The sequence below is a fragment of the Drosophila santomea genome, chromosome 3L (genome assembly GCF_016746245.2).
Source record: "Drosophila santomea strain STO CAGO 1482 chromosome 3L, Prin_Dsan_1.1, whole genome shotgun sequence".
NCBI lineage: Eukaryota > Metazoa > Arthropoda > Insecta > Diptera > Drosophilidae > Drosophila > Drosophila santomea.
The window spans coordinates 12,037,790-12,293,945 of NC_053018.2; the positions used below are offsets into that span (position 1 = coordinate 12,037,790).

General features: G+C 43.1%; 30 protein-coding genes and 3 long non-coding RNA genes across 55 annotated transcripts; 18 read left to right on the forward strand and 15 right to left on the reverse strand.

Moving 5' to 3' along the window:
* Positions 1–404: 404 nt before the first annotated feature.
* LOC120447547 (putative dipeptidase NECHADRAFT_87110) lies at positions 405–95,202 on the reverse strand. 2 transcript variants are annotated; one of them, XM_039628994.1, is made up of 3 exons: positions 93,770–95,202; positions 4,316–4,944; positions 405–2,692 (listed from the first exon to the last, which is right to left on the reverse strand). In XM_039628994.1, exons 1-3 carry the CDS (start codon positions 95,159–95,161, stop codon positions 1,795–1,797), a joined length of 2,919 nt encoding a protein of 972 aa, XP_039484928.1. In that variant the 5' UTR covers positions 95,162–95,202; the 3' UTR covers positions 405–1,794. The 2 variants fall into 2 exon arrangements, with proteins under 2 accessions (XP_039484928.1, XP_039484929.1); XM_039628995.1 differs by lacking the exon at positions 93,770–95,202 and adding an exon at positions 13,976–14,875.
* On the reverse strand, positions 21,120–22,090 carry LOC120447554 (mpv17-like protein 2). The gene has a single exon (XM_039629006.1). It carries the CDS (start codon positions 21,945–21,947, stop codon positions 21,357–21,359), a length of 591 nt encoding a protein of 196 aa, XP_039484940.1. The 5' UTR covers positions 21,948–22,090; the 3' UTR covers positions 21,120–21,356.
* LOC120447555 lies at positions 24,354–25,136 on the reverse strand. The gene is made up of 2 exons (XR_005616055.2): positions 24,892–25,136; positions 24,354–24,835 (listed from the first exon to the last, which is right to left on the reverse strand). It is a non-coding gene; the product is annotated as an uncharacterized LOC120447555 (long non-coding RNA).
* On the forward strand, positions 29,990–32,192 carry LOC120447551. 3 transcript variants are annotated; one of them, XM_039629001.1, is made up of 3 exons: positions 29,990–30,113; positions 30,175–31,170; positions 31,226–32,192. In XM_039629001.1, the coding sequence occupies exons 2-3, from the start codon at positions 30,195–30,197 to the stop codon at positions 32,020–32,022; spliced, it is 1,773 nt and encodes a 590-aa protein (XP_039484935.1). In that variant the 5' UTR covers positions 29,990–30,113; positions 30,175–30,194; the 3' UTR covers positions 32,023–32,192. The 3 variants fall into 3 exon arrangements, with proteins under 3 accessions (XP_039484935.1, XP_043861862.1, XP_039484936.1); XM_044005927.1 differs by lacking the exon at positions 29,990–30,113 and having other exon boundaries at positions 30,128–31,170; positions 31,226–31,681; positions 31,733–32,192; XM_039629002.2 differs by lacking the exon at positions 29,990–30,113 and having other exon boundaries at positions 30,129–31,170.
* On the forward strand, positions 32,473–34,625 carry LOC120447550 (myosin-9). Its single transcript, XM_039629000.1, has 6 exons — positions 32,473–32,542; positions 32,601–33,043; positions 33,104–33,798; positions 33,852–34,104; positions 34,161–34,416; positions 34,486–34,625. Exons 1-6 carry the CDS (start codon positions 32,473–32,475, stop codon positions 34,611–34,613), a joined length of 1,845 nt encoding a protein of 614 aa, XP_039484934.1. The 3' UTR covers positions 34,614–34,625.
* LOC120447553 lies at positions 77,009–78,001 on the forward strand. The gene has a single exon (XM_039629004.2). The coding sequence runs from the start codon at positions 77,111–77,113 to the stop codon at positions 77,945–77,947; it is 837 nt and encodes a 278-aa protein (XP_039484938.1). The 5' UTR covers positions 77,009–77,110; the 3' UTR covers positions 77,948–78,001.
* On the reverse strand, positions 78,208–80,437 carry LOC120447549 (succinate dehydrogenase [ubiquinone] flavoprotein subunit, mitochondrial). The gene has a single exon (XM_039628999.2). The coding sequence runs from the start codon at positions 80,349–80,351 to the stop codon at positions 78,396–78,398; it is 1,956 nt and encodes a 651-aa protein (XP_039484933.1). The 5' UTR covers positions 80,352–80,437; the 3' UTR covers positions 78,208–78,395.
* On the forward strand, positions 83,413–92,595 carry LOC120447548 (T-related protein). Of its 3 annotated transcripts, XM_039628996.2 has the most exons (8): positions 83,416–83,646; positions 83,714–83,775; positions 87,994–88,330; positions 89,292–89,412; positions 90,248–90,391; positions 90,463–91,258; positions 91,623–92,007; positions 92,086–92,595. In XM_039628996.2, the coding sequence occupies exons 3-8, from the start codon at positions 87,999–88,001 to the stop codon at positions 92,387–92,389; spliced, it is 2,082 nt and encodes a 693-aa protein (XP_039484930.1). In that variant the 5' UTR covers positions 83,416–83,646; positions 83,714–83,775; positions 87,994–87,998; the 3' UTR covers positions 92,390–92,595. The 3 variants fall into 3 exon arrangements, with proteins under 3 accessions (XP_039484932.1, XP_039484930.1, XP_039484931.1); XM_039628998.2 differs by having other exon boundaries at positions 83,413–83,775; positions 92,054–92,194; XM_039628997.2 differs by lacking the exons at positions 83,416–83,646; positions 83,714–83,775 and adding an exon at positions 83,822–83,833.
* A 3,722-nt stretch (positions 95,203–98,924) lies between the features above and the next one.
* Positions 98,925–104,069, forward strand: LOC120450184. Its single transcript, XM_039633048.1, has 4 exons — positions 98,925–98,943; positions 99,001–99,619; positions 102,307–102,598; positions 102,661–104,069. The coding sequence occupies exons 2-4, from the start codon at positions 99,002–99,004 to the stop codon at positions 104,067–104,069; spliced, it is 2,319 nt and encodes a 772-aa protein (XP_039488982.1). The 5' UTR covers positions 98,925–98,943; position 99,001.
* Positions 104,070–104,750: 681 nt separating this feature from the next.
* On the forward strand, positions 104,751–106,900 carry LOC120447733 (proprotein convertase subtilisin/kexin type 5). The gene is made up of 2 exons (XM_039629277.1): positions 104,751–104,778; positions 104,838–106,900. The coding sequence occupies exons 1-2, from the start codon at positions 104,751–104,753 to the stop codon at positions 106,898–106,900; spliced, it is 2,091 nt and encodes a 696-aa protein (XP_039485211.1).
* Positions 106,901–107,156: 256 nt separating this feature from the next.
* Positions 107,157–108,075, reverse strand: LOC120450189 (probable chitinase 10). Its single transcript, XM_039633054.1, has 2 exons — positions 107,992–108,075; positions 107,157–107,936 (listed from the first exon to the last, which is right to left on the reverse strand). The coding sequence occupies exons 1-2, from the start codon at positions 108,055–108,057 to the stop codon at positions 107,157–107,159; spliced, it is 846 nt and encodes a 281-aa protein (XP_039488988.1). The 5' UTR covers positions 108,058–108,075.
* Positions 108,076–108,994: 919 nt separating this feature from the next.
* LOC120447734 (flocculation protein FLO11) lies at positions 108,995–111,436 on the forward strand. Its single transcript, XM_039629278.2, is given in 2 exon segments — positions 108,995–109,001; positions 109,068–111,436. Coding segments are annotated over 2 exon segments (2,376 nt in total).
* Positions 111,437–111,530: 94 nt separating this feature from the next.
* On the reverse strand, positions 111,531–112,454 carry LOC120450186. Its single transcript, XM_039633050.1, has 3 exons — positions 112,439–112,454; positions 112,299–112,381; positions 111,531–112,240 (listed from the first exon to the last, which is right to left on the reverse strand). Coding segments are annotated over exons 1-3 (765 nt in total). The 5' UTR covers positions 112,440–112,454; the 3' UTR covers positions 111,531–111,559.
* A 396-nt stretch (positions 112,455–112,850) lies between these two features.
* LOC120450188 (peritrophin-1) lies at positions 112,851–113,471 on the forward strand. The gene is made up of 2 exons (XM_039633053.1): positions 112,851–112,971; positions 113,026–113,471. Coding segments are annotated over exons 1-2 (411 nt in total). The 5' UTR covers positions 112,851–112,970; the 3' UTR covers positions 113,436–113,471.
* A 24-nt stretch (positions 113,472–113,495) lies between these two features.
* Positions 113,496–120,924, reverse strand: LOC120450182 (collagen alpha-1(IV) chain). Its single transcript, XM_039633047.2, has 9 exons — positions 120,858–120,924; positions 119,980–120,115; positions 119,681–119,739; positions 119,506–119,609; positions 119,273–119,437; positions 115,682–119,209; positions 115,082–115,622; positions 114,887–115,012; positions 113,496–114,508 (listed from the first exon to the last, which is right to left on the reverse strand). The coding sequence occupies exons 2-9, from the start codon at positions 120,049–120,051 to the stop codon at positions 113,734–113,736; spliced, it is 5,370 nt and encodes a 1,789-aa protein (XP_039488981.1). The 5' UTR covers positions 120,052–120,115; positions 120,858–120,924; the 3' UTR covers positions 113,496–113,733.
* Positions 120,925–122,179: 1,255 nt separating this feature from the next.
* On the reverse strand, positions 122,180–130,165 carry LOC120450181 (uncharacterized threonine-rich GPI-anchored glycoprotein PJ4664.02). Of its 5 annotated transcripts, none has more exons than XM_039633046.2 (4): positions 128,698–130,165; positions 128,060–128,400; positions 122,415–126,742; positions 122,181–122,346 (listed from the first exon to the last, which is right to left on the reverse strand). In XM_039633046.2, the coding sequence occupies exons 1-3, from the start codon at positions 130,148–130,150 to the stop codon at positions 122,417–122,419; spliced, it is 6,120 nt and encodes a 2,039-aa protein (XP_039488980.1). In that variant the 5' UTR covers positions 130,151–130,165; the 3' UTR covers positions 122,181–122,346; positions 122,415–122,416. The 5 variants fall into 5 exon arrangements, with proteins under 5 accessions (XP_039488979.1, XP_039488980.1, XP_039488978.1 ...); XM_039633044.2 differs by having other exon boundaries at positions 122,415–125,076; positions 125,176–128,400; XM_039633045.2 differs by having other exon boundaries at positions 122,180–122,346; positions 122,415–128,400; positions 129,508–130,165.
* A 91-nt stretch (positions 130,166–130,256) lies between these two features.
* Positions 130,257–130,972, reverse strand: LOC120450187 (probable endochitinase). The gene is made up of 2 exons (XM_039633052.1): positions 130,927–130,972; positions 130,257–130,871 (listed from the first exon to the last, which is right to left on the reverse strand). The coding sequence occupies exons 1-2, from the start codon at positions 130,931–130,933 to the stop codon at positions 130,342–130,344; spliced, it is 537 nt and encodes a 178-aa protein (XP_039488986.1). The 5' UTR covers positions 130,934–130,972; the 3' UTR covers positions 130,257–130,341.
* A 1,151-nt stretch (positions 130,973–132,123) lies between these two features.
* On the forward strand, positions 132,124–133,075 carry LOC120450185 (cell surface glycoprotein 1). Its single transcript, XM_039633049.1, has 2 exons — positions 132,124–132,195; positions 132,262–133,075. The coding sequence occupies exons 1-2, from the start codon at positions 132,189–132,191 to the stop codon at positions 133,038–133,040; spliced, it is 786 nt and encodes a 261-aa protein (XP_039488983.1). The 5' UTR covers positions 132,124–132,188; the 3' UTR covers positions 133,041–133,075.
* A 201-nt stretch (positions 133,076–133,276) lies between these two features.
* On the forward strand, positions 133,277–140,930 carry LOC120447735. Its single transcript, XM_039629279.1, has 12 exons — positions 133,277–133,294; positions 133,362–133,434; positions 133,494–133,759; positions 133,834–135,627; positions 135,760–135,924; positions 135,995–136,174; positions 136,242–136,406; positions 136,570–136,758; positions 136,832–137,017; positions 137,075–137,266; positions 137,323–138,069; positions 138,471–140,930. Exons 1-12 carry the CDS (start codon positions 133,277–133,279, stop codon positions 140,880–140,882), a joined length of 6,387 nt encoding a protein of 2,128 aa, XP_039485213.1. The 3' UTR covers positions 140,883–140,930.
* Positions 140,931–143,399: 2,469 nt separating this feature from the next.
* On the forward strand, positions 143,400–148,075 carry LOC120449476 (anoctamin-5). Its single transcript, XM_039631951.1, has 12 exons — positions 143,400–143,577; positions 143,641–143,822; positions 143,882–144,832; positions 144,891–145,036; positions 145,206–145,786; positions 145,919–146,136; positions 146,195–146,359; positions 146,423–146,776; positions 146,836–146,935; positions 147,002–147,398; positions 147,455–147,545; positions 147,604–148,075. The coding sequence occupies exons 1-12, from the start codon at positions 143,400–143,402 to the stop codon at positions 147,928–147,930; spliced, it is 3,690 nt and encodes a 1,229-aa protein (XP_039487885.1). The 3' UTR covers positions 147,931–148,075.
* A 246-nt stretch (positions 148,076–148,321) lies between these two features.
* LOC120449477 (tubulin polyglutamylase complex subunit 2) lies at positions 148,322–149,462 on the forward strand. Its single transcript, XM_039631953.2, has 4 exons — positions 148,322–148,461; positions 148,523–148,690; positions 148,745–149,016; positions 149,091–149,462. Exons 1-4 carry the CDS (start codon positions 148,389–148,391, stop codon positions 149,454–149,456), a joined length of 879 nt encoding a protein of 292 aa, XP_039487887.1. The 5' UTR covers positions 148,322–148,388; the 3' UTR covers positions 149,457–149,462.
* Positions 149,458–150,823, reverse strand: LOC120449478 (viral IAP-associated factor homolog). The gene is made up of 2 exons (XM_039631954.1): positions 150,682–150,823; positions 149,458–150,511 (listed from the first exon to the last, which is right to left on the reverse strand). Exons 1-2 carry the CDS (start codon positions 150,685–150,687, stop codon positions 149,795–149,797), a joined length of 723 nt encoding a protein of 240 aa, XP_039487888.1. The 5' UTR covers positions 150,688–150,823; the 3' UTR covers positions 149,458–149,794.
* Positions 150,824–151,208: 385 nt separating this feature from the next.
* LOC120449838 lies at positions 151,209–155,791 on the reverse strand. The gene is made up of 5 exons (XM_039632492.1): positions 154,697–155,791; positions 154,485–154,638; positions 154,059–154,423; positions 151,688–153,999; positions 151,209–151,623 (listed from the first exon to the last, which is right to left on the reverse strand). Exons 1-5 carry the CDS (start codon positions 155,717–155,719, stop codon positions 151,395–151,397), a joined length of 4,083 nt encoding a protein of 1,360 aa, XP_039488426.1. The 5' UTR covers positions 155,720–155,791; the 3' UTR covers positions 151,209–151,394.
* Positions 155,792–156,088: 297 nt separating this feature from the next.
* LOC120449842 (CCR4-NOT transcription complex subunit 7) lies at positions 156,089–160,566 on the reverse strand. 4 transcript variants are annotated; one of them, XR_005616222.2, is made up of 5 exons: positions 159,359–159,435; positions 158,386–158,726; positions 157,909–158,326; positions 156,903–157,092; positions 156,089–156,684 (listed from the first exon to the last, which is right to left on the reverse strand). XR_005616222.2 is itself a non-coding variant. In XM_039632498.2 (4 exons), exons 1-4 carry the CDS (start codon positions 160,219–160,221, stop codon positions 156,559–156,561), a joined length of 921 nt encoding a protein of 306 aa, XP_039488432.1. In that variant the 5' UTR covers positions 160,222–160,566; the 3' UTR covers positions 156,089–156,558. The 4 variants fall into 4 exon arrangements, 3 of the variants coding, with proteins under 3 accessions (XP_039488432.1, XP_039488433.1, XP_039488434.1); XM_039632498.2 differs by lacking the exons at positions 156,903–157,092; positions 159,359–159,435 and adding an exon at positions 160,213–160,566 and having other exon boundaries at positions 158,386–158,753; XM_039632499.2 differs by lacking the exons at positions 156,903–157,092; positions 159,359–159,435 and adding an exon at positions 160,213–160,563.
* A 210-nt stretch (positions 160,567–160,776) lies between these two features.
* LOC120449840 (sodium-independent sulfate anion transporter) lies at positions 160,777–166,013 on the forward strand. 4 transcript variants are annotated; one of them, XM_039632496.2, is made up of 6 exons: positions 160,777–160,843; positions 163,122–163,726; positions 163,786–164,061; positions 164,413–165,085; positions 165,140–165,319; positions 165,528–166,013. In XM_039632496.2, the coding sequence occupies exons 2-6, from the start codon at positions 163,133–163,135 to the stop codon at positions 165,641–165,643; spliced, it is 1,839 nt and encodes a 612-aa protein (XP_039488430.1). In that variant the 5' UTR covers positions 160,777–160,843; positions 163,122–163,132; the 3' UTR covers positions 165,644–166,013. The 4 variants fall into 4 exon arrangements, with proteins under 4 accessions (XP_039488430.1, XP_039488429.1, XP_039488428.1 ...); XM_039632495.1 differs by having other exon boundaries at positions 160,796–160,911; XM_039632494.2 differs by lacking the exon at positions 160,777–160,843 and adding an exon at positions 161,840–162,244.
* A 143-nt stretch (positions 166,014–166,156) lies between these two features.
* LOC120449837 (protein TANC2) lies at positions 166,157–216,529 on the reverse strand. Of its 5 annotated transcripts, XM_039632491.2 has the most exons (8): positions 216,279–216,529; positions 215,222–215,722; positions 187,708–187,890; positions 186,012–186,151; positions 170,874–171,381; positions 170,425–170,727; positions 166,834–170,186; positions 166,157–166,769 (listed from the first exon to the last, which is right to left on the reverse strand). In XM_039632491.2, the coding sequence occupies exons 2-8, from the start codon at positions 215,463–215,465 to the stop codon at positions 166,452–166,454; spliced, it is 5,049 nt and encodes a 1,682-aa protein (XP_039488425.1). In that variant the 5' UTR covers positions 215,466–215,722; positions 216,279–216,529; the 3' UTR covers positions 166,157–166,451. The 5 variants fall into 5 exon arrangements, with proteins under 5 accessions (XP_039488425.1, XP_039488423.1, XP_039488424.1 ...); XM_039632489.2 differs by lacking the exon at positions 170,425–170,727 and having other exon boundaries at positions 166,171–166,769; positions 215,222–215,712; XM_039632490.2 differs by lacking the exon at positions 170,425–170,727 and having other exon boundaries at positions 166,171–166,769; positions 170,874–171,378.
* On the forward strand, positions 191,749–192,178 carry LOC120449844. The gene is made up of 2 exons (XM_039632503.1): positions 191,749–191,849; positions 191,907–192,178. The coding sequence occupies exons 1-2, from the start codon at positions 191,780–191,782 to the stop codon at positions 192,080–192,082; spliced, it is 246 nt and encodes an 81-aa protein (XP_039488437.1). The 5' UTR covers positions 191,749–191,779; the 3' UTR covers positions 192,083–192,178.
* LOC120449845 lies at positions 197,796–198,333 on the reverse strand. 2 transcript variants are annotated; one of them, XR_005616224.1, is made up of 3 exons: positions 198,303–198,333; positions 198,036–198,247; positions 197,796–197,982 (listed from the first exon to the last, which is right to left on the reverse strand). It is a non-coding gene; the product is annotated as an uncharacterized LOC120449845 (long non-coding RNA). The 2 variants fall into 2 exon arrangements; XR_005616223.1 differs by having other exon boundaries at positions 198,036–198,234; positions 198,295–198,319.
* LOC120449839 (trichohyalin) lies at positions 200,563–204,087 on the forward strand. The gene is made up of 2 exons (XM_039632493.2): positions 200,563–202,547; positions 202,607–204,087. Exons 1-2 carry the CDS (start codon positions 201,741–201,743, stop codon positions 203,666–203,668), a joined length of 1,869 nt encoding a protein of 622 aa, XP_039488427.1. The 5' UTR covers positions 200,563–201,740; the 3' UTR covers positions 203,669–204,087.
* Positions 204,077–204,872, forward strand: LOC120449843. The gene has a single exon (XM_039632502.2). The coding sequence runs from the start codon at positions 204,192–204,194 to the stop codon at positions 204,576–204,578; it is 387 nt and encodes a 128-aa protein (XP_039488436.1). The 5' UTR covers positions 204,077–204,191; the 3' UTR covers positions 204,579–204,872.
* A 10,868-nt stretch (positions 216,530–227,397) lies between the features above and the next one.
* LOC120448745 (semaphorin-5A) lies at positions 227,398–241,868 on the reverse strand. The gene is made up of 11 exons (XM_039630926.1): positions 241,369–241,868; positions 240,742–240,908; positions 239,883–239,982; positions 231,659–231,866; positions 231,362–231,535; positions 230,815–230,946; positions 230,545–230,747; positions 228,755–230,484; positions 228,536–228,691; positions 228,265–228,467; positions 227,398–228,208 (listed from the first exon to the last, which is right to left on the reverse strand). Exons 1-11 carry the CDS (start codon positions 241,371–241,373, stop codon positions 227,990–227,992), a joined length of 3,297 nt encoding a protein of 1,098 aa, XP_039486860.1. The 5' UTR covers positions 241,374–241,868; the 3' UTR covers positions 227,398–227,989.
* On the forward strand, positions 232,550–233,763 carry LOC120448746. 3 transcript variants are annotated; one of them, XR_005616135.2, is made up of 3 exons: positions 232,550–233,169; positions 233,228–233,324; positions 233,386–233,763. It is a non-coding gene; the product is annotated as an uncharacterized LOC120448746 (long non-coding RNA). The 3 variants fall into 3 exon arrangements; XR_005616134.1 differs by having other exon boundaries at positions 233,223–233,324; positions 233,386–233,762; XR_005616133.1 differs by having other exon boundaries at positions 233,212–233,324; positions 233,386–233,761.
* A 6,902-nt stretch (positions 241,869–248,770) lies between the features above and the next one.
* On the forward strand, positions 248,771–249,411 carry LOC120448598. Its single transcript, XM_039630699.1, has one exon. It carries the CDS (start codon positions 248,874–248,876, stop codon positions 249,246–249,248), a length of 375 nt encoding a protein of 124 aa, XP_039486633.1. The 5' UTR covers positions 248,771–248,873; the 3' UTR covers positions 249,249–249,411.
* The last annotated feature ends 6,745 nt before the right edge of the window (positions 249,412–256,156 follow it).

Sequence of the window (256,156 nt, forward strand, 5' to 3'; positions counted from 1 at the left end):
ACTTAGTCACCATTCTATATACTCGTACAAATACAAACTGAAGTATCCAAAGCCGTTGATTGCTTGAGCATAAAAGAAAGTTAATGGATACGCGGAACTAAAAGCTCGGAAAAGATTTAAAGACTAGATTATGTTTAAATGCTTTAATTTCTGCAAGTTGCAAATGCCTGTGACTTAATGTAGCGATATTAGTTGTGTCATTTCATTAAATGCTGACTGAGCAAAAAGCCATTGCTTTGACAAAGTTACTTGCATGATGATGTGCATCTCTTTTCATAGTTTTGGCAAGATTACTTTAAAAAGTTGCATCTGTTTTAATGTATGCCCAAATTTTAAAACGCACAACCCAGCCCAACAGCATACGAATGAAAAACAAGCTGTATTTTTCTATGATTTTTCTTTTATTTCCGATTTAGTTTTATGGAAATGCGTGTCGGTCTATTCGATTATACGCATTGCTTCTGCTGCAGTTTACTTTTATATTCTGTTTTTCGAGTGGTATATATATGTATGTATGTATATATGTAGCTATGCATACACGAACAACATTTCGTTTTTTGATTTTGTTTTTGTTTTTTTTGGGTTTTGCATTTTTGTTTTGTTAACTAACCTAATACAGAAATTCAGATGGATTCACATGCGGCCAGGATGAAACATCTCTTTTTAATTGAATTGCTGGCGGTGCTCACGACTGATTATACAGTGGTGCATGTTGTGCATGTTGTGCATGTTGTTTGACCCTATGATCCTGGCTTAAATGCCAACTGTGGCAAATCTGCTGCAATTAATTCGTTTCGATGGTTAATATTCTGGTGTATATGTATGTGTGATGTATGTGATTAAATATATTGCGCTTAATTGCGATAATTTGCGTGAATCATTGATGTGTGCCCTACATATATAATACAGTCACAGGCTAGCCAAGAACGATTTCGGTTTGCGGTTCGGTTTTCGATGTTCGCTGTTCGCTGCTCGTCGCATAGCGCATACGCCCCGTGGCACAGCAACATCAATAGGTATTGCGCACTGTGCATAAATTATGCATTGCCACAACACCAATAAGTATAGCTGCAAACAATTATGGGCTAAATACTAGTACATTTATTATTATTATTTATTCATACGCCTATCAATGCATCCTATGGAAGTAAATTACGAGTACACACTAATTATTCACGAGGTTCGCCACAACAGTTGTTCACTTTTCGAAACGACGGCGCTTGATGGCAGCACAAAGGAGATTTTGAAGAAGTAGCTAGTATATGTACATATTGGGTTATTTAACGAATTTTTTATTGAGTCACCAATATACTTGGCACTCGAAAACTTTTCCAAAGTCCTGCATATCAAATGTTACTTTTCCATTTACGTTCGTTTAGCTAAAGGCAAACCTAAAAAAAGTAGCTTATTTTTCTCTCATTCCCTAAAACCTATGAAGTATAGCAAACCTGAAGAAAAGTCATTACATACAAATTCATACAAATGTTTTAAAGATCCTTTCTGGGTTTTTTACTAACCGCCCACCTTTTCTAATATCCCAGCGAGCCGAACCGCAAGCCAAAATCCCTCACATTGATGGGCCGTTCAAGAACCAGTTTACTGGAGCAGTTCGCTGACCGTAAAACTGGTTGCCGTGGCCGCGATGACCGCCGGAGTGGTGCGATTGGAGGCGGAGTCCCTCGACTCCGGACCGTGATGCCAGTAGACCTCTCCGCCCGCCAAGGTGGCAGTGGTGCGATTGGCCCGCTCCATGGGCGGCTCATCGCGTCGCTGCCTCACCGCCTGCGCCTGCGGTCACGAGGACATGTAGGTGCACTGCGTCTTGGGCTGTGGCTCTGTCTGCTCAATGGGCTGGATGGCCGCTCGCTTCCAGTAGTCCCGCACCGTTTCCACCGTCTCCATGATGCGCAGGAAATTCCTGCCCGCCAGCATGGCCACATCCTCCTCGCTCCAGTTGTGATCCTCCAGCAGGGCGGCCAAAAGCTCTGGATATTTGGACACATCCTCCAGCCCCAAGGGCGGCAGCTCGATGCCATCGTATCCGGCACCCAGTCCAATGTGCTGAATGCCGGCAATTGCACGCACATACTTAATATGCTCGATCACATCCTGGAGGCGCGCCTGCCGCCCACAGGCCACGTCCTCGGAGTCGAAGCTCAGCATGATTAGGCCGCCATTCTCGGCCACCAGGCGCAAGATGTCATCCGGTACATTCCTCGTGGAATTGCACAGCTGGCGGGCGGCGGAGTGGGAGAAGATGACCGGAGCGCGGGTCACCTGGAGTACATCCCTGGCCGTGGCATCCGAGCTGTGCGACAGATCAATCATCATGCCCAGTCGGTTCATCTCACGCACAATGGCCTTGCCAAAGGGCGTGAGTCCCTGTTCCGCCGGCGATGCACTCGATCCCGCCCACGAGACGTCACAGCGATGCGTCAGGCTGAGATAGCGTGCGCCCAGGGAGTAAAAGGATCGCAGCACACCCAGGGAGGAGCCAATCGTGTGGCCACCCTCCACTCCAATCAGCGAGGCCAGCAGTCCACGGCGATGTGCCTCGACAATGTCCTGCGAGGATGTGGCCAGCACCGTTTCCCGGGCATACATGTCCGACAGGCGCCGCACAATGTCGATCTGCTCCAGAGCCAACTGGACCGCGTCCAAGCCCTGCGCCTCGCACGGCACATATGCCGACCTGCAAAAAAGGAAAAAGAGTTAGCGCACTTTTGCCAGGAGTCAACACGGTGCCAAAACAAAAGGATATAAACGTTTATGCATGAATGGCGCCTTGCAACAAATGATACTTTAATATGGCTTTTGTATATTTACATACAATGTATTTATTTATATATTTATTTAACATTCTATTTGTGCATATATAATGTGTATATACAGTAATTTCCTTCTAATTGGAAACAGATAACTTTTACAAAATGCTTGTCATTTGACTTTAGCCCTTTTTAGCACAGCTCGCAACATTTACTGCCATCCGCAACTGCAGTTTTATTGGAAAATGCAAATTGAAAGTGCCAAAGTGGTTAGTTAGCATTTTAGTTTGCCATTTGATATGGCAATAAGCGAGCCGGGGGGCATCCAAAACTTCGCCGAGGGGTCGGGTAAAACCAGAAGCCCTGCTGAAATTGTGCAAAACGAAGTTCAGCAAGGTCGTCCAGCGAATTGCAACGCCAAATTGGCGAAAAGTTACGCTTGCGCCATCTGGCGGGCACAGCAGTAGGCTGGTGGGTGGTGGGTGGTGGTTGGAATTTGGGGTGTAGTTTTCCCTACCAAAATGAACTCAAGTCGATTGCCCATCAGCGTTTTTCCCAAACTCCAGCTGTCTGCTGCCTGTCAGATTGTGCCCATCCTCCGCTTCTTTTCCCACCAAACAAATTCGAAAAAGTGCTCTAAGTGGGTGTAAGATACACTGAGAAATATCAGTAGTAACAACTTAATATCCGACGTATTGTTCTTCGTTGCAAAATAGGTTGCTTAACTTGTTGTTAGTTGTTTACGGGAAGTATAAATAGTGTATAGCGTCTTTGATCTCATTCAATTTCTACTACATTTTATACACCCTAAAATGATTTTGTCCCAGTGCCCATTAAGTAGTCTTTTCTCCCAGTGCATTGTGTAGGCCACGGCTGAGAAGGGCCAACAGCAGACTGGTTGGCTGCTTGCCCTGGGGCATCCAGCCGGTTGCCAAATTTTATTTTGCAGTCAAATTGTTGGCAGCTTTTTATTGCCGCGCGGGGGACGCATAGTGGAGGTCACGCAAAGTGGGCGGCTGTTTGGATGCCCATCGGTGGGCGTGGCAGCTGGCTATGGTAACCATGTTTTGGCCAGCACTCGAGTGCATGGCAGTTGGTAGGGGTTCAGATCTGTGACCCGCCTAGATGTCGCATTGGCTTGATTGCGGTTTCATGTGACTTTTCAATTTTCATGACTGGGCAGCCGGTGGGCTTATTTCCATTGCGTATACGCCCCATTGAATGCTGTTATTATAGTTAAGCATCAATACAGGCGCGATTGTACTTAAATCACGTCAATGGCTGATTATACAAAATGATTATAGTTACATATTGAAAAGTTGGGCCTTGAATATATTGATACACTGTGATAAGCTATTAACCTGTGAGGGTCCTGAAAAATAGAACTATCTAATTGTGAAATAGAAAACTAAAAATTAAATTAAAAACCTAATACATAAGATTGAATTTAATCCTTTTGATTTTTAGCTCTGTCAACTCCACTTTATGAGTTCTCCTTTTTGAACAGACAACTTAGATATATTTGCGATAATACTTAGAATGGAACTCACCACACTTGGACGCTGACTAATCCCTGCTTGAGTCGCTCCATGTCCGTTTGCGCCCACGCCGGCCGCGCCCACAGTGACTTGTGGTCCACGTCGTGGCTGAGATGGAGCTCCAGGCTGCTGTGGGCGTACTTGCGAACGTTCCAGGCATAATTGTTGTGCCCGTCGACCAGCGGCACCTCGCGCAGGATACGACGAACGATTCTCAGTCTTTGGGCATGGGAATTGCGGCTGGGCGCCATGAGGAAGTGCTGGTAGGCCAACGTGGCGGCGATGGCCAGTAGACAGATGGCGCTGACCAGAGTGATGGCCACCAGCCAGGATCCACGCCTGCCCTTCTGTCCGCCATCTGCACTGGCATTCGCTTTCCTCGACGCCTTAGCCTTCGCTTTGCCAGTGGCGCCGGCTCCAGTTGTGGAACCCAGCGATGTGGGCGACTTGGCGTCCAGACCCACTATATCTCCGCCCACGACCACGCCGCCGGCCAGAGGATTGCCAAAGTTCACCTTTGACTTCTGGATGCTGGCTATCTCGCCGCCGGAATCGCTGTTCGAGATCGAGTTCTGGCGGGACAGTGTGCGGCGGATGTTCGAGTGCTCGGTGACGTCGGGCAGTCCACCGAAACCAGTCGTCTGAAATGGATGTTAAAAAAACCAGTTGATCAACACATAAAGTGCAATTCTTCAATTAAAAGTCATCACGCGTTCATTTTGTCCGCTCTGTCCGTCCGTATAAACATCCGTCCATTTAAAGCAAATATTTCTTATAGGAAAAATATACTCAAGCTAACATCATGAATTCCTTTCTCGTTTGGCGGTTAAATTGGTTTCTTTACCTGGTCCCATGGTCGGAAAATACAATGCTCTAACTTCTGAAGTGTGGAGGTGGTGAGGCGTTGACTTCAGGGTGATACAAGCGTTCGTCGAAAATTTGCTTCATTAAAAGTGCGTCAAAGTTTCTTCGTTGATTTTGTGCCCTAATTAAAACTGCAGCAGAAGAAGCAAACTTCGAGCGTCCTGCTATATTCATAACTTGCCTGAAACATCAACACGATGTGCGGGGAAACTTTTTAATGAACCGAATAACCATATCAGAATCAATGTGCTCCTAATGGCCCAGCCACCAAAAGCAACCCACACGATCCTCTATACCTTTTGCCATTCAGAGTGATGAAATCATGCCTGCCGCCGGGCTAATCTTGGCTCGACATAATTAAGCCTTAGTCATAATTCATGGACTTGGACACACATGTGGCGTGTCCCCAGGTCCGAAAAGCTAACTTCTTCGACCCACGCACTATCCCTTGAGGGGAGAAGGGGCGTGGCAAACGCCCACGCGCACAAAGGACCAAATGGAGAAACTTTGTCGTGTGAAAGTTGTGACAGAAAGTTTGCCAGGGGCAGGCAATGATTTGTTTATATTGCGACTGCCTGAGGAATTATGTCAAACTGTGCAAAGTACAAATCAAATCTAAATGCGCACAATGTCGAGCACAAGCCAGGGAATTCATAAGCAAAGTATGAAATTAGATTGAAACATTACAAAACAAACTTGTAACATTATCTTGGGATAGAGCAAACTAGTTTTTGAATGATTTATTGATCATGCATACATATGCATGAGAAACCATAAGAAGTAGTCCAAGTAAGTGGTGCATACAATTTGAAAAGTTAGAATTATAATAATAGTTATTGCAGCATTCACTTAAACCAAGATTTTCCACAACTTAAATCAAGTGCTTATATTTATCCTGAAAGCCTAATTATATTCTATATTGCATTTTGTTTGTTTAATGAGATGCAGATTTGTTGGGCGAAAAATGCTTGTCGTTCGTGCATTTTTGTGAAAAGACATTGCTTTACAAAGTTTTCACGAAGTTTTTTCGCCCGGACTGTAGCTAATTAGCTGGAAAATCGACACCACACGGCGTATGAGCAACGAGCGTGATGGAGAGCAGTGCTCGGTTTTTGCTGGATTTCGTGCACTGAAATAATTATGTTAAATTAAATACAGCGTAGCCACAAAGGGAACGACGTGCGCTTTGACCACTCGCTACATTTTCAACTATTTTTAATTATGAATTTTAAACAACGTTGCCAGCTTTGGCAACATCGAAATTAACTTTCATAAAAAAGGCAGCAAACTTTTGTGTGGCTCCGTGAAAGTAATAAAACGATAACAAGATGACGGAGGGTAGAACTTTTGGCAGCGAAAGAAATATTCATCTCAATTTATTCAATTTTTAATAAAAATGCAAATATTTTACGTGCTTCCGCTATCGCCGTTACACCGGCACCCTCGCTGCACTGCATCCACTACATAGTAGCATCACATTTTCCCCCTACATTTTGTGCGAAAAAGTAAAAATCTCGCGAAAAGTTAGCTGCTTAAAAGGCGCTTCATTGTGCAGTGCACTGCACTTTTCCGCTATTTTTTTCCTTTTTTTTTTTGTATTTTTGGGCAGGAGGCGAAGGGTGCAGGGTGGGATTTTTGGTTTTTCCGGGACGGCTTGGTGTGACGCGAAAAGTTTGTTTGCCAACGGAGGTCGCATCAACGTCATCACCAGGGTTCTCGGTGGCATTGCGGGAGCTAAAGCTGTAATCCGGGCACCAGATTTGGCCACACTTTCCATAGACTTTGCTCGCATTTGCTGTCGCAGGCGACAGAGCCGCCCGAAAAATGCATGACCACCAGGACAGCCAGGGCCACAGGTTTGCCTTAGTTTAGTTTCGTCAAGTTTATAATTAGTTTAGTCCGGGTCATGCCCTCCATTGACACGCCACCAAGAGCGAAAACAATCTCATTTATGAGGGCAACTAGTTGGTTGTTTATGGGGCGACTAATTGCCACCTAGCAGACGCACAACACTTTGGGGCCAAAAAGGCTTACATTCTACCAGCTCTTAAATGCGTGGAAAATAGCTTGGCCAAGCTATGCATATGTTCAAGGTAATGAGTGAGAAGATATTCAGAAACTTGGCAAAGGGAGAGAAATATATATTGCTTTCTTTAAAGAAACTAGTAATTACAGTGTATGAACATTAAGTATTGATTCAGCCAGCAAATTCAAGAATTCATCGTCTTAAATATATCATACTTATTTATGTAGTTAATTATATAAATTAAAATAAAGAAACTAGTAATTACAATATATGAACAATAAGTATTGATTCAGCCAGCAAATTCAAGAATTCATCGTCTTAAATATATCATACTTATTTATGTAGTTAATTATATACATTAAAATAATAAATAAACATTTATAATTAGTAAAACTTGTGGCAAACTACATTACTTCACACAAAAACAACACTTCGTTGGAGAACGCTGTAAGTAAATTATTAATTTGCAAATATCCAGGTAAAAAGTGATAATGATTATCTCTGCGGAGATCTAATAGAGCTCACTTAGCACTTTATTTCAAACCAAGGAGTGGGATAGGAACGGATGATGGCTGGTTGTGCGTCAGTCGGACTTGGTACAAATTGGCTCCATTGTTGCTGCCTGTTGGCTGATCCTGCGACCCGGGGCTGAGATTCGTCCAATTGAGTTTTAAATAAAAATGAGCAGATTATGCGGCAGCAACAATAGGAATAGGAAAAAAACTCCACTCTTTCCGTCAGCAACAGCAGCAACATGCAGCAACATGCAGCAACCTGCAACAACCTGCAGCACGTCAGCTGCAACATCAGAGCCATTCAGTTCGCACAAAAGGCGAAAGGAGGCGGCTGCAGGACCAACGTCAACAAGGACAATAACAATGAAAACGGCAACGGGCGAAAAATAGAAACGGGAGCAGGCAAAAAACTAAAAAAAAAAGAAACTGTTACGGAATGCTTTATAGTTTCCGCCATTATTTTCCCTTTTGCAGCTGCAGTTTTTAGTAGATTCTCTCTACCATATATATGTTTTTTTTTTTTTTTTTTTTTGTGAGCAACACCCGGGCTGGATGAATTTAGTCCGAGACTAAAAACAACTAAAATCTGTGCCGCATGTGCAACAGCCAAAGGGGCTCTCGTTTCGCAATGGGCGGTGGACAGGAAACGCTCTTTGCTGTATGCTCTGTATGCTGTATGCTGAAAAGTATTTGTCATGCTATATCTCATACCAGCCAGGGGCATATATCATGTTATACGCGGCACTCGTGGGAAACAAAGCAAATCCATTCCATAAATAATCCCCCAGTGGCTCCACCAAGAATTTGGGCAGATATGTATGTGTGTGTGTAACGGTGCGAGTGCCAAAATATTCGCACATCCTAGTAGCACTCAGGAAAAAAAAATGGAAAGGGATGGTAAATTGCTGGAATAACTTAAGCTCTTCTTTAAAGCTACTTTGTTATTGCAAAATTCTTGTGACTTAACATGCCATTTACCCAAGCCTCTGCCAATTCCATACTAATTTTAGTGCGAGCTAGTTAGTTTTAAATGGAATTCTTTATGCCAGTTTAGTTTCTTATATCAGCTAGGTTAATTCAACTTTATGGTTAGTGAACACAGCTGTTTCTGTCACGTTACGATGTTTTGATGATTTTCGCATAAGACAACTTTCCTGACTGGCCATAACTTTCGCAGACAGTGCAATAAACTTCAGCATATCAATTTATCGAGTGGCTATCGGCTTTGATTATGATTGATTCGGCCATGAAGTAAAAAGCTAATGCACAACGAATTTGTGGTCAACTTTATCAATTCGCCCCTCATTGTAAGGCGGATACGACGGAGCTGTTCGGTCACCGTCTACGGAGTACGAAGTCCAAAGTCCGTAGTCCAATGTCCGGAGTCCGGATTCCGGATTCCGGAACCCAAGGACCCCGGAGAGTGCGCAGCGGGCATGTCGACAGTCCAGAGTTGTCGACTGCGGTACTTGCCAGCTGCTGTTGCTGCTGTTTTTAGTTTTTCAAATGTCATTTGGCCATTTCACGCTGATGGACATCAGTCTCTGGCCAGAGTCTGCTCTCATTCCAGTGTCCACACGCCACAAAATTGCCTTGTGGCTGCCACGTAATTTCTGCCTTCCCCACTGAGGTTGCCCCTTCAACAGCCACATTCAAATGCTGCAGTTCTGGAAGGCACAACCAAAACGAAACCCAAACACAGTGAAAAGCTACACTAGGAAAAAGAAAGCTAATTAAATATCATAATAAAGCAGCTAAAAGAGTGGCCATTATTTATGGCTGCTTTAAAAGTTATTTCTAAATTATTTTAAGAAAACAAAACAAATAAGACAGCGCCCTGTTACAACTTGTCATTGATTACTGATATTGTTTTAAGAAATTACAACAGGCGTGGTTTTTTTTCCAGTGCTGGCCCAGGAGATTGGCCCGAAGGACAGCAGACTGTTGGCGTTAGCCACAATGGCTGTGTTAGGGCCTCGCATTTTGTTTGTTTATTCTGCCATCCTGTCCCATTGCGACTTATGTGGGCGATGACCGTCGAATGTCCGCCCCCCAGTCCCTACATTTTTCAGCCCATGTCCTTCGGCAGGACGTGTTTGTTTTGGGCCAACGCAATCGAAACGTTCGTTCTAAGTGTTCATTAAACAATTTAAAGTTGATTGGCCCTGGCTGGCCGACACAGTTGCATGTCTCAATGGATTTGGCCTTAAATGTAATTTGGCTGCTGATTGCGTTAAGCGGCTGAGCACTTTCCTAATTGTGATGAGTTGTGGCTGGAACTAATGACTTATCGGATACAGATTGATGTGCGTAATCTTCATTATCAGTTATCATTCGAAGGATAAATGTTTCGCCAGTGAGAGGCTTTTTTTAGAAAGTTGTGCGGGTCAGTAAAGTTTCATGCAAGAGACTACCTTCTATTTTTCTATATTTATTAAATGCAATATTTATTATTAATATTATTATTATTGATAAACATATACTTTAAGCAACATAAATGAGCACAGAAAGAATATATAACGCAGACATTAAACATTTCTATATGAATAAAGAAATTGGTTGTATCTATACAATTTTGATTATAATAATAATAATCCCAGTGCGTCCTTAGTTGGCTGATTGTGCCATTTGATTCTCGGGAGTCATGTGCAGGCTCCCTGTTCCCAGTGTTTCATCAATTCCGCATCGCAATCCTGGCTCAACAGCCGCGAACAGAAGGACAATGGATTTGGAGTGTTTGGTACTGGCGAACTTGACACGCAGCCACCATGTCCATCAATCAAAACTCACTTGGAGCGCTGCGGTGGAACAGGGAGTGAGAAAAGTTCTGGAATGACAGCTTTTTGGCCAGAAACTATTTGCACACGGAACACAGAGCACAGAACACGGAAACGCTGGGCGGAGTGAAAAGTTTGACTAGCAGCACCAACGAAAGTGTGGACTCGACATTTTTGGGCGGTGTCAATGGAAAAGAGGCGGAGTGTTGGGGATTTGGCAAACTATCGGCAAACTCAATGATGGGGAGCATTCAAGCGGAGCAACCGACACGGATAGGGCATGAAAAAGTGCACAGAGAGAAATAAAACAAAAGAATATTACTTTTCGAATTGTTCCCTTAGTTTTTGTTTTAGTAATGCATTTTAATCAATGCACTAGTTTCGAAATAAACGGGCAAAATAAAGGTGTAGTTAAAGACTATGCTTCAATATTTCTGTATTAATATTATTTGTTTCTAATGTAAAATCACTTTAAAATTATCGAAAAAGTTGACCATTTTTAAATGTTAAATTTTAATCGATATTGAATCACTACACTGGAATTTTTCACAGTGCTTTCGTAGGTCCCGAAAGTGGACAAGGCAACAAAGCGCGAAATGAAGACGGGAGGTATGTATGAGTATGAGACTTGTGGGGGAGCTTGAAAATAATGGCGATTTTTATGGCTTTGGCGGAACGCATAAAAAACCCAAGCTCGGAGGAGCAGGAGAATCTCGAGCTGGACAAATGCCCGGTCCGCTGAAAGGCAACTGAAACTGAAAACCGAATCTGCAATTGCAACTGCAACAGAGCGACATAGCGACATAGCGACATTTGCAACATTTAATTTATTATTCAAATGTGAACAAATGGCGCCAGCGACCAAAGATGACAGCGTTCCCAGTGAATAATGGTTTCGAAGGACAATTGCCCCGGTCCCAGACCTTTTACCCCCTTTATCCTTCTTACCTCCTTATGCCCCCTCCTCTTTTTGGGTTCTTGAGCTCAAGTTTGCCAGTTTATTGTTGGTGGCTTTGGCAGTCGCTTAGGAATCATGTCCTGGATTTGATTCACCCTAGATCGCAGCCCAAACAAATTGAGTTACATGCAAATAATCGTTTGTGCAATTTGGTCCAAGGATGTGTGTCCCATGTAAGTAAAATCGTTGGTATCTATCTTGTGTAAACCCCTCCGTCGATTTCTTTATCTGTCGAATCTCGACAGCTAAAAGATAATATTGCTAGCATAGCTATAACAAATAGCGGAAAAGGCTTTTAGTATTTTACACCATTTTTTGTCACATAGTTAGTCATTGCCACCCAGCAAAAAACAGCAAAAATTGCTCTTTTTAACTATCGAAATCAATGCAGCCGCAGATAATTAAATATTCATCTGATTCGGATGGCTTAAATCACTTCAGTTTACACAACTTTTTGGCTCCACACCTCAAATTCTCCAAAAATTTAAATTCAACATCTGACAGAGCCAATTTGCATATTTCAGAATGTGAGCACTTGTCCAACTAAATAAACCACTGCAAGTGCACTTATCAACGTATGATAAACATGGAATATATTTGCATGCGTTTTAGTTGCTATTTAATTTCCGCACTTTAGTATAGACCATTGTTTGGCTTTCGTTTCGCTTGGAATTATTTGCTGTGTGATAAGCTTATGCCATAAATCGCCTTATTAATATTGATTCGACCTAAAATCACAAAAGGCATTAAGGGACCAATAATTTCGATCGGGTCAGACGTTCTGAAGTCATATTCTACCCTGATTTAGCGATTATTTGACCTTTCGAAGGCCCCTGTGTCGCCTGCAAATCAAATCAAGTGCGGCGCATATCGTTTAATGAAGGGATACGGATATGTGGGGCATAAAAGTATACGAGCTTCTTTATGGCGGAATCTGCATAACGGATCGTATTTGGCTGAAAATAAAAGCGCCACATCTTCCATTGAAGGCCAGGTCGTTTGATTCTGTTAAGGCACTCGATGTACTGGGAGAAATAACTTTTTGAAATGAATTTACACGGCTTTGCTTTTTATACCCGTTACTCGTAGAGTAAAAGGGTATACTAGATTCGTTGAAAAGTATGTAACAGGCAGAAGGAAGCGTTTCCGACCATATAAAGTATATATATTCTTGATCAGGATCAATAGCCGAGTCGATTTGGCCATGTCCGTCTGTCCGTCCGTCTGTCCGTCTGTATGAACGCTGAGATCTCAGGAACTACAAAAGCTAGAAAGTTGAGATTAAGCATACAGACTCCAGGGACATAGACGCAGCGCAAGTTTGTCGAATCATGCTGCCACGCCCACTCTAACGCCCACAAACCGCCCAAAACTGCCACGCCCACACTTTTGAAAAATGTTTTGATATTTTTTCATTTTTGTATTGGTGTTGTAAATTTCTATCGATTTGTCAAAAAAAATTTTGCCACGCCCACTCTAACGCCCACAAACCGCCCAAAGCTGCCACGCCCACACTTTTGAAAAATGTTTTGATATTTTTTCATTTTTGTATTAGTCTTCCAAATTTCTATCGATTTGCCAAAGAACTTTTTGCCACGCCCACTCTAACGCCCACAAACCGCCCAAAGCTGCCACGCCCACACTTTTGAAAAATGTTTAGATATTTTTTCATTTTTGTATTAGTCGTCTAAATTTCTATCGATTTGCCAAAAAACTTTTTGCCACGCCCACTCTAACGCCCACAAACCTGCACTTCTACTAGCTGAGTAACGGGTATCAGATAGTCGGGGAACTCGACTATAGCGTTCTCTCTTGTTGAAATAAATTTACACGGTCTTGCTCTTGTTTGCCCTTTTTTTGTAGTGTGTAACTGATGAGTTACAATGAGTTACTTTCGCTATGATGATTTTAAAACAGTTTTAAACTTTGACATCGAATTTTTCTCAGTGTGCGTTTGGCGACGGGCTCTGTTGTCAGTGAAATCGCGGCACGAACACAAAGAGCCGGCAATAATCGTAAATGCTTCCCTGTCTTCATCCAATTTCTGTGGGCTAAACGCCATGAATGCCAATTACAAAGGCGGCAACGGTCTTATCGTTATCAGACTTTCACCCACCTTTCACTTGCAGGATTCCCATTCTACTCTACAGTTTCAACGCTAATGGTTAGGTTTAAAGAGTTTTTTATTTTAACTTAATGACAACCTTTATTGCATCTATATGGCCTTTTTATGATAATGCCTTCTTGAAATGCAAACGAAATTTAAATGGTATATCTAGAAGTAATATTTAGATACTCTTATCTATCAGATACCGGATTCTATCTATCTGTATAACTTATTATCAATCTATCTATATATCTTATTATCAATCTATCTATCTATCTATATATATTATTATCAATCTATCTATCTATCTATATATTTTATTATCAATCTATCTATCTATCTATATACCAAACATTAACAGGCGTTATATGTTTTAAGTGCTCTACTGATCTGCGCCTTGCTATTCCCCCGACTCATCCACCCACCTGGTAGTCCATGTAGTTGTCGAAGTGCATGTAGGAGCAGCTGCCCGCATCTCCAGGTCCACCCGGTATGGGCAGCCCATTCTCGTCCAGCTCGACGGCGGGCGGCGGCGGTGGCGATGGCGGCGGCAGGTTGTCGCCCTTGAAGGACACCCTCTTGGGCTTGCTCCCTCCGCCGGCCAGACGACGCCCCCTGCCCAGGGTGCCAGTGCTCATCATGTAGGCCAGCGAACCACAGCCCACCACTGCATCCTGCTGCTGTTGCTGCTGCTGCTGGTGGTGGTGGTGTTGCTGTTGCAGGGACTGAAGGCCGCAGGCTCCGAAGCGGAAGTGCGGGATGCAGGTGGTGGTCATGCTGCCCGCGCCGCATTCACTGCCCTCGAAATCCGACTCGACGTCCGTAACGAAGGCGGCGGGCTGGAAACCGCGCGGCAAAGTAGCCGCCACCGTGGGATTTGGATTGGGATTTATGTTTGGATTATGCCCGCCACCAGCCGAAGCCGGCATTCTCTGGCGTCCCAGTGTTCCGGTGCACAGGATATTCATCTGTTGTGGATGCTGTATGCTCGCGTGTGGAATCTGTTCGCCTTGCAGGAGCGCCAATTCGCCGGAATTCGCTGTTGCTGTCGCTGTCGTTGCTGTCAACGGCTCGGCTGGCAGGAGGTGGTGCGTGGGCTGCAGCTGATAATAGTGCTCCACCATGGCTCCACTCCCACCACCAACACCACCACCAGGAACTCCTCCACCCGCGGCCCCATCGATGGGAGCCGGCAGAAGAGCTGTGGGTATCACCATGATGGGCATCATGGCCGGCGCAGCCGAGGATGCCGTTGCTCCGCCGGCTGCCTGGAGCAGCTCCATTTGGCACATCTCCTCGTAGCTCAGCGGTCGCAAGTGCTCCATGTCTGGGTTTCTTGGTCCTTAGGGCGTGGTTAAATACAACTACACTTCACTTTTGCCTCAACAATCATACAATTTACGGATTCCACTTGGGGTTTGCTTGTGTACGCTTTTCCACCTGTACGGCGTACAGATACCACCGATACTTTTATCGGTTTATTCGTGGGTGGAGTGAAGTGGAGTGGAGTGGGTTGGGAGGTTTTCGCGCGCGTTCCCTAGGACTTGCTCACATCGCGCCGGACGGGGAAAAAAAGTGGAGCGCCTTCGTCCTTTCGACAAACTTTATTCCGCGACAGTCCTGCAGCAACTGAGTGTGTCTGGCAATCTCTGGAGATTTTTGCGCCCCCAATTCGCCGGAGTCTGTGCAGCCGGAACGCATGCGCCGCCCGGAATCCTCCGGCCAGGCTCGGCTCTTCGCCGGAGACGCTCCCCCTTTTTACCCCCACTTGACGTGTTTTGTTTTGATTCCGTTTCGTACAGTCAGAAAATCCACAACAAAATGCGGTTAATGAATCATTCATAACTCTCAACTCATCTAAGCTCGTAAACAATCTTATATTTTGTATGTTTTTTGTGAAAAATAATACGTTCTATTTTATTCCATTTCGGTAGAAGTCAACTGTCATAAAAAGCATTTAAGAAGATATTTATCCAAAAAAGATAAATTAATAATCTATTAAATTATATAATTAGAATTTAAATAGGAAATCATTTAAATCAATAGTTTTGGGTGTTGATATTGAAAATATTTTAATTATTTTAATTAATTTCTAATTAAATTTTAGAATAATGGCAATTTTGTAAATATACGAAGTATAGCAATAGTCTTGTAAAATAGTTTTGGACTGTAAAACCTAGTTTTTCATAAGCAAATAGAATATTGGTAGTTTCTAGAAGTTCAATGCCTTTCATCTCAGTGTAAGCTCATCTCGGTGGAGTCGGAGTTGATTGCTCCCGACGTCTGTTTTGAAGCCATGTTGATTTTCGTACGTCGTGGGAAATTAAAGCACTTCCCAGCTGCGCCCGCAACTCGAATACAAGATTTTAATTGCCGCTTGCCGAGAAGTGCGGCGTGGGAATCCCCGAGGAGTGGACTTTGCGGTGCATCCCACCGCTTTGGTCCTGTTCCCACCGCCTTGGTTCTGTTAGTCCTGCTGCATTGCGCAGATGTGCAACCAACTGTTGGGCTAGAAGAGCTGCCACCACCTGCAACCATACTATATATATATTTATGTGGCTGATGATGAGTGGCTCGTGCCACCCGGACTGCAACTCCGGGGGAATGACGCGGCTGAATGGCCGCTGATTGCACGAAGGTGGCCTGCAAATGACTCTTTGATATGGCCAGCGAAATATTGACTGTGCCGAGCTTACACACAATGCCACTGCCTTTTTCAAACTCATTGGGGATTCCGAATATTATTTGCTGCAGCGCACTGAGCAAAATTGATCTGATTCTGACGTTGATGAAAAAGGCGTTGATGAAAAGGCATTTTTATCAAAAATCGCCGAACGGCAACGGTGCAATTGCCACCACTGCGGATGAGTAATGTTTTGTGCTTTTTCATAAGCCGATACTTCAAAAATCACTCATCCGCAGTGATGACCGCAGCATGGTCGTGTGACTTTGTTATGATGTTCTTGTTGTGTGCATACTTTTTAATCAGTTTTTCATAATCCTTTAAACATGTACATTGTAGATATGACCACTCAGGTATCAAAGTATATGTTCACTATTTTTATCCAGCTGCTGATCAAATGTAAAACCAACAAAATGTCAAAACGTGTATGTGCCGAAAACATTTGTATCTTGACACCTTGGACGAGCGGAGTACGTAGATTCGTACGCCAAATAAGTGAATTCAGACAGCATCCAGATAGCTTAACATATTTGTCGTAGTCGTTGGCATCGCACATGGAAATCCAGATACGACAAACTTTTCACTATGTTCGGTTGTTCCCCAGCCACCTCGAAATAAATCCGTAGCCACGCGTCGCGAATCCTGTTCCTTTTTACTTTTTTTTTTATTTTTTTTTGTTTTTTTTTTGTTTTCGACGGACACGTCACCTGCGGCGATGTTCCATTTGGGACACAGAGGGTGGAGGAAAAAAAAGATGAAAAACACGCCAGTTGGAGAGGAGATGTCCTTAACAGATTTTTGAGTCAACGTTTCTGTGCTGCGATTTGTAGTGTTCTTTTCTTTTCATTTGTTATTATGATTTCCTTGTACTTGCTGTATTTGTTGTACACGGCTGTTGTACAGTGCAACTGGAATTTTGCTGCTTCATTTACATTTGCTTCATCCTATTATCCTGGTTAACCCGCACTCCACACCGCTCCACACTGCAAACCAATCCACCGTCGTGCCATTTGTCAAGTTCTGCTCCCAACTTTAGCCCGCGGCTTTTTTGTAATTACACAACTCGTAGTGCGGGAAAAACAAAGGGCGGGGGGTAGGTGGAGATTTTCGAGGTGGTTTTGGCCCGGGTAAATGAAAGCGGCTTAAAAAAGCAGAGCGCTGGGGTTTTGTGGTGCTCGTTAAAATTTGTTGCTCTCATTTCGATTGCTGTTGTTGTTGTTGTTGCCTGGTGGCTGTTGGCTGCTGATGTTTTTGCCGTGCTTTCTGCGATTGTTGTTTGCGCCGCTGTTGCCGATTTTAGTGCGATTCCAGGACATTGCCAGGGCAGGCATAAAAGTTATCCGGGTATTCAGGGATTGTAGGTATTACGGTTAAATATGCGAACCGGATTGAAAAGCTCGCATGAAGTTGCCCGACCACGATTCATGATCCCCTACCTCCCTCACCACTGCAGTGGCCACTTTAATGCTCATTCAATTTTCCAGATCCCAACAATTAAGAGTTTTTAATCATCGACTAGTCTGCCACAGCAGCGGCGTAGGCCCACAGGACCCAGCTGGATTGTTGGCCCTTCGATGCTGGATGTTGGATACTGGATGTTGGATGTTGGATGGCCTTTGTATGGCTCCATTATGCGGTTGATTTACTACCCAAACAGCTGTGAAATATCATGGCCCTCCAGGAAGCCTCTTGACCGCTGCCAAACGGAACGGAAACGGGTCAAAGAGATTCGCCCACATGAGCATATAGTTGGCTTCAAAGTTTTACAAACTTTTACCTCTAGGGATATTGGCGGAATATTAAAATTATTTAATGGGGCCAGCACATTACTCTTGGTTGGTTAATATCTATAGTTATGGTACATACTTAGTGCAGACTAAGAAAGTTTCATGGACTGCTGAACTAGTAACATCATTCACTAATGATTGGCTAAGTTAAAAAAGTAGCTTTCGATAAGCAGTAACGAACAGCCAGTTTATAGTTATACAACCCTCCATTTTCTTTGTCATACTCAAAGTCTCAAGTCGCCTTGTAATGACTGCATTTATTATCCATTTACTGTAGCGAGTTAATGCCCTGATTCCCGGGCTTATCTTTGCTCAAACGGAGCAGCAGCTTGTTTACACCCATATCTATCAATGCTGTCCGCAATAAGACCTCGGCGTGGCAACGAGAGATGCCCCCTCATCCTGGACAGAAAGTTTTGAGCAACTCAGCTAGATAAATCAACTGGCATTAGAACGGGGTTCTGGCGATTTTGCTGCTGCTGCTGCCGCTGTGCTGCTGCTGTGGCAAGATAAATAAATTAACTCGTTCAAGTTTGGCTGACAGATGGACTTAAGGCCATCATGATGGTACAGCGCCATCATAGCCATTCCCTCAACTCGCTCGCCGGCGAACAAACAAGTCGTTAAAAACGCGTGAATCCTGGCTAATTTATGGCTAATTAAGTTGACGCAACTTTTGCGCGGGCTACAACATATGCCACGTGTTCTCAAGGCAGTTATGGCATTTTTGTATGACAAGCCGTTTGGACCCATTTTCGCCCTAATACTCATCGTACACTCAGCGAAACAAAGAGCGAGTCTGGGGCTTGACCCGGTGGTGAATAACTCGTTAATTAAGTGGCCTGTTATGGGCAGCTTAGCATCGTAATGCATTTTTATGATCGCAAATGGAATTATAACGGCTGGGCATGTGACTACACAATGCTCCACTTCCTTTTATTTTCCGTGCTTGTACTCATTTTGTTTGCAAGTAGCTGAAGTGCACTGAGAAAAATTTGCGAGTTTTAAATAAATAAATGAAATGGAAACTAAAAAAAGTTTGAGAGTATAATTCATCATATAATAATCATAAATATATATAAATTCAAATATATTATCAAGAACAGTTTGTTAGTTGGCAAGTTTTGTAACCTTTTTCCTGCTCTGTATTTACACACAATGCCATTACAAGGGCATAGGTTGTGGTCGGGTGGGCCAGTCGGTGGGTATCCGTAGACAGACTCCGTAGTCCGGAGGATTGTACGGATAGCTCCACAACATACTGAGCTTGTAGGGACTGCGTAACATAACCGTACATCTCTGCCCTCCAGTCGGGGTAATTTCGTAGACAAACATCATTGGCATTTCTGTTTGAAGGCTCTGAGTGCCAATTAACTGAACGTGGCAGCCCCACCTGAACCGGATGGCTGGGTGGTTTGGATGAGAGTACTCGACCCCCAAATGGCACAGAATCCTTCATACCCGAGTATATAGCAGAGATATCGATCAGATCCCTTGCACAGGCTTTCAATGGGTGCTTATCTAATTACACGCAGCAGGTGTCAACGTTTTTATCATGCCATTAAATCAACTTGAACTTATAGTCACAAAACTGTAGTTCATGAGCAATCAAACTATGCGATCTTACTAATTATTTTAATTCATTTCAAATATTTTTAATTTCTTCAAACAACAGTTGATTCTATAATTGAGATATGAGTACCATCAAACAGCTTCATTTGAAGTCCTGTTTTTCTTGTTTCTGGTTTTGGTTAGCTTGACAAACTCGCTCATCAACACGTAGTCTCATTTTGGGATACTTTAACCACGCACACAACTCATCAGGGACCCCAACTGAGTTGGCTGGCCACGTGCCGAAAAGCCCCCGGATCCGCCCACTCCTTCCGGCAAAGGATTCCGCTGGGCGGGACTGGAACTGAGCTTTTAAATTAAATCACAAAATGAGGATGGAGCGACTAAGGCGAGCCAGAGCCAGTTCGCCGCTAAACCAAATAAATAAACCCTTTGGCCGCAGTCCTTGGTGTCCTCGGAGTCCTCGGTGTCCTTGCTTCTTAAAGGCGCATCCTCCTTGGGAGAGATAACCGTAAGGACAGGAAGTCAACTTGCCAGTGGGTTAAAGGAATGGGAATGGAATGCACAGTGGACCAAATGACACATTTGGTGGCGAGTGAATACGTATGACTTGAAATTCATGAAGAGAAGTTCTTAAATATTTACCGAGTAATTAATTGGCTGCGAAGCTCTTTCGTACTTTAAATTAAATGTATAATATCCTGCCATTTTCAATAAATTAAGAGTAAGTGACAAGTAAATCCTTTGATTCATCCACTGTAGAACGAGAGATGACATCTCGTTGCGCCTGGCAATTCGGTAGCCAAAAAGGACATGAGGAGACCAAAAAGGATAATGGCATAAAACCCAACAAAATGAAAAGAAAGCGGCAAATCATGTTAAGAGATTTAAATTGGATTAGTCGACATGTGTGAGTGTGTGTGTGTGAGTGGATCCTTGTGAGTGTCTATCCTTGGTGGTGTCAACTGGCGGTGGCCGTGAAGCCCAGTTTTGCACCCCCTGGATGTGGATATCCTGGCACGGCCGGCACTCGCTCATCTTGACATCAATTTTGTCACTTGATTTCCCTTTCTTTTTGCATTTTTTTTCCATTCGTGCGCTGGTCCTGTGCCTTTATTTATTTTGTATGCTTGACACAATTCCACGTCGAGGGCTTACGGCTCAAGTGTCTCTCTGGTCCTGGTCCTCGATGCCATTCACCCAGAATTCCACCCACAATCTGCTCTTTCGCAGTCTCCCGCCCCCCAGAAGTTCCGCCCACATTCTGCATTTGACAAGGAGCCATCCTTCCCCAATTTGGGAGTCACCTTTCATCCTCGGGAAACAGCAGGACGACCAGCTTGACATCCGGAGACATGGCTTCAGGTTGAGCCAGCGTCAGCATTAGAATAAAATGATGTATTACCTTGAGAACCCTAGACAATTACGATACATTATTTGCAGGTCTTAACTTCAACGCACTTGTAATAGAGCGATTACTGGAAAATTGCATGGTAAGTGCTTCAATCTTATAAAATGAAGTGTCTATTGTAAATATACAAATATGTTTATTTGTAGGAATAATCTATTGTACATGGGAATTTGTTTACTACTTGAAAGAATAAAGATTTCACATATTCCTATTTTTTATGTTTCTTTAAAGAAGATATTGGTTGAAGAACACCAAAAATTGTAGTGTCAGCATTTTAGCTGGAAACGCGTTAAGTAAATATTTTACAGGACTGGCTGTTGTATAATTGGCATATGCCAACTATTTGTGCCCATTCACGAATCGTCCTTTGGCTCCGGCTTCTTACGATACTTCACTTGGGACGTATAGACATCGTAGCCCAAGCTGATGGTGTTGTCATAGAATACCCTGTACTGCGGCCTGATCACCAGAAAGTTGATGAACTGCGCCAATGGCCACACAGTCCACTCAGCGGCGTACAGGACCAGTGCCTTATCCCTAATCTCCTGCTGCAGCTCCTCCCACGTATTGTCCTCCAGGACGGCCATTGTAAGGAAGAATACGGCGATGTAAAAGGGCGAGCAGATGAACTGGTCCAGCAGTATCTTGATTACCACCACCTTGTAGGTGCGCTTGGGAAACATGTAGTCCAGGTGCTGGTACCAGTAGTGGCACACCAGACCCACCGTGAACCCGGAAATGCCCATACGAAGGGTGCGTGTCCGGTTCCAATCCGGAAGCTCGCCGATGAAGCGCTCATAGGACTGCTCCATGGTGTCACCCACCATGCTCAGACCCACTGAGATCCCAATGTTCGTATATAGGAGATACTTTGGACTGAAGGCCACCTGATGAAACCGGTCCAGGACGTGCGTCATTCGCCTCCATAGCAGTCGTAGAGCCATCTAGGATCTCCTCTTCCTAGTGGTGCCTCCTCCTATGCTAATCATCCTGACGCATTTCTCATAGGAAATTTAATATCGAAACTTTAATTTAGAAGTGCAAATGCGATATTTTTTCATTTACTATAAATTATGTTACTTCAATACTGACTGGATTCAAAGTAGCTGATAACTAGATTCGATTTTATTATTATTTTCTTTATCATTTGCATTGTTCTTATAAGCCTTAGATGGGCCTATTTATCTATTTCTAAATTGTTTTAATAAATAACTACATTATCCTTTATTTATTCATAATGTTTAATATCTTAATGTTTACCAAAGAAATTTGAAACTAGTTTCACGCCACGTTAGCGAAAATTCTCCAACCACCCTCCAAATTCCAATCAAAGTTTTAATCAAAAAGCCGCAGGAATGCCCTTATATATTTGTTAAAGATAAAGGCGAAAACCGCCAACAGAAATAATTCTCTACAAACAAAAGGATTCGAAAGGGATAGAGGGAATTTGGCATTTAGCTGCGAAAACAAAGCACAAACAGGCAATGAAATCAATTTGGCGCCAGCAACACGAAATGAGTTTTCGCAGGATTTGTTGAGGTTGCCTAAGCGGGCTCAAACTTATGTCCAACGCCTGAAGCAAAGGACTCCACCGCCGTTCAAAGGACCAAAAAGGGTTGAACACCCACACGCAACGAAGCCAAAAACAAAACGAAAAAAATGAAATCGCTTTGCTCGGCATTCAAATGAGGCTTTCTCCCCGCTCGATAATCCCCAACCCACATGTTGCTGCCTCAGCATCCCCCTACTTTTTGGGGGGCTTGGGTGTTGGGGGTCCTGACGCCTCTGGCGGGCAATTTTTTTTTTTTTTTTGCCATGCCGGGTGTCGGTGAGTTAATACTGCCAAATCATTCGCACGCGATTCCCAACCGCAGAACGCAAATGCAACCCCTTTGCGCCCCTTTGCGCCCCTTGGGGAAATCATATGTGCCAAGACCCCCCACTTTTGGGGCCAGTGAATTGAAAAATATTTACGGCCTTCTACGATCTACGCTAAAATCCAATTTTATTTTTATATTCCGTCGAAATCCGCCATAAAACCGAGTTCCACCAACGCGCCTGTCCCGTTTTCAGTTCCCCGGTTTTCGATTGTCGGTTCAACCGTAAATTCAGCTTTGCAGTTTTGGGTTTTGTTTGCTGTGTTTGCTGGGTTTTCTGGGTTTGTTAGGTTTTCTAGGTTTGTTGGGGGATTCTCCTCCATATCAAATGATTCTGACAGCACCGGAGGTCACGATGGGTGGCGGCATTTGTTTCATTAGCACCGCGATACACAGATGTATTTACTGTTTTGCCACCATTCGCTGCGTTTAATATGCGCATTTTGGAAAATGCCAGAGTGTCAGGTCTAAAAATGCATGGAATCTAAAACAATAAACTTTAATGCGCAATCAAAAATAATCAACAAGAACGTGTCAGTGTAAATTTGTATAGAAATAATTGGCAATGATAATTCGGAGAGCCATTTTTCCGTTCATTTTCAACCGAAAAGCTGGCCAAATTATTCCATCGCTTCGTAGTATATAACGCATTTAAATTTTTGTATTCCACTTTAATATTTATTAATTCAGTTCATTATTCATTTCGCAACTATTGCATTCTACAGACCAGGATATCTATCGAATTTTTAAATCACACTGCCGAAATTTGTATCTCGCATAAGTCGAGAGCAATAAACGCTGATTCGGTTAGATCCTTCGCAGGACCTGCCGTACAAAAAGCCTTCCAGCTCTAATTCATTGTGCAAATGTAATGGGCTTGCAGCACTCGGCTATTTACATACTGGCACTTCCAAACCGTAACCCGTTGGGAGCACCGGAGCGATATGGAGATGCTATATTGTGTCGCCTGTCCCGAGGTCCATGGACACACGAGTACGTCTAGCTGGATGTTAGCCAGGCTCCTGAAGCGTGGCAAAAAGCTACGAAAAAACAAAAAAAAAAAAAATAGGAAAAAAGAAAATAGAAAATAGAGAAAGAAAGTATGACAAAAAGAAATAAAAGTGAAAGCGGCCATGCATTTTCATAGTTTTTCCCACTTTGTTATGCTGATTTTTCACATTTTCGTTTCCTTTCGTTTTTCCTGCCCCGTTCGTTCCGCTCTGAATTTTTTTCTTTTTTTTTTTTGGCCTGATGGGGCAGGATGATGTTGCCGGGTTTTTTTTTAAGGGTTTTGGCTACCGAGTTGTGGGGTTCCGAGCATGTGTGCATTTTAATTGAATTTTTCATTTCGCTCAATAAAAGCAAAAGCCGAATGTGGAGGCAGCGAGCCGCAAAAAGTGTCATAATCCTCATCGTGTCCTTGGACGCCATCATTTAAAAGGATCCCGTACAAAATTCCAGTGATTTGGTTGATTTACTTCACAGTGGCTAAGCATTTCATTTAATATATTATATATTGCAAATCACTCACTAATTGATTTCGAATCGATTTTGAATGGCGCTTTAGTGCATGTTTAGACTGCCATTTTGCCATTTGCCATTCGGCTTCATTTTCCACTGGCCTGCGCCTCGACTTCAATTTATGCAAATTAAATCGAAATGTGATTTTAATGGTATTTCGGCACGGCCAGGCAGGCCCAAATGATGATGAGTGTGTGTTTGCAAATAAATGGAAGTCGAAAAGTTAAGCCATCGCTGTGTGCAACATTTCGTGCCACGGGGAATCCATTCCATTCCACTCCACTCCACCGAACCAGAGGAAGCCAACTATAACCGCATGTTCCGTTCCGGAAAACTAACTTATTCAATTAGTGGATGGGAAACTTTGGCTGTTTACTGTACACTTCAAATAAAATCTGCCCGTCAAAGGCAGCCGTCTGTGTATTGCAGCAGTTCTTTAAAAATTTTGTAAATTCCACTGATTTCATTTAAGTTTCGTTTTAAAACTTACAGGATTTCCACATGTTTAAGGCATCTTCTCTTTTCATATTGTTCAATATTTATTTCAGGATCGTTGTCACGCAGCTACGGATAGCAAAATATTAAAAAATGCTGGCCACTTAATCCACTTCTTTTATATGGAATGACATGAATAACATTAAAAAATGTGAATCTCTTTCTTTTTGGGCAGAGCCTGTGTGAAAAACATACTCAGTTTTTGTCCGATTTCGATATAAAAGTCAGAGATAGCATTAAACCAGAAAAATGAGATATCCAGCAACAAATGTTTACCAAATATATTAAATCGATATACAAAATGGTAGTATAAATTTAATGTTGCTTCCACAAAAGGAAGATATTTCTGACTATGTCTAACTGTCTAGTTGTATAATTGTTTTTAACTGGGAAACAAACGGAATTCAAACGGAATTCGAAAGGATCAAAGGTCAATTCACTTTACTCGTGCAGTTAACTGGTTGCGGGTAAGGGAACTCACGGCATATTTGAACTGCACCGCCGAGGAAAATAAGTCAGCTCACCGTTAACGTAAACGAGCAAATAGCCAAACATCCAAACAGTCAACACGTCGGCATCGTCGTCACCCGCCAGTCGTGCCAATTTCGTTAAAGCAAGCGAAAACAAACAACACGGCACCACCCCAAAAACCCCAATCCCCAACTTCCAACCCCAAGCTCCACAGCCCAATACAAACATACCCACCTCACTTTGCACAGGCTGTCTGGACGATGCACAAAAACAAAAGAGCAACCAGGTGAGGTGGCGGCAGGAGCACAGGATGACAGGTGTCCTGGTTCGCGAAACCTGAGCACTTCGAAAAATGTACTTTCAATTTACCGAAGTACATAAAAGTGTAATTAATTTTTATTTCTTTACAATTATATTTTACTATGCATTGAGCTATATTCGCTGTTGTCTTAATAATACTGAATAAAACTCTCATTTCACAAATTCCCCCGACTGTTATAGCATAAAAAGTGCTGCACTTATTTTAAGAGCTGTGCAGTTAGTACCCCATCGTTTCCCCAAGTGTAAGTACCTTATTACCATGGGCGGAACACAGCTGTTTATGAGGCGCAAAAATGTCATACATCATGCGACACGCGATGTCAGGCCGAGAGGACATGGGCACCAGGACTCCGGCCTGGTAGTCGCAGTCGTAGTCGGAATCGGTGTCCGTCCGTTTGGCTGTCCGTCCGTTCATGATGCGGAACAAGATGAAATTGGCTGGGGTCGCGAAAGCGGAGCAAAATGGCAGGCATGCAGAAAAGAACGTCGCGGATTTGTAACTGAGAAGGAACCACTAACGCCAGAAACGAAAAATGAGCGCTGCCAGAAAGTGGGGGGATTTCTCCGGCAGACAGACTGCATCATCACCTCCATTGCCACCTCCTGCAGTACTTTAACATTATTATCAGCAGGATTGCACGAAGGATGTGCCGAGGAAGAGGGTCCTGGCTGCTGGCTGCTTCTTAGGATAGGCATTCACGCCCAGCTAAGTGGCTCACGAAGCGTTAAACTATTAAGCACACGTTGCCACTCGGCGGGTGATTCATGGAACGGGATGCGGAGGAGCTGCGGAGGAGCTGCGTCACGCACAGGAAGTGCCACCACCACCACTGCTATCGCCATCGCCATCGCCACCGCCATGGCCTTTGTTATTCAGCTCAAGATAAATCATGTGCATAAGTCCTAGTCCATGTCGCCTTGCCGTGAGATTACTACATAAATTCTGCTTGACATCACATGTAAAAATTTCATTTTGTCACAGCTTTAGAAATTTTCCAACTGAGAAATAAAGTACTCCTCCTGCTTGAATAGTTATTAATAATTACAAATATATGTATATAATGTATTAAGCACTGATTTAAAGATCCCTGCATAGTTGGCTTCAATGAGGGTAATTTACTAAGTGCTTCTGACTCAATCTAAAATCAGAAAGGTAAATACCTTTCACTTGAAGCTCTTCCACTCGCACACACACTCGCACACACATTAGCTCTTTGAAAGGAGTGTAACTGCTGGTAAACTAAAGTGCTTAAAGCCAGAAAAATAACAGACAAATTAGAAACACACACACACACAGGCGACTCTGTCCCACTCCACGTCCATGTCCGTGTCCAACTGAACCAACTTTTCAAAGGCTCTGTAAAGGATATCACGGTTCTGCGGGGGGCGGGGCACTCTAATTAGAATAATTTTGCGCTGCGTTGCGCTTGACAGCGTTGCAGATGTGGCGCCATCTGGCGGACGATGGCAGGAGAAAGGTTATGCCTGCAGGATCTGCACACACATACGCACACACAGCACACACACATGATGCAAAACAAACAAATACACAGACCAAAAAGGAAATGTCAGCATGGAAAAAAAATAATTTTAAGTCCTGGGTTTAATATGACATATTGTTAATGTCAAATGCTTTTGCGAACATAGATTTTAAAGTAATAATTAAATAACACGACCAGCTCAACAAGCATATTAAAGTAATTGTTTAATAAAAGTAAGCTAGGATAACATTTAAATGCAAAACACATTTCTTTTATATAAAAGCACTTTTGATTATTGTACTATATACGTATTTTTTCTGTTTTTGCTGATTTAATTTTTAATTGAATTTTTTGCCAGTGCACCAGAGACACCTGGACCTGGCCTGCATTTCTTGTACGGCGAGCAAATGTCAGGCCGAAAGGTCGACGAACTCAGGTGCCTGAAAGAGAGCCCGCCGGAGCAGTGATACCAAAAATAATCAGGATGAGAGCATCACACATCACACATACGCCCTGTGGTGCCGCACAGGAGTCGGCAATGCCAACGGGGAGTGCCTTAAATTACAGAATTTAATTAATTTCGCAGAGATTTTTCATCGGCCGCCGTCGCCGCGCACTTGACTTTGTACATTTGACTCATCGCCATGGCTCTTTTGCCTGCCACTAATTTCGCCATCATCTGTGGTTGAGTCGTTTTCATGCGGATCACCAAGGACTTGAGTTCCTGAGCTGGAAATGGAAATGGAGATTTCCATTTACAATTCCACTCCCATTTTAATTTTAATTAATTTCCATGTGCATGTGGCAGCTGTGACTGTCGCTCGCCAGGAGTCGTGGAATGGATTTTCCACAGGCAGTGGAGCAGCAGCCAAAATGATTATGAGTAATTAGTTTTAATGGGCTTGGAGCATGTCCTGGCAGCAGCAGAATGTCACACTTACCGGCCAGGTGCAAAACTCGCCAGGTACCCAGCTACCCAGCTACCCAGGTTACCTTACTTTCGGCCACGTTATCCTGACACACTCTGGAGATGGAAGTTAACTCGAGGGCCTGGGTAACCATGAGCTAAATATTTAAGTTGGTTTCTGAAATTACAATATAATGCTGCCTCTCAGCTACTCCACTATGTATATTCATTTTGGTTGGCTAACCAGCCAAATTAATGGCACTTTAACTGGATATTCACGTTGAAGTGGGGTGCTAGTTACTATGGGAATATTAAATTAAGCTTAAATGTCACACTTTAGAAGCAGGTTTGGTAATACTACAACTTTCAAACTAATTAAATAAATAAATTTAACTACAAACAAAGCAATATCAACAATGCACACAAGCGAGTAAAATCACATATAAAACAAATTTAAAATTCAAATTAATGAGCTTTCCACAAAGTACAAATTCAGTTTACTATCTTTATTATTGCATATTAAATCAGCTAACAACTGTACATAATTCATAGATATCTGTGTATTTATAGACACACTAATTAATATTAAACAAATGCTAATTTATGAGTGCCCCGGACACCAACTAACTCAAAAAAGCGAATATTATTTAATTACGTTTGCTTACCATTTATGATAAATTTAAAGAGATTCAAACGAGATTTAAAGCTAAAACACACTGCGCATAATCTGCTTTGTCGATGAGAGATTTGATCTGTATCAACACGACTAAATCTGGATTGGCGAAAACAATGTCATAAATCAAAATCAATTTGAGCAGCAATTTGGCTGACATTTTGCAGTCTCTGCGCTTTGATCGGTTCTGCAAATAGATGAGTGTCAACAAAATATTTACGAGAATGCCAGAAGCTCCAGCTATTATACAAAAAGAAAACCAAAATCAGACGATGCTTTGAACATTGAGCAGAAAGTCAATTTAGCGCACATACAGGATAGCGAGTATGTATGTACGAGTATGCTGCTGGATAAATGAGAAAATGGCGAAAAATTGAAGAGGAAACTGGGAAAACTTCGTTGGAACGAGTACCATACAAAATTTAATGGTGCGCAAATTTTGATTGTTTTACTTTGTGAATGGAATGAAAGTTTCCTTGCCCTCCTTTTGTTTTCATGATTTTTATTTTCCACTTTGTTTGCATTCGCTATTTATTTATTTCGCCAAGCTTTGAATTTCGTTTTTCCACATTTTATGCATATTTCAGATTCAAATATTTTTCCAGCGCTATTTGCTTTGACTGCTCCCCGGTGTATTTGTTGAGCTGCGGGCTTTCATCCATACACATTCAACATTCACCATCCTCATTCTCATTCTCATCCCAGCTAGAAAATAATGTCGAAAGTGGGCGATGTTTTTACTTTGGCCTTCAGGTGCTTTTGTTTCCATTCTTATGCTCCACCCCGTGAAAAGCAGGCGAAAACTTGTTGTCAATGTAATTTGATTCCCACTCCACGACGTACCATTCCATGTGCCCCAGCTTCCTTTTCCCGTCTCTATGATTACGCATACGCTCCGTTGGACAAAGAGCAAATTGTAATTAGACACAAGGGCCGAATGTCCCATGCGTGCGGACAACAATGAGCGGAAGTTGTTCCTAGAATCGCTTGTATCTTGTTGTCTCCGAGCGAAGGGAACGCCAAACTGGACATACTGCGATACTGATGACAATAAAAATCGAATCTATAAAACACTGGACATGAAGAACAGGACATATGTATTATAAGACAAAGAATGCTAGGAAAAACGTGAAACTTGAAACGTGAAACCTCTTTTAATTTAATTATTGGTGCAAACCAACAATTTTGAAATTATAACTCACCAAATGTAGACGTCTTTTATTTAGATTGTTCTAAAACAAAAGATAATTAAATAAAGCAATAAAAAAAATAGTAAACAAATATTGTTTGAAAAGACCGACACATCTTTCAAAACACACAAATTTCAAGAATTTATATCACATTGAATCAACACTCAATAAGCTGTAAGTCATTTGAGTTTAAAATTCCAGTAAAATTTTTATTTATTTAATTTTCCTTTGGTAGATATATATTCAGCTTAAACCATGTTGCACTGCCAAGTGGATGAATCAAGTGCAGAGCAATGTGAGTGTCCTCAGATGCACTCAGAGAATTCTGCAGAAACTTCCAGTGCGGCAAAACTCCCAGCTAAGGACTTTATCAAGCCACTGGAAGTCCAAAGTCCGTTGAACAAAAACATAGAAGAGTCCTTTAAGGTGGACTGTAAGCTTCCACTGCATACTCTTCTGTCACCAATTAACATCACCGATCCATTGCGTAAGCAAATTGAGATCAAGCACCTGCTAGATTTTCAGTGTGGATTGGGTGAATTATCCTTCTTTGGACCATTTGAACACATTTCAATGTCAGAGTTTTCCCAAGAGGATAAAACCATAAAGCCGTATTTTATTCCGGAATTACAAATGGCTTGTACCGGACAAGAAGCTGAGCAAGTTGCGGAGAAAACTGTAGTTGATATAAAGGAACCAACTGCGCCTCAGAAGAAGCTACCGGAAAATCAACCTGTCAACGATTCGATTACAACAGGAACCGATGAAACGAAGTTACCGTCGTTGGAAGAGCCAAATATTTCAAGATTAGCAGGATTTAATGAACCAGTGATTGATGAACCAAATATACCTAGCACTGAAGTATCCCATCTGAAAGGAACCGAGGAAGCAAATGAGCCCATAAGTGATCAAAAAAATAGTCCATTACTTAAAAGTGATATTAAACTTCAGCCAAAATTACTTGGAATTCAAATACCTCCTCTGCAGATCCAAGAACTGATTTCTCCATTAGTAGAAAACCCGAAACCAGTACCTAAAATAGGCTTATTTAGTTCCCTGACAGGAAACAAGTTGGCTTTAACACCGAGTGTAAGGCTCTCTTTTGGCGATAATACGTCGAGCAGGAGAAACATACGATCCAAGGAGATTATTCAACAGCAAGCTTCCAGATCATTAAAGGCTCTAATCTCCATTCTAACACTGCAAACAAAGCTAGAGGCATCCATTTTTGGTAAGTAGTTAGTTACTTTCCTAGTTCATCTAGCTAACCAAGATAATTATCTTAGATAATTCCCATAAGATTCGATCGAAACGATATGAACAAGTGAAGAACTCCTTAACCTTTTCAAGGGTGTTTAGGCAGAACATTTTTCAGCCTTCTCTGGAGGTGGAAAGTAACAAAATGAATATTGATGGAAACCCACTGGAATCTGGGGAACCCAATTTAAGAACTCCAAGTGTATACAAAGAACCACTGCCCATGGCATACCGACTAGATGCCAGCGAAGGACTAACTTGTAATGGCTTGAGTGTGAGCAAGGATTCAGTATTTAGTGAGGCCTCCGAAAGTGATGTATCGGAAACGCAGAATAAGTTATCTATGATGAAAAAACCCCCGCAAGTGCTCAGATCTACCAGATCGATGGCCGATCTAGGAGACATTCTGCATAATGGTAGGGTACTGTTCAGTCAGCCGGTAAAACTGTTCTGTTTCAGCAAGTTGAAGGAGTGGAAACGGCAAGGTAAAGTAGCACCTTCCCATGAGAGTCCTTACCGTTCGCCATCCTTCTCAGGCGAGGGTCAAATCGAGGTGTTCGAGCACCACGGCTCCTACTACATAGTACTCCATGACAAGGTCAGCGGAGAGCTGATCATCCACATGCGGGTGGACGAGAGGTGGCGCATCGACTACATGACCAAGAGCTCCTACAGCTGCCGCTGGACCAACATCAACTACGCCAACTGCCGCGATGGCATCCTGGAGAGGATCGCCTGCTCCTTCCGGGAACCCAGTCACGCTGCCGAATTTGTCGCCCGGGTGCGGAATTGTGCGCTTCAGTCACGCTTGGAATGCAGTTCCTAATTTGTAATGATTTCGTTTCAAGTTGACTTCTAGTTGACTTCCTTGGGAAGTCCTTGGTGTTTCTTGCATTCGTGAGCGTGTTTAAGCTGGTGATAAATTTTTGTGTGATCTTTGCATATATTTTGTTAATATTGTGAATTGAATTTTGAGAAATTATAGCTAACAAACAAGTGAATGCATTTCATTTTTACATAAGAACTATGTATGTGTATTATTAAAATTAAAATGAAGAAGTTAAAATTAAGAAGTTACATTTTCTACAATGTGTCATTCCCTGTTTTTATTTGTTTTGTTGTCTTTATGTTTATATCATTAGAAGCCTAAGTAGTTGTTAGTAACTAGCTGAACGTATGGTTGCCACGACAACATTCGATTGATTAAACAAACAAAAGTGCAGAGTGCAAGATTGGTGAAAACTAATTTGCAAAGGTAAGCCGCTTAGATGAAGTCATGGAATCGGACAAGTTAAACGAATTGAACCGACAGATAAATGAGATTAAAAAGCGGATTTTATTGGCAGGTAAGTACCTTAAGCCTTTAAACTATGTAAGTAGCTATATTAAAGAGAATCCTTACAGAGGGCCAGAAGACGGCAAATGCGGCCGAATGGCAGAAGCAAAATCGCATCAACTGCGACACAATCAGCTCCTTGAAGAAGGACATCAAGGAGCAGACTGTAAGAGCGAGTCGGCTGCGGAATCCCCTCCAGCGCCCAGTGGTCATCAAGGAGACCACGGGAGAGTCCCGAAGGGCACAAAGCTGCACACCCACCCTAATTGTGGGCAAGGCCACCTATCCGGTGGGTGCCAAAAACGCCGATGATGCCATATTCCTCACTGATCTCAAAATCACCGAGAGTCGAAAGCAAATGGATCTGCTGCGGCATCGCTTTAAATCCCGCCAACAGCATTTCAGTAAATTGGTGGAGAAATACCGAGGATTACTGGCCAACAAGGAGGCACAGAACCAGAATATGGGCGAGAAGCCACCCGAAACTCTGGAGGAGGATGCCAACAGGAAGGTAAGTAGCTTACTCCTGGAAACCACAAATGAAATAATATATCCCTAACCTATTCCATAGCTCGTCTGCCAGCTGGAAAACGAGATCCACCGCACCAACGTGCAATGGATGGAAGCGGAGCACATTCGCAAGAAATATCGCTCCATTGAGGCATCCTTGATGACGGATGCGGAGCGCTTCGAGCGGAGTCTGCGGGAACTGGAGGCCTCGCTGAGTGACCAGAAGGCGGAGATCGAGCGACTGCAGCAGGTGCACAACGAGGCGGTCGAGATGAGGGACGCGGCCAAGGTGATCCTGCAGCGGCAGGAGCAACAGGCCAATCTCTCGCAAAAGACCAGGGAGCGACAGGCACTGGACTTTCGCAAGCAGGTGGAGGCGCGTAAGCTGGAGCTGGAGAGGATTGGACGCAAGTTGTTTGCCGAGACCAAGACACTTGTCCATCAGGATAGCGTGGGATCCAGTTCGGGTGACCAGCACACTGCCAAGACGGAAAACGGCGAGGAGGAGCCGGTGTCTCAGCTGGAGAGTGTCACCAGCGATATGGAATCGTTGTTCAAGCAACTGATGGAGGCTTCCGGTGCCACATCGCCATTCGAGGTCTTCGAGAGATTCAGCGCCCAGAAGGAGTCCGCTGCCCGTTTGAATTACCTAAGAAAGGCGGCGGAGGCGGAGAAGGCCAATCTGGAGGCGGAAAGAGAGGCTTTGAGCAGCGAACTGGAGGCCTCCAAGTTCTCGGATGTCAAGGAGAGCGAAGTGTAAGTGTTCCAGGGAAATATAGTTTAATGAATTATTAAACGTTGCTTTCCAGAAATCAAGAGGTTATTGAGCAAATTAAGAACAGCATCGCCTCCAAGGAGCAGGATCGCAAACTGGACACAGACGAGGCGGGAAAATCCATGGGAGTACTGAAGTATCTCAAGGAGCGCATCTGCGAGATGATCTTCAAGGTGCAGGAGGTGGACGAGAGCAACATAGATGTACCCGAGAGAAAGCTCCATGTGAGCGTAGCAGAACTTCCCAACTTTTTGGCCCACACTGCCGAGGACGAGGATATGATTGAGGTAAGTTTACACCACTTCACTTAGAATGTTACTGATTGATACAACTTGCCAAAAAGATACTCAAACTGAAGATCAAGCGCTGCCAGGAGCTGAGCAAGTCCGAGGATGTGCCGCCGTTCGAGATACCCAAGCTGGACATCGTCGACGAGGAGGAGGAGGAGCTGTACAAGGTAGAGCAGCCCAAGTCGCCATCCATTCAAGAGGGCGAGAAGCCACAACCCATGCCCGTTTGCTACTACAATCTGTTCGCTGGACGGGCTCAGAGAGCTGCAGGCACTTCCTCATCCTCTCCAGAACAGGCGCCAGCGGCGGGTAAGCCTCCCTTCGTTACAACCGAATCCTAATAAGGTCCTTAATATTTCGAGAATCTTTCACCCACAGTGGCCACCACAGACGATGACAACGAAGTGCCCTCCCGCAACTTCCTGAAGCGACAATCAGTGCTCATTGTGGATTCAAAATCCCGGCGAAAACCATTTAGACCCACACCCGGTGGTAGACGCAAATAAGTTTGCTCGGCGATTGGATTGGATTGGATTATATTGAAAACCATTTTATAAACTTAGTAAAATCAAATACGAAAACCTTTAAAACGTTAGACTAAAGTAACTAAAGTAACTGAAGGGATTTACATGCCTTTTGCGGTTACCAACTTTTGCGGTTTCATTTCCTCGAGCTGAACTTTAACAAATGGTCCTTCGCAGCCAAAGAAATGGAGCAAGTTTGAAAACTTCCCAACTAAGAACCAGCGATAAGATTTATTTTCAGTTTTTCCTCAGCTTCAACTTGATGTTTATGATTTTTGCAGAAAACAACATGTAATCAGAGTGCACAGACTACAAAAAAAAATGTAACTTTTTGCAGAAGACAAATTTTTAATAATGAATGGAGTTTCTAGATCATCCATTCTTGTACTTTATGGACGCAACATTTTCAAGGCTAGAATATCCAGCAAAAATTCGCCACAGTTACTTATTGCCAGGGGGCGATTTAATATCTAAGGGGCAGCATCCTCTGAATATTCGTTGCGCTTGCTGCAGTTTCTGGATAAATGTCACCAGCTTCAGTCAAACGACATAACAAATAGCTGTCCAGGCGATGCGTCTTCCACAAAGACAAGGACAACGCAGTGGGTAAACAGAATTTACAGGCCCCGAGGAGGACGACTTGGTCGAATGGAAGCCATCGACTGGGAGGAGGACTTCTGCACTGGGTGGTAAATGAAGTGCAAAGCGGAACAAAATGCGGACCGCGACTGTTTCAGTCGAAATAACCTTTCAAAAATTGTTTACACCACCGACTTACAGTGGGCGATATGGCCGACTTTGTGATTAAACATGCATTTTGAATAATGTAAATTTCATCAATTTTACCTATATTTCAGTTGATTATATTCCATTGATATCACACAATTCAACTCACTTTATTAAGCTATTGAAATGCTCGTCATTTTCACATAAACAAATAAATGGTTTGATGATCTACTCCTATTTATTATTTAATGCTTGTTGCTGCAGTATAAACGGAATGAATAGGACTGGATTTTCCGTTATCAATTTGTTCCGATTTTTCCCCCTTTGGCCCACTGTAAGGACGAAGGACACTTTAGCTGGCAGGATGGACGTCCTGGCTTTTTCTAGTTAGCAACAATAAAGCGCACCAGCTGACGATGAACAATCAGGAGGGCCGTCGCAGAGGCAGCTGCAAACTTCAGTGGCGATGTGTAAACAAAGACGGCGATGATCCATTGCCAGGGCCTCCAGCCGGAAGTCCACGGCCAGGACGAGCAGGACGAGCAGGACGAACAGGACGAGCTGTGGGTGCCAAAGGGGGCCGTGTTGTGTGTGTCAACTAAATGTCAACAACGAGGACATAAACCACAGCAGACGCATACAAACAAACCCGGCAGTAAGATGGAAAACGCTGGCCCCAAAATGAAGAAGGAGGGAAAACTGCGACAGCATTTCCGAAGAAGGTGGCTCGAGTCAACCAGTTGGAAAAACAAAAGCGTAGCGTAGCCTTCTCCGCCGCCGGCGGGAAAGCGGCGGATCCGCCGGAATGGCAATGGCATTGGCCCTGACTGCATTGAATAAACCCTCGACTGGAATAACTTGTGGGCAAGTTTAGGGGGTCTCGACTTTGTGCGGTTTTCACTGCCATCCGAAGAAAACGCTTTTCACACTGGAATGTCGCGGCCTGCGGTTGAATTGCACTGCTTGGCCCCACCATCATCACCCATCACCTTGCTGGTTCTTTGGACGGCTCTTTGTGCTCCTTGGCTATGTAATTTACCCCTTAAATGGATATGAATTATTTTTTAAATGGAAAAATGCGAGTGAATGCTGGCGTAGAACAAAGGAAAATCATTGAAAATTGTTTTGAAACGCGCAGGTTAATGGGAGGGAGCTTGATATTGAAATGAGGTTTAATCATCGCCTGAAAGGAAAAACGTTTATGAGGTGAAATCAATTTATTCTTGCAGCAGTGCTGGTCTTCAAGGATGTGCCTGGTGCATGAGATTATCAGATTTCTTTAATTACAAGAGCAAATCAGATAAGAAGGGTCGAAAAGAATAACGACATTTTGTAAAGGACATTATAAGACAATTTTTGTTTGTCTCTTTAAACGGTTAGAGAATGAATGTTTAAAACAAGGTGTAAAAGGAAAAGAGAGTTCTCACTCTCTGCATCTAGATATGCTTTTTAGTACCTCATCAAAAGTTCACTTTTATTGAAATTAATTTCCGAGATAAGCAGATAAGTGTAAGTGCGGAGTTAGATGGCAGATAACATAAATACCGTCATTACGTTTCTCAGCCTCTTGCACTCATTTTTTCCACAATTTTCCCATGCTTTGCGGCGGAAAAAGTTTTTCCCAGCAACTTTCTTTTGCCATTCACTCGATGCTTTCACTCCACAGTTGGGCACAAAGCCGAAAAGTCCTTCATAGCAATTACTAAACTCTAATCCCCGGAGTGCGCCATCGGGTAATCCCCGAACCACAATTGAGGCCGAGGACCTTTAAGGGAATTAGCTAATTAAAGGTAAGTGATGGCGGAACCAAAACGGCTTTCTCCCAGCCGGGCAGCATCGTGTGTAATTGGATAGTCACGACTTTTATCCTGCCATTAAATCCCACTCCATGCCGTCCCATGTCCTGGCACTGCCACGCCCACTTTTAGGGCAATTAAGCGATTCAATCTCCTGGCGCGACCGTTAATCAAACGCCCATCGATTCGCAAGACAGCGCCACTAATTTTAAGCCCATCGACTAAAGGTGGGCGTGGCCAGAACGCCTGACAGCCGCAAACAATAAATTTGAATTTCTGCTGCCGCCGCGGAAAACTTTTTAACTGTGCACGAAAACTGCGGTGGAAAAGCATCAATATTCGGTTGGCGACACACGTAAAAACTTTGACTAACAACTTAAATTAATATACGTATAATATTAATGTGTAATAAATAAATAAGTAGTAATATGTCTTAATTTTTAATGCACTCAAATATTTTCAAAAAATATTTAAAAGTAATTTATTTTTATAATAACTATATAAAAAGTAAATATAAACACCATATAGATATAAATTGTAAACCAACAATCCATTTTCTGGTAGAACAAAAATTTTAAAGTTAGCTGCATGAGATTCATCAAAAGTATTTCTCTCTGTGCATCTGCGTGGGTGTGCGCTTGACAGTGTGGTAAATAAATGAGCGGATACGGAAACGGTTTGGCGTGCTCCCCGTCTCTTTCTACCCGAGAATGTGTCCCTTTCGCTGGGTCGCCACTCTGCGAATGATAAATAACGTAATTTCTTTACAACTTTTCATTCAAATTTTCGCTACTTTTAACCGCACTCCGGGCTGCGATCCTGGATCCCAGCCTGTTGTTAAGTAAAATAAATTGCGATTCCGTGTAATAAAAGTCAATCATAATAATTCAATGACGCGACGTATTGTTGTGCCTCGTCATTGGACTGCCTGCAGCCATGCCCACGCATTTAACCACCCAAGATCTCCGCCCATTGAAGGTCGTTTACTGCGCCACCCACTCACCCACTGAGCTTTCATAAATACAGCTCTCTGGGGAATATTTGAATTTTTCGTTGATTCATTTGATTTTCTGGCACGAAGACTTCAACCGAAAGATGTCTCTGGTTCAAGTTGGTTCTTCACTTGTGCTTGACTGATTGAAAAAGCAGTGGAGCTGCTCTGGCCATAATTAGTTATCATTAGTCAACTGATCAATCACTTGTGACATGAATGGCATTCATTAAAGAGCGGTGCTCAATAGCATAAAAGATAAAAATAAAAATCAGGAAAGCATTCTACAGCAATACATTTTGAGATTTATTTTACAAACTTTTATTGTTGAGAGCAGCTTTTAAATAGTGAAATTAATCTGATGAAAGGCATAATGAAAACAAAAGGCAAGGTAAATTGATTCATTAAATATTTATGTATATGTTCTCTTCTAACAACCGTTTTATTAATTGTTAATAATTTGAAGCATTCTATCCATCCATGTAACACACCCTGTGATTGGGAAATTCATCGGTGCACTGTCCCAGAACCTCATTAAAATACGGATAGTCCTGTGGACACTTTTGCGAGCTTTGAGAACTACTATCCTGGCAGATCGTGAACTCCCTGCAGCCCGTGTTGATGGTGGTCACCATTAGTTGGTTCCTATTGCCGCAGCGATCGTAGGAGCAGCTATTGTCCTTGGGCGAGCCACATCGCTGGCTCCACCACTCAAAGTGCTGACCCCAAGGACAGCTGCTCCACTGGCCCACGTCGAACTGGGAGGTGCAGGAGTAGTAGCCGTGACAGGTCATCAGATCCGGCAGGAGCTGCACTCCATCTCTATCCCTTGGATAGTACGTGGAGCAGATGTGATAGTTCGTGGCGGGTGGCGTTAACAAGATCTCCTCTTCCTTGGAGCAGTAGTGCGGCAGCCAGGATTGGCAATTACCCGAGTTTCGGTTAAAGTATCGGCCAACGGAGCAATTCAACTGGATGCCAAATCCATTGTGGCATTTAAAGTAGCTGCGACAGCTGTTGGGATCGCCCACAAGTGAGCCATCTTTCATATGGGAGCAGATATTATCCTGCGGACAGCCGGCAACCTCCTCGAGGCAGGTCTGCTCCTGGTTGCTGAACACTCGACCCACACCACAGTCTTTCCAAGTGGGATACTCGAAATCCTCACACTTGGCGAATCTCCGGCAATCAGCCGGATTGGCTACGTAATTCCACGGCTGGAGGCAGGCGCAAATTTCCGAGATCTGCGAGTGACAATTCACATCCGATGCTTTCTTGCAGGTGCCATCTCGGAAATTGTACAGTAATCCCTCAGTGCAGCTACGTCTCTCGATGAGTTTGTTGTCCTGGCAAAATCCCCAGGCCCGGCAGTCACTAGGATCGCCAATATGGCCAGTTCCAGCCCAAAACTTGCACTTCTCCTCCATCGAAAAGCCAGTGATTTCGGCCAGTAAGGCCAAAATTACACCCAAGTGGAATCCACATTGCGAAACTACGATGAGCTATCTTTAGTCTCAGAGCATTCAGCACTCCGCTGTTAGTACCTCTCATTTTGGTTAGACCGCCAACTGTTCCGGAACTAAACGCGTACTGAACTCGCTTCCCAATCTATTGCTATATTTAAGTACAGAAACCTATCTTGGATTTTTGTCGTGTCTTGTCTGTAGATACCGAAAACAAGCTGATAAGAGGGAACATATTTTCACAATGAAATTAGAAATGTTTTGGGTGAGTGACATGCGGATAAGAAAGTGTCGATTACCAAAAATGTGTCAAAATCGTTTTTGGGAAACCCTTTTTATAGCACATGCTCAATTGATAAAGTGTAAGTCACTGAAGTACTCAGAAAACTTGTAGACTTTGCACAGTCAATCATAACTTCAAGCACTGCAGTAAAGTATGTCACTTTAAAATGTTATTAAAGTCAGCAGTCGAATTCAATTTTGTTTAAGCAAATATGTACTTTTACACAAGTCGCTTGCCATCAAAATATAACAAGGTAGGAGTGAACTTAAGTATAGAAAAAATCTGTAGCATATTCTGCAACGCCTTGGCTAAAATGCAAAATTCTGCAAAAATATTCATATAAGCTTGTTAGTCAAACAAAAAAATATAAAATATACATATGTATACAATGGAAATGTATGAATTTATTAATATTGTCGAGCTTTTGTTGAAGAGTAAAAATCTTCTATTAAAATTTAACGTCATAAAAGTATCTTAAAAAAAATATAATGTATTTTCTGTAGTGTAAATTGCAAGCAAAAATTCGCTTATCCAAATACGATTATCGGAAAATATTAGACGCATGCATATAGATAGATTTGAATGTGTGTGAGGGTGATTGTGCTTTTCCGTGTCCTTTGCATTGTTAGCGAACTTCCTGCTGGAAAGTGGAAATATCGGAGGAGGAAAAGGACTCGGAACGGGACCGTGCCTCAGTGGCTTGTCGCAACTTAAACTGCTTAGCATCGATTGGCTGCACTTATTGACATTTTATGCTTAAGGACATGCTTAATATCCACAACGTGCCATCCACACTGCTTCCCCTCCGCGCCCTTAAAGTCCTCTGGGTGCTTCAGTGTTGGCACAGTGGAAAAATCACATGATTTTAACGCCTTACAACTAAAATGAGCTAACACAATTTATGTATTGCATGTAATAAAGTCAAATATTAGATAAACAACTATCTAAATACTTGGCAAGCAGAGTCATGTTATTCATAAGCTAAAAATTCTTAAAGCTTAATATAAATGTATTCGCTATCTATTTTGTTTTGCTTGTAATTCGCCTTAAGTAGTATGTAAGATAAACTTCCACTTTAAAGAGGTCTGCAATCTCCACAGTAAATGCGAAAAAGAAACCTGTTCTGTGCAGCAGCGAGAAACAGTTGCCATCGGCGGATGCTGTCTAGGGGCACAGACATATGTATCTAAGTATCTTCGTGTACTCCTAAATGCAAATGGCTGGCAGCTCTTACCACTTCCGGAACTCAAGGCCGCTGGTCTCCGTGGCGGCGCCGTTCGCTTCCGTTTCCGCCCTTTCCTCCGCAGGACTTTTATGCTGCTCATCAGCAGCGTCGTCATTGCGGAGACCATCTGGCGGCCACCCTACTACCAACTACTTGCCGTAATTTTCTTTTCAATCAGTGCCTGGCTGCCTATTCCCGAGGGCAGGAGCAAGGATCCATATCCCCATGTCCCCATATCCTCTCCATTCAGCTACACTTCCAGTGGCAAATTGTCGCGCACTTGATAAGTTTAAGGATATACCAAAAAATATAGGCAGTGTAAAATATCTAGATGGATAATCTTGCTCAAGCTAAATATTAAAAGGTACTAAAATTGAGTTTTTATACTTCTTAAGTACTTTTAAAATACAAATGGGCACTTTTTTTAAAAAAGCCACTAATGTTATCTATTTTATAGTATTTTAAAAAGAAACATTTTGATTATTCTCTATGTGTATGCGTTTAAGACTTCGTTATCCCGTCGAGGTTCCTTCTATCAGTCCATCTATTTGCCACTTCCCCTTTGTCCCTATTCTGAATTTTCGTGCGCCTTTTCCGAGGTCTCTTTGTAATTTTCCCCACATGTTCACGGCTTGAATATTTTATGGGCTTAAGTACTTTCAGTTGGAGCCTTTGCCCGGCCTTGTGCGTTTTCACCTTTCACCCCATAAATTCACGTACATAAATTCATTAGGTTAGTTTGCTCCTTGCTTCTGGTCATTGTTTGCTGTTTGTCGGGCAAGGAGATTCACTGGTTGAGGCTGGGGTTCCATTAACATACCTGCAATGATAAGAAGCGGGAGAAAAGTCAGTTTTGGCCGTAACTTGATGATATCAGAAACCCAAAGTGGACTGAGTAAATTCTCTTTTGTATTCAGTCATGAAAGTACCTCCTAAAATATGCAAATTCCATCTTAATTGAATAATAAATACATCACTATTTCCGAAATAATTAAAAAATACACATTGCATGTTAGTGCTGCATTGGTTTATTAAAAAATCAATTAAGCTGCAGAATGGCTGATTTATGTGACACAACATATTAATTAATTCTCAATAGTCAACAATTATCTGTGCATTAACTTATGTCCTTGATATTTGGCTAGCTTTTATTTGTATCCATTAGTTATGTAAGTGCTCTTTAAGTGTATCTTTAAATACGTCAAATATTCCAGCACAATTTTGCCAAGCTATAAACCTCGGTAAGCGTTGAAAGCGAACGTTAAGCATTTTGTGATAGCGAAACATCTTCAGCACAAGGAGCCACTTGGAGCCAACAGGGAAAATGAGCTCCGGCAAAGTCAGCAGGTCAAGGATTAACACGCTCTCTCCACCTGTCTCATATAACTCATTTTAATTAGGTTAAATATGCAATAGAAAAATGAAAAGTGCCGAGCGAAGCAAAGCAAGGGGCAATATGAAAAAAAGACACAAGCCCCCTGCTTCTGACCCTTGTGAACCCACCGAGATTCCGGAAAAGCGTTCGGTGGTGGAAAGTGGGTGGTGTTCATAACAGGCAACCAGCTCAATGAGATGCAAAGGACGATAAACAAGTCCGCCAGCAAAGGAGGATGCTCCGCTGGCGAAATAGGGTCACGGGTTCTCAACTTGAAGGCGAAGACGCGGCGCTCGGCGGTGAAATGGCCGACGGAAAACGGCATGGCCAAAAGGCGGCTACCAAGTCATATTTTCCTTGGCCCAAATGAAAACGCCAAACAAACACGAGCGTAAGAACCGCAGCCAAGCAAGCTGAAAGCAGATTTATGGGGGCTTCCCTCACAGTCGATGGAGGATGCAGAATGGAGGAGCTCAAAGTGGGGCTCGGTTCGTTTTGGTTTGGTTTGGTTTGGTGCTGGGTGGGCCACGTACTTGGAGTATTTTGCCAAAATTAAAATTTATGAACAGATAAAAAAGCGTTAATGGCCACTCGCAAAGGTCACGACTGGACGGACATACAGTGGGTCTAGATGGTAGGAATGTAGGATAATTGGAATTCTACAATTGGAATTCTATCTATCAACTTTATAGTTTGTACTGTTTTTTTAAATTAATTAACATCTTTATTTAATATTATTCAGGAACAGGTCAATTAAAGCCTTTAACCTAAATGTTGTCTTAAGTAAATAATCTCTTAATTATAAAATATAATTTGTTTTCATCTTAATATATAGGAATAGGTCAAATTTCGAGTAGTGAGGTTTCAGGTAAATAATATATTCATACTATCATCTTAGAAGCAGCCCAAAATGTCTTCTTTTGAGCCTGTGAAGAAAGAATATTATATACTTTTGAGCTTATAAAACAAAAGTTTAACCTTAATTTCTTTTTTGCACTTCTGTTTTGTTCCCTCTTTAAGTTTAGGTAAACATATTAAGAACTAATTTAACATGTATTTGATTATTACACCTTCCCCTGAGTTTTAGTCCAAAGAGTATTATTTTTGTAATATTTTTTTTTCCTTTATTATTTTGCAGTTCTATTACCACTGTGCCAGTTTGGTGTTAGGGCGTTAGAATTTTCCCGTAGCAGAGTGGACTCCACACGCGAAGTGGATGTGGCTGCGAGGAAACCACAGCGAGGCAACGACAGCGGCCAGCCATAAATGTTGCATTTTTATCGCACGGCCTTATAGAATTCTAGGTATGTACCTCTGCCATGGTCCAGATGGGCGCCAAAGTGCTACGGATGGGGGCGGGGCATTATAAGGTGTAGGCACTTTGCCAGAAGCCACGTGTTGACTTAGTGTGGCGCCACCTGGGGAGAGGTTGCGGCAGCTCAGCCATAAGTTATCAGGGTCAAAGTGCATGGGTGGTCGCAAAGTAAGACAATAAGAAACATGTAGTACTTAAGGTTATACTCCGCCTAATGCTGCCAGTGAATTATGCTGGAATTTGGTATTTTATATTAATTATAGAGCTTGAGATTCTAGATCCCTAAAAGTTCTTGTATAAATAGGAACATAGAATTCCCTTGTTAAATAAATGGAAGACCCTTTTTCTAGAATAACTAGAAAAACCGTCTAGAATAACGTGCTAGACATGAGTGAAGTTTCCATTTGGGATATTATACACTTGCAGTGTGCCTCCATAATTCAAGACCGAGGGCCACATGTCTAACTGCCGTGCACACGAGCGATTGTTCGCCCTGCAAATGGGGATGCGGAATGGGGAATTTGGATGGAGACGGGAAATGAGGGTGGCTCAAGGCTCCAAAGTCGCAGCTCTCGCTCTTGAAACAATGTCGACTCGTTGACAAGCTCCTCAAGTGCACCTTCGCACACTCCCCAGATGCTTTGTGCCAGGGCCATGGCATCCTCCATCCCACTCAACGATGCTAATGGCATTCGCCAGTTGTTGCTGTTGCTGCTGCTTCAAGTGCAGCTTCTATTGCTGCTGCTGCACTCGAAAAAAATTTTAGTAAAAGTTGAAAAAAAAGAACGGACTATGCTTTTCAAATAACTGATTTTGTTTAGTACTTCGTTGCATTTAAGTTCTTATTCGAAAGACTGTTGTTAGGACGGTTTCTTAGGAGTAATCAGTTGCCAATCACTTATTTCAATTATTTTTAATACCTATTTAAATGTATATAAACTATACATTCTGCTTAGATTTAAAGCTTTAAAGGAGCAGCGAAAATGTATGCCCAGAAATTTAAGCACGTTTCTAAAGGGACTTTGTATTCGGAGACTTTTGGGACAATGCTAAGGTTCCAAGTGTCCTTTCGCAACCGATTTTTCCTTATCCCCGGTCACGCGCTGCTGGATGAAGGGCCCGAGAGGAGCACCGTGGGCAGTGGAGGTGGCTTTGGCCACTTTGGCCAGATGCAAATGCGCGTGAGTGGCGCCTGGGTCAACTTTACCATGGGTTGGGGATGCCTGAATGAGATGGGTCTTCGTCGGATTCTCGGGGCGGTCGTGTTGTTGGTGGCGTTTAACGACCTTTTAAATGTGCGTCTAATTATGTTTACGTGCTGCCCCGTGCGACACCGAAAAAGCCCGAGAATGGATGGCTAAATTGCCAAGGCGAATGGCTGAAATGGGTTAGACGGTTTGGGTATGGTTAGGTGGGCGTGTGGGCGTGGTGGCGTGGGCGGGTTGACTTGGCACAAATCCATTTGCTCACAACTTGTTAATAATGCGCGTTTACGGTCACTCGGCCCCACGTGACCTATCCTCGGCGAAAGTATTGTTTAAATTCGTAATTGGATGTGTACCCAAGTGGGCAGAAGTATTACCTTTGCTGGCAGAAATCTTTACGGTCTCAAAATTCCGGGACTTCTTCTAGCAACTAGAAGAACCCAAAACACTTTCTTTAATGCCCAAGGTTTCCTTATAATTTATTAATTGTTCTTTTTAATTGCGTTGTGCTCATACCTTTTTATTAAACCGTTTTTCTTTTTAATGAAAATTACAAGAAAAGTGGATTTCTTTGCTCTTAATGACATAATTCGAATAACTAATTATTTTGACTTAGCAAGTGGGTACGATGTCTCACTATTATTCACCAAAATTGCTTTCATTAAGTTTAAGTGAGTGAGAAGGGAATTTTTCGTTTCAGCAATGCTCTTTCCGGTAGAGCAATTTTCATTGAAGATACTCTTAGAAGCAATAAAGCAATTTCACCTGGTCCTTCACAGAATAGAGACTTAAATTTCCGAGGGACCTGGCTTCGTTCTTGTCCAATGAACTAAACAAAACGCTATTAAATTACGCTGGGGGGTCGAAAAGTCCTTCACGTTTCGCCGTATCCTTCCAGCCACCTGGCCTCTCACCTTCGCCCTGCTGAGTGGAGCACGGACTGACCTTTGACCTTCGCAGCAGCTGCCCCGAGGGGGGATATTAATTTCTTACCTTTAAAAGCGACCCGGCCAGCACTTGGGGGCTTACTCGATACGGGGATGCTTTTAAAATAATTATTTCCCATATTGCCATATGCCGTGTTGTGTAAATTAATAATCTGCATATTGGGAGGTTTTGGGGGTCCTCGGCCTTTTTGCTGGGTTATGAGTACAGGTACATAAAGGAAAGCGCGCTTGAATAATTCATAAATTGAGGGCGGACGGGGCGTAATATCGCTTTTTAATAACCAGCGAATTGGGCACCGACGAGCCACCGATAAAATCGAATCCTTCCCTTATGCCTGCGCCGAAAAGCATTTATCTTGTGCAGTGTCCTTGCCACCGGGATGCGCCCCCTTTTAATGGGTCTTTCGACGAATATTCAAGCATGAGTTGTTGGTTTGGCAATATGGGAATGAAACGATTCCAGCGCGTTTATTGCATCGCCCAGCAGCGCAACAAAATGTTTTATTCGCCAGACAATAAACCATAAATGCAAACATGAAGCAGAATACGGCGAATCTGTGCCGACATAAAGTGTAAAAAGCTGTAAGGATACTGCCAGGATATATATATTTCATTCGTTCTCTCCGCGGGTAATTAGAGATACACGGCTAATGGAGCGCATTAACTTTATTGGCTCGTCTCAGTTTGCGTCAGGTTTCTTCGGATTCCACACAAAGTTGAATGCAAATGACGAAACATTTTCTTGTTTATGTCCGTAATTAACACAGCGATTCGCTGGAAGCTAATTTGAAATTCACAAGCATGTTTTGCGAATTAAATGCGTTTGTGAGCCATCTTATGCGATTATAAATTTAAAGCAAATGCATTAGAAGCCAGCAGCAAAAATATATTCAATTATAGAATACATAAAGCAACAGTTAAAGACACTACAATTTCGTAAGACGAAGTCCTTTCACCTTTCACTTGTTGACTAAAAATTCCTGGAATTAATATTTCTAGTCTAAAAAACGAGCTTCTTTTTCTTAATAATACCATCAAACAGCAATGCGGAGTGCCAGTCCCCAAAGTAAGAGCAGTGCTCTAATGAGGGAAACTCATTTGGGTAAAAGCACAAAGCAAAGCATTCCGCCCATTAAGAGGCATAATAATAAATACTTATCACCGAAGGAGCCCAGCGGGGAGAGTGGGGATGGAGGGGAAAAACGCAGCGAACATATTGTCGCCGCACCACCGTCCACAAGCCACCCAATCACCCAACCACCCAACCACCCAGCCACCCACTTTCACCCACATTTCTCACTTTTCTCCGCACGGAGCACAGATGTGTGGCAGCAAATGCCGTAAAACAAATGTAAAGTGAAATTGCTCTCGCTGTTGGCAGCAAACAGCGGCCACGCCCACACCGACCTGTTCGCACGACGCCCACAACAATGAATGAATGAATGAATTTCTGGCAGTGTCGCCGTGTGTGTGTCTATACAGAGAGAAAAAGTTTAGCAAAGAATTTTGCAAATTATATTTTAATTATTTAATATTTTAATGAATTTTAAGATATACATAGATGCATTTAAGTACATAGATTTGCGTACTACATGTTTTAGATTAATTTATTAAGGTATCCTGCGATTTTGCTAAGTGTAATCCCTGCATGTGTGTGCGTGTCGACAGACGGAAGCGGAAACGGATGTGAAAAGTGCAGTCATAAATGTGCCGCCGCCCTTTTCCTAAGATGTTAATAATTGTCGACCAAAGGCGCTGCGGTGGTTGGTAAGAAACATGGTCGGTATCATTTTGGCCCTCTAAAGCTGCCATGCCAACGAGCCGGAGATGAAACTTTCAAATTTTCAAATTTTGCGTATTTTCCTTTCGCTTTATGGCGTTTCTCCTTGCTGCGCGGCTTCCCAGGGGCATGGCTTTGTAATTATGACAAATGCCAAAGTACGGCGAGTGTGTGTGTGCGAGCACATATTTGACTCAGTGTGTGCGGGTCGCGGGATTTCTGATTTTTTGCATTGCTTGTTGCTACGAGGTAGCGACGCTAAGCTCCACAGTAAACATAAAAATCCCCAGGAAATCCGCATCCACGTAAACTACTAAATCAAAGTGCAGATTCGCCTGGGTGGTAAAAAGTAATTTGAAAAGGAATTGTTATGTATGAATTTGGTATTCAAATGGACTGCAAAACATTTGCTCTTTCCCTCTTATGCAATTTTAAATCCTTCGCTCAATTGCTTTGCTTGCTCGTGTACTTTTAATTGAACAATTCTGTTGGGTAATGTTGGGTGTTTACAACCGTAATAAGTAAGTGGTAATTTGAATGAAATATTATAGCTTCAAATTCGTTTCCTGTTGCTATTTTTACTTTTTAGTGTGGGCACAATATTTCTTGCAAATGCAATACCTACGGTATCCGACAGGCCTGTCAATTACATTCATTTCTATAAAGACACGCCATTCGGATGTTGATGGCCGGATATCAATTTTCCGGATTCTATCGAATGGATCTATGAATTTTGCATCTGGCTGCTTACTGTTTCTGACTTGGCTGCAATGAAACTTTGCTCTCAGTCGTAATAAATTTGCCGTGTCTGGATGCCTTTGCGTCGGATGGAAAACTTGTTCACAGTTCAATATTTTCCAATTACATGCACGTATCCCTTGGCACTTGGCCCAGTGTACCAGTAACTGCCCCGCTTTTCCTTTTCCCTTCCATGGAAAAACACTCTGGTGCGAGTGTGCGAATTCTCGGCATTGAAATACGAACTTTAAATTGAATTTTTGCGGTTTGTCATTGTTCACATCCGGATTCTGTGTACGGGCACAATCGCTGCCTTGCATCGACCCACATATGAGCAGCAATAGGGATGCGATGGTGGTGATCGTAAAACAAAAATCTAAAAAATCTTAGCTGCGTCTAAAAGTAGGCAACTTTATTTTTTAGTTGCGATCTGTATGCACAGACTACGCTTAGATACTTTTCATAAATATTTTAGCACTTCAGGGATATGTGTGAATTATTAAAAGGATTATACAATAAATATGTATATATTATAATATATTATCTAAAATTCGTACTATCTATAAAAAGCAATATTCTTTTAAGTCTAATTTATACCCCCAAAATTCGTATATATCGATATCTGGCCATCACTATTTTCCGGTCACTTTTGTTCGTTAAAATGCGTTTCTAATTCGATTTGCTGTCAACGCGGTGGCCAAACAAAGAAAAAAGGATTCCGTCCATGCCAGTTGCATTTTCAGCGGACAAATATCGTGTGGGCGTGTCATGTTTGCTTTGCCGCCCCCACGCCGCCGCTGACTAACTTTTTGCGGTTTGGAAAATTATATTGCTGTAAGTGATATCTTTTAATTTGCGGAAATTGCACCACGAACTGTTGCCGCTGTCACATGGGGCACTCTTTAAAAGCCATCGACAGTGCCATCGCTGTTGGAATATGTTTGCATTAAGCGGATTGCGAGCGCCAATCGAATAATGAATGGGTCCTCGTGGTTCTAGCCCTCTGGTTTAGTCATGTAATGCGATTGCCGCCATGCAAGCGAAACAATAGAAATTTAATTAGAATTTTGGGTTACATAATAATTCCAACGATTTATGGATTACAAGTCTCGCTGGGATGGTAAAGTTTTAAATATTGCGTAAGTAATTATAAAACGTGTGTTGCTCTTCTACACTTTTCGCAAAGTAGCCTAATTAAAACGGATTAGTGTAAAATTTCAACTCCCAACTTTAAATTGAATAATCGAGCTGAAGCTCTAGTTGCTATTGTCAGTTGGCAAGCATTTAGCAAGTGCTCAGCACACACTCACAATATGCTTCGTTTATATCAGCCATTGTTCGGCTGACGCTGCGTATGCGTAATTTTTGCAGTCAACTCGGCTGTTTACAGAGCAATTTGCATGCTAAGGCAACATTTTCAGCCGCAGGCCAAGCATTTATAAAACGAGGTTACCACATTAACGTCTTTACATCCGCGGCGTACGACTTTAATATGTACAATTTAGGGACTCACAATTATAGTCAAATTAGTAAATTGGGATATATGAAGTTCTCTTACCTAAAAATATATATTTATAGCTATGCGATTTTCATTTACTCACTTTTTCTTACTTGCGAAAAGTACTTTAATACTTTGCTGAACGACTTTTGTCGTTTTAATTTATTCTTAATCACTAGCATGCTTTTCGTATTATGAAAATTGTTAGACAGCTTTTTTAATCAGATGATCATTGTTTGTTGTTTTTCAATTTAAGCCTAAGCTAAGCCTATTTGCTGCGGAATTTCAAAATTTAATTATTTTCCTATCTTATATAACACTTGCTTTAGAGGCGCCATGGGGCATAGACAGTGATTTAGAGTTTCGCCCTTCTATGATACACAGTGATACAAATATTATGGTATGCTACTTTCATAACTTTCTTTAAAAATATAAGTACTTCTTATCAGCATGTTATTAACATTTTCTTTATATTTTCTTTTATATGTTCTAATGTCAGCTATTCTATAATTTTCCAAGTATTTTTCCCCAGTGTCCCAGCCCATACCACCTTTTCAGCGGACCTGAAAGAGTTCATAATCAATATAAATTGCAAATACTCAAAATGCAAATGAAATTCGCGGAATTAAGGCAAGAAAAGTTCTTCTTCAGACTTGCGGCGTCTGGAACGTGCCCGCAATTGAGAGATGCTGAATTTGAATTTGAATTTCAATTATATTCGGCCCGTCAATCGTCATTTGAATGCGATGCGAATGTCTGGCCCACGCGGCGATTCGATGCCATGGCAATTAAGGAGCATAATTAAGTGTATGCCAGCCAACGGCATCGGGGTTTATCACGGACGTATCACCAGGTGGTTCTTGTGGCCGCGTTGATGTCAATTTAAATGCAAAAGGCCTTTTGAGCCACTGCGAAGGATGGCAGCCGAAATGTGCCAAAATGGCAGTTTCACTAATTGCGAGGTGAGGCAATGCCAGCTGAACAGGACATGGCCACGACTTCTGGACGCGTCAGCAGGACAATCACAGCTAAGCCACTGACCACCGACTGACATGCAAAAAAAACATATACCCAAATCAGAGTTTCTTAATTTTATATGCTTTCGAAAATCGCTGCTAAATAAATTGAGGAAATAATTAAATAATAATATAATAATAATAATAAAATTAATTGCTTAATGTGAATATCTAAACAAACTAAAGAATAGAAATAAACAAGAGAGAACGCTGTAGTCGAGTTTCACCCCGCACCCCACACCTCGAACCCCGCACCCCGGACCCCGCACCACGGACCCCGCACCCCGGACCCCGCACCACGGACCCCGCACCCCGGACCCCGCACCCCGGACCCCGCACCCCGGACCCCGCACCCCGGACCCCGCACCCCGCACCCCGGACCCCGCACCCCGCACCCCGGACCCCGCACCCCGGACCACGCACCCCGGACCCCGCACCCCGCACCCCGCACCCCGCACCCCGCACCCCGCACCCCGTACCCCGCACCACGGACCCCGCACCCCGCACCCCGGACCCCGCACCCCGGACCCCGCACCCCGGACCCCGCACCCCGGACCCCGCACCCCGGACCCCGGACCCCGCACCCCGGACCCCGCACCCCGGACCCCGCACCCCGGACCCCGCACCCCGGACCCCGCACCCCGGACCCCGGACCCCGCACCCCGGACCCCGGACCCCGCACCCCGCACCACGGACCCCGGACCCCGCACCCCGGACCCGCACCCCGGACCCCGCACACCGCACCCCGCACCCCGGACCCCGCACCCCGGACCCCGCACCAAGGACCCCGCACCCCGGACCACGCACTCCGCACCCCGCACCCCGGATCCCGCACCCCGCACCACGGACCCCGGACCCCGCACGTCGGACCCCGCACCCCGGACCCCGCACCCCGGACCCGGCACCCCGGACCCCGCACACCGCACCCCGTTACTCAGCTAGTGGAAGTGCAAAGGAGAAATTTCCACACTCACAGTTTTTGGTGCGGTAGCACCCCGCTGAGTAACGGGTATCAGATAGTCGAGAAACTCGACTACCCCGGGGTGCGGGGTGCGGTGTGCGGGGTGCGGGGTCCGGGGTCCGGGGTGCCGGGTCCGGGGTGCGGGGTGCGGAGTGCGTGGTCCGGGGTGCGGGGTTCGAGGTGTGGGGTGCGGGGTCCGGGGTCCGGATTCCGGTGTGCGGGGTCCGGGGTCCGTGGTGCGTGGTCCGGGGTGCGGAGTTCATATGATTAAATACATGTTTTTTGGCAAAACGATAAAAATTTACAAGACCAATACAAAAATGAAAAAATACCAAAACATTTTTCAAAAGTGTGGGCGTGGCAGTTTTGGGCGGTTTGTGGGCGTTACAGTGGGCGTGGCAACACGTTCATACGGTCAGACAGACGGACGGACAGACGGAGGGACAGACGGACGGACAGACGGACGGACAGACGGACATGGCCAGATCGACTCGGCTATTGATCCTGATCAAAAATATATATACTTTATATGGTCGGAAACGCTTCCTTCTGCCTGTTACATACTTTTCAACGAATCTAGTATACCCTTTTACTCTACGAGTAACGGGTATATTAAACAATAAGAGTTCAATTAAATGTTTAAATTATTTGAATAAATAGATAAATAATAAGAGTTCAATTAAATGTTTAAATAAATTGAGGATATATATTATCTGATATATAAATATCTGTAATATTGAAATATATGTATCGCTGCTTTTAAATATCCCTACTAAACTTGAATAAAATCCGTTTAGTTTTGTTATTTACTATGAATTTCCATTTATATCATAATATGGTGATAATAATTTTTTTAAATAATTTTTTCTTAATTACCTATTATTTTTTTGCGTGTACTACAGAATGCTACATTAGTTTTGGGCGGTCTGGACACACTGCAAAAAGTGAATTAAACGGGCGGCTGGAGTTCCCCTGATTATGTGACTGGTTGCCTCTGCTTTCGGCCACTTGAGGCTGCAGCTGTCGCCTAAATGGCCGAGGACCTTGTGGAATTTTGTAATTAAAACGACGAGGATTACATTAGCACGTACTCGCCAAGGGCGCCCACTCACACACACACACCCACAAGCTCGCACACACGTGCAAGAGCAGCAACTAGTGGTCAGTGGTTAATTAAAGAAGAGCGGTGGGAGGAGCAGGAAAGCCCAGAGGGGGAAGTGTGGAAGCAGGCCAAACAATTGGGACGCCTCGTGGACCACAGGGTCAAAGTTGTTTTCTATATGGAATATTCGCATTGACAGCCTGCTGGCCGCAGGACAACGGCCAACATGTCCTGCACACAATGCGTCCGCACTTCCGCAGGACAACGAGGGTAGGCACAGTAAACAAACGAGAAAAGGGACGAGCTGTGTCCACGCGTCCACTTTGTAAATCTGCCAACGTTTACACATCGCAGGGGGCAAGTTTTTTGCGAAATGCCATTAACTTGGGCGCAAAGTTTACCAAAGAAATAAAAGCATTTCCAGCAATTGTTTTGTAAAGAATTAGTCTTTGTTTGAAGTGTTTTTGGACATTTTTTGGCAGCCAACTTAATGAAGTTTGCTTGGTAATGTTCTTTCATTCATATTAAATCTTAATCTTTAATTTTCTCTAGCTCTTTTTACAATTTTGGTTAGTAGTTAGTACATTGCTTGGTCAATAGTTTAGATAAGCCGATTGTTGCAATGTTCTTAAAGAAAAGCACTTACTACATCAGTATGTTCACTTCTTGTTGAATATGCACATCCACCTTTATGCGCAAATATTGTGACTTAAAGCACTTTCATGGAAAATATTCCCTTTACCGACAAAGTCATTTGAGATTTTACTGGCAGCAGCTAAGCGCATTACAGTCAATTAGCATGCAGAAGGTCCTTTTCCGCCCAATACTTTCCGAGCTGCCCTCGCAAAGCTGCTGCGCAGTGACCTTTCTCATTGGACAGGTGTTGTTTTTGCTTCGCCAAACTGTTGTGCGTGTGTGCTGATGGGTGGCAAGCCTGCCACGCCCCCAGCTGCAAGGATGCACTCGACCAGGATACCACTTGTGTGCGTACGGGTGCACATCCTTTCGTGCTGCAGGTGCTGTCCATAAGTTTACCTTTCAGTAGAAGTAATCGTCAGAAAGCTGGCATCAGACATGACATGCGATCTGCTGACTATATACATACGTATATCGAGTAAATGTTGTATATAGTGCATGAGTATGTACTATATGAACTGCTTCTGTCGACCAGCAGATAAAAACGTCACTGCCGATGGTGGGAAATTGAAAATGCTGCACGTCCTCTCTTTTTACAATTCACCCAGTGCGGTATTGAATATCCCATAGCGGCCTTTGAAAACGATGCCTTCACAAAGGAATTAATTCTATGACATTTTAAAAAGTCATGTCACTAGGCTTACCCGCTCACACAGCTCTTGAACGCACATGAATAATGTATTTCACTGGTAAATTTCTCTAAAACATTCTATACTCGAATAATATTGTAATCCGTGTGTAGCTGCAAACATATTTTTATGTATTCTAACAAATATTTCTCGTTATAATCCGAGACCTATTTTCATAGCCAAAAATGCACACTGGCTTTTGCTAATATTTATGAAATATTCTACAAAGTGTAGACCCGTGTTTTTTATTCCACCTTACTGAAATAACTCCTTCCGAATTTTATGTATTTTGCTTTATGTCTAGTTTCTACTTTGCTAAAATACAGAAAAAGGCGTTGTAAGTTACCATTTAAGCCGGAATAAAATCTTAAAGCTAAGCTCCATATCAAATGCTATGACAGAAGTGAACCCACGACTCCCTCATCTTATGACTTCATATGCTAATTCCGACTAACTAACCAAATAATCACAAGTATCTACAGACGGAGCACGTGGCCCGTGGCGAAATTGCTATTGTGTTTGTCTTATGTGGCAGATAAATTGAAGGTCGTGTTTTCCCACCGCAGATTCGGTGGCAATTTAGCGCGGTGACAACCGTAATTAATTCGTGGAACACATTTGGCCTGTGGGCCTCTTTGACTTCACTGTTGACACTCGCGAATGACAGACAACCAGAACAAACAAAATCAGGACGTCGCCATTACATGTCGAAGGAGAACTCCAAGTGCAGGAACATAAAGGTTTTCAAGATGATTTCAAATATGGCAAGCACACAAAACCCACATGTAGAACGCAAATAATTGGGAAATCTGGCAAGCCACAGGTCTAACCAGAATACATTAACAAAAGCACAAGAAAGATAAGCAAAATACCTCTATGTATGCACAAAACACTTTCTTTTATTAAATGAAGAGGCGTGCCATATGGGGTTAAAGGTCATCCATGGCAAGTAAATTCACTCAAGACTGCATTACTGTTTTGATATTTATATAAGGAATTTTACGAAATATATTTTAGTAGAAGTGATTATTAACAAAAACAAAGAAGCTTTGTTATTCTATAAGAACCACATTGCGTATGAGTGATGTAATTTTTCGACACACGTTATCTTACGTAAGACATACAGTAATTACTGATTACAGATTATGACAGATATGGAGAAAAATGTGTATAGGCATATATTAAATATATTTATATACTTAAATTTACCCCCTCTTCCTACTACGCCCATGTTCGGAGTACAAAACGCGGACGTGAATTGTACTTGGCGATAAGAACACGAACGCCTGCGTGTGTGCCTGTGTCATGTGCGGTCTTGAAGCTTTGTAAGTTTAAGTGGTAGATATTATTCAAAAGGAATTAAGACTGAAATGAAAAGCTTGTCGACGACGCCAGCCACGAGGTACTGAGGGGAATATGAGGAAAATGGTGAAAAGTGGGTGCACTGCGAAATGGAAAATGGGAAATGGGGATAAGCGGGGTCTGCCAGCCGCAGGACGAACGCTTTTAATAAATGTGAATGCTGCGTGCATGTGTGAGTATTTGGTGACCGAGTGTGCGGCTGTCTATGTTTACCTTTTGTTTGTCTGTTGATTTTGTGTGTGGCTGCTTGTGATGCAAATGTCGAAGGAAATGAGCAACAGCTGCCATGGAAGGCGGCCCAAGGATCAGCAGAGTGCAAACTAGTTGACTAACTTGTGTACACACAGAGTAAAATGGTCTAGAATACGCTCAAATTAAATGAGTTCTTAGGTAATTGCCGTTCTGATTACAATAAAGAAATTACTTTCCATGCAATTTGTACTGAGAATTTATAGTAAAATACTTCATAAAAGTTTGTTATGAAAAATTTAGCTAATATTATGTGCAGTTAAGATGAGGTAAAGTTCCTAATATTCCTACTTGGCATATTTAAATGAAACTCGTTTACCTAATAAGGCAAACTCTTCCAATTTATTTTATTGTGTAGTTTTGTGCGGCTTTTTCGAAATGGAAACCGCCGAACCAGCGAAGTACAAAGATGTGCGGTACGAATTGTGGTGCGCTTAAATAACGAAGCCAAGTGTCAACAGGATAAGTTGATGCCAGCGGAGTGCGGGGTCGCCAAGTGCCACCAAATGCGATTGTGGAGGACACGGACATGGCTGCACTGCCATCGGCACTCGCAGAGCCACCAGGCGAAGCCAATTTAAGGACAAACAGCGCCGACTTTGCCTATTGCAGGAACAGGAGCCCCGTGGGAGTGCGGTTCAAAGGATCGGGGTCAGGTCAGTGGTTGGAGATCGGGGGTTGGGGGTCGAGGGTCGGAAGTTGGGAGTAGGGAGTCAGGAGTTGGGTTGTGTGGCTTTAACCGGCAATGCGGCTCAGTGTCTGGCCACATATTCGCCTCGCTGCGTGCTAAATGAGTTTAGATTGCTGCACATAAATTACCATGGACTGGCGAAGCGACAATCGCAGGCACAGCCATCGAATCAGACATGGACATGGACAACATGAAGCACTTGGACAGATCCGGAGTCAGAGACGAAGATAGAGAAAGGGACAGAGACTCCGACAGAGACAGACAGAGGCCATTTAAAATGAAAGTCGAGGGACGCACCAAGTGGCAAGTGGCCATAGCAATTTAGTTCTGTACCGTGGGCTCTAATCTGGTATTTTAGTCGCATTTTATGCAACGATTGTTCAGTTGTATGTATTAATTCGTAATTAAATTTCCAATCGAACTGTGTTTTCAAAATAAAATTTTTATTTTTTCATATTTTTTGCAAATTTTGATGATGATTTTGGATTTGTGCCGAAAATCGATTTTCTGTGTTTTTGCGATTATAAATATCAGTATTTTGATCAGAACATTCAAAATATATATCCAAATATGAAGTGTCATATCTCGTTGAGTTCGTAATTAAATTTCCAATCAAACTGTGTTTTCAAAAAAAAAAAATTTTTTTTTCATATTTTTTTGCAATTTTTGATGATGATTTTGGAATTTTTTGCCGAAAATCGATTTTCTGTGTTTTTGCGATTATAAATATCAGTATTTTGATCAGAACATTCAAAATATATATCCAAATATGGAGTGTTATACCTCGTTGAGTTCGTAATTAAATTTCCAATCGAACTGTGTTTTCAAAAAAAAATTATATTTTTTTCACATTTTTTTGCAATTTATTATGATGATTTTGGATTATTGCCGAAAATCGATTTTCTGTGTTTTTGCGATTATAAATATCAGTATTTTGATCAGAACATTCAAAATATATATCCAAATATGAAGTGTCATATCTCGTTGAGTTCGTAATTAAATTTCCAATCAAACTGTGTTTTCAAAAAAAAAAAATTTTTTTTTCATATTTTTTTGCAATTTTTGATGATGATTTTGGAATTTTTTGCCGAAAATCGATTTTCTGTGTTTTTGCGATTATAAATATCAGTATTTTGATCAGAACATTCAAAATATATATCCAAATATGGAGTGTTATACCTCGTTGAGTTCGTAATTAAATTTCCAATCGAACTGTGTTTTCAAAAAAAAATTATATTTTTTTCAAATTTTTTGCAAATTTTGATGATGATTTTGGATTTGTGTCGAAAATCGATTTTCTGTGTTTTTGCGATTATAAATATCAGTATTTTGATCAGAACATTCAAAATATATATCCAAATATGGAGTGTTATACCTCGTTGAGTTCGTAATTAAATTTCCAATCAAACAGTGCTTTCAAAAATAAAATATTTTTTTCCCATTTTTTCAAATTTTGATGATGATTTTGGATTTGTGCCGAAAATCGATTTTCTGTGTTTTTGCGATTATAAATATCAGTATTTTGATCAGAACATTCAAAATATATATCCAAATATGGAGTGTTATACCTCGTTGAGTTCGTAATTAAATTGTGTTTTCAAAAAAAAATTATATTTTTTTCACATTTTTTGCAAATTTTGATGATGATTTTGGATTTGTGTCGAAAATCGATTTTCTGTGTTTTTGCGATTATAAATATCAGTATTTTGATCAGAACATTCAAAATATATATCCAAATATGGAGTGTTATACCTCGTTGAGTTCGTAATTAAATTTCCAATCGAACTGTGTTTTCAAAAAAAAATTATATTTTTTTCACATTTTTTGCAAATTTTATTGATGATTTTGGATTTGTGTCGAAAATCGATTTTCTGTGTTTTTGCGATTATTAATATCAGTATTTTGATCAGAACATTCAAAATGTATATCCAAACATGGAGTGTCATACCTCGTTGAGTTCGTAATTAAATTTCCAATCGAACTGTGTTTTCAAAATAAAATGTTTATTTTTTCATATTTTTTGCAAATTTTGATGATGATTTTGAATTTGTGCCGAAAATCGATTTTCTGTGTTTTTGCGATTGTAAATATCAGAATTTTGATCGCAACATTCAAAATATATCTCCAAATATGGAGTGTTATACCTCGTTGAGTTCGTAATTAAATTTCCAATCGAACTGTGTTTTCAAAAAAAAATTATATTTTTTTCACATTTTTTGCAAATTTTGATGATGATTTTGGATTTGTGTCGAAAATCGATTTTCTGTGTTTTTGCGATTATAAATATCAGTATTTTGATCAGAACATTCAAAATATATATCCAAATATGGAGTGTTATACCTCGTTGAGTTCGTAATTAAATTTCCAATCGAACTGTGTTTTCAAAAAAAAAATTTTTTTTTTTCACATTTTTTGCAAATTTTGATGATGATTTTGGTTTTGTGCCGAAAATCGATTTTCTGTGTTTATGCGATTATAAATATCAGTATTTTGATCAGAACATTCAAAATATATATCCAAATATGGAGTGTCATACCTCGTTGAGTTCGTAATTAAATTTCCAATCGAACTGTGTTTTCAAAAAAATTTATATTTTTTTCACATTTTTTTGAAATTTTTGATATTGTTACCCCTTACAAAAAATGCGAAAAAATGGCCAAAAACTATTTTAACAAAGTCGGTCAAAAAGTGATTTGGTTGGTTGGTATTGGTAATAAGAAGTAAAAAACTGTAATTCTCTTCGCTTTCTGACCATTTTTAGCCAAATTATACCGAAAATACCAATCGTAAATATTAAAATTTTGGGCGAAAATCGTTTTTCTGTTTTTTTGAGTAAATAATTATCAGTATTTTTATCACAGCATTCCAAATTTATTAGCCCAAAGTGTTGGTGTACAGCCAATAATTAAAAGCTCAGTTGTTTTGCACAGTTTTAGATCTATTACACCAAACAATCTAGTGAATTATTGCACATCTAGCTGCTTTAAATATTTATTACCTTGCAATTTATTTTCAACCCATAAATTCAACTCAAATGCATACAAGCCGAGAATCAGGAAATATTTTCATAGACTGCTGTTTCATCTAAGTGCAAGTTAATGTTGTTTACTTATCATTCGCCACATATTGTTAGTATTTACATCTAATTAGCTTATTTTGTTTTGGGAAGCAGCAATGAAATCAGTTGGAATCCAAATCTGTGTATATGTCTGGCGTAATTGGTTGCTTGGCATATAAATCAATGCTGGAATTTGCGTGATTTTCTCCCTCCCAACCCCACTGTGCAGCCGCAAGATGGCATTGCTTCCTGGGAACTTCGCCGCCCACTGAAACGCACATGGAAAATCTGCTCAAATGCCGAAAACTGGTAGGACAATACAAATAGTCGTACACGCACCCACTCACACAAACACTTACACCCACTAGCAATTGGCACAAGGTTGCTCTTATTTACACAGTCTGTGGTGCCTGGTGGGTGGTGCCTGGTGGGTGGTGCCTGGTGGGCGGTAGTTGATGGGTGGTGCAGCTAACAAACTGCAATCCTGTCAGGAGCATAACCCACTCATCTCAATTCATTAGGAACTAAGATAGACTGCCGGTGTCCAAATGGCAGCTACACACTTGGATATAAATCGTTTCGAAATGGAGCTCGTACTTTAAGAACTGACTTTAAAGGATTTTAGAGTGGCAAATCTGCTGGAATGGAAAGCAATATTTCTATCAACATTTAAAAATTCCTATTTTGTAATTTCACAATCATACATTTTTCTGAGTGAGTCATAGAAGTTCCATTTGTGTCGCTGCTGTTCGTGTTCTTGTTTTTAATTTGTTTTTATGGCTCCCGATGCTCATTAAACATTTACTATTTTTAATTATTTAGCACTTAGATATATTTCCCTGTGTCAATTGCCATGGGAATCATAAAACCGTAACCGTAACTCGTTTTATTGCCGTCTGATTGTGACGGCAATGGGGTGAAACTCACTAAGTTGTGCAGTTTTGTTGGGAGTTTTGGTGGCCAACCGGCTGGCAAAGTCGTTTACACGCCTCGCTCTTTAAAATTCGATCAACAGTGCGTATGCGCAATGCTAGTCTGTCAATTACACTCGGCTGTCAAATGTACGAGTCGTGGCAGTCACGAAAATCAATTCCCCCACCTCCGTGTCGCCTTCAATGGCACTCAATCAATCATAATTAACTTTCGAGCACTTTCACTTGAATCGCTTTTTAAATTGCCCTCCGCCAACCATCCAAACTCAAACTCAAACTCAACCTCTGCTCTTCTAAACTGAACTTGGACTGTGGGTTGGGTTGGTTTGGGGTTTTTGGTTTAGAACCTTCTAGAGGTCGCAGTACTGAAAGGGTTGCCATATCATGCGCAAGGCAATAAATCTCCATGTAATAAGATTAAATTAGAACAAATGAGTTCATTTGTTACCAGCGCCAGCTGACGCAGCGCGAAAGTCCTTTCAACTGAAGGCAAATGGCCGAGGTCGAGCCTTTTGAGGCGCTTTCAACGGCTTGGATAGTAAGCAAAGCTTGAAATTGGTCCATGTCACAGATCAGGACTTACAGGACTTGCAGGACTCTTTGAGTTGCCTAACGCGACATAAAGAAAGTAATTATTCAAGTTCTTTTAACACACATTTACTCGACTTTTAATAGACTTCGAAATTCAGAATTCAGTATAAAGTAATGAAAACTCGAGTAAAACTGCCCCAGTTGTTGATTATGTTTTGTATGTTAAAAAGTTTACATTTCAGGCAATCATGTGCCAAATCTAAAATTTCAGCCAATCATGTGCCAAATCTAAAATAAACCAAGACCCTTTGGCAAATGTTGCCGAATAATCGGGCGAAGATTTTGGGGCTGAGTTCGAGGACGTGTCAGCTGCAATGTCGATAAATTCGCATAAAAATCACTTACAGATTTATAAACTGTCATGAATAAGGCAGTGGATCGACCCCTTCCGTTGGAGTATTATCCCCTGCAGACATATGCCAAGTTATTCATCGTTGTGGTCATGTGGTTAGTCAGCTTGCGCAAACTGAGTTATGAATAATATGTGTGTGTGATTGCGGTTTATTGACAACTGGGAAATTCATTGGCATCGTCCTAATTTCATTAATTTTATGCGCATTCAACGGCATTTGCAATTTTCACAGATTGCCAACGTTACCCATTTTCCCTGTGGGGCAACAAACGAAGGTAAATGCCACCTACACACCCCATCTACAATATTTTCCTGGAGATTTATGCCTCTGGTTAGGCGGCATTCGGAGCCATTTGACCGGAAGTGACAAGTCAGCAAAATTGGCTCACTTACCTTTGGGGCTGCTGTTTTTCCCTCCCCAATTCCCCCACTCCCGATTGTCCTGGCAGTTGGAGGGAATACATAATGTATGCCCTGACTCTGACTCTGCCTCTGCGTCTGCCTAATCATCCATGGAGGCATCCAGTGGCAAATGTCATACGAGTTATCGCACTGTCCTTCGTGGGTTCCGTGGGAGGTCCTTGTTGCTTGTTTTGCTTGTCTCCTGCTTCGGCATACATTAAGGAATCGATTCATTTCGGTTATGGTTAGGAGCAATAAAAATTGAACATTAGGTTGCCTCGGTTTCCACAGTAGAAGCAACGCTTGTTTGAGGCGATTTGGTTGGGGGCACGTTTATGATTTTGATTAATGTTCTCCGGTAGCTACCCAAATGTTTCTGTCCATCAGCATAATCATAATGTCGTAGCTAATGTTGATTTACATTTAATGTGTTGTGCTCAATTTTTTGTAACATTTTCGTTTACTCATGCCACCTGCCCCACACCACAAAGTCACATGTGGATGGATGGTTTTTTAAAGAGCTCTCTTTTTGCAGGCTGGGTAAGTGGAAAGTAAATACAATTTAAATACTCAACGCAAAATGTTAGGTAAAATTGGGATACAGGATAAACAATTAAATAGGTGTTTAATACATTATTTTACCTTGCCGAGCAGAGTATATTTGTGATATTTAAATACTTTATAGTTTGTAAGTTTTTTCTTGAATTGTTATTGCACAGTTGTCTGGCTTTGCGTTTGCAACAAGAGTAAGAGTAAGTTGACAAGACCATCAACATCCTGCCATGACTGGCGATTATTTTCTTCAACTTTTTCCCAAGAAAGCAGAAATGTCACCGGGTATGATAATGTTTACTGTTCACTTCCGTTCTCACAGCATTTCAATGGTACAATTCAGGGGCGTGGTCCTGGCCCCCCAGCCCATTTATTACGCCTTTCGTTCCGTTTGACACTTGTCCGACGTTGGGTAACTTTTTGTTTTGGCCTCCGTCGGACTCGCCTCCGCATTTCGTTGTTGCCCCCATCTTGCGGCACGTCCACGCGGACAAACAGGGCCATTGTTGTGGCATGTCCTGTACGTCCTTGCTGCAAATTGCTGCCGCCGTTGTTTTTTCATATTTCCCGCATTTTTTGCATCGTTCCAATTTTTCTTCATTCCCTTCATTTCGCTGGTTTTTCTTCAACATTTTTTTGCTTGTACCCATTTATCTTTGGCGGGGCACGACAGCTGCCGGAATTGGGAACTTTAATGGGCCAAAGGAGCTGCAGGATCTTGAGAACTCGAATCTCATTGACAGTCGAGTGCAGTTTTAATCTCTTAGAAGTAAATAAAAAGGATTTAAGTATTCGTTTGCTCGCCCAATTGGGCAGCACTCTTTGTTCCCATTAAGGCGAGACCTTGTAAAGTGTTTGCAGACAACTACACTGCGAAAAAGCATTGAAATATGATAGAACATTTGACAAATATTGGTAAAAACCTTTGGAATTCCTATAAGCCTTTTCTTATGACCAAACTATAACTAGCTTGTAATGGAGAGCAATTCAGCGAACAGTGCCAAAAAAACTCTAAGCACTTTTGTTAGTTCATTTTTAAATTATTTTCTTCTGTGCAGGGCGTGTTTGGCATCTCTTGTAATCCAGACAGCCTGCTGGGCACCCCAGTCGACCCGGCGATTAATCAAACAAATCAATAATTCATCAAATCAACGTCAAGGACGACAATCAAGCGGATCCTGGGTGGACCTCGTCGGATCGTCTGGACATGAAAAATCGAATCACTTGCATTTTCACATCAATTTGCTCACTTTATCCTGCCCAGCAGGCCTTCGCCTGTGAAGGGGATGCCCTCTACAAACATTTGGCATACGTGCACACACATTTCAAAGGACCTAATTGTTGGGGGGACTCGAAGGATTGTGTGCTGTGCATCCAGCAGATGCAATCCTTCTTCGTAGAACTTTCGAGCTCCCTCCACATTCGAGTTACACTGATTGATGGGGCGTGGCCGTATCTGGTGACTGATACAAGAAAACTGTTTACAGCATTTACATTTGTTATTTATTTCGCTTTCACTCCATCATCGAGTTAACAAGGATTTTCGATTTCATTGACTGCAGTCACGCGGTCGGCAATTGAATTTCAAATCATATTTTCAATAACTTTGTGTGTTCAGCGGTTGGTTGGGCGAACAAATTCCAGCGGCAGAAAGTAAAAGTCGTAGTGCGTATAAAAAACAAGGATTTATGGAAAACCCGTGACTTGACAAGGGGCGGACTGTTTTCATAACTTTGTTTCCACGTGAGGAACAGTGGAAAAAATACAATTCTATTGGAAAATATTATTGGTGTCATGATGGGAGAATTGTATATTTAAAAATTAATAAAACACCATCACAAAAAATATATAAAATGAATAATATATATGTATGTGTACAAGATACTTTACCTTAGTAACACCATATGAAATTTAAACTTTTCATCACTTTCGCGTATCTTTCTTTTGCCTGAACACTTTAGCGAAAGTACCAAGTCAATTTCTACTCACTTCTCTGCCGTAAGTACAATATTATTATGTTATTACAATCACAAAACCATCCACTGTTCCTCGCTGTTTGTGTTCAGCAAAACGGAACGTGAAAAATAACTTGCAATGTCTGCCAGGAGGCAAAGTTGAGCGCATTGTTGTTCTTGCCGCTGATGTTGCACATGCAACAGCACGGTGGGTGCAGTTGCCCACGGAAGGAGCTTTGTGGAAGAGGTAAGGTAATCCTGGCCAAAAGCAAGATACATGGCACACCGTCAAAGGGGAAAATCAATTATACGGCAACCTGCAACATTCGCGTTGTTTGCTGCCTTTACCCACGTTGCAGCTCCTGATGATGATGATGCTAAAGATGGTGATGCTGATGCTGATGACTACGACTACAGCTCCAAAGGCACTACTATGTCTGCAGCCAGTGACAAAGGCAGAAATTCTTTTCACGGGGATTCGAACCACTCAACTCAAAAGAGTCTTTAGTTCCTAACTACGCCATTCAGTAAAGGTTTTACTTGCTAAATTAGGTTTAATTTGGTTCTTAACGCACTTGCTGCTTACCTTGATTCAAACGTTTACTGCATCATTTCTGTTCTTATTTTACTTTCATTATAATTACAGCTTTTAATTGATGAGAAACTTAACACTGGTTGTTGAATAATGTCCAACAAAATAGAATTAAATTGATATTTCAGGAGTAGTAGAGTATCCCTTGCAACTGCAGCAGATCTACTCAGACCTTCCAGTTGCGCCACTGCTGACAGATGGCAAGTTGATGCTGACTTGCAAAATGTTTGCAAATTTATGCAACACTCACCTGTTCCGAAGCTGTAAGCTGAATTACGTTAAATACACACACACACTCGCATCGTTCACCATTCACCATTCGCCCCCTCGCACAAACAAACACACACACATACACACACACGTGCATTGGCAACATGATTACAGTGAAAACAGAATAAGGACGTACGGATCGCCGGAGGGAGGGTTCAATCCGCTTACATAGCGAAGCCAGATAAAAGTGTTCCCGCACTGCGAGAAAAAAAGTTGCGAACGATGTGAAAACGGTGAGAATAAGGCTTAAAATGTCTACTACAAAAATAATAGAAACATAAATAAATTAACTTTAATTATTATATTTCTTAGGAGTCCTTTGCATACCAAAGTTAGCCCAGAACCTAACACCTTTTTGTAGTGGTGTATTATCGAACCACCCCCAATTTTCCACGCACCGCCTTCTTGTGGGCGACAATGCCTGTGAAAACTATTATGCAAAGCTATGCAAACGTAAGACATTGCCACGCACCGCACGCCTCTTAAATGCGGGAAAAAAGAAGCCGCAGGAATGAAAGTGAGGAGAAAGTGCCGAGCTGCAGCAAGGTAGTGGAGGTGAAAATTTAAATTTCATTAGCCATGGAGGAAAGTCAATTCATAACGCTGAAAACGTCAAGCAGCACAGTGGAATGAGCTCGAACTTTTAAACTAATGTTCTAAGTAATTATCCAACTATTTATGAAATTTAATTATGTAATCAGCTGCATTGCTTATGGTCTGTCCTCTTAAGTAATTTCTCTTTATACAAAATTGTCCTTAAAGTTTTAAATAAGTGTAGCACATCTCGGGTAGTGCATTATTCTGGCTCATTAACTGGAAAAGCGTGATATGCGAGTTGAGCCCACGTGGCAGTAAGTAAGCGAGAACTCCATGAATATTTGTGGAAATGCACAGCAATTCCTGCGAAATCTTCTGCCACTTAAGTTTTCCCCCGTCTCAAGGATGCTCCACTCAAAGGATCCACTCGAATATCATGCCCATGCCCATTGTGCACAGTTGTTGTCTGTGAAGAGCTGCGCCCGATACCGCAGTCATTCTTATTATCCTGCCATTCCAGCCGAGCAGGCTGTGTTGTTGGCAAATATGCCGACCAATTGAAGGAAAAAGCCTCGATGGCCACTTCACCGAACTCGAGCGGCGATTTATGGGCCAGCTGCTTCAAGGGGTTGAAAAGAACCCGGTGGGCAGAGTCCTTTGGAGAGTCCTGAGTTCGCAGGCTAGCCGTCTTCGAAACTCAACAGCATTGATTTTCAATTTGTATGGCGGCACGTGAAGTTCTTCCGCTTCATTTGCTCCGCTCAAACAAAGCGCCGGATCCGGGGAAGTTGCCTAAGTGAGTAAGCAGGCGCTGCTCCCGTATATCTCACTTCGCATCCTGCAGCCACTGCTGCCTAGTTATATTTTTCCTGGTACTTTACCTTCTATATATATTGCAAGTGCGAGGGTATACTGGTAACATGTATCCTTGGCTGTTTAAACTTGAGTTTAATAATAGCATTGGAATGCTCGCTATTAGTTTTATTTTAAATCCTCATCTTTGGCTTAGAAACACATGCCCATGGACTTAATAACTTATTTTGTTATATTTGGTATTTTTTCCTCCCAAAATGATTCAATCTTTGCGCCTCTTCAAAAACCTGGCAGCACTGACTGCGAGCCGCAGCTATTTTGTGATTACAGTGAAGCCAGTCGAGCGGCGATTCAAGTCCTAAGCCAAATAGCCGCCTATTATCCGGAATGCGGAGCACGGAGGATACGGCTTCAGGTGAAATTGAATTAATTTGCCGCTTTCACTGAGTGGCTGCCGACCACGAGCGCTGTTTTTCCGGAAACGGAAACCTGCATGCAAAGATCAACAGGAAAAAGGGGCAAAATGGCGGCCCGGGAGCCCCAAAAACTATGCAATGCATTTTTATTTTCACGCTTTTCCGCAATTTCATGGCAAAATGCACACGAACGGCCATGGCTCTTGAAACTGCATTCAAGCGAAAGTGTAAACAAAATACTGAAAAATGCGGCCACCATTCCGAAAATTTTCTACGTTACTTAATGAAGTGTATAATCGTTTAAAAAACCACTAAAAATGTTATCCAGTTTTATAGCACGTCTTGTATTGGAAAAAAACTGTAACTTTTTGTTTGACATTTAATTTGTAGTACTTTTAAGTTAACCATAAATTAAAGCTATAAATAAAGTAACTTGCAGCAAAAATGCATTCAGTGAATTTCAAATGGGAAACACTTCAGTGATATAAATTACCAAACGGCGAATGCAAATTACACATAAATTGATAATTATACATTGTTCGAACTGTTTTCCTTTCCTGCGCATTCGATTTAAAGGGCATTTTCCATCAGCTTTTGGAGATCGAGCGATGAAAAACCTTTCAGAGTTGCCGGGAAACCGGCAATTGTGCGTCACATTCATTCCGGTTTTAATTGGAAACCACATTTAATTTGCCCGTTTTCTTGTTGTAGCTGCCATCGCAGTTACAGATGCATTGGCATTGGTTATTGTTTCATAAAATATGGAATTTTCACATTTAATATGTCGCCGATAAATGGATTTCATCGCATGCCCATACACACAAAATAATTATGTAGCGTACGATATTAAATTGAGTCACTCCCTTCTACTACTTTGTTTCATTTATAAGCTTTAACCACAGCGAAGGTTTTTGCCCGTTTCTGAATGCATCTGTATATTGCCTATGGCTGCATTTCATTTTTAATTGAATTATTCGACCAAATGGGCGTCAAATTAATGCATCGATGATCAGCAATTTGAATTAAAGGCCCTTCCAATCAATGCTGCCTGCACTTATAATTAATAAATTGTACCTCTGACGTTAGTGATTATGTTAAAAACCAAAACCAGTGAGCTAATACGCACCATTTAATATAAGTGAATTGGGAATATTACCGAAAATATTCAAACTGCTGGACACCTGAGAAATGAAGTTAAATTAAATTATGAAAATAATTGCATTCTATGATGTATGGGTAGTTTATTTGCTGTGCTCTAGTTTAGAGATCAATTTGACATTATTGGATTTATTATGGCATAGCAGTTGGCCAACCAAATTCCAATCAACGCATTCCAGGACAAGCTCAAAATGGCCAACAGAAAATACTTTCGATACATAATGGAGAAGTGCTCGAAGGGTCCTTGGGTTTTAAGGATTCTCTTGGCTGCGAAATCAATTGACAATGAACTTTCCGCCCAAACGACACTTTCAAAATATTTTCGATGCCAACGAAATTTATAAATATAATATTTCATCTTTTCCCTTCACTTTCCCTTCATGCTGAAATGAGTTTTGTCCTTAAAACGAAATGGCAAAGAGGAAAACAACAGCAGCCACTCTTTGTACCGATAGTTTTCCACTTTTCCATTCACCTTTTTTTTTTCTGTTGGTATGCCATTTTCCATTGTGGGTCAAGAGCAGCGTCCTTTTTCCTGTCCTTGCTCCTTTCCCTCTGCTCGCAAGCATCCCTTTCACAGTCTCAATTACGAAACTAAGCACAAATCATTAAACAAAATAATAATTTCCGCAACAGAGGACCGAGGACGGGCGAGGTCGAGTGGGAAACTGACAAATTGCACCCCATCCACATGGGCATGCGGATGCCGGAGGGTGGTCAATGTGGGTGGTCGAAGTGGGTGGCACAGGTTCTCCGGACCAGGAGTCCGGACACACCTAAATCGGATGGGCAGGCCGGGTCCGGCCGAATGTCAAGAACAGGGCATTAAATTGTCGCAACGTGAAAGGCACACTAAGCCGACTTCAAGGGTTCAAGCAGAGATTTTTATTTCATCAAATATATAATATAAAATAAAAATAAAATGAAACAAACAAAGTATAAATAATACATACATGAAAGCAGCTTGATATATATTTATTTGCATTAAAACTTTTATTGTTTACGGTTTTTGTAGAGTATCAATTCAGTTTAGCTTTCCCAAGAATAACCAATTGAAGGCCTTGAACCCGAGTAATATTTCAGCCTTAAACTGAACAGTTACCATAATTTTGTTCAGTGCAGAACTAAACACCAGAAGGATGTGATGGGCACTCGGCCCCAGGACCTGACGTCTGCTGTTGGCCTGACCAGCCTGCTAGGACTTGTGTGTCCTGGGGGAAGGATGCAGGAGGCAGAAGGCGAATGGCTGGTGGGGAACATTAATAATTTAGCCTACTTTGGTGCGCACTTAGGTCCTCTTTTCTAGCAGTTGCCCCAAGATGGGGCAAATGAGGATTTGGAAATTGTCAAATGTGAGAAACGCAGTGCCAGCGAACGAACAGTGAAAAATGTGAAAAACTTTTCTAATAATTTGCATACTTTTCAACGCAACGAGCCAAACTTTCCTGCACGCACGATTCCTAACTTTTACACTGAGTTTACATTCTTATGTTCACTGGCGAAATCTTGTGGATTGGTCAACGTTTTTAGAGAATGACACAAAAATAATAGGTTTATAAATAACTCATTTTATCTCAAGTCTAAAAAGGTTTTAATTATATCAAAAAAATATATTTTTAATCAAAGGAATAAACAAAATAAATTTACAATGCAATATAATCTTACTTTTATATTCCGAAAAGAAGTAAGTAGTTTATGGCTATCATTGTGTATATTCTAACTTTTGCATTCTAGAAAGGGAAGAAGTAGTTAAGTGCATTGTATATATTGAAACTTTTTCAGCCTGGAAAGGCCAAAAGTAGTTTAGTGACATGATTATATGCCCATGTTTTGTTTTATATGGCTACAAATATAGGTATTTTGTTGTCTGCCAAATCAGTTCAGCTCGTTGCACTGTACCGCTGCACTCCAGGCCACAGAAATTAGAGCTGGCGAGGGCTTAGAATAAATTTTCGCACTCCTCGCGAGTGCAAACAAAATTAACGGGCACGCAAACGGCGAACTTTAAGGCAGCCAGCTGACACGCCCCCCCATTCGCACGCCCTATCTGTTGTGTTTTCCCCCATAAAACGCAGTGCGGTGCACAAAAAGTTGCACGAATGCAAAAACCCTCGGCGAAAATGTCACAAAAACCAGCAGCAGCTATGGGAACGGGCAGAGCGGCAAGTTCAAAGCAACAGCAGCCCGTAAGCAGTCCCATTTTCCACCCAACACCACCCCACACCACCCCAACCTGTCCGCTTTTCACGCTCCGGAGTCCGGACAGCGACAGCATTTTTACGGCAAAGAGCGCTCTTTTTACCCCGGTAGCCGGCGGGCGAGTAGCGGCACTCTTTGTTGCCATTTTCCCGCTTTTCCTACCTCTTCCTACCTTTTCCGAGCTGCACATCCCTAGGAAAATATATACTGAACGGATAACAAGTTAGAGCGCTTTAATGGTGTGAACCGACTACAAGATTCCCGCTACTGACTTGCTAAATATTTGGACTACCTCAAAGCGACTTGCTGGCTGGCTTGAGATTAAGTGCCTTTCACAGAATCTTGCGATTCACATTAAATTCCTGGCCAACCATTTAAGTTAGATTCTGACAAGTGCCACTTAACGCTGATCCAAAAGAAGTTCCGATTCCCAGATCGCATATATTATACCCAACCAATGTACAAAAAAGCAGTCACTACTTTGCCCACATTACAGCGCTAACTTGGCCAAGTTTCCAGTGGTCAAGACTTGGTGGATGGGTTAGGTGGTGGTTCTAAAGAATGAATGGGATGTGGGTTAAAGGAGGCGGAACCGTAGACAGAAGCAGCTTGTTGCTTCGCCCCTGTGGACAAACTGCAATTAGCCATACTTTCCCTTGTCCGAGGCAGATGCCGAAATCTTGAGCACACTTTGCTGACTGTCCGGTTTTGTCCCTGGAAAGTTTCTCATTTGAAAGTTGTTGGAAATAATGAACAAGCACGCAGTATTTGATGGTGCTTAAGAAGTTACTAAAACAACTTTCTACGGAGTTGAAATGTGAGCTCGAAAGTGTTCGATCTCCTAACATGGCGCATTTAAAGTTTTATTTGGAGTTATTCAAGAGAAATAGACAAAAACTAATTATTTAAGTGCAGTCCTTTAGAAAAAGTATACTCCATAATAAATTACTGATTAATTATTTAAAATAAATAAACTCCTGCGTTGTATAAATTTTTCCATTTGTGTGGTTTTGTCAGCATCTTGAATATGCAATCAGTGCGAAGCGAAAAATATTTAATTTAAACTCTAACTCCCCCATGTGGCTCAATTCTGATCCTGGACCTACCTCCCAGGAGTATCCCGAAAGTATAGTGCCATTTCCCTGCGCAGTAAAGCCGAACAAATACCCAATTAATTAGTTGAAGCCCACAGAACTTGGTCATCGTGTTTGTGTTTTCAACTTTTGCGGAAACCCCAAAAATATTCGACGATAACTTGGAGAATGAATTCGCTTCGCGTCGCTGGTGCTGGTGCTCCCAAAAATGTTCTAATACGAGAATTTTCCCCTCGGCTTTCTGTGAAAATTATACACACACCTAAATACACATGCACACATATCCATATAGCTTGTATTTGTTGCTGCGGTTGAGCTGGGTAAATAAAACGGAAAACAAATGAATATAAATGTGAAACAAACCAAGTCCCGGGAAAAAAAGGGAGTCCTTCGCCGGACGAGCGAAATGAAAATGCAACGGAATTTACTTGTCCACTGCACAGAAAATAATAGTACGTTCTTCGAGATTGTAATCTAAAGTTATTATTCTGCAATTTCGTGGATGTTTTATTTTTCAAAACGAATTAGTCTGTTGTACAAAACCACTTTGCAATAGAGTCTTGTAAACTCTTAAAGTTATTCCAGAAGTAATTTAAAGAAAAGCAATTTTTTGTGTTTACTTTCAGGGCGATTGTTCAGTGTGCTATCATTGTGCGGAGTTTTTCCTGCTCATACTGGCTGCCACAGAGCTGAAAACAAAGGAAAAGGAGCCAGGCAGCCGGGTGACCATTAATGGAAATCTGCTCAACGAAATTCGCATTGCAGAATGGGTGCTGTAATAAGGAAACTTAAGGCGAAAAACAGGTCGGCAGACAAGGCAACCAAGGCAGCCGAACTTCAATTCTGAAATCGAGTCCTGTGTGCGCAATGTGCTCGCATTACTCATGCGCCCCGTTGGCCAGCACGTAATATTCGAAAGTGCGCAAGAAAACAAAATGGCAGAGTTGGTAGTACTACTCCTGGCGTTGCCTTTGCCTTCGCCTTTGCCGTTGCCATAATAAAATGATAAATGAGTACGTGCACTCCAAGCTAAACGTATTTTAATTTGAAAAACGGAAGCAAACTCTGCTGCAGGAAGTACAATGTGGGTAACAAAAAATAATCTGGAATGGCCGTCGAGGGCCTGCTCATTTTTCCAGCTTCCCTTCATTATGCATTCGCATCTGCAGCCGAGACCCGATTCTTTGCTCCAGAAGTTCAGGCAAAATAATCTGTATACCTGGTACTTTTCATTTAGCAGGATCTATTGTTCTGCTGAGGGGTTTTGTAATGGAATGTAAGGTGAGCACTTGGTTTCAGCTTGACTCTTAATACTTGACACTTAATTAAATACGTTTTATAAAGAAATAAAATGTTATACAAGAAATAGTAAATGATTTCATCTTTGGTACTATCATATATCATTCTTGATGTCGGTGCTCAATATAATTTTATTTCGCATTCATGATACCGTGCAACTTCTGGTCGAGTCAGTCAACTGTGGCCTTCCCACTTGTTTTCTGAGCAGCAGGTGGCAAGAGACTGGTCGACAATGTTTGTTTATGCAAAACTCATTTGACTCCCGAGTGCAAGGCAAACGCAATGTATTTCCAATAGTGTCAACTCGATGTGTGAGTGCAATCATCTGCACTTTCCCCAGCCACTTTCCCACATCCTCCGCCTCCACCCCTCACCAAAACATTTGCCCAAGGAAAATGTTGTCAGACACAAAGGAGAAGCCCCACATGGGCAGGCCTATTCGAATTTAATGTCATCTCTCCCCAGAGATCCTGCCAATCGAGTCCTGTTCGACTTGTGAGCCGAGGAAACTGCCTGCCCATCAGCACTTTCAAGTTGGTATCGACATTAAGTTCTTGATTGACTGTCGATATGACGACAGCACAGGAATTCCTTGTAGCTATGAAATAGTTGTGACATTCAGTTTTGCTTTCTAGTTGTGGTCGGGAATAATATGGCACTTATAAGCTGGGACCATATTGACAATATTTGGCTTATAGAAAGTAGCAAGGAATTTTCTGTGAAGGAATGCATTTTGCATCGAACATTTTTGTGGGTATACTATAATATAGCATTTAGTGTCTAATTAGCATTGAATTCATACAAAATAAAGGTATCCAATAAAAGCTGATAAAAATATTCAAACCACGATTTCGTGACATCACACCTTGCGTCACCTTACAAACTCAGATGGCTTATACTTTCTGCTGCATACTTTGCTGCTTGCAACTTGTGAAAGAAAAGTGATTTTCCTACAGCGTGCCTTTGGGCTGGATTAGAATAGAAAATTTCCAATTTGTTTGTTTCACAAACAGGCACTCAATAAGTTTTACATTTCGCCATCAATTTACGGAAAAACATATGTAAGCACCCAGCTCCACAATGGAAATTCAATTTATCGTCCATTTTTAGTGCAGCAACTTACCTGCCCCCCGGATTTATGGCACTTTTCCAGCCGGAAAACTCACCTGCAAGTAAATAAATGGAAAAAGAAATAAATTTTCCTTCTACTGGGGAGTGTATAATTTATTAAAAAATCAAATTTATACGGCCGAAACTTTTTGGGCGCAAGTGTGTGTGTTTATGGAAAATGGAAAAAACACATTCAACCCAAAAACCAAACCCAAAACCCATTACCCCAAAACTAAACGAAACAAAGCCAGAACGAGGCGAAACAAAACAAGGAGATAGATCGGCCAGGAATGCAGCTTAGTGCGGCCAAAATAGTGGTCAAACTGCCAAAGTGGTCAAACTGACCAGCCGGATACCTATGTATGTAGGTCCCAGTCTTTGGCATAATGGCTGCCTTTGACTCCATTTTCTCCCGGGGCAATTCTAATGGGAATTATGGTGCTCCTGCTGCCTCCAAACGGGCAGATGATTGAGTCAAAGGCTCGAACGCAACATATAAATGATGGCCCATTGGAGCGCCTGGGGCCACGGAACAGATATATTCTTCCCCACTCGTTTCTCTTTGGCAAATCCTTCAAATGCCAAACTCGATAACGAGCTACGTAGCAGAGCAGCGCCACTCGGAAAAACACAATGTCTCCTTATTACAAAATATATATAGATTTGCAAAAAAATATATACAAATCCAATCAACTCAATCCAGAAAACTGAAATATACTTTAATGAAAAAAGGGTATGAATAACTTATATAAGAGAACCTCTTACAGAATCTCTTTTTTGTAACGAAGTGAAATTCATTTCTTTCCGTCATCTTCTCTGCGCCAATTAAATGTAATAAATCTCTTCAAACATTTTTAATTTCAATTTTTCTTTACATTAAATCAAATACACATGCATTTGAGGTCGAATTATTTTGCGAGTGCGTAGTACATTCAATTTTCGTGTTCCATCTTGCCTCGGGACAAGTGCACTGCACTCGTTGGCCAACTGAAGTGACTGGGTAAAAGCTTAAGCTGAAACATTTTGTTTTGTTTTCCGATGAAGTGCAGAATCAACTTGGAGAGCTTCGAGTTTCAGCCAACTTGGACTCCGCTGCATCGAGCAAAAGTCAAAACACGAGGGGCAACTAAAGAGCCAGACAGCAGAGTAAAAAGTCTGGAGTGCCACAAGATGGATAGTCACTATGCCAGTGGCATGAAAATAGATTTTAAATATTAAATAAGTAATAACAAAAAATTGAGCAGTGTATTGTTTGATATTAAGCAAGACAGCAATATGAAAGTTTCGATAGAAAAACTAAGTCACCAATAAACAAAACCCATTTCTTGCTATAAACCACATGCCTTAAAAAGTTTGTTCTTTTTGCAGCCCAAAAGCTGAAGCAAGAAGTTTTCTTTTGAAATTAAATAAATAAATAATAAATAAGAACTGGAAACGAGTGCAGGTATTATGGTTTTCCCTATGTCTAAACGCTTACTTTAACGTTAAAATTTATTAAGGTGCTCCAGCTGAAGCATTTAAACTATAACTTTGGCCAAGTACTTTAAAACTTTCCCCTAATGCAGAGGCAAAAAGAAAGTTGTGCGTCGCATAGATATCAGCAAAGTTATGAGGACAATTTTAAGTTTTCAACCCACGCGAATAAATACCTTTAATACTTTTTAAGCAGCCAATTATGGATTTTGCATGGAAGTTGCCAATAAACTTGTGCAAAATATGGTAATTTTCCATCTAAAAGGTAATGATATAAGAATGAGCGCCATCCACACAGAAGATATATGTATACCACAACGTGCCACTAAACTGGGCGGCCACAGATTTCCCTTCCATTAGGCCCAGTCTGAAATAAACAAATTCAAAATCCCGGAAAAAAAAAATACATTCCTTTGGAACGTAGTAACCAACATTTGTTGCCGCAGGAAAGTTGAATCGAGCGAACTATTTTTTATGGCCGAGAGACTGGGCGGCCATTCGTGCAGCATGTGGTGAGGGTGAGGGGGCGGGAAAATGGTCAATGGTAGATGGTAAATGGAGATGGGAAATGTTGCAGGGAGCGGGGAAATATCATAAAAATAAATGAAAAGGTCACTTTGTATTGGTTGTGGGACAATTTAACACAGGCAAATGTGTATGCAACTGTAATTTTTCTGTCTCTGGCAGCAGCCAACAGGCAGCAACACAGCAACCCAACAGCAAAACCATATGAAATAGCAACAATTGTATCCACACTGGCACACGAAATACATACCAAATAGTTGGGCCATGTCCTTGGTGTTTGGCCAGTGGGTTCGTTGGGTGGTTGAGTGGTTGGGTGGGTTGAGTGGTCGTTGGCCGGATGGGTAAGGTGTCCCTGCAAAGTATTCCTGTGGCTCTGTTCTGTTCTGTTCTGTTCAGTTCAGTTTCGTTCTGTTGGCCTTTCATTTGCTGCCCCGCACACGCACACAAGCATTTTACTCATAAGCCTTAACAAGCGCCATTATTATTGGACCCACACACCCCAACAATTTCCCCCCCTCCCACACATACGCACACACACACATATGTGGCCAAATAAACATGTTAAGTTTTCAACAGCTATAAATTATTTCTTTACCAGCCACTCGGCTTTTTCTCTATGCTAAATGCCCCTAAATGAAAATAATTTATTGTGGTCATTAGGGGAGCTACGGCTCCTCCCATCGGATCGTCCTGTGAGCAGGACTCCTCGCATAACCTACAAGTTATTCCTGTGCCGGGTAATTATTTACACTCAGCCATCGGCAACAGTCGCTCGACTGCTCGAGAGAACAGCATCAGCCATCGAGATGGACTGTTAGCGATAGCCATCGCATGCTAATGACCTGTTAGTGGTCTGTGGAGGCAACTGTACTCCTCTAGTTCCACTTAGGTATAAAATCCTTTCTATAAAGATCAATGCAGAAGTTGTTTATGAGTCTCAGTGTAAGTTTCTGACATAAGCCGATTGTGTCATATATAAAACTAAAATATAAATATGTTGTATAAGTAGTCTGCGACATAGCAGTCATCTATATTTTACAGCACAAATCAAACGAAAAAAACTCAAAAGCTAAACGGCAAACATTATACAATCCTTTGGGACGATGACTTCAAAGCTAATCCTTCTTCTATCGGTATTTGGTTTGATTCCAAACGCGATGATCCCGAAAAATCCGGGGAATATTGACCTATGTCCCCAATCATCCCGGATATCTGATACCAGCTCTTGGACAGCCGACTTTGGAGGTGGATGGATTACCTGGATAGACGCGGGCAACTGGACGGAGGTGCTTTCTGGCGAGTGGCTTTTGCTGCTCTGCTCGCCACTTCAGCCGAAGTGCAGAGATATGGAAGCGGTCTTCTACCAGCTGGCGACCACCTCAATGGGTTGCCTCGATGTGAAATTGGCTTTTGGAGATCTGTCCAGGAACTTTTGGCTAAGAGGACGATTTTCCTCCATCACTACGGTCGCCATATATCACGTGCTGGATGGGGAGTTTCGGAGAGTGTGGTCCACACGGCACACCTTGCACGGCCTTCGCAATATTTTGCTTCTGCGTGAATATTCGGAATTACCTCGAGTGCCATTTTGGCTACACCCGACCTCCATTTGGTGCAGCTTTGTCGAACTTGGTTTGAAGGTGATGATTCATCTGAAATACTCTGATGTTTTTTGGCGCCACTTTTGGTTGACCGTCCTTACCTTGGACCTAATGTTCATTATCGTATCACCCTACATTTTATGGCGTATTATAAGGAAGAATACATATACGGATACGGATATGGAGAAGGATAATGTAACTAATACTGTATTGGAGCTAGCATCAAGCGGAGGTAATCCATTGTCGATGAAATCGTTTTCCAAGGAGAAGGAAACCACATCTGTTGTATATTTAGTTAAACGCTGGCAAATGAAAGTAACCAAGCTAAAACGTCTTTAAAATATAGATGCTATCTTCTAACGGTCCTCCGAATAAACCCCGAAAATAAATCGATTTCTTTTTGATTTAATTGGTAGATATCACAGCCTCTTAATAAGATCTTTCAACAAAAAATTCCAACTCACTTTGGGTTGGTTTTCGGGAACAGAAATTGTACAGCGAAAATATTCGTTTCCAGCTGATTGCGGTTCCATTTTTACAAATATTGAAATAAATACACTAAATACACAATAAATACACTTACAAATAATGATACTTTGTTAACTTATAAAGCGTAACTTGGTTTATTATTTATTATTTTGTCCAACTATAGATGCAGTTTTCTTATGTCATAGTTTCTCAGCTTATATTTTTATACAAACCAACCACATTTTTATGGTGCTCTATGTATATTCAGGTAAGTCCTAGAGAATGCAAGAGGGTGAAACTCAAAGCTATCCATTAATGTTCAGTAGGTACGCGGAGCAGGGGGAATGGGTGCCACGGAGCTGTCCAGGGTGGTGTCCACTACCGGACGATATTTGATCGAGGCACACCCCATATTGCCCAGGGCAAAGGTCATGGTGTGCTTGCGCCAGTGCTCCTCAATTGGTTTCTTCTTCTGTCCGGCCAGCGGTGCTCCGTAGTCCAGCTCATCGACGCGCTTCTGGAAATCCTCGCGAGCATGGGATCCCCGCGACTCCTTGCGATTCTCCATGGCTGTTATGATGTGCACCGCATTGGCCAGCATATTTTGCAGCTCCAGGGTTTCAACCAGGTTGGTGTTCCACACCAGCGTGCGATCGGTTATCTTGATGTCCTTGAACTGTTCGCACAACTCGGCCACCTTGAGCAGGCCCTCCTTGAGGAGTTTTCCCTCGCGGAAAACAGCCGCATGTTTGGTCATCGTTCGCTGCAGTTCCATTCTCAACGTGGCCGTGGGAATGCATCCGTCGGCGCAACGCAGGCGCTTGAAGTTGTACAGCGACTTCTCGGTGGCCTTATCCTCCACCTGGGGCGGCTTATCGCCCGGACAGCTGTTTGCGGCAATGTCCAAGGCACAGACGCGGCCAAAGATGATCAGATCCAGCAGGGAGTTGGCACCCAAGCGATTTGCTCCGTGCACTGAGGCGCACGAAGTTTCCCCGCAGGAGTACAGCCCCTTGACAATCTGCTCCTTGCCATTCTCATCGATGGTGACCACACGACCCTTGTAATCCGTTGGTATACCGCCCATGTTGTAGTGCACCGTTGGCAGCACTGGTACTGGTTCCTTGGTCACGTCCACCTTCGCAAAGATTCTTGCGGTGACCATGATGCCCGGCAATCGTTGCTTGATGATCTTGGCGTCGATATGATGGAGTTGCAGGTGCACATGATCCTTGAGCGGACCACAACCATTGCCAGCCAGAACCTCCATGGTCATGGCCCGCGCCACCACATCCCTGGAGGCCAGATCCTTGGCCTTTGGGGCATAGCGTTCCATGAACCGCTCTCCCTTGCAGTTCAGAAAGAAGCCGCCTTCGCCCCTCACTCCCTCGGTGATGAGGCATCCTGCGCCGTAGATGCCAGTGGGATGAAACTGCACAAACTCCATGTCCATGAGGGGCAGCTCCTGTCTGGACACCCAGGCGTTGCCATCGCCCGTACACGTGTGTCCGGCGGTCGTGGAAAAGTACACCCGACCGCAACCGCCGGCGGCGACAACCGTATTCTTGGCCAGAAACCGATGGAAGGTGCCATCATCCAGTTTCCAGGCCAAGCAGCCCACACATGCACCCTGCGACATGATCAGATCCAGGACAAAGTAGTCCACAAAGTAGTGGCAAAAATCGGAGTGCTTCAGCGTTTGGCCGTACAGTGTGTGAATGAGGGCGTGACCCGTGCGATCTGCACATGCACACGCCCTCCTGGCCACGCCGCCCTTGCCGTAGTCCAAGGTCTGTCCACCAAAAGGTCGCTGGTAGATCTTGCCATCGGGCTTCCGGGAGAAGGGCATCCCGTACATGTCCAGTTCGCAGACCGCCTTCTCCGCCTCGCGGCACATGTAATGGATCGCATTCTGATCGCCCAGCCAATCGGAGCCCTTCACCGTATCGTAGAAGTGGTACTTCCAGTCGTCCTTGTCCATATTTGAGAGGGCGGCATTAACACCACCCTGGGCAGCCACCGTGTGCGATCGGGTGGGGAAGAGCTTCGATATGATGGCCGTCTGGAAGCCCTTCTCCGCCAGCCCAAATCCAGCCCGCATTCCAGCTCCACCGGCACCAATCACAATCGCATCGAACTTGTGGTCTACCAAGGAGTACTCATCCTTGCAACTGGCATCTCGCACGGCGGTCACTTGAGGCAGACGATTGGCACGTGGACCCAGAAGGGTCCTGGTTACATGCTGACCCGCCCTTCTGACAAACAGGCGATTCATTTTCGATGGCGTTCCAGTTCTATTCACCGAAATAGAATATTAAGTGGATTTAAGTGTATTCGAGTTGGGATAGAAATCACAAAGACTATGAGACTGTCGCAAAAGTTTTCAATTTAATAAAATATATGAAATAAGCAATAAATCTTGAACAGAAACCCATCTAATATTAGTAAGCTACTGTACTTAGTTAGTTAAAGAAAAATAAGTGTCAAAGTTTTCTATGAAAAGTATTACCTTTTATATTATAAAACACATAAATCATGAAACTAACAAAGTAGCACCGCCTATTTTGAAGCGGACTGAATTTGTGCCTCACGTCTTTTGTTTGTCGAGTCACGCCATTTTTAAGTTTGAAGCTCGTTAAAGCTGTAAATTTCCACGAAAATCCTGCAGCGGCATCGAAGAGCAAAAAGTGGACAGGCGGCAAACAGGCCAAGATGGTCAAGATGGTTGAGATGGTCGAGATGGCCCAAAGCAAACACGGAGAGATCGGACCGGGCAAACATACTTAAGCGCAGCGAAAACAGCAGAAAACGAGCAATATGTAAATGAGTCTGGGTTTTGGGTCTGTCTTTGAGTCTGAGTCTGTGTTTGTGATTGGGACTGCGTTTGGGTTTGGGTTTGGGTTCGAGCAAACAGACGAGAAAGGGGCGAACCCATGGGCCAAGAAAGCCAAGAATGGCGAACGAAAGACTTCGGAAACGAACTCGATCGCTGGGTTTTGCTCTGGGTTCGATAGCGTATCGAGATGGACTGGGATTTTCCCGCCGGCTAATTGCGCTCAAAGGACATGCGCATTTGCGTGGATATCCTGTGCAAACGGAATGCCTGCCTCGAATTCTTCCTTTTTTCCTCCTTTTTTTTTTTCTTGCCGGCTGCCTGCTCGGCGTTCGCACTCTCGCGTGTTTGCTTTATGAGTTTACAACCTCAGCCTAATTGAGGCGGGGAAATTCGCTTAGGCGGCCATAAAATCGAATTGTTTGCAAACACACAAGCAGAAAGGATTGGCCATAATGCGGCTACAATGCCGTGCGGTGAATATTTAGGGCAAGGACGCGCTCGTCCTCGAAAGGATTGAGGATCGCACCGATAGGGGTTCGCCCGCATTTCCGCGTACTCCTCCGCGGCGGATTCTTAATGAAAACGTGCGGCACCTTTAATGAATGACCAAAGGAAAATGGGAATAGGTAGCCCAGACATTCGTCACGGGTGCGACAACTACATGGCGATCCATTCGATTCACTTGTCCAACCGCCGCCAGATACATTTCTCCATTAACGAACGCTCAGCCCTCCGGAGTCCCCTCCATTTTCATTTCCATCTACGACTATTTTTATTGAGTTCCCTAGTCTGTTGATTTTGTTGATTTTTCTCATTTACTACCGTCGGCTGTACTGTTGTACCAGACCTTTAACTAATGGCTATCGTTGGCCGCGAGCTGTTTGTCTTTCAGCGCCATAGAATGCCCAACTTTTTGACCGTTCCCAGCCCCCCGGATGAAGTCGGTCCATTGACACGCGGCGATGACTTGGAACCGACTAAAAAGCGAGCTGCGAGCTGGGATCCACCAAAAAAAAAACACAGATCGTCGATGCAAGAGGCGCGTGATCTCAAAAAACTCACGAAAAAGCTATAAATAGTTGCTGTATTGGGTCTCGCAATATTCAACTTTGAAACAACCCAGCAAACTTTCATTGAATCGGATTATACTGAAGTGTTCATTTGGTATCATTCAAAATTAGCACTTGTATTACTGCAGTAATAAATGGATAACTAAGAGATATTTTTAGGTAAGTTTTGTTCTATTTCATCGTCAATAAAATGTGGAGAATAATAATAAGCGGTATATTGTAGTGTGCGATGCGATTTGTAGCGATACGCTCTAAAGTTGTGGCAAAATCTCAGTTGGTCATGTGTGGTCACGCACCGCCCCAAAAGTCCAGCAACTCCGCCCCGGGGTAACTTGTATTTTGGCCACATACACAAATTGACGAACGCAGAGTTAAATGTTTACAACTCGAAATTCAGCTGAAAATTTTACCCCAAAAAAACAGAGTGTTGGATCGGCAAACCCGTTTTGGACTGCAAACAGAGCCCGTTGGAAAAAATACAAAGTTTTAATTGGTTGGACAAACAGAACTCGAAACGAGCGTCTAAACAAATCAAAGCCAGTCTGCGGCGGACAACGAACAACGTACTGTGAATCCAGACCTCAGGGACACGGAGAAAAACAACTTGGTTTTATCTCAGATTATCCTAGTTTTATGTTTTTACAATAAACTACTTTATATGTATAACTGAATACATCTGATAACAACCACTGATTCAGCTTTAACGTGACCTCTAAATAGTGACTATCACATCAAGATTATACATAGTAAGCATATACTGAAAGAAGTTTCCTAAACTACGGAAAGGATAAGCTTGAATGCAGACATCAATCCACTTCCACTTCAAATCTAAAACTGAGACAAAGATTACTAAAACTGAGGCAAAGATCCTTTTTGGCCAATTCAGAGTTCAAAACTCGACCAATGTGCTTTTGAGCAGTGTCTGAAATAAACATCACAAGAGATAAGAAACTTTTTCGCTGTGCAACAAATGTGAGCAACTGAAAAACACGTTACACTTAATTTTTGGCGCATGCAAATCGAACGATTAGCCACGGGGGCAAGTTACATATGTATAAATCCCGCCTAGGACTCCAAGACTCCAGAGCTCTGAGATTCTGTGCTTCTGAGTGGCAGAGCTGTGTGCTCGCCCTGAACGATCCGACCCACCTGAGAGATCGGTGATATGGGGCCTCCTTACCTGTTGCCGGGTTCTCGAGCGATGGCCGCGAATTGACCATGCGGCGGTGCGAGCGAGAGGCGAGATGCCGTCGCTGTCTTACCTGTTAGAGGGTGTGGCCTAAGCGTCTCCGCTAGCCGATCAACGAGCGGGCCAAAACGAGATGGCTATAGGACGCTAGCCGGCCATCATCAGCGGGCCAAAACAAGAAAACAACAATCGGCCAAAGACGAGAAATGAGAAGAAATAGAGGAACCGAAAGCGCGGCTTGTGATGGTTGAAAAAATTAGCACCGATCGTTGATCATTAGCTCGGGAACGGTGGCAACGCAAACACACGATCGGCGGCAGCGCTAAACTCGAATCTCGAATTGAAACTCGAATCGAATCAAATATCTTGAGAATCTGTGAAAAAGGCACTCGGCTGTATCTTGCTACTTTACTCTGAACTCACGCGGTAGTGATCCTTGATAAAGTGAGCCTGCGAGGATAATTGTGCTACAAAAGTGCGTGATTTGGCAGTGTTACGTAGTAAACTTAAATCTAAATCTAAATCTTAAACATCTTCACAAGGAGTCTCCCACTGGATTATATCGAGAACGCCGAGTTTCGGCGTGAAGCACATTACCAAATATGTAAGTTCCACTGAATCAAAATTTTAGGTTTAAATTTGTAAAGCACATTACCAAATATGTAAGTTCCACAGTATCCAAGTATTTGGTTTAAAAATTGTAAATTTAAATTTTATAATAGGCCTTCAAAGGTTTACCTAGCTTTGTTGAAAGAAACTTAAGCAAATGGAGTATATAAAATCGAAAGCGTTAAATTGGGATTTTATTACAAGACACGTTTATAGTCACTTTTAAAACATGTTAGATGAAGTGTTAAACATATCGTTTTAGATGCGTGTGACAGCTATTAAAGTTAGCCAAACTATGACTAATTTATTCAATATTTAAATGAAATGTAAAAGAAGATATTTATATGGAAGTATACTAAACCATCGGCAAAGTATTTAGATTTAGAAATAATATACTTTTGATAATGAAAAGTAGAAAATATATATATTTTTTAAATTAAGCATATATTTCATTGACACGAGTATTTCGGCAATAAATTTCTACACTGACCCCAAAACAAATGACTCCCAAAAATGCATACGAGCATAGAGTCGCTTCTCCGAATCCAGAGCTCTGGGGCCATAAAATGTGTGGCAGTCGTGTTTATTTCCCCGTGTGACATACGACCATAAACGTAATCAAATAGCAAATTGGCAAATCTATTTAAACGAACGTGTGAAAATCAAACCAAACTAAACCGAAACCAAACAAAACCACCAAACAGACACATTTTGACACTTGGCCAAAAAGACGAAGTGTTGGGCCGCCAACACCCGAAATCCAACGGGCAAGTGACAAAATCACCCATTAACGATCCTAATAATACCTCTAATGACATAAAACAGCAGCCGAGAAAAGGGGCGCGAGGAGCTATAGCTGTGGCCGTGGGCGTGGCCAACGTTCACACGCAAATTAGTGGGGACATAAGAATTTTCAGACATGGATTGCCAAAAACGAAGCCCCAAGTTGAATCGATCTGAGGCGGCCAATTACGACGCATGTGAAAATTATCCTATTAAATGCAAATCAAAGATGACCATAAACATACCCAAAGGAAACCCCCCGCGCACCCCTCCGCAACGCCCCCGCAGTTCGTTTAGTACTTGACAAATGCTTACTAATTAATTACAGTTTGTACAAAATTTTAGTACGCCGCTCATAAAAGTGCGCCTACCACTGTGCCGTCGAGTGCTGAAAACAAAAGTGTGACAATCGGAATTTAAAGAAACGACTACAAAAAGCCAAAAAAAAAATATGTAAAGAATATCCTTAAAAGGCAGCAAGTTCTCAAGGGGCAACCTCTGACATTGTCCTACGGAAATATTGATTGAATTTAGGATACCCCCAATTCGCGGCTATTTACATTTCAGTTCGCCCACGCAGTATCTAAATTTAAATGCGGTTTATTTTCACGCGAAGTGGTGTGTGAAATTTAGCAGATTTGCTTTAATCGCCTCCGATGGGCTACCAGTGACTTGTCATCGATGCCACCCGCCAGCATCCTGAGCAGGTGCGAAATATTGTCCTTTTCCACAAAGTGCGAATGGGAGTGGATGAGTCGAATGGAGTGGCGAATAAGCAAACATGATATTTATTACACGTGCTCGATTATTTGGGGAAATTATTTAATGGATACACTGGTTGATATCTCTTGCTATATGTATTTATTTAATTTTATTTTAAATTATTATCAAGATAAATTATAATAGCTGCTTACTATAAATAGGATGGACTAAAATAAATTTTGTAAGGGTGAAATACCACAATAAAATTCAGTACGTATACAGCGAATTTCCCATGATTTTTTAGTGATTATTTACATTTTACTTGCTGGCACTCCCCTCTCCAAAACTTAAAGCTGAAATAACTGAAATGTATCTAAGATTCGCCGAATGTGTTTTCATCGGCCATTACTGTGTACCTGTACTTTGAGTACGTAAGCGCCACATTACCAAAGGTTCGCTTCGATTTTGAATAGCGCGCATATTTCATACAAAAAAAAAAAAAATAGGAAAAAAACCCTCAAAGCGTGTGAGTAAATATCAAAGTCACGAAATGATTCAAAAATCAACAGAGCCAACAACAAAGCGGCTGGCCTGGGATGGGGAAAGAGTCCAATGCAAACCCCAATCCGAAACCCAAACCCAAACCCAAACCCGTCATGGCTGCCATCAAAAGTCAAAGTATATTCCATATATATGTACATATGTATATATGTACACATGGGCAAACAGTCACACACGCTTCCTCCGATGAGGAGACAACACACAAAAACAGCTTTTCATTAAGCTTAGTGATGGAGCCGGAGCTGGGATACCGCGTCTTAAAATCGTGGTGCTGATGGTGGTGGTGGTGCGGATCGATGTGGAACACAAACACGGCCATGAGATGAGCCATTGGGGGAACCAACTGGGGAGCCATGAGGGGAACCAAAAGGGGAACCATGAGAAGGGGACGATGTCATGAAGAGTGAATTTTTATGATGTCGTCGATGTCGTCTATTGGGCACATGAGACAAACCCGCCAAGAATCGCGTGAAAATTAGGATAATGCGGAGCGAACACGAGCTGGGAAATGCGGAAACCTTTGGAAATCCATAAACTGAATATAACTTTCGACTGGCAGCTCAAAGAGGTTAAACTTTGAAATTCAACCGATTGAATTCGAATTGAAACTTTTAATTGGGTGCAGCTTGCGGTTGAAAGAGTGCGGATACTCGGGCAGTGAGTTGTCACTGGTTCACTGACTAGTATTTTATGGCATCTATCAAAGTTGGTATACATTGCAGAAGTTTAAATCAGATAGGTAGCAGTATTTACATATTTGATTTAAAATCATGAACAAGAAATTAATGATAAAAGCATCTGAAGAGCACTGATTTGGCAACCAGTTAAATGATTCCTTGTCAAAGCCATGACAAATGCCCCCAAAACACCGCTTTGATTGATTTGCTCTCCTTACTTTATAATTTAACAGCCTTTGGAGAACACATATGCAACCGCTGATTGATGGTGGAGTTGATTATATGTGGGTCTCACCTAGAACCCGATGGAAAACCTGTTCGCTTCACACCATCAAATTAAATGGTTGACAAATACGAAAGACATCAAACCGCAGACGGCCATTTGCCATTTTATGATGAAGCATGTGCAAAGAAAATTTCAATAAATCAAATTTGGATCCGTGAAGCAAGAACAATCAGTTTTTGGGAACATTTTTGAGTTGGTTGCCATAAAAGAATCCTAGACGGCGGCACTTGGCCTCCAATTTCGTGGCCCAATAAAAACAAACAAAACAATTAATACATTTTGTAAATTTATGATTACAAAACATTGCGAGAAACACTTTCGGTGGTGGGACTGGGACTTGGACTCACAATTTAGACATCAGCCGAAACGGAGAACCGACCGGCACATCTGAGGGCATTTCTTTGGTAGGCATCCGATTCGAAGTACAAATGACCCTGGTCCGACCCCGACGCAAAACAGAGGTGTTTGTTGCCGCGGCCATAAATAAAAAGGGTGCCCGTTGTTTATGGCCAGCCAGCATCTCAGCCAACTCAATCCCAGTCCCAGTCCCACTACCAGTTCCCAATCCCAATCCCAATTCCGAATTCCAGCCAGACCCAGTCGCAGACAAAATCCCAGGCATGGCTAAAGTGTGCAATATAATTAAAAGCCGACAAGAGAGCTCGACGAGCATTCTTCTAATGCTCCTGGGACAGTGCTGTAAACGCATAAAGCCGACACTTCGTCGGCCAGCCGGTTGAGATTGCTTTGATGTAATGCCCATATCCATCCACACTGACCACGGACACGGTTGCGTCTCGAGAAGCCGAGAGATGACCATGTTTTCACTTCTGGATTCCCCGGCAAACGATTGACTCAACGAATATACTTTCATGTAGTGCCTCCACATTGCTCACTGGTTCCAAATCATATTTGTTATCAAAATATAAATATTGGGAATATACAAATAAGATGATATATGATTTGATATGTATGTTTGGCCAATCGTCGTTTTATATAAAGAATGTGGCAGAGTTTCAAAATTTGAGTTTAGTTTAGAAAATGATTTGTCTAAAGAGAGTGTGTCAGAAGAATGTTTCGACTATTTCCTATAGCATTAAAATATTTTAGAACTCATTGGCAACCTTTATTTTTAAATAAATAAAATAAAAAAAATTGTAAATAATTTAATCAATTGATTAAATATTCTGTTTGTGCCTTGCAGCTGACATGACCACATCGCACATCCTGTCCGCCGTGGATCCAACAACCGGACTCAGTGGCAATGTTTCGGGCGGAGGAGGCAATGGTGGCCAAGGAGGCAGTGGTTCGCCACAGCATGTGACCCACAATGGACACGGGCATGGTCACGGACTGGGGGGCGTGGCAGCGGCGAGCGGGGGCGGAGCCAGTGTATCCGGAAATGGAGGGCATCGCGTGGTCGGCGGAGCAGGCAGTCCCAATGAACTGGATCGCAATCTGCGCATCTCACTGGACGATCGGGAGCTCTGGCTGCGTTTCCAGAATCTCACCAACGAGATGATCGTCACCAAAAACGGCAGGTGAGTGAGTCAAATTGATTGGATTGCTTTTTTTTGTTTTTGTGAGGTCTGTTCGAAATTCGAATGTGTTAAATGGCGACGGCGGCGCATTTTGTTTTCCTATGCAAATTGGCAATGAGGTTTTGCGCTTTTGTTTTTTGTGATGCATCGCTTTTCCACGGTTTTCATCTCACTGCTCGCCATTTGCAAGTCATAATGAAGCGTTAACGTTTCTCCAGCTCAGCCTACAGTCGATACACTCGAAGAAAATGGGTGGCTTGTAGTACGAAAAGCATATAATTCATGTGCGAATTTTATCCATTGATTAATGTTCTTGAAAAACAAACTAATATTCACTCAAAATTTTTTTATGAAATGGTTTTGTCTCAAATATCATAGTTATCAATTGAGTCACAAGGCTCTTTCTACAAGTTATAAGTCCTATTAAGTTAACTGAATTTTTTGTGAGTGTAAGGAAACATCCACTCGTCTGTTTATTTACATGCCAGCATTTGTTGAAATAACTAAAAATATTTACCAATTTACGGGCATTTGTACGAGCGTGTGGATGTGTGAGTGTGTGCGAAACGCGCGTTTAGAACTTGGAACCGGGCCGAGAGTCGGGTAGTCGGGTTGTTGGGTTGTTGGGTTGTCGGGTAGTCGGGTCTGGTGGCCTGGTCAGGTGCTAATTAGCGTGGCCCGGCAACAGCCGCCATCTTGTACTAATTGTTGTGGAACAGAGCCCGCCTGAGCGTTCCAATATTTGCCCGCAACGCAATCCGTACCGTCTCCGCCACTCCGCCACTCCACCGCTTCCATTTCCATGTTGGAGTTCCAATTCGTGGGGACTTTCGGTATGGGTTCGGGGCAAAAGGCAAAGGTAAACCATTGGCGCTCGCTGTTTGTCCACTGTTCAGAATTCCAATGCCAATGTTATATAACTGTTCCAATTGCTAATTGCCATCTCCGTTGTCGCAAACAGGCGCATGTTTCCCGTGGTGAAGATCAGTGCCTCGGGTCTGGATCCCGCCGCCATGTACACTGTGCTCCTGGAGTTCGTGCAGATCGACTCACATCGCTGGAAGTATGTCAACGGTGAATGGGTAAGTCTACTCCATGATCGGACCAACACAAAACTTATGATTCGGTTTATGTTACTAAGATCATTCCATTAGCCCTAATGTATTCAAATCTGAAATCACTTATAGGCTTACTTTCATATTGTAATTTCTAATTATACCCGTTACTCGTAGAGTAAAAGGGTATACTAGATTCGTTGAAAAGTATGTAACAGGCAGAAGGAAGCGTTTCCGACCATATAAAGTATATATATTTTTGATCAGGATCAATAGCCGAGTCGATCTGGCCATGTCCGTCTGTCCGTCCGTCTGTCCGTCTGTCCGTCTGTCCGTCTGTCCGTCTGTCCGTCCGTATGAACGTCGAGATCTCAGGAACTACAAAAGCTAGAAAGTTGAGATTAAGCATACAGACTCCAGAGACATAGAAGCAGCGCAAGTTTGTCGATTCATGTTGCCACGCCCACTCTAACGCTCACAAACCGCCCAAAACTGCCACGCCCACACTTTTGAAAAATGTTTTGAAATTTTTTCATTTTTGTATTAGTCTTGTAAATTTCTATCGATTTGCCAAAAAACTTTTTGCCACGCCCACTCTAACGCCCTCAAACCGCCCAAAGCTGCTACGCCCACACTTTTGAAAAATGTTTTGATATTTTTTCATTTTTATATTGGTCTTGTAAATTTCTACTGATTTGTCAAAAAACTTTCTGCCACGCCCACTATAACGCCTACAAACCGCCAAAAATTGTGTTTAAGACTCTCCTTCTCCCTTCCACTAGCTGAGTAACGGGTATCAGATAGTCGGGGAACTCGACTATAGCGTTCTCTCTTGTTTTTTATTATATTTCCTATCACTTAGGTTCCTGGTGGCAAAGCAGAGGTTCCCCCGTCAAACCCCATCTACGTGCACCCCGAGTCGCCCAATTTTGGCGCCCACTGGATGAAGGAGCCCATCTCGTTTGCCAAAGTGAAGCTGACCAACAAGACCAATGGCAATGGACAGGTGGGCAGAGCCTATAACAAACACCCTGACCAACAGAGCAGCCGTAACAATTAAACACAATTATCTTACAGATAATGCTGAACTCGCTGCACAAGTACGAACCACGTGTGCATCTGGTGCGCGTGGGTTCCGAGCAGCGTCACGTGGTCACCTATCCATTTCCGGAAACGCAGTTTATAGCAGTGACGGCGTATCAGAACGAGGAGGTCACCTCGCTGAAGATCAAGTATAATCCATTCGCCAAGGCCTTTCTGGATGCCAAAGAGCGACCGGATACGCTGTATCCACACGACACCCACTACGGCTGGCTCATTCCACCGCCCACACATTATACGGCTGCGGCGGCCGCCGTGGCCGCTCCTCCATTGTCCATCGCCCAGAGTCACGGCCTGGTGTCCTCCTGCCCGAGCGTTTCCTCAGCCGGAGCCATGGGCCCCTCAACGGGCTCTACTTGCGATCGGTACGGCAGATCCCTATCCGCACGCAGTGCCGCACCCACTCGCACCACACCGTACAGTCGACCCAGGGTCGTTTCCGGATCCGGATCGAATGGCAGTGCCGGCAATGCCTCGTCCACATCGCCGCAGCCGCCCTCCGCTCCGCAGACGCCCACCAGCCTGCACTCCACGTCCACTGGCTCCGTGAGCACCAGTGTGAGCAGCTCCAGCGCCGGCGGAATCGGATCTGCTCCGAGTACGGGTTGCTTCAGCAGTTCCTATGCCCAATCCGGCTTCATGCCGGTCGAGGCCAGTCCCACGGCGTCCGTGTTCTCCTATCCCAGCAGCTGGCAGAGCAACGGCAATTACTGGAACGCCACCAGTGTGCCGGGACCCATGCCCATGAACGTGTGCAGTGGCCGCAACATCTGTGAGTACTCCATGGATGGCAGGCAACCAATGCTGCTGCTTATACGAGCATCTTTGCAAAAATACCCGAAACGTGTCCTTTGAACTTTCGAAACGGAAATGTAATTAAAAAAGTACCTAGTGCTGTTTTTAAGTTTTCGCCTATTAAAAGTTTCGGGCTTCTTGTTTCTGAAATAATCAGGGAACCGTGACAGTTTTCTGTCTAAAAAATATCTTCAAATATTTATAAGCAAGCAGAGTCATCCGCTTGACAATAGTATCTAGTTAGCACATTTTTACTCCACTTTATACAATGAAGATATGAATAGCATATATGTTGTACTGATAAAGTTACTGATAAAGCAATACCTAATTTGATTTTCTAGCCTCTCACAACTCTCCGTCGCCGACGAACGGATCCCCGAGCTACACGACCTCCTCGCCCAGCTACACCATTCACCACCTGACGCCCCACAGCCATCAGTACAACATGGCCCAAACGGACATCTATGGCACCGGAGTGGGCGTTGGGGGCGGGGCCGGAGCAACGGGATCCCCGCAAGCGGCATATGGTGCAGCTGCCCACCAGGTGTACCATCCCACGCCCACCTCGCCCACCCACCAGCTGTACACGAATGCGGTTCTGAATGCGCCCACAGCGCTGAGCTATCCCGCCAGTGGTTGGCACAACGGATCCGGGGCGGAGTACGGATTGTACCAGAACGCTGCCGCCGCATACTATCAGCCGGAGTACATTCCCTTGGAGATCGGGTAGGTTGAATCGGTGGGGAACTGTGCGCACTTACCGCTAACGTAGCTATCAATGATTTCCCGCCACCCGCCTTCCAGCTATGCCACTCATCCGTTGGAGCCCGTTGATGTATCAAAGACACTGGACGACCCCCAGGCTGCCATGTACAAGCCGAGCGATGAGCAGGGCTCGGTGATAACGCTGGAGTGCGCCAGTTCCACCCTGAAAAGCTCCCACGACATCAAGATAGAGTCCTCATCCCTGGAGCATGCCGGCGAAAGGGGCACCGTTGCTGGCGGAGCTGCGGTGGTATCGGTGCCCACCGCCGTGGTGAATGGAGCTCCGGCCGTGGCTGCCGACACCTGGACCCCGCTCACTCCGCCACAGAGCACGCTGCAGTGATCGGATCATTGGATCATTGGATCATCCCACGGATAACCCCACAGCCTTTAGACGCATGACCCCCTGGATGTTCGACCGAGTTAGAAATAAACGCCCTATGTTAGTAACGCTATTAGTAAAGCACTCCCAATCGCAATCGCAATCGCACTTATTGTAGAACTATCTGTACGCTGTAAACAATCTCCTATAAAGTCGTAATCAAACTATATAAATGGCTATAATTACTCTCTTTAGGATCTCACTGTCAGGCAATCATCTACATCTTAATCCCGTATTTCAGGCTATGCACATACAATGGCTTTAGATTGCTTAAGATGTGTAATCTACATTTTTTAGTCTAGAATTTAATTATTGTGTTAAGACTCCTGTCATGCCTTCAGTTTCCCTTACCCAGGCAGTTTGTGCCTGAGTGTTGCACAATAAAAATCTCACAGCACTTTGGGCCACATAGAGTGCGCCACTGCATCCTTGTGGTAAAACAAAGGATAAAGTCTTAAGTTTGTGCGTGGGGTCAGCCAACAGACTCCAACGCCAGCTCCATTTGAAATGGCAGCTATTAAACCTTAAATCGTCTTAACAATTACAGACAATAATAACGATGTGGGGAGGGGACGAGGAACCCATCTGTGCGCTTAATCCTGGCAAAAACGGGCATCCTGCTCATTGTCGGACTCAAAGGAGTATTCAATTTAGTTTAAAAGTTGCACCCATCCTGCGGGCCACTCGCAGCCAGACAATGGAGCACTTGGCAGCGACAGAGTCAGTGTCCCCGGGTCGATCTCCAGGCGGCAATCTGCCAGGACCAATCCGGAATGCCCACAAAAGGCCGCGCTGATAATGAGTTTTGGGTAATGCCCGTGTGCTGGAATCTCCAACAGAGTTCATTAGAGATTGGAATGGATGAAAAGTGGAGGCCACTGAATGTGCCGCCATTCACCTGAATTGCCGGACACCCGCACTGCGGATATAGTTGCTGCAATTAAAATTACACGGCGCCATCATTTGTAAAAAGGATGTGCACGGCGGGAATTTGGTGCTGTATTGGATTGAATGGGTAAACAGCAAACAATTAGCATTCCACTAAATTGCAAAATATCTCAAACTTCATGAACTAAAGACATTTGCCTACTTATACTGGCGGTATATACAATTACACAATATAAGCTTGGGATGTTGAAACTGCTTAATCACATAAGACTTATTTTACATTTTGCATTTTTTCTTGAGTGAATTCAAACAAAATGGTTTGCAGTAATAGACGGATAACCAAAAAGGGATAGGAATGTTTTCCGTTTTTGTAAAAATATATTTCAAAAGTTTTTGCATATTTCTGACACTATTACTTATATTTAGTTTTGTTTAAACAAAGTTTGAACCCACCTGATAGTCCATTGAGTTGCCGTAGCCCATGTGGTTGCAGGAGCAGGAGCAGTGTTTGATATGCTGCTCCAGCTCGTCATCGATGACGGTGGCGCTGGCTGGGAGGTGTCCAAGTGCCTCGTGATGGAAGTGGGCGTGCTCGAGATCCCAGTGATCCCGCTGCCGAAAGCGAATGTCCTTGCCCTGCTGCTCCACCAACTCCACATGGTTTGCAGCGCGATGTTGCTGCGGGGATAGATGTTGCTGATGTGGTTGCGCTTCCCCGGGCCAATCCAATGAGCCGGACTTGAACATCCGCCTGCCACCCGGTCCACCGCCACCCAACGCTGTGGATTGTGTTTCCTTGGCGGGACTGTGCTGTGGACTGGGGCTCATGGCGTTCACTTTGCCGTCGTCGCTCTCTTGGGCTGTTAAGCTGCCGACTCGCAGGAGAGCGCCGCTCTCGAAGCTTTTGGCCGCCTGGTGGAAAGCTCCGTACGCAACAGTTTCGTCCTCCTCAACATCGCTGGCATTCTGATAGCGTCGCAATGGCGGCGGGGCGCCACCAGTTGCTCCGGCCACGTTACCATTGCCAATGGCCGCCGCCGCTGGCGTCACAGTCACCGCCGAACTGGCCGCACTGAGCATGAGGCGGAGTATTTCATTGGTGTCCTTCGACGGGAGCGGCACACTGCAGGAGCCCGTTTCCGCCTCGGAGATTTCCTGCGGCTCCGAGTTCACCTCATCCGAACCGTTCGACTCCTCCACCTCGATCTGCTGGTTTTGGCGGGCACGTTGGCCCACTATCGAGGCAGCAGTTGAGTTGGCTCCGTACTTCCAGTACGTCTTTCCGGTGCCAGCGATCCTCTGCAAGTGACTTCCGGTCGCCTGGCGTTTCCGCTCCTGCAGCTGTTGGAGATTTTTGAAGACCTTTCGCACCGGTTGCGTGTGATGCAAGGTGGCACATCTTCGCATCGGCGGCGGCGTATATACCGGGGAAACACTGTAGCTGTGCGAGTGGCGACTGGGCGACAGTGAGCCACTCGACTTGGCGCCCACCAAGCGGGCTTTCAATTTACGGCCAAAGCCCAGGCCACTTCCGCTTCCGCCGCCCGTACCGCTTCCGGTTCGGGAGGTGAGCGAGTGGGCGGACAGGGAGAGGGCACGACTGAATCGCAGGGCCGCCGATCTCTGCTGCTTGACGGCCATCAACTGGCACTCGTCAATCGTGGGCAGCTTGAGCAGGTGAGGATGCAGCTGGGCATAGGTCAGTGGAGGCTTCGCACTGGGCACATCCGCTGTGGGATTCGGCAGCGGATCGAAGAGGTTCCGCTGGCTGAGGGCCAGGAACTCGCGCTGCTCCTCCTCCTCGAGCGCCTTTAGGGCACGCAGGTCCCACTCCCCGGAAGACATGGCTGCCCTTAGTCACTCATGGATTGGAAATTTCCTTTTAGAAATTTTAGTAGAGCAATGACACGGATAACACTTTTGTTTAAGTTACAGCATCGGCACTTTTTCAGAACTTATTACTTTTAATTTACATATTTCTATAAAATATGTAAATATATGTATGCAAATATATAAATACATGTATAATAATTAAAGTTTCATTTTAAAAACATAAATGTGTGTTTTCCTATCAAGTAATAAAACTAAGACACAAAATAATAATTGTTCTATTATAAAAGGGTATCAGAATGTAAATAATAAGATAGTAGGGATCGAATCTCTACCTATTTTACTCTTTCACTGCTAAAATGGTTAATGTTACGCTTTTCCGATATCACGGTGTTAACTAAAACAAATAAATTATAACACGACAATCCCGCCAATATTCCGTCACATTTTCCGTTAGATAAAACCGCTAACACTAGCCGGTTCAATTCAATTACCGTTGCTACGCGGCGCTGCCAACACACTGGCTTCATAGCGCTGCGGTACCGTTACTTTATAACGGCACTGCTAACAGCAGCAGCAGCAACAGTTTCCGCAACGAGTGCCAAACGTAGTAAGTGGAAGCTGTGGATCGTAAGTGACCTGGCCCAACAAAAAACTAAGGCAGTGGGTCGCCATGTTACCAGTATGTAATGTTAACTCAATGTTAACGGAATCGTATTTTATTATAATGTTTATTCAATACAATTAAGCATTATTATTATCAAATTTAATTCAGTGCATATTGATTGCACAAAATTGATTTAACACCTCCAAAATAGAGAATTTTGAGCTCCTTTAACATTTATTAAAAAACATTGATTTTCTATTTTGTTAAGCTCAACAGCCTATATCCTTCCTATTCTTCATATATGATATTCAAAGTTACGATTGGGTAACTTTGGGTCAAAAAGCCAACATCTATTGTTTTATGATGGCGTTTTCCCAACTTGGAGCCAAAAGTTGTCCCAAAGGTGATACTGCAGGTGACGGGGCGGCAATGAAATATGCAAGTGCATTCATTTGGCATCCAAAGCAATTTCGCAGTCAGCAGGACGACGACGCATAGCCATTTTTGTTAACCTCAACTCAAAATGCTCGCCGACCCTCAAGCCAGCACTCGGGAAAATAGGCTGTAACACAAAAAACCTAATATCTAAAATCCAATTTTCAATTTTAGCTTAAAATATTTTTTATCTTATCCAGATGTGCGAACAGATAAGAAACATGGTTTGTATATGTATTTACATTATTTGTAAAAATGAAAGTTACTTTTTTTGCAGTGTGACCATTTCTTGCAACTTGACAGCGTCACCGGTTAACGTTACAATGCACGGCCACATTTCTGCACACCTGTACCTGGGTACATATGTAAGTACTTGCTCATGGCACACACATCCTTTGGAGTGCTCATCCTTCATCCTGATGTATGGCCATCAAGCATCGGAGCAGGGGAGCGGAACATGGAGAGGAAGTAGGTGTGTGCACCGCTGAATCCCGACGAATCATGTTAATGAAATTCAAGCTGGGTCAAAAATTTGCATTAGCACATCCGGCATCCATATGCAAATCATATTTCACATATGAGGACTCACACGATTAACAAAGAGCGGATCGATGCGACGTTCTTAGAAACAAGAAGGTATAATTGTGTTGATCAAAATTATTATATGTATATGTATACATATATACACATTGGCTCACCAATAACTTAACAACATTTCCTATCCACCTGTGCTCAAAAAAGGAAAATGTAATTTTTTGCCATTTTTCGGGAATTTTGATGAATCGAAAATTCAAAAATTTATCAAATGTTTTTTTAGATAGACATAGTTAGCTATTAGCAGCACAAAACCATTTTTTTTATAACAAATTTTTTTTTTTAAAACGCCGGTTGAAAATATACGATTTAAAAAAAAAAAATCTTTATATTTTTTGATAAAAACTAATCCGTTTTTTTTCGATAGCAGTAAAATGATGATGGTAGCCCTTATCAAAAATGCAAAAAATATGTCAAATACATATTATAATTATAATTATTTAAAAAGTGCATATATAAATATTATGAAATAGCCCAATGTTTTTTCCTATCGCTTTGTAAATAGTGATTTAGAAACAATGGCTTACTGCCAATTCTCGTGGGAATTTTGCTGTCTTCCAGTTGATTTATGAATTTCTAAACATTTATAAAACTTTGCTTCTCCATTTAAAGGTTGATATTAAAAAGGCAACCAAAAGTTAGACTTTAAAGGGCTCCACAATGCCAAAGTCAAGCCATAATTTTCCAAGAACATGTTGGCCAGCCACGCCCACGTCCTCGACTGCAAGTCCCTGCCACCAAGGATGTCAGAAGTCACGATCGAAAACAAGTGAAAGTTGCAACAAGCCATTCTGTTTGAGGTCTGCATTTTATTTCGATTTTGAGGACACTGTAGTAAGTGAGTCGAATTTGAACAGGACCTCTTTCCTTGACCAAATAACGAACTTTGGCTGAATGGTTGGGAACATCTGCGCCACGAGTTGCGGCACGCATCAAACATCGAGCCCACAAAGCCACCGAACTTTATTGAATAGAAAATGCGGTTTCGTTTTCAGAAAACTTCATATTTCTGTAGTTGGTTGTTCCTTCCTCCGCACGAGATACTTTTTGGCCAGTTGCTGTCTGGCGGCGATTCGGTTTCCAACTGTTAAACATACCCCTTTCTTGAACGTGATGCTGCTTCGCATCTTCTTAACTTGGCCAGAAAAGGGGTTATGCCTAGCATCACGAAAACACAAACTTAAATAAGTAATTTCGGTATACAATTTATTGTTGATTCGAAATTTTCTGAAGACAAAACGTAATTATTTTTACATGAACAAATGGCCAGAAAGGAATGAAAAGGAAAGGCAGCTCTAAAGCCCCAAAAGCAGACACAAAATACTTGGCAGCAATTGGCGCTGCAAGGCGAGGCGCGTTCGAAATTCATTAGACATTTGCAAACTGCATATTTGTCATGGGACGCAAATGCGTGGATGCAGTTGTCCCAGTGGATATCTGGATATTTTGGTCGTGGTTGCCGCACCACTCGAACCAGCTGGACCCGCAACACAGAGTGCTACAAAATCGCCTGATTTATGGCCCGGATGCCGTGCTGACATTTGGTTCCTGGCCAGCACCTTCCGACGCATTCGATGGTGTTCACGTGGCAGGGAACTGGAACTGCTAAAGTCGAAATGACTAACAATTTTTGTTGGAGAACACAAATTCAGCTCTCAATATCTTTAAATCCTTGTAGAAGGTGTAAGTCAGTGTCAAGATTGAAATGGCTGTCGATGTTAAGCCAAGATAAGCTAAAATAATTAATTCTAACCTGGGAAAATCTTTAAAAGCAATAAATATTATACAATAATAATTATTAAATAAAATCAAAAATATTTTTTAATATTTTTTAACTAATTTTAACTAATTTTTGGGAATTGGTTTTATTTTTTTCCACTTTTAAATCTTTAAAATCAATAAATATTAAAAAATAATATTTATTAAATAAAATCAAAACTATATTTTAAAAATTTTTAACTAATTCGGCATTTTAGGGAATTGGTTTTATTTTTTGCACAAAGTGGCGCCATCTGCTTGTCGCAAAAAGCTTTAAAAGCTTTTAATCTTTAGATAAATGCTTTCATAGACCTTCTAAAGTGAAGCTAACTTTCTAATGAACCGGTTAATCGCAGTGTTCCCATCTTTCAGGTTCCAATTTGACAGACGTCAAAATCGTAAAGTGAGTGGGCACAATTTTGAAGTCGTTCGGGCGAGTTGATGATAAATCGAATTCCAGAATGGCAGCTGCACAAGCAAATCCCCCAGAGGTCGAGGAGCGGCTAAAGGCGCTGACCAATTACCGCACCAAGCTCCTGGAACACCGCGAGATCGAGTCCAAATTGAAGGCTTTGCGGGACAAGCACAAGGTCGTGAATGCCCAGTACGAGAAGTCCGAGGAGGACCTGAAGGCTCTCCAGAGTGTGGGTCAGATGCTCGGTGAAATTCTGAAGCAGCTCACCCCGGACAACTTCATCGTGAAGGCCTCGAATGGACCGCGCTATGTGGTCGGGTGTCGCCGACAGATAAACAAGGAGAAGCTGAAGGCCGGCACTCGGGTTGCTCTGGATGTGACCACTTTAACCATTATGCGCTATCTGCCCAGGGAGGTGGATCCCCTCGTGTACAACATGACCCATGAGGATCCGGGTAATGTAAACTACGCTGAGATCGGTGGACTTGGTCAGCAAATCCGTGAGCTTCGCGAGGTCATTGAACTGCCGCTACTGAATCCAGAAATATTCCTACGCGTCGGCATCAATCCGCCCAAGGGATGCCTGCTCTACGGACCACCTGGCACCGGAAAAACTCTCCTGGCCCGCGCCATCGCCTCCCAGATGGACGCCAACTTCCTGAAGGTAAGTATGTACATAAGTGCTTTGCACGGCAGAGATCACTGGGTTTTCAATTAAACTTTTAGTGACGGTCTAGCACACACTACCTCCAATAAGTTTACGTCTGCTATAATTGTAATTAACTAAAATAATTTCTTTAAAGCAAAGGTGTTTTGGAGATAAATTTAAAGACACTGTTCAAAGTAATAGTAACAAGTCTCACCTTATGATTGTTAAAATTGATTGCTTTTAATAATAAATTGTTTTCTATATTATGTATTCCTTTTTTATATTTCGTTTTTATATACCTCCACTTAAACGATGATCGTGTGAAACAACATGGATTGTTAATTAAAGTTTAGAAATTTACCCAATATACTGCAAAAAGCAATGCTCTTTCCCTTGAACAAAAAAATATATATTTAATAACTATATATAATTGGTGATTTATAAGAAGATTTTTATATTTTTTTTTATGCTAATTATCTGTTTCACTGATTTCGTTAATGGTTCTGTATTAAAAAACAAGAGTATGCTGCTAGTCGATATGCGGAGTCAAGGTCAGATGTTGGTAATATTTTCGCTTAGAAGAGTATTATTACGCCCCAAACAGGTGGCGAATATTTATGGCTGTTTGTTGAGATAAGAATGCTATTAATGTTAAATTACTTTACTATCTATAATGTAGATATATTCTATAAATATAAATATGTTGTGGGGCAATAAATGCTGAGGGACTAGGAAAGTTACGGTGGTCAGGAAGTGTTTCAGCCCAATAACTCAAAAAAAGTACAAACTACCACATGTTGTAAACATACTTTTATATCATTTACGCATTTTAATAAAATATTTATTTATTGCCCTATCTATATCATATCTATGAGTTTGCTAACATGTCGATGTACGAGTCTGTTCTTGGGGAACGTAATAAACTCGATCTACTTGATGTAATTCCAGAACGGAAAAGTCCACAGTTTGGTTGAGAACACGAAACGAGTGTCTACGCATATAATAAATTCTTAGATCTACAATAGGTGCCTTTCTCACAATCAATAAAAACTTGGTGTCAACTAAGAAGTCATGTCACACTTTTTCGCCAAGGCAGCGATAAGGAATCTATTCCCATTGATGACACAGCAATTGTTGTTTACTCATTCTGATCGGTGACTGAAGACCCGGTCAACGAGGCGGCTTGCACTTTGTTGGCTTCTTTCGGCAGCGCGGTTACAAATTGGTTACACTCATTGCATGTTTATTTAAGTATATGCTTTTTATTAAATTGGTTTAAAATTCGTATTTAGAGTGTTCCGATTTGAGTTATTTAACAGCACATGTGAAGTTCGCTTCGATTTGACACTTCGCTGATTGTTTCTTATCAAAAGCACTGATTTCGAATGGTGCTAGAGTTGAATTGAGTGGGTTGTCTTGATATCTATGCACCAATCGATCTCAGTTCTTCGATTCGAAGTGGTAGGCCAAGAAGGTAGCTCCTGATTCCGATCCTGCACCCTTTGGACTGATGATACCGACTGAAAGCCGTACTAACGATCGCTTGCGAGGCGAGTTGATTCGACTCGAGTCGAGTCGAGTGTCTCTGATAACTGTGTATAACACAGGCGCGACCTCTGTTTAAATCTGAGAAACCTGTTACACCTGAGAAGATTTTTATAATAGAGACTGTATGGGTGCAATGGCAGATCCACTCATATTTCCGCTGGCCCGTCTTTTGTTGTCCCATATGGCCTCAGACGGACAACATCTCCAGTGTAATGGACACCAAAGAGTCTAAGCCTTTCCAACTCAAGTGCCAATAGGCCCTAGACTTCAGACTTCAGACTACAGAGCACTTTTGCTCTCCTTTCTTCCATTTGGGCCTCGCCCAAGTTTGGTAATTTAATTCAAGCGTACTTCTCTAGCGTTTGAATAATTAGAATTGCATTGTCTTCAGTTTCATCTGCGCAGAGTCGTCGAGAGCAGGAAGCCGAAGCCTCTCACCGCAATCTTCTTCTGCGATGCGCCTCCGATCGTCTCCGGTTCTTCTAAGCCCATAACAGTACTTGTCATGAACCGATTGCGTTTCTGTGACAAATAGACTTCCATGCGCCAAAGACCCCCCCGAGAGAAATGATAGGGAAATGTAATTTCCGTCATTAAAATTGGCAACCCAGCTAAAATCGCATCTCCCGGTGAAACGAGTAAAACAAGTAGACTGCTATTTTGAGTTCTCAATGATTTTGTTATCGACATACTTGTACTTGAACCGTTGTGATTGCATCCGTTTCCAGGAATTTAATAAGTGTATCACTACCCAATTGACGACAAACTTTTCATTTGTTTAAATTCAATTTAACTTGACAAAATTAAGATAATGTCTATCCCGAAAATATTATCAATACAAAATACTCAGCTTAAATACATTCTCCTATTATACAATTTAATCTTAAATGAAAGTAATAAAAACGCATAACTAAAATACAAAGTATCTCAAAGTCCACCCTAGCGGTTCTTCTATGTATCTGGCACTTCATTTTGAGCGACAGTAAACGTCATTTAATTTCAAGTGTCAATAAAGCGAATCGAGTGATTAGGTATGCGTTATGTGCTTATCTAGGAGTGTGTGGCAAAACATAAATTAGGCGGACGCCGGGACGGAACCCATTCAGTAGTCGAGTATCCGTAGACCTATGCCAAAATAATGGGTTTCTCTTCAGGTTGGAGGGACTGGAGTGCAGGTCTTGATAAGGGCGCCCGAATCCCAGTGTGCCGAGCTACAGACACGCACACCTAATTACACCTGCGATAGCGTTGTGGCGCAAACAAATCATTGCCGAATTAATCGAGAGATTCGGGAGGTGATTGGTATTATCAGAAGATTGACTACTGATTTGGCGCACTCATGGCAGTTAAATGGTGCTACTCAGTGCGGCTTGCCACTTAGTCGTTCGCGAAATTCGAACTACTTTGCAGGTGATCTCGGGAGTATGCGACTAATCGATTTTGGTGGTGAGCTGTTGCAGAGTTGGCTACTTTAAGCTGGTAACTCATTTCGGTAACTCATATCTTAGGTCTCTGTCTTTGGACAGTTCTGCTGCTCAGCGGAGATTTGCACACTGCGTTAGCCCAGTTGACGAATGTGTGCCAGAATCAGGAGGATGGCACGAGACTTCCGTTGGCCACCCACTGTTCCCGATTTGTGCTTTGCCTGAAGGGAGAGGTTTCTATTATCGGCAGCTGCCCCCGGGGACTCCACTTCAATCGGGAGCTGAGGGAGTGCGACTTCCAGTGGCGAGCCAATTGCTTGGGACTCTCGGCTTTTGCCGGAGTGGATGATCAGTGTACCTGCGATTGCTGTGCCGAGGAGTGCCAAGATCCCATTGACGATGTCGACGAACCTACCACTGCGGTCACCGAGGACTGCGATCCGGATACGCCCACCTCAGTCACGAATCCCTCGGATTCCACGGATTCGACGGATGCAACAACGGACCATGAGGATAGCAACAACTCCTCCAATACCACACCATCGAGTCCAGGTGTGGTGCCCACGTATTGCAAGAGTTCTCGCACGGATTGCGTAAATCAGGAAACTGGCACCTACATAGATATGCCCGGGATCTGCGTGAGGTTTATCCAATGCAACAGTGGTTGTGCCGAGGAACTCCAGTGTCCTTCCGGCTTGTACTTTAACACGAAGATAGACGATTGCGACTACTGGTGGAACGTGGACTGCACTCCCACCGCCGATGGTTCCACTGAGATCGAGGGCCCATCGGGAACCACCTGCTCCAGTCAGGGCAGGTGCGCTGGTCAGAGGGATGGCCACATGATCGAGGACCCCGATACGAATGGATACTTCGTCTGCCAATGCCAGTGCCCCATTGCGATGCCCTGTTCCGAGGGTCTGAAGTTCAACGAGACTGCCCAAGTGTGTGATTGGATTAGGGGCACTGGTACCGCAATTGGTTCCTCGACGGTTGAATGTTACGGTGACCTCGTCTACAATGCCACCTCGGATCAGTGCGACTATCCGGAGAACTATGTGCCCAAGGTAGACTGCAATACCACCAGCACCGTGTGCCAAAATCAGCAGGAGGGCGAACTCTTTCCGGTGGAAGGCAAGTGCAACATGTTCTACAAGTGTAACTTCAACTGTGCCGTGGAGCAGTATTGCCCAAACAACTTGGTCTACAATCCCAATACCGAAGAATGCGAGTACCCACAGGACTACGATTGCCCGTGGGAGTATACCCCGCCCTCTGGTCCCAACGCAGGACCTTCGGGAATCGCTTGCGAGAGTAATGGCCGTTGCTTGGGAGAACACGAGGGTACCTACTTCAATTCCACCACAAATTGTGGCCAGTACGTCGTCTGCCAGTGTGAGTGTGAGGTCGAGATGGAGTGCCCCGATGGCTTATACTGGGACCAAAAATTGTTAACCTGCAATTATAAAGACCTAGTGGCATGCACTCTTTAAGTGACCGATTGCCGAATAAAGAAATTGATTATCAAAGCAACTAGGATGTGGCCTAATCGGCCCATTTATTAATGAAACTCTGGGTCCGTAAATCATTTTAATCAGTTTTGTGGCGGGAACATGTGGAACATCAGGTGTCGGCACTCAATAAGATTGGCAAAGATTGGCAAAGATTGGCTTATCGAACATATCTACTCGTTCATTTAAGACACACCCCTTGTTCCTTGTAGCAGTTTGTAGCTGGTCCAACCACTGCTATCACAATATATAGTCTTTAAATAATCAGATAGCATCAGTAATTAATATCAGTAGTACTTAGTTCTTTTTTATATACAATACTTTTATACTATACTAGAGGGCATTACGATTTCCATTCCTCTCGATTGCTGAGATCGCTTCTCATATGTTAGCATCTTTTAGCAACTGAAACATTCAACTTGCATGTGGAGAATAATTTCTTTTGGTCCTCTTGGTTTTATAAATAGTGACAATATCGATTGCTTGTATAACTACTGTAAATATATGCTGATAGTATCACGGATGTTTCGACTTTATCACCGCCACATGCTCTCATTCTGATGCAGGAAAAGACATTCAATTATTTTAATTGCCGGTAAATATAAAAGGCGATATGGTGCGAATCATCATCAGCAGTGAGCTGTCGATATGCGGAGTGCAAAGATGGCCCAATTCAGAACTAAACACTATGGTAAGGAAGGAGGGAAATATATTTGAGAGGATAATTGTTGATCCGGAGTTTTTAACCAGGAGTTGCCCTGTGCCTGATACTTTCCCTCTTCGTGGGATCGTCAAGTGCCGAGTGCTGCACGGATGGCGAGACAAAAGTGGATCCGGATGATTGCACCAAGTACCTGGCCTGCTGTCACGGCGAATTCGTATCCAAGTCGTGTGCAAGCGGATCCTATTGGAATTCGGATTTAGAAGTCTGTGCTGTAGACGAAGGCCAGTGCAATCCTCCAGGCTGTGTGGAAGGGGAAATTGCGCCCAATCCGGATAACTGTGCCGGCTACTTAGAGTGCGTCAACGGAAACGTAGTGATCCAGACCTGCCCGGATGGTGACTACTTCAACTCGACCCTGGATAAGTGCGTTGAAGATACCTGCGGAGTGTGCATAGGCTGCACCGAGGGAACCAAGAAGGCCGATCCCAGCGATTGCTCCAAGTTCCAGATATGCGTTGACGGCAAGTACGTGTCTCAATCTTGTGCCTCCGGATATTACTGGAATTCAGTAAACAACGAGTGCGAGGTGGACAATGGACAGTGCAACGGAAGTGGATCGTCGTGCACAGAAGGTGATCTTAAAGTAGACGCCACCAATTGCGCTGGATACTTGGCTTGCTCGAATGGCAACTGGGTGAGCAAGCAGTGCGCCGATGGAGCTTACTTCAATGCCACACTTAAGACTTGTGTGGAGGACGTCGACGGAGTATGCGTTAATTGCACCGAGGGATCGACGAAGCCCTTGGACGACTGTACCAAGTATGAGATCTGTTCCGGTGGCCAGTATGTGACCAAGTCCTGCAACAGTGGTTACTACTGGAACAACCAGACAGAAGCCTGCGAGGTGGACAATGGTCAGTGCAACGGAAGTGGATCGTCGTGCACTGAAGGTGATCTTGAGGTGGACGCCACCAATTGCGCAGGATACTTGGCTTGCTCGAATGGCAACTGGGTGAGCAAGCAGTGCGCCGATGGAGCTTACTTCAATGCCACACTTAAGACTTGTGTGGAGGACGTCGACGGAGTATGCGTTAATTGCACCGAGGGATCCACCAAACCCTTGGACGACTGTACCAAGTATGAGATCTGTTCCGGTGGCCAGTATGTGACCAAGTCCTGCAACAGTGGCTATTACTGGAACAACCAGACAGAGGCCTGCGAAGTGGACAATGGACAGTGCAACGGAAGTGGATCGTCGTGCACTGATGGTGATCTTGAGGTGGACGCCACCAATTGCGCAGGATACTTGGCTTGCTCGAATGGCAACTGGGTGAGCAAGCAGTGCGCCGATGGAGCTTACTTCAATGCCACACTTAAGACTTGTGTGGAGGACGTCGACGGAGTATGCGTTAATTGCACCGAGGGATCCACCAAACCCTTGGACGACTGTACCAAGTATGAGATCTGTTCCGGTGGCCAGTATGTGACCAAGTCCTGCAACAGTGGCTACTACTGGAACAACCAGACAGAAGCCTGCGAAGTGGACAATGGACAGTGCAACGGAAGTGGATCGTCGTGCACTGAGAATGAAGTTAAGGTAAATCCTGCGGATTGCGCCGGATACTTGCAGTGCATAAACGGAAACTTTGTGGCCAGGAAGTGCTCCGCTACGCAGTTCTTCAATGCCACACTGGAGCAATGCGAGGTCGACACTGAGAATGTGTGTATTCCGAAGACCTGCGATCCCGACTGCTGCGATGTGCCCAACAATTCCATCTGGCCCGTGGAGAAGAATTGCTCCGCCTTCTACCAGTGCGTAAATAGCATTAAGTACGAGCAGCGGTGTTCCAACAATCTGCAATACAATTCGAAAATAGAGCAGTGCGATTATCCCGAAAATGTTGACTGCGACGATGGATCGGCGCCGCCAAGTGGTCCAAATGCCGGACCCTCGGGAACTTATTGCGAGAGCCACGGACGATGTGTTGGCCAGCGGGATGGTACCATGTTCGGCGCTGCCAGCGGAACATGTAGTTCTGAATATGTCGTCTGCCAGTGCGAGTGTGAGGTGAACTTCAGTTGTTCGTCTGGACTTTTGTACAATTCGGTGGTCAAATCCTGCGATTGGGCCGATAATGTTAAGTGCTAAATGGTTGCAATAAACAATATTTCAAGCAGAGTATTAAACGAGTATTACATAAAACAATTTTTGTTTCCTTTTCATAGATAAAAGCTATACAATTTGAGCAGATGATGACATTTCTATAAGTCCACGTGGATTTCACTTGGCTACTTTCATCTTTCACTTTATTTAACCACTAAGGATATACCCCTATACCCTTATAGTTACTAAGCTTTTGACTTTATTAATTCAATCACTTTATTGGGGTCTTCAGAAAATATAGTTAGAAGCGAAGTTTTTTCGCCTTACGAACAGGTTTCTTTGACTTGGATTTACCTTTGCTCTCATTGCGCTTCGTCTGGCATTTGGCAATTTTGGGATAATCGCAACGTGACGAGGCGGTATTGAAGTGCAGGCCAGTTGGACAGTCCATTACCAAAAACATCATGTTGCTGCAGAGCATAAACTTGCCACAATCGCTTCGATGTGCAACAAGGGAGTTTTCCTTTTCATCGGAACACACGCCACCCGTAATGGCAGGACTATCCAATTCTTTATTTTCCTGGGATCCCTTGGAACACTTGGCTTCTGAGGCCTTCATGCAAATGCGACGAGTTGGACTAAAGTGCTGTTTGCCAGGACAAGAGCGTAGATGAGGCTTTTTGGCCTTGCAGACATAATATTCCTGGCAGGATCCGGTCCTTGCCAGCATCACTCCATCCTTTTTTCCAGCACACATTCCGTCCTGGATTGTAGGTCGTGGTTTTTTCGTCGGTTTGACAGTAGTGGGAGGATCAGTTTTGGCCATTTCGTCTTCATCGTCTTCATCACTTTCGGAGCTCCATGAGTCATCACCCACATTATCCTTGCCATCGAAAATGCAATCCACGTTGTCAGGATCATCGCAGTGCAATGTTAAAGGATTGAACAACGTATTTTTTTCACATGTTCCGGTCACAGCGTTTCCATCAGCACACACATAATATCCCTTGCAAGATCCAAACATTGGCAAGAGCCCCCCATTTTTACCCTCGCATAGGGACGTCTTGAATGCGAATCCGTTCTGTGAAAGTGGACATAGTTATTTCTCATACTTTCACAGGTGTTTTCCAACATACTTGTAAAACAGCCAGGGTACTTTCATGAAGTACCAGCATTCCACAGAGCAGTCCAAATAGCTTCATTTTGTGTGGTGCTATCGAGTGTTTTATCGAACTGAACTGAAACTTTCCATTCATTGAACTGCGTTTTTATACGCTTGAATTACTTGGAAATTTGCATGATTTGTTAGCATGTAAAATGCTGGAATCTGATTGTATTGTTCATATGATAAAGGAACTCTCATATGGGTACTATCTTTATCTTCTTACTGAGAATTGATAAGCGTTCATATAAAACATATGTTATCAGAAGCATCAAAAGCATGCCTACATTTGATCGTGTGCCCAGACTGAAGTCCAATTTTTTGGGTTCACTGCTCTATCAATTGTTCTTACTTTGATGAAGGACACGAACCATACATTCAACAAAGCCTAATTTACCAGCTTTGGATCTATCTACATTTTCAACTATCCTTTTCAGCAGGTAAGCTAGTGCTTGGTGCAAGGCCAATATACATAAAAAATCTTACTTTTATACTGGTCTTATTAACATTATCCAATGAAGCCTAAAAGTAGGTACTACCTTTCAAACAATCGACCACGTTCTTCATAAAAATGTAAGACATAGGGTTCCTACCTGCAATCACACTTAAAAAAGAGATTGGAATGCTTAAAGTTTTCGGGAAACTTAATTGTTGTGATATCTCGCCGAAGTTAATTATAACGAAAACAGAAGTGAAAAGATGTTTATCAGCATTAATAAGCTGTTGTCTACTTCCCTGACCAATAGAATGTTATCAGTATTATTAGTCATTATCAGCGGAAAAATGTAGAAGCAGATTTCATTGGCAGTCTCCTATAAGGGAATTGTTTTGAAACTGCCAAAAATGTGGTCCCATTTCAGTTAATTCCAAGACGTTGGCACATCGACACCCGAAATTAACCATAAAGAAAATATATTTAAATTTTAAACTTAGAAGATAAACGTTCGGTAATCATTCGTAAAACAGTAGCTCCCACAATGAAAGGTGAGTAAAATACAGATCACAGTCTAACAAAAAATCACTCATAATTGGGTATAATCTTTTTTTTAGTGTGTGCGGTTTTCCCGATTATTCTTTGGCTTTTGGGACCACCTTGCGTGGAAGTCCTTTCAATCCAAGGATCGTATAGTGTTGAATGGAATAATATCAACCAAAATGCTATATTACCCTTTTTGAAACGCGAATCACATGGGTGCGTAACATCTTCGGTACCAAATTCCACGTACTGTGAATCCTTATCGAATGGTTTTTATGAATATCCCTACAACTGCAACGCCTATATATCATGTTATGATTCTTGTGCTGATTTGGAGTACTGTCCCGACGGAAAGCTGTTCAACAATCCTCTGCAGATTTGCGATACTCCAGGGACCGTCGACTGCGAACCGTTGCCATATCCAACACCTGCACCCACAGAATCTCCACCGGTAGATCCTTGTTTGGGCATAAAAAACAGCACTTTACTGCCCTCCGCAGAAAATTGTAATGAGTTTTACGTGTGCGTGAATCAGCAAAGTCATATTTATCAGTGTCCCGGTGAGATGCTTTTCAATCCGGATTTGAATATTTGCGATGATAAGGATAACGTGTGGTGTTATGGTGACCGTACTACTGAAGATCCGTGGGATACCACAACTCCGGCTGAGGAGTCCTTTACAAAGTGCGAGGACCAAGAGCGGGGAACCTCTTTTCCGGACCCACAAAACTGTCAGCAATACTATTACTGCTGGGGCAACAATTCCTACACCATATTTCCATGCCCCGTCGACAATTGGTACAGCCCGATCAGCGGCAACTGCGGTCCCGATATAGCACCAGAAGCTTGCCGAGAAACCGCTCCAACCACGACACCAACTATTGTTACTACATCATCCACAACTGTAGCCCCAACATCGCCGGAAGATGATGGCGCTAATTCATGTGCTGATCAAGAACTGGGTGCTAGCTTTCCCATTAAATCCGACTGCCAGTCCTACCTTCTCTGCCTCAATAACGGCGAATCAATGACTGCAAAATGCATTGCGAATGCCTGGTTCGATCCCAAAACTGGGGAATGTGGTCCCAATGTGTCACCCACTGCGTGTCTTGAATCCTTTGAGACCACTACGAATGCGCCAACGACACAAGCTCCGAAAGATCCTTGTGCCGATCAAGAATTGGGAGTCTCGTACCCACTCGTCACAAATTGTCAGCAATATATTCTCTGCATGGGAAACGGAGAGTCCGCCATTGCCAATTGCATTTACAACTCCTGGTTCGATCCGCAAACCGGCAATTGTGGCCCTGATGTGTCTCCGACTGCGTGTCAGGAATCTGGAGCTACCACCGCTTCCACCACAACTGAAGCCACCTCTACACCCACAACACCTACGTCCAATACCCAGGAAACCACCACCAATCCTCCGGATATTTTAGACATTTGTTCCGGGGAGAGTGATGGATATTATGCCACGTATCCCGAGGTGTGCAACAAATACATAGTGTGCGCTAGTCCTGTACCCATTGCATTTTACTGTCCAGAGAGCTTGTTTTTCAACGAGGCTCTGCAGAGATGCGTGGAGTGGGAATCCAGTGATTGTTCGAATGGAGAGACCACAACAGAATCGCCAGGACTAACAACTCCTAGCCCCGACACTCCACTCTGTGCCAATAACACTGGCCTTAAATTGCCCTACGAAGAAAATTGCCAATGGTATTTATATTGCACAGACGAGGACACCTACATGATGGGTATTTGTAGCAGTGAGGAATATTTCGATCCGTGGACCGGGCAATGTGGTTCTGGTGTTTCGCCCGAAGCATGTCGTGAAATCGAAACCACATCACCTTCAGTTACAGAGACCACAGAAGGTCCAACCACGGTAATAACACCGAGTACTCCAGGTTCGCAACCAGATCCCTGTGATGGAGCTCCTGAGGGAAAACTAGTTCCCTATCCGGACGACTGCACCAAGTTTATACAATGTATTCAGCCCGTTCCTATCGTTTATAACTGTCGCGAGGGTCAGGAATTTAGTGCCGCCCAGGAAAGATGTATGGCTCCGTGGTACGCAAACTGTTCTATTCCGGCTACAACAATCCCTCCCGTAACTACGCCGACTACGACTACAACCACCATAAAGCCTTCGCCGGATGGCATTTGTGCGGAAAAGGCCGAGGGATCACTGGTGCCCTATCCCGGAAATTGTAGCAAGTACATAGTTTGTGAAGAACCCATTCCGGTGGGTTATGCCTGCCCGGAGGGAGAGGAGTTCAATCCCACGATTCTCACTTGTACGGATCCCAAGCTGGCGGGCTGCAGTCCAAGTGCTTTGCTCATTTTACCGAAACACTTTTCACCGAAATCGAAATCAGAGGATTAAAGCTTTTCTTTGTGGCAGTCCTTAAAAACGATTGCTAGTTTTGTTACCGCATTGTAATCATACATTTTTTATTGAATGCTTTTGTAAAAGTAATTATTAAAACGTTGTAACTTCATGCCATCTGTTTGATTGTGTAAAGCTCGGATTTCGGAACTCTGGTTTCAGAGCTCTGGTTTCCTATTACTGGCACCCATCGCTGGAAATGGTGCAGGCACGTTGGCCAGGATTCCACTTCAGGGAATCTGGACATGTAAGAATGGTTGCTGTTGGTCCGCAATGGATGAACTTGTTGCAGTCGCCCGGATAAGGAATGTATGAATTGGGAGGACTAATATTGCACAACGGTTGGACATCAATTGGCAGTCGGTTGGACTCCGTAGGAGTTATGGACGGTGGAGTAGCAGCGGTGGGCATGGGATCATAGGGAAGCACGGTGGGTGTAGTTGGCAAGGGAGGCAATGGGGTAAAGGGGTATACGGGTGGCAAGGCTACAGGATACCTCTGACAATCCCCATTCAGTGGGGGTACGCAGCTCTGGTATACTGAACTCCACTCGAGGTTTTGCTCGCAGCGAAGGATACGTGTCTCGTAGAATCGACTGCAGTCTCCGGGATATGCACTAAATATCACCCCAGCATCCTGATTAGGTCTTGGATTGTCCGAGTTGCAGTTGGAGTACTCCTTGTAGTCACAGCGGTAGGTCATCTGGCTCCAGAACAAATTCGGAGGACACTGGTGCTCAAAGGCGCGTCCTTTTTGGCATACGTAATACTTGCGACAGTCGTTGGGATATGGCAACATCACATTATGGTTGGGATCGTCGAACGGTGGACATTGTATAGAGTGTTCGGTTATTATGGGCTAGAAATATATAAAAAGATTTTCCACATTATCCTTTTTAACCGGTTTGATTACTTACCACAAGATTATTGTTTACTTGACCATCAACAATTGCAATGGAAGCCAACAACCCTAGGTAGATAACAGCAGATCCTTGCAGCACTGCAAAAATTAATTTGTTAATGCCTTACGGGTTTAAGATCATATGCCTCTTGTTACTTTTGATGTTGTTTGATGAAAGTCCTCCAAGAAAGTGGATGCTACAACTTGGAAAAACTCGGCCTTTTATACCAGCACTATGCTGGAAATCTCTATCTTTATCAAGCTGAAGTGATCAACACTTATTTATCAATTTGCGTAAACAATGAAAGACAAATCTTTTACAACTTCCCCCTAGATATGCCATGTGTACATATGGAATTCTTACTGGCCAGGTCTGATCTTTGCAACAGACAGCTATTTTATCTAAACAATCTTCGATTTACAGTAATATATACTAATTATTTATATAGGTTATCGAATTTGATGAGCAACGGCTAGTACTTATCTTACGTGTTATTTTACCTTCCACTTGACCGGACAAGCTTATCATTCCAAGGACAGGTGTGATATGAAAGCTAATAATGGAAATTCTCCTGAAGGCATGGTATCAATTTGTCAATAACGTGTATTTACTCAGCAATGATTTATAAAAATCCAGTCACATCGCACTTCCAGTCTCAGACAGAAAAATCTTCGCGAAGCAGAGAAAAGTACGAACTGAAATACTTTCCTAACATTACTAAAACATATTTTTCTTCTACCAGTGCTAAGCCGTATAACTCTGATTGTAACACTATGTGCATTGTTCTTCGGATGTTGCATGCCACAAGCTGTGAAGAGATGGCCCTATCCTAATGACTGCCACCGGTACTACGAGAGACGATTGCTTGACTGTCCGCCGGAATTTAATTGGAACCCACAGCTTCAACAATGTGATTTTCAGACCCCCACTGGCTGTTTCCCCATAAATTCGAATTCCAGTTCACCAGCGATCATAGATCCAGAAAATCCCGATCTCTCGAAACTGTGTGAGAATAAGCTCAACCAACTAATACCCTATCCAGGGAATTGCAGCCAGTACATTCAGTGCGATTATCTGCCCTTCCTAATGCCCTGTCCACAATATCTCTTCTGGAACTCCAAGCTCCTTACATGCGATAAAATTTGTATTTAGGCCACAAGCAGTTCGCAATAAAGGAATCGAAACAAATTGGTTCTTTTTTGGTATGTTGTGTTTTGTTATTAAATATTAATTACAGTTGCAAGTCGTACGAAATATTCAAGAAATGGCAGTGAAACCTTTGTTTATTAATTGCGAAAAACACTTAAGTGCTCAAGAGCAAGCTGCGTTGAAATACAAATAGGTGTTTGTAGATGGCAGTTGGTTAAGCTATTCTAAAATTGAGCCCCTCTGGAACTGAACTACTATAATATGGGTGGGGTTGGTAGAAAGGGATGCGTCTTATGCTTCCCTAGCACTTTCCATTGGTGGGCGCCTTGGGCCGGCAGATCTTGCTCCTTCCATTGGCGCCGTAGACAATGTTGCAGGAGAAGGTGAAGTAGCCGCATGTCGACGACTTGGTGTAGTAGGTGGACTGGAAGTTCTTGTTCTCCTGCGGTGGGTTCTTGGTGTTGTCCATGCTGCCGGTCACAGACTTGGTGACGGTCACATAGCTATCAGGAGTACGCCGAATGGGCTTGTCACCCCGCACCGGACCCTCGTCGTTGGTGTGATCGGGTGTGATCTCCACTCCCTTGGGAGGATGCAGCTCCAGGGCCTTGGTGTGGAACTTCTTTTCCACATTTACGGTTCCTCGGAATCCTGGTGGTATGGCTTCGGTGGTCGAGGGCTCAGCATTGACGGTGGCCTTACCGTTCTGCTTTTGCACCACCTGATATTTTTCACCTGGCGGCGCCACTACGACTGCCTGTTGGCTTTGCGTGGGCGATGACTGCTCGTAGACCTTAGGTTTAGGTGTTGTCTCTGGCGGCTTTACTATGCTGGCCGACTTTGGGGTTTCCTCTAGCTTCACTGGCTTCTCGTTGTAGTACTCATCCTCGTCGTATTCATCCGGATCGGCTTCCTCTTCATCATCGTACTGAACCGGCTCCGGCTGCTCCGGCTTCCTCACTACATGCTCCGCTTCCTCCTTGGGCTTGGTGGACTTCAGTTGAGCCTCTGGCACTGAATCGGACTCATCAGTCAGCGCGGGACCACTGTAGACAGCATCAGCTCGATCAGTAACACTGGAAGTTAAGACGTTGTTGATAATAAAATGACATACAATTTTATCAATTTCTAATTTAAAACAAAATGGGTGGAAAAAAACTTACAGAAGCACTTCCGTTTTAAGTAGTAAGTAAAAGTAGTTAGAAGTTTTTAAGGATTTATTAGTTTATGTATGCAACAAAAATAACCACAGAAAATATACAAAAATGAATACGTTTTATCAAAGAATTGCTAGGAATTCTACAAAGGCATGGCAGTTATAAAATCACAACAAGTTGTTTGAGCTAGAGCTTGGAACTTTTCCAAACCAATTTTGAACATATTTAGCCAATTTGAAAACCGCAGGATCATACTTTATCCCTTGTAAATACTACAAACATGTTAATATTACTTACGCATTCCCGTTGTTGCCAAACTGACTTATGGTATTGAAGAGTTCCCTGTTTGCTTCCCTGTAAGTAGCCACCTGCTCCTTGGTTCCCGACGCAGATTGTGCAGCACCATGGTAGGAAACACCAAAGCTGAAATACACAACCGATAATGATTCAACATTCAGTGATCAATAATCCTATAGCCTATAGCTCCACTACCTGGATGTTCCGTGAATTTGCGAGCTACTCTGACTAGAGTGAGTGCCAGATGAGGACGATGCCTGGCCGCCACCATTGGCTGCTGGCGGATTGGCCTCCTGGCCGGGACGGAAACCGATCTGCGCCTGGGAGGAGGTTTGCCCGGGTCCGCTCGACTGCGCGTCCGCCAGACCGCCCTTGTCATTGGCGTGCACCTCGCTCTGGCTCTGCTGGATGATGCCACCGCTCTGGGACGAGGCCTTGGTGCCGCCGTCCTTGGCCACCTGTACCTGGGCCTGCGATTGGGCAGGACCTCCCGATCCCTGCGACTGACTCACTGCTCCATCGGCATTTCCGGTTACCTGGGCACTGGCCGCACGATCCGCATCGGACGTCATTGCACTGGCGCTAAACGTTCCGCCGGAGCTGTAAGTTCCCGACACCTGAGTCTTGGCCGTGCCTCCATTCTTCTTGCCCTGGGCACTTGCCGAGGCTTGTCCGTCGCCAATCGATGACTCGGCCTGGGAGAAGGCATCGTCAGCTCCACCGGTACCGGCAGCACCTGGAAAACGAACAATTCAAAACATTGCCTTCGATCCCTCTACCTTGATAGCCACTTACCAACTCCACCAGTGCCAACAGCACCAGGTCCACTTCCATCTGTATACCGACCTGGCGCCCCAATTTGACCTGTCTGGGTTCCGTAGCCTGGTTGTCCTACACCGCCTCCGGTCTGTCCGGGTTGCCCTCCAATGACTGCATTTTGGCCGCTGCCTCCTGGCTGTGCTCCATAGGCTGGTGATCCACCGATTCCGGGTTGACCTCCGTATCCACCTTGTCCGGCTCCGATCTGTCCTCCAATTCCGGGTTGAGATCCATATCCCGGTTGTCCGGCTCCAGTCTGTCCGCCAATACCAGGTTGTGCTCCGTAGCCGGGTTTTACTGCTCCAGACTGTCCGCCAATACCAGGTTGGGTTCCATATCCGGTTTGTCCGGCTCCAGTCTGTCCGCCAATACCAGGTTGGGTTCCGTATCCGGGTTGACGGGCTCCAGTCTGTCCGCCAATACCAGGTTGTGTTCCGTATCCGGGTTGTACTGCTCCGGGCTGAGAACCAACACCTGGTTGGTTTCCATATGCGGATTGTCCGACACCGGGCTGTCCGCCAATACCAGCTTGGCTTCCGTATCCGGGCTGTCCAGATCCAGTCTGTCCACCAATAAAAGGTTGGGTTCCGTATCCGGGTTGTCCAGCTCCAGTCTGTCCGCCAATACCAGGTTGGGTTCCGTATCCGGGTTGTCCAGCTCCAGTCTGTCCGCCAATACCAGGTTGGGTTCCGTATCCGGGTTGTCCAGCTCCAGTCTGTCCGCCAATACCAGGTTGGGTTCCGTATCCGGGTTGTCCAGCTCCAGTCTGTCCGCCAATACCAGGTTGGGTTCCGTATCCGGGTTGTCCAGCTCCAGTCTGTCCACCAATACCAGCTTGGGTTCCGTATCCGGATTGTCCAGCTCCAGTCTGTCCGCCAATACCAGGTTGGGTTCCGTATCCGGGTTGTCCAGCTCCAGTCTGTCCGCCAATACCAGGTTGAGTTCCGTATCCGGGTTGTACTGCTCCGGGCTGAGAACCAACACCTGGTTGGTTTCCATATGCGGATTGTCCGACACCGGGCTGTCCGCCAATACCAGCTTGGCTTCCGTATCCGGGCTGTCCAGATCCAGTCTGTCCGCCAATACCAGGTTGGGTTCCGTATCCGGGTTGTCCAGCTCCAGTCTGTCCGCCAATACCAGGTTGGGTTCCGTATCCGGGTTGTCCAGCTCCAGTCTGTCCGCCAATACCAGGTTGGGTTCCGTATCCGGGTTGTCCAGCTGCGGTCTGTTGGCGTCCGTACCCGGGTTTTACGGCTCCGGGTTGTCCTCCAAATCCTGGCTGGACTCCGTATCCTGGTTGTCCGGCTCCGGCCTGTCCTCCAATACCAGGTTGAGTTCCGTATCCTGGTAGTCCCTCTCCGGTCTGAGCCCCAATTCCAGGTTGGCTTCCATATCCTGTTTGTCCCGTTCCGGTCTGAGTACTGACACCTGGCTGGCTTCCATATCCGGGTTGTCCGGTCTGTCCGCCAAATCCAGGTTGGGTAATGTATCCGGGTTGCACAGCTCCGCCAACTCCATGTTGACCGCCGTAGACGGGTATTCCTCCACTGTAACCGCTTTGACCCCCAGTTCCTGGCTGAGTTCCGTATCCGGGTGATCCTCCAACTTGTGGCTGGCTTACGTACCCAGGTTGACCTGATTGTCCGCCAACTCCAGGATAGCCTCCATATCTGAGTTGCCCTCCACTGACGGATTGACCGCCGGATACTGGTTGGCTTCCATATCCGGGCTGTCCGGCTCCAGTCTGTCCGCCAATACCAGCTTGGGTTCCGTATCCGGGCTGTATTGCTCCGGTCTGAGAACCAACACCTGGTTGGCTTCCATATGCGGATTGTCCTACTCCGGGCTGTCCGCCAATACCAGGTTGGCTTCCATATGCGGATTGTCCTACTCCGGGCTGTCCGCCAATACCAGGTTGCGTTCCGTATCCGGGTTGTCCGGCTCCAGTCAGTCCACCAATACCAGGTTGGGTTCCGTATCCGGGTTGTCCGGCTCCAGGCTGTCCACCAATACTAGGTTGGGCTCCGTATCCGGGTTGTCCGGCTCCAGTCTGTCCGCCAACTCCTGGTTGGCTTCCATATCCGGGTTGTCCGGTTCCAGTCTGTCCGCCAATACCAGGTTGGCTTCCATATCCGGGTTGTCCGGCTCCAGTCTGCCCGCCAATACCAGGTTGGGTTCCGTATCCGGGTTGTCCGGCTCCAGTCTGTCCGCCAACTCCTGGTTGGCTTCCATATCCAGGTTGTCCGGCTCCAGTCTGTCCGCCAACTCCGGGTTGGCCGGCTCCAGTCTGTCCGCCAACCCCTGGTTGGCTTCCATATCCGGGTTGCCCGGCTCCAGTCTGTCCGCCAATACCAGGTTGGATTCCATATCCGGGCTGTCCGGCTCCAATCTGTCCGCCAATACCAGGTTGGGTTCCGTATCCGGGTTGTCCGGCTCCAGTCTGTCCGCCAACTCCTGGTTGGCTTCCATATCCAGGTTGTCCGGCTCCAGTCTGTCCGCCAACTCCGGGTTGACCGGCTCCAGTCTGTCCGCCAACTCCTGGTTGGCTTCCATATCCGGGTTGTCCGGCTCCAGTCTGTCCGGCAACTCCTGGTTGGCTTCCATATCCTGGTTGTCCGGCTCCAGTCTGTCCGCCAACTCCTGGTTGGCTTCCATATCCACGTTGTCCGGATCCAGTCTGTCCGCCAACTCCTGGTTGTCTTCCATATCCGGGTTGTCCGTCTTCAGTCTGTCCGCCAACTCCTGGTTGTCTTCCATATCCGGGTTGTCCGGCTCCAGTCTGTCCGCCAACTCCTGGTTGGCTTCCATATCCAGGTTGTCCGGTTCCAGTCTGTCCGCCAATACCAGGTTGGCTTCCATATCCGGGTTGTCCGGCTCCAGTCTGCCCGCCAATACCAGGTTGGGTTCCGTATCCGGGTTGTCCGGCTCCAGTCTGTCCGCCAACTCCTGGTTGGCTTCCATATCCGGGTTGTCCGGCTCCAGTCTGTCCGGCAACTCCTGGTTGGCTTCCATATCCTGGTTGTCCGGCTCCAGTCTGTCCGCCAACTCCTGGTTGGCTTCCATATCCACGTTGTCCGGATCCAGTCTGTCCGCCAACTCCTGGTTGTCTTCCATATCCGGGTTGTCCGTCTTCAGTCTGTCCGCCAACTCCTGGTTGGCTTCCATATCCGGGTTGTCCGGCTGCAGTCTGTCCGCCAACTCCGGGTTGTCCGGCTCCAGTCTGTCCCCCAACTCCTGGTTGGCTTCCATATCCAGGTTGTCCGGCTCCAGTCTGACCGCCAATACCAGGTTGGCTTCCATATCCGGGTTGTCCGGCTCCAGTCTGTCCGCCAATACCAGGTTGAGATCCGTATCCGGCTTGTCCGACTCCGCCAATACCAGGTTGACTTCCATATCCGGGCTGTTGGGCTCCAGGCTGTCCGCCAATGCCAGGTTGGGTTCCGTATCCGGCTTGTCCGACTCCAGTCTGTCCGCCTGGCTGGGCACTCAGACCTCCATGCACACCTGTATTAGGAATTAGAAAATCGGAACATGAACCGCATAAAGTTTTGGTCATATACGACTTACCTCCCCCGGGTAAGCTTATTATAGCATCGGGTCTACCGACCACTCCGGATCCGGTGGCATCCAGAATTCTGCCTGCAGAAGGGTAATCCGTTTGGTAGCCAGAACAACCATTGCAGTCCCCTGATGAAAACTGGCTCTGAGCCTGACCCATTCCATGGGTGCCAGCTGAAAGAGGTTTAGGACAATAGATCAATAGATAAAGTGCTAATGGAACTCATCTGAGCCGTACTTACAGACAGTTGAGCGAGATCCATTTTCCGTGGCCTCTGCCTCGGCCTTTCCATCCTCCTCCGGCTTACCGAAATTTAAGTACTGAGACTGGGTTTGTCCCCTTGAACTGGGAAGAAAAATGGAAAGGGTTTACTTTTCTACAGACATACATTTCCAAAACAGTGTTAAACAACTTACTAGCCTCTGCCGGCTCTCTTCTCCCGCTGCAAGTCGCTCAGACTAGAAACCTCATTTTCCTGAAAGTATGGTAATACATCGATTTAAATTCAATGCTAATGTCAATCTAATCTTTATTCATTCAAAGGGTCTTTGCAAGTGTGCCCGATTAGATGCTGCTTGTAAGAACTGACCTTGGTCAAATTATGTCTTATCGCCCAGTTTTCGAACCGAGTTCATTTACATTACACTACTCTAGTTCCATTCAAACACAGAAGCACCAATTCTGGGCGATATTCATTAACAATTCGGAAACTTACGATGGCAGCTCCATTTACGCATGCCACGAAAAGCACGGCGCCAAGTAGCAGGCCCAAGCGAAAGGGCAACATTTCAATAAATTAAACCCTGAATCCAATTGAAATGCGTCGACGTCGCGGCAACACAACCAGCAAACTGTAAGATGAAATTGAATTGAATTCTATTATCAATACACCATATAGATGCGTGTTATTATTAGTTTATACTCCTTCTCTCTGTTTCTTGTCCGTCACTTTCAGGGGTTATCACTTTTCTTTGGAATGAGCACGCACGCTGTGCTGTTCGATGCCAAAAAAAAGGCCATCGATCTTGAGTTATAATTCAGACTTGTGAATGATGTAATAGCTTAAGCTGATTATTCTTAGTTTTGATTTATAGTTTTTGACACGAACGTATCCGTTCTTGAATAATACACGCTTTAAAAACAAGTCACATAAGCACTTTACACTTCGAAAGGATAATAGCACTAGTATCCTGACGACTATAAATTCTTACAGGAGTGCATATATTTTTGTATAGAAATGTTTAATATATTATGGGTCTACACACATAATTGTTTTAGAACTTGTATGATTTCCATTGACTTGTACAACATTCATAACTAGCACGTATTGTATAAGTTCACTTTTGGTTCTTTGAGAACTTTAACTAATAAAAGAAGCCTGGTACATCATTTGATTTTAATTTCACTGCATATTTTCCCATACCAAGGGGTTCACGTTTTTCATTTATGAAAACCAATTCTAAAAGTGATAGTCCGTGTCGCACTGCATAATGTAATAGGATGCTTCATTTTCTTTTATTCACAAATCCCTTGTCTTTGAAAGCTATTTTTGTCGGTGTCCTTAATTCGAGGGCGTACATCCTAGGCACATACTTTTTCGGCTGCGTGTTCTAGGAATCCAAGGGAGATTTTCCGATTTGCTTCCGATCGCGACAACTGCTGGATTGCGAATAACGCTGGGCTGTGCGAGCATCAAAACTCTAGAGCTTGAGCAGAACTCAAATTCATTGAAGGCGAGCAATTTCCAATACATTTGCATTTGGCCAGCATGAATATTTATGGAGGATCCACACCAGCGCAGAGTGCTGGTATCTGTGAGACGGATCAGGGCACTTGGAGCCCCGAGCTCGGAGCTCGGAGCTCGTTGCCAGTGCTATTCATTCGAGTGTCTATTCCATTACGTATCAGCGCTTTGATCGTGTCAATCGATCACTTGGTCGCCTGGCGATGGAAGGGGAGGCGCTGACGTCCCCCTCGACAAATGAGTTTCTATGGGCATTACAACATCGTAGTCTATGCCAACGGATGGGGGACTCTTTTGACCCATTTTAAGGAAATGTGCTGGCATTTATTAGCATATAAAGATACGCAATTGTATATCTCTCGGATACATTTCAAGTGTGTCCCCGGCCACACTCATTCACTTGACTTGTTGTGGTCTCTTTGCATCTGGTGAAGGCTTAATCGATTGGGCTTTCGATTTCCCAAGCCACTTATTTATTTCTACAAATCAAAAATTGGCGGAAGTAATTTAATCAGATAACCTTTGAGTCTAACAATTTGCTTTCGCTTTCTGGTAAGACTACCCATCGTCATATCTATATATAGAGCAGTCTCTACCAGCCCCCATTCAATGTTCAGTTCGGCTTTATTCCCTTATCTGCTAAAAGCTTCTATGAAACCATGTGTTTAAATTGAACTGAAGCATTAAATTTTCAATTTTTAAATACCATCGTTTGTATGGGGTGTGTTTCAAGGCTAGTAATATTTTTAATTGAAACCTAGATTGATAAGATCTACAAAAAATGCCTACGAACTGTGGAAAGCAAATAAGCCGGCTAAAGTGTACCCATTACTTATTTTACTATATACAATTGCAATTAAAATTTTCTTTAACCTTGTTTTCCAGTTCTATTAATGGAAATAAAGCGTCCTAAAATTTGTATAGCATTGTAAGAAAAACTTATATTAAAAGCAATTTCATTACCACCATAAGATGAATTTGAGAATACCTTTTGTTTCTATATCAATAGGGTACTCTATTACCAAAGTGCCTCAGTCTATTGAAATAAATTTGCATGCATCCACAAAAGATCTATTTAGATCATCTCAAAAAAACTCAAGTGAAATAAAAATGTTATTGAATTTGTTTTTTTAAAACAACAATACGAATTTAACATTGAGTTTCTTTATTAGGCATTCTTTATATTAATAATTTTGCTAAGGTTATAAAATCGATTGGTAATTTCAATAGAATAAATAAATTGGTTATAATTGCTATTATTTCTGCCTCCTTTTCATGTTATTGATTACATAAATATTGTCTTTGAAAAATCCACTGAAGAATGCCCTTGCACTGCTTCTGAAAGATAAAGTATCGTAATGTATTATCAATATTAATTAGATATTTAAAAATTTTAATAGGCTTACTTTTATGTGCAGAACCGCTTGGACTTCTCGCAAACTTGACTAATGGGATTCCAGTAAAGTCCTGAATTACAGCTCATGACTACACCTCTCAAGCCAAAGCACTTGATGTATTTAGAGCAATCGCTTTGAAAAACTTCAAAATTCATGCCCACTGCGCAAGAAATCGATTGCGCCGCCCGAAGATCTGTGCAGTATTTATTGGACCAATCACACGACTTTATCTCCGGGTTCCAGTACAGAGGATCTGGACACTTGCGCTCTAATGCCTCGCCATTACTGCACTGCAAATACATGGTACAGTCCGTTGGATGAGCAAGGAAATCCACTCCAGGGCCGCAGACCTTTTCCTCTGGACTTGAATTTTCACTGTCGTTGTAGCAAACACTTGGGTCTCCACTGCAAGCGAATTTCGTATAGTCCCAATAGAGATTAGCTGGACACTCCATAATTAGTTCATATCCGTTGCTACAGTGAACATATTTATGACAATTTGTTGGGTGGGGTAAATATTGATATCCGCTACTGCAAGACAGTGGTGGCACATTTGAAGTTGTGGTTTCAGGGAGAGAAGTTGATGAGGTTTCTAAGGTTGTGGAACTTGAGGAAGATGGAATTGGACTACTTGTAGTATCGTATACTGGTGTGGAACTTGTGTCAGGTATGGTTGTACTCTCTCCAGGTTTGTTTTCCGCTGTAGTGGAATCTTCTCCTGCAGTACTGTTTTCACCAGGTGACAAAGTAGTGCTTTCCTTGGGAATATTCGTCGTAGTCTCAACTGTGCTACTTTCATCTGGATACGGTGTTGAACTCTCTATAGTGGTACCGTCTACTGTCGTGCTTTCCGTGGGGCTATTTGTAGTATGTTCACTACCTGTGCTAGTATCTTCCGGAGATGGCGTGGAATACTCTATGGTGGTGCTCTCCATAGCTCCAGGAGTAGTTGTTTCGACTGGAACACTAGGTATATCCTTTGTTGTATCCTGGGCGATTGAAGTAGATGTTTCAGGAATTGGTGTTGAATCTTCTCCGGTAGTATCATCCTCCGGTTTATAGGAAGTTGTCTCGGTTGCAAGAGTCGTGTCTTCCTCAATCGTAGTGCTTTCTTCAGGATCATTAGTTGTGTCCTGGGCAATAGTAGTAGATTCCTCAGGAATAGGTGTTGAACCTTCTACGGTGGTCGTGTCTTCCTCAATCGTAGTGCTTTCTTCAGGATTAGTTGTGTCCTGTGCGATAGTAGTAGATTCCTCAGGAATCGGTGTTGAATCTGCTACGGTGGTCGTGTCTTCCTCAATCGTAGTGCTTTCTTCAGGATTAGTTGTGTCCTGTGCTATAGTAGTAGATTCCTCAGGAATCGGTGTAGAATCGTTTACGGTGGTCGTGTCTTCCTCAATCGTAGTGCTTTCTTCAGGTTCATTTGTTGTTTCCTGGGCAATAGTAGTAGATTCCTCAGGAATAGGTGTTGAATCTTCTACGGTGGTCGTGTCTTCCTCAATCGTAGTGCTTTCTTCAGGATTAGTTGTGTCCTGTGCGATAGTAGTAGATTCCTCAGGAATCGGTGTTGAATCTGCTACGGTGGTCGTGTCTTCCTCAATCGTAGTGCTTTCTTCAGGATTAGTTGTGTCCTGTGCTATAGTAGTAGATTCCTCAGGAATCGGTGTAGAATCGTTTACGGTGGTCGTGTCTTCCTCAATCGTAGTGCTGTCTTCGGGATTGGTTGTGTCCTGGGCGATAGTAGTAGATTCCTCAGGAATCGGTGTTGAATCTGCTATGGTGGTCGTGTCTTCCTCAATCGTAGTGCTTTCTTCAGGATTAGTTGTGTCCTGTGCGATAGTAGTAGATTCCTCAGGAATCGGTGTTGAATCTGCTACGGTGGTCGTGTCTTCCTCAATCGTAGTGCTTTCTTCAGGATTAGTTGTGTCCTGTGCTATAGTAGTAGATTCCTCAGGAATCGGTGTAGAATCGTTTACGGTGGTCGTGTCTTCCTCAATTGTAGTGCTTTCTTCAGGTTCATTTGTTGTTTCCTGGGCAATAGTAGTAGAATCATTAGGAATCGGTGTTGAATCCTCTACGGTGGTCGTGTCTTCCTCAATCGTAGAGCTTTCTTCAGGATTAGTTGTGTCCTGTGCGATAGTAGTAGATACCTCAGGAATCGGTGTTGAATCTTCTATGGTGGTCGTGTCTTCCTCAATTGTAGTGCTTTCTTCAGGTTCACTTGTTGTTTCCTGGGCAATAGTAGTAGAATCATTAGGAATCGGTGTTGAATCTTCTACGGTGGTCGTGTCTTCCTCAATCGTAGTGCTGTCTTCGGGATTGGTTGTGTCCTGGGCAATAGTAGTAGAATCATTAGGAATCGGTGTTGAATCCTCTACGGTGGTCGTGTCTTCCTCAATTGTAGTGCTTTCTTCAGGTTCATTTGTTGTTTCCTGGGCAATAGTAGTAGAATCATTAGGAATCGGTGTTGAATCTTCTACGGTGGTCGTGTCTTCCTCAATCGTAGTGCTTTCTTCAGGATTAGTTGTGTCCTGGGCAATAGTAGTAGAATCATTAGGAATCGGTGTTGAATCCTCTACGGTGGTCGTGTCTTCCTCAATAGTAGTGCTTTCTTCAGGATTAGTTGTGTCCTGTGCTATAGTAGTAGATTCCTCAGGAATCGGTGTTGAATCTGCTACGGTGGTCGTGTCTTCCTCAATCGTAGTGCTTTCTTCAGGATTAGTTGTGTCCTGTGCGACAGTAGTAGATTCCTCAGGAATCGGTGTTGAATCTGCTACGGTGGTCGTGTCTTCCTCAATCGTAGTGCTTCCTTCAGGATCATTCGTTGTGTCCTGGGCAATAGTAGTAGATTCCTCAGGAATCGGTGTAGAATCTTCTACGGTGGTCGTGTCTTCCTCAATCGTACTGCTGTCTTCGGGATTGGTTGTGTCCTGGGCAACAGTAGTAGAATCATTAGGAATCGGTGTTGAATCCTCTACGGTGGTCGTGTCTTCCTCAATTGTAGTGCTTTCTTCAGGTTCATTTGTTGTTTCCTGGGCAATAGTAGTAGAATCATTAGGAATCGGTGTTGAATCCTCTACGGTGGTCGTGTCTTCCTCAATCGTAGAGCTTTCGTCAGGATTAGTTGTGTCCTGTGCGATAGTAGTAGATTCCTCAGGAATCGGTGTTGAATCTTCTATGGTGGTCGTGTCTTCCTCAATTGTAGTGCTTTCTTCAGGTTCACTTGTTGTTTCCTGGGCAATAGTAGTAGAATCATTAGGAATCGGTGTTGAATCTTCTACGGTGGTCGTGTCTTCCTCAATCGTAGTGCTGTCTTCGGGATTGGTTGTGTCCTGGGCAATAGTAGTAGAATCATTAGGAATCGGTGTTGAATCCTCTACGGTGGTCGTGTCTTCCTCAATAGTAGTGCTTTCTTCAGGATTAGTTGTGTCCTGTGCTATAGTAGTAGATTCCTCAGGAATCGGTGTTGAATCTGCTACGGTGGTCGTGTCTTCCTCAATCGTAGTGCTTCCTTCAGGATCATTCGTTGAGTCCTGGGCAATAGTAGTAGATTCCTCAGGAATCGGTGTTGAATCTTCTACGGTGGTCGTGTCTTCCTCAATCGTAGTGCTTTCTTCAGGTTCATTTGTTGTTTCCTGGGCAATAGTAGTAGAATCATTTGGAATCGGTGTTGAATCTTCTACGGTGGTCGTGTCTTCCTCAATCGTAGTGCTTTCTTCAGGATTAGTTGTGTCCTGGGCAATAGTAGTAGAATCATTAGGAATCGGTGTTGAATCCTCTACGGTGGTCGTGTCTTCCTCAATAGTAGTGCTTTCTTCAGGATTAGTTGTGTCCTGTGCTATAGTAGTAGATTCCTCAGGAATCGGTGTTGAATCTGCTACGGTGGTCGTGTCTTCCTCAATCGTAGTGCTTCCTTCAGGATCATTCGTTGAGTCCTGGGCAATAGTAGTAGATTCCTCAGGAATCGGTGTTGAATCTTCTACGGTGGTCGTGTCTTCCTCAATCGTAGTGCTTTCTTCAGGTTCATTTGTTGTTTCCTGGGCAATAGTAGTAGAATCATTTGGAATCGGTGTTGAATCTTCTACGGTAGTCGTGTCTTCCTCAATCGTAGTGCTTTCTTCAGGATTAGTTGTGTCCTGTGCTAAAGTAGTAGATTCCTCAGGAATCGGTGTTGAATCTTCTACGGTGGTCGTGTCTTCCTCAATCGTAGTGCTTTCTTCAGGATTAGTTGTGTCCTGTGCTATAGTAGTAGATTCCTCAGGAATCGGTCTTGAATCTGCTACGGTGGTCGTGTCTTCCTCAATCGTAGTGCTTCCTTCAGGATCATTCGTTGTGTCCTGGGCAATAGTAGTAGATTCCTCAGGAATCGGTGTAGAATCGCTTACGGTGGTCGTGTCTTCCTCAATCGTAGTGCTGTCTTCGGGATTTGTTGTGTCCGGGGCAATAGTAGTAGAATCATTAGGAATCGGTGTTGAATCTTCTACGGTTGTTGTGTCTTCCTCAATCGTAGTGCTTTCCTCAGGTTCACTTGTTGTTTCCTGGGCAATAGTAGTAGAATCATTAGGAATCGGTGTTGAATCTTCTACGGTGGTCGTGTCCTCCTCAATCGTAGTGCTTTCTTCAGGTTCATTTGTTGTGTCCTGGGCAATAGTAGTAGAATCATTAGGAATCGGAGTTGAATCTTCTACAGTGGTCGTGTCTTCCGCAATCGAAGTGCTTTCTTCAGGATTAGTTGTGTCCTGTGCGATAGTAGTAGATTCCTCAGGAATCGGTGTTGAATCCTCTACGGTGGTCGTGTCCTCCTCAATCGTAGTGCTTTCTTCAGGTTCATTTGTTGTGTCCTGGGCAATAGTAGTAGAATCATTAGGAATCGGTGTTGAATTTTCTACGGTGGTCGTGTCTTCCTCAATCGTAGTGCTTTCCTCAGGTTCACTTGTTGTTTCCTGGGCAATAGTAGTAGAATCATTAGGAATCGGAGTTGAATCTTCTACGGTGGTCGTGTCCTCCTCAATCGTAGTGCTTTCTTCAGGTTCATTTGTTGTGTCCTGGGCAATAGTAGTAGAATCATTAGGAATCGGTGTTGAATCTTCTACGGTGGTCGTGTCTTCCTCAATCGTAGTGCTTTCTTCAGGTTCATTTGTTGTGTCCGGGGCAATAGTAGTAGAATCATTAGGAATCGGTGTTGAATCTTCTACGGTGGTCGTGTCTTCCTCAATCGTAGTGCTTTCCTCAGGTTCACTTGTTGTTTCCTGGGCAATAGTAGTAGAATCATTAGGAATCGGTGTTGAATCTTCTACGGTGGTCGTGTCCTCCTCAATCGTAGTGCTTTCTTCAGGTTCATTTGTTGTGTCCTGGGCAATAGTAGTAGAATCATTAGGCATCGGTGTTGAATCTTCTACGGTGGTCGTGTCCTCCTCAATCGTAGTGCTTTCTTCAGGTTCATTTGTTGTGTCCTGGGCAATAGTAGTAGAATCATTAGGAATCGGTGTTGAATCTTCTACGGTGGTCGTGTCCTCCTCAATCGTAGTGCTTTCTTCAGGTTCATTTGTTGTGTCCTGGGCAATAGTAGTAGAATCATTAGGAATCGGTGTTGAATCTTCTACGGTGGTCGTGTCTTCCTCAATCGTACTGCTGTCCTCGGGAGTTGTTGTGTCCTGGGCAATAGTAGTAGAATCATTAGGAATCGGTGTTGAATCTTCTACGGTGGTCGTGTCTTCCTCAATCGTAGTGCTTTCTTCAGGTTCATTTGTTGTGTACTGGGCAATAGTAGAATCATTAGGAATCGGAGTTGAATCTTCTACGGTGGTCGTGTCTTCCGCAATCGTAGTGCTTTCTTCAGGATTAGTTGTGTCCTGTGCGATAGTAGTAGATTCCTCAGGAATCGGTGTTGAATCCTCTACGGTGGTCGTGTCCTCCTCAATCGTAGTGCTTTCTTCAGGTTCATTTGTTGTGTCCTGGGCAATAGTAGTAGAATCATTAGGAATCGGTGTTGAATCTTCTACGGTGGTCGTGTCCTCCTCAATCGTAGTGCTTTCTTCAGGATTAGTTGTGTCCTGTGCTATAGTAGTAGATTCCTCAGAAATCGGTGTTGAATCTTCTACAGTGGTCGTGTCTTCCTCAATCGTAGTGCTTTCTTCAGGATTAGTTGTGTCCTGTGCTATAGTAGTAGATTCCTCAGGAATCGGTGTTGAATCTTCTACGGTGGTCGTGTCTTCCTCAATCGTAGTGCTTTCTTCAGGATTAGTTGTGTCCTGTGCTGTAGTAGTAGATTCCTCAGGAATCGGTGTAGAATCTTCTACGGTGGTCGTGTCCTCCTCAATCGTAGTGCTTTCTTCAGGTTCATTTGTTGTGTCCTGGGCAATAGTAGTAGATTCCTCAGGAATCGGTGTAGAATCTTCTACGGTGGTCGTGTCCTCCTCAATCGTAGTGCTTTCTTCAGGTTCATTTGTTGTGTCCTGGGCAATAGTAGTAGAATCATTAGGAATCGGTGTTGAATCTTCTACGGTGGTCGTGTCCTCCTCAATCGTAGTGCTTTCTACAGGTTCATTTGTTGTGTCCTGGGCAATAGTAGTAGAATCATTAGGAATCGGAGTTGAATCTTCTACAGTGGTCGTGTCTTCCTCAATCGTAGTGCTTTCTTCAGGATTAGTTGTGTCCTGTGCTATAGTAGTAGATTCCTCAGGAATCGGTGTTGAATCTTCTACGGTGGTCGTGTCTTCCTCAATCGTAGTGCTTTCTTCAGGATTAGTTGTGTCCTGTGCTATAGTAGTAGATTCCTCAGGAATCGGTGTAGAATCTTCTACGGTGGTCGTGTCCTCCTCAATCGTAGTGCTTTCTTCAGGTTCATTTGTTGTGTCCTGGGCAATAGTAGTAGAATCATTAGGAATCGGTGTTGAATCTTCTACGGTGGTCGTGTCCTCCTCAATCGTAGTGCTTTCTTCAGGTTCATTTGTTGTGTCCTGGGCAATAGTAGTAGAATCATTAGGAATCGGTGTTGAATCTTCTACGGTGGTCGTGTCCTCCTCAATCGTAGTGCTTTCTACAGGTTCATTTGTTGTGTCCTGGGCAATAGTAGTAGAATCATTAGGAATCGGTGTTGAATCTTCTACGGTGGTCGTGTCCTCCTCAATCGTAGTGCTTTCTTCAGGTTCATTTGTTGTGTCCTGGGCAATAGTAGTAGAATCATTAGGAATCGGTGTTGAATCTTCTACGGTGGTCGTGTCTTCCTCAATCGTAGTGCTTTCTTCAGGATTATTAGTTGTGTCTTGTTCTACGGTGTTATCATCCCCAGGTTTATTGGTAGTTGTCTCGATGGCAAAAGTTGTTGAATCTTGATATCTTGCACCATCTGATAGTGCTATAATACCCGAAGTAACATTTCTAGTACCTTCTAGATTGAGCGGCACCGATTTGTTTTTTGTTAGATCGGTTATATTTTTTTGATAGTGGTATGGTGCGCCAATTTCCTGCTTTGATGCCGTATCATCGTTTTTGTGTAAGGGGTAGTGACTAATTTTTTCACTTGTGTGATCTTTATTCAACTGAGTATCACTATCGAATTGATTGCTTAGTTTTTGTAAAGCCTGTTGATCTTCCGTTTTTACGTGCACTGTTTTTGTAAGTACTATTGTCAACACAACGCATAAAATTAAACTCTTAAACTCTTTATTCTTCATCACTACCGATTTACGTTCGAGTTGCACAGAAGCATTAGGTGAAATGATACCTGTGCTATGTGCACTCATATTTATAACCCCAATTGAAGCTCATTCCACATCTTATCTGATCTTTTTCGCGAAGTCCGCTATCTTTAAGAGGAATTCAATTGTATTGCCGTCTGGTGAAAACCAATTACGTTGTATTGCTCTTTCTTTATTTTGCTAAGTATTAATGTACATTTTTGGTTATTACAAAATACTTCCTCGTCAATTGGCGGTTATTGCACCTGGTGTGAACCCGTAAACTCAATCGTATTATCGCACGTATAGTCACACGATTGAAGAGGTTGGCTCCAGTACAAGCCACCCGGGCAGCTCAGTTTAAACCCAATGTTGTAAACACACTGGATAAATTTGTTGCAGTCCGGTAGATAGGGCAAAAATGGTAGTCCGGATGCGCAATTCAAGGTCGGTGCTTCGGTGGACTCGTTTTCGTCATCGGCACAATGCAAAGAGTCCCAGCTGCAAACATTCAGCTCCCGATCCCAATAGAGTCCGTCCGGACATATTTTCAAAATTCCCACACCGTACAGGCATTGATAATACTCTCTACAGTCGGGTGCTGGGAGAAATAGATCTTCATCAGAACATAGGACTGGAGGTGGTAGTGTTGTGGCTGGAATCTCCGTAGTATCCTCCACAGTGGTTGATTCCTCTGTTGTTAGATCAGTAGTGGTATCTTCTCCAGACGAGCTGTTTCCACTTACAAGGAGTGCAAACAATCCAAGCAATCCAACAATCTGAAAACCTTAAAGAAATTACGATATTGGTTTTCAGTTCAGGGTGTGAAAAAACTGAGCTACCTCTCATGGTTTTAAATTACTAGTTCTCACAAAGTACAACTTCTTACTAAGGTACAGTGCTTATATAGCATTATACTGAGACAATCTTCTTGTTTATCGGCGCAATCTACTTTATTTACACGAGTATTGATAGTCATGTCATACTAAATCAGCTTTACGTCCTGTGATTAATATATTGCCTTCCCTTTTTTCTAAAAATGGTCAATCGAAAGGAATATTCTCTTTGCACACCACGCCAAAGAAATTATATAAGTATTTTAAAATAAATCTTATTTATGCAAGCGTATTATAAGTTTACCCTATTGTTCTTAATTAGTAGGATACTAAAAAATTATCCACAATAAATTTATTGTTGTTATTATTGCAAAGTATTAACGTGACGATTCTTAGGTATTAACTTGTCGATTCGTAATTAGTACGCCTTATCAGTATTGGCCATTCTTAACTACTAACGCTGGAGCAATAAGTGTTCTAGGAATATAATACTTCTGTCCTAGTTACTTTAAGTGCATCCGGAAACATATAAACTGCGATTCGCAAACAGTTTACAACCACTGTATTTAATTTGTAGTTTCCCTTAGATGTACTTTAAATTTTCCAATTGACTTGCGCGATTTACTTCAATTTCTTTTTCTTCGATCTTAAAAGATAAGAAATTAATTTATTAATTAAAATCTGTGAGGACGTGCACGTGTTAAAAAAGTAACTATATGCGAATAATACATATGTCTTATTTCTATATAAAATTGGGGAAAATCCCCAGAATTAAAACAAGTAAGAAATAAATAGACGATTTTAAGTTTCAGTTTAATGAATGTTAACTTGATTCTGTGACTCATCTCTGTAACTGCTTTTTTGCCCTAACATTATCTTATCGCGAAAAATTGAAAAGTCAATTACTACATCTTGATAACCATAAGTTTAAGGGCTAATAAGTTAGCAGATATATTGTAACCATATCACTAGAGCATCCGTAACTCAAATAAAATACATTCCAATTAGATTTTGTAGGTTTTACGATCTTGTTTAATTCGACTAATTATAGTTGTTTTCCTTACTGTACTTAATATTTCGAATTCATTATCACTCAAGTTATTGCAGTCTTATCATGTTTGCCCAAGATAGTGATAATAAGAACACTTTAGTGACTTGTCGTATGCTAATTAAAGGCTGAATCTGATGCAGCTGGAAACGCTATAAATGCACCGCTTACTGCAAACTATTCACTGGTTTTGGTTTGTAGTTAACCGATCGTCGCTGCAATGAAGTGTAAGTACCCGAAGAGGATCTGAATATTATTCCTTAACATTAAAGACAAACGCTTTTGGGTTTCAGTGGTCTGGATGTTGATGTCCTTGCAGCTTATGCTTCTAGCAACTGCTCTTAGTGCCAGACAATGTGTCAAGCCAACTGCTTCACCAAAGCCCACTGAGGATCCTGACGATCCCACTGATGATCCCTGGGATCCCACAGATGACTCATCGGAGGACCCATCGGATTCAACCGACAAACCATGGAGCCCCACTGCTAAGCCCACAGTAGTACCAACTCTACCACCCTCTAATTCCACATCTACTCAAAAACCTGCGGAGTCAACTGAAAATCCATTGTATCCCACGGGAGCGCCCACCAATAAACCATCGGAGCCAACCGGAGAACCGACTGAAAGCTCATCGGATCCCACGGGAGAGCCCTCCAATGATCCATCGGAGCCAAACGAAGTACCCACTGAAAATCCATCGGGTCCCACAGGACAGCCCACTGGAGAAACATCCAATCCATCAGATCAACCCACTGACAGTTCCACAGATCAACCGACTCAGGTACCAACTGAAGAGACTAAGATACCGACGGGGGAAACCACTGAAGGTACTTCGGAAACCGAAGAATCCTCGGGCGATCCATCGGATTCGACAAGTCCAACCACCCAGACAACTCCCAGTGTGGATGCGACAGCCTCCTGTCGAGCTCATCTAGGTGTCCAATTCCTGCCGCATCCGTACGATTGTCATTTATACATACATTGCGATGGGGAAACAGGATACGTCAGGGATTGTCCAAGTGATCTATACTGGAACTCGGTCAACCAGACTTGTGACAAGACCTGTGCCTAGGCAAATAAAGTACTTACAATAGCATGCTCTCAAAAGACGTTCTTCTCCCTAGCTGGGTTACATTTTATCTTTGACTGATCTTGAAGCAGAACAAGACCTTGTTCGTGACAATCATTCATAACTTTGCGAATTCCGAACACCAAATTTTGGGGAGTGGTTACACTGCGATAGGTGATGACTTCCAGGAACTACAATGCCCAAAGTTCACACCTCAATTAGATTGACATGAAAGGGCCATGTCTAACATGATCAACGTAATTGATAGAGATAAGGGTCAATTAGAGTCTGCCAGTCAAAAATAATGAGGTATATAAAAGGCAGCAACTTTTTGGCAATTATGCGGAGTACATCTCTATCATCACAAGACGAAGAATAGAAGTCAACAAGATGAATGGTGAGAGTGTGCAGTGTTCTAACAGTAACAAGGACTCTAGTTACTTTTCCCGTATCCAGCTACTCTGCTCACTGTGGTGGCACTCACTGCAGTGGCTGCCCTCGTTGGAGCCGCCGATCCCGAATGCTTATACCGGAGGACGAGGAACCTCTCGATGCACTGGCCAAAGCCCTTGAACTGTTCCTCCTACTACCGTTGTAGCGCCAAGAACTCTGTTCGCACGGTGACGTGTCCACCGGGCAAGGAGTACAATCCCAAGAACGGCAAGTGCACGATCGCAGGACGAAGTCTCTGCAAGCTGAGTCTTATAGCTCCCCTTGCTGAGGTAGGTTTTAGATTCTCATTTCGAGTTTGATTAGGTCCCATTTATCGCTATACCTTCTACCCGATCTTCTGCAGTCCACCAATGTGTGCTCCACCGAGGTGAACGGAGCCTACATAGCCAATAGTGGAGCTTGTGGCGAGTTCTACATCTGCGACGAGCAGTCTGCCTATCCACAGAAATGCGATCTGGGTAGCTACTTCAATGAAACCCTGGCTGCCTGCGTACCGGATACCAACAGCACGTGCTGGCAGAACCTGTGCATTAATAAGACCAGTGGTGCCCTCTTGGCAAATGACGCGAACTGCGGTAGCTACTATGCGTGCTCCGATGGAGAAGCCACTCTTACGACTTGTCCCCAGGGCAGTTACTTCAACACCTCAGTTGACGTCTGCACTGTCGATGAAGGAAACTCTCAATGCTGGGTTAACTACTGCATTGGACAGAGTGATGGGTCCGCTGTGGCCGACAAGTCCAACTGCACCGTGTTCTATGTGTGCTCCAATAATACGGCAACTGCTCAAGAATGTCCCGAAGGAAGCTACTTTGAGGACACCAACTGGGGTTGTGTTCCCGGCACTTGCACCACAGAGGCACCTTGCGATGAGGTGACCACGGCACCTCCGGCATCCTGCGATTGCGGTGACATTAAGAACGCCGATTTCATTCCCGATGAAGAGAACTGTCGCAAGTACTTCATCTGCATTGACGGTGTCCTGGTGGCTGGGGATTGCGGCAAGGGTAACTTTTTCAATGCCACCCTCAGTGTTTGTGAGGTTGATGTAGACAACACTTGCTGCGTGGCGGATTGCACGGATGGAGAGGCTAAAGTGGATCCCCAGGACTGCACCAAGTACTTCAAGTGCCAAAGTGGCGACTGGACTTCCGTTTCCTGTGACAGTGGCAGTTATTTCAATGCAACTATGAACTGCTGCCAAGTGGATGTGAATAATGTGTGCATCAGTGCATCAAGCACCTCAACAGTGAGTCCCACAACCTCTACAGAACTAATCCCAACCAGTGAAGTGTACAAGTGCAATGCCCGAGATCCTGCAGCCAGTGGAAAGAACTGCTGGACCTACCAGGTCTGCATCAATGGCCAGTGGGAGGATGGCACTTGCCCCAATAACACCTACTTCGACGCCTCCGTTGGCGTTTGCCGCGAGGACACCGAGAACGTCTGCGTGGAGAACAGATGGAGCGGATCGCGCCAGAAGCGAAGTGTGGACGACTGCGAGGGCGGCATCCAGCAGGGAACCATTGTGGGTCACTCGACCGACTGCGATAAGTACCTGATCTGCGAGAACGGACAGTTGGTGGAGGGTGTGTGCGGCTTTGGCAATGTCTTTCAGAGTTCCAGCGGCGTCTGTGTTCCGGACACCAAGGCCACCTGCTGGGTGTGCTCCAACAAACCGAATGGCTACCAGATGCCAGATCCGACTGACTGCACCAGCTATTTGACCTGCTGGGATGGCCTGGCCACGAAGCACACCTGCGGATCCGGCGAGTGGTACAATGCCGATGGTGAGTGCGCCATCGATGTGAATGCCAAGTGCATAAACCCATGCACCTGCGGCAACGGCAACGTCGCCCACCCCATCTGCACCAAGTACTTCCAGTGCACGGACGGAGTGCCTAAAGTGATGCAGTGCGTCTCTGGAGAGGCTTTTGACTCAGCCACTGGTCAGTGCTCCACTACCGTTGAGTGCTCCGCCAAAAATTGCGCCACCGCCAGTGATGGCACCACCTACGCTGTTGCCGGACAAACTGGCCAATTTTACGTCTGCCTAAACCATGAGGCCACTATTGAATCCTGCCCGGTCAACACAGGATACTCCGACGACCTGGGCATATGCTACACACAACCCAGCGTAAGTTAAGCCAATTAAATGAGAGAAACAATAGACTTTGCAGTGAAAAAGATCGTTAAGTATCACTTGGAAAAGATGTGATTCTGTGATTTCCTTATAAATTAATACCTCGTTCTTTTTTAACAAACTTAGACCGATTGCGATCAGACCGTTTGCACCAGTACCAATGAGTACTCGACGTATCCTTCTGGGAACGACGACTCCTCGACCTTCTGCCTGTGCGAGAATGGTGGTGGTTATATCAAATCCTGTCCAACCGGATTGTTCTACGACGCGACTGAAGAAGCCTGCTCTTTCGTAAGTAGTCGTTCACAAAAGTTACGACTTACAGGTTATCAATAACAATCCCTTTATTTCCGCATTACAGTCCGGAAACTGCGATCCTCAGGTCTGCGTCGACCAGACGGAGTACTACATCTCTCCGGACTACGAGGACCCGAACAGTTTCTGCCTGTGCCGCGCTGGAACACCCATAACCGTTCCCTGTCCCATTGGCTACACTTTCGATAGCGAGGAGCTCGAGTGTGTCCTCATTCCACTGCCAGATGTAAGTCATTGATATAGGTCCCAAAATGCATACACGAGTGCATAATGTATTCCAAATCCTCTTACAGCCACGTTGCCACGACTGCTGCGCAGGAAAGCCGGAGTTCTCAACATTCCCGGCCTTAGATGGTATCGATGGCTTCTGTCTCTGCGTAGACGAAGTTCCCAAGTACAACAGCTGTCCGGACAACACGCAATACGATTCAGAGGCAGGTGCCTGCCTCAGCACTGAGGTAAGTCATTGTATTTCAACAATATTTCAACAATATTTCAACAATATTTCAACAATATTTCAACAATATTCCAACAATCTTTCAACAATATTTCAACAATATTTCAACAATATTTCAACAATATTTCAACAATCTTTCAACAATATTTAATTTATATTTGCAGGAGGAAACCACATGCCCTGTGAATGCTTGCGATGTCGGCGTTTGCGAGAACGCTGCAGATTACGATACCTTCCCAGTTTCAAATGAGCCCTCCGCGTTTTGCTACTGCGCCAACTCCTGCCCCGTGTATAAAACCTGTTCCGACGACGAGGTCTATAACGAAAATCTGATGATGTGCAGGGAAGCAGAGGTGGGTGTGGCCAGTTTTGGATTTACAATATACAGATTGTAAATATTCTTACCAATCCATATTTTTCCTCCAGGATCCCTCTGTTGCCGGCTTGTGTGATGCTGATACATGTGACAGCACTCCGGAGTATACACCATATCTGCCCAACGAAGGAACGGATGGCTTCTGCTATTGTGACGCCGACGGCTTCCCCGTTTATCAGCCTTGCGACGAAAACAAGGAATTTGATGCCAGCCTGGGAATGTGCAAAACGATTGTTGTAAGACATGACCGCTCAAGATTAATCAATTTTAGGTTAATGTCGGAATATTTTCAGGATGCCTGTGTGACCGCCCTGTGCGACTCTGACCAATGCGCCATCTTGGGCAACGACGTGCCCTTCCCAACAAACAACGCCAACGAGGATACCGGCGAGTTTTGCTACTGCGACAATGGGGAGGTGGTCTTGGTACAGTGCAGCCCCGAAATGGTGTTCGATGCGGAGCAGGGACGATGCGCAGTTCGGGCTGTAAGTAAACGGATGCAGCTTCTGAATGAATCACTAATTTTCTAAATTTTTCGTAGGCATCCGAGTGCGTTTGCGAGCCCGGTAAGTGCGACAACTCCGATGACTACAACTCATACCCGGCTCTGAATACGAATGAGGGCTTCTGCCTGTGCGTGAGCGGAACTCCTGTGTTCAAGGACTGCTCAGAGGGCCAAAGCTATAACAGTGTCTTTGGTGCCTGCCTTGATAGCGCCAAGGCATTGGCCTTCGGCCTCTGCGATGACAGACAATGCCACAGTCGCGCCCTTGTGGCTGCCACTTTTGCTGCAGTGAACACGACCAGTGGATACTGCAGTTGCCAGGCTGTGGGCGTGTCCACCTTCATCAGTTGTGCGGATGAACATGTTTACGAGCAGAGTGCGGGAGCTTGTGTGGTCGAGGCCTGCGAGTACACCACCTGTTTGGACAGAGCTGCCTTCGAGGCCTTCGAGGCGAAGAACACCACCGAAGGATTCTGCTCCTGCGATGGTGTGCCCAACTTCCATCACTGCCAGACGGGACACGTCTTCGACAAGACCCAGGGCATATGCCTGCTGAAGGACGCCATGGCCATGATCTCTTGCAACCTGAAGGAGTGTCTGAGGCGAAGCCAATTCGAGCCTTTTGCCGCCGAAAACACTCAGTCCGGCTTCTGTTCCTGTGACGATCTGCAGCGCGTTAGTGTCACCTATCATCCTTGCGGCGAGGGCAAAACTTTTGTGCCGGAACTCGGCATGTGCGCCAGCCACAGCATCCAGAAGCGTTCCGTGGAGTCGGAGGAAAACGTAAGGTCCCTGAACTTGTTCAAGAAATTCTTCCCGAAACTCTTCTAGGCCAGCTTTGAGCTAGCTTTCTATGTACTCGTATATACCTACTTAATTATATTCTACGACCTTAGTTGTTATTTATGAGTTATGTTTTATGTGAATGTTCCGCTTGTTCCACTTCTATACGTATTAAATACCCAATAATGTACTCTAATCATATATGCACTACAATAAATTCAAAATGAATGAATTACAAACATTTCGGCTTTTTATTATGTGTGCCTATAGAATGGAACATGTGGATATGGCCTTCTTTCAGAGAAAAACTAAATGTTCGATGTAAAAGGTTGGTCGTATAACAAAATGTATTATTTCAATGCGTGAAAAGATTGATTTTATTTGCTTCTCTTCCGTTCTAGATATGTAACTCGGATGAAAAGCGGTCGGTACCAGCGAACTGCTCCCAGTACGAGGTGTGCATCGATGGTCATTGGCGCCGACGCACTTGCTCCGACCAGCGATACTACAATCCGGAGCAGCAGAGATGCTTGGAGCCGCGAGATGACTTGGTCTGCGCCCACGCAAGAGTATCGAACGTTCCCACCTGCACCACCATCAGCGAATCCCTGACGATTCCGGCCAAAAGTGGCAATTGCCTGCAGTACTTCCGCTGCTCCGGCGGCAAATGGCGACTGCGCAACTGTCCGAAACAGCACTACTACTCCCCATTGATAGGATCCTGTCTGCCATTCCCGCGCGGTCATGAGCAGGACAGGAATCAAACTATTTGCACTTGGGTGATGAGCAAGTCAGCTGGTAATACATCGGAAGATTGCCAGCACCTCGCTGTGCGTCCTTCTCTGGCGGCCGGCTGTCAGAGTTACCTGATGTGCCTGGACAACTCCTGGTGGCTGCACCAGTGTCCCTTGGGCATGTACTTCAGTCGGGAGCACAACTATTGCCTGCCCAATGATGCGGAGCAGTGTGTCCTGCCGGCGGAGCGGAGTGAAAGCTGCTCCAACGGTGAGAGCAGATCCGTGGTGGGCAGTTGCCACAGCTACGAACTGTGTGCGGATGGCCAGTGGATGAGGAGGCGCTGCCAGGAAAGGGAACAGTTTGAACCCATGCTGGGCTGTGTGCCCAGCGATGGAAGCTGTCAAGACAATGGGATGCGACGCATCTGCCGGGAGGGGGAACTTCAGGCTCAAATCGGGAACAATTGTTCTCAGAGATTCCTATACTGTGAGGCGGAGGAATGGCATCTGGGCAGCTGTCTGAGGGGGCACAGTTTCGCTGGGAATCGCAAAAAGTGTCAGTTACAGTCACAGTGCCAACTCCAGATAAGGGATCTCACTGCGGAAAACCAGTGTCTAGGCCAAATGGATGGGCTTAGTGTCCTCGATCCCACAGATTGCACTCGATTTTACCTGTGCCTGCAGCAAGTTCCCACGATCCTGCAGAGCTGCTCCTCTGGCAGCTTCTTTGACTCCACCCAGGGTTACTGCCGACCGAATGATGGTTCCTGCCAGCTGGCGATTTGTACCGGACTGGAGGATGGCAAACTGGTAGCTCATCCGGAGGATTGCCGCTCCTACTACAGCTGCTCCAGCCAGAATGGTACTAGTCTGGTGCAATGCGATGAGGGTCAGTACTTCCACAGTTTGCTTTCAATTTGCCGCGCTGATCATGGTCAGTGTCGAAACGTTTCCAATCAGGATGACACGGAAACTGCACCCAGACTGTGCTCCGGCCTCCATGGAGTAAAACTAGCTCACGAGCGCTACTGCAATTTGTACTACGCCTGTGTCAAGGGACTAGCCTTTCCCGTTGAGTGCCCAGTAGAACAGCAATTCAATCCGGTGCTATCCATGTGCGAGCCGGAATCATTGGCCGTTCAGCCGTGTCCGAATGGTCAGCTGGATGGAAACGTAAGCTACGTTTATGGCTGTGGAGATATGCAGGACGGCACCTTCCTGGCCAATCGGACAGACTGTACTCGGTACTTTATCTGTGCCGGTGGAGTGGCCACTGCTCAGCGATGTGCTGTAGGCACCTTTTTCGATCCGGAGCAACTACTCTGTATTCCGGATGACGGCTCCTGTCCGCTGGTGGAATCAGTACCCGATGATGATGACAATCCCAACAACCAGCATGTGCCTCCAGATCCGGTGGTTTGCGAAGGCAAACATGGTTACATAATGCCCGATCCGGCCAACTGTAATAACTTTTATCTCTGCGTTTCTGGAAAACTCCGACATGAGCTTTGCTATACGGATAACTTCTTCAATGCCACATTGCAGCAGTGTCAGCCCTATGAGATCACCTCTGAGGGGAATAACCAAACAGAAAGTCCCTTACAATTCCGACAGATCGAACTTGGTGGTCAGGAGAAGCCAGCTACGAATGGAATCTGCAAGGATGCACCCACCTCTTTTGCCGGAATATGTGGAGTCATCGGAAATGGTGCCTCCGTGGCGGAACAGGGCGATTGCCGTAGATATACCAGCTGCGAGGACGATGAGCCCGTTTCCCAGCGATGTCGCAATGGCGAGAGCTTCGACAGCCTTCTGGGCATCTGTCGTCAAAGCGATGGAACCTGCCTCCTGGAGAACGGCGAAAGAGTGGGAGTCTGCAACGGAAAGCACGGACAACTGGCACGGGATGCGGACAACTGCCGGGGCTACTTCACCTGCGTCCATGGCCAGCAGATCGACGGCGAGTGCGCCCAGGGGGAGTTCTTCAGCCGGTTGACCAACAGCTGCGAAGTGGATGTCCTGCAACAGTGTAGAACTGATACAGACGACGTGATCATCGCCGACAATCTGGGCTAAATGAATGATTGGGATCGACGTTGATCTGCTAAGTTAAGTCAAACTTGTGGTGGTGGTTAAATACATTTACTAAGAAAGCAATTGCATAAAGAATGAGGTTTTTGTTCTACTGCTAAATAGGCTTATATCAGACTAGGCGGATCACTCTGGACTTTGAGTTTCCTAGTTCCCTAAATAGGTGGCTATAAGAGGCCACAAAAACTGGCCAGAGACGTCTACTTTGAGTTCGTGACGCAACACAGAAGACAAATAAATGTCAATTACCTACTTTCATTCTTGAATCGCACTTGTATTTTACTAACTAAACGATATTGTCAATCAAAAACAAAGCAGACCGACAAACGTCGAAATCAGCACGTACTTACCCCCGAAAATAACCAAATGCGGCCAGGGTTCTGAAATTATTAATGACCTGCATTCAATCAAAATAGACTCCCTCCCAGCCATACAATAATAGTACTTATGCCATACGAGTGGCGCACAATGTCGCATATCACTCTATTTTTATGGTCACGAATTTGACCGAGTAATCGTGAAGGGTGCGTTGTTTAGAGTTCCCCGGGGATAGCTTCATTCGGGCCACCAATGAATGTTGCCTATAGGTCAACCTCTCAACCTCAATGGCATGTATGGGAGTCCAAAAGCCATGACGACCATAGGGCCTACAAGTATATAGGACCCTATGAATAACTGACGTCACTCACAACTAAGAGTGTCAATATTGTGGTCAGCTCGGCGGTCGGCCTAATTTAAAATTAGAAAGTCAACACGAAGAACCTCGTGCAACAGCGAGTCAAATACCATATTAATAGGATATTCGTGTTAAAAGTAGCGTCCGTATGTGCCACATGCCTCTTTAGTAGAGTGGGTGTGAACTTTGCTTTGGTCAGTGATGGGAAAGTGCAGGTACTTTAATCAAATACGTAGGAAGGTCTAATACATAATGGCATTACTTCGCCTTAGCCTTTTTATCATTATATATAAATCAGTGCAATTTTTAAAGCTTTTTTGTTATATGTAGTACTCTTCATCCGAATATACTTACATTTGACTGTATATGCATTGTTTTTGATCGCAGATAATTTATCCAGACGGGGAGGATTCAACGGAATTATAATTGCACGGAACTTTGAAAAGTCCCATAGGACCCGGACACTTAATATGCGCTTTTACGGGTTTCCACGTAGGTACAATCAGTACTCCTCCCACAATTGGCCACCACCCAGAGCCGAGAGCCACGACTACGAGTGCCACCGTGATTAGCTATCTGTCCCTGGGTGTCACTGTCCTGGCCAGAGGGTCATAGCTCCTGGTCGGTCAATCGGTCGGGAACCGTCGTGGTGAGCGGTACGCCGTAAGCAGAGCGTATAGGGTCAGAGTAAATGGCCATTGGAAGTGGTCGGGATGGACGTGCGAGCGTGTGCTTGGATAGTGTGAACCTTGATTGAAAGATAATAATTACAAGCCACACAAAATCAATAAAAGTGGCCAGTTCCTAGTGTGAATTCTGCCATAGAGTGAAGTGTCAGATCTGCAGTTGAACGATCTTTTGTTGTGAAAGTGAAAAAGAGATATGCAATATTAAAAAACTATTGAAAGCCCAGCTGCATATGAATAGGAACGGCAATCAATAATCGATTATCCATATGCGAGTAGTGCTTGAAAGCGACAGGAGCAAATCAATAAACCTTCAATTGTTGTGATTACTTCAATGGCATGGGACTTTTCACAACTGCCAACGAACGCTGACATTTCCAGGACGTCCGTCGCACGCTTATTAGTGATCCAGGTACGAGTTGGATTTATTTGTCCGTCGTCCAGTGGCAATCCACTGACCACCGCCCATTGACATATACACATCCACACATGGTACTACACATATCCCAATACCAAATCTAGGGCAATTATTTAGAACTATTGTCATTCGCCCGCCTGGGAAAGTGGTCACCACTCGTAGCAACAAGTTTGCTTCTGCCCCACTAAGCATTTGGCGACCCAACTGGACTCGCTCCCACAATCCCGCAATGCACTAAAGCAAATGTGAAGGCATTAATCCGAATGGCTGTAGTTTTTCCTCCACTGCTCCCACTGCTAACCCAATGAAACCCTTGTCTATATACCCTGGGCTATACAAACACCTTCCGCGGGTCAATGTCAAATGCGTGCCCGAGTTCACCTTTTGATTGGAACGCGTTTGCAAATGAAGATACAAATACTCTTCGGGGTATAAATTAATGGCCTGCCCGAGGCCAGTAGTATAAACATACATGAATAGTTAATGCACCCATTGGACCCATTGGATCCATTGGAATATCGGGGGATAAAAGTATGCGCTGCTACGACAAGTCTTGAATGACAGTCGCCACGAAAGGCTCCCCGCAAGTTTCCGAACTTGTCACTTTAAATAGTTTATCATGGGTAACGGAGCAGGTGCTCCGAACTAGGCCAAATTGGAAAGTGGCCCCATATGACCTGCCGCCCATCCACAGGATTCCATGACGCCATAGAGAAAAGACGATGAGCAGTCAAGAAGGAAGTTCCGGCGAGAGGTCACACATCTTTCAGATCCGCATCGACAGCGTCGAGGATGAGAGCACCGCCCCCATAACGGAGGCCAACTCACGGGAGGATCTCATTGGTAGTGCAGCCCGGGAGGGCGACAGGTTCAGCGAGCAGTCCGTCTTTCAGTTTCCCAGTGAGTAGCAATGATTATGGCTTCTGAATTTATTAACCAACTTTGGACCATTCTCCTTTTCAGGATTTCTTTCGGTGCCAACGTTGCGAAGCCCACGACAATCCCCAAATCCCTCCACCACCAGGCAGGTGATGTCCAGTCCCGCCAAGAGCGAGCGCATGAGCCGCCGAAGTCAGACGAAGCCGCGACCACGAAGACTTAGCCAAGATAGTGGAATTGTGGCAGGAAGATTGATGGGATACGGGGTGAGTGTGGTATCGAATTAACATTTCAAAGCTACTGAACCTTCAATATGTAACGACAGGAGGGGGCCCTAATTGACTCCGATCTGCAGCCAAGGCAAGTCGAATCGGATCCGATAGATAACGTTTATAGCTGCCAAGGGAGCCATAATGTTCCGGTGGAAGACCCCAACAAACCCGCCACTCCGATTCCGCCCAAATCCAAGCTAAGTGCCAGTCGGGCACGGGCCGGATCGGCTGTCTATACGGAAAAGTGGCTGAACTCCTCGGTGATGCGGACCAGCAATGGCAATCCCCTGTTCCCCAAATCCAACTCGATAGCCATGCCACTGCCCACGCATCTGGAAGCGGAGTCCGCGGAACCGAGTCCCACGCAGGCCTTTGGGCCCAAGATAGTTGGCAATAATGAGGAGGATATACCTGGCACCGCCATGCGCAGGAACTTGGGTCTCAACTTGAGTCCCACGCTGGGTTCCGCCGACCGAGTGAATCAGTCCTACGAGGTAATGGAGTCCTCGCACTCCAACGTTTTACCCGACCAGTTTGGCTATCGACAACTTATACCCACGGAAAGAAAGGCCTCGGACACTGCGAGTTCCGTAAGTGGAAGCTACTACGGCAGTCGAAAGGCCAGCAAAAGCAACAGTCTGGGCGGCGAGTCCGGAGACGAGAGAAGGGTCAGCAAACAGGACAGGGAGGGACTGGATCCGGAGTCACTGATGTTCCGAGATGGCAGGCGGAAAGTGGACATGGTGCTGGCCTGGGAGGAGGAGGACCTGGGCGTCATGACTGAGGCGGAGGCCAAGCGCCGCGATAACCGCCGCTCCTTCATGGACAACCTCATGAAGGAGGGACTCGAGGTCGAGCTGGAGGACAAGTCGCAGTCCTTCAACGAGAAGACCTTCTTTTTGAAGATCCATCTACCCTGGCGACTGGAAACACGACTGGCTGAAGTCATGAATCTGAAGCTGCCCGTGAAAAGATTCATCACCATATCCGTAAAGCCATCTTGGGTGAGCATTTTGGTATGGCATTCAATTACAAATTATCTGAATGTTTCTCTGCTTAAAGGATGAGGAGAATGTTGTACTTAGGAATGTGCAATATTGGAAGAATGTGTGGCAGCGCCTGACCAAGAAGATTCAGCTGGACCAAACCCTTCTGGAGGGAGAGACCACATTTAAGGCGGCAACAGCTAATGGCAATCCGGAGGAGCAGTAAGTAGAGTCATGTAGTTTGTGTAATGTAGTTTAATTAAGATAATAAGAAGAATACTTAATATTAATTATACGTATGCCAACAAATTATCATAAGTGTGTACTATTCTCGCCATATAACTTGTCATATAATTTTGCAAAATGAATAACTTAATTTCGCCCACTTCAGGTTCATTGTCAAGGACCGCGCCACTGCCTTCACCAGTGCCCAACGATCGCTGATGGTGATGCAGGTGCTCATCCGGACACCCTTCGACGAGAGCGACCGCAGCGGCATCCGGCGGCTGATGAACGATGGCACCTACCTGGGCTGCTTCCCGCTGCACGAGGGGCGGTACGATCGACCCCACTCCAGCGGGATCTCGCTGGACCGCCGGGTTCTCTACCAGACGTGGGCCCATCCCTCCCAGTGGTACAAGAAGCAGCCGCTGTGCCTGGTGCGCAAGTATTTCGGCGACAAGATCGCCCTGTACTTCTGCTGGCTGGGATTCTACACGGAGATGCTTGTATATCCGTCCGTGGTGGGCACCCTCTGCTTCATCTACGGACTGGCCACTCTGGAGTCGGAGGACAACACGCCCAGCAAGGAGATTTGCAATGAGTATGGCACGGGAAACATTACCCTGTGTCCACTTTGCGACAAGGCATGCAGCTACCAACGACTCTCGGAGTCGTGCCTCTTTTCCCGGCTCACCTATCTTTTTGACAATCCCTCGACGGTATTCTTCGCCATCTTCATGTCCTTCTGGGGTAGGTATCATGAAATCCTTACCTTTGTTATTTCATTTTCTATCGGTTCTAATTTCTATCGGTTTCTTATTAAATCTTATGGGTAACTATTTTCAATAGCAAAGTTTTGATTTCATTTGTATCTCTTGCTAGCGACCACATTCCTGGAGCTTTGGAAACGCAAACAATCGGTTCTAGTCTGGGAGTGGGACTTGCACAACGTCGACATGGACGAGGAGAACCGACCAGAATTCGAAACGAATGCCACCACATTTCGCATGAATCCTGTCACGCGGGAAAAGGAACCCTACATGTCCACCTGGAACAGGTCCATACGATTTGTAATTACCGGTAGTGCAGTACTTTTCATGGTGAGATATACTTAGTTATATTTAATTTTACAAATATAGAGCTTCGAAATATTTGTAGATATCTGTGGTCCTCTCTGCCGTGCTGGGCACCATTCTTTATCGCATAACCCTGGTGTCTGTTATTTATGGAGGAGGCGGATTCTTTGTCAAGGAGCACGCCAAACTCTTTACCAGTGTCACGGCTGCCCTAATCAATTTGGTGGTCATAATGATACTAACACGAGTAGGACTACATTTTGAAAGTCTGCCATTAAAACATTGCAAATAAAACACTTTGACTTTCCAGATCTACCACCGCATGGCCATCAAGCTGACCAATCTGGAGAATCCGCGCACGCACACGGAATACGAGGACTCCTATACGTTCAAGATTTTCTTCTTCGAGTTTATGAACTTTTACTCTTCGCTCATCTACATTGCATTCTTCAAGGGACGGTTCTTTGATTATCCCGGAGATGATCAAGCCCGCAAAAGTGAGTTCTTCCGGCTGAAGAATGATATCTGCGATCCGGCGGGCTGCTTATCCGAGCTGTGCATCCAGTTGGCCATCATTATGGTGGGCAAACAGTGCTGGAACAACTTCATGGAGTATCTCTTTCCCAAGTTTTGGAACTGGTGGCGTCAGCGGAAGCATAAACAGGTGGGTACTGCTGCTTTCTGGTAATAATGCAAGGTCATGTTCATCACAACTCTTTTTAGGCCACCAAGGATGAATCCCATTTGCATATGGCCTGGGAGCAGGACTATCACATGCAGGACCCAGGACGCCTGGCCCTGTTCGATGAGTACCTGGAAATGAGTGAGCACCTTATGATATATATTTGAAATCCATATATAATTGTTAAACCCACTCCATTTCGAACAGTTCTGCAATACGGCTTTGTTACTCTGTTTGTGGCTGCTTTTCCACTGGCACCGCTTTTCGCCCTACTGAACAACGTGGCCGAGATCCGTTTGGATGCCTACAAGATGGTCACCCAGGCCAGACGTCCCTTGGCGGAGCGGGTTGAGGACATTGGAGCTTGGTACGGTATTCTCCGAATCATCACCTACACGGCCGTCGTTTCAAACGCCTTTGTGATTGCCTACACGAGTGACTTTATACCCCGCATGGTGTACAAGTTTGTTTATTCCGAAACCCACACTTTGGCTGGCTACATCGAGCACTCGCTGTCCATCTTCAATACCTCGGACTACAAGGAGGAGTGGGGCGCCTCGGTCAGCGAAAAAGATCCCGACACCTGCCAATATCGGGGCTATAGGTAGGTTTTTACAACTCCACTCTTGGTTGTGCACCACTTCATTCGAATCCATTCAGGAATGGCCCGAAGGATTACGAGCCTTATGGACTGAGTCCGCATTACTGGCATGTCTTTGCTGCCCGCTTGGCATTTGTGGTGGTTTTTGAGGTGCGTCTTATAAATAGCAATCGTACAATGATATATATCTAATATGTCCAATTTCCAGCATGTGGTATTTGTGATAACTGGCATCATGCAGTTCATCATTCCGGATGTTCCATCCGAGGTGAAGACCCAAATGCAGCGGGAGCAGCTGCTGGCCAAGGAGGCCAAGTACCAGCACGGCATCAAGCGGGCTCAGGGCGACAGCCAGGACATTATGAGCCTGTTCCGGGACACCAGCAACCGGGCGTCGATTGCCGGCAGCACGGTGACTGCCCGAGGCAGCTGGGCACGCCGTTTCAGCCGGCTAAGCGATGGACTGGACGCCCACGTGGAGGTGGCCGCTCGTCCACGAAGGTCTGTGGAATCCACGGTCTGGGAGGTTTCCTGACACGAGGAGGAGGCCGAGAGTGAGGCCCAGGATCAGAACAAGAGATGAGGCAGCAGCAGCAGCAGCAGCAGCAGAATTCCCTCATTCAAATACCAATACTCGTCTCCTTTTCAAATTCATTTAATCATGGTATTTTATGTGTAATTGTCGTTAAAGCTCCACAGTTTATAGTTGTTGGCTAATCGCAAAATAAGTAATGTAAATAAATTATTTTCAATGTTGTCTGAAAATTGAATTAGTTGCCGTCCTTACATTACTGTTTAAGTGAGTATTCAGTTCTTTATATTTAGCATATTGAAATTCTTACCTTTGAACTCAATGGCATCAACCATACGCACCGTTGCCACAACAACCAATCCGACGTGACTTTGTTTATACCGTGACAGCTTGTCTATATATGTGGGAAACAGTCTGACGTATAAATTTAACAGAATTTATTCTGAAACATAAATTATTTGATGATGAACAAGAAGCTATCGCCAGAAGATGCATTTTATGAAAATTTGACCCTTGGTCTGATAAGGACCCTGTGTGAGTATGAAACCATCAACAGATTGAAGTCCTGTAACACTGGGTCCTCCCAAACTTTCAGCCAATGTGCCAAGGGTATGTAATGTGACGTTGGAGCGACGACAACCTCTGAATGCCTGCCAGGTGGTTAATTGGGAGCAGAGGCACTGCGTCTACCTCCCGGAAGATATGAAGAAGTTCTACCTATCGTCGGATGGATTTATCCTGAACTGGAGTTACCAGTATGCTCGTGAGTGAGATCTCCGTAGTTTCTGGTTTCTTTACTATATCACTTTAATTCCAGCTAACGATATTAGGCGCGTGGGTCACATCCACTTTCCCCACTTGCTCCAGGTGACTCTTCTGCGGGAGAACATAGAAACAACATCAAGCCACTCCAGCAATTCGACGGCTCTGCCCAATAGCAACTCGGATGTTGTGGGAGCAACCGGCAGTTCACAATCCCACAATCCAGCTCCGATTGCCACCGGAAAAGACAAGTGGGGCAATGCCACGCCTATTATAACGGCCAAGTCAAAAATATTTGAGATCAACAACGTTAACGAAGTGGCCAAGGTGGGTACAGACGAAGTACAGAGAAGGAATATTTTGTGGCTAATTTGATTTATTGCAAAATATCCCACTGATAGGTGTGTATGTTGTACGAATCCACGAGTTCCAACAATCCCAAGTTCTATCTGCTGGAGCTGAGCACCCTCAGCTGGCAGTTTTTGGCGGACACCTTTAGTGAATACCTTCGAATGGCCATCGCGCACCTGGGATTGCCGTACTGGGAGCTGTGCTTCTCCACCTGTGGCCTGCCCTCCTGGACAGAGCAGCTGTTTCTCCTCCTGGCACCTCATCTCCTTGAGGAGCACGAGCCACGACGTGGACGAGTACTGAATCCCGCCTGCGAGCATCCGTACAACATCATCGATCCGAACATTTTCCGTGGTAAACCGAAAAGCGTGGCGAAAGCAACAGCTAGCAGTACCAAACAAAATCATAACAAGTGACTTTCTGTAGAAAAGTAAACAATTTATTTATGAGGGTACATAAATGCTACAAAACAATGAAATGAAAACGTGCAAGGCAACTTCCTGAGTACTGGGTAATATATAAATCAATAAGGTTCGCTCCAAACAGCGGATGTTTACGTTTCAAATTAGATCTACTAATATAATCTTAATAAGCTTACATTACGTTCAAAAGCTTAATTGTTGTTAGTTAAATGAGTCCGCATAAAAAATACAAATGCTGAGTTTAGATTGCGCCTTACTTGATGATTCATTCTAAAATATTTACCCACCCTACTGAACACGAAGTTGAATGAGAGTTATGATTGGGCTATGACTCAGTAAAAGTCCGAGCTCTTGTCCTCCAGATCGGCAAGCATTTTGTCCCTGATCTGCGGCCGTGGATCCTCCGTGATCTCGGTGGGTACTGCGCCCGCCTGGCCCAGCATGAACTCCAATTCCTCAGCGGTCAGTTTGTCGCCGCGCAGCTCCAGTGGACCGATGTACTGCTTGCGCAGCGATCCCTCGTGGTAAATGAAGATGGTGGGCAGGTTCTTCTCGGGGAAGTTCGGTATGCAGGTGGTGGCGACGGAGCGCACGAACTTGGTCTGCGGAAAGCGGATGGCCAGCTGCTGCATGTGATGGTGGATCAGTGCGCACAGTGGTACTCCATTGGCATACAGGTGGAGGACCACCCAGATTCCCTCGCCGGCCTTGGTCACCTCGTTCACATAATCCTGCCCGGAGATCTCGCGCACAGATCCAAATCGCGCCTTTTCGGCAGTGGCCCTCATCTCGGCGATGCGTCGCTGGCGATACTGCTCCAGAACAGCCTCATCCTCGGAGTCCTCCAGTTCATCGAGTTCGTCCAGCGACATGTCGTCGATCTTCTTGTCCCGCTGGCCTTCATTCAGTGGAAGATCTGTGCGCCGCTGGATGGCATCGTCCATCAGCTTCTGGATCTGATCCTCCGTGATCTCCGCCTCCTTCGCCTTGGGCCCAATGATTCCCTTGGCACGGAGCACATCATTCCACTCGGTATCTTCGTTTGGGTCCTATGGAGAACAAGGCCACGTGAGTTTTATTTCATTCATCATTTTCAATACCAAATATGGAGTTTATTTTTGGATGCACCAAAAACACACCCACATTCACATTTATCCAATTGGAGAAACTTTGTTGCTCGTATAATAAATACGAACTTGCTTTTGACAATCCATCTTACCTGCATTTTTTTTTTTTTGATTATAATTCGATAAAATAAATTACTTAAATATATAAGATTGCTGATCGCGTGCAGCGCTTTTATAAACTAAAAATAAAACTGAATTATTCTAGACGAAGTGACTCATGACCAGGGATGGAGCGAATACCGATACATCGTTTGCGCGCGGGATCTTAGAGATGGTAGCGTAAGCGATAGTTTATGCGCGTTAAGTTAAAAAAAATTATCCGCTGATTTAAAAATAAAACACAATTTGACAATTCCCATTCATAAGCGCATTTATTCATAAATTCCAATCAACTTTAAGAAATGATGTAGACACAATTACAATTATATTACAATATTTAAAAAGTACTTTCCATTTTTCTAATTGCATTTTTGAAAATAGTAAGGTACTATTCTTCTACTTGCACTTTTTCTTAAACATTTAACAAAAATCTATTAGGTTCATTTTTAATTATTATCTCCATTTGGTTAAAATTTAATTATAAGTTACGTACTAAATACATTTTTTTTAATAAGCCGATTATTTGAAAGTTAATATTAAATTAACACAACAAAACTGTTACCAAAACCAAAAAAATAGTTGAGTTTCTTTACCGAAGCTCAACATTTAAGAGATGCATTAATATTTTAAAATTGTCTAAGCTCAGCTTAATGGCAAGAGAAATTCCTTATCTAACAATTATTGGCTAGCACTTTCTATATTCGATTTAAGAACCACTTGTGTTCTCAGATACCTTGTAGTAGTTGTTAAAATTAATAATACAAATCAGGTCACCGATTTCCTCCTGGTAACCAGAAGCGGCCGCCTTGTTGCCCAAATAGATGAGATACTGCATGAATTTCTGGAACTCCGCCTCCTCCTGCTGCAAGCGTTTAAAGCGGGGATGCGCAAATTGATTATCTTGATCCAGAATAAAGGACTGCGACTGAATGACTCTAAAAATCATTTAAATTCAAATTTAAAAATGAAAGTTGCAGACTATTTAAGACGTTAACTTACTTGCAAAAGCGTAGTATAATCACCAGGATATTATCAATGGTTTCCTTGACCTTGGCACTGCGCCGATTTAACAGTGCTAGGAAGGCCACCCGCTTCAAGTAGGCAACATGCTGCTTGTACAACGCCTCAATGGAATCGGCTGTGCACAACTCCTCCTTGAAGCTCTTCCAGGTGGACTGCAGAGCCTTGGCCACCAGATGGGTTTGAAACGAGGTCATAAAGTGCGACAGCTGGTGGCGTATCATCTGCAAGTGTCGGAAATGGGCACATGTCCGCAGTTCCGGGCCAAGAAGTTTGCCCATTTGCTGCAGGTACTCGTAGGTTCCCTCCAACACGAAACTAACGTGACGCAGCTTCAGCAGGTATCCGAAGATCTGGCCATATTTTGAGACCGTCTCGGAGCTGATCACCAGGTTTAAAGGCCAATCAATCTTGCATTGCAGCTTCAGCATAGAAGTGGCTTCCACGGACAGGAAATTCAGCGTATCCGGGATGGTGGTACAGTTGAGAGTGAGATTCTGTGAGACCGTGGTCTCATCCGCCGAACAAGCCGCCAGCGCATTGGTTAAGATGGTATCAAGGATGCCCTTCTGGCAGAGACTGCGGGGCTCAATGCCCGCTCTTATTCTTCCTAGAATATCGCTCGTGAGTAATGCTCCAAACTGACCGTCCAACAGGAAGAAGTAGTTTCTTAGCTTGCGGAAATGCTCGTAGATACGCTGCTCCTGGAAGATTCTCAGGACTTCATTCCGGAGCAGCGCGTAATGTGCGTTAACGGGCGCCATTACAGAAAGCTGCAGGCAGCGGCGGGCCATAAACGGATTGCAAGCCTCAGGCAAAGTGGAAACATTTTGATGTCTGTCCTGTTTCGGTTCCTTTTCCATTCTAAAATACGTGGGCAAAACCAAACCCGGTTTGATGGCTTTCGATAATGTGCTGGTGGGTTTAGCAATTACAAGATCGTGCTTTGGTGACTCCGGAGACAAACCTTCACTGCTGCCACCAACATTGTTATTATTAGTAGTGTCAGCTATTTCCGGCATTTCTCTAGGAGACGGCTCACCAATATCAACATCGGAAGTGGTGGACATTGGAGTTAGCACCGCCAAGGGGACTTCGACGTGAAGCTTGTCGAGCTCTAGAGGCAGACAAGGCGTGGTCTTTGTCCCCTTATCCTTGCTGTTATAACCCAGGGTAACACCGAACTCGCTGTCCATAACCCGTCGCCGGTTTCTGGCACGTTCCGTATTTGAGTTCAATTGGCAACGCATTCGATGGGTGTGTTCATCTTCGGTGGAGTTAAAGCTGACGAAGCCGTCGTGATGCTCGTTGCGCAAGCGGTTTCGCTGCAGTTCGCTCAGCTCCTCCGTTTCCGGACAATTGAGATTAGCATTTATGTCCGGAGGAAGCTCAGCGTGCAATCCTGAACTCGTGCTGGCAGTGGTTTTAGGTAAGTCGGACTGTTGTAGGTGTACCCTAGCATGACACTCTTGAAACTGGTCAGAGGAGAGACCATGCTGGCGGTTTCGATTGAACTCTGTTTGGGTTGTTGGGTGCTCATTGGAATTCATCACGTCCGAGTGACTCCGTTGATATTGAACCACGTTGGGGAGTTCTCCACATGGTTGGTTCACATTTACATCCGCTTGATCTTTTGGTCCTTCAGCACCTGGCTGTTCCAATGGGACTTCCAATGGCTTATCCAACTGTTCTGCTGCCTCTTCCTCCGACTTTTCTGTATTTGCATCATCTTTATCAGACGTTGATTCTGCTCGACAATCAGGTACCTCGATGCAGGAAGCAAAACTGAGATCGCTGACTGTGCTTTGGTCAGGACTGATCACTTCCTGTTTGCTTCTTCCAGTTAAATCAGCTGCTAACTGCATAACTTTCTTTTGCAACTCTTGTTTTTCCAGCTCTAGGCGCTTATCCTCCATCCGTTCGCATTCCTGCTGAAATGCGAGCTCATTAACAATGTCCTGACGCTGCTTTTCTAAGCGGTTTTGCTGGAGACGTTCCTGCTCTGCGTTTAACTGATCGTTCAACAATTTTTTCTGGGCATTCGCTATTAGTTGAAGCTCACGCTGCTCCTCCGCCCAGGCGTCAAGATGGGCCTGCGTTCGCTTCACCATGAGATTGGCAAATACACGCTTTGTGGCCATGCGCTCCTCAAAAATGCTTTGCATGCTGCACCATCCAAAACGTTGATAGATAATGGCATACTTATCGGCCAGGTTGCGGCGCATTTGTTTGAGCTGCTGCTCCGTTAGGCAAACCATTATATCCGGGTACTGCACTTCGAAAACGGGGTGCTAAAATAAAGAAACAATCAATATAGATAGATTTGCGATTTGAATCATCTTTTTCATACCTGAGCGTTATATGCCCTTAGCACCTGGTTGTATTTTCCACATTGAAAAATTTCCTGTTCGCAGCCGGCTAAAAATTCTGGAATCGCCTCGTTGTCCACTTGGTAGCTTTTGTCAAAGAACTCCTTGCTGCACTTGTTTGTAAACGACGGTGAAGTGTTCAGACAACGGCTAATGAAAATCTCGTTGACCGACTCGTCCAGTTCACCATGATAGATCCATCTCTGGAGCTGAACAAAGTACGTTTGGGATATGCAGCGCAACAAGTAGATCAGCAGCTGCAGGAAGTCACTGTTGCCGCACGTGTCAATGGCCAGCCAGATAGAGCTCAACAGGAAGGATCCAGTTATCCCAGTGTCCAGGTTCACTAAATAAATTTATGTAAAATACGTTAATCTAAAAATAATTTGGCGATGCAGCAGTCTTACATCTCGGTTCATTCTCGAACATCCTATCCAGTTGGTAGAGTAACTGCATCGCTGTAAGTGAGTCGGTCAGCAGCTGGGAAAGACTGTCGGCTGGCAAAGAGAGGAAGAACTCCCGAGTGGTGGCTAGGTAATCTATAATGGTCTCTCGCATGGCCTGCAAAAGAGCATGGGTTTATAAAACATGCTACAGGAAAGAATGTATTCAATCTCACTCGACTTAGGGGCCTTTCCAGCCGCTTTTCGGTGTTCCTATTACATTTGGTGCGGGCACTCAAACGCCTGAAGGCGCAGCCGGCGCGAAGGAAGTGATTTGCGAAATCCGCCAGCACCTCCGGCAGCAAAGTGGGCAACGTTGTGTTGGGTGTGATTTGCAACTTCAATTTATCTTCTGGCGGACTCGGAAACGTTAACGACTGAAGACCACCTGCTGCTTTCTTTAGGTGATCGATTAGTGTTGCTTCATCTACGTAGTTAAGCACCAGGTCTTTGTTTCGGAAGAGCTTAAGTTCGTTGGTCATCATATGATCCGAAACAAAGTGCTTCTCCGGTCCAGGCTGGGCCACAAAAGGTCGTTCTTCCAGTGGAGCTGGCACATTTTTCGCGAGCACTGGCAATTGGGGTGGTGGCTGCATTGGTTGATCCATGTCATTTCTCATCCTTGTCATGGACTCCACCAATCCGACGCGGGTTACAATAGATGGTATGATCCTGGGTCCTACTTTTTTTGGCGGAGGCTTTCCATTCAGGTTACTCGTGAGAAGATCGGAGTAGGGCTGTAGTTGCAGGGGTTTCAGGGCACGATTCATCTGATCGATGCCGAGCAAGGCCTTTGGATGAACTTGCTCCTTTGGCAGAGGCTCCGTGGTTTCAAGTAGCTGCAGTAGGCCTGGTTTTAGACGTTTGATCACCACTCCGGAGTGGTTTTCCGCATCCTTGTCCTCCGTTTCCTGGGGTTCTACCCTCTCCTGTCTTTCCAGCAGATTTTGGAAGCTGAGCAGCATATCCTTTTGTTTGGGATTCCCTGCCACCTCGCTGCTCACCTTGTGCAACAGCTCCAGCTTGCCCTGGGAGGACATCGTTCCACTGCGAAGCAGAGATTCATAAATTTTGGAGCGCCTTTTGGCCACCAACGCAGCTGTGGGTTTTTTTGGCGCCAGCTCCTCCGCGACCAGCATTGTGGCCAGTTTGGTGACCAGGTCGAAGACGCTGTGATTGCATTCAGCCACAGTTGCCATCGAATCGGCTTTTAATAAACAAAAACTAAGAGATATTCTCCATTAACTAAGGCAAACAAAACATAAGGACTAGAGCTCGGTGTGACCGCACCTCCGTTTTACAAAAATCCATATTTTGCCACCTTGGCTTATTTCCGTTATATTTCAAAATTCACCATCATGACACCATAATTAACCCACTATTGATTTTTAACCCTAGAAAAGTATTTAAAGTATATATAAATATTTGGATACTGTTTTCTTTCTGTTATAAAACAGTAGATATTCCACTCTACAGGTTGGTGTAAGGATTTAAAATATTTTTTAATACTAAAGTGAACCCAAAATGATTTTTATTCCCATTTCAAATAAAAGCACGTTTTCAAAATGTACACTAAATTAAAAAGTTTTAAATATATTGTTTTGTTGTTGTTTTTACAAATACACAATATTCTATGTTTCGCCCATTGGCTTACAGTATTAGCTTAGTTACATACCTTAGTTTTGTATTCGTAACACATTTAAGACATGCAGAATTTGAAATTGAATCTATTTTAGTTTTTAGCAGGTTTCTCATATCTTTGCGATTTACAATTAGTTTATGCCATGTTTTTGTTTTGAATAGTTGGGTTTTCATCTGAACTTGCGTGGGAACATCAAGAAAGTATGGCTTTATGGCCAACGGGTTAATTGTTCATAAATGGGAGCGCTCTGTGATTGTTGACAGATTACTGCAAAGATGTTGTTGCGGCTAGGAGTAGTTGGCCAGGTGGTGTGGCCTGCACAGATGCCGACGGACCCGGTGTATCCTCCTGCTCGAACTTCCTATCGTGCACGACCACGTTCCCCATCAGTACGAATCATGAGGCGCTGTTCGTCTCGCCGTTGCTCTCGTGGAAGTTGGTGCCGTTGACGATGAAGGAGGTGCCCAGGCCGTACAGGTGTCCGGAGTACTTGGCGTGGTCGATGTTGTCCTCAAAGAACATCTGAAAAGAGTTTAGGTTCCATTAGGCGGGTACAGAACAATGGATAGTATTTAGAATGGGACAGCACAACGGTTTACAAAGCAGTTCCTAACAATGGTATAACATGTATAGGTTCTACAAAGCGAAAAAAGCACAAATATGTCTACAGCGGCAAAGTCTTAGAAAGTAACCCCAATTAGATTGGGGAGACCTACTAGTAGATGGGGTTTGTTACATACCGTACACCGATGTGATTGGATGAGGTTTTTATACTAGTAAGTTTCATATTTATGATTGTTAGTATGGGGGTGGGATTTATTCTGCAATTTTCTTGTTATTTCAAAACTGTTCGGCAGTTCTCTAGGAGGTAAAGGTCTTGCTACGCTGATACACACAGTGAACCGTGTGGAAACATACGTCAGCAAAGCGCTTAAAATTACAAAAGAATAATTTGTTAATTCGATAGAAATGAACAGCATTAATTTAACTTAAAATGAATATAAAAACGATTATGAATTCAAAAAAGCACTGATATGTATATGCCATGCCCAAACACCAAAGAATGCAAATAAAAATTTATAGAAAATTAATTCCAATTCATTTAATTTTCCATTCGAATCCAGCATCTTTCTCAATTCATTTCGTATCGCGACTTTAAAACTAAATAAACATGTTTCACATGGGATTAACAGTTCCAAACTGACTAAGAACACTTCAAATTATGGATTTCATTCATAAATTCTGGGGCACTGGCTCCGCTTATTTTGCAGGCTACAATTACTAAGTACATATATAAGTTATGTATGAAAATGCGTTGTGACAACCATGAAATACCTTAAACCTAATGAATAATGATTATGATTATGATGGGCGGAGGCAAGTTACGTTAGCAGTGGCAAGTGCAGGGCAACTCCAATGCGGTCTAATAGTTTGAAACTACTCGAAGTAGACGCAGTGCAAGTGGGCCAGCGATGAGGCATTGCCCTTTGCCAAGCCGGGAGTGTTGGGAGGTGTAACTGTATAGGCGCTCGAGGTGAGCTGCTCGGAGCAGTTGGTGTTGCCTGTGCCGTTGCCACTGCTGTTTATCGCAGATTCGTCGGGAGGACAGCCACCGATGTATGCCGGACGGCTCAGCAGGTCGATCCGGCTGACCGTCGGCTTAATGTTCATGGTGTGCTCAAGCAGATAGGGAAAGAGTACAACGGGCGTCTCTGGGTCAAAGTGCAAATCATTTGTGTGCTGTACCTCACGCATTTTGAAGAAGGCCATGCCCGTCAGCAACGCATCCGAGCCGGCCTGATGCTGGGGGCCCACGCGCCGCAGTTCCAGCTGATCGGCCACCTCCTGCAGACCGCCCTTCAGGTTCTTGCACGACTTCATCAGATACTTGATGTCGAAGATGTTGGGAAAGTAGATGTGCAGCAGCTCGAAAAATTCACCCTCGTCCGAGGGCAGGTTCTGATCGGTGAGCAGCTTTAGAAGGTAACCAAAATCGTAGCCGGAGTGAAAGCACAGCCACTTGATGTTGTCCACCAGCACGATGCCGGAGCTCATGAGCAGCTCGGCAAAGTCGATGGGATCGATGCCATCCTCCTCGTGCTTCTTGAACTGAATTCCGGAGTTCTGCAGCAGATCGATTGAGTCCTGCGCATACATGTCCTCGCTAGGGAAACAAACGAAAATGTAGGACCCCCCATTAGAGTATGAACAGAACACTTTTACCTCAGGTTAAACTTGAAGTTGAACTGCCAGGTGGAGTAGCCGGGTGGTGTCTTTCCATCGTCGTCCATGAAGGTCAGGCCCAACTGGATGATCCGCAGCAGATCGACATTACAGCGCAACAGCTGGTAATGATAGTCCGCCGTGGAGCGGAACTCGCCGACGGGACGTGCTACCACGCCCGGAAACTCGGTGTCCATGGCCACATAGTGGTACTTCTGCACCACTTTCCGTATGGTGCGGAACTCCTCCTCCAGGTTATGCTTCCACACGTCGCGGATGCCGCACTCCTCGTTGCTGGGTATGTGGGCATGTGCCGCGCCACTCATGGCCGAGGGCATTGTCTGGGAAAGGTATTGGTTCTGGTCAAACTAGTTGTAATATACAAATATTTCAGTGGATCAAAGTGTTTACTTGTTTGTGTATGTCTGGCCTAAACTTAAGATGTGGATTAATAGTTTCTGCCATTAATGCAATGATTGGTTGCCCAATAATTTATGGAGCGCAGTAAATACTGCCCAATGCAGATTTATAAGATTTAAGCAACATGAAGAACCTCTATAAACTGTATGAAACCTTTGTTTATTGTGATGTTTTACTAATTGTTGTTTACAGTGCTTGGTTATCAAATTTATCGGAATAAGGTTACCGATTTGGAATATTTCCATTTCCATAGATAAGGACTAATCCCAGTGTATTGTGTGTTTGTGTATTTGTGTGGAGGTAAGAGTTAGCAACATAATAAAATAGCTGGTCCAATTGGTTAAACACGATAGCGCAACTAAAGACGAGTTCACAATTGAAGATTGGCCAATTTCGATGTTAGGAGTGCTCAAATTTTGCTGCTGATACGAGGGAACAACATAAAATCAAATAATATCGAAACAAGGCAAGTGAAGGAAACGATTTTTGAAAATTTGCTTGGAGGTGGTTACTGGACAGGAGTGAGATGGGGTTTACGATGGGCGCTACTTACATCGTCGCCGGACGTCGCCTGGTGCGCACCTTTCGCCGCCGGATCAGCCACCTCTTCGCACTGACCTACAACCAAGCCTCAAGCAACAAGTTCCACTTGGGTGAATAGAATAGTCTTAAGCTCTGATTCGGGGGATCAATGCTCCTGATCAAATGCAGGGGTTTCGGAATATGTACAATTCAAACAATTATACCTAGATTGTATTGCATTCATTAACACACTTTCAGATAGCACTAGGCAAGGTATTTAAAGCTGATGCTAGAATTACACAGCATTAACATGACTTATTTTATGACTACAGTGTGTAAAGCATGCCCCTCGTTATGCCAAAGTTTAGTTTAAGCTTTTCAAATTAACAGGGAAATTATGAATACCTTGCCTAACTTTTATCTCTTGAATGTCGAAGAATTTTGGTAGGATTTTCTAATTTTCAAATATTTTAAACACTTGATACTGGAATTCGTAAGTCATTTGATAGCAAGCCGTTAATTTCAATAAGTTTTTGAGGAACAGCAAGTAACACTGGCTGATTTCAGGTTGGGAATTTCGATCCATTTGGAAATCGGGTTCTCAGTGGAGGCTTTCCTCCATGGGACAAGAAATATGCGAAAATGTGACTTTTGGCGGAAAAATGAAACCTAAAATAATTAACAGTAAAAACGCCCTAAGAAAACTGCACACACACACGCGCAGCACACCGCACACACACACACACTACCGCACATGCAGCGGCATTGAAGATGCATTTGCAATTGCAGTTCATTTTCGACTTGCCATGGAAACGCAAGGCTGTGGAAATCGGCCCACCGGTGTGAAAATCCGTGGACCCACTGGTTGTTACCCTCGCAGCTTACCCATTTCATAATATTTGATGGTCGACCGTGTGGGTTTCAGCTACTTGCACAAACTAAATGTTTCGATCGGCGTCCCTTGTTTTGCGGGGGGTGATGGGGGAGAAAGCGGCGGGAAAAATATCTGTTTTGGGGCACTTCCGCTTCCTGCGCGGCGTTCTTTTTAAGCGGACACTTCAATTGATTGAGTCCTCGACGTTCGGCAATTGGCTTCCAATGGATTTTTATCAGCGAATTTTGTTTGTGAGCCGCGCAAGTGCCATAATAAAAAAATTGTTCGCGATTGCGGCAGTGTGGGTAAACGTTTGTCTATCGATTTCAGTGCTGAAAAACGTGTAAATTCTACAAATATCGATAGTTTTGCCACTATAGTGGGCTCTGTATTTGAATTTTGAGTTTTGTGCATATGCATATGTGATTCGAAATCTGAAATAAGAAAAATAAATGGATTTTGCTGCACTTCATTTTAAGCTACTTGGCCATTTTAGTGCTGCCAAGCACTTATTGCCCTTACTTGCTACAACTGCCGCCTAGAGGGCGCCAGTGAAACTGTGAAAGTTCGTGAGCGGTGGCAACTCTTTACTTTCAGCTGTTCGCTGGCAAGCAAACAAATTTATTTATTTCAATTTCACCGGTAAAAGTGTTAGCATTGCGATTTTTTTAACTTGAATGTTAAGTGTTAATAGTTGATAAATAAATTTGGTAATAATATATGAGTAAGAAGTGTTACTGGATTTCTGAGTTTGGTTTTTTACGCCTGTCCCACTTTCCTTTTAACTTGACCTATTTGTTGTTGCAAATTCTTCGGGAATTGGCTCGCGTTATAAATAAACAAACAATACTAATCAATTGAATCAACTGTTTTCGTATCTTCTCAATTTGTTTACATTTACACAAATACAGTGCAAAACTAGTTTCTTGTGGCATGCCAGGTTAAAAAAGAAAGCAAAAAGATAAATAAAGCTCAATTTTCTTACGCCGTCTGTCAACAATCGGCAATTATGTTTATGTATGTATGTATTTATGTACATATATGTATTGCGGTATGTAATCACTGATCTCTCCAATTATTTTGGTTTCGTGGACCGGTAAAGAACGGATTTCTCCAGTTTCTTCGAAGGGTTAATAAACTTTTCGCACGTTTGTCATTTTTTGCTCGATTCCGGTTACAAAGTGCTGATAAAACCACTTGAACTACACGTTTCCGTACTGATTAGGACTTTTCGTCTTATCTGACCTCTGGAATTCAATAGGTTATGAACCCCCAAGGTCAGCTAGTAATGGAACTTTATAGGATGTCTTACAAAAATGCCAAAATGTAGTTAGTTTTTATTTAAATATCTAAATGAAATTTTATTGTATTTTTAAATATCTACGAACCCACTTCAAGTTCTCTAACATGACCGATGTATTTACACCTTCCCTTTATAGTTTTTTTATAAAATCATTCTAGTTAATCGCTCTGATAATTTTAAGCCACACGATATTTCATTCTTGTTTCACAATGCTTGCTAATAGTTTACTAAACGCTTCAAAATTGTCGACATTGTATGAATCGCATTATCATTGCTTGCTGGAACTAATAGCAATTCTAAACTCCCCATTCCTTCCACAGGCGATTGGCAAATATTTGCCATTGTGGCGTTTGCAAATCACACAACAAGCAAACAATTTCGCCGTAATTATTGGCTCTAAATTGAAAAGAATAGTTTGTAAACAAAGCGAAATTCAATTAAAGAGCACGTATCTCGTGCATTTACGATCGAGCAATTCGATCACGTTTTTAGCGATCCGAACCCATACTTTCAACTCCGCCACTTGCACTTGTTCAGCTAATTGAGCTGGTCGTGTGATCACTGATCAGGAATTCTTCGTTCACGCGATCGTTCCTCAGTCTCTGGCCAGCTGCCGAACCGACCTGATCTTCTCCAGAGCTCTCCGCTCTTTCCGCGAGCAGAATTCGAACCGAAACTCGCGTTTTGAATGGAACGCGCCCTTCGCACAGACAACAACATCAAAACATTTGTTTAAATACGTGAGTTTCCCACCAAATTCAATGAATTGCTGTTAGATAGACTTTTTAGATTATATGGTTTTAACTTGCATGAAATGTCATATTGTGAGTGGTGTGGGATAGCCCTGAGAACAGCTGTCTTGCTAAGTTACTCTTAAATATAAATATGGTGACATTACCATTATTAAAAAATCTTTAAAATAATTCCTTAGTTCAGCCACCATCAATATAAAGAACCATGGAAAGTTAAATAGCTTACACATATCTATAATAATTTCTGAGGATTCAGAGAGGTTTCTTTAAAATACTTATAATAACTTACACATATGTATATGTAATAATTTCTGAGGATTCAAAGAGGTTTCTTTTAAATGCTGATAAAAGCTTTGAGTTCTTTCGGATGCTTGCTAAATTATTTTGACATTTTTATTAACTTTCAGTTCCAGAAAATGTCAAATAACACAAACCTGTTTTTCCGAGCTTTGTTTAATTTATACCATCTAGTTTGATCACTGAGCCATTTGTAATTCTGGCAGCTATTCTCTTCTATTTACCATAAACTCGTATTTCGTCTATGGTTTTGAATTCTACGACGTTTATTTATGACTTGCTTATTGGTAGTAGATAAGTTGATGTCTTCTTTTCTTTGGGCTTGTCTGTCATGCAGATGTCTCGTAATCAAATGTATAATTATGCGAATTGGAAATGTCGTTGAACTTGCGGTTTTCGATATTCAATATTTGCAACGTAATTCTGTTTTAATCTTTTTTAATATAGTCCCTTTGTAAACTGGTAAGAATGAGCTGGGACAGAATGGCTTTTACCTGTTCTAATGGGTACAATTTGTTATATTCAATAATAGTACGTCTTCTAATAGTGTTTTGTTTTTAACCCACAGAAAAAGAAGCCATGACCCTCAGGGACTGGGGATACCGCCTGCTGCCGGGTCTAAAGTGGCTGCACGGCTACACCGGCCAGGATGCAGTGGCGGATCTGATAGCCGGAGTGACGGTGGGACTGACGGTGTTGCCCCAAGGATTGGCATACGCAACGCTAGCCGGACTGGAGCCCCAATATGGTCTGTACTCTGCTTTTGTGGGCGGCATCATATACGCCATGCTAGGCAGCTGCCGGCAGGTGACCATTGGACCCACGGCGTTGCTCGCACTGATGACCAGCCGGCACACGGGATTCGGATTGGGATCGGGTCCGGCGTACGCGATACTCCTGTGCCTCATCTCCGGCATTGTGGAGCTGGGTATGGCAGTGCTGAAACTGGGTGCCCTGGTGGACCTGATATCACTGCCAGTTACAGTGGGATTCACCTCGGCCACGGCCGTCATCATTGGCACCTCCCAGCTAAAGGGTTTGCTGGGTCTGCGTGGTGGATCCGGATCGGATTTCATCAATACCATGCGCTCCGTGTTCGGAAATCTACATAAAGTTAGAACAGGCGATCTTACCCTTGGACTGACTTCCATTATAGTTCTGCTGCTTCTGCGCGTAAGAGAGTCTAAAATATCTTTGCAAATATCCAGTGTAATCCCACTTCATTCCCATAGAAACTCAAAGACGTTAAGCTGGACGGTCGCATCCGCAACTTGCGAACACAGCAGCTTATAAGTGGTGGCATCTGGGTAATAGCCACTGGTCGGAATGCGCTGGTCGTACTGGTGACCAGTGTGCTGGCCTACAGCACATGTGAGCACATGGAGAGCTGCCCGTTTATCCTCACTGGAAAGGTCAAGAGCGGTCTGCCCAACGTCTCGCTGCCAAAGTTTGAGACCACCATTCTGGACAGGAATGGCACTGAGATCAGACAGAACTTTGAACAGATGGTATGTGAGCACAAGTAGACTAATTAACTTTTTTGTGACCGAATTAATTTATCACCAAGGCTTAACATCTGTTTAACTAAGTTCTCGCCAGTCTGACTTGTTGTTGTTTTGTTCAAGATATTTATTTCTTGTTTTTAATTGTCGGTTAGCTTTAGAATAAATTAAAATGATTTAAGTTTGTATTGCCTTGTACTAGATTTTGGCTTAGGTTTATAAAATTAATTGCACCCGCTTAACGAAGATAAAATACACACTGTAACATTTATCGAGCAACTAAAAAGGCACAATAATTATTTATGTATATAACTGATAATTGAAGAAGTTACCTTATTAAAATTAATATGATTTCAGCTCTCGGAACTGGGTCCCTCCATGCTTATACTACCCATTATTGCCGTGCTTGGAAATGTAGCCATTTCGAAGGCCTTTGGAGGAGCCGGACTGAGTCCCACGCGGGAACTGATTGCCCTTTCCATGAGCAACATTTGTGGCGCCTTCTGCAGCTCCATGCCGGTGACAGGATCCTTCTCGCGCAGCGCCGTCAACCACGCAAGTGGAGTAAGGACGCCGCTGGGAGGCTGCTACACAAGCGTGCTGGTTCTGTTGGCGCTCGGCCTACTGGCACCCTACTTCCAGTACATCCCAAAGGCCGCTCTCAGTGCGGTTATCATCTCGGCGGTGATATTCATGATTGAGTTCGAGGTCATTAAGCCACTGTGGCGCTGCAGCCGGCGGGAGCTGCTCCCAGGTGCCATTACTTTCGTTATGAGTCTGGCTGTGGGCGTGGAGATCGGTCTTTTGCTGGGCGTAAGTACCGATGTGGCTTTCCTGGTTTACCGCGCCGCCCGACCCGTGCTGAGTGTCTCCAAACTCCAGACCACCAATGGCATCAACTACATTCTGATTCGCCCTAAGCACAGTTCACTGTATTTCCCGGCCGTCGAATGGGTTCGTTCGGGCATCTCAAAAGCTCTGACCATTCATGGTACCGCACCTGTGGTCTTGGATTGCGCCCATGTGCACGGTATGATTTGTGATTCAGTTTTGCCTATAGATTTTTAAAAGTGCTTTCTTGCAGAATTCGATTTTACGGCAGCTCGAGGAATGGGCTCCCTGCAAAAGGAGCTCGCCAAGGCGAATGTGCCATTGTTTCTGATGAGCGCGGACAAAACTATTGGTGTGATCCTGAAGGAGTCGACTAATATTGACTTCCCCACGATAGACTGTCCCGATGATTTGGAATTCCTTCTGGAGCAAAGTGAGACGAGTTTTTAGTAGAACATTCATTAACGCATATCACCCCTAGTGCACTGCAAGTATCTCACGCTTTTCGTTTCCTCCGCTTTCATCCACAGCTTTCACCCATGTCTGATTATTCCCAATACAACATGCCACATCTAGCACCCACCATTTCCATTTAGTCCCCACTTTAAGCTCTTGGCGTAACTGCAACTTTGTTTTTCCAGCTGCCGACTACGTTCTGCATTTGCAGATTTCAGCGCCGCTCGTCGAATCCCGGTTGGTACATGGCGATGGCGGAGAACCAACTGAACTGAGTAAACTCAATGGAAAATCCTCGTAAATACAAGGGAACTACCATTGTTTATTTTAAATGTACTTAAGTATACGTCGGGGCACACGTTCTTATTTATGGCAAGTTCCCCCTCATGGGCCACAAAAGCAAATGCTATTTTACATTGAAATGGCATTGAAAGCTCTCTAAACTTCCTACTGATTAATCTAAGTATTTAAATCAGCCCACATGTTATTCCCAACTATTTCATTCCTATGTTTCATTGTCCCTTCAAATGGCTAAGCTTTAATTGTACATATACACACATATATATATATATAAGCCTACATAATTGTTTTAAATTCTGTTTATAAATTTAATTACTTTTAAATTTGTTCTGAAATTAAATTTTGTAATATATTCTGCATACGTTAAAGTTGTTCCCACTCATTTTAACTCTTTTCGGTTGTTCAACAATATTCTATTAAAGAAGCAGCTCAAAATTATGCACTAATAAATGAGAAAAGTTAAATAATCTTAGCTCAGAGAGCACAAGTATATCCCCAAAAGGCTGCATCGAATAGCAAAATAGTGTGTTTATTCAATCTTAAATGAATTCGCATTTATTTAATATTCGTTATGGATAAGAACTGATGCCTATGCTAAATCAGAGTATATAACTAATTTTTACATGCGTAGACACAAAATTAAAAAGACAATTAAAAAAGAAATTACAAGGATAGTTTCAGTGGGTCTAAATTAAAAACATTCGAAGGCAATAAATAGCAAAAAGTAAGGTCTAGGGTAGCTCTTAAGTAGGAATAGCGATTAATTCGAAGGGTATACGACGAGTACAACAATACACAACAATCGACATTTACAAATCGGTGATCTCGTGATGAGATTCGTATGCAACGGATGCCCCGCCGCCGATATTGGACACTCTGCCGGTCTGATCCTCGCTGCTGATGCTGATCCGCGTGAGCAACTCCGCCTGGATGCGCTTCAGCACCTCGACCACTTCGCAGAGCACACCACTTTGGGCGGCCTGCTGCATCGCCTCATTGGCGTCCACCAGCGCCTCATTCAGGGCACCGAGTTCCATGCGCGCCTTTGCCCTGGCGTAGTATCCTTCGTAGCTGTGCGGCTTCTGGGCAATCGCCTGCGTGGCCAAATCTATGGAGGCGTCAAGTTCCTGCCAATAACAGCAACGGTTAGTCATCTCATCTGCATCTCATCTCGTATTTTTAGGTACTTACATTCAGTTTTCGCTTGCAGCGCGACAGATTCAGCAGCAGATTGGTCCGCAGCTGGGCGAAGATGGCATTCCTCTCGAGCAACTGCTCCAGTCCGGAGATCTTGCGCAGGGCATACTGGTAGCGATGGGCAGCCTCCTGGAAGCGGTTTTTCCGGTACAGCACATTACCATCCTCCAGCAGCTTGTTGAGCAGTATCACCAGAATCTCCGGCTTGCCCATGGCCATGCTCCAGGTGGTCGGTCCCAGCTTGGCACCCTTGCGCAGGAACACCTGTACGGCCTGGATGTTGCGGCAGGCAATGGCCCGATCCAGTGGTCGCATTCCATGCACATCGATGTGTTCCAGATTGCCGCCCTGCTCAAGGATATAGAGCACCAGGCCAGCGGCTCCCTGATAGGCTGCCAGATCCAGGGCTGTGCGTCCATTGTGATCCTCGTGGTGGCGATTACAGCCGTGTTCTATGAGCGTCTTGGCCGCCGCCAAGTGGCCACGTAAACAGGCCCAGCTGAGTGCCGTGAATCCCTCGTGATCCTGAGCTTCTCGTGCCGCCCCTCGCGCTAGCAGAAGTTCGACCAGCTCCAGGTGTCCCTCCTCCGCCGCGATCATTAGCGGCGTCTTGCTTGTCTGTCCCAATGGTTCATCCAGCAGGGCGCCACGTTGCAGCAGATGCTCCACCACGCTCCAGTGACCCTCCTTGACGGCCAGCCAAAGGGCCGAGTATCCCTGCCGATTCCTTGCATCGATCTGAGCGCCGCGGGAGAGCAGGATGCCTACCACATCAACGCATCCGTGACGAGCGGCGGCGGTTAGCGCCAGTTCACCACTGCTTGGCTCCATGCCATTAACGTCCAGGTCAAACTCGGTCTCATTGAGATCGAGAAGATCCTCAAGGATCTTGCAGTGCGCCTGCGCGGCGGCTCCAATGAGTGCCTGCTGCAAGGCCACCGATCTGGTGACATCTTGGGAGTGCGGTCGTGGTGACCAGTCGCAGGCGAGCAAGTACTTAACCACACTGAGGTGACCCATGCGGGCGGCATGAACGAGGGCACAGCGCTGCGTGATGTCCAGCTGGCCGAGGCTGCTGCCGGCGGCTACCAATGGACGCACTACGTCGCAGTGGCCACGCATGGCGGCCAGAATTAAGGGAGTACAGCCCTGACTGTTGGTCAGGCCCACATCGGCACCGAACTCCAGGAGCAGGCTAACCATGGGAAGGATGCCCTCATGGGCAGCTATGCAAAGGATCGGAGCTCCTCCCATGTAGTCAGTGCGGTGATTCGGTGAAGCGCCTGCCAAGAGAACTAGTCGGGAAACTTTGAGGTTCGGACTGTAGACATTTCGCAGGGCGCCCAGCGAGGAGGAAATGTTATCCGCCGCACCCGCCAACCAATAGGATTGCAGATCCCGTGGAGAAAGTAGCGTCAGGCTCGTTCCGCCATACAAATGAGCTTTGAGCATGTGGTGACCCAGTTCCAGCGTGAGCTGCGGTGACAATGGAGCCTGCAGCCGGGACAATCGGAAAGCGATTCCGGCGTGACCCAGCCGGGCGTCGCAGAGGAACTTGTTGGACTCGCCCTCATCCCGTCGCATCAGCCACTCCCTCAAGGAGCTGTGAAAGAACATGTAGGTGTTGTCCAATCTCTTGATCAGAAATCCATCCAGCAGCTTGAAGCGTTGCATGAAATCCGGCCAACTGAGTGCCTCCCGTCCGTGACTGAGTGCCTCCATGCTGTAGTAGATCTCGTCCAGCGTCAGGGGATACAGAGCTGCCAGGCAGATATTGAGGATCGGAGCAGCCTGCTCAAAGCTACGGGCGGTGGGAAAGCGCAGGTTGAAGTGCAGCAGAAAGATCTGGGCGAGGGAGACCGGTAGCACCTTGTAGCTGGACGACTTGATAACCAACTGGCCGCGTGCAATGAGATCCAGGATGAGCTTGGCGTACAGCATGGAGCCCCTGCTTAGGGACTGAAGATGGGACACGAACTTCGTCTGCGGTTGGCTGCCCGACTGCGAGTTCTGGCCTCCTCCTCCGCCGATGTTCATTCGAATTTCCGGACTATCTGCCAGCCGGGCGCCTATGTAATCCAGCATATCCTGCTGCAGCGCCTGGCTGCTGGCCCAACTGTCCAGGGTAAGTTGTGTGTAGCTGGGTGCCTTCACCAGCTCCAGCATCTGCGTCCTCACAGTGGCCACCAACTTGAGCCAGGCTGGAAAATGCGGCGTTAGCTGTGCCAGGAAACTGGCAATGGTGTGACCATGATCGGGACGATGGTACTCCGCTTCGCACAAGGCATCCACCACGATGACGGCCACTTTGGCTGGTATCTTGCCCGCCCGGTGAAGGTGAGCCAGTGGCTCCAGGATAGCCAGCTTCATCACTCTCTCCGCATCCGCGATGCACTCGCGCACACTGAGAATGTCCTGGAGATGCGGCTCCGACAGCAGGTAATCCCTGTAGGCGGTTAACTGCGGTGCCTGGCACAGTTGGGCGGCCAGGGAGTGCACGAAATCCGGCACCTGGCAGGTGAGATTGGCGTCCGCCTGGCAGAAGTGATAGCCCACCATGTGGGAGGCCAGTCCGCGCATGCGCTCACAGTGGGCGCCCAACTGGAGCTGGCTGTAAATGCCATCGGGATCATCCTGCATCTGCCGGCGGCCAAAGCACGAGTACTCCACCAGCTGCAGGCAGAATGCCGTCTTTCCAGTGCCCGGCTGTCCGTTGATGAGCACCACCCGTGTCTCGGTTCCCAGCAGGATGTTGGACAACTGCTGCACCAGCCACTGGCGACCCACGTACGGCGGATCCGGCTCCTGCAGCGGCACCTCGAAGAACAACGGCTTCAGGGCCAACTGAACAGCCGCCAAGGTGGAGGCTGTCACCCTGGAACCCACTGCCGCTGCCGTCGATGAGCTCGAACTGGATGCCTGCTGGCCACGCGTCGATCTACGTACATTTCCCTTGCGAGTCTTGCTGGGTAAGGCTTCGTACACGTGCAGCATGGAGCAGCCGGCCTTGAACTTGCCGCACAGACTCAGTGCATCCTCCTTGACCCCGTGACTGGTGGCCACCGACAGCTGGCTGCCGCTAAGCATTCCGGCTCCGCTGGCCAACGTTTGCTCCGGACTGACATTCTGCGAGGAGCCACTGGTGGTGGTGCTGGCCGCTCCCACGCCGCTGCTACTCGTGGTGCTGGTGGTGGAATGGGCCGAGATGGGTTCACAACCACTTCCGCTGCTGCTGCTGTTTCCATTGCTGCCGGGATCGTTGAGCAGCAGACCGAGACGGGCGTGGAGCTGATCCTTCTGCAGCTTCTCGTTCAGAAGAGAGGAGTGGTGGTCAAGGGCGTCGCTTCCTATGAGAGGAAAGGCAAAGTAATACATATTAGATTATTTATAAATATATTAGATTATTTATAAATACATTAGATTATTTATAAACATATTAGATTATTTATAAGTTGAAATTATAATCATGCAAAATCTTTACAGGAATTAGAACGAAAACTGGATTAATGATCGACAATGAGGATGCAACGTGCAAACAGAAACGTTTGAATTAGAAGGATGCACGTAAGTGGATCGGATCCGTGCCTGCTAATTGATTCAGTCCCGCCTCGCTGGAGTTGGAGGAGTTCACGCTCCACAGGGACTTGATCTTGCCAAAGACCAGAGAGGACAGATGACCCGCATAGACGGACGTTCCGGCCAAACTGAGCCTGTTCAGGCGATTCTCGCTACTTGCTCCATGGCGGGCGGAGGTCTTCAGGTTGTGGTTGCTGACGTTCTTCCGCCGTCTCCGAGTGACCGCCGAATCCGAGCAGGTGGATGTGTTTAGGGCATTGGACTCCTTGCCCTCCGGCTGGTTATCATGGTGATGATGCTGATGAGGATGATCTAGTGATGGATGCTGGGTGAGAATTTCTACTTCGAACTGAAAGCCATTCCTTTCCAGGTTTAACATTGCCTTTCCCCGTTGTGTTTTAAGCTTTTAGTGCCACCTTTTGAACCTGACCCACACTTAAACTTCATTTTAAACTTACCTCCGGACAGGATTGATGCCGTGTCAATGGGACAACCCCCATTGGAGGCAGTGCGTCGATGGCCACCGCCCACACCTCCAGCTCCCCCGCCGATGCCGCCGATGCCGCCGACTCCCGATCCACCGCCACCACCACCGCCAGTGAGGGCACTGCGCAGATTCTTGTGGTTGAAGAACCGCCTACGCGTCGGCGGTGTGGCAAAGGCCGGTGGTGCGGCACTCAGTTCGCTGTAGGCCGCCGCATGGATGTTGTGGCTCAGGCTGCTGCTGCGGCTGTGGCCACTGATGCCGCTGCCATTGCCGTTGGCCAACAACTGCTTGGCGGCGGAGGCACCTCCTCCTACTCCTCCTCCTCCGCCGAGATGGTGGTGCACATCCACTGTGACCGTTTGCGTGGTGCCGGTGGAGAATCCATTGCCATTGGTGGACAGTGCCGCCGCTCGGGGCAGTTTGCCATTGCTCGCATAGCGATGGTGGTAATCCGGCGACTGCGACTCCTGGCGGTGCTGCTGCAAGAAAGTATTTGGTTGCCAATGAGTTCAGACTTATCGATGATGAAAGTTAATATGCAGAGAAAGAATTATATTGTGCTGCTCTGTTTATCTATTGTCTAAAAGTAAAACTTGCTAAGTAATATCATCATAATAGTAAAGTTTTCCTCTCTGTGCACATTTTCAACAGCTTTCGTTAAAGTTGATCGGGCCCCAAAGCAAAGGCGTTACTTTTGATTGGTCACATGTGTGGGCCATCCCAGATGAAAGCGCTCAAATGGCCACAAATTTGGAGCCAACGAGGCGCTGCTTCTAGGCACAAAAATCCCACCTCGTTGTGGACCTAAGCCAATGTATTGTCAGACTTATCAAGTGGATAGCATTACCACCCGGTCCAGACATAATTATCATGTCAAGATCAGCCTGGATTTGAAAAATTTCCACTGAGGAGTGCACTTGAAGAAATTATGCTATTACCTAATATAAAAAACAAAGTACTCGTTTATGCAACGCTAAAACCTTGAACCCAAAAATATAAAGCCAAATAATGGCGTGCTAAAATAATCTGTGAAAATGGTGAAATGAAAGTCAACAAGAGGTTTCACAAGTAAACACTACAACATTTTCACAAGTTTCTTGAAAAGGTAAATGCTGATAAATTTTTCTCAGTGCAACTGCGCCTTGCGAAGCCTACTTGCTGTCCAGCTTGTGGACTGTTGTCCTCCCAACTGTCGGGAGACAAACCGAAACCAATTTCATTCACATGCGCCACAAAAGCCCCTCCATCGTGCTCTTAGTCATCGTCTAGTCTCTGGCTCCTTTTGGATCCGGGGGTTTCGTCTTAATGAACTGCAAATCATTTTCTGTCTGCGTTGGTTTTCGCCTCCAATTCAGCCGATTTTTTCGGGTAGGCCGAGAGACTGGACATGGCACAGAAAAGCACAGAAACGTGATTTCCAGGCCAGAAGAGAACAGTAACAGAAACAGAAACAGAACCTGAGAACCAGTTTCTGGGTTCTGTGTGGGATAATAAGATGAAATTGGTATTGGTTGGCTCCGCCAGACGACGATGGAGATGGAGACGGAGATGGAGTTGGAGTCGGAGGCCATTAATTGACGGGCAGGTGGCTGGAACCCAGGGAGGAACTTTGGACTTTGGAGCCAGCCAAGGGAATCGAAAGGGTCTGCAATCGATGGTTGGAATATTAATTGAAAGCAAAGAAATGCAAAGGATCGAACATGTTTCAGCTCATCGATTGGGAATATAACAGACTTGCTGAAATTATGTTTTGGTTAGTAAAAGAGTGGCGGTTCTGGAGCTTTGCAATTTGGACCGTTTGATGATTGTGATTTGGACAAGTCACCTAGCTGACAAGTTGCAACGCCCGCGGATGTCTGAGTGCTCTGGTTTCTGGTTCTCTTCCTCCAGCGGATGTATGCATGTCTGGAAGTTCTTGATCTTTCACTCACGACTATGAGTCGCCCACTTCCGCTGGAGGATCCAGTCTGCCCACTGTCAACCGTCTAGCTACTTCCACTTTTCTTATGCGTGGAAAAGAAAATGTTAAAGACTTGTATATCACCAAAATAAAAATCTGATTTTTCTTATTTTATATATGAACATTTGTTTAACTGTTTTTGAAGCGAAGTCAGTTCAAAATCCACTTTAAAAGATGATTTAAGTGCAGTGCCATCCATTTCTCTTGGGTCTCCGTTTGCGGATATCTGTGATCGGCAGACCACAATCTCGGATCTTCAAGCCACCGGGATCAGCTGGGGAATTCCGTGTCGCTGATCTGCCATCCATCGATCTGCGGATCTATTGATCCGTGGGCTGAGTTCCGCCTCTATCTCAACGTAATTAAGCTGCGGTTCGCTTTGCTCCGTTTCGATGCGCTTCACTCAAACCCAGCCCAACAAAATCCAATGCAATCGAATCCAATCCTAGACCAAGACCAAGAGCAAGTCCGCACCCAAACCCCACCTTTCTTTCTTTCACTCGTGTGGTGGAAGAAAGGCTTTCTTTAAACTAGTTCGTCGTGGGGTCTGGGATCTCTTATCGCATCCCGCGGCGGCGTTTTAATTGGCCCCATCACTTTGATTAAGTTGTAGCCGGCGCACGAGCTGTGCTTTGGAAAATAATTAACAAATTATGCCTGCCATACATGGGGGCCGTGGAAAATTTGAAAATTGAAAAAAAATCACATCTCAAGAGGTGATTTTCACTTTTTCCCGCTCGGCAATTTGTTGTCCACTGTGTGTAGAGGAGTTGCCGTGGCTACCGTGAAAAAAGCGCCATAAAATTTGCACTGCTGGATGGAGATGATCGCAGTTGGTGAGATGGAAACAGGATGCCATTAAATAGTGCAATTTGTTAGGAAACACAGGTCAATGTCCATTACAAGGTATGCGATCATAATGTTATTGGACATGGTTACATTACTACTTAAACTTAATGGGCATTTTTCTGATATCATTACAGACTGCCAAGGTATCTAAGAGTTTCTTAAGGCTTAAAGGTTATTTGCGTTATCTACCACATGACCAATTTGGATATAGAATCATTACTCAATATTTTCAGTACCAAGTGCAATTAAAATTTTTGTCAAATTACAATCGTGAGAACACACCAACATTTGCTGTTTGCAAGGAACAAATCAGGCTGAAAAACTTATGAACTGTCAACCGTTTCGGCTGAACTTTGGCCGCTCCCAGTGGCTTAAACAAATGAGCAGAACGGGCCAATTGACCGACCCACTACTAGCCAGAAACCATATCGAGTTATGGAGTGAAACCGCCATTCCGAACCGGATCGAAACGGCTGCCACCCCAGGGGGAGTCCCATTGAGGCGCAGGTGTAATAATGCCAGCTGCCACAGAGCCGGGCCAGAAAAAGGCAGTAATTGTAATATGACAAACCCGCATTAATTTGCTCGCAAAAACTAAAGCGAAACCGAAACAGAGTAAATCGCAGAGGCAGACAACGAGGCTCACACAGAGAGAAAAAATATGCCCAGTAACTTGAGCTTCTTAGATAACAAAAATCAAGTATTTCGAGCCTATGTCTACCAGTAAATATTGTTACTACATATTGTTACTATATATTATTACTATATATTATTACTATATATTATTACTATATATTGTTACTATTTGAATACAACAGTTTTTTTTCAGTGTCTGCACTGCAATTACAGCGGCGGTATTTAATGACCGAGTCCACCGAGCTGGCAACAAGATTAATGGTTCATTCAAGAATTCGATTTTCGGCCATAGGAGCCAACAACAAAAGCAGGTTCATATCAAAATGCATGCTTTTTTTGGCCAAGTATTTTGTTGTTGTTGTTTTAAATTATGAAAAATAAAATATACATCTCGTGTTTGGCTGCGGGGCGTTTGCGAGAACAGCAACAGTGTCGAAGAACTTGGCAGTCCCAGACATTGTGACACCAGCAAAATGCAGCACCACCAGCACCATTACCACTCCAAACCCAATCTCAATCCCTGGCCAAGACTCGTTTTGGCCACTTCCATTCCACCATGAGGGTGTGGGCCCGGCCAACTGGCTGGTTAAATCAAATGATATTTCAACAACAGTTGCTTGTGCTGAAAAATAATTGTTTAAATGTCATAAAATAAACAACGCAAACCCAGCGGAGGGTCAGCAAATGTGTGGATACCCCATGGAAATTGCGCTGAAAACTGGCCAAATTGAATGGAGGCGAAGAGGCAGCGTTAATAGTTAGATTCCATTTTAGATTACTTTAATTGAGGAAATTATTAGGATCATACTCGAGCTAAGCTTTCAATAAAGCTATAATTATATAAATTAAAACCATTTATTTAAGCTCAACTAAGAAAACGTGAGGCTTTTATATTTAATTAAACTTTAATGAAGAATGCTGGTAGTAAAGAGATAGTAAAACAAAATTAAATCATTTATAATGTTAGCACTCAACTACTTCACAAGATATTTCACATAAATAAGGCAAAAATACTTTGATTTGAAATCTTTTTTAATGTTAGTACTCAACTACTTCTTGAGATATCTCACATAAATTAGGCATCAATATTTATTTGAACCGCCCTCTAAACCTTGAAATCATTACAAAACACCACTCAGCATTATTCATCCATGACAAATGTTTATGATCACGAATCTTGCATATGGATGAAAATGTTCGAGTATCATTTAGTTGGAAGCATTAGCGAATCGCATGCAAAAGTTTTTGTGCGATTTTAAACGCGCTGGCATTTGAAAAGCGGCCGCAAAAATCGCCCACTTTGCATTTGGCATCTAATGGAAATCGTTGGCGGTTTTTGAAAAAGTGCCCATAAAATCTGGGGCCCAGCATTGTTGGTACTTGGGTACCAAATCGTATATTGGTTTTCAGCATTTTGGCTAATGCATGCGCATTTGATTGCCAAATCTTCTGGCTGGCGTTATTAAAGCATATTTCTTGTATTGTAATCATACTTAGAATGTTGGCCAAGTGCGAGGAGTTGGCTCAAATTGGTTTTCCTTGTCATGCAAGCTGCACTGGCGCAAATAACCATTTACAAACTGATATCGGACAGCAAATAACACTAAATCTATACAGCATAATAAACGCTTTATTTTGTTCCGTGTGAGCTTTGTTCAAGCCAAACACTTCAAGGCAAAGTGATTTCGGCACTCACAAGACTTTGTTTAATTAAGATTTTGCATTAAGCTGTGTGTGCTGGCCGATGTCAGCCCAATTTGAATACCAAATTTTACGAGGATCACCGAATGGCAGTGCCATTCAATTGCAGTCAAGTGAAAGCTATCGCTCTGCTACTGGTAAGTGGAAAAGCTTGCCTAACAATAAACAAGAGCCGAACATTAATCAGTTGGGTAAACAAATCCAACTGGCTATAAAGAGCCGATTCAACGATATAACGATATATAGAGTTGTTGGGTGGAAATATGTCAGCCATTGCGGACATTCATTACGACAATTGCCGCCGAATTGAGTGAGAAATTAAAGGCCACAGAGCACTACATGGCCATAATTAATTGACAAGCTGGGAATTAAGTTTTCCACTGGGCAATATAAATCAATGCTGGCCGAAATACTCGCACAACAAAATATATTCATGCTGAGCCTCTTTACTTCTACTGCGAACATGGCCACGAGCGGTGAGAAAAATTAATGCATTTACTTAACGATCGATAAATCGCGTGGAAAAAGCCGCTCGACGACAACCGAATTGCGCAAAAATATTATGACCATCGTCGTGTGGCTATGGCAGTGTTGGCACTGTTGTCTGTGCTCCATGCTCATATCAAAGGCCTCCGCCAACTCTGGACCAAGATAATCCAATCCAATCGAATCGACTCGAATCGAACGAATCCGGCCAGATCAACAAGACCGAACACACGACCTGAGAAATTGTTTCTCAACATGCAAATGCCGTGCGATTTATTTGAGGAAGCGGCTAGCATGCCAAAATCCCAAACTCCCAAATTCTGGAAAACCGAAAACACCCAGAGATAGAGATACGGGGAGATAAACGGGTGAGATATTGAGACAGCCACCTGACTCGGTGAAATGGGTGAGAAAATATACAAGTATATACTATATATCCATATGCTTGGCAGCATGCTAAAAATGCAAATGCATTTGCCAAGCGCGACCAGGTCGGCGAAATTAAGTTGTTATTTACCCGGCTCATTTATTTATGGCATTTCGAAAGTTGACAATCCTTTCGCTATCTGTCATCTGACCCATCGGACTTTGGACATCCACTGGCTGCTACTGGCGTAGCCACTTCCATCTCGTCTCCGCAGTTGAGTTGCAAATGGATTTTCCCAGCGGCTTTCTCATGAGCTTGCCAGAATAATGGTGCACTTAGCATACGAGTATACTCATCTTTCCACGGTGAAAACTATGCCCCTTGTTGGGCGCCAATTTAATTTTTCGGGGGGAGTTTGCTTATTACAATAGCCCATAAAACTTGTGTCTACGTGAAAGAAGGCGCACACAAATCATAAAGCAGCGAGAAAATCACATAAAAACGTATTTCGGTTTATGCGTTAATTAATGAGATGCAAGGTATGACGATAATTGGGCACATCTAAATTGTTTCCCTCAGCAAAACGGACACAGTCTTCTATTTTTCCCTTTTTTCGAACCAAAATATTACTTTAAAATCCTAAGTACTAAGTATTTTTTGTTGTAACTATTATTTCTTTATTATCATAAGTGCTAAAAGTGGTTCCTCGGACTGGCAATCAATCTAACTATGTAAAACATAACACATTAATTAACTACAAATATGGAAAATGATTTTTGTAGTGTAGGGTTTAATTGTTTGGGATTGATTGGAGCAATAGGTACTTTCACGCGGGGCGTCTTCAATATCACGGCATTATTGATTTCTGGGAAAGTGAAATGCACTTTTGAGCGCTTCATTTGGGCTCGGCGGTTACGGATTTGAGGCACTCGAAGAAGCGTTAACGTAACGAGAACAAGTTGGGCATAAAATGCATTGCATGTGCACTTTCTGAGGCGGCAATAAGCATTCGGCTTTCGGCTTTCGGCTTTGGGCTTTTGGCTTTCTAATGCCTGAGAGCTGTGGTCAGGTCGGTCATTTATGACCCTGCCGCTTTGTGGATTTCCCTGGGAGTGTGAAACGTGCTCGGCATGCCGAATGCAAATGGAAATGGACCAGACCAGACCAGACCAGGCGGCACTGCCATCCACATCCACATGCATTCTCCAGCCGCCTAAGTACTCCACTTGAGCCCGACTTAGTTGAGCGTAAATAATCTTGAGATGCAGGCTGCCGCCACTATTGACTTACGGGTCAGGTGGAAAGAGTCATTTGGCCAGCTCACGCTTGGTAAAAACCAACTAAGGAGTGCAGAGTGCGATCCTAATGACGAGCAATGGTGTAAGGGGTTAATGAATTTTATGGGGATGTTTAAGAATAAGCTTGAACCAGATATTTTCCATTTCACAGTTTTATAACTTTATAACCTGCCCTCTTCGAGTTACACATCACACTGCATTTACAACGATGCCATAAATCAACAAACCCAGCGCATTTCCCAATTTAATTAGCAGCATTTTAAGCAAACAAAACGCCGACACTTTAACACCTTTTTCCAGACAAATCCGGAAACGATTGAAGGGCCCTTGGGTTTCGTATTTACCTTTTGGCCAAAGCTTAGAAAGTGAAAACTTTCATGATCAATCTGAGCTATAAAGGCCAATTCGTTGATTGCAGTTCGTGGCTTGCACTTTTGTAAACAATTTTGAGTTTCAAGTGTAGTGGAAAGAATTTCATTCATTAACATTAATAGGCCATTTTTGTGTGCTAATGAATGTTACTACAAATTTGACACTTAATATATATTCGCTTTTAAAGTATAAATATTTAATGCTTCCCTCTTAAAGCCAGATTTAATTTTGTAAGTGTGGCTTGGACTTAATTTCCTCTGCACATATTATGCAAATATTTTCACCCATTTCTCCGCGCGATTCATGAAAGCAGTTTCAGCCAAAAGTGTCTGCATGTTTTATCACTTTTCGCACAGCCCGCAGTCAAATTAATTTCAGTCAAAAACTTTGGCCCAGCCCTTTTGGATTCATTTCTTTGAGTTGGGTTTTGGGTAGGTGTGTTTTATCCGCTGGCTCTTTCCCCGCCCGACTTAATGATTAATTTGGCTTCATGTATGTTTTATATTTCGCATTTATTGTGCTTTTTTTTTTGTGGCCTTTTGGCCAGACATCTTTTGCTCTTGTACTCTTGCTCCGACAATGTGGCTCATATTTCTGCTGACAAGTCAACTGATGTCCATGTCTTGTCTTTCTTTCTTTAGTTAGCCCTTCTCGAAAGCCACTTTCTTTTCATTTATCATGGTGCAGAATTTTGGGCTGTGGCCTTTTGTTTTAATCGCTAATTGCACTTTGTGGCAGGCCGCAATTTACTTGTTGGCAAATTGAAATTTGGGCCAATAAAGATAAGCCGTGTAATTTGTTTTATATATTTCAGCGGATTTCTGATGTGGGCAGTTTTGGGTTTATTTTGATTTTAAATACGGGCCAGCTGAAGTCAAATCGAGTTAATTTGATGTGGGTGTGTTTATGATATGGCGTGGATTTTTATCAGAATTGCTTCGTAAATTATATTTTGCCATTAATTGAAAATGGCATACAGTTGGTCATTATTTTGATTCAGTTTTTAATAAATGACTCAAGAAATGGGCAGTGGCTAGCAGTATACTGACAATTTAGCAGTTTCTTAACTGGATTTCCTAATTAAGATAAACTATTAACTACACTATAAGTTTAGGGGACTTACTGGCAATGAAAATGAATGGGAACATGAAAAATGCTACTATGTAGTTATTAAAATTCGGAAAAGAAATACTCATTCCATTGTAGATAAAACAAGAGAGAACGCTATAGTCGAGTTCCCCGACTATCTGATACCCGTTACTCAGCTAGTAGAAGTGCAGGTTTGTGGGCGTTAGAGTGGGCGTGGCAAAAAGTTCTTTGGCAAATCGATAGAAATTTGGAAGACTAATACAAAAATGAAAAAATATCAAAACATTTTTCAAAAGTGTGGGCGTGGCAGCTTTGGGCGGTTTGTGGGCGTTAGAGTGGGCGTGGCAAAATTTTTTTTGACAAATCGATAGAAATTTACAACACCAATACAAAAATGAAAAAATATCAAAACATTTTTCAAAAGTGTGGGCGTGGCAGTTTTGGGCGGTTTGTGGGCGTTAGAGTGGGCGTGGCAGCATGATTCGACAAACTTGCGCTGCGTCTATGTCCCTGGAGTCTGTATGCTTAATCTCAACTTTCTAGCTTTTGTAGTTCCTGAGATCTCGACGTTCATACGGACAGACAGACGGACAGACGGACGGACAGACGGACAGACGGACAGACGGACAGACGGACAGACGGACGGACAGACGGACATGGCCAAATCGACTCGGCTATTGATCCTGATCAAGAATATATATACTTTATATGGTCGGAAACGCTTCCTTCTGCCTGTTACATACTTTTCAACGAATCTAGTATACCCTTTTACTCTACGAGTAACGGGTATAATTATTATAATGTCTTCGTTTAGTGTAAAGTAGGTAAATGTCTAAGAGGCGGTTAATGGACATATTTCGCGGCATTTATTGAACAATTCCAGCAATTTACGTTTATTAGCGGCCCGCAAGTAACTAGAAACGCTGCAAAGCCTTTGACTCATTTGCATTTTGCATGCAAATGTGGCCAAAACACACATACTAAGTGTTTTCCAGTGGCTCAACCTGAAGCCAATTAGCGACTTCTACTGCTGGCCTTTCAATTGACTCCCTGGGCGATTTTTTCAACTACAAATCGCTTTGGCAAGCGCAAAAAGTTCTCTCTGTGCCAGCCTTAATTAAAGTCTAATTCTGATTGAAGATATTATGAAAATTGATAAATTGACGGTTAGGACGGTCGTTTTATATGCGCCCAGCAGGTGGCGCTTGCGCGCGTTTTTTGTCGCCCGAGAGTCGCGCCGGGAGTTCAATGACGCGTTTGTGGCTTTGTGGAAATAATCAGTCGCTTGTTCGACATCGGATTATGGTAGTAAATGATATGTTGGCTATGGCCATTCTCAATGTGCATTTAAGCCTGATTGCAGCTATTGTTGTTAACGTAATTAAGCGAATGATTGTTGCCAGAGCGAAAGTCTGTGTGCAGTTTGTATGTTTGTTATAAATGGCGGCTTATTAATGGTTTTACATTCTAATAAAGCATATTATCAAGAGCTAGAGTAATACGTATAGTAATAACGAATTGCAATTATAATAAATGTAAAATTATTTCCTGAAAGGAACGGACTTCCTTATATGATTCATAAATGCTTAGTTATTAAAATTAATATAACGTTAAGTAACACTTCACTTTAAGAAATCGTTTTTAAGAGTACAAAGTAGCTTAGTGTATGAATATGATAATTAAGTGTTTTACAGACACCCAACCGTTCCTAGGCATCACTTTGTGAATATAATATTCTGATTTCTTGTTTTATATAGTATACAATTAATCTTGTCCGACTGCCATTTTCTTACTTAGCTTAATGAAATCTAAATTGAATCGCCGGATAATGTGCATATCTTATTTATATCGCCATCGCTCGAGAACAAATTTGTTTGCATTCGAGTTCCTGGGTCACACCCTCATTCGATTCAACTTGAACCCATGAATATTTGCACACATGTCACAGTCGAAAGTCATCGCGTTCAGTAATGAATAATTGCACAGCGGGCAGCAAGGAAAGGAAGAGAAAAAACCAGACAAAGAAACCTGTGGTTTCACACAATCGAATTCAGTTCGAGATGCTGGGGATTCAGGCAGGTGTCGCTATGCCACTATGCCAACTAAATACATAAATCTCTTGCGAAACCGAAACAGCAGCTTTTAAATCGAGCTAATGATACACGGCGACTGCCACACATCCATCCAATCGAATACCAATTACAATGTTTGACATTCCGCAAAGTAAAAGATACAGACGCGTACTCAAGGTGCGCTCCATTTGATTGATTACCTTCCCCAACTGGCTATTTTATTTATTTATTTTTTTTTGGTTTCACTAATCATTAATACGTGATGCTATCGAAATTGTGGATAATTAACGCCATATTTGTTGCCAGCAATGGACAATTAGACGAGGCACAGACCAAAAGTTAAAATAAATTGCATGCGAGATAAAAATCGCGCTTGGCGTTTGCTGCCTCGCAATTTTCCTTGCGTTTCAGTGGTTTCAAGCTAATGGCTCGAGAAACGCGCTTGAATCGCTCGCGAATCGCTGCTCGATATCGGCTTTATTTGGCGCTTTTAATGCAAACTATTTCGCATTTGAATCACTGGCATTTTCCAACTTGATTTGTCGCCTGTGCATGTCAATCACAAACTTTGAGGTATAGCTCTGATTTTCTTGCGCCTGGATATGTATGCACACAGCAGTGGGCGAATAAAAAAGTTTGATCGTAATTAAATACAAATGCCATAATAAAATAAAAACTGTGATTATTTAACGTTTAATCTTAACATATATAAAGTATAAAATGGAAGATATAAAATTGGAGTTATAACTTTTTCTTTGCATCTTCCGGAAATCCAAAAAAAAAGGTTTTACGATCACGTGAACATATTAAGCTGCTCATAACTGTTCGTATCTTTTTTTTCACCGATCAGCGCTTATAACACGATTTCCAAACGATAATTAGACAGAGACCACGGGGCCAGCTGCCACTTAATCTAATGACAGTTCTCAGACCCCAGCACACCTCACTTGGTAGCCAACTCCCAACTCGTAACTTCCAACTTCCAACTTCCAACTGCCCGGCTGAGATCGGCAATGGCCTAAACGGCTTCTGGTTTGGCTTAGATAGATAGTTATGTAAAGTGCTCGTTGGCTGGCAAACGATCACTATATCAAGGCGCACAGATAGCTGACACACTTCCGACATACGGGTATCACCAGTCCAACCAAGTCCACATCCACATCCATATCCACATCCATATCCATCGCGGAGAAATGGAAAATCAAGGCAACTCCGCCACTTTGGCGGACGCTCCAGTTGCCGGTGGCCAGTGGCCAAAACAGTGAAGTGGCACTCATTCTCCGGCCATAAACTCAATTCGCATCAATTGCCTGTCATTGAGCAAGTTTTTCCGGGCGCATCTGCACTCATCTCATCTCGTCTCAAAATCAAATCAAATGAAATGAAATCAAACCGATTCGTAAAGTATCGCTATGAGTCGCATTAATCAGGCGCGATTGTAAAAGGAAACTTTCTTTCTTGGGCTTTTCAAAGACGGCGACTTGTTTGTGGATTTTGACTTAATGGCACTTAGGTGTCGAAGATTTTATGATTTTACGATCGATGGTGTTATATGGCGCTGTTGATTTGTCCAGGCAAATTGTGAACCTTCCCAAGACAAATGTGGTCTTTGTTTACAAAGCGTTATCTAGGGAGGTGCCAATCCTATGCTTTTTATGGAAATTGTAAAAGATAGGTAACCATCTTCTATTGATTTAATAAATTCTTTATTTGAATGGCCTACTAAGCAAGAAAAAATCCTTTCTTTAATACTTTAATAAATGCAAATCCCATAATTACTTTTCAACTTTCGCAAACACTCAAATCAAATCAAATCTTGTGGCCCCACAATATGACAATAATTAGAAATCAATTTACACGTCGGATTTGAGATCACCGCCAATCTTTCCATGTCGAGCTTGTGGAGCATTGTTTGTCTAGTCCGTCCTTTTTGACTGTCGGATCAGAGAGTCGGCGGCCAAAAATTTACATCCATGTCCATGTCATGTGTCCAAAAGACTTGGCACGTTTATGTTTGCTTATGTGCCAGTATTAAAGTCTTAAGTGAAATCCCATGTCACGTGTCAGTGAGCGGTCCGAAAATATACAAGCCCAGCCGAAAACGAAAACTGAAAACTGAAAACTGAAAACAGAAAACTGAAGCTCAGCCCCCCAAACCGAAATCAATTGAGAATCGCTGCGAAATAAATACTTCAGCAAATGCGAATCTTAATAAATATGCTGCAAAAAGTTGAACAAAAAAGTTGAACACAGAGAAAAAAATAAATAAAAAAGTTTGAACTTTTTTTGAAGATAATTGTTACCTCCATAATTTGTATTCACACTTCAAATCTTTGTAATAGAAACTGATGTGCACAATTTTGTTTTCTTTTGTATGCAAATATTTTTGGATAGATTTCTGGTCTTGTTTGGTGGTAAACCTCATAAAGCTCTACATTTTTCTTAGTGCATAGTGAGTATTTTTGGCCTGGCTTAGAAAGCAGAAGACACTGGACGATGTTTTGGAGCCTGAGGCGACGGCCGTCCGCCGAAGTGACCCAGTTTCCCTCCATCGCTATCCCCATCCCCATCGCCATCGCCAAAGCATCTCCATCTCCATCTCCAGCTCCATCTCTGTTCGGATCTACAGTTCCAGGCCTACAGATGCTGCTCCTCCTGCCACAAACTGCTACCCAACTTCGTCTGGCGGCGAGCGGTGGAAAAACAAACTGTCAGTTTAACCATTTGACAGTCGCTTTGAGATACACAAGCGCAGATATGAGATACGACTACGGGTTCGCGTATCTGCAGCTACTTCTGCGGCGACTGCATCCTGCCAGACCAGCTATCTGGCACTGGCGATCTTCTCCAGCCCCCCATTTTCATCCTCATTCCAATACCCAGCCCCTGATCATCCCAATCCTCAAGAATTGGCTCCCAGCGGCGCCCGACAATTGAAACTTTTGCGCCGTTTTGGCGTATTTAAAGTGACATTTGCTGACAGTCGGTCGGCGATGATCCCGATGGAAAAGATTGGAGAGGATCGGTGGAGGAGTTGGATGTGGTGGAGGAGGCGGAGCTGCCGGTGATCTATGATACAAGCAATGGTTGATCTTTAATCGACCAGTCGATCAGTTCAGTGGGAAGAGTTACTATCGTTATTGTTAAATCAAATGCATTTAATTAAGTGGAAAGTGATGGCTGTAATTGTTTTGTAGATTTATGGCTGAAGATAGTTGAGTTTATAAATGCTCCAGAGCTTGACGATTTCAACTAAACTAAAAATGTTACTTATATATACATCAATTTTACTATGACTTACTAAATATAACGTGGGAGCACAAAAGTACTTAAATTCTTTTTAAATCCATGTTTTATAGTAACTCAAAAGTTCTTAGTTTAAATTTGGCCTAAAAGCTGTCTGGTGCCACCCAGAAAATATTGATTATAACTTTAACGACTGCTTAGAACCCTATTTTACATAAAACAAATTGTTTCACACTCTTTGATGACTTGATTAAACGGAGATTAAACCGTTTTACGATCAGCCCTGCGCTTTGACATCATTTTGGAGCCACAAAAAGGTGTTTCGCCCACGATTTCATCCATATTTCGTTGAACGGGAACTCTTTTTTCTAAAAAACTTGAGTTAAAGTGGCGCTGCTGATAGTTTAAATGGGCGACAAAAGAGGCGCTTAGAAAAAGATGAGCGGAAATGGCAGTCGATGAGATACATACAATATAACAGAAATATCAAAAAGTCGCTTCACCGCCAGTTACAAAAGCGACTTCTTTCCCTTTTCCATTCTTCTGCGTTGAAGAAATCAAGCTTTTCTTTTTCCCCCCCAACTTCTCCATTTCTTTGATGGAGTCTCTTCATCTCTAGTGGCAGCATAATCAAGAGGCCATTAAAGTAAACACACTAAAGACGACGCCGATGCCCCTCCAGCATCGCCCCTCTTTCCCCTTCAAATGAGGTGAGTGATATGAAAAGGTACTATTTCTTTTACGTGGGTAAGATACAAGATGAATACCCATAATTTGCTTGGAGGTGGTACAGTATGATTGTACAGCTTTTAACGGTTCGGTACTTAAATAAGTTAAAAGCAAATTTAAAGGTGTTTGAAATGGATGTTTAATCACTAAGATATACCTCCTGTTGAAAATAGCTAGTATGATATTGTTCGAGAAATATCTTTAATTATTCCCCCATTCGAAGCAGATACTTTCCACCACTGTTCGCCCCACGTTGCACCTGAGTGCGATGAATGTCGAAAAGTATCTTAGAGTACGCACTCACCTGCATGTAGCGCGCCAGAGCCGCGTTCCGTTGCGCATGCGATCTGAGCTGCGGTTGCGGGGATCCCAGAGGACTCACTATCGTCGATGTGGAGCCACCGATTCCGGTGTCATAGCCCTGAGCGTTGGCGCCATCAACATCTGTGGGGTTGCAAACCGGGGAAAAAAAGGCACAACAAATGCAAAACGATGTTAGTAATCAAGTCAAGAGATGTTTGCACAAACGCAATGCGGGAAAACCGGGGGAAAAATGCAAAGTTTAATTGTGGAAATGTGTGAGTGCAGAAAGTCGCGGCTGAAAAGTGGCACACATATGCATTTATGTATGTGGCCCTTGAGAAAGAGTTTTTTCCTGCCAAATGCATTGGGTCAAAGATGACTGATGTGGGTCAAGAAGTCATCGCGAGCTCGTGAATCTTTATTGAACTGGTGGGAAAAGTAGCGTGCCAAATTTCTCCGCTGGACTTTCAATTAAACCAAACAAAAATGCCTGCACATAAAATAATTTCCATATAATTGTATAAGGAATTAAAATAAGTGGGTAATCAAAATATTATTTTCTAATTTTTCTAATTATGAATAAGCTTTGCAACCTTTTCTTCGAGTGCCTCGTTGAGTCCCACATAATTATCCCATCTAAATGCCGTAACAACAACTGGTTGTAGGTAATTTCCATACCACGAACTGTATCACTTAATTAGGTATGCAAATAAAGCAGAGCCCTCATCATAAATAAAGAGCAATCCACCGATCGTAAATTCTCACAGCCAGAGGCCCCAAAGCAGGTGACACGATCGTGTACGATTGGCAGCTAATAAATCCAGTGGTAAGATGGTAAGATGGTAATATGGGAGTTGGACCCATGGAATCGTGTCAGCAGTTGGCTAAGTACGGGCATAACTTTCGATTTTCATGGGCATGTAACCAGTAGGAGTTGAGTGCCCACTTTGTGCGGACACTGTACCGCGAGCTTCTGATTTTTATGAAGTTAACCGACAATACGAGCCCTGCATGCTAAGCAACTTGTACTCATTTCGAATATTAATTTACCAGAAATAAATGGTGAATAAGCCCAGAACAGGTATCACATATTCCGAGCTGCATTTGCAACCAGAACCGCTATTTGAATGACACAATAAATTGCCAGGATATGCAAATTCTTGGGTGTTCATTTTGTACCTACACCTTCAGGCCTTTGGCAAATTTAAAAATAAATATTTTAAAAAGTCTGGAGAGAGATTTTATTTAAAGGAAGGCTTTCACTTCCGCTGAAGCATATTATTTTGTTTTTCACAACATATTTCGGAAACCTTTTATAAGATATAATACTTTGAAATTGAAACCAATTGGCTGTCATTATTTTTTTGCTCCACTTTAAAGATGCATCTTTGACCACTTAAATAGCCATTTGTTTTGGAATTTTTTCCACATCACAAGAAACAAAACACCGGGCATTATAATGGCGGCAGTGCAATTTCTGTGGCATTTTGCACTCAACATGTAACAAAATATTTGCCTGCCACATATGGCATATCCGAGAGATATGCGCAAAAAGCGACGAGATACGCAGCGAAACAGCATATCTCTGGATACTGAACACTGAACACTAAGCAGTGAACACTGAATACTGGATATTGAATACTGAATACTGGATGGTAGATGGATGGTGGATAGTGGATAGTGGATAGTGGACTCACCTTTCAGCGAGCTGTTCATGCACATGGGGCACTGGTCGTTGCGGAACATGCAGGAATAGCACCGCTCGTGGCCGCAGGTGTCAATCAGTTTCCGTCTCTTGCCCTTGTCGAAGGATATGCGGCAGGAGGGGCACACGGATCCACTGGCATCGTGCTCCAGGAGTCGTCGGATGGACTGGAGATCTGCAAGGGGAGATTGGCAAACAGGTTAATGCACAGGCTAAAGTAAAAAACACGAAACAGTTTAAAGCGTTTCAAAATGGTAATGAGCGAATTACGAGAAGCCCTTCAAAGGGCTCCACAAGCAGGTGTTTATTTATGATTCCTGGAATCAGAATTAGTCCGGCAGATTATCATAAGCTTACAGCCCACTTTATTGTAGTTTAATGGAGGCCATAATCATTTTTTCATAATAACTGTTCGTGCATGCACCTATATGCATAATAATGGGTACATATAATAAACAATCCTCATGCAACAATAGTTATATAAAGTGGATTAAACCATTTTATTGAGCTACATTTTGAAAAACCACAACTAGCAATCGCATTAGTTTCAGTCTTTCAGTTTAGATGGCATTTTCTAGATTGCACTCCTAACCAGAGCGAACTGCCAAAAAAGTAGTAAAATTCAAATCGAAATACACAAATCTCGCTGCACTTGTCTTATGGCCACCGTTTGCATAAATTGACTCTGTCAATTAAATCTCGTTTGTGCAACTGTCAATTGTCTTGGATCCAATCTTAGTTCGCAGCAAAAAAAAAAACGAGGTATTTGACTGTTCAGCTTTTTTGTTTTTAGGATCGTTTATCGTTTGTTTGCTTTTTTTGTCCAGCTGCACCTGCTCCCCTCCTTGTGATTTTTTGCCCCACAAACTGGCCATTTAAACCAATGCGCCAATCAGCGGAATTCTTTACTCGACTGCACTTGCATCGTACTCGTACTCGTAATTGATTTAATCTACGCCGCCTGCCTGGTTTATTATTTCTATTAGCACTTTGTCTTTCTGTGTCAATATTATGTAAAAATGCCGGCCACCAAACGTCAGCGTTTTAATTTGCTTCTGCTTTTTCCCCCGATTTTGTTTACAAATTATGGGTAAACAAAAATTGCTGACGATTAATTGGGATTCGTTGGAATCAGAAGCAATGGGAGTAAGTGATTTCTTAATTGTTTGAGCAATATTCTTGGGAATATGAAAACTACTAACTGAAATGTAACAAATAAATGTATTTTAATCAACTAGTATTAAGAAAATGCCAGTATGTATCTGTATTTTATAGCTGCATTTTTTGTACTCTTCCATGTGCTTGAGAAACATCCCTCTCATCCAATTTGTAGCTTTAGAAAGTGAATGTTTTTGCTGTCATCCGCTGTTTTGCATACTACGCTCCCCAATTAGTGCCACAATTTGAGGACGCCAGTTGCAGTGGCAGTTGCAACCCCAACATGCAGTTTGCCACCCCTGAGATGATGATGTTTCCCTCGCTTTTGCGGCATCTGGTGCATTGGCTGCTGTTGCGCCTGCGCACACGACATGCCACCGCATTTTCTGCCATTTTCTGGCATTTTCTGCAATATGCAAATTGCAAATGGTAAATTTTAAATTGCCTTTTGTCTGCGGCCAAACAAATGTCGGATGGGGTGCACTTGTTGATATGGAACAGTTGTTCAAAAGTTGTGCCATGTGCTGTTTGGAAGGGGTCACACATGGGGATGGTCAATCGTACGAGTTTACTCGTACCATCATGCAACACGCTGACTTTGCCAGTGAAGTTCAAAGATAGGCCAGTCCATGTGGGCTGTGCTCTGTGGTTAGCTACTCCTCCTCATCGTCCTCCTTCATCCAAAGCCTCCTTGCTGAATCCTCTTCGATTCGGAGGACTGGCAGCTGCGATGACCCACGCGGGAAAAGCAAAGAACCGGCGAAAAAAATCAAACTGCGGCTTTTGATTTGCAATAAATAATGGAGGAAATGGTTGCCTGCTCTTTTACCCTGCTATTGTAGGGAATTTTGGAATTGTACTTTAAAAGCATTCCATTTCCATTTAGAGAAAAGAAGATTGCTTTTGCGAATACTTTCAGGGGGGCTAAACCTCATTACATTCTATTCTCTCTGCAAACAGTTTTGTACTAAATATGTTACTTGTACACCATGGAACTTGCTATAAATATAGGGCATTCTCTAGTCGATTGGTTCGTTTTGCACACTCTTTCTCGTTTTTGTCAAGTGGGCATGAATGACTGTGGCTATGGAAATGGAAGTTGGAGTAGAAGTCGAAGTCGAAGCCCATGCGCTTGTAATCCACTTTGCCCGCCGACCGGACGTGGTTCTCGTTGGCGGTTGGTTTTTGGTTGTCGCAGTCGTTGTTTCCCACTCTCTAAATCCCCGAACAGGAATCGCAAAGCCATCCACTTGGCCACGGGTTTTTGGCCACGGCGAGTCATCTTGGCCAGCAGAAAGGAAACTGAACGACGACCATTTGTACTTATGCCATCGATAAAGTGTTATCTCCGAGTCCAAGTCAAGTCACCTGCTGGACATGATGATTTGTTGGCTGTCCTCCCAGGTTACAGTTTTATGTGTGGGCTGGGAAACGACGGCGAAGAGGTTTTGGGGCTATCAATGGCAAAAAGCCATCGAATTCGAGTCTTGCCTTGGCACACGACTCATCTAAGTCCTGGGAATCATGGGCATATAGCATTTAACAGTACTTTTTTATGGATAAAATATAATAATATATGCACTATATAAGATATATTTAGCTGGTTATCTACGCTCAAATGGATGACATCCTGCAATAATAAAGAATATGTAATAGTTTCCTGTTCCTTGAACTTCCCTAAGAAAAGGCAGCTGGTTATGCGGAGTTGATCTGATACAAAGTGTGGGCTGCCCGGAGGTACTTACTTGTGGAAACATTTACATTTTTATATGCATTTATCAGGCTTAGACACGCACCTTGTGCTGTAGAGCGTGGAAATAAACTTAATTTCATGGGTATTAAACAAATTAATTGCGTGGATGCAGATTGCAGTTTCGCAATTCTTGGCTCGTAAATTATGGCCCAAATGGGAAAGATCTCAGCTGTTTAGCTGCTGCTGATTTATGGATTTATTTCTTGAGTCCAACGAACTCTCTTACTCACATTTAACTGCAACAATGGGAAAACCAAATCTAAATTGCTAAATTATGCGAGGTTAGCTACTGAGATCGCCTCCCTCTCACAATTTATCCCTTTTTTCAATTTTTTCTATATTTTTTTTCTATTTTTTTCTACGCATGCGCGGCACAATTCTGGGCTGCTGTTCATTGGATTTATCCAATGGTAGGCTCGACTGCGAGTTGTTTGCGGTCTGCGCTAAATTGATTTGAATTTTCCGCCGCATTTTCCTCTCTCTCTTTTTGGTCGCAAGTAAATGCTGGTGGCATGCCGGTTTGCCCCCTCAAAGCTTCCAAGTTTGTGCCTCGCATGTGGGCGTTTTATTTCTGCTAAATTGGCAAACCGCATCGCACGGATCGTACGGCTATATAGTCGTATAGTCGGCGTGTGGGCGATATATCTGCGTGTCTGCATCTGCATTCGACTGCGGGGTTGTTTGCTTGTTGGCACTTGTTTTCCTTTATGTAATTTCTTTGCAAATTATTTTCTTAGTACCCAACTCGGGCCTAATTCAATTTGTGGTTGCTTTTCCCTAACCGAAACGTTCCCAGCGAAATGCAGAATGCAGAATGCCTTTGGAATGTGAAATGATGATGGCCGTAGTTATGGCGGGTTAGCCACAAATTCTAATTTGTAAGTGCATAAGTAGTAAAGTGGTTCTCAGCGGAATGTGGGAATCTTAGAATGCGAATGCTCACTCAGCAGAGTTCAAAGCAATATAAAGCAAGTAAGAATGAGCAATTGCATCCTTTTACCTTTTTGAACACCATATTACTTTTTTTATATGATGTATTTTGAGTTTGCATAGCTATTTTAGTAGCATTTCTGTTTGCTCTGTATCGAATCCTATTTAATTCGATTTTCAACACTCATGCTTTCTACATCACTTTAGTGCATTTCTTTCAAAAATGATTCTGTTACGGCTAACACTGAGCTTAGTGCTTCTCAGAAGTACCACAAATTGTGCTTTTCTAAAGGGTAAATCCATTCGAATCACTCATCAGTCTTATGAAAGTCTCATGATAAAGCTCTAAGGTTGCAACTATGGCGGGTCCTGCGTGGACGAGAAATGGAGAAACCACACTCATTCGAACATCATTTGCATGGAGTGGATGGAACTTGATGAAGGTGATATTGATACCTGTCCAAAACCCTGGAAATGCTGCCATACTACGCAGTACGAAAAGAAGATTCCATATCCAAAACACTAACCGTGAAGCCCTAAACTTTAATTCACTGACAACATATGTATGAGAAACTGGTTTCTCATTTTATGGCCCAATAAAATGAATAAAGTCAAAACAAAAGGGCACGCGCTTCTCTTGTTTATTCTGTGAAACAAAGACTATTCAGCAAAGATTATTCGAAAACGTGCCTGCGAATTAGTTATAAATGTAAAAGCAGCGACCCATTTAGCAGAGAAAACTATCTTACAAGAAACCGAATAAATGGTATGCTTCAGTGCCAGATACAAAATTTCAATTATACAATTCATTGGCATAATGCTGCATTAAAATTAAACTGAAATAATACGACCTCTTAATTGTAGGCCCATTTTAAATTATTATTTTCGAATTAATTGTATTATATTTTAGTAAAAGTACACTTCTGTTTGGCAGGGCAGGTCAGGAATTTTCTAAATGGGGTTTCCCCCACCAATTGGACAGCTCAGGGTCAAGTTGAGAAACGACTGATCCAGCGGGGGTATAAAACTCCCGCTCCAACAGAAAAATGCGTATTCATTACAATTGATTGACAGAGCAACTGGACTCGGACCCAGACCAAATCAATTCATGCCTGAAGTGAGCGCCCAACGGACCATGGGCCATTTACCAGTTACCATGTACCAGTTACCATTTACCATTGGCCACCAAAGAAAAAATGCCAAGCACCACTGACCACCAGTACGACCACAAAAGACAGCTTTTTGCAGCCTCAATTAGGTTTCAGCAAAAAAGAGCCAGAATGGAGCTCACACTTGGCTTAAAACCTGTGTAGTTCAGAAACGATTTTAAATACTCCAAGTTTAAAATTCAAAGGAAAGGTATTATATTGCTACTTCTATTTTTAAAATATTTAAAGGCATTACCTAAGGAATTTCTTAGCATTACATACATCTTGATTATTATTAAATATATATTTTAAATATTTTTCCGAGTGCAGTAGAGATGATTCTTCAGTGATATGGAACATTATCTTTCCACCACGGCAGCTTTTCATTGTTCAAAGTTAAAGCAAAATATTTTTTGTGTAAATTGCATTGACTTTGGATTTTGTTTTGTTTATGTTTAATTGCTTCTATCATAAATGCTGTATTGTGTTTCAAATCTGATCGTTTTGAAGGGCTTTGTTTCGATAAAAACATTTTCAAGTTCACCGTGTGGGTAGAAAGTGTTGTGTTATATTTTGTTGTACTTTACCACACGTTTTCTGGCGGCTAGTTTATTTTCGCCTTTTGTTGTTAACAATTTGCGTGGGTCATGGTTGCCATTGTTGTTATGTTGCGAGCGGTGGATTTGTGTGGATAGTGTTTGTCATCGTTGGTCTCTGAATGAGTCAGCTTCCCGGCAGTCGGAAGTGAATCGAAGCGATCTATAATTACTATATACCGATGTATTCCTGTGCACACAAATTTGCATTATTCTGGGGAATCAGTGGGTATATGAAGGTGTACCTGCACTTGGGCGTCTTTAAAAAAGGTGACAAAATAAGTAAGGAAAACACATTCAGGAAGAGAAAGGTGCTGGCTCACCAGAAGAACAACAAAATGATAAAACCAACGAAAACAAATCAAATTAAGCGCGAAATTGGATGTGTTTCTTATTCGTTTCTCGTTGCTAGCAGTTATGCGTTAACTTTTTCATTTAAGCCTTATTTTCTTGAAAGGCTTGTCCAGCGAATTGTAAAGTAAACCCCGAAACAAACTGTTAAATGTGTCATAAAACCGCGAGTGCTGTCCGCTTAAATGAGTCGCAAACAAATCGGCGAACATAAATAACCCAAATGTCCGCTCGAATGGCAAATTTCGTGAGATTCTGCACTTTGATGCGCTCACTGGCAGTTCGTGAAAACGTGAGCTGAGTTTGGTTGAGAAGAGTTACCTAAGCGTAGCCTGCGGGAAAATCAAAAAAAAAAAAACTTAAAAAAACAAGAAAAAAAAGCGAACAGGAAAAGCGAGGCGTTGCCAACTGGCCAGCGGTTAAATCTATGGACCACTGCGCAGAGGGCTTTGCTCACTTTTCAGGAAAAACCTCATAACAAAACACAAAAAAAAAAGTTTAACTATTGAGTATTAGACGTTATTTAAAGAGGAAAACCAACATATATTAATATATTTATATCTTTAATTTAATATAATTTCCTTAATAGGTGAAGGGTTTATACAAATTAGCATATTAAATAGACATCTGAGAGAACTATCCCCATCTAGACTACTTTTTAAGCCAATGGTTTATTGCAACATTATTTCCCTTTTATAAGACGGTGGTTCTATGCTCCCTTACAACACCTTCTCTGCAATGCTTCCAGTTTCCACAAGTGTTAGCCACTCACAGCCTCAACTCTCTACTTCTGCACTCCACTTTAAAGTGTAAACCCATATGTCTTTTCTTTTATCTGCCATTTAGCATTGACCCACATTCCTGGAAAGGCGGCAAAGACAACAAGTTCAAGCCATATGGGGCCATAAGTATAAGACACCATCTCGAGGTGGATCGCTCGTTGAGTGAAATGTCACCATTAGTCAAAAGCGAATCAAATGAGTATGGCGGTAAATGAATATTTATGGCACTTCAAAGTTGTGCGACACATGCAAATTCGAATGTGTGTCAAGCAGGCCGGAAATTTGCCAACACACACACATGTGGCAAATAAGCAAAAATACAAAAATACAAAAATACAAAAATACAAAAATAAAATCACCCAAATGCGAATAAATCAAATGGCACTTCCGCTGCAACGTGGGCAGTACGGCTATATAATTTTTTATAGAGCTGCAGGCAAATGAAAAGTGACAATTTCATTGTGGAAGAGACGTCGAGTATCTGCGGCCCCCAGACGAGCGCCCAAGTCAATGCCGTGCCGGGATACTTGTAAACAGTTTTCTTGTGTGTTTTATTTTTTGCAATTTTGGGGGAAGCCCACGCACGAATGTACGAATGTATCGGGCCCAGACAAGCTGGCCACCTCGTCTGTTGGCTGGCTAACTCATTCATTTCCAATACGCCCCAGCTGCACTCACAGCTGATTCATTCACTCGATCACTCCGTTTACGTTCCCATTCATAAGACATTTTTGACAAACGCTCTTTGGCGTCTTTGGAGTCTCTAGTGCTTTTTTGTGGGTCGTCGCCTGCATTCATCGTGGTCGTATCGAATGTGGCAGTTTTAGCCGTGGTCCAGAGATCGCTGACCATAATTGGCAGCGACCATCGATCAGTCGATCAGTCGATCAGTTGCACTCACTAATGCGGGCTTGTAGGCTGCATTTAGCATTTGGCCAATGGATTCGTGTTACCAGAGATTTAGTGCATCGCCTGCGACTCAGTTTATATGACCGCCGGTCGGAGGAGTTGGGCAATTTGTTAGGCTATAATTGCCTGCATTATGCGGGCTCGAGGTGGGAATGAACAACAGGTGATAAGAGCTAATAAATCTTGGATTAACATTTTTATGGTCTCTTAAGCTTTCGGTTCTGAAAAGATTATTGCGTGATGGATTTTATTGGATCCACTCTCAATGTTTTCTTACCATACTACTTTTATCTTCTAAAACTATATAGTAAAGTTTATAATTTGCGAATTTCTAAGCCCGCTTTCTTTTAAGTTTCACTTTAAATTTCAATGAAATAAAAGTTTTGATAAGAAGCATTGAATTTCGTTTATTAAACAATCGAAAACTCTTAATTTCACATTCCGTTCCACTTGATCCATAAACCACTGATATCTGCAACCACAGATCTCTTTTTAAACGCATTTCATAAGATAAACCAAAACATTCCAAATCAATACAAAGGCAAGTCATCGCTTAAAAATTCATTTCAATCGATTTAGATTAACTTTGCATCAACAAAAGCCCACCACACTAAGCCGACCTTGGAGCATTAGTCTTATGCATAATCGGTGGGTCTAAAATTCATAATTATGCAGATGAAATATCATCTGCCCAAAAATCTCTTCTTTTATCTGCCTAACTAGTCGGTTGGCTTTGGAGTTGTTATCCCCCTTTGGGGTTAAAAATTAGACTGAAATTAATTAAATGAAATTAAGTGGCTAATTAGGGATTCGAATTTCCTTAAAAGTAGAAAAAGAAACCAAACAAGCCGCCCAAATTAATTACGCGTTTTCATCGAAAACGTATTAATTTACTGAACATGATGACAGAACAAGAATAACAAACTTGCATTATAAAAATAGGAAATATGTATATAAATATATATAGGTTCGCTCAACTCTAGAACTTTTTTAGGCGTTTTGTTTGGCAATAAATCTGCAGAGATTTGCTTTGCTAATGATATGTTTAAACATAAATTTAAGATGCTATCTTAATAGTTAATAAACGTTGCTAATGTGCTAAAATCAGTTTTGGTTATGGTAAATTCGCGAGAACGTGAGAAAAATGAGAATGTTTGGGAATTGAATTTTATCAAAATATTTTAAATATAAAATTATCCAAGTAGGTATAGAAATATAACATCTTTGCCATAATAACAGTTAGCATATTTATTCATTCATATATTGTATTGTACATTTATATATTATTTTACTTCTATCTATGGGTATTTAAATTTAAGAGCCCCCTTGGCATCACGCTTCTATTTTGAGTCTATCACCATAATTTGTAAAAACAATATTTCTGTTTTGGTTGTCAAACATTGTTGGCGACATTAGCACATCATTAGCGATATTAGTTGGCCAATGATATTTCTGCCATTTCTGGTTTGGGCTACTGATCTAAGAATCTCCTTTTGGCCAACATTGGTCCATTATGCTAATGAGCAAAAAGCGACTTTACAGTCCACAGTTGTTTGCAGAAGCTTTTAAAAAATTATAAAATATTTCTCTTAACTGGATTCGGCATAAATCTGCATAAATTACCCAACTGGGAACCCTACATCCCCCTCCAGGAATTGACAAGTTTTCAGCATTTGTCTGGCGCGTTACGCGACGCCATCGATGGTAATCTGCCACAAAGACACAAAGACTGCGAGGGCAGCATACCAAATGAGGATGGCCATCACGTGTGGGCGCCACTTGGAGTGGATGCCACACACTCGGCATAAAAATTGGTGAAGAAAAACCACAAAAAACCACAAGGAAATAGTTCAAATAGTTTAGATAAAACATAGAGTTTATCAAAAGTTTAACGGACTATAAATTAAACTTTTTCCATGTTATAAATTGAATGCCCTTCTTTTGACAGCAAACTATACTAGTTTGGAATCATATTTAATTAAATCCTATAGCTGTTCAATTCGTATAGCTTTTTTCTCTCTGTGCATCGTAAGGCATACCCTATTTGTATCTTTCTCCTTCATTGGTGTTTTTAATGTGTGTAAGATTTAATTTCACCTTTCGATCGACTGCCGTTTACTGTGGCGTTTAAGGCACTTTCTCAGCTGCGTTCTGAAGATCATTAATCAAATTTTTCTTTGGGCGGGGCAGTAAATATTTTGACCAATATTTGTACCAGTTTTTTCCGTTTTGTTATTTCTCGTTCGGCTTTTGTTTTTGTAGTTTCTGAATTTTTAATTTGCTGTAAATAGAGCGTGTGATTGGCCCCGCCGTCGCCGTCCAACTTGATTTCAACTTTTTTTCGATATCTTTTTTTTTTCGTATCTCAAAATAGAGTTTTTAATGCCTTTTGATTGATTGATTTCGCTTTTTATTTGTAAAAATCGAAAAGAATCAGCACAGCTAGTGCCTTTTGAAATCAATCCCTAAAATATAATATTCGGTTACACTTTCGTAATTTTTTGATTGACAGATTGAATTCATGTCTTTGGCAAAACAAAATTGACAAAGTCAAACAATAACTTAAAGTCACTGCCAGTGATTGAAATGAATCATCAATTGGTGGATGAACAGATGGGCCACTGGTCAGAGATCATGGAACTGGAAGCGTATTATTGAGCAAAAATGTAATGCCCTCTAATAACTGACCTTACCCACAAACAACGCAATAATTACACGGTTAACTCGGCTGTAAAAATTTGAAATATTAGCTGCCCATAGTTATAATACCCACATGATTAATGGAGCAGCATCTGCGGATCGACGATCACTTCAAATGACACTGAGGCTCAACCAAACCCAACCGAATAAACCTCAGATTATCAGCGAACATGAACATGAGCACTAAGTGCGCTAAAAAGAAGATCTAATAGCTCAACTTACGACCAACATCGAGTGGTTATATGTATATACATAGTTACCCAATCGCAGTCTCAGGTGTTCCGTTTGTCAATGGATGACAAAACCAGTGTAAAACCCCATGTAAGTCCGATACTTTCCACTCCCCTCCAATGACTTGGGCAATTTGCCACGCTCTTTAGAGTGTATCAAATTCAACAAAAATAATCCACCAACAAATTGCCTCCAAAAACGTGATCGAGCTGACATTGAAATGTTGTTTTCTTGGCAAACTGGCATGGAAAACTTAATAGCTTCGCCACACATATCGCCCTATGAAATCAGCTATTCTATAATGAACCAAACAGAATTGGACTGTCAAGCGTATTTAAAGTGAAAAGAACGGAACGCTTCAATTGATAATGAAACTACACAATTAAGAGTTCAACTGATTTAACCCCACCAAAAATTGAAAGTCTCGCTTCAATTGAATTCGTTTTTTTTTCGAAGAGCTGAAGTCGGGCACGATCTTCTAAGTTATTTTGTAGTACAAAAAATTTCTATACACTTCAATGTATATATTTTTTTAGTTACAACCACAAAATGACATAAGCCTCAAAAGTATTTGGCACTTATTGTTCTTGACTTTGCTTGTAAATCGTTTGACCGACGGGTTAATAAATCAAACCACAATTCAGTTTTTAACATGGGTTTGCTCCGTTATGATCTGATCTTGGCTCTCAAGATCATAGACAAGAAATGGCAATGTTTTCTTATATAAGAAACCTATTAAAACCGTTAATCAGTTAGAAAAGAAGGCGAATTGATAATGTACGAAAATAGAACTTAAGAATTAAATAGATAATTTACGGAGGAACATGTAAAATAAATGTTTGTTTGAAAATTGGGTGTGTGCCTTGAGTCAATGGATACAACAATCGGTATCTGATTGATGACTGATCGAATGGCAAAGTTCTATAAGTTTTGGAGATCCCACATACATTTTTCACCGCTTCTGTGCGCAATTCCTTTGGCATAAACATCCAATCAATTTCCTGTCCAAACTTTCTATAGAATCGATACGAGGCTGCTTAACGATTGGAACTTTGTAATTAGAACCTTCATGAGAAGTGCGATCGGCTCATCAAAAGTTGTGCCCAGCCACCGGATAAAGTGTTTACGATGTCTTCTTGGCCATGGCTCTTGAGATTGAAACGTCTCTTAATTGCATGTTAATTGCTCCAACCACCAGAAGAACCGAGAAGAAGAAACAAGAACTTGCAGATCGTCGGAAGATTCAGACACACAGAGAGTCTCGAAGAAGAAGTCACTGGGGATTGTTATGTATTTTCTTCAGGTCTATTCCATTCTTTTATTTTCTTTTCTTTTCAGTAGTTCTGTGTAAACTGGACTGCAGGCTCGGGCTAAAACAGTTGCACTCATTTGTTGGCCCAGTCGTTCTGGCTGCTCTTGATCTTCCGTTGTGGTTCTTCAGTTCTACAGTTCGCCAGTTCGCCAGTTCGCCAGTTCTCCAGTTGCCCAGCTTTCGAGTTCTCAAGTTCCCGAGTGCAAGTAAGTGCCCACTTGTACACCAGTACCCCCCTCTATCTTCTTTGGCTGCCCAGCCTCTGGTGAAACAGAGACAAAGACAAGTTTTTCAAGTTTTCCGACGACGGGGGCACATGAAGTCATTCAAGTGGAAGCAAAAGCAACGAACTGGACGGTAGTCGTGGACAGGCGAAAGGCTTGTGGTCTCTGGTCTTCGGTCTCAGGTCTTTAGTCTTCAGTCTTCAGTCTTCGGTCTCTTGTCTTTCCTACTCGGGACTGTCATTCGCACTTGAAGATCAAGTGATATATGTCTGGCTGTCTGCCTATATGCGACGTATGTAAGTGTGTAGCGAGTAGAACCACTGGCAGTCGTATATTTACACGGTATCAGGCAAAGTCTATGGGGAGCCAATAAGTTTCGATTAGATAAGAATCGGGTACTTGACGCACTCGCAGTCTCAGTCTCAGTCGCAGTCTCAGTCTTCTGTCTTCTATGAGGTGTTGTATGTGTCGCTATTCAGATGTTCAAATGGTGTAAGTGAGCAAGTTATAGACCACTTCACATCATAAGCATTGGGAAACTGTGAAGTGCTCTAAATGCTACAAGAAGTTGACTAGCACCGATCTAAAGTGGTAGGAAATGGGGTCAAATGGGTGTATTAAGTATAACAAAAGCGAATTTTATATAAAGAATTAGTTGGGGATCAACAAAACTTTTGATACTCTCCTACGAAGTTTGTTAATCCCGTATTGAAACGCTCTACAATAGGATCATAATACTCGTACTTAAAGCCCAGAAGTGTGATAATATCTGTAGTCACCAGCTCGAGCACTAAACTCAATTGCCAATGAAGTTTCATACTTCTAAGAACCTGGGGGATAGTAACTGACCGCATTGTAACACCTTTAAAGTTTGAAGTGGCTGGCCCGGCGATAAAGTTTGTGGCTATATAACCTGGATTTTGGTGTAAATAGTTGGGCATGCCCCTTTATCGCCCCGTCATGGGTTTGTGTACTTTGTGTGGCTTGGTTAGATATGTGAGTATGAATAGAAAAAGAGCCCAACAACGAGCGACAAAAGCGGAGCACTGACCCAATTCAAAACTGAAATGAATATTCCTAAGGTTTGTAAACGGGGCAATGAGCCAGTGTGTTCGGTGTGTTTGTACGGATTCGCAGTCAGGTGTTAATTAAATTTATTTAAACCCTCTTGAGCCGAATCTACGATTTCAATGTAACGATACGAGCCAAATGAAGCGTGCCCAAATAGAATTGCCCTTTAGGGTTTGGCTTTCAGCAGGGAAAATAAAACGCGCTGATAAAGCGTTGACAATTCGAAGGGGAACACCAAACCAGAAATCTAACCACACACCAGATGGGATCGGTTCGGTTCGGTTCGGCTTGGTTAGCCAAAGCCAGAGCCATTGCCCACACAAAAATTGTGGCTAAATGTAATTGGCAAAAGCACATCAACCACTTTTATCACAAAACCCGTCACTTGCGCCGCCGACTCTGCCTGCCAAATGGCCCCAACATAACTTTTGGACATAATTAAGCCATCAAACTAAAATCTTTGCCATTTGCGTTGACAGTGACTTGTCGCTGTGTTGGACAACAGTGAGCACAGCGAACGCGGCTCGCAAAACTAATTAATTAAAATGAACTACTCAAAATGTTGGCAACACACTCGGCAATTTCTGTTTTGGCATTTTTGCTTACGACATTTGTGGGTTGATGGGTTTGGATGATTTAGGCGGAATTAAGCGATAAAATCAAGCATTACCAAATTCATTTGGCGGTTTTACAGTTAAATGGTATTTTTATCTGTTCATGGCAGTATGGTTTTTTAATTACTTTCTTATGAATTTGTTTACAATTTTTTTACTGCTTTAAGATAATTATAGAAGAGTAAGTAGAATTGATAATTCAATAAAAGCTGCCATAACACTCAATTTCAAGCTTATGAAGAGCAAATGAAAGACGTTACTACAATTTATAACCTTGAATATTCCTGGGATCCTTGGCTACCAAAAGTCTTTTCCTTTAACTACCAAACAATGCCAAGATCCATGGAAACCCCACAACTGCCAAACGAAACTCCCAAGCAAATAGTTCAGTTGATAAGTAAAAGTGAAACCATGCAGTATTGCTGGCTTCCACAGGAGCGACGTGAGCCCATTTTCCGGGAAAAGCCACCAGTGGTTATCTCCAACAAGCGATTCCAGCGCATCCGTGCCCATGCCACGCAGGCAGCCAAACAGGAGCAACTGCATCAGCAGCAGCTTCGTGCAGAGGCGGATGAGCAACTGCGAATTGGAGGCGAGGAACTGCTTCGCAAATTCGCCGGTCGGAATCTCTGCATCACACGGGAGGAGGAGTGCGCCCGGGAACTGAAGCAACTGCAAGCGGAGCAACTGGAGGCCAAGCGCCTAGCGGAGGAGGAAAGCAAGGCTGCTCGGCTGGAGCATCAGAAGACCAGGAAGAAGCGCATCGAGGCTGCCCAGAAACTCCTGGAGCAACTGCGTCCTGGTCCGCGGGAATTGCAGTGCGCCCGTCTGCAGAGTGAAGTTATGCGTAGTGTCAATGTGCAACGGGAAGTGCAGGCGGAATTCGCCAGGGCAAACCAGCAGCAGAAGGAGCTGGACAGGAAGATCTTCCAGGAGCAAGTGCTTCGGGGATTCGAGGATGCCCAGCATCGCCACAAGGAGCAATGTCAACAGCTAAGTGAGCATAAGAAGGAGTTGTTGCACTTGATTGCAGAGAGGGAAAGGGAACGCCAGGTGAGTTTTTAAATATAACTAATATAAATATATATATAATATAATGTTACTACCACTAGGCCACCAAAGCCCAGGAATTGGAGGAGGCCCTCAAAGAGCGGGCACGTAATGAGCGCATGATGAAGGATCAGCAGGCCAAGGAGAAGGAGCTGCAGGCCGCCAAGCAGCGCCAGAAAAAAGATGAGGCACTTTCCTCCTTGGCCATGTCCGAGCAGCGCCAGCAGCGACTCCAAATGCTCGAGGAGATGGAGCAGGTGCGTTGCGATATCCACAACAAGGCCAAGGGACACCTGGAGCAGCTGAAACGGAACAGAGCCAAGGAGCGAGTGGAACAGCGCATCAGTCGAAATGAAAAACTGGCCAGGGAACTGGCTCCACGGCTGCACTACAGTGCTCGTGAGGATGAGGAGCGCCATAAGCGCCAGCTGGAAGAGATGCGAAAAGTACACAGTGCCGAGCAAGCCAAATGGAGGAAGTCCAAGGAACAGGCCAAAACCGCCCGTTTGGCTGTGCAAAAAGAAGAGGAGGAGCTGGCCAGGAAGAACAAACAAAAAGCGGAGGAGGAACGCAAGGTGGCGGAGGAACTGCGTCTTCAAAACGATCTAACCAATGTGCAGTTTAAGCGGCAGCAACGAGAGGAGCATATTCAAAGGATAAGGAAACTCCGCCAGGATCTCGACGAGCAGGTCAGGAAACGCACCGAGGAGGAGACCCGTCCAGGTACCAACTACAACAGGGAGGCCCAGTTGGAGGAGCTACGCGAGGATGCCTTCTTCTTCGACTACGCGCGCCAGCTGATGGATGAAGCCCAGGCCAAAGGATGTCCCCTAAAGCCATTTATACGCGCCGTTGGTCAGTACAAAACCGATAATCGGATAGGAGCCGAGATACGGATTCCCCGACACATGGTCACTCGACTGCCCATGGGCAGGAGAACTCAAGGAGACAGCCAAGCAGAGGGAAAGAAAGGATCCCTGCATAAACAGGAACCCAATGCCGAGGAGTTGGGCAAAGAGGAGAAGCTTTTGGGTCAGAGAATACAGGAGAACCTCAAGAAAATCGAGGCCTTGGTTTTACAGGAGGGCAAGAACAACGATGAACAAAAGGATTCAAAGAAATAGGCTGAAGTTTACCTCTTGAACTTTCAATAAATACTTCTACTTTTGGTTTAAACTTCACCCTTAGCAAACAGAAATAAAACTTAAACCTGCAGAAAACCTAAACCAGAATGGTTGAAATTATAAACCCCCAACTTGACATCAATTGTGGTAAATTTTGTAGGCTGCAACTCGGAGTCAAAGTATTCATTTGATATCCATTACAATGGCAAGTGGAAACTGGAAACTTCTCATCAAAAGTATTGAGTTGCAATTAAAGGTGCGAAATTCAATTCACTGGTGATCGATTTCCATTGCCATTAGTCACCGGGTGTCCAAATTGAGTTTGTTTAATATACATTCTATCACTTTGGTATGGAATCAAATTGATTCCTATTTCGATGAGCAGCATGCTTGGGAAAACCTTTCCAGCTTTCAGTTTTATACAAATCGTTAGAGCAGCCAGTAGCTTAACAAGAAAAAAAACAAACATAAAAATTCAAATTTTTTCTGAGCAGACAACATTTTTGAAAATATCGCAATTGCAATGGCACCGAAATTCAATAATAGCGCCGACGTTATGACACTGAACATCAATGATCTGAGGAAAATAGTTCCCGCTGCCGAGATCGAGTGTCTGGAGCAGAAGAAACGCGACGAGGAGCAGTTGAAGGCCGAACGTGAAGATATCCACGTGAAACTGAATAAAACGCTGCAGCGCCTCATCAGAGTGGACGACCAGTTGCAGGTGGACCGCATCAGTGACCAGGAGTACCGATACTTGGAGTCCCTGAGGAGAAGGATGAGTTTGCGGCACCAACTGTTGGCCGAGAGACTGGTTCGCGTCGGAAGTCGACTGGCCAGGGCGAAATTCGAGCTCAGCAAGCTTGAAACTGCCATTTACGAGGACCTCTTAAACCGCGGATTGATTTGAAATGGGTGTCGAAAGAATGGATTTAACTGATTTTTCAAAATTTGAAGTAAACGCGAGATTCTAGTCGGGCAAACTATTACAAATGAATGTGACGATTTAAGGCTCTAAAGAATTATTTTTTATATTATGCAAAGGACGTGGACAAGCTATATATGTACCCTGTATAATATCTTTGTTCTAAGCAGTCTGCGCACTATGAGTCCATTCGGTTTACCCTCAAAATTGTTTTAAGAATATATCTCAATAAATGTATAATTAAGAAATTTACAATATTACAACATTTACGGAAAACTACTGATGTTTCTCGTTTATTATTTATCACAATCTAATCATTTGTAAGGTGTAAAGGTATCTATTAGTTTTCTTACGAAATCCCACATTTTACAATGGAAACTTTCTGACCTAGAGAGACATAAACTCGATTTGATTATAGCCACCCCCAAACCCAAATCCAAACTCATTGGTTGAACGAGTGAGGAACTATCTGCTTTGGGTTGCCACTCAAAGGGGTTTTTAGAGTTTTAGTTTTGGGGTTTTGTTTGGGGTTCTATTTACCTTGTGAGCAAAGGTCTGGCAATGAATGGGGAGCATTTGTATTGGTGCTGGTGGTTTTGGTGTTATTTTTTTTAGGTATCTATCTGTATTTGCCCGACGCTTAAAAGTTTTTATCTTTTGTGTTTTGCCTGTTTGGCTGTTTGGCTGTTTGGCTTGCGATGTCGTCGTGAACTTGTTGATTTTAGATACAAACTCGGCTCGTTGTCGCTGTTGTCAGGCGTTGTAGTCGTTTTATTTGCGCAACGAGACGACAAAATACATTTCAGAAAATTGTCAAAAAAAGTAATACTCGTACCAACCAGCGAACCCGACTTGAAGGTTAATGTGGTGTAGCTTCTTCCATGCCTCGTGCACTTTTGTGTTTGATTGCAAATAAAGTCGAAACAATAACGAAACATCAGCCAAAAGGAAGTGAGATCGACTTGAGCTTCGTTTTTCAGTCGCCAGACCTTTTGCCAGACACTTATGAAATATTGTGTCCACACACTCGGTTCTTAGAATTGATGTTTGAATTATGAATTTGGACTGACACAGGTAGAACTCCTTTGTTCTTCGCTTGGTTCGCCAATTAACCGAAAGGATTTGCCAGCCAGGGAAACTGGTTATGAGATCATATCGTGTTTGCCGTCTAATTATGTTAAATGATTTGGCAAATGAAGCGTTTATACCGGAGTCTGTCTAATGAAGTGTGTCAAAAAAGGTTTTACAAACAAATAACTTAATAGAGCATAGTTTTCAAACAGTCGATTTCTTTAATTCTGTTCAAGTGAGATCAGTGCTCGAAAATAGTTTATCTATTTCTATAGCGAACTATTTTTTGTGTGCTTAAAGATACAATATTTACTTACAGATGTGTTAATGAAAGTAAAGCAACCTTAGACGGCAATTAACATCAGAACTTACCTAGAAACAAAAATAAAACAGCATTAGTTTAGTTGTAGATGTGCTTTTTTTAACGATTAGATATGGGATTACATAAATATGTATAAATAGAACGGATCTCGTAAGACCTCCATTAGTAGGAATCAACATAAAAAAAATCCTCTTCATAAAAATAAACTTGTAAATAATCCTGTTGTTGGTTGGCTTTCATGGCAATTTGCTCTTACACATGTACTACAATTCCCCAACCATTTTAATAGCTCATTAAAACAGCGGCTACAGAAGAACAGCGGCAGTTCCGTGAAATTTAAGTGGCACACAGAATCATTAAAAAACAAACACACATGTGACATCTAAAAGCATAATGTCTCAACTTCTTGCGGCATCGCGGCTGTAAAGAGATACAAATTTGTATCTATCGCAACTCGATTGGAATTAATTGCTTTGACATTTCACTGTATAACCCCCTAAAGAGCGCTTCTACTTTACAGATGCTATGCCAATTTAGGGTTTTGCAAAACACTTGACGGCAATTAAGTGTAAGTACAACTGACATTTCTGCCCCCCATTGCCACTTCAGATTTGAGATACGTTTCGCAATCCATGGGATGCTTAAAGGGCGCCAGATCTGGATTTACATATATACAAAGCACTCTAAAGAACTTGTGATTCCTAGGGTATTGGGTTACTTGTATTCCCAAACCTATCCTATTTTCATTTCAAGTTTTTTTGTATTCCAATGCCACATTTTTATTACTTATGTTGTTAATGTGCACTATGATTTATTTTATAATATTTCCTAATGACTCTAAACTGTTTACGATGCTTATCTCCTCTGAGTTACTTATTGTATTCAAGTTACAACCATACACATTTTTTTCTAGGCGAATGGACATTTTTATTGATTCACACATTTGCATTGGTGGCATGTAATTTTCAAATGTCAGTGGTGTCAGTGTCATGTAAATAATGCAGAAACCTTCAGACGAACAAATAATAGAACAACTAAAGAATCGTGGTTACTGCAAATCACGAAGTCCACTTGATTGCTGCAATAAAAACAAATCCGAAATAATATAGAAAATTAAGGCTGAAAAATGAAGCAGTGAAGCAGTGAACAATCGTAACAAAATGGCTGTGGTTTTGGGTCTTAGCCCGGTTGGATCAGCAAGTCTTCCGCTTTGTAATTAATCAATTTCAGCCTCGCAATGCATACAAAATAAATCGCGCGCATTGTGTGAGAAATCAGCAGCCGTGCCGCTTGCTTTTTATAATAAAAATGTTCAAATTTACGAGACAAAGGCGAAACATTGACGGCGGCAACATGTATGGTATCTGAATCCGACCACTTCCAATCCGCATCGCATCTCATGGCATCGTATTTTGGGGGGGCAAACAACTGCTCCACAGCTCCACAGCTCCACGGCTCAACATCTCAAGAGCCCCAACATCCGCAGTGCAGGGAAATTTTGCATTATACGGCTGCCGAAGTTCCTGGGCATGTGTACTCGTATGTATTGTACTTATGGACTTTCGTTAAATGTTTGCCAACATTATGAAAGTAGTGGGAAAGGCGAAAAGTGCTGCCAGTGAAGCTGCTGCTGGGAAATGCAAACTACTATGGGAAAATTGTGGGCAAAAACACAAAGCCAAGGTGGTCGTAAATTTATTCCAAGTTATATTTTAATAAAAACTTTACACACATTTTAATTAAGTGTGTTAAAAGTAATAGAGAAAAGTATCTAATTAATAATTTTGACTTTATTTTTGTGCAGTTTTAGACAACAAAAATCGAAACTCGATCTGAACATATGAGATTACATTTGAGTAGGCTATTTTTTAAAATTTCAAATGCAAAACATAAATTTACCAACTGTCAAAAATTGATTAACCTTGTTTATCAATTCAAGAGGCATTTGAATCAAGAACTAGCATATCTAGATCTGTAAGTATAAAGTCATGTAAGATTCTCATTTGAGAGCTTGGAATTCTGAGCCCACGTTATCTTAAATTTCCCTAGGTTTTTCCACTGTGCCTGGCTGGTTGGGCCGACAGTTTTCCTACTTAGCCATGGCCTATAATTTATGTTTGGCTGCGTTTAACCGCCAGGCAGAGCAGCGAGTTGGCCAACGAGCGCGAGCCTATTTGGTAGTCGTGCCGTTTGGGCCTGGAAATTTGACTGTAACTGCGGTTACTTCCTTTTGGCCCCTTTGGTATCGTATCGCCCATTGAGCATCGCAACGCATAAATCAAACTTTGGCCGCCGCACCGAGGTTTTCCTCGCCAGAAATTGTGGGTATTCAGAAATGTTTGCTGCTTTGACTTTGGCTATATCAAGTTGCCAGCTTCTTGGAAGTCTGACTGGAGATGGTCCAGTCTTTGGGCCAGTTGTCCGTCGAATTTACGGCCTTTTAATGCTGCAAACCTTTTCTCTTGTGGCGTTGACATCGTAGCGGTAAATGTTGATAAATTAATTCGCTGCAATGTTGCAACTTTTGCAGGTTCCTGTGGTGAGTCAGAAAAATTCGGAAAGGCTTCGACAACAGAGCATCCCGAAAATGTCAAAATAACGACAGGGGTTTCTTATTAAAAGCGGGTTTTTTGTAAAGCCAGAAATGTAAGAAACTCTCGGTGGAAGAGAGTGTGCTGCCTTCCCCGAAATCTTCACATCCATCAAAATCAAAATTAAACTGCCATAATCCGCTTTGAGGTTTCAGGTGTCAGATCATTTACCCTGATTGCCAAATTTTTATAATGAGCTAAGATCTGAGATAACAGATTACAGATACACGCAGTTCAGAAAACTTTTCGGTTTCATCTGCGCGATGAGTCTTCCAATTAAATGAAATGTTTAGTCATTAGGCCGTAATTTCACTTTGGCGAGGTGAAAGTCATAAGAAGAAGACAACTGGAGGAAAGGCAGAAAGTAAAAGACACTAAATCATCTGGGCGGCAATTAAAGAGAGTGAGAAAAAACACTTAATAAATTACCGCAATGCGACACGCCCACATTGTAAAACCGGGCATAAGTTCATTTTGTTCGACAACAGGAAACAATAAGTGAATGAATGACAACACTCAAATCCCAAACTCATTTGCAAAAATTAGTCAGCCAGGGGTTCAACTCGAAATAAACCCAAAAGACAATCACCGATATTATGACAGCGACAAGCTTACGTGTAAATGTGGAAAAAAATTTACTTTCATTCGAGTGCACTTCACATTATTGATTTTTTCGTGTTTACTGGTAAGGCGTCTTAAAATATTGCATACCATTATATCATTTCTTTTTGTGACAAAGTTGGTTGGAATGAAACAAGGTAGTAAGAAAACCGAAAACTTGGTAAGGAACCAACTGGATTAAGTAAAAAGTACCTATAAAATTACTATTAGTTTTTAGTTCTCATTGGAATGGAATTTGGCACGCGCAATGTGAGTTCCTTTCAGATAAGATATAGCCCTGATATAGTATACCACATGTGAAAAGGTTACGTGGTGTGGTTCGCACCTTGTCCGCTGGGTGGCGCACCTGTTGCACATACAGCCATATCGATAAGGTTTTCTTTTGGTGTGGTTCTTTTGTTTGGATTTTTTTTCATGCGGGCGCCAAAAGTCGGTCGGACATTCGAAATATTTACAAATAATTAAAAACCGTAATTGGCTTTGCCTGTTGTTGTCGTTGCCCGACTAAGGTCTAAACAAACAATTTTCGCCGCTATCTGAACGCAAAGTTTGCTTGGCAAATTGTCGCGGCGCTCGAAATAAAATAAAAAAGAAAAAGAAATACTCGTAAATAGTTGAAGTCGAAGTAGAGCTGGTTAAAAAAAATACTATAGATGGCTTGGGTTTGCCGTGCAAATATTATAGGTAAATTTGCGTTTGTAAACAAAAGTCCACAAATGTTAGTTAAGCGCTTTTTTGCACGTCTCTTTATTTGTACGCTGGTTTCTTTTGAGACGATCTATCCGCATGTTGATCTTAACTTTAATGCAGGGGAGGCTTCGTAGAAAACGTGACTTTTGTTGCGAGAGTTTTCAAACGGGGAAGATGGGCCAACCCAAATGGAGATCTCAAGGTCTGATTACGCTGCTCTGTGATAGATGCAAAAATCAGATACTATATTCGGTTGGAGTTAGGGCCAAATTCCATGTCGATGCCATGGAGACTCCTCAATGAGTTGGAATTATTATCCATAAATCAACACTATTCCTCTGGCACACATTGTCCCCACATGCTTAATCCATTCAAGGTTTTTTCCCATCGCCAATTAAATTTCATGAATGTAATTGCGAATCCATTGAACAGATCGCCACGAGATATAAAGTTTTGTATCTCCTCGCTACTTCTTTTTTGCCACTCCATTTGAATTCGGTGGCCATGTCCTCGGCTACTTGTTCACGTCTCTTTTCGAAACATCAGAAAAAGATACCGCCAGACATACAGAAGACATCGGCAAACTACTCACGCCTACAACTTCTCATAGTGCACGAGTACAGTGAAAATCAACTAAGAGGGCAGCTTAAGATATGCTCATAAAAATATATACAGTCTTTGAAACCAAGATGTTTAAAAGATATGTATCTTAACTCTTTTACTACAAAGTAGATTTCATTTTAGTCAATAGTGTGTTTCTTGTAACCTTTTCTTTTACCAGGCTTAGAATTACATATTGATTTCATGCTTCATAATAAAGTACCCATTAAAATTACATAATTATTATGGTACTTCAAAATATTTGTATCTCCAACCTAACGATTAAACAATATTCACTGTACCCACTACAGATGAGATGTGAGTAGTTTCGAACTGCCGCTTTTTTATCTTAATGTTTTGGTTGTTTTACTACAACAAAGTGTTACGCAGCTAAAGGCAGTGGCAGTTGTGTTTGTTGTTCCTTGAATTTTGCAATCAACAAAATAAAAAATAACAGCCAAACAGCCACCGCAGTTAAATGGGCAAATAATTAATTGGTTTTGTGTTTTTTTGTGAATTATTTTTGTAGCATTTAAGATAAAAGTTTCAGAGGCTTAACCTTAAATTCGCATAAGCGGCGCATTCAAAATTTGTTTTGTTTGCAGTTTTATGCGAAAAGCGGCTCAAGACTACTGATGTTTTTATGAATTTGCTAATTTTGTGTTTATGGGTGTGAATTCGATTGATATGTGCGGTTTGTGTGTGTTGTTCGAAGAGGGGAAGGAGTAGCTGAAGTGTGGCTTTCTTGTGAAGATACACAGATGCAAATGAGAGATGTGCCCGCAATTATTGATTGCATCAATTAAGAGCGGCAAAACGGCTTCTTGTGCCCAATTGCGGTCGCCAAGAATTCGTTAAAAATGTTAATGCATCATATTCGCTGGCTAATGGGTGAAAGAGTGCCCAAGTACTTAATCAACCACTGAGGGGAAAAGTTGTGCAAGTTGTGCACTTGCAACTGCAACAACATCTGCAACAACTGCTACAACTGCAACAACTGCAACAACTGCTAAAACTGCAACAACTGCAACAACTGCAACATCTGCAACAACTGCAACAACTGCAACAACTGAAACATCTGCAACAACTGCAACAACTGCTACACCGGCAGCAGCAACATCATGCATTTGCTGCTGGTGTGCAGGCGACTTGTCAGGTTGCAGAAACTTCTGCAACACGTTTTGCCTGCCGGGCCAAGTTGATTTCAAAATAATGAGTTAATAAAGTGCTGGAAGAAAGACCAAAAAGAGCGATGTATGGCGAAACATTCAGAAGGGGAAAGATGGAAAGATGATATGCGCCTGCAAAGTGTCAAATAACTCAAAATGTCACAGCAAATGCAAAAACAAATGGATACTCATTTTTCCCCACCAACTGCGGACATGTTTATGTTGTTAGGGAGCAGCCAACTTGGCTCATTGCACTTGGTGAGTAATAAACTCCTCCTTTTTTAGACTTATCAATTACAAAATGATGGGAGATGTTTGAAAAAAAAACGGAACCATTGCTGTGTGAAAAGATATATGAACTAAGGCAGAATTTTAACTGAAAATGCTATATGCTTTGCAGAAAGCTAATGTTTCACAACATTTGACACATTTTTTGTGAACTCAACAAGATGAGAACAAGAATTGCATCCAATTTGGTAAGAAAACCACTATTTAGCACAGTTTGTAAAATACGACAGCGGCATGCCATTTTTATGGGATTGAAAAGACCTATTCACGAACTAAGTTGGCCACTTTTTGTTGGCCTCCTGCTCATTATTCATGCCCATTGGCTCTGCCATTTATATACATATGTACCCATTGCAATCTTGGCCAGCTGGGCCGACACCTTAGGCGCTCATTTAGCAGGGCAACCCGCAGTGCGACTGCCTCCCGCCCCTTTTGCCCCTTCCGCTCGCCGCCCGCCGCCCATGGGTTTTGACCCCCAGGGTTTTGCATTTCCAACTAATCCGGCGGCAGCTCGCGGCTCGTCTATAAATCTCACTGGGAGTGCAGGCTAATGAGGCCCGAGGGTGTGTTTTGGCAGCAAATTAACTCATTGCCACTCACAGCTCGCAGTTCGCAGTTCCTCATCTTCCTCGCCGATCTCCCTTTCTAATTTGACGGAGTGCACATGGAAAAACCAAATAACTCAGCAGCGATACAAGTTTGCACCCAAAAAGTGGCTTTAAATCAAAGCAAAGTTGCATGTTTAATCTAAAATGTTGCTTGCTTCTAAAATTAAAAATTTAATTTGTGATATAAATCTAGGAAATCAGTGCATTACAAGTTCTATTAACTGATTAATATATATATTTATATAAAAAGATACATTTTTCAAATAAAAACCAAAAACTAACAGAAAGTGAAAGGCGGAACTGGCCTGAACTGATTATACAAAGCAATCGAACTACTATATTTGCGCAGTGTACATCTGACATTGTATACGGCCGTCTGCGAATGCAAATGTCCAGCTGGTGGATCTAAAAATATGCAAGATATTTGCTCCTCAGCGCAGACATCGCCTTAATTAGACGCAATATGACTGAAAAGTCGTCGGTCAGTTTTGCAATTTGCAATTAAAACTATGCAGCAGTGCGTCTGGCAGTGTAAAGTGGAATTGGAAGCGATCTGCGGAGTCTGGTGCCCCACACACGTCGCGATTCGGCATGGACTTGGCATCGGATTCAGTGGAGCTGGCTTTGAAGGCTGGTTACCAGATCGAATGGGATTGAATGAGTTATTGGCTAGTGCACAGAGCTCAGTGAGGAGTGAACTGGGTTTAGAGGCTTTGTAAATCATTTTATCGACTCTAAAGTGTGCAAAGCCGGGTTTATTGCAGTTGAGATTTTAAATACTCCCAACATTCTGGCGGTTTATCTTTAATTTGCAATACTTGTCAATATTAGGAGGTTTAAATGTACTTCATTTTGGACATTTCTGCGAAACTTTTCAGGTTAAAGTGTGTGGAAATGAAGCGCAATTAAGGGATTTCAAATCCTGTTCCCTTAAGGCTTTGAAACCTGCCAACGGCTGTCAAATTGAAGAACACTTCCAATTCAATTTCTATGACTCAAACGTTATCCTGACCGGCAAACCTCTGAGAAATCCACTCAGTTCCACAAGAGAACTCTAATTCTAATTCAATCGAAAGGCTTCAGCTCCGCAGCTCAGCTCAACTTTAACCTTCAACTTGAAGTATCTGGCTGCGAACAAAGGCGATGGCGATGAAAAGGAGCTAAGCCAGCAAACACTTGATACACTTCATGGCCCAGGCCAAACAACCAACAACCAACAACAAACAAAAACACACACAATCTTCCCTATGTCTTCGGATCGCTTCTGTGGTTGTTGCTCTTGTTGTCTGCTTGTTAACAAATTTCGAAGTAAAATATTTCTGGGAATTCTTGCAAGCACACAGGCACACAGCAGCAATGAACCCACTACACACGGAGAAAAAGTTTGTAACATTTGCAATTGGAAACATGTGAATTTCAGAACAAGACTGCTTCTCTAAAGGCTTTTTATTTCATGTAAGTAAAACATCGTTTAAGTGTTTTGATATTAATAACTTGCACTAATAAAAATACTTTTTTTTCAGTGCTTTGGCAACAGACAAACAAAGCGCATGTGCCGACATCCCCAAAAACCTCCGTCCCACAATCTGCTCTTCCTGAAAAGAACGCAGAAAAGGCGAAGAAGCTTTTTGCGATTGCGCAAGCGCAACATAAGAACAGAAGCAGAAGAAGGAAAAACGGGCATTTCGAACGAGAGATACCCTATAATTGTGTACGTAAGAAGTTTACTAACTAGAGAAGTTTAGTTAATTCAGAACGTAATGTTTACAAATGAGTAAGGTACAGCCTTAATCTTAATGAATGGATACTGATTTAACAACACATAACAGGAAAGTTTGTAAAGCATTTATATCAAATATTTTACAAAATCCCTTTTCTTTAGCATGAATAACATTTTTCAAAATCAAAAAGGTAATTCTTTTACATCTCTGCATATACCCCGTAAACACACAAAGAGGAAAAAGTCTGGTAGACTTGAGGAATTTTTATGGCATTTCTCATGGTTCAAGCTCACACTTACACTTCCTCCCCCAAAGCACACACACAGATACAAAGTCGAGTCGTGTGTGATCATCACAAAAGATTTCCATTGTCTCCCCAGGCGATTTTGCGGTCGAAGGAGCGACGGGCGGGGGGTATACATTTTCCACTGCAATCGGCGGCGCGACATGTAAATTAGTGCAAAGTATTTGCATTTTAATGCAAAGACAACAACAATGCCGCAAACGGGAACAACAACAACCAACTCAATTTGAACAGAAAATTGCAATTAATGCAATTTGCATTGTAAATTGTTGCTAAAAAAGGAACCCTTTAAAGGTACGCGACATGAAAGCGACAATACGGAAAAAGGTAAATGCGATTTGTGAAATTGCAGCCATTCCAATGAAAGAGATGCGATGGTCATAAGATAAGCCTCCAGTGATCAAAGAAGCCGCCTTAATCGAGATCGAGTAAGAAAAAGTTTTAAGTTTAAGTGCAATGGGCCGAGTCTTACTGATGAGCTTACATTTAAGTGAAATTACTTGGGTATTGAGTTGGATTTAAAAACGACGCACCCTTAATATAACTATCCACACAGTTATGGCTGTTGGCTAATGTTAAAGTCACCGCAAATATGCGAAACATTCAATTAACGGCACTTTTAAGTGCTACAATTAACATTTACCTAAAAAACTGCAGCTATTTCCACTGCCAGAGCGACGACCGGTTGTTTTATTGCAGCTCCAATTATTTTCAAAATTTCCTTTATCCTTAGCACTGCTTGTGCCACCAATCTGATTGTTGTTGTTGTTGTGGTTGTTGTTAATATTGGTGGTGCCTCCGATTAAAAAGCTTGTGGTCTGGTTGTTGTTGCTGGGATTGTTGTTGGTGCGATTGCCACTCGAAGAGCGGTTGGTTAGTGGGAACATGGCATGTATCTTTTGTGCTTCGCAGGCTGCCTCATGTATGTATCTGTATTTGTATCTGTATCGGCACTGCTATACGGCATATATACATGTATCTGAATCTGTATCTGGATGGATGCAGTTCCAGCTGCGAATCCTTTCAAGTCGATTTTCCTCGTTCGATGTGCCCTTCTTTTGCACTTTCTGGTGGCACGTACTTTTGTGGATTTTTCCTTTACACCTTTTCGTTAAATTCGTTTTCGTAATACATCTAAAGAGCGCTTTGCAAACAAGAAAAACCACACTTGTTTAAATTTATAATTTTTAATTCTTCACACTTCACACAATCAATGAGTTTGGCTGGGATTTTGTTTCGTTTTCTGGGTTTTTGTGCAAAGAGAATTACATGTTTACTAATTGGACTTTTTTCACTATTATTTAATGTCACATTTACACCTGTTAAATATTTTCAGGCGGTTAAATAATATATATTTTCATCTTTTTAAATGAAGCTTAAATGTGATAGATCCATCTTAATAAATAATTACTGAAACTCATTCAATTTTTTTGTTGAGTCACCGTTTTATCCGATTTCTTTAATATACATTTTTTTATTTTTTTCATGAATTTGCGAAACTAAGGTAAACACCAATTTATAGATAGTTGCTTACGGTTTATCTAATCTCTTTTTGTCTTAGCCATGAGTCAACTGGGACTCTTGGAATTTCGCCATGTAAACATTAAAAAACTTTGCACATTTGCAGACGAAACAAAATTCCTAGACAATGACACACACACACATATATAGTCGTATTTATATACAGGTAAATATATTACTTTTATCCGCACTGTGGTCACATTACGCATACGTCACATGGAAACACAAAATATTTGCAATTTTCGCACATTTTCCAGGGAACTTGGCGGCACGTTGTGCGATTTGAAACCGTATCCAGAGTGGCGAACAAGAAAATGCCGGCTGATCGATCGCTCGTGTGTCGCGATGATTTTCCGATCGGAGAATGCGTTTTCCGATTCGCATGCGGTACGCTTGCGCGAGCTTTGAAGTTCGTTTCGAAACTGAGACTGAGACTGAGCGCAAAAAGCCAGAAAAGTGCCGGAGAACAGGAGCGGCAAGTCTCCACATTTGAGCCAGCTGAGAGCGCAACTCTCCGAAAACTCTACACACATACCGGTTTTTCGTTTCCAGCAGCGCCGTCTCTTTCCCACTCTCACCGATATGCGATCTCAGCGGCGCTCGCCGCTTATCAGTTCCACTATCACTATCACTCTTTTTTCAATTTGCGCCGAGGAAATTCATTCACGCTTCGTTGTCGTTGGATTTGTATTTGTTTTTCGTACCCCTTAGTTGTGGAGAAAAGGGTATATGGCATATAAAGGAAGTCTGGATAAGAAGTGTTACGTTTATATAATCTCTTTGATCTTGGAGATCTTAAATGCTACCATTATCAATTTTGGTATGGAGGCACAGATTTTTATTATCTTTTTTACCCACCAATTTAGACCTCTTAAAATCGCAAATGAAGTCACAAATAAGTTCTATTGGTTACCTGTATTTAACACATAATAAAGTATTATTTCCCTTACATTGCTTAAGTGCTAGATATCATTTAGTCTTTACTTTTAATAACACTTTTAACACTTGTGGATGTTCTGTTTGCTCTTCATGGGTTTTGACTGATTGAGGTGCTGGCCGAAGGAACTGTTCCTTATCGCGTTGTCAGTCCGCAACAGCAAACACAATAGCCAGAGTCAGGGTATGGTGTATCCCTTCTTCAGTCTCAGCTACCCAATGACGCAAGCGTACGTGCCTTTGGTGTCTCATTAACCCATGAGGCACTTTTCCCTCAGCAGGGGTTATCTGCCCGATAAGCGAGACACTTCTTGTGCGGATCAGGATGTTGTCCCTCGAAATGGTGTCCGAGATTTGTGGCAGGCTTTCCAATTGAGTCATCATTCACACAAATTATGGGCACCTTTCAAGTACCCTTACATTTAGGAATTATGTGTTAACAATGAAGTGGTTGCCAAAGGTCTAAAATATCAGTTTTAGTTTTGTAGTGCACTTGTAGGTGTATCTTTACTACCAAAACTGAGGTGCAACAACTTTATACAACCCATTACCCATTTAAAAGTATTGTTGCAAGCTTCATCAGCAGTATCAGCTTGATAATCAGCAATTCTGGTAGCTTTCGAGCCCATTAGCAATCACGCTGCTGTTGCCCAAGCCACAAACATTTCGATAAGCGAAAGCCGGACACTATTTCAATTGCATTAGATTTAATATACTCATTGGCAGGCGAAGGAAAAGCAGCACGGGACTCACGTAATAACATGCTACCGCTGGCAGTTGACATCGGTAATAGTTTCTAATCGCCCAAATGTTCAAGTGCTGGGGATCCAATCCCCACAGACCCTGAGTCGATTTCATGTTGAGCCCCCAAATGAGCTAATACCTTTGACACAATCTTGATTAATGGCCGTCGATAAGGGGAGCGGGAGGAGCTGAACACAGAGGTTGGGACATCTGGCTCAAGTTTTCGTATAAGTTGGTCAAGAAAATCAGTGCTGGGCAAAAACACAGAAATGACGTTTAATTGCAAGCGTTTTACTAGATAAGAAAGCCATAAATATTGTACCAGATTAGATTGGTACACAAAAAGAACAAAAAAGATAGGAAATTCAACAATTGAAAATAGGAAAGATTGTTTTCGTAAATTTATGTTTTTGCTCGAATATTATAGAAAATAAAATCAATTATATGAAGTACTTTTCCCAACTATCGCTTTCAGCATTGCAGGCCAAGAAACTAACCACAGAGTTCAACTCATAAATACTGAAAGAGCAATTTCAAATTCAGATTCAAGTGCAGCCTCGATTGTGGGAATTGCCGACTCGCGCTTTATCGAAACACAAAAAATGCATTCGAATTCGCCGGTGCGTGCGCGGGAATTTTATGAGGCTCGTATCTGTATCTGCGACTGGGTCGCAGTCCCAGGATCCATTCCAATAAATAGTTGGCCGTCCGAGGAGTCCATGCTGTGCCCACGGGCAACAAAGTTGCATTTGCAACTGCGTTTGCTATGGAGTTGCGGTTGAAGTCCGTGCCGATTATCCGTCAGATGCACATACAGGTGGGCTTGCCTAACAAGAACTGTTCTTTTTATGTCGTTTAAGATGTCTTGTATTTAGTTTATGGCACATCTTTTGATTTAAGTGCCCTTAACTTAGAAAGTAAGTTTTTTGTTTGTTTTAATTTCACAGAACTTTAGATTCTTCTTGCATCTCAAATTTTCGCGTTTTCTACTATAGTGTTACTTTTTATCTTTTTTATATGAAAAGTATTTTATTATTATCTTTTATTCCTTAGAGCGCTTTTGCTAAGCAAGCATTTTCTTTTTATTATTACTTTATAACTCCAGTTTTCAAGGTACTAGATTGTTTACTGTACTTCCCAGCCGGTTTGGAGTTGTTGTCCATTCATTGCAACTACCGTTTGGGTCTTTTGTTTGACTTTGTCTTGCGGCCGTCATTCCGCTTCTATTTGTAGATACAAGCCCCCGACAACTCCCCCGTTCCCCATCCCCCATCCGCGCTCCTCCATTTGCCATCCCCTTTCCCCTTCCCCTTTCTTTGCCCCTGTGGATCTTTCTTTGGGCGGTGTGTCTTGTGCTTGGGTTCTTCCGCAGAAGAGCTATACCTGTTCGTAGACGCGTCTTCCAAGCGCTCTTCGCTTTGGTTCGCCCACCGCGCTCGTTCTCGGCGCAATCTCAAGTGTTTTTTAAAAGTTTTCCAGCGATAAGCCATGTAACTTTATGGCCCCATCCAGTCGCATATCCGATGCCCCGGCTGCTGCAGCTTCATCATCATCGCAATCATCATCAACCATCCTAGTTCGCCATGGTCGTGTGGTGTGGTTCGCTTTGGTGTGATCATGATGTATATGATTCATGACTTTTCACTTTTCCGCAGACACACATACACACACACACACGCACCACTCAGCCAAATTCGCAAAACTGCAGCACAATTGGTTGGAATGGAAAATCCATGAGAATTATTGGTAACCTATAGCTTACAAAAGTGCAATTTTGATTCTTTTTATTCTAATTAAGATATACATAGAATTTAGCTAACTTTTAGGTAATTTCAGTTGAGACATCTGAATGAATAAGTAATTCTCAATTATTAGAAACATTAATTGAGCGATGAGTGATTCGTTAAATAATACAAGCAATATGTATCTAACCGAATCTAAGGAATTATTTGATATTCCAAAGCATTTTGAGTGTAGATGATTCATGCCCAAATGGGTAAAATCCATTTTAATGGCAGCAGTTTTGGAAACCACCCACTATGCATCTTTTGACGAGGCTGACACTTAACCCTTTGCATAAATTCTCATCAGCTTTTTGCCATTGGAGTGGCACGTAAATTACTGTGACATTGCACTTTGCAGCATCATTTGGCAATTTATTGAGCACTTTTGTTGGACTTTTTTGCTATTTGCTGTGCCGGTGTGCTTGTGTGCCAGTTTATTGATTGGTTTTAAATTAAAATGGAAGTCAGCGGCGCGTGCATAAATCTTGGCCAATTTTCTTATTAGAAACTGTCAATGTCAGCGAGTTTTCACCCCGAGGATCTGCTCGATCGCTGGACTCGGTCATATGCTAACAAAATGGGATGGGAGATGGATAAACGCGGTGAATATATCCATTTGGATGATTTATGACCCGGCCCGGCTTGTTAAACATCTGTGTGAAATGGGCAAAGTCTGGCCACTTGTTTGGCTTTCACTGGCTTTGTTTACTCTATTGCCAATCGAATTGTGTGCACTGAAACTCACAATGCATTACGGAAAATGTTTGAAAATAGTTTCAGAATCTATAAGTTCGGAATCTGTATACCAGATATTCGTACTATGCAAAGGGTGAGTTTCATTCCTTGGCAAAGATTAAGAGCCTTATTCCATAAACCTGTAGCTGCTTTTTCTCAGTGCATGCCAACTTCCCCACGGCCAATGGAAGTTTGTTAGTTTTTCGGCCGAGGATATGGCTGATGATGTTGCACTGGGAGATTGGGGATTAAGGGGACTTAGGAGACTACGGGCACTTTTTGGGGACTTGGTGGATCCCAGAGACTTTTGGGGCAGGTGATGGTGAGAGAGGGAAGAGGAGAGGGGACAGTGGAAGTGCTGGGGGTCAGCCGCCGCCTCGCGGGCCTCCTTTCTAATGGCGAGCAGAGCGAAATGGGTCCGCTGCGAATGGGTCATTAAAACGGTGCGCCTGTTTGCATGTCCGGTAATGAAGGATTGTAAATGAGTGTAATGCCCTGCTGCACTGATGGATGGCCATTCGGGTAAAAAAGAAATCACCAGAGAAATCAATACAGTGATCAATGGGAATACCACTCCATTCGTGCTTACAATTTGCAGTTAATGAATCCATAACTACGGATTTATGGGTTCTTGACTTGGTGCTTATTTTAAGCGGGCTATAAATGCTGCTTATTTTATACATGAAATTTGTTTTGTTTATATCTAAGCAGTTTATTATCTTTTCTCGGTACTCACCACTTTCCGCTGCACTTAGGCACTTGGCGGCCATCTCCTCGTTGAGCTCCTCGGCGGGATTCCCATCGCCGGAGTCCAAAACACAGCTCACACTGGCGGATCCCCAGTCGAGGGCACTAACTCCATCGCTGGACATCATGGACAGGTCCATTGGAGGCACTGAAGTTCCACGCAACGTACTGGTTCCACTGATGCCACCACTGACCAAGTCGCCACCGCCCAGGGATGCGTACTTGAGGTCCAGCGAGGAGTTCATGGAGCCTCCATACAGGGAACTGGTCAGGGAGGCGCAGGTGGAGTCGAAACTCCGATTGCTGGCTCGTCGCTTTTCCGGCGTGGCATAAACGGGTTCCGCCTCCTTGCGGGGCGTGGCACATTCGGAATAACCCGGAGCAGCAGTTGAAGACACTTCGCTGGTCAACGAACCATTCAGAGCACCATAGACAGAGGTCATCATAATGTCATTCCGATTGAAGCTCGGCTGCCAGAAGTCCTCCTCCACATTGCCGGAGTCCACAAGATCAGAGGATTCCTCCTCATCCTCGTCCTGCTCCTGCAGCTGCTCCTCGGCCACGAGCTCATCCAGATAGTCGGCCTCCAGGAGGCGCGATTCATCGATCATTGCAATAGTGTCGTCCAAGTTGTCCATTTCGCCATCCTCACTACCCGACTCGTCCTGCTCCTCGTTGGCATTCAACTTCTGGAAGGTCTCGTCCGCCTGCTGCATCATATCGTAGGCATGTGGAATGGACGATCCGTGCAGCGAGTCCGAGTCGTTCTCCTCGATGCAGGACAGGTGCCGGGTGCGGAAGCCATACACGATGCCATTGGCCATCACCTTGGGCGGCGGGTTGATCGGCAGCGGCGGTGTCTGTAGCTCCGCCTGGTCGCCTTCCATCGCCAGCGCAATTTGCTGCAGCGAGGGCATACTGTAAAGAATTTAAGTGTGTTTAAAATTGGAAGTTGAGGCTTGAAATATTTTATGAAATATTTCTTTAATATATTCAAATTTTCAAAAAACCGCAAAAGTACAAAAGTCAACGAAAAGTATGGCAAAGTAAATAAAAAAGTATATTTGTATGGCTTTGAGCCATAAAAGGTAATGCTATCTGCGGAGCTCTCCCCATTTACGAGCACGGTAGCTTCTCCAAACACCACTGTACCCGACTAATGCCGCACATTAAACATAATTTGAAACATGTAATTTTGGGGCTGTTTGACTTTAACGATCCTCCACGAAGTATAGGGATTTCCAGCGGAAATGAGTTCAGAGCAGTTGAGCTAGGTGGCAGATAAAAACACGGAGAAATACTTTATCCTAATCTATGCAGCTATCTCTTAAAGTTTGCAACAAATACAATTGCATAGGATGTGATTTTAATATAAAAGGAATGAAAGACTCAAATAAACAAAGAGTAAGATCTCATTATTGTAAGTATCTAATAGGCTATCAGTTTTGAAACACACTCTAGTTTGTGGCATGCATTTCTCCCAGTGTAGTTGCATCTTGAGGTGCGAGCTTGTGCTTGTGAGCGATAAGCCGGGACAACTTTAATGCCACTTAATGCCCGGCCAACAGTGGGACGTGAAATTGTCCCAACATCAATCTCCAGCTCCAGCAATCTGTAGTTCCCACATGGAAGGGGGCCCGGGGAAATGGGGCACATGGGGCACTTGGGGTAGATGGGGGGTAGATGCGGGAGTACATGGCAACTGCAGACATGCACTGGGGCACGGCGGAGCACACAGACCTGGAAGCATGAAGGCGGAAGTGTCCCCCAAGCGATAGACAACGACTTCCCCTCGGTTTTATGGCCACATGCGCATCTCGCTCACATTTGGTGCGCGTGCGTATCTTTCTATCTTGTTCAAGTGTGAGGGTGCCCCCTGCAGCGAATCTGGTCTTTTCTCCAGCTGCTTCTTCTGCGGTGCAAGGAACTCGGCGTACAGTGGAGCTTGCGTAACATGAACTCATATTTCAGTCGTATATTTCCACGAATTCCTATAACTACAATATCAATATGTGTTTTAAATATGCTAGATTTTCTGAAGACTAAAAGTGGGCTTAGGGAAGTTTGACTGTAGCTCTGCAGCAATGTCATCGGCCTCTTGACATATCCATCCCCCCCTTCCCCTGCTACCCCTGCTCCCCCTGATTTTCCCCTCGACTAGGTGTTGCAATAGTTATTGTTGCTGCCGTTGGCTCCCCATTCCAGTCCATGATTCAAAATTCGCTGGGGAAAACTAACGTTTGGCTTGTGCCACTGCCACAACCACAAGTTGACTTTGGCAGTGCAAAGTTTTAAATAAACATTGCCATCGGCTGGTTTGAGGGAAAATTCGCTTTAGTCGGGGCTAAAATGGGTTTGCAGTTTGCTTAGGTTTGCCGAGTCTGCACTGTTTCTAGCAAGGAAAAGTCTTCAATAAGCTACGCAAATGTATCTATATCTGTAGTATCTATTACATTTCTTTTAACTTCAAAAAACGTGGAAATAAGTCTTTCATTATGTATGTAAGTATGTAAATCCGAATAAGTTGGAAAAGTCTTGAAAAGTCCTTGCAAGGTTAAAATAAAAAAACACCTTATCAAATCATTTTCCTTTCATTCTCCAGTTATATGTAGAAATCTAACATATTTTAAGAGTAGTTTTCTATTTAGTTGTAATATTTTGCAGTGTAGATTTTCCACCAAACTAATGCAACAAACAAATTACTCTAGGCGACGAAAAACTACACATCCCTAAGCGGTACGAAAATAGATCGGGCAAACGATCGCCGACGGAAAACGGAGCGGCGCGCCGTGGTTGCAGTTGTTGTAGTTGTAGTTGTAGTTGTTTGTCGTGCGCCACACGAAAGGGGGCGTGGTGGTGCGGAGGGGACAGGGGGACCGTAGGATCCCCAGCAAACTGCATTAAACTACTTTCCGTGCAGTTTATTGCTTCGTCTGCGCGCGTTTCTACTTTTAGCTACTTTTAGCTATGCCACAACTGCGGTTGTGTGCGTGCGGAGTATCTGTGAGAGTCTTGAACTTGTGCTTCGTTCTTTCACTCTTTTTGTGTTGTTTACATCTTATTTTTTCTGTTTTTTTAACGCATTTTCAAGCCAATGGGCGATGGGCGCCCCATCGAACATGCGACATTTTTTAGTTGGTTCCCAATTTAAATTCAGCTGCCTTTGTTTCGGCTCGCCGCTCCAGACATTTCCACATTTTCACTTAAATGCTCTGGGATGTGGTCACTGAACGATGCTCCCTTTTTAGGATCCGATCCGCAAGATCCGCAAGATCGGCGAGATATTGCGCATTCCATCAGCTGCTAGGCGATGTCGAATTACTTGGGCATTACTCATTACTCGATTATATTGAGCTTTGGTAGAACAACTGGAGCACTTACTTATTAAGCAAGAATTTATATAAAATGCCTTGGAAAATAATAGTACTAAATGGAAAGTTCCTGTATGGTACAAATATGTTATGATATACTAGCTAATATGTTGAAATGTAATTAAGATTTCTAATCAAACAAATTTGCATAACCAAAATAATAATTTCCATCATTTTAAAAGCTTAATAATCAAAAAAGTATGCTACAATATTTGCATATACATATTTAATACAAACCTTTAATGGACTTGGTTATTCCTCTACTTGCACTAAATGAAGAAGTTCTAGTTGGAACAATATTGGAATTGCAGTTCTTGCTTCACTTTATAGATCTAACTCACGGTGGATGTTTATCAATATGTATTTTAGGAACTTTATGCAATCACGATTTAGGTTTTTCAATAGGTAAGAAGTGCCACTGATTTGTCAATATTCACATACACATTCACTTCATCACTGATAATCCAATGTAGCAATTAATCCGATTGGCGCTGCTGTATCCGTATCTTGTGTCCGCCGTAACCGAATCCGAATCCGTATCCGTACCGAACGCGCGCTGGAATGCAATTGAGACGAGCGGATTGCCGAGCAGGCGGCAACTGCATCCGATGGCTGCAATGGAATATCAGAAGTGAGGCAGCGCAGCCGCAACAGCGCCCTCGGCAACAGGAGGATATATACTATGTTCAGATACATCCGTGCCTTCTCTCTTCGGATGTACGTGTATCTGCCCCAATGCTAACTAGACGGAGAGCCAAAGACTAAAGGTTCTAAAAATAGTCGCGGGCAGAACGTGCAGTCAGCGCCGGTCCATCACTTTTGTTAGATTCCGTTTCCAGAGCTAGGTTGCCCATTTAGATATTTTCCAGCCAAATTTCAAAAAAATCAAACAGTTTTTAAAGCATGCATAGAGTTTCGGTGCAAGCAAAAGAAATAATTAGACAATGAACTTACATATTTGTACAGAAAAATATATATTTAATTTTGTTATGTACTTTAGCTACATTTGCATTTCATGCTGGACATCTCTCATACCAAAAAGCAGACGTTGCGTCTGTTCTCGCTGCACCCCGCGAAGTTCTCGGTTTCTAATGGGATGCGCCCCAACTTTCCCCAACAAAAGGGGGAGGGAGGGAGAAAGGTGGGGAGTGGGGTGGAGCGGAGTTTGGCAGCGAAACCAAAGTGTCGCTTGCTTGGTTGCCATTTAATTGCACTGCGATCCCGGCTGTCGGACTTTACTCCGTGTTTGTTAGGGGAGTGAATAGTGATCCCCCAAAAACGGGCTATCCATTCGTGCTATTCTATACTAAGTATATAAGTATATTAAAAAAAAATGGGATTTGCAACTTTACAAAGCTGTAACGGGTAACTTAAGTATAAGTATACATAAGTATAAATATATTACATTCCATACTATCAATGATTAGTTTAGCTTTTGAGGTACACGAAATATTCATTCCGAGTTTATCAATTTTTAATTTGTATGTAATAGCAAGTTTCAATTTATTGTTTCTATTTATTTAACACAATTTATACATTTTTGTAAATTTAAAAAAGGCAACACCTGTTGGAGTGATTCAAAAATGCTGTCAGTAGTCAAAGATCCCACATTATTTACTTCCTGGGTGCATACCTCTCCAATTAGCCCAGATCGAGGTGACTGTACCGGGAATCCAGAAGCACCTCAACCACAACCCCAATCCCATAAGCAATCCTGAGCCGGAGTTCAATGGCCAGAGGGTGGGATTTTCTAACGCAACGGCAACAAGTCTGCCGCGCAGGACTGGATACAATTGCAGTTCGTTCAACCCGTGGAGGGGCCAAGGATGACGATGAGGCGAGGTGACCACATGGGGCTGGCTTCTATGGATCTGTGCGACGGAAATGGACTAATTTTTCATGTTTTGAAATTGGATGACAGCGACAGGAGGACACACTTCCCGCGAAGCCCGAGTCGGCGACGCATGCGCAGAACAGAACGGAGCGAAGTTCGTCGACCTCGCAATCGTATCGAAGATACAAGATGCATCCGTGTACTAAGTAGTTATAGTTACGCACGGATTGTATTACACGATAGATGAACGCTTCGCTGGAACTGCGCTCAGCCGCTGGAATTTCGGTGATTTTTCCTGGCAACTGTTTCAATTTCCCGCTTTCCCCGTATTTATCTTTGCCCACTTTAATATCACTTCCACTTTCACCGTGCGACTCCAATTCTAGTTCTCGTTCTCGTTCCCCTGGCGTTTGAATGATTTGTGACACTTTCCTGATGACTTTTGATGGTCGGCCTGCGCACGAAATCCCCTTAATCTTGGGAGATTATTTGAGCACTCCCCGTTTTGATAAATTATTGTGGGAACCCCACATAAATTTTGGTAATCTTAAGGGCTGTTGCAATTGATCTCTTATTGTATGGTATGAATTGAGAATATGCCGTTTTCATATAGATATAAAACCGTAGTGCCAAAATCTAATATATAATATTTTAAATAAAAGTTTAAATTTGTTAATTTTTAACATTATGTGGAATAAAAGTAGGCTGCGATTTAAATATGTTAAGTGGCGCCATAGAAGTGTGTATTCTGTTCATTTAGTGAACTACGATCATTGGTTGCTGGCCTGGCTAATAAAGGCTTGTGTATTGGCTAAAAATTGGATCGTGGTCTAAAAACGAAAAAGTAACTCTCATTTTGAATGCTTATACTCTTTAAAGAATTTGAATTTAAATTTGTTGACTACGTAAAAGAAACTGTAGGACCCCCATGAGGTCTTACGTTTTACGATAGAGGGATTATAACATACAATTTAAGTTCCTGATTAATGTGTTTTACACGATTGCGATTTGTATACCCGTTACTCGTAAAATAAAAGGGTATACTTGGGTATACTAGGTTTGTTCAAAAGAATTTCCGACACTGGGTAACTCCTTTTAAGCCACATTATTAGAAAATAAAATTTTAATAGGTATCAAAACAACCGTGTCGGTTAGTAAAACTGTATTTATTTATTTACGAATCTTAAGAACTACTCTTAACATGATCGACTATGTCAGTTCGAATTCTAAGAAATATGATAAGTTAATATGATATGGTCTGAAGATAATTATATTTAATTTATGTAGTTAAAACAATGCAGCATGCCTTAAATTTGGGAAATCTAACAAATTGGTTTAGACAATCATAAACGGTCAGTCTCGCTGGTTGATCCATATCATAAGCTTACGCGATTTATACAACAATTTTTAATGGCAGTATCTACACTACTAAACGTAAGAGAAGAAATATATTTCCAAACTGTGAAATTTTGGGAACCAACTAAAATACTTTTTGAACATAGCTGTGGGGCAACTTAATGTGCTACTTTACCGTAGATTACATGCTATAACTACTTAGGTCGATAAACACCTCAATCAGCTTAACCAAACGACTCAATGTGAGTCAGTCAAGGAACATTTTGCATCGGCATCGCTTTGGCGCAAAAAAAAAAATAAAACTTGTCTCTCGTTGTAACATTTTCCATAGTCAGTAGATGGCACTTTTTGGATATCGAAGATGAAGATCTCGCGGGAGTTTCCTAGAACTTCTCGTCGTCGATATTGCTGCGGCAATTGTTCAGCGCCGATTGTCGTTTCATGGTGCCAGATTCGCAGTCGATATAGGTTTTGGCCAGCACTTTGGGCGTATTATTTTGGTGCATGTTGTTGCGGTTGAGGGTGCCATTGCCGTTGCCCAAATTACTCGTCTTGGCCGGCATCCTGAAGCTGGACTGCCGTTTGGGTCGCTGATCGTAGTACTGCAAGCAAAAAGGTTCATTAGCTGCCATCTCAGTTGTATAGTATTTCCACTTACATCCTTGGTGGGCAGACTGGAATACTGATTGGGATAGCTTTCGAAGCTGGCCGTTGTCGTCGTGGTTTTGTTCAGTGCCTCCTCGGCGCTGATCAGGAATCGTTTCTTGGTGAATCTGTAGGTGGCCAGGCAACAGGCCACAGTGAACAGCAGGCACACGAAGATCACGATGGGCAGGGTGGCAGTTGAGGCACTTTGTGTTTCTGCAAGTGTATTATGAGTTTCGATAAGCAATTGCATTTGCATTGAAATGAAAGAGAGTCAAACTTACCCTCGCATTCATTGGGCACACAGGCGGTCTTCTCGAACTCCGCACCACGGCACTCCATCGAGCCGGGCTGCTCCACCAGGCAGCGGCGATGTCGCAATCGGATGCCATCGCTGGAGCAGCTGGACCACTCGCTCCAGGCGCTCCAACCCAGGAAATCTAAGGGGGAAACCAATTGGTAACTTAGTATTGCCCAGCAAAAGTCAAGTAATGAGGACGCACCTTCGCAAGGCACCATTTCGCACTTCTGTTCCTCGAGAGCACGACCCTGGCAAAGTCTGTCGTGACCCGCCAGGCAGCGACGTGTCCTCCGGCGCAGTCCCAATCCGCAGGTTACCGAGCACGCAGACCACTCCGACCAGCAGCCCCACTCGTCGTGTTCCACCTCGTTGTCCAGGCTATTGCTACCAAGCTGCTCATCCGCCGGACAGGCTTGCATGTTGCACACCCGGCTCTGGCTGCCACGACCACGATGGCGTTGCTGCACTCCACCGCCGCAACTTACGCTGCACGGTGACCAGTCCGCCGCATCGGAGTCGGCGGAATCGTGATCACCCAGCCGCTGGCAGCTGCCATCGGCATTGCAATTGCGCGACTCCTCCTTGGCCTGGCCAACTCTCACGGAACTGGCATCCGGACTGGTGGCACGACAGTAGTACCTGTACCGCCGCTCCGTGTGCGATTCACTGGAGTTTCCGCTTCCGGCCACCGTTAGCCAGGGTGTCCACGCACTGAGTTTGCGCACCTCCTGACAGCTCTGCATGTTGCACTCCTCGTAGTCCAGCCGACAGCCCGGGCACTCCATTCCGCCATTGAGTGGCGCCGGATCATTGCACTCGCGACGCCGCATTCGGAAACCACCGCCGCACTGGGCGCTGCACTCGCTCCACTCGCCCCACGGTCCCCAGCCGCCATCCACGGACTGCGGCTTGGCCACCGGACACGGCGGCAAGTGGCGGCAGTACATCTCCGACTGCTCCGATCCCACACAGGTGCGACCGCCGAACGCCGGCCGCGGATTTCCGCAGGTGCGTCGCCGGATCTTCACAGCAATGCCGCAGGTCTGGGAGCAGGGCGACCATGCTGACCACTCCGTCCATCCTCCATGCTGCGTGCAGTTCGTCACTTGGGTGCTGATGCCCTCGCAGGTGGCGCCTCCATGTTGTGGCTGAGGATTGTTGCAGCTGCGCTGTCGGCACTGGCAATTGCTATCCGGCTGCTCGTGCTGCTGGCACACGGCCCACGAACTCCAGGTGGACCATCCCCCATCGATGGGGGCATTCAGCACCGGACAGGTGATCTGGGGCGCCTGATGCCAGTGCTGCAGTACTGAGGAGTCCGCTGGCTGGGGCATGCAACGCTCGACCAGCTCGTTCCAGCCGCAGTAGGGATCCATGGCATTGAGGCAACTGGACTGCGACACATGGCGACTGCAGTGCTGGGCGGGTATCCGGGTGAGGGCCAGGTCGGTGCCCAGATAGAGTGAATCGCTGACCTTCAGATAGGCCATATTCAACAGGCTACTGCTTCCAGTATCGTCCGCCTGCCACAGTTCCACCAGACATGTCTGTACCCCATCGCCACCGTACTTAACGGACAGTTTCTTGATGTGATTCCCACTGCTGGCCACGAACAGCACATGCACCTGTTCCGCCTTTGTGTTCACAATGTCCAATGCCAGGCGGCCGAACTGCTCCAATTTGGAGTGATACAATGGCTGTGCCCCAACTGGCTGCACTGCCTCGTCCATCAGTTGGTAGCGGGAGCTCTCCAGCCAGTGGCCAATACTGCTGCCCACACTACTCGTTCCGCACTGGAACTGACTCCTCTGATTCGTGTTGACCGTCTTCCAGGCCGCATCCGCGTGCTCCTGCTGCTTGAAGGGTCCGTCGAATGCCGCGTTAATGGAGCTCAGGTTGTAGGCGCAAACCGCCGAGCCAAATATGCTGGATCTACGAAGAAAATGTTAGTTTAAGTATATAGGAATATGGGTATCAAATTCCAGTACATACCCCGAAGTTCTGAAGGTCGCATAGAGAATGGACTCGGATTCGGCGTACGTCATGCCTTGGATCTCATCGAAGTAGTAAGGATATTCCCCAGGCAGTGAGCAATTGAGCCGCGCCTTCAGGAACGATGTCCAATTGTCCCTTAACAACTGACCACCGCCGCCCACATCATTTTTGCACACCCTGGCTATTCTGGAGTATATCACCTGAAAGTGCAGAAATCTTTCAGCATATATCTCTTAACATTTGTTTGAATTAAAAGCCATCACTCACCTTGCCACAACTCATGTGCTCGGCGGCCGATTCGCGCAGCAGAAAATAGACAAAGTTGCCAGCCTCGAAGCTTCCCACGAATTGGGCTCCACTCAGCCAGTTGTTGTTGTATTGCTTGGTGCGGAGGAAACGCTGGAAATTCGATAATAGAACCATTAGAAGTGTGGGCAGGGGTGTGGCCTTACTGCTTTACTCAATTTTACTTTATTGTTAAACCGCCAAGTTGTTTTAAACAAGATATATATATGCATTGTGGATCGAAAAGTATGTTTGTTAAAACGCAGTTAAGTTAACTACATTTGCTTCGGTGCTTAAGGAACACACATAACTCATACGCCGTGTGGGCTTGCAAAAAATAATGCGGTTTTAAATAAACTTTTTGGTTGATAAAATAAATAAAACTAAACTAATGGTTTTTGATGAATAATAATTGTATTTGTTGTAACTTAAAAAGCGCGCTACCTAACTCTACTCAAGTTAAATGAATTACATGTATCTCATTACGAATATCACTCATCCGCAGTGTGGGACAAGTTGGGGTACCCACCTTATTGGACTCCACTCCTGTTCGCAGGATGGCCACATCGCTGCCGGAGAAATCGGTGGCGCTGCCCACAAAGAGTTGGCCATCGGCCTGCAGCAGACTGGTGCTGTTCGCCTGCGGATGAAATGGACACTTGACCACGCCGCTGTCCACGCCAATGACTGTGAGGTTCTCCATCTGCAAGAAGCACAAAAGGGTTGGGGTAAATGGCGCGTCAGGCTGGCGACTCCAAAAGAGTTGAACACGACTCCGTCGACTTGGTCGACTCGGTCGACTTGGTTGACTTGGACGACCACTCACCTGGCGCCACGAACAGCTCGGCTGGAAGGCGTTCGTCCCACACGCGTACAGCTGGTTCTCACCGTAGCTGTGGAGCACGCGCACATAGTTGCGACACCATCGCTCCGACTGGCCTTTTGCCTGGCACATGGCGATCTCCGACGGCGTGGCCCCCCAGCTGGCCCGCTCCAGCGGCTCCAGGTCGAAAGACATGCGGTACAGGGTGTCCCTGCAAGGAATCGAATCAAATGTAACAGGTATTTAGTCAAGGTGTATAGAAAAATGGGAATATTAAGATGCTTTAGTAAGTGAAGCACATTTATTGGAACCATCTTCAATAGGAACCATATAACCCTAGTAAAACTTTACTTTCTGCTAAATATTATTGCACACAGGACTCAGATTTGTTGCAGTGTAGAACCGTTGAAAGGCGACCGCTTGGCCAGCAATAACAGTTAGAGAGGCGGCCCACAATTGTTTACAAATAAGGCGGTCTCCGGCTCCAGCTTCAGTTACCACCCCTCTGCAGTTCCCCCTGACCAACAGCTGTCATATTTTTGAACTGGTTGGCCGCCAGTGCATTGAACTGCAAGGCAAACAGGTAAAAAAACTTGGCCCCGGCACAGTGGTACCCACTTGCAGTGGACTCTAGCATTCTAAAATTAAAGGAAAAGCCTGGTAACTCAAGCAATTGTGGGCGATCTCGAAGGCTGAGAACTGAGAACATAACATTCAATCTGAGAAAACAAATATATGTCGATAAGAAATCATAAAACGTAATAAACTCAGACAGCTACTACATAAGATGCAAAAAATATGGTTTTTCAAATGTAAAGTAATTTATGTGCAATGATTTATGCACAACATTGTGTGTTTTCTAGCTTCCTACATTTGTTTAATATATCATAACATTTCCATTTTCTGTCTTTTTTATTTTGGTATGCTTGTAAAATTTCCACTGTGCTTGGCTTGTTTTACCAATTATTCCAACACAACCACTGTGCTACGCGCTTTTGGCGAAACGAACACGAAGATCAATAGATCAAGTGCAACCATTTGGAGTGCGCGAGAAGCAATTGCTAAATGGTTACATCTCGCGTTGGACAGCGGCATTTTTCCAGCTAAGAGGTGGCTTTGGATGGCGATTGTGATTGTGATTGGGATTGGGATTGGGTATGGGGTTTCGGAATGCACAACTGCAAGAACAGAGATCGTAGAATGCCGCCGTGCTTGGGCTTGAGTAGGAATGCCGCCAACCAACCGACCAGACGTCGCCATAGAGCCGGGCTAGAAAAGAGATCACTGCCCACAGTCCGGACATCTAATGGTCACTTGCGGCTGTTTAGCGGCCTTAGGATATAAATTGAATGCGGAGCTGCGCAGAGCAAGTACACACAGAAAAAAGAATGCTTCCAAGCATAGCAGTAACGTTTCCTAAACAACATACACAAATCCCATTAAATAACTTACATATATTCATGCAAAAGGAACTAAAAGCGCATCAATAAGAATAAAGCAGCTAAGGGTTCTAGGTATTTTAAAGCCTAAACAGATTTTATATGCATTTAATATAGATTTCTCCCAGTGCAGATACTGCATCGTCAGCCAGATCGCCCAATATCAATCATTTGGATTGCAGCTGCCGCAAGGCGCGTGGCACATCGGCCCCCGTGCCGTTGTAACTCAGGTAAATATGTATCTGAACATTTATGAATATATATATATATATATGTATATTATTCGCTCAGGTGTAACTCGAGCTCCACGCGATGCTTGTGCGTCTTAAGCGGTACGTGAAGAGGTAATAAACACGCCAACTTAAGCGAAAAACGCAGCTCAGCCATCGGCAAACATCAGCGCCCTTCCCAAACATTCGAAGTGAGACCCTAGAAAGCAGCTGTCAATATCTTTGGGGTTTGGCTAAGTGAAAAGGTGTATTTTAGGTGTTGGCAGATGCAGATGCAAATATTATATGGCTTCCGCGGTTGCCACGCGCTTGAATTACTGCCTTCGATTAAGTGATAATTAATTGATCTGTCAAGATAACCATTGCCAACTAAATTGAAAAGTTAAGAGAAGCGTATTCTTCTTAAGTATTCATATTTTATATATCTCACATAATACCAATTTTAATACAATGGAAATGTAGGAGTATTACTTTTACAAAGCTTACTTTTTCAGTTTATCCCCGACTTATATTATTTGAACCTTATCTACTACTTGTTTTGTACCTATTGGCCTTAAAGTATTAATAACTTTTCAAGGAATTGGCCTTTATTGACCGTTGATAGACTGAAAACGTTAGATGAAAACGTGTCAATATTGAAAGACTCGCAAATACGCTCAAGTTTATAGTCCCATATAACTCGCAAAGTGCATTTAGAACCCAAGACTACAACTCAGGGCTCTTAGCGCCTTAAAATCCCCTTTATCACTCGATGGGTGGATCTCAAGTGTTTGGTGGAGCATTTCAAAGCCTTTCAGTAAGGCGTTACCGGAAATCGTATAACCAACACTCCGCGACACTAATTCATTCGAATATCCATGTGAAAATGACACGACAAAAGCCGGGGAATGCCAATGGAAAAATGCAAAAAAAAATAAAAATAAAAATAAAAAATCAAAAGCAAAAAGCATTTTGCTGGCACTGGCATGTCGTGTGTAAATCTCGCCTAGACTTAACGGCTGCGAAAATTAATTACCGCTGATTGTGCTCGTCACAGTGTGAAGTGCTTTGCGAGTTGAGTACAGCTGCACCTGCTATCAGTCTAAAGAATAATCAATTAATCATAAATGCGCAATTTGTACAAAAGACATTTTATGCTCCACCAGGTTCTGGAAACTAAGTTGGCAACCGCTTTATCACTTTGAATACAAATAATACGTAAGATATTGTGATAAGATAAGTAATATATTATTAATTATTAAGGCCTTTGCACTTAGGCATAGAGACAACATTGATTACATTTTCATAGAAAATAACCATTGTATTTATTAACTAACTTTGTTTATATATCTTAGAAGCCAAGCAAACCGCAACTAATTATAAACAAGTGTGGCAAATTCCCAGACCTTCTGTTCATTTCAGCACGATTCCTACGTGCACTGTAAAATATGCCACAAATAGAAATGTTCAACAACTTCAAAGATACAACGTTTCTGCATTCTTCTATTCTTCAATGGCTGTAGAAACTATTCTTCATTCTTTTATTCTTCAATGGCTGTAGAAACTATTCTGCATTCTTTTATTCTTCAATGGCTCTAGAAACTATTCAATTTTTTTGAGTGTCTGACAAGTTCAATGCGCTGTTTTTTTTTCATTTCACAGTAGGACCAACAACACACCGCCCAGTGGGCGATAAGCAACGGCCTTGTCAATTAGCATTGGCTTTCGAAAAGCACCTCATACCCCGCACCACATCTTCGCACTCATCATCAGCCGCCTCACCTGATTTTATCATTCGTTTCACCTGGCGGCAGCGAAATTCCGCTTAGGTGTGAAAAAAGGGGCGATACACATGTACCGCTTTTCTTTCTGTTTTATGTCTTCTTTTTTGTATTTTTGTATTACTATTTCAACTCTCGGTTCTAGTTGCAATCTTGTGTGCTGTTTTGGTTTGTTTGCCAAGTTGTTTAATTTGTATTTGTCATTATTCTTTGCCATTCGCTATCTCAACGGGGCGCGTGCGTGCAAATATGCCAAATTCGCACATGGCAATGGTCGGATGTTTGCCCACATGATCGTCATATGGGGTATCTGCTGTACCTGCTCAAAGAAATCCAGCTCCTCTTAGAAATTCTTAGCATTTTTACCTCTAGAGATCAATAACTCTTGTGATTATAAAAGTAAACACAAAAGTTTATAAAAATGCTATAGTTTATAAAATGCTATAAGATCAACTTAATAATTTTTAAGCACACTACTTTTACAAGACTGCCTCTCAGTGAGTTAAGTAGTTCAAGTTTACTAAATGGCGAAAATATAATATAAAAATCAATGCGATCACAGCTTAAAATGGTGTAATACTCAGGCAAAAAAGAAATAAAATAAAACTTAAAGAAAACCCATAAAAATTGGGTAAACCTTAGCGCGTTTAAACTCGCCCTGACCCATTTACATCACACCACCGACTTATCCGCACCACAGACCACAATAACATAATGATCTACTATACCATACGATTGTCTCTGGAAGTATTTTCGTATCGATATGGTGGAATGTGTGCACCTCTGAGCATTCGCAATTCGCGTATTTCGCACACCTTGCGCCGCCGCCGACTTTTATTTGAGCGACAAGTGCGACAAGATAACAAAAAGGCCTCTTTGTAAGCGCAGTGGAGCAAGTGGAGTTGGGGGCCCCAAACACCAGATACGGATACGTATTCAGCTGGATCAGAGACTGCGACTGCGACTGGGGCTATTAAAAATGCAGTGTCGCCGCCTGTCGCCTATTGCCAGTCATTTTGCCAAAGATTAACTACACCACAGCACTATGCCACATGTTGCACCATGTTGCCCAAGTGGCCGCCGGTGCGCCAGGTGCGTGGGCGTCCTGTCCGCCGCTCCACTGGCGGCAAATCTCGCTGGCCGGGCTTAAATGGGTTACTTGTAATTAAAAGTGCCATTGCACTGGCCGCCACTAATCTCGGCTAAAACGGCAGCGCTTACAGGCAAGCTTCTAAAAGCATACTTTTTTCAACTGACTAAAGAAAAATGTTGTGTTATTGAAAGATAAAACTCATAAAAAATATACAAGATTTATGCATAATTTCTATGAATGTGTTGAAGAATATCTTGTAATCCGTATTCTACTTATAGAAATATAAGTTTTTACTATTGCTTATAAACGAAAAATACCAATTTCTACGTTGCACAGCTTGTTTCTTCTTAGGCAGGTATGACTGTGCCACTTTTATGAGCTCTGCCTACGCTACCGCATTCCTGGCTCTCGATCTCAATCCGCGTTCGAATAGCTTTGTGTCAGTCTGGAGCCGCTCAAGAGGTTTTTAATAGAAATATGCAAAATGTTTGCCAACAGTTCGCAGAATGCCCTGCCCCCCTTCAACATACGCCCCTGCCTTCGAGGGGCTGGTGCAACACGGTTTGATTAATTTTGATTTCAATTTCGGCATCCGTGCGCTCCAGTAGCCGTCGAGTTGACGCGACTGTCACAGGTGCATTTTCGTATCTTGTAGTTCGCAGATTGAGTTGCAAATAATTTGCGCAGTTTGGGTGGTTCCAAACCAACGATCATGGTGATTTATTATATAGAAACTACAGCTTTACTGTTCAACTTGCGTATTTAGCAGTAAAAAATATCTAGTATTGTACAGTCAAGCCATTGAAATAGAATCGCTGACAAGGCATTGTCCACTCCAAGATATTCGAGTGGAAAAACAATATTATGGATAATGCACAACACACGAAAACAATTTCCTTGTTTATATAACATTTTGTTGGGCCATATGTATAAACATTTCAAATGCTTCCCAGCAGGTCATTTGCATGCTCCATTTGCGACAGGCCACAACACAAAATACACCGCTTAGGCGACCCCTCCGAAAAATAATACCAACATATAAAACTGTGTACTGGCAATGTAGGAACTTAGCTCACAAAGGAAAAAAGGTTTCTGCTCGAAGGCAGCGAACGAAAGCGAAAACACAACGCAATATTATTTTAATGCAGTCTATATCAAATTTCGGCCAGTTGCATGGGACACTGCGAACCAAATGCACTGAGATGCACAAGATAAAAAAGTTATCAAAAATTTTAAACTGCAGAAGCAAATAACTGGCTTATATTTGTTATCTTCCGATTTGAAACAGGGATCATCATTATAGATAAATACGGAGTTTAACATTTGTAGTTGCATTTCTCTCAGTGTGCCTACATGCCGCTCCATTTTTCCTGTTCATGACAGAAAATTACGCGACGGTTACCAACCAACGAAGTTGCCTCGTCACTCGTCATGGGACACGGGCAAAAGACTCGAGGAGTACCATATCCATGCCCATTCCAGTCCCGATTCCATGCCCATTCCACTCTCGATTCCAATCCCATTCCCATTCCCATTTTCCAGAGCACACAGACCGTTCCCGTCAACAGGCGACTGGCAGTAATCCGATCTTGCAGTCGTGTCAAGTGTGCTGCAGTCCAGATACAAGGAGCATGCACTCACTCACCAGCACATCTGCACAGCAACTACACCGCACAGATACAGATACAGATACAAATACAGATACTATAGAGTACTACCAGTTCTTTGGCAATTGCCCATCTTAACCACAGAAATCATAAAAAGCATTGTTCGAATGCGTAGTTTAGATGTGTTCGGGCGGACTGCCACAATTAAAATGCGGTCTGCGATTAGAGATGGTTTACGTTGCGGCAACTTCGAGGGTCATTCGGTGGCTTTCGACTTGCGGGTCTTCAAAGTGAGCTCCATACTTCTATTTTATTCGAAGGAAGCCTTATCGCAATCGCTTTACCACGAATGATGGCTAACCTCAGGTGGTTTACTAGAGATTAGCACTCAAGTTGGTAAAGCACCAAAACCACCTTGTTGTACTTATCTCGTACCAAAATAAATCGCTACGTGCAATCTTAAGTTGATTCTGATTACAGATTGTAATATTCCTATAGTGTATATGGTAAATGGAATTAATTTGTATTATCAGCAATTTAAACTAGACTAAATTTAATAAACAATATTATCTGTAAGCAAACAGTACTTATTGATGCCAGTTACTAAATAATGCCCGTGTCAATCAAGATAGTGTTTTAAACGCATATTTCTAATCAAGCCGCACCAACTTTCACATAATAAAAGTTTATCTTTCATCGAACAGCTCAAAGTATTGGGCACAGTCTCAAGGCGAAAAGTTGAAAGAAATCCCAGAGGCTGCTGCAATCTAAAAACCCGTCTAGTCCCTTTGGCAAGTTGGCTCTAGCAACTAAGCCCACACATTATAAAAATAAATTACGTTTTATGTGGTTAATAAAGCCCACTTGCCTATCTGGCCGCCTACTTACAGGCAGCCCCATAATTCCCCCTATATGGAGCAACTGCCCTTCGCTACAAACGGTTTTATTTTCCTTCTTTTTTTTTATAATATCGGGCCGCAACTCTTATCATTGTGCCATAATTCAGAGGTTGGTAAATAAAAGAGTAACAAAAATATGGTCGATGTGAAAATCGTAGGCAATAAAGAATAGAAAAAGGCAACTGAAACTGAAACTGAAACTGAAGAGTATGACAAATGATTGACGACAAGGGAGCATGATAAACGACTTCCCTTCGGGCAGCAATGGGTTAAGGTGGGTTTATCAACATGACGACACTATAGACATATAGACATATGCGTCCATGTGTGCACCTTATCGGGTTTTTCCGCTGGAGGTGGAGGTGGGGAGGTGGAGAGGTGTCGCATCCATATCTATGCGAAGCAGAAACAAACAAACTTCAAGACGCGTAAATGAAAAGCAAACTACAAGAACCAAGTAACGCGGCTAAAGAGCCAGATACTTTTGTATCTCGCAGCGCGTATATTAAATTGCTCAACAAATAAATGGCCCTGCAATATTATTTGGTTACCTTTTCGGTTTTTTTTTTATTTTTCCTTTCCCTCTTTTCTTAATTTTTTTTATTCTTTTTATTCTTTTTTTACACTCAATTATCTTTATTTATTCCCTTGCGCACAGCAGGTACTTGAGATAAGTTCTCATCGAGGGTTTTTTTTTTACTTCGTGGAGCTTCGTTGATATGTAAAAACTCTTTGGTATACCAGTGCGTGCACTTTCATTTTTATACACTGCTGTATATGTTTTTTGTTTTATTTTTTTTCAACTTGCGTAATACGCTAAAAAGCAGATGAAGAACATTATCAGTTAGCGTTTTACGTACGCAATGCATTTGTTTATTTTCTTCGGATCGTTGAGTTTTACGTAATGCCCTTCTGCTGATAACCCAAAGTTAACAAACGCTTAGTGAAGATTTATTTTCGGGGGTGTTTTCCCTTTCCATTTGTTATCGCTATCAATGCCCAAAATAATGACCCACTTATCGGTGCGACTAATTAAAAAGTGAGTCCTACAAAACAGTATCTTTAAGATTTTGACGCAACCGGAAAAATAGAAACAGTCATAATGACTAGGTACACGGCTTAACCGTGACTCAATTGGCCGGAAACAAAATCTATAATAACTATAGTAACTATAATAATAATAGGCTCCTGGTTTTTACCTGGCGCCGACGATCACTTGGTTCCTGGCCACGTCGAACAGCATTTCCGAATACCACGTCGTTTCGGGATCGTAAAATCGTTTGGCCGTCGACATTAAATCTGTAAAGAAAGAGCATTGTAAGAACCAATTTACACAAAATTCAAATTTTTTAAACAAATATTAAGCAGCCGCAACGAACTGCAACTATCTACAATCATATGGCAAACTTACTATAAATTGTTGGCAATTTAAGCATTAAAATAAAACCCATTTACTTTAGTGTTTTTAAACTGATTCACTGCAGTGAAACATATATTTTTGCAATTTTTAAGTCTCTTACTTTTCATGGGTAAACAAAAAGTTTCTGCGAAATTTAATATTTAACTTGAACTGAAAAAACGCTATACAAAAACTGAAATCATTGTCAACAAAGCGCAGAGCTGAGTTCGCATTTAAAGACGGACTTCGAGATACATTCCAGTGCAAAAATCACAAAAAAAGAGCAAATATTTAAACAAAATGCAAAACACGAAGCTTTTTCTGATCAAAAGCACCAGATACACGGATGTATTGGGGTGTCATGAAAGCGGTTTCTTGGGGAACTCGGTTAAATCGAGATCATTGTTGACATGCCCGGCAAATACAAACAGTTGGCCAGATGGGTGATGGGTGTATTCATGAATTCGGAATGACACCTGTTGATCGAACTAAACATTATGCAATCGAGTGCAGACTCTCGGAAGCACTTAGAACTTTGGCAGACATCCATATCAACCCAATTTACAGTACGCCCGCTTCAAGTGGCCAGCTTGATTGATTGCCGTGCAATTGACACAGTTTGGTGTAATTTTTGATAATACCCCAACTCGAGAACCCACCTTGATAAGAGATGTATCGCGAATCGTTTTCCAGCAACTCCATATTCGATTCCGTCTTGTAACCACCACTGCCCACCGAGGGCTGTGGGCCTTCTAGGGTTAAGAGCGATAGAGTCAGTAGAAGCCACAGTTGGCTAGGCATTTTGGGAAGTTTCAGTATTAACATGCTGCAAAAAAGGAAAAAGAAGTTGTAATGTGTGTTCTAGATATAAATCTACATTTGTGTAGATCTACAATACATTTTTAGCTGATTATCTACTTTTAACAGATGTTTCCTCAACTTCTTGATTGTAGCTTATTAAATATAAATATGTAAATATTATTTATCCGCTATTAAATGAAGAAATCAAACTTATTAAGTTAAACACATTTTTTTAAAAATTCATTATAGAACATATTGTTTTTAAAATAAGCTTAAATTATATTTAACTCATTTTGGATTCAAATAAAATGATGATACTAATCCACAAAACCTCGGCTTAAATAAACCTGATCAAGCAAATGATTTTTACTATCCAGATCAATAATAACTTTTAGTTGCTTTATTTTACACTTCCTCAAAAAATATTACAAGAATTGTAAACAGCAAAAAATGTCGATTACAGATGACAGATAGTCGAAACTTACTTCATTTAGTGTCACGTTTCGTGCAAAATAAGAGACTACAATTTATTCCATTCAACTGTTGCGGCAAACAGATTGTAAAAGACTGTTGGTGAATTGTATAATATAGGCATGTGCCTGATAAGCAGAGGGGAATGGAGCTAAGCGCGTGTTTCTGATTCTTCAGATGATCAGATCGTATCTGCGATCCAGCGATAGGTTCACTTTGCACACAACACTCACAATATTTTCAATTTGCCCATACGATTTTCGTATGATTTTCAAGAAATTTTCAGAAGAAAGGCGGACTGGCTGCCCCCCTCGAGTGGAAGTGGAGTTGGGTTAAAAACATTGACAAAAGACACAGATAGACACCAACAACACGGCCGACGAATATAGCGAGACGGGTTTTTACTTCTGCCTCGGTTTCCTACTCTTGTCTTGTGATTATTCAGATACGAGTTATAGGGACGCGCATGCCCGACCGATCGCCGAAGTTCACCGCGCAAAGAGTCGCAAGAAACTGAACCATGGATTCGGATTCGGAGTCGTAGTCGGATTCAGAGTCAGCCGATATTGCGCGAAGAGAGCGAGACAGAGAGGCGAATGAAACGAAAACAAAAACGTAAAAACGAAGCACGAAGCACGAACGCAGAGGAAAGAAAAACGCTGAGGCAAAGCGGAGAGAACAGGCGCTGAAACGCCGACGCATAACCGGCTTGAAGAGTGCACTGGGAAAAATTTGGTATACAACATTAAGAGGGAAAAAAAATATTAATTTTATACAAAAGTTCTTAATCACTGTATATATATTGTAAATAATGTTGTAAATACTCAAGTAAACATTAAACAGGTGAAAGACTCTGCAGCTATAGCCGATATCTATTGTAGCATTAGTTTATAACTTTTGTCTACAACGTACAAACAAAAAAAAAATATTTTTAAATTAAAAAATTTTAACAAAATTTAATGAAGTAATGTATTTATGTATATTATGTACTATTATGTATATACTATATTTTGTTATCATTACAGTCTCTAAAGCATTATGCCTTCTAAAAGTAAAATATATTTTCCTTAATTTATTCAAACTATCTTTTTCCAGAATTAGCTAAATAATTGTTTAATAAGGGTATGTAATTAAGTGGTTTTTTGTTGGTATTCTCCTTCTCTAATGTTCTTGTTCCAAAGTTTTTATTTAATCGAAATATTTCAAGAGCAATTCTTTCAGATGCAATAGAGTAGCATAGCATATCACAGTCATAGCTTATAGAATGTATTTCTCTGGTCACCTCACAAAATGCAGTACGAGTTTCTCTCAGTGTGTGCTCGGGAGTCGAGAGGCGCGGTTACGGCAGCCACAGCCACAGCGACCGTGGCAGCAGCAGCAGCAACTGGGCAGGGCGCTCATATATCATGCGACAACGACAAGGAGAACGAGAACGACTCTTCAGAATCAGAATAAGAATCTCCGGGATCTGCGGATCTGCGGCACCGGGAAGCGGTAGATGCCACTGGAGGATGGGACGGGCACTTGCTGTGCCTCGATTTGGTAGCCTGACAAATTGGCATTAGTATTGGCGACGTCGCGGTTCCAGGACACGTGATATATTCCTCCAGAGGAGGGATCAACTGATCCTATCTTAGCTCAGCAAATCACAGAAATGGCGCCAAAACAAAAGATTTAATAGATATGTTCAAATCCCACTGATATTCGCCATTGCAAGCTGCATTTAAAAAGTTATATCTGAAGATATATTCATACAACAGTTTACAGAACCTGAATCACTTATCTGAAGTTCAACACCATAAAGTTCTTGTTTAAGGAACAACAAGAGATACGGCGACTTTTCTCGGGATTAGTTTTGCGCACTCACCCGGTGGGGCTTTGTTCTATTTTTTAGTGTTCCCGCCAAGGTTTCCCTTTTATTACGGACAACGTTAACTGCATTCGGCATCCCAAGCCATTGCGACATTGAGATCATTGTCAGCCTTGACTCGAGAGTAAGTGTGAAAACACAGCTGGTCCCCGGGGAAACAAATACAAATACGAAGCCATCAAATGGACCGTCGACCCAAAGGTGCAGTAACCTCAGCTTGAATGCAACTGCAACACGATCCTGCGATTTTGTTTATGCCACAGCACGAACCCGAGGGATACACAAACATACATCCAATCCCTTTCAAAACGATCCGATCCGATCCGGGAGTTAAGTGTGGGCAGACAACGATCGACATTAGCATAGGCCCAAAACATTGGCGGCCCATGACAATTTACGGCTACCTAAACCATTGTCGGCCCGGGTTTCTTGTCTTGGCCGAAACGAAAAGACACAGTGGCCAAATATGCTAATGTTGTTGGTAGTGATAGCATAGACACAACCACTTCCCCGAGAACCCCGATAATTTACGGCTTAACTTTCCGACCGACAATTGTAATGCTAATGTGGCATCGGCTGGTTCCGTCAGGTAGGTCTATCTGTATCTCCTTTTGTTCATTTTGAAGTATTTTGGCCATCTTGGCTACCGTGATTCACTTAGGCTAGAATTCGGCAAAGGGAAGTGTCCTTATCGAGGAAATATCCCTAAATCGGGCGACTTCCTGTTCCGGCAGAGTTTATGGTTTTCACCTGTCAATATTGTTATTAGCCCACAAAGGGTTTCATTTAGCTGCGTTTTGTGCAGAGATAGGGATGGTTTTCGTATGGGGGAGATTGATAGTCGGTTGGTTGGTTCAGTTGGGTCGTTTGTCAATATTTGCATTTGTCATTTGTTTGAACCGAAAGTGAATTATTATGGCTTTGACAGCAGATAAGGGGTGAGCTGTTATAAAAGAACACTGAAAATATAGGTAAAATAGGTATTTTAATATATATTAGTATGTGAAAGTTTAAATGCGGTTGTAAATGAAAATCAATATACTGTTTTATACCATTTTCCCTTTATTAATGTGTATAACACTTATCGATAATTTTTTACTGTGTATATAGACATTTTCCCTTTTTATTTTTGGAGCTCGATTGTGGTCGCAACATATTTATGAATTGTTCAATTGTTAAAAGAATTTCTATTGACAGAATCACGAAATAGAAAATGTCATTGTTCCCGCAACATATAATATTATTATATATTTCGCGTAATCTGATCCGTTTCAAGATCCAATTACAACTAAATGAAAATCTTTGTTGTTGGTCGGGAAAGCGAAAATAAATAAAATGCTCCACAGGAAATCCACACTATCCAGCAATAAAATACAACTCCCGGCCCATAAATTCATAAATAAAAAAAACTGAATCCGAGAGCTGGGAAATATAGTCCAAATGCGAATGTCTGCCTGGACCAATCAAGTTGGCTGATGATCATCGATTGGGCATGCAAATTGAAAAGACCTTAAAATAGAATTGAAGCCAATGAAGGGGGACTCGAATCACACTCACAATCACAGTGCGAGTGCATTTCGATTTCGATTCCACTCGGATTCGATTCGATTCGATTTTTATTGGGGACACAAGGCGAGTCATAAATTGTGACTCGTTGGCGAACAATTAAAATGCGTTGGTGTTGCACGGTTAATTTGAGGGTGATTAAAAATTGTCATGGGGCGGGGCAGTGAAAGATGAAAAATCGAATACGAGTATGCTAAGCGGCTTTCCACGACGGTCGGAAAACCATAAAATAAAGTAGAAATCTCTTTGGGTGCTAGAGCTCTAGACCCAAGAAAATGCCATAAAAAATTAGAGGCCAGAACATAAATTCTGGCACAACAAAAACTACTCAATTGCGCGACCCTCACGAATTCGAATTGAAAATTAAATCAGCTTATCTATAGTCGAAAACGATTACAAATACTCGTCTAAGGTTCAAGCTCAAGCCAAACTATATTTTTCACAAAATTTATGACATCGCACGAGCCGATAAGCTGGGGTCATCCGAATATTCAAACTGGAGTTCAAGAGACAGCGGCATCTTTGGGAACTGTTTGATTTCAATTGGAATTACATTTTTCATTTGGGAATTGTGTAAATATTTCAAATCGATACAAATAATGTGTCGAAAATAAATAAATAAAGCCAATATGGTAATGAGCCACAGCCGAGTGATCGAAATAACCATCTTAAAAGCTCAGTCATTAATTTGTGCTTTTTTTTTTGGTCGCTTAACTTGTAAATTAAGCGAATAAATAATGTTGAGCAAACTTTTGTTAGGGGAATTCAGGCAACTAATATATATCTAAATAATACGTTATAAATGGAATTTCTAAAAGGAAATTTATTTAGTTATTATAAAGCCCAAATTATCTATCATTAAGTAGAATACCCCATTTGCGCTGCAAACACGAATAATATCCATATTAAACAGCTTTAGCCGCGATTTCATTTAGAGCTCGATTTATGGCAATAAAACAAATTTATTGTAATCTTTGTGTGCCAAAGAAAATTAATAAGTTTTAACACAATTCCTACTGGCTGGTAGCGAGATGATGTTGGAAGTATGGGGGGCATCTATGCAAATGCTGCGCTTTAGCATTGGTAATTTATGAAAACATTCAATTCGACGAATTCCGAATTCCACCTGCTGTGGCTCCTAATGATCGCAGTTTGGAAATTATATATTCCGATCATGCTGCGAGCCAAAAAGAAAAACATTTCGAACACTTTGGAGCTTTGGAGCCCCCATCCCAATAATGGAAATATTTCGCCTAGATTTATTACACAAATGATACATGAATGATTTTTATGCGTTTTATGTTTGTTTTATGTGCGTGGCTGGTGCTTTGGCGAATTTATAAATAACAAGAAATTTAGAGCGAGCTGTCTGCCATATTTGGTGGCAAATCAATTTACAACTTTTGCCCCGACTTCGAAATGAACTCAAAATGTTTGCTTGATTCCGCTCGGAACGTTCTTTATTTAGACAGATTAATGAGTGGCCTGGTCGAGCTGTCTGGTGTCATTTCATGCCTCTCAGTTGTCAAATTAAGGCCTATGCAATATGTGTTTATTGTACTTATGTTTAAGTGTATGAAACTGCAAGTGTCGCGTCGTCTTAATGGTCTCACTTCAGCTTTTTTTGCGCCCCAACTGTCAGAGTTACAATGGAAATTAGCTCGAAATTCGTATTCTCTATGTAAGTGCGAATTAAACGATCTCAAGTGCCGCATGAGGCAATCGTCTATGAAAACACTTGCCTTTGGTTCTCCAGTAATGGTTGCCCATATAGAGTGTGTTATTTTATAGAACTTTAATAATGTATTTTCTTTATGATTTGTGGGTATTCCATGTGGGTGTATCGTTCTTATCTTAACACCCGGATATTGACACTAGAAAAAGTTACATTTACAAGTAATTTATAAAAATAGCAAACACTTAAGTCAAAATGATGATTGTCTCTCGTAAATAATCTTATTGTATAATTGCTCCTATTTCCGCTTCAAGTTAAAACCTAATTACTAACTTCCTTTAATCGGGTTGAACAAGTTCACTAATCAAGGAAGTTCCAAGCGCTGTAAAGTAAGTAGTTTCGTAGAAAGTAAGTTAAATCCAGTTTCAGCCACATTCTATCGAGAGTGTTACATTTTAGTGGACTAGCTCCCATTCCACTTTCTGGGGACACTTCATTTGGCTGCCCGGCTAATAGATTTGTGCCAGATTTTAGCATTTTGCCAGGCCAACCGGTTGAACAGTAGCTCAACTTTTACATGGGTCGCTTGTACAACCCATTTATGGTTTAGTTGTAAAACGAAATACGACTCGAAAGAGTGAAGGTAAGTTCTGTAAGATTGTAAGGAAAGAAAGAAAAGCAAAGGCCACACACGTTGTAGTTTTTCGGGGTTTTGTTTTTCTACTTACAAGCACAACGAAATTAGAGAAATTTTCTGAAGAGCCATACAAATGTGTAAAGGTAAATAGAAACAACTTTCGCGTGTTAAAAGCTCTCAACAAATCGGAGATTTTACACTACTTAATGCCAGGTCGAGCAAAAAATTGAACGAGTTTCTTAGGAGGTGTGGCTATGCGGTGTTTGACTAATCCAGAAGCCTCAGAAGTTTATAAACAACAAAAAAACGGACTGCAGAAATTTACAAAAATTTCAGTTTGGCACACCTTGCCTCACATTTGAATGTCTTCATTTCGGTTCAATTTTCACTGCTGTGGGTGTCGCACTCCAAAAATCATATTTATGTGCGACAGTGAAAGCCATAGAAATATGATTCGCCCTGCGATCATATAAATCAACCTGAATGTCCCCTGCCACACGAATGCACACCCTTTTTTTTATTATTTTCTGTTTTTTTTTTTTTTTTTGGGTTTCCGCTCGGTGTTTTAGTTGTTTTTGGTGTGGTGTTGGCTATTGTTGGACTGCCCAAAAGGATTAAATGATCATAAATGTCACCCAAAACGCGTGTGGTCTTTTGTGTATTTGGTTATGTGAAATCGGTGGGCAGGGGAACTTGTTTCATAAAGCAAGTTCAAGCGTAATTCCATTGAAATGAACTGGGAAAGTTCAAGGAACACTTGAAACTCACCGACTTTCAGCTCATACATATACAAAGATAAAGATATGTATGATAACAATTGGTAGATATAATCTTGATCATCATAATCACGTATATTTCTTTAACAATATTACAAATTAATGTGAGCATAACTTCCAATTTAGGCATAACCAAATCAAAACGCTTTATTTACCTGATTGCATTCACTGAAGTGCTTGGCGAAAATTCGGGGAATTTGCTCAAAAGATTTGGCAACCAAAACAAATTTATAAATGCATTAAAAAACCATTTATACAAGACCCCACCCCTCCTCTGATGTCAGACAATTCCAACTAATTCACAATAGTCGCAGAGTAGTAAAAATTCCAATAAACTCGGGGAATTTGTACTGCCATTTAGCACAGTGACAGAGTCAACAACAAAAGGCCATTAAAAATAATTTGAATAAATCAACGAAAGAGGGGGGCGTGAAAAATTATTGTTTAGCCACTGCAAATGTCCAGCCGTGAATCAGGCAATAACAATTCCACCGATAGAATATTTCATCTACACGAACACACGATCAAGTCAAATAATCAATAGATGCGAGTTTCCAACCGGAGGTGCGGATAATTTATTAATGTGATTAGCATTGCCATTGTACTCTTGGCAGTGGCAGAAGATCCCATGGGCCTTCTTTGTTTCGACCAGATGAAATCATAATAGTGGCTAACTCGGAGGTGTGAAACGGCCTATGAAGTTGAAGAAGAAAAATATGAATCCATTAGGTTACATTCAAAGGTGTCCAACTAAATGACATCTCTTGGTTTTAGGCAAATGGAAATGGGCAATCTTACTTGTTTTTTATGATAGCTGTATTTCTAAGTATGAATATTTTATCCTTCAACTAAGCATTGCTCTATATAGCTTTGATTTTAAAGTTTCAAATCAAATTTGGATGTCGAATCAGTTTAAGTTTTACTTTTGGTGTCACTCCAGAAACACTACAAAATTCTCTAGTTTTTAGACAAAATTAATATTCCCTAAAAGCAAAATGATGATAGACATCGACAACCCCGACATTCCCGATGAGGTCATCAACTACGTGGAGGAGCAGCGAGCTCGACATCGTGAATTTTCCAACGAGAAGGAGTTGCTCAAGGAGCGCATCAAGAGGGCGCAGGACATGCTGAAGCTGCTCGAGGGTCGGCCCAATGCACTTCCTTGCACCATTGCGTGTGGCAACATCTACCAGCAGAGCACCGTGCAACAGTTGAGGGAAGCCCTGGCTGCCAATCTATCGACCTCCATGGAGCAGTTCATCGAGGTACACCGAAACATCCTGGCCATACAGCGAGATCTCAGCCAGGACTACGAGACGATATGCGAGAACGCCAACAGGTCGGAGTATCCAAACTGGATGGCTTGAATGGAGTCTAGGAAGTGCTGTAATTTGGGCCCTTTCGACCATACAGTATTAGTGATCCTTTAATCGCTTTATAATCTCCTTGAAATCGGTGCGAGGGACGACTAAATCGTACAGTTGATACCTACCATTTCATTTGTAAATAAATATGAACCTAACTTTACAATTATTTATTTTCCACTCCTCTAAACTCAAGTTCTGCGATTAGATCTAGTAATGATTCCCAGGGAACTTGGGCACAGGAGTTCCAGCCAGTCACTGATCAAGATAGATGGAAATACCCAAAGACAATGGGTAGCCAAATGGCAGTTTTCAACTTGAGCGACAACTTGGATCATTAAAGGCATTAGTGTCAGCGGCAGAAGTCAGCGAGCCAAGCAACCGAAATAAATTTCAACCGAATTTTCACAGTTGAATTTCCCTATGAAGTGGAAAATGGGGGGCCAGGTGGGCAGCAGGGATCAGAGGTGGAGCAGAGGCGTAGCCGAGTCACCTTGTCATAATTAAATGTGTAATATTTGTCTGCGCTTTCAACACCTTTCCCGCTTCCACGAACTCTTCGCAGCCCCACTCTCCACCAATCTCCGCCACTCTTCTCCACTCTCCGCCACTCTACACCGATCTCCACCACTCTCCACCCATCCCCAATCAACCCCCCGTTCTTCTCCCAACGCCTCCTCCACAGATGATGTTGTTGCTGCTCAACGAGGCATGCCCTTTGAAAAGGGCAATTCTTTATGATCCTAACTCAAGCAATAACATATTACGAAGATTAAAAACGATAAAAGATAAAATTAACAAACAGAATTGAAAATCATTAAGTATGCTGAAAAACACCAATTTAAGTTCATCCGTGCACTTAAAACCTGCATGTTTATGGAAAAATAGATCTATTAAAGTATATAGCCGTTATATTATTATAATGTATATAATATCTCAGTACTAAAACATTACTTCATGTGTTCCTTTTTCATTTTTAAAGAAATGGTAAAATGGTTTGTTCAAGAAAACTCCAACCTGGGAAAGGTTAAGGGGGCTTTTCCCCAACTTTATGGATTTGAAATAAACATGTAACGCGATAGGCGTGAATTGGAAAAATCATGTGCATTTCATCAGTTGAAAAACTCTATTTCTTTTTTATACTTCCGAAACTGGTTCCGCTTGGCTCGTTTCAAAAGCGAAAAGTGCGTCGGCTTTGGTGGAAAACCCCCCATAAATCCCGTTCATCTGAAAGCCCCTTTGGAGCCATTGTTGTGTGTGTGTGTCAGTGTGTGTGTGCTTTGTTCGACTTTCTTTTGTGTTGTAGTTGTTGCTTCGTTGGTTGTTTGGTTGCATTTCGCTTTGCACTGTGCTTCGTTGCTGTTATTTTTGTTGTTCTGCAGATGAGGTTGCTTGCTGTTGCTGTTGTTGTTGTTGTTGCGTTGGCACGTGCGTTAAAGAAGCGTGCCCATGTGGAAATTTAGTGCTGCAGCTTGTTACCAAAGTGGTTAGTGGTGTCATTAAAATAATGCAAGTTGAGGGCCAACACGATTTTACGCAATTCATTTCAATTCAATTACCAAAAGCAGAATAAATTAAACAACGACTTCTTTTAGGCAGCTTGTAAACTTTTTAACAGACGTACATAAATGTTTTTTTTTCTTAAGAAAAAATTTTAAATAATATTTTCATATACTAAATGACATATTTTGTTAGCAAGTGGAAAATAAACAAGACTTTTTAGTGGTTTAAGGTCTGAAAAATGTATCTTAAGTACGAAAAATAAAGTTTTTTTTTAACTCTTTGATAAGTTTGTTCCCTGCTTTTCGTCTATTGCTCATCTCCGATTCCCCATTGGGCATCCCAGCTTCAGCTAAAAAGCCCCTACATTGATTGTTTTGTTTGGGGCCTTTTGTAATCTTTTGAACATTTTGCTCTCCCCTCTCTCTCTCTCTCTCGCATTTAATAATCCATCAATTTAAGTTACGAAAAATGAAGTAATTTCGGTGCGACTGCTGATTTGTTTGGCATTTACGCCGCGGACGAAATCGGAGGCGACCCCTTGCGACTCGTGCCCAATGTTCAATGTTGTTAACAAGTCTGATTAATGTCCCCGATTAGCATAAGTAAACATTAAGCAAATTATGTATGGTGGTACTCTATACTCCAATCCATACGGCATACGGCAGCGGCTTCGTTTGCCGCCCGATTTCGTGATTCAATATTAGATTTCTCGATTTGGCGTCTATTATTTTACTTGTGCCTTGATTTTTTGCGCTAATCAGTAAACAGAGGCGAGCGGGCCCAAAAGTCAAATAAGTGCTGGAAAAACTCCAACACCAGTAACGGTCTGTAAACAACCTTTAGCGTTAATTAAAAGTGTACACAGAAATTTGCATTCACGACAAAATTGGTTAACGAAACATTAATGCTACAGTGCGGCATGAATAAGAAGGTTGAGGTACCAAAACAAAATGATTAGCTTTCCAAAAAAAAGTTAAACGATTATTTAGAACCTAACGTACATATGTCTCTACTATCTACTACATACATATGTATCTACTACTATTACAAGTTAGTTATCTACATATTTTGTATAAACATATAGCAGAAATCCCATGTACCTCTTTATTATAATTAAAATTGCCAGTTTTTAAACTTAAATTTTGATGCCAGTTTTAGATAGCCAGGTTTCCCTGTACCCATAGCATACGGATAAAAAATGAGCTAGGCTGGCCAGTTCGCCTTTTTGATTGAGTTTGTCGGCGGATTTATGCGCTGACCACTGCTGGCGGCGTTTTGGCGGTTTTGGATTTTGGTTTTTGGTTTTTGAATTTGGCGTGTTGAAGCCGAGCGCCGTCCCAACTGTCAGCCGTGATAAATGCCCCTGGATATGGGAATTCGGTATTGGCCGCATAAATAATTCGGATGTAATTGGAAAAAGCCGCTGTGATTATTTTGACATTCGTGCCGGCTTGCAGGTGAATTAATTCTGCATACGCCAGAATCGAAAAAGATTCAATTAGCATTTTTTCTCCATATATACAAATGTATATATTTTCCATGACCTTTACGTTTAGAATTGCAGTGGCGATTAGTTTCTTTATGATTGAAAGGCCTTTAGAAGCACTGATAAGATTAGTGATTTAATTCAGTAATTGAAATTCCACATTTGCATTGCTTACGTAGCTTAATGGAAATCATTTTCCTATAAGCCGTGTTGTAGAATTAATTAAGCTCATATTAGCTCATGGGAAGCAATTATTGATAGCCATTAAATCATTAATAAAAAAATACTTTGTGTAGAAGGTAATGTGCTTTGAATAATTGTATTTCAATTATAAAGAAAATCATTTTTAAGAGGATTATTTATCAATTAAAATATAAACTCTATTTGCTACCAATATAACGAGTATATTTAAAGAATTTATGATAATTTGTTAAATAACAATAACACCCCGTAAAAAGTATTTATTCACCCACCATGCCACTTCGCCATATTTCTCATAATATGGGTGCATATTTCATATGATACCACCTATAAGGAAGTTGGATTCCCACTCACAAGTCAAGTTCAATGGCAATCGGTAGTTGGAAGGCATTCGTTATGCTGTCACTCACCTTTCTCTACCAACACCACTCATTCATTAGCAATATTAGATTGCTGTTTTTTGTCCATGTTGGTATTCCCCGCGAATTTTTGGTTTTGGCTGTAACGAAATGGAACCAAAATAAAATGTAAAGCTGTTTGATTAATGGCATTTACCAACTGGTGAGCAACACTTACGATAATGATTGTTCGACCGATTGCGGGTCGAGAATAGCTAAATAGGTGGACTGCCATTGGGCTATTAATCAAAACCTTACACAATCGGAAAAACAAAAGCCATCGAAAGAGGCCAAAGCAATGTTCCATCTTCGAATCGAAACGAAAGTCGAAAAAACCAAGGCGGCACGTTCTGCTCGTGCGACACTTGCCAAGCGCCCCCATATTGGGGATGGCTTATATTTATGGCCATTATAATATAGGCACGATCCCACTCACATTATAATGATTGCCATGATACCGCAGCCGCAGAGGTGGCATTTTGATATGCGATGTGCTGCCAACGCCAATGACGCCCCCATCGCTCTCTTAGCCAGGCCTAATCTCGTCTTCTGGCTTAGTCTTTGGATATACTTATATATTTATATGTATATGGCTATAATGTTAAGACAAAGCTCTTCGATTCCGCATCGAAATCGAAATCCACAAGTTTTCACATCGCTCCGGTGGCGTTTTTCGTGCTAAGCGTGCGTCTGTGCTCATTAATAAAACCACTGCGATCCTATCCCATCTGATATATATCCATTCACACAGATATACGGATATATGCGCACTGTGGGGCCAATGAACTGAAAAAGCGCACCTATTCGCTTTTTGCATGGGAAATCTGATGCCGAATGTCTAAACACATTCCTTCGCCATAAAGCGAAAGTGAAAACCCAGCTGGCAGGTAACTGATCTAGTTGCAGAATTGTGAAACTACTGAATAGAATTTCTAGGCAGCCAGACAAAGGCATTTCGTATTACATATATGCAATATATAAGCTATTACCGATTGAGTTTAAGAACCATTCATTCAATACTAAAAGATAAAATTATAAAAAAGAGAAGCTGTTAATATTTTAAATAATTTACTTGTAAATTCTTGATTTTCAGTAACTAATATTCATTAATATTCCTGTAACTAAGCATATTGAAAAAAACAAAGAGATGTGAATATTGAAATATTACAAAATAATAAGAAAGTGAGAAGCTTTAAATCTTAGTTTGAAAAACTAACTCTGACACCCATAAATCATCGCTTATAGTTATTAATTGCTTACTGCTTCCAAAAACTCCAAAAACTGTAAATCAACAGCGCTATGAACTCTCCGATTTCATCCCATTTCCATTAGCTATGGAGCCCACTGTGCCGCCCGCACACTTTGCCGAAAAAAAAGCTTTAAAATAAACCCCAACTTGAGGCCTCTGCGTTGGTGTTGCAGTTTTTCGATTCCGATTCGAGTTTGAGTTTGAGTTTGAGTTTAAGATGTAGCCTGCAGTTGGAGGTGCAGTTGCAGTTTCGGTGTTGGCCCGGCCAGCGATTTTAAACGGATTTATGCGGCGAGAGTCGCCAGTTTTCGTGGCTTTTCTGTACAAATTTCCTAAAGGGTTTAGTTTTTGTTTCTGCCTCCACTGCAGTTGCGTGGGCCATTGAGCAGCGTCTTTTTTTCCAACTTTTTTATTTTATTTTTTTTCGATTTGAGCCGGCTGCTGCTGTTGTGGCCATAAATTTGTTGGCTGAGGCTTGGCGTTTTTTTTTTATTATTTTGTGGCTGTTTGGTGGCTGCCGTGAAAGTTGCGTAAATCAGCGTGAAGTAGAAGAAAAGTTCAATAGTATTGAAAATAATTGTAGAAAGTTTTTATTTTTTATTCGCCCCCAACTTCGCCCTGCCGGCCGCAAAGTGTTTATGCAACGACCAGATACATAGATACATAGATAGATAGATAGATAGATACGCTCGAAGGCGTGTTCCAGCCTCAGCAATCGAACCTTAATTGACTTTCGTTTGTCTCGCCACATTTGTTTTCAAGTTTTACATAAAACACTAGAGGTTTTAAACTCCAATGGTATCTTTTGTTCTCCAATGGAAAATAGCTATTAAAAAAAATTCGCTATTAATGCTGCGACACCTATTTTACCCTGACAAAAGAACAATTAATATTAATAATTTTCAATTAGGTAAATTTAAAAAATAATCATTATATGTCAACTAGTCTTAAATCGATTTATTTATTCTTTTAATTGATTCTTCTTTTGTAGTGCATTTGCTACACAACATGTTAGTGCTGCCATGTATTATTCTGTTTGGCTCCATTTCCGTTGATATGGTAATAACTAAATTCCGTTCCAAGGCAATTAGTTTCGATGCATATCGAATCAAAAGATTTTACACAGAACTTGTCTGGGGCAAGATCTAAATTCTAAACCTAGGCGCCATGTCAACCGGGAATCGCTTAACATGCATTCATATATGGTTATGTAATTAACATCAGGTTTATGTATTCTAAAATCGTTTCGAGCTAATGGCTAACTGACAGATATGATAATTTGTAAGTTGTCTCAATCAACTTTACCAACCTTTGTCGAGGTCGGGTTATGTATTTCAATATTCAGGGGTGAAGTCAAAGATCTCTACTAAGATAGCTGAAGGTTTAAGGTTACGGAACTGTAATTTGATATGCTACTTTTGATTTCAATCTAGAAATTATAAACAATATTATACAAAACTGTAGAATTGCATTTAAATTCCAATGTTTTATTTAAAATACCTAAGCAACAAGCTTGTTAAAATTAGATTTACACTTAGTATGCCAATACCTTTGCTGCGCCTAAATCACTTTAATATAGGTATAGTTTTTCGGCGAAATTTCTCCCTTTTAAGCGCACATGATTACGGGTTCCGGCAGATAAACTCATTAATAAACCCAGACTCTGATTCGAGCACATTAAGCTGTCCATTAGCGTAATACATCAGCCGTCGACGAACTGTAATTTCGATGTGAAATTTATGTAGGACAGAAAGCTGCAGCGTGGTCGACTTGTTTCATATTCCCCAGAGATAACTGACACCTCTTATCCAAGACAATGTTGGTGGACCACAAAACCGGCAGTCATACGTGTCCGACATCCAGGCATTAACCGTGTAAGCTTTGGTTACCGATCCACATCCCAGGTGCTCCAAAACCAAAACCAAACCCAATCCCAATTCCAATCGCCGTCCAAAATTCAGGTACATCCGTGGTCAGCCAAGTGTCGCAGCTGACCCACATTCCACGGGGAAAAAACGAGCCAGCCACAAACTACTGCCCAAATGAAATGTTTATAAAATGAAATCAAAAAAAA

Excerpts from the sequence above, each read along its gene's own strand:
- LOC120447554 (XM_039629006.1), bottom strand. The coding sequence starts at position 21,947 with ATGGCTCTACGACTGCTATGGAGGCGAATGACGCACGTCCTGGACCGG.
- LOC120447551 (XM_039629001.1), top strand. The coding sequence starts at position 30,195 with ATGTTGCACTGCCAAGTGGATGAATCAAGTGCAGAGCAATGTGAGTGT. Across the intron at positions 31,171-31,225 it reads GCTAGAGGCATCCATTTTTG|ATAATTCCCATAAGATTCGA; the intron begins GTAAGTAGTTAG and ends TAATTATCTTAG.
- LOC120447550 (XM_039629000.1), top strand. The coding sequence starts at position 32,473 with ATGGAATCGGACAAGTTAAACGAATTGAACCGACAGATAAATGAGATT. Across the intron at positions 33,799-33,851 it reads GATGTCAAGGAGAGCGAAGT|AAATCAAGAGGTTATTGAGC; the intron begins GTAAGTGTTCCA and ends GTTGCTTTCCAG. Across the intron at positions 34,105-34,160 it reads AGGACGAGGATATGATTGAG|ATACTCAAACTGAAGATCAA; the intron begins GTAAGTTTACAC and ends CTTGCCAAAAAG.
- LOC120447553 (XM_039629004.2), top strand. The coding sequence starts at position 77,111 with ATGACTTCAAAGCTAATCCTTCTTCTATCGGTATTTGGTTTGATTCCA.
- LOC120447549 (XM_039628999.2), bottom strand. The coding sequence starts at position 80,351 with ATGAATCGCCTGTTTGTCAGAAGGGCGGGTCAGCATGTAACCAGGACC.
- LOC120447548 (XM_039628996.2), top strand. The coding sequence starts at position 87,999 with ATGACCACATCGCACATCCTGTCCGCCGTGGATCCAACAACCGGACTC. Across the intron at positions 88,331-89,291 it reads ATCGTCACCAAAAACGGCAG|GCGCATGTTTCCCGTGGTGA; the intron begins GTGAGTGAGTCA and ends TGTCGCAAACAG. Across the intron at positions 92,008-92,085 it reads TACATTCCCTTGGAGATCGG|CTATGCCACTCATCCGTTGG; the intron begins GTAGGTTGAATC and ends CCCGCCTTCCAG.
- LOC120447547 (XM_039628994.1), bottom strand. The coding sequence starts at position 95,161 with ATGTCTTCCGGGGAGTGGGACCTGCGTGCCCTAAAGGCGCTCGAGGAG. Across the intron at positions 4,945-93,769 it reads GCAACTCAATGGACTATCAG|ACGACTGGTTTCGGTGGACT; the intron begins GTGGGTTCAAAC and ends CATCCATTTCAG. Across the intron at positions 2,693-4,315 it reads TTAGTCAGCGTCCAAGTGTG|GTCGGCATATGTGCCGTGCG; the intron begins GTGAGTTCCATT and ends CCTTTTTTGCAG.
- LOC120450184 (XM_039633048.1), top strand. The coding sequence starts at position 99,002 with ATGGCAGCTGCACAAGCAAATCCCCCAGAGGTCGAGGAGCGGCTAAAG. Across the intron at positions 99,620-102,306 it reads TGGACGCCAACTTCCTGAAG|GTTGGAGGGACTGGAGTGCA; the intron begins GTAAGTATGTAC and ends GTTTCTCTTCAG. Across the intron at positions 102,599-102,660 it reads GCGACTAATCGATTTTGGTG|GTCTCTGTCTTTGGACAGTT; the intron begins GTGAGCTGTTGC and ends CTCATATCTTAG.
- LOC120447733 (XM_039629277.1), top strand. The coding sequence starts at position 104,751 with ATGGCCCAATTCAGAACTAAACACTATG. Across the intron at positions 104,779-104,837 it reads ATTCAGAACTAAACACTATG|GAGTTGCCCTGTGCCTGATA; the intron begins GTAAGGAAGGAG and ends GTTTTTAACCAG.
- LOC120450189 (XM_039633054.1), bottom strand. The coding sequence starts at position 108,057 with ATGAAGCTATTTGGACTGCTCTGTGGAATGCTGGTACTTCATGAAAGT. Across the intron at positions 107,937-107,991 it reads GTACCCTGGCTGTTTTACAA|AACGGATTCGCATTCAAGAC; the intron begins GTATGTTGGAAA and ends CCACTTTCACAG.
- LOC120450186 (XM_039633050.1), bottom strand. Across the intron at positions 112,241-112,298 it reads AAGTAAACAATAATCTTGTG|CCCATAATAACCGAACACTC; the intron begins GTAAGTAATCAA and ends ATATATTTCTAG.
- LOC120450182 (XM_039633047.2), bottom strand. The coding sequence starts at position 120,051 with ATGTTGCCCTTTCGCTTGGGCCTGCTACTTGGCGCCGTGCTTTTCGTG. Across the intron at positions 119,740-119,979 it reads GCGTAAATGGAGCTGCCATC|GAAAATGAGGTTTCTAGTCT; the intron begins GTAAGTTTCCGA and ends CCATACTTTCAG. Across the intron at positions 115,013-115,081 it reads CAAATTCACGGAACATCCAG|CTTTGGTGTTTCCTACCATG; the intron begins GTAGTGGAGCTA and ends TGTGTATTTCAG.
- LOC120450181 (XM_039633043.2), bottom strand. The coding sequence starts at position 130,150 with ATGAGTGCACATAGCACAGGTATCATTTCACCTAATGCTTCTGTGCAA. Across the intron at positions 128,401-128,697 it reads GGACACGACCACCGTAGAAG|ATTCAACACCGATTCCTAAT; the intron begins ATTCTACACCGA and ends CCACCGTAGAAG.
- LOC120447735 (XM_039629279.1), top strand. Across the intron at positions 133,760-133,833 it reads TTATAGCTCCCCTTGCTGAG|TCCACCAATGTGTGCTCCAC; the intron begins GTAGGTTTTAGA and ends GATCTTCTGCAG. Across the intron at positions 137,018-137,074 it reads GAATGTGCAAAACGATTGTT|GATGCCTGTGTGACCGCCCT; the intron begins GTAAGACATGAC and ends GAATATTTTCAG.
- LOC120449476 (XM_039631951.1), top strand. The coding sequence starts at position 143,400 with ATGAGCAGTCAAGAAGGAAGTTCCGGCGAGAGGTCACACATCTTTCAG. Across the intron at positions 146,137-146,194 it reads GTAGTGCAGTACTTTTCATG|ATATCTGTGGTCCTCTCTGC; the intron begins GTGAGATATACT and ends AAATATTTGTAG. Across the intron at positions 146,936-147,001 it reads CGATGAGTACCTGGAAATGA|TTCTGCAATACGGCTTTGTT; the intron begins GTGAGCACCTTA and ends CATTTCGAACAG.
- LOC120449477 (XM_039631953.2), top strand. The coding sequence starts at position 148,389 with ATGATGAACAAGAAGCTATCGCCAGAAGATGCATTTTATGAAAATTTG. Across the intron at positions 148,691-148,744 it reads CTGGAGTTACCAGTATGCTC|CTAACGATATTAGGCGCGTG; the intron begins GTGAGTGAGATC and ends CTTTAATTCCAG. Across the intron at positions 149,017-149,090 it reads ACGTTAACGAAGTGGCCAAG|GTGTGTATGTTGTACGAATC; the intron begins GTGGGTACAGAC and ends TCCCACTGATAG.
- LOC120449838 (XM_039632492.1), bottom strand. The coding sequence starts at position 155,719 with ATGGCAACTGTGGCTGAATGCAATCACAGCGTCTTCGACCTGGTCACC. Across the intron at positions 154,000-154,058 it reads TAAGGGCATATAACGCTCAG|CACCCCGTTTTCGAAGTGCA; the intron begins GTATGAAAAAGA and ends TCTTTATTTTAG. Across the intron at positions 151,624-151,687 it reads ATTATACTACGCTTTTGCAA|AGTCATTCAGTCGCAGTCCT; the intron begins GTAAGTTAACGT and ends AATGATTTTTAG.
- LOC120449842 (XM_039632498.2), bottom strand. Across the intron at positions 158,327-158,385 it reads AACTTCAAGTTTAACCTGAG|CGAGGACATGTATGCGCAGG; the intron begins GTAAAAGTGTTC and ends TTGTTTCCCTAG. Across the intron at positions 156,685-157,908 it reads CCTTCTTCAAAATGCGTGAG|ATGTTCTTTGAGGACAACAT; the intron begins GTACAGCACACA and ends AACTCTTTTCAG.
- LOC120449840 (XM_039632496.2), top strand. The coding sequence starts at position 163,133 with ATGACCCTCAGGGACTGGGGATACCGCCTGCTGCCGGGTCTAAAGTGG. Across the intron at positions 164,062-164,412 it reads GACAGAACTTTGAACAGATG|CTCTCGGAACTGGGTCCCTC; the intron begins GTATGTGAGCAC and ends ATATGATTTCAG. Across the intron at positions 165,086-165,139 it reads GGATTGCGCCCATGTGCACG|AATTCGATTTTACGGCAGCT; the intron begins GTATGATTTGTG and ends GCTTTCTTGCAG.
- LOC120449844 (XM_039632503.1), top strand. The coding sequence starts at position 191,780 with ATGATTCTGTTACGGCTAACACTGAGCTTAGTGCTTCTCAGAAGTACC. Across the intron at positions 191,850-191,906 it reads AAATTGTGCTTTTCTAAAGG|GTTGCAACTATGGCGGGTCC; the intron begins GTAAATCCATTC and ends TAAAGCTCTAAG.
- LOC120449839 (XM_039632493.2), top strand. The coding sequence starts at position 201,741 with ATGAAAGACGTTACTACAATTTATAACCTTGAATATTCCTGGGATCCT. Across the intron at positions 202,548-202,606 it reads AGAGGGAAAGGGAACGCCAG|GCCACCAAAGCCCAGGAATT; the intron begins GTGAGTTTTTAA and ends TACTACCACTAG.
- LOC120449843 (XM_039632502.2), top strand. The coding sequence starts at position 204,192 with ATGGCACCGAAATTCAATAATAGCGCCGACGTTATGACACTGAACATC.
- LOC120449837 (XM_039632491.2), bottom strand. The coding sequence starts at position 215,465 with ATGTTCCCACTAACCAACCGCTCTTCGAGTGGCAATCGCACCAACAAC. Across the intron at positions 170,187-170,424 it reads GGGACTGAATCAATTAGCAG|GAAGCGACGCCCTTGACCAC; the intron begins GCACGGATCCGA and ends TTCCTCTCATAG. Across the intron at positions 166,770-166,833 it reads GCTGCAAGCGAAAACTGAAT|GAACTTGACGCCTCCATAGA; the intron begins GTAAGTACCTAA and ends TGTTATTGGCAG.
- LOC120448745 (XM_039630926.1), bottom strand. Across the intron at positions 231,536-231,658 it reads CGAGCTGTTCGTGGCGCCAG|ATGGAGAACCTCACAGTCAT; the intron begins GTGAGTGGTCGT and ends TGCTTCTTGCAG. Across the intron at positions 228,692-228,754 it reads CGAAATGGTGCCTTGCGAAG|ATTTCCTGGGTTGGAGCGCC; the intron begins GTGCGTCCTCAT and ends TTTCCCCCTTAG.
- LOC120448598 (XM_039630699.1), top strand. The coding sequence starts at position 248,874 with ATGATGATAGACATCGACAACCCCGACATTCCCGATGAGGTCATCAAC.